The following is a 288358-nucleotide window of genomic DNA, read 5'->3' on the forward strand; positions in this document are numbered from 1 at the left end:
TATCTCTTTGTCCTGCTCTCCTGTTTACTTTTGATGCTCTCAGGACCCTACCAAAAATGTCTTTACCAAATGGGAGGTTTCAATACTTCTCTCGTGGTTTATGATAGAGCAAGAAGAAAGAACACAAACTTAACCTGATTGGCACACAAAGAACACTGCCCCAAGGAACTGCAAATTACTCATTCTATCCAAGTGCACATGGAACATTTACCCAAACTGACCAGATGCTGGGCCAAAAACCAAGACTCAACTCATGTCAAAACATTGAATTAATGCAAAGTATATTCTCCGAAAACAGTGAAACTAAGCTAGAAATGAGCAGCTCTTAAAAGACGAGAAACCCCCAAATATTTGGAAATTGAACAATGAAGTTTTAGTGGCTGGGAGGTTTCAAACAGAGTTTAGAGGTCATTCTGGAGGTTATTCTTGTGCATTATATAGATATCCCTTTTCAGTTTTCGGTGTATTGGAGTAGCTAGAAGGAAATACCTAAACTTTTTTAATTGTAATCCAGTAGCCTTAATTCTTGAAGATGACTGTACAACTAACTACATAATTTTACAGTGTGACCATGTGATTGTGAAAACGTTGTGACTGACACTCCCTTTATCCAGTGTATGGACAGATGAGTAAGAAAATAAAGAAAAATAAATAAATAATAATAATAAGGGGCTTGGGATGTTCTGGGTGTTCTTTTAAATTTTTATTCTTATTTTTATTTTTGGAGTAATGAAAATGTTCAAAAATTGATTGCGGTGATGAATGCACAACTATGTGGTGATACTGGCGAACCCGTATTATAGTTTGGACGATTATATGGTATGTGAACATATCTCTATAAAATTGCATTTAAAAAAAAGCAAAACAAGATCACAATCATGATCATCTTACTTAACAAAAAAAATTAAAATAACCAAGTTTTTAAAAAACAAAATAATATATAAACCATTTGATAAAACTCAATACCTATGTATGAGAAAAAAATCTGAGCAAACTGAATAGAAGACAACTTTCTTAATCTAACAAAGCACATATACAAAGTCTTACTGCAAACATAACAGTGAAGTACTGAATATTCCCCCCCTCATTGAGGCATGAGACATGAATGCCTACTATCATCATTCTATTTGACATTTTTCTAGAGGTCTTAGCCAGTGCAATAACACTAGAAAAACAAAGGCCATTAGAATTGAAAAGGAAGAAGTAAAATTGTCATTATTTTCAGACAACATGATTATTTATATAGAAAACACAAAAGAATTCACAGATAAACTGGAATAACTGGAAGCAGAAATCAAGTGGAAAGCGTTCAATTAGGATGAACTGGGAGGAATCTAGCATTCAAAAGAACTATGAGCCTCCTTCACATCATCAAAGTTCTTATTCCTTAAAGTATGGCCCATGGACCAGCAGCAGTGGCATCACCTGGAGTGCTTTTTAGAAATATAGTCCCAGGTCACCTCAGGTCTACCACATTTGCATTTTTTCATTTTAGCAAGGTACACAGGTTGTTTGTACGCACAATAAAATTTGAGAGACTTTGATTTCCATGGCCAAAAAAAAAAAAAATACCTCAAGCTCTCAATTGGGATTAAGGTGATTCTGAATTGGCTAGTGTCCTCAGACAACTGGTCAAAAAAAGGAAAGAAAGAAAATGAAGTACCATGAAAAATCCTCTTAGGAGGAGGATAATAGGCCCCCAATTATTTTGACAAATAATTTTTTTTAGGCACAATGTCAAGCACAGAATCAAAGATGACTGAGCATGCAAGGAGATAAGACACCATTAACCATGACCAGCAAAATAACAGATGAGGCAAACAGACAGAGTGAGGCTTCAGATATGGGATTCATCAAATATAGACTATAAAACTACGCTTACTGTGTTCAAGGACATAAAAGCCAAGCCCGAATATTTTGGTGAAGAACTATAACTCTGAAAAGTGACATACTGGATTTGGAAAAACAAAATAAAATTCCAGAACTCTCAAAATTACTATAAATGAAATTAAGAATTCAATGTTGTTTCTTCTTAACATCGGAAGAAACAAATAGCCAATAAGAATTTGTGAACTGGAAGATAGGTCAAAAGAAATTCATAAGTTTAGAGTCTGAAGGAGCCTTCAGGGAAAAAGCAAAGGGGAAATTTCAAATGCATTTGTTTAATATTTGCAAAGCTATCCCTGTTATACATACAAATAAACATATGTAATAATCCTTTTGCACCTTCATACAGTACCATGCTTTGTGCAAGTAAAAGTACATACCCCTCACTAGTTTTCACCATAAAGTAAATGGAGCACTAAAATTATGTGATTCCCTTTAATTTAGTGATTTCAATGTAAGCAGAATATTTCAGCCAGCTTACTTCTAACTATCCCAACTCCACAGAAGCTTGCTGTTGCTGAATCCTAAATTTAAAAGAAATGTCCAGATATACTGAGTGGGGTGAGGTGTAGCTGACCAAAGTTTCTCTGATTTGGGGGCTCTTCCGAGCAGACGCATTGGGCTGCCTTGGAGTAGGAAGCTAAGGTCTTGTGGGAAATTGGGGGATCTCATCCTGGGACTAATGGGGACTGCTTTGCAGATTTTTATAATGTGGTGGAATATGAAATGATCACAAACTAATGACATCTGTGAACCCAGAAAAATAAAATATGAGCTGCTATGACAATACCACACAATTCTTTAACAGAAATTTATTGGCTCATGGTTTCAGAGCCTAAAAGGCTTGCCTCCTCCTGAGGTCAGCAGTGTTCTGACTGGCCAGTATTCTTTGGGGTTCCTTGGATTTCCCATTCCATGGCAATGTCCTCTCCTTTTTGCCTGCTCTTCCAGGTTCTACTGAATTAAGGCTTCCAGCTCCTACCTAAGGCTTTCTCTCTACAACCCCTCCATTAAAAAGATTAAGATGCAACCCTTTACAGTTGACTACACCTTAGCTAAAAACAACTTCTTCAAAAGGTCCTATTTAATGGGGTTCACACCCATAGGGATGGGATTAAGATTAAGAACATGTTTTTGCCAAGGGTACATAACTCATACCTAAATATAAGTTAAATAAGTAAGTTTTCTCAATTTGAAATCTATAGATTATAAAATAAATCAATTCTATGTAATTTCGGTATTCTTGTTATTTAAAACATCAAAACCCATATTCTATAATTGGATCCAGGATGATCAGGAGCTCTGGAGATTTAATTTCCCTTAAATTCTCCTTATTTTTTAGAGATGGAAATTGCAGATCTCTTTTGTGTTTGCACTGCTTCCTAGTAGAATAAAATACCAAATAAACATTTCTTGCTCATATTTTTGCCACAACAGAAACTTCCTAACAATATCTTTGTAAACGTTTTCTAAGATTTCTGGCTGTTTTCCACTTAGTTTTTTTTTTTTTTAAACAATTTAGCTAGCTAACAAAATGTTCAATTTGGGTTTTGTTTTCTTTTTGCTTGTTCCATTTCATTTTGAGATGAGAATGCAGTCATTCTTTCTTTCTTTTTTATTAGACAAATTGTGGGCCTACAGAAAACTCATGCATAAAATACAGGGTTCCACATATACCAATCTATTATTAATACCTTGTATTAGTGTGTTACCTTTTTTACCTAGGAAGAAGGCACATTTTTTATAATGGTACTGTTAGTAATTACCCAGGGATTGATTTAAGTATCCCTGTTTGTGTTGTATAGTTCCATGAATTTTTAAAAAATATTTATTCTAGTTCCATATATACAACCTCAAATTTCCCCTTTTAACCACACTCAATGTGTAATGCACTGCTGCTAATAGCATTCACGTTGTTGTGCTACCATTACCACGATCCATCACCAAATTTTTCCATCATCCCAAATAGACAGTTTGTATATTCAAAGCATCTACTTCCTATCCCTACACCCTCCCCATACCCTGGTACCATATATTCTAGATTATAATTCTATGAGTTTGCTTATTCTAATTATTTCATATCAGTGAGATAGACAATATTTGTTCTTTTTTGTCTGGTTATTTCACTCAACTGATGTCTTCAATGTTCATCCATGTTGTCACAGGTATCAGAACTCCATTCCCTTTTTACAGGTAAATAATATTCATGTGTGCATGTTTTAGGTTCCCTAGAAAAACATAATTTACAGTATATATATATATATAATATGAGATTTTTAAATAAGATGACCTAGGGGATCTCCTTTATTCCAGGGAAACTTTTCTTTACCTCTGAAGTAGCAGTCCTATTTTCCCTTGATAAGCAACATCAATCACACCAGCCAGTACAGTAACTCCCTCCTTAGCCTGTTGATTCAGAGGCATGAAGAGCCCAAAGTGGCTGGGTGGCAGTTTTAACTTCCATTCAATGGGATCATTGTTGTGTCTCCTGGTGGAAGCACTCCTCCTTTTGGAACTAAGACTTATAAGCAGTTGAGCTTAGTTGCAGGGACAGGAAGCAAATTTTTTTCAGGGACAGGATCACTAGGGATAATAGTGAGTGCTGCAGTCCCATTTCCACCCCTTGATTCCCCTTGATTCCACCCGTTAGTCCTGGCTATGGAAGAAACAACAACATAGAGTGGACATGATTTACAGCATATACAACCTCCTGGAGAAAACTGTACCAGCCTTAAAGGTATTGCCACCCAGTTGGCACCATAACTGAGTCTTCAAAAGGCCATTCCACCATTCTATCAATCCAACTACTTCAGGATAATGGTGAACATGGTAAGACCAGTGAAATCCATCAGCATTTTCTCATTCCTGTACTTCATTTGCTGCGGTGAGTTCCTTGAAAAGAAGCAATGCTGTGTGTGGTATCCCATCATGGTGAATAAGGCATTCTGTAAGCCCATGAATGGTAGTTTTGGCAGAAGTATTCTGTGTAGGGAAGCAAACCCATATCCATAGTATATGTCTATTGCAGTTAGAACAAAATGCTGCCCCTTCCATGATGGAAATGATCCAATATAATCTTTACTTCCGGCACACTAAGCATTCTTTGCTTCTGGCACACTATGCATTCAGCAGTGGCTGTAGGCAAGCTGACCTTGGTGAGCAGAAATCCACATTGCTGAGCTCTTGCATAACCTCCATCCCTATCACCATGACCACTTATTTCATGAGCCCATTGGGAATGACAGGAGTGGCTGGGGAAAGATGTTGACTGATATCCACAGAACAGGTCATCCAGTCTACTTGATTATTGAAAAATTCCTGTGCTAAAGTCACCCTCTGTTGTGCATTCATGTAGGACACAAATATCTTCATGTTTTGTCCATTCAGAAGGCCTAAGGACTTCTGTCATGATCAGGTTCATGTGTCAACTTGGCCAAGTGATGGTGCCCAGTTATCTGGTCAGGCAAGCACTAGCTTGTCTGTTACTATGAGGAAATTTCATGGACTTAGATCATGACCATGTTGGCTGCATCCATAAATCCACACTGATTGCATCTGTAATCATCTAAGGGGAGTGTCTTCTGCAATGAGCAATGCTTAATCTAATCACCAGAAGGCTCTTAAGGAGGACTCAGAAGAGACAATCACTCTTCCTACTTCAGCCAGCCAACATCTCCTGAGAGTTTGTTGAGGACCTTCATTGGAGCATCATGGCCTGCCCTATATAGACCTTGGGGTCTACTTCCCCATGGTTGTGTGAGACACTTTTATGAACTTTATATTTACAGATACCTTCTGCTGATTCTCTTTCTCTAGAGAACCCTAGCTAATACAATTTCTTTGCCATTTGGACATGATTTTCCAATCATGTTCCTTCTAAGTCCCTGACTATCCCGTCAAGCCATTGGCCATAACCCCTGAATCAATATGCAAATGCAACTCTGGCCATATCTCTTTCCAGGCAAAATGAGCAACCAGGTGCTCTGCTCAAAGTTCTGTCCACTGTGAGGAATTCCCTTCACCACTGTTCTTCAGGGATGTCCAATAAATGGACTCTAGTGCTGAGCTTTCCTCTTTTGACTGGTACCTGTATATCATGTAATCTATAAACCAGGCCCAAATTTTCTCTCCCTCAGTCAATTGATGATAAGGAACTCCTCAAAAGATCATAGCTGCCTTGGAAAGAGAAGGTAATGTGGCAGGAGTGGGGGCCATGGGAATTTGGGCCACTTCTAAATATAACTTATTTATGCCTTCAGGGCCCACTTGAGCCCTACCTAATATTATCACTTCCATTTAATGATGGAGTGCTCTGCACAGGCCCAGTTTCATGGCTTGGTCAGCCAGACAACACCCAGTTCATATTGGGCAACTCAGATCTCTTGGTAACTTGTTGCCCTATGGTTCAATATTCAGTCCCTACTAAGGCCCAGCAGCAGACCAAAAGCTGCTTTTCAAGAGACAGTAGTTATTTGCAGATAACTGGCAAGGTTTTGCTCAAAAATCCTAAGGGTCTGCACTGTGAGTCTCCTATAGAGACCTGCCAAAGTCCAGACAGCATCTCTATTTGTCACTGACACTCTAACACCATTGGTTCTGCTGAATCATATGGTCCAAGTGGCAAAGCATTGATCATCTGACCTCCATAAGCCACCCCTACACTGACTGGTGGACCATAATGACATTTTGGTGTCCTGGAATTAATATCACTTCCAAGTCAATGTCTAATATCCCTGAAATATCTGATCATTTCCTTTCTCCCAATTCTTACTTTCCCTGGTAAAAGCCCTTAGATCCCTTTGGGGATGGCTGGGAGGAAGATTAACAGTATAAATTTTGGGCAGTGTAGCAGGGTCCTTCCCCAAGGGGACCCAGCCTTCCCTTCATTCAAGAGGCTCTGGTCTGTACTCTGTCTCAAGTCTGAGAATTGACAAAGGGCCCAATCTCTGTTGCTGTAATTTAAATTAGACTTTTATTCACTTGACCTAGAACTCTTCTGCTTATACAGATCAAGTGTGATGGTTTGAACCTGTATGTACGCCAGAAAAGATCATGCTCTTAAATTTAACCCATTCCTATGCATGTGGACCCATTTTAAGTAGAATCATTTGGCGAGTACGATCTTAAATTAAGATTTGAGCAACATCATTCAGTATAAAATGGTAAAAGACAGAGATAAGATGCAGAAAAAAGCTAGAGGAGCCAATAGAGAAAAGCCCGAGAGAAGCTCAGAGAGAGAAGCCAAACAGGCTGAGAGAAAAGCAGGAAAACTCAGAGAGAAAAGTCAGGGAAGCTTAGCTTAGAGAGGACACACAGAAACAGAAAGGAAGCCCCTCAAGCCATAAGCTGAAGCAATGAAACCTGGGAGAGAAGGGAGAGACCACATGCCTGGCCATGTGAAGAGGAGACGAGGGTCGTCAGTAGCCTGTCTTCAGGGAGAAAGCATCACCTGTTGCTGTCTTATTGTGGACATTTTTATGGACTGAGAACTGTAAGCTTATCAGGTAATAAATTCTCATTATAAAAGCCACCCCAAAGTGGTGCAATGGTGGCTCAGTGGCAGAGTTCTCGCCTGCCATGTTGGAGACCTGAGTTCGATTCCTGGTGCCTGCCCATGCAGAAAAAAAAAAAAAATCCATCCCATTTCTGGTATACTGCATTTTGTCAGCTTTAGCAGTCTAAAACATCAAGTAAGAATTTATTGGACTGTCCATCATTTTTATTTTTATTTTTTTGCACCGGGAATCAAACTCTGGTCTCTGGCATGGCAGGCAACAACTCTGCCTGCTGAGCCACCGTGGCCCACTCCATCCATCTCTTTTAACCTAGGTATCCCGTGTTCTACTAGGCACAGCCATAGAACCATGCAATCCAGACTACTTTGATAACTGCTTTGAGTGTGCTTTCCATTATGGTAGCCATGCCTCCCTTGTCTTTAGTGATTAAGTGCTGCCACTTGGTTTCTACCAAGCTGGCATCTGATCATCCCCATTGTGTTTAAGGATTCAAGTTTGGCGAGAGCAGTTCCCACAGTGATATCTGGCCTACAGAGAAGAGCAATCACAGAGCTCTTCAGGGATGATGGAATCACTCTCACCAATTTATTCTTCACGTTCCTGGTGAAAGGTGTGTTGTCTGGACATTCCTGGGGCAGAAGAGCAAGCCTTACATGATAAATGCACTCTAACATTCTAATCTCTTGAAGCCTTTCGATCCCCTCATCTGCATTACACCACAGCAGTCCTTGCATTACAACTTCAGGCTATGTAGGCCACCTTTTGTTCCACGCTGCAGGCAACCCTCTGAACAAACTGTTAGAGCCCTTTCTATCCACTTAAGCTTCAACACTGAATCCGGAATCTCTGCTCAGCAGGCCCATATCAATAAATTCAGCCTGATTCAACTTTATGTTCTTTCACCATTATCCCACACTCTTAATATCAATTCCAACACATGTTCCCCTGAAATATGTCTATATAAATTGCAAAAACCATGCAGTTCATTTGGTGTGTACTGCATCTCCTCATGGGCCACATTTTGTACCTCACCTTTTGGGGCCTGTTGGGACTACTGTCTAGTTAAAAAACTGGAGGAAAAGAGGGATGGTTGGGGTGGGTCATGAGAAGAATTAGCAGTGTCTTATTAGCCAACTGCCTCAGGACATTCCATTACAGTTTCATCTGGTGAAATAGGATTAATCTCTTCTGACAGAAGTGTGAAGACTGTTTCCTTAGAGATGGTGGCTACAGGTTTATCAGGCACAGTAGGGTTAATCTCTTCAGGTGGAAGTTATATGGCTGATTCTTCAGGGCAGATTGGAGATTTGGTGGCTAATTCCTCAGGGCAGATCATTACAGATTTATATGGTAAAGACTTAGTAGAGTCTAGGGTTTCAATATAGCCATCATTATTATTATCAACCCATGTGTCCCCATTCCAATTTTCAGGATCCCATTCTTTTCCAATCAATGCCCTCACTTCAACAGCAGACAACCTGCAAGATGAGAAATCAATATAAGTTGTTATTCAGCCATTCATACAATGAGACTTGTGTCTGGTTTTCAGAAATCTCAAGTCTGCAGCTACATGAAATAAGATTTCCTTTCAGGGCACACAGAAACTTTCACATCTTTCATGCAGGGCTTTAAGTTGGGAATTTGAAGGCTTGAACTTTTATTCCTTTTTTTACAACTATAAGCAGCAATTTTAGGAACAACCAGCCAACATCATTATACTTTTTACATCACAAAACTCTATTAAGTTGTCAAAACACTCTCACCCAGAGCCTTACGTCTTATAAGCATCTGAATACCTGTATCCACTGGTGATATTTTGTGTATCTCTATTGCCAACTCACACCATGGACTATCAGTGTCATCTTAATTGTTGGGAAGAGTTATTAGTTATGTTAATCAAATCATCTTAAAGAACCAATTCCCAAAACCCCAGAACCAATCAGAAATCTCACCCTTAAGATTCTTTTTCTCAAGAACCACTCCTAATACTCAAATCTGTATTAGTCAGGGTTCTCTAGAGAAAGAAAACTGACAGGATATATATATAAACTGACAGGATATATATATATATATATATACACACATATATAGTATGAAAATATTATGAAATGTTTAAAAAAGAAATTGATTCATGCAATATGGGGATGGACAAGTTCATATTCCATAGGGCAAGCCACAAGTGAGAAATCCCAATGAAGGTTTTTGATTAATTCCCTAGGAGAATTTGGCCATCTGAAGTCTCCCTTCTGACTGCTAATATTATAAGGTCTTCAACTGGTTGGATAAGACTTTTCCCATTGTTGAAAACAATCTCCTTAGTTGATTGTAGATATAATTAGCCATAGATTCAGTCAAATGACTGATTATTTAAATCCAAGAAATATCCTCACAGTAACAATGTCAGTGCTTGATCAAACGACTAGATAATACAGCCCAGCCAAGTTGACACACAAACTTAACCATCATAGTGTATATACCAGATTTTGTTTATATGTTCATCAGTTGATGGACAAATGGGTTGTGTCCATCTATTGGCAATTGTGAATGATGCCACCATGAATAATAATATGCAAATATCTGTTTCAGTCCCTGCTTTCAGTTTTTTTTGATGTTTTTGGGATGTATACATACAAGTGGGATTGTCAGGTCATATGGTAATTCTATAACCAACTTTCTGAGCAAACTGTCAAACTGTTTACCATGGAAGCTGTGCTATTTTCCTTTCCTTTTGGCAATGAAAGAGTGTTTCTATTTCTCCACATCCTTTCCAACATTTGTAATTTTCTGCCTTGTTAAATAGTTGCCTTTCTAGTGAGTGTGAAATGGTATCTCGTTGTGGTTTTGATTTACATTGTTCTAATGGTTAACGATTTTCATGTGATTTTTGGCCATTTGTGTATCTTCTTTGGAAAAATGTCTATTCAAGTCTTTTGCCCATTTAAAAATTTGATTGTTTATCTTTTTGTTGTTGAGTAGAAGGATTTCTTTATATATATTCTGTATATTAAACCCTTATGGGATATGTGTTTCCAAATATATTCTCCCATTATATATGTTGTTTTACTTTCATAATAAAGTCCTTTGATACAAAAAGTTTTTACATTTGATGAGATCCCACCTGTGCTGGTTTGAAAGGATGTATATCCCCTAGAAAAGCCATGTTTTAATCTAAATCCCATTTTGTAAAGGCAGAATAATCCCTATTCAATACTGTATATTTGAAACTGTGATCAGATCATCTCCCTGGAGATGTGATTTAATCAAGAGTGGTTGTTAAGCTGGATTAGGTGATGAAATGTCTCCATCCATTTGGGTGGGCCTTGATAAATTTCTGGAGTCCTATAAAAGAGGAAACATTTTGGAGAATGAAGGAGATTCAGAGAGAGCAGAGCAGAATGACATCACCACAAGAAGCAGAGTCTGCCTGCCAGCGATCTTTGGAGATGAAGAAGGAAAATGCCTCCCAGGCAGCTTCATGAACTAGGAAGCCAGGAGAAGAAGCTAGCAGATGACACTGTGTTCACCGTGTGCCTTCTAGATGACAGAGAAACTCTGACTATATTTGCCATGTGCCCTTCCACTTGAGAGAGAAACCCTGAACTTCATCAGCCTTCTTGAACCAATGTATCTTTCCCTGGATGACTTAGATTGGACATTTTTATAGACTTGTTTTAATTGGGACATTTTCTTGGCCTTAGAACTGTAAACTAGCAAACTAGAATACCACCTGTCTATTTTTTTCTTTTGTTGCTTCTGCTATGGATAAAAAGCTTAAGAAATTTTTGCCTAACAGAAGGTCCTGAAGATGTTTTTCTGTGTTCCCATCCAGGGGTTTTACAATTCTGGATCTTATATTTAGGTCTTTAATCCATTTCAACTTGCTTTGTTTATGGTTTGAGGTAGGGATACACTTTCAACCTTTTGCAAGTGGAGATCCAATTTTTCTAGCACCATTTGTTCAAGAGACTATTCCTTTCTAATTGAGTAGTCATTGCTACCTTGTCAAAAATCAGTTGGCCAGACCAAAGGGGGAAGAGTGAAATCAGACTAATTGTCAATGGCTGAGAGATTCCAAACAGAGTCGAGAGGTTATCCTGGAGGTTATTCTTATGCATTAAGTAGATATCACCTTGTTGTTCAAGATGTAGTGGAGAGGCTGGAGGGAACTACCTGAAAATGTAGAGCTGTGTTCTAGTAGCCATGTTTCTTGATGATGATTGAACAATGATATAGCTTTCACAATGAGACTCTGTGAATGTGAAAACCTTGTGTCTGATGCTCCTTTTAGCTACTATATCAACAGAAGAGTAGAACATATGGAATAAAAATAAATAATAGGGGGGAACAAATGTTAAAATAAATTTAGTTTGAAATGCTAGTGGTAAATGAAAGCGAGGGGTAAGGCGTATGGTATGTACAATCTTTTTTTCTCTATTATCATTTATTTCCTTTTCCGTTGTCTTTTTATTTCTTTTTCTAAATTGATGCAAATGTTCTAAGAAATGATGAATATGCAACTATGTGATGATATTAAGAATTACTGATTGTATATGTAGAATGGAATGATATCTTAATGTTTTGTTTTGTTAATTTTTTTAATTAATAAAGAAAGTTAAAAAAAAAGAAAATAAAAGGAAAAAACTGTAAACTTGCAATGTAATAAATTCCCGTTTTTAAAAGTGAAAAAAAAAATCAGTTGGCCATAAATATGGGGGCTGGTTTCTGAGTTCTTAATTCTGTGCCATTGGTATATAGGTTCTTGTGCCAGTACCATGCCGTTTTGATTATTATGGCCCTGTAATAAATTTAAGATCAGAGAGTGTGAGTCATCCAACTTCATTCTACTTTTGGAGGATGGTTTTGGCTATTCAGGGCCCCTTTCTTTTCTATATAAATTTGATGATTGCTTTTCCATTTCTGCAAAGAAGGTTGTTGGAATTTTTATTGGGAGTGCATTGAATCTGTAAATTGCTTTAGGTGGTATTGACATTTTAATGATAGCCTTCCAATCCATGAACACAGCATTTCCTTCCATTTATTTAGGTTTTCTTTAATTTCTTTTAGCAATGTTTTGTAGTTTTCTGTGTACAAGGTCTTTACATCCTTGGTTAGATTTATTCCTAGACATTTTATTATTTAGTTACTACTGTGAATAGGATTTTTTCTTCTAATTGTTCACTGCTTGTGTATGGAAACACTGCTGATTTTTGGATGTTGCCCTTCTACCCTGCCATTTTGCTGAATTTGTTTATTAGCCCTAGAGCTTTTTTGTGGATTTTTCACGATTTTCTGCACATCTATAAATAGGGAAAATTTTACTTCTTCCTTTCCAATTTGGATGCCTTTTATTCCTTTTTTTTTTTTTTTATGAACTGCTCTGGCAAGAACTTCTAGTGCAATGTTGAATAACATTGGTGACAGTAGGCATCCTTGTCTTGTTCCTGATTTTAGAAGGAAAGCTTTTGTCTTTCACCATTAACTTGGATGTCAGCTGTGGGTTTTTCATGTATGCCCTTCATCTTGATGAGAAAATCTCCTTCTATTTTTAATGTTTTAAGTTGCCGTGTTTTGTCAAATGTCTTTTTGCATTAATAGAGATGATCATGTGTTTTTTTTTCCTTCATTCTGTTAAGGTAGTGTATTATATTAATTGGTTTTCATATGTTGAGCCAACCTTGCATACCAGGGATGAGTTCCACTTAATCATGGTGTATAATTCTTTTAATGTGCTGTTTCATTTTGTTTGCTAGTAATTTTTTGAGGATTTTTGAATCTATTATTCATAAGAGATATTGATCTATAGTTTCCTTGTGGTATCTTTATCTGGTTTTGGTATGAGGGTGATGTTGGTCTTGTAAGATGAGTTAGGGAGTTTTCCCTCCTTGTTTTGGTTTGCTAAACCTGACAAAATGCCATATACCAGGAATGGCTGACTTTTAACTATGAAGATTTATTAGCTTACAAATGTATAGTCTAATGCCATCAAAATGTTCCAATTAAGCCATCAACAGGATGATACCTTCTCTGAAGACCAATTACCAGTAAGCTTGGGTTCCTCTGTTGGACAGTAAGGCAAATGGTGATGTTTGCTGGTCCTTCTTTCATAGGTTTCATAGATTCAGCTTCTGGCTTCTCTGCTCTGCCTGTGACTTTTTCTCTAAACATCTCTGAGTGTTTCTCTATTTCATCTGTTGGCTTCTCTGTGGCTTTTATCCTTTTATAAAGGACTCCAGTAGGAGGATTAAAACCTACTTTGAATTGGGCACATCACATCTCATTCCCAATTGAAATAACTTAATCAAAAGGTCCCACCTACAATAGGTCTGTACCCACAGGGTCTTTTTGGGATTACATACAATTTCAAACTATCACACTCCTCTTCAATTTTTTGGAAGAGTTTGAGTAGAATTGGAATTAAGTTTTCCTGGAACATTTGGTAGAATTCTGCTGTGAAACGATCTGGTCCTGGATTTTTCTTTGTTTGGAGGTTTTGGATGACTGATTTAATCTATTTACTAGTAATTGGTTTGTTGAAATCTTCTTTTTTTACTTTTTATACATTTATTATTCCCCCAAGGTGGGTGCACCATTCCTGGAAGTACTGCAATACCAGGTCAATGCGCAGAGTGGATGGAGCAAGCTCCTATTCCATCTCCAAACTCCAAAATTCCATTTAATATATTGTCTTCAGATAGAGGACGTATCAAATATTCTATTTATCTTTGAGTCAATGTAGGCAGTTTGTGTATTTCTAAGAATTTGCCCATTTCCTCTAGGCTATCTAATTTATTGGCATACAGTTGTTCTTAGTTTCCAGTTATAAACCTTTTTATGTCGGTGGGGTAGGTAATAATATCTCCTTTTCCATTTCTGATTTTCATGACTTATGGCCTCTTTCTTTTTTTTTCTTTGCCTGTCTAGCTAAAGGTTCATTGATTTTGCTTTTCAAAAAACCAACTTTTGTTTTTTATTCTCTCTATTGGTTTTTAATTTTCTATATCATTTATCTCCCCTCTAATCTTTGTTATTTCCTTCTTTCTGCTTGCTTTGAGTTTACCTTGCTGTCTTTTTCTAGTTCTTCTAATGAGGTTAGGTCTCTGATATGAAGTTTTTCTTCTTTTTAATGTAAGGATTTAGAACTATAAAATTCTCTCTCAGCACTACCTTTCCTACATCACATAAGTTTTGGATGTTGCATTTTCATTTTCATCCACCTCAAGATACTAATTTTGCTTCTGATTTCCTTTTTAACCCATTGGTCGTTTAAGAGGATGTTGTTTAGTTTCTGTTTATTTGTGAATTTTCCCTTTCTCCTCCTGTTATTGATTTCTAGCTTCATTTTGTTATGGTCAGAGAAAAATACATGTATGATTTCAATATTTTTGAATTTATTGAGACTTGCTTTATGACTCATCATTTGTTCTATCCTGGATAATAATCTATGTGCACTCAAGAAGAATGTGCATTTTGTTTTTATTGTGTGCAGTATTTCATATATGTCTCTTAGGTCTAGTTGGTTCAGTGTGTCATTAAAGTCCTTATTGATCTTCTAACTAGATGTTCTATCCAATACTGAGAATGGTGTGTTAAAATTTCCTACTATTTATGTAGAACCATCAATTTCTCCCTTCAAATCTATCATATTTGCTTCATATATGTTAGGGCTCTGCTGTTAGGTGCATAAATATTTATAATTGTTCCATCTTCTTGTTCAGTTCAGCCTTTCATCAGTATTGAGTGGCTATCTTTGTCCCTTATAACTATTTTAAAGTCTATTTTATCTGATATTCCTATAGCTACCCCAGCTCTCTTTTGTTTATTACTTGCATGGTATATATTTTTCCATCCTTTCACTTTCAACCTACATATGTCTTTGATTTTCAGGTGGGTCACCTGTAAGTTAGCATATGGTTGTGTTATGCTTTTTTAACCCATTTTGCCAATCTTTGCCTTTTGACTGGAGTGTTTGGCCCATTAACATTTAAATTAACTATTGACAATGCAGGACTTTCTTACTATCATCTGCCATTTTGCTAGTTAGTCTTTGTAAGTATTTACATCTTTTGTCCCTCAATTCTTTGATTAATGTGTACTTTCATATGTATTTGCCTTAAAAAAATTGTAACATATTGAGTTTCTGCTCATTTCTTTCTGGATATACTTTTCATGTATTTTCATTGTATTATCCCGAGGTTAAAATTTAGTAGCCTAAATATATAATAGTTATATTTGATTAGATACCAACTTGACTTCAATACCATATACATATACTGTTCCTATATCCATCTATCCTCCAGCTTTTTTTAGACATTTTAAAATTTGAAATATAACATATATACAAAGAAAAGAAAGAAAAAGCAATAATTTTCAAAGTATACTTCAACCAGTAGTTACAGAACAGATTTCAGAGTTTGTTAGTGATTACCGTTCCACTATTTCCTGCTCTCAAACACTGGAGGCTAGAATAAATATCACCTACTATATTAGACTAAAGGCAGAGAGTTTTATTATGTCTAGAACCTAAATTTCTCCTAACACACAATCTAAATCAACTTTGTCTGGGCAGCTCATTTAAACAACACAGACTCCTAGAGTCCAGAACAGGGACAAAGCCTTGTAATTTTGTATAACTTAATGTAATACCAGGATACAACTCCGACTATGATGGGCTGATAATTCAAAAGTATTGATAGAGTCCCTTGAGGATCTGAAGGAAAAAAAATAGAACTATTAAACTTTTCCCATCTGGGAAACTCCGGGTACCTCTCAACCACTGGAGACTCACAAGAAAACAGGCCAAGCCCTTGATTTTGAGGCTTGCCCTTATTTCTGTAGTGGAGAAACTAAGACTACCTATAATGAGGCCTAAGAGTTGCTTCCAGGAAACCTCCTTTTGTTGCTCAGATGTGGCCTTTCTCTAAGCCCAACTCTGCAGGGAAAATCTTTACCCTCCCCAATATGTGGGACATGACATTCATGGGTGAAAGTCTCCCTGACAAAGTGAGGTATGGCTCCAGGGGATGAGTCTGGCCCTTGCGCTGTGGCAATACCTTGCTGACCTCCCACCTTTTTTTGTACTTGTTACAAATTGTATGTTTGTACATTGTATGTTTGAAACCATTGATTTATCAATTTAACATTACTTTTTATGCATTTGCATTTTAGCACCTGTCAGAAGTAAGAAGTGGATTTACATATTAAAAAATACATTATAATTGCCCTGGCATTTCTAATTATCCAAATGCATATCTTTACCAGAGGACTTTATTTCTTTATGCTACTTCAACTCACTGCCTACCATCCTTTAATTTCAGTCTGAACAACTCCCTTTAGTATTGCTTGCAGGGCAGATCTAGTGCTGATGAACTCCCTCAGCCTTTGTTTATTTGGGAATGTCTTTAAACTCTCCCTCATTTTTGAAAGAAACTCTCTCTGCATATGAAATTATTGGTTGGCAGTTGTTTTCTCTTAGCACTATTAAGTATTTCAACTTATTACCCTCTTCCTTCCCTGGTGTCTTATGAGAAATCAGCACTTCATCCAGTTGGGTCTGTGTTGTACACAACACATTGCTTTTCTTTTGTAGCTTCCAGAACTCTCCCCTTGGCTTTGTATTCAATAGTTTAGTCAGCACATGATAGAAGCATATTTTTCTTCAAGTTTTTCCTGTTTGGTGTTCTCTGGAATTTTGCATGTGCATATTCACATTTTTGTTATGTTTGGAAAGTTCTGTCATTATTTCTTTGAAAAACCTTCCTGTTCCTTTCTCTTTTTCTTCTCCTTTTGGGACTCCCATGATGTGTATATTGATATACTTGGTGGTGTCCCAGTGGTTTCTTAAGCTGTTTTAGCTTTTTATAATTATTTTTCCTTTCTACTCTGTGGTAGTTAGATTCAGTTGTCAACTTGGCCAGGTGAGGGTACCTAGTTCTGTTGTTGAGGACATGAACCTCGTCAATTGCTGATTACATCTGCAGTTGGCTAGGAGGCGTGCCTGCTGCAATGAATGATGTTTGACTTAATTGGCTGGTGCTTAAATGAGAGAGCTTAATGTAGCACAGTCCAAGCAGCTCAGCATACCTCATCTCAGCACTCGCAGCTCAGTCTAGGCCTTTGGAGATGCAGAAAGAAATCACCCCAGGGAAAGTTGTTGGAACCCAGAGGCCTGGAGAGAAGACCAACCGAGATTGTCCTGTGCCTTCCCATGTAAGAAAGAACCTCAGTGGAAAGTTAGCTGCCTTTCCTCTGAAGAACTAATGAAATAAATCCCCTTTTATTAAAAGCCAATCCATCTCTTGTGTGTTGCATTTCAGCTGCTGGCAAACTAGAACATACTCCTTATCATAATTCATTTCCATTTTCTTGTCTCTGAGTTCACAGATTCTGTCTTCCGCCAGTCCCAATCTGCTGTTGAAATCCTCCAGGTAATTTTTAATTTCAGTTATTGTGATCTTGAACTCCAGTAGCTCTGTCTGATCCCTTTTAAAATTTCCTAACTTTTTATTGAGATTCTTATATTATTCATTCATTGTTTTCCTGATATCCCTTAATTCTTTCTATTTTCCTTCATGTCCCTTAGCATATTGATTATTTTCCTGATACCTTTTAGTTCTTTTCCTGTATTTTCTTTAATCTCCTTGAAAATATTGAAGATCATATTCTTCTTTATTGATGCCTTCTGAATTTTTATCCTCTTCCTTTGGACAGGCCATCATTTCCTGTTTCTTTGTCTTGTAATATTTTGTTTTACACATTATATTTTAATACTTTAAAATGTTAACGCTGGGATTTAGCCCTTGTGGTGTTTGTTTCTTGAGTTTGTTCCAGCTAATGCTATGGCAAAGATTTTCTGGAGTGTCAGGAGCCACTGAAACCAAGAAAACATGAACAAAAACACCTTTTATCCTCTTTTCAAATTGGCTTTGCATTGCCTGGCATTACTCCTCAGAGTACAGTCCTCCTTTCAGGAAGGTCAGCTGAAGGTGAATGCAAAGTGCAGGGTCCTCCCTGTCTTCTTGGGCCTTGTCTTATCTTGGACTTGTGCTTGCTAGTGGCTTTATGAGTTCCTCTATTAATAGGAGTTTGAAAGCCCACTCTACATCCTGGGAAACTGACCTTTTCCCTCTCCCAGGTGTTCCACTGCTGGACTAAAAGCAGGTAAGCCTTTAACCTATGTCATCAGCCTCAATTGTTTCTTACACTGTCTTTGTTGTTTCAAGCTGCTTCTGCCTAAAGAGCAAGTTCTTGGATGGGGAAACAGCAGAGAGGAGTTTTTCAATTCAGTCTTTCCAGTGGAAACAAGGTCAATAACCCAAAGGGAGTAACAGCCAGCTCCAAACTGCCCTTGGAAGGGGTTGAAGGAGGGGTCAGCAACGGTGTCTTCTTCCTCAGCTTTCTGTAACTGTGTTTTCTTGACCTGTCCAGCAAATTCAGACTTTCAGCTGTTCTCCTCAGCTTTGAAGAAGCCTATCATCTTTAAGTCTCCTCTGTTGCTTTTGCTAGGGGGAGTTGAGATAATGGCTGCCCTCTGAGCTGGTACCCCACTGTCTGAAATAGCTAATCAAAAGTAGTCATCAGTAATCACACCACACTGCCTCCTCGGATCTTGGAGAAATATGTTTTCATACTTCTCTGGCACCAGCAAGCTGCTCCAGGGACTAACCCCTCTGCTATCTGCCACAAGAGTGGGGGATGGATAATGGTTACTACTACATGGAGAGAATAATTCACTTGTATTTACTGCAGTTTATCAGGGTTTTTTCACCTGCTCTTCCCTGGATACTGCCCAACATTCTACTGGGCTCCATAGTTTCAAAATAATTGATTCAGACAGTTGTTGCCTGTTTAATAGTTGTTCTGACAGAGAAACTGATTCCTGGAGCACTGAGAATTGAACCCGGGTCTCTGGCACGGAAAAACTCTACCTACAGAGCCGCCGTGGCCCAACCCTCATTGTTTCTTAGGGAGATGGGTCTGCTAACTTGGTCAAAAGATGGTGGAAGTCAGAATGCTATGGGGGGAAGTGGAAAGAGCCAAATCTCTCCTCTGCTTTGTAGTGTGAGTACTCTAAGCGGTGACTGTGTCTTCCATTCCAGGGACCAGACTTTTGTTCTTCCTCTCTTTGCTCTTCTACCAATTTCCTACATCGGAGAATCTGGCAATTCAAAAGCTGTTGTCTTCTTGCTTCCCTTTTCTCATTTGATTTTTGAATTAAAAAATATCATTTAGTTAGGCGGATAGTGGGGATAAGAGAGAGAAGTAAAAAGGAAAGGTGCTTATCTGCTGTATTGTGGAGAAGCAAGCTTATTTTGTACAGTTGAGTCAGTAGCTATTTTGATTCCCATGTATTTGGGAAACATTCAATTATTTTAGCTATCGAGTCCTATGAACTTATCACAGTGGTCTCTTTCTCTTAAACTATCTATCTATATAAAGGATCTAGAGAAAAATGAATGTCTTCATTCTGTGAGCAACAAATAGGAGCAGCAATATAGCCAAGTAGTTTGAGAGTTATTATGTCAAAGAAGACTTTAAAATGGGAAGTACTTAGCCATGCTCATTATTAATAGCACAGACACCTTTAATACAGTGCATATTTTTTCTCTGCATTCAGTCTTTAGGTGAAAGAGGCAACAGATAATAATATATGCCCAGAAAAGAGACCCTGAATAGATAAAGATACCCTAAAAAAAAGAGTGAAGTGGGAGAACTTAAAAGCTTACTATAAAGCCACAGTGGTCAAAGCAGCATGGTACTGGCACAAAGATAGAAGGATTAACCAATGGAATAGAATCAAGAGTGCAGAGATAGGCTATCAAATTTATGGACATTTGATCTTCGCTAAGACTCCCAAATCCATTGAATTGGGACAGAATAGTCTTTTCAATAAATGGCATGGGAGAACTGGATTTCAATAGCCAAAAGAATAAAAGAGGATCCCTACCTTACACCCAATGCAAAAATTAATTCAAAATGGATTAAAGACCTACATGTAAGAGCCAGAACCATAAAACTTCTAGAAGAAAATGTAAGGAAACATCTTCAAAAGCTAGTAATAAGAGGTACCTTCTTAAATTTTATACCTAAAGCATAAGCAGTGAAAGAATATATGGACAAATGGAATCTCCTTAAGATAAAGAATATCTGTGCCTCAAAGGACTTTGTTAAAAAGGTGAAGAGGCAGCCAACTCAATGGGAGAAAATACTTGGAAACCACGCATCAGATAAAGGCTTGATATCCTGTGTACATAAAGAAATTATACAGCTCAACAACAGAAGAAGAAACAATCCAATTACAAAATGGGCAGAGGACATGAATAGACATTTTTCTGAAGAGCAAATACAGATGGCTAAAAAACAGATGAAGAGATGCTCATTTTCTTTAGCTATAAGGGAAATGCAAATTAAGACAATGATGAGCTATCACCTCACATATATAAGAATGGCTGCTATTAAACTAACAGACAACTACAGGTGTTGGGGAGGATGTGGAGAAATAGAAACACTTATTCACTGTTTTGGGAGTGTATAATGTTGCAGTCACTGTAGAAGACAATTTGGTTATAACTCAGAAAACTAAATATTGAGTTGCCCTATGACCTGACAATATGAAACTCAGTATATACCCAGAAGAGCTGAGGGAAGTGACATGAACAGACATTTGCCCACCAATGTTCATAGCAATACTATTCACAATTGTCAAGAGATGGAAACAATCCAAATGCCCATCAACAGATGAGAGGATAAACAAAATGTGGTATATACCATACAATGGAATATTATGCAGCAGTAAGATGAAATAATGCCCCACATATATGACAACAGGGACAAACCTTGAGGCTGTAGTGCTTAGTGAAATAAGTCTGTCACAAAAGGACAGATACTATGTGATATCATTATTATGACTCTGGTAAAGGTAATCTCAGAGGTTACACTGTAGAATATAGCAGACCCAGAAGTACACAAAAGCTAGAGATAGAGGAAAGGCTACCCAAAGAGGGTGAATCTAAATGCAAGGTAACGGATAGAAGTGATGACAATTAATTAGCAGATTTATTAGTAACTTTGCCATATTGAAGGTGAATATGACTGAAAGGGGATGTATAGCACCATGTATCTCAATGCTTAAATTTATGATTATAAATAAGTTCTCACATGATCTATTTCAATGATTCAAAAGTGGACAAGGCATCAAGGGTTGTGGGATATAGGGGGAAAACTGAAATTGCATGCTATGGCCAATAGTTAACAGGAAGATATCAACAGCACCACAGCACTACCAGGGGCAACTAACTGGGGCGGGGGAAGGGACAAGTGATAACAAGTAGTTTTGATTCAATAGTTGGTGATGTTATGTTTGCTGTTTTTTTTGTCACTACAGATCAGTGAAAATTGTCTAAAATTGAGAGTGCTGCTGATTGTATAACCAAATGAAGATACTATGAGACATGATTTGTTTATTTTGAACATTACCCGTGATGCCCAATGGATGGAGGGAACTGAGGGATACAGTGACTGAGAAGTACAATGGTAAGCGGTGATACATTTATATGATGGAATTTGGTATGGCTACAAAAAGAAGGGACGTCAAGGGGCACATGATAAACTAAATAACCCTTGGGGACAATAGGCTGTACAGAATGGGCCAGAAACAAAAGAACAAGTATCTCTCAGAAAATACTTTTAAAATAAATGAGAGCCTGGATTGTGGGTCCTTATAGTAGCTACATTTGGTCTGAAAAGTTATGAATGTCTTTCAGGATTCTGAGACACTGAGGTATATGTGTATCAGCTGGTGTTTCCCTGGAACTTTGAGTAGCTCTGTGATACCTGGGTCCCAGAAATGGAGAGCTGCAGATTTGAAAGTTAGCATAGCTATATATAATAACAATCGTAACCGAGAAAGAATCAGGCCTCAATTAGAGTTTAAAACAAAACCAATTTTGGCTGGGTCTAAAGTAAATTGGAATGCAGAGTAAAGATGATAGTGCATGTACTCTAGATCTTCAGTTACACTATGAGATCAAAGGCAAAGAGGTTTATTATGTCCAGAACCTAAATTTTCTGTAACACATAGTCTGAATCAGCCTCTCTAGTGAGATCATTTAGTCAGCCCAGACCTCTGGAGTCTAGAACAGGAACGAGGCCTTTTCATTCTCTATGGCTTGGTGTAGTGCCAGGATGCATCTTAGACTATAGTGGGCTGATATTTGAAACGTACTGGTAGAGTCCCTTGAGGATCCGAAGGGGAAATATATAAGCACATAAAAATATATATAAATATAAATACATATATATGGAACTATTAAACTCTTCCACCTGGGAAACCTTGGGTACCCTCCCAACTATTGGAGACTCCCAAGAAAATAGGTCAAGCTCTGGATTTTGAGGCTTGCTTTTATGAAACTTATTACCATAGGTAAGAAGCTAAGACTACTCATAATGAGGCATAAGAGTTGCTTCTGGGAAGCCTTTTTGTTGCTCAGAAGTGGCCTCTCTCTAAGCTCAACTCTTTAAAAAAATCATTACCTTTCCTCCTACATGGTACAAGCTACTGAGGGGTGAAAATCTCCCTAACAACGTGGGGCATGACTCCTGGGGATGAGTCTGATCCTTGCACTATGAGATCAATAACTTCTTGATATAAGTATATAAGTATATCAGTAACTTCTTCCTGATCAAAAGCGGGAAAAGAAGTGTAATAAAATTAGGCATCTGTGGTCAAGAGAGATCAAATAGAATCAAGAGGCTGTTCTGTAATCCTAGAATGAGCTGGGACTCAGCATTAAAGGATTGAGAAAACCTTCTCGACCAAAAGGGGAAGAGAGAAATGAGACAAAATAAAGTGTCAATGGCTGAGAGATTCTAGAGTCAAGAGGTTATTCTGGAGGGTATTCTTAATGCATTAGATAGATATCAACTTTTTAGTTGGGGTGTAATGGAGAGGCTGGAGGGAAGTGCCTGAAAATGTAGAGCTGTGTTCAGTAGTCACGTTTCTTGAAGATGATTGTATAATGATATAGGTTTCACAATGTGACTGTGTGATCGTGAAAACCTTGTGTCTGATGCTCCTTTTATCTACCTTATACACAAGATGAGTAAAACATATGGATTAAAAATAAATAAATAATAAGGGGAACAAATGTTAAAATAATTTAGTAGATTGAAATGCTAGTGATCAATGAAAGGGAGGGATAAGGGGTATAGTATGTATGAATTCTTTTCTGTTTTCTTTTTATTTCTTTTTCTAAATTGATGCAAATGTTCTAAAAAATGATCATGATGATGAATATACAACTATGTGATGATATTGTGAGTTATAGATTATATAACAAGAATGGAATGATCATATGAATGTGTATGTGGACATGTTTCACAAATAAAAAAAAGAAGCTATTCTGTGGACTGCTTTTATGCAAGCTTCAGTTAGATAATGCTAATTGTCTTGGTTTGCTAACCATCAGTCAACAATCTCCTGTTGTCTCTTAAGAACATTGAGACTCTGTAAAGGCTTTATGCACTAGGTTTGCCTTCCTGGGGCATACAATTCCCAGAGGGTTCCTAGGTCAGATAAATTCTGAAACTCAGAGGGGCCAGCCTCTCCAGGATTATCAATTAATTACATCCCCTTATCTACATAATCCTTCTCAACATGAAAAAGTCAGAACAGGCATTCCCCAAAGATCCTCACAGAATGGGAGAAAGATTAAAGGGGAAGGAGGAAGTATAACAGAGAAAATGGGATTTAACAAATGAATATGGCTGCTGAATCACTATATTAATATTCCTTCCAGCCTCTAGTGTTTTGGAACAGCTAGAAGGAAACATCTGAGATGATATTTCCATGACAGACTCTGGGATCTGTTCTGTAACTACTTGTTGAAGTGTGCCTTGAAAAGTATTGCCTTTTTCTTTCTTTTCTTTACATATATGTTATATTACACAATAAATAAGTTAAAAAAGAATATATACTCATATCAAAATCATGGCATTCATAATCAAGTGCTGGAAGGAAACCTAGAGATAATATAATTCACTGAATTCAGAGGTACAATGTAACTTTTACAAAGACAAAAATAATAGAGAAGTTGGAACAAGAACCCAGATTTCTTGACATCCTGGTCCAGCATTCTACCTTCCACATGATATTGCTCCTCATAAAATTGGGTGGGGAAAATATTTCCATGACATATCCTGAGAATCTTCACTATGCAAACTTCTGGTGTTCCCGATTGCCACCTTGTAGCTATATGAAGCCTTCACTCTTTGAAGATTTAAAAGTTTGAGTGATATCTGTCTGTCCTATGCACATCTCAAATATAAGATGGTACACCAGCCCTGGACTCATCTCTCTCCTGGGACAGAAGGTTACCATTCACTGTGCCTCTGTTTTTCCTTCCTTTTCCCCCACCCTACTGCAGAGCCCAGGTCTCCCTTGGGGATTCCTTCCCCACCCCATCTTTGACCTTACTTCTCCATTTCACTTCATTAGGCCTTGAGTTAGAGTTCTTTGGAAACTCTATCACTCATCTTGCCTCTTGTGAGATCCCCTGACCAAAGGAAGCCCTATGATTGACAGTCACTGATAGCCTGACTGACTGGTTAACTGTTGGAGTTCAACCTGCCCTCCCTCTCTTTTCCACCCCTCCAACTCCATTCCCTTCATAAGGAGGCAGGACTCTGCCTCTCTGGAAGCTAGAGGAATAAAGACTCAAAATCCCTCTTCAGGCTATGGACATGTAGCTTCCTCTCTTTCTATGGTCAGGGTCTACCCTTGTTCTTGTGACCTATTTGAAGGATCAGGCCAATGATCTCAAAATATTTTCAATGTATGTAGCCCTATCAGTTAAAAAAAATTGAGCATGCACTCTCAATATTTGTTTATTTATTAGAATTTATATATACATACTATCAATCCATATGTTAAATATTAGTAAAGCTTAATTTCTCTCCAATATATTTGGATTAAAAGATATGTACATAAAAATTGTAATCATTTCTCCTTGCCCTTCCTCTTTCCTTTCAACTCCCTATCCAATAAATAAATTCTACTGAAGTAAGCAGTCAGTAGATGATCCCACCACATGGGATAGATCTGGGCTCCATAAATGTAATAATTGCTGCTATTTTTAAAAATGTTTTTTAAATTATAAAATACAGCATATATACAAAAAAGCAATAAAATTTTCAAGTGCATTTTAGCAAGTAGTTTAAGAACAGATTTTAAATGTTCTTATGGGTTACAGTTCCACGATTTTTCATTTTTTCTTCTAGCTGCTCCAAGACACTGGAGACCAAAAGAAATATCAATATAATGATTCAGCAGCCATACTTATTTGTAAAATCCTATCTTCACTGTTATACTCCTTCTCGCTTTTTTTTTTTTTGTGAAAAATAACATACATACAAAAAAGTAATAAATTTCAAAGCACATTGCAACACTAGTTGTAGAACAGATTTCAGAGTTTGGTATGGGTTACAATTTCACATGTTAGGTTTTTACTTCTAGATGCTTTAAGATACAGGAGACTAAAAGAAATATAAATATACTGATACAGCAATCATACTCATTTGTTGAACCCTACTTTCTCTGTATAACTCCACCATCACCTCTGATCTTTGTCCCACTCTTTAGGGGTATTTTTTCTTAGTTTTTCATGTTGGAAGGGGCTGTTGATAATATGGGATTGGGGGATGGAACTAGTTGATATTCTGGAAAGGCTAACACCTCTGTATTTCAGGATTTATCTGCTCCAGGGACCCATCGGAGATTGTAAATTTCTGGATTATCTTAGTGCATGGAACCTTTATAGAATCTTATATAATTCCCTAGGATCCAATCCAATTCTTTAGGATTGGCAGGAATGGTTTTGGTTGGGATTTGGCAAGGTATGCTAGGTAGCAATGACTAACTGTAGCTTACATAAGAGTGACCTCTAGAGTAGCCTCTTGACTCTATTTGAACTCTCAGCCACTGATACCTTATTTGTTATACTTCTTTTCCTCCTTTTAATCAGGATGGCATTGTTGGTTCCATAGTGCCAGGGTCAGGCTCATGCCTGGGAGTCTTCTCCCATGCTGCTGGGGAGATTTTCATCCTTGGATGGATGTCATGTCCCATGTAATGGGGAGGGCAATGGTTTCACTTGCAGAGTTGGGTTTAGAGACAGCAGATTTTTTTTTTTGAGCACTTACTGTGGCCCAGGCACTGTGCCAAGACTTCACACAAAATGTTCCATTGAATTTTCACAGGAGTATCGGGTGGTAGGTGCTACTGGTCCTCATTTTATAGTTGAAGAAATGTAGGCTCAAACAGGCTGGGCAAAGCCTAAGGTGGCTACTGGCAGGAGACTGGGCAGAATCAAACCTAGGTCTCTAGGGAAAGCATGTCTCTGTTGCTGTGCCCTGCTACATCAGGGAGTGATAGCAAAAAATTGTTGAGCACTTCTCTGTGTGAAGGCATTATGCTAGCCCAAGACGAATTCAGAGAACAACACAGTTCCACTTCTGTCCTCCTAAAGGTGACATTCTACTGGGCTCTGACCTCCGGAGCATCCCCTCTGTTTGACTGAAAAGGTTGAGATAGTGAAACATATTTTATCAGGCTTTTTTTTTTTTTCTTTTAAGTGGTTGCATGGGATTTGGTTGCAGGTTGTTTATTTTATGCATTTCTTAAAATGCATAGTTGTGCAGTATTACAGCACATTTTGAATTCTATGTTCTGGACTCTTATTACAGTTACACCATTATTTCAATGGGAAAAACATATTTTGAATTTCAAATAATTTGACTTAATTAAATTAGCTTTTGGAATACCATCTTTTCAAGAGTTTGCAGTTCCTCAACTTCTTACTATGGTGATCAAGTTATGGAAACAGTTTGAAAAGATTGTCAACAAGAAGCACCTATGAAACCGACATGGTGGGAGTTTGGAAACCACATATCTGATAAAGGTGTTATATCCAGAATATATAAAGAAATGCTTCCACTTAACAGCACAAAGACAAACAACCCAATTTAAAAAATGGACAAAAGACTTGAAATGGCCAGAAAGCACATGAAAAGATTCTTAACATCATTAGCTATTAAGGAAATGCAAATCAAAACCACAAGAGATAACATTTAATACCCATTAGATTGGCTGCTATTTTAAAAAAGAAAAAAGGCAAGGATGCAGAGAAATAAGAACACTCATTGATTGCTGCCGACAATGTAAAATGGTGTAGCCATTGTGGAAGACAGTTTGGTGGTCCCTCAGAAAGCTAAATACAGAATTGCCATGTGACCCACAATCCTACTACTAGGTATATACCCAAGGGAATTGAAAGCAGGGTCTTGAACAGATATTTTTACATTAATGTTCATAACAGCCTTGTTCTCAGTTGCCAAAATATGGAAGCAACTTAGTGTCCATCAACCAATAAATGAATCAATAAAATGTGGCATACACATACAATGGAATAATATTCAGCATTAAAAAGGAATGAAATGGCTTGCACAGCATGGCCAGTGATATTAGCTAGCACTCCTCTACTCTCTGTAAGAGGGAAGCAGCAGACTAGAAGAGACTGAACTGTTATCTGCCTTATTTCCAGGAGACTCACGTTCAACTTGCACTCACAAAAAAGCTGAGAAAATTTTATTAATCCTTTCTATAAAGAATATAAAATTATAGCCCCAAAAAAGGAACCTGAACTTTAGTAACACAGCTGGAACAATCTGCAGCGGCAGGAGAAAATATTTAATTTCGTTAATTTTCTGTGGTTGTTGATTGTTTACTAATCTCGTGGTGATGGAAGCTGCACATTTTTTGACAGGAGCGAGAAGCTGCTGGAGGTTTGGTTCTACCCGCAGCAGCCCGACAAAACCAAGGATCTGGGGATCTTTACACCATCCCAAGATCTTAATGGGACATACTTTTGAAAGATGTGCAGTGTTCAATCATAAGTGTGACAAAAACTGACAAACAGGAAGCTTATATACTCAGTGAGAGAAGCATGTTTATCTCCAAAAGACGTTTCATTTTGTGCTGGTTTGAAATGATGTATGTACCCTAGAAAAGCCATGTTTTAATTCTAATTCCATTTTGTAAAGGCAGCCGCTTCTTCTAATCCCTATTCAGCACTGTATGTTTGAAACTGTAATTAGATTATCTCCCTGGAGATGTGATTTCATCGAGTGGTTGTGAAGCTGGATTAGGTGGAGATGTGTCTCTACCCATTTGGGTGGGTCTTGATTAGTTTCTGGAGTCGTATAAAAGAGGAAACATATTGGAGAATGAAAGAGATTTGGAGAGAGCAGAGAATGCTGCAGCATCATGAAGCAGAGAGTCCACGGGCCAGCGACCTTTGGAAATGAAGAAGGAAAACACCTTCCGGGGCGCTTCATGAAACCAGAAGCCAGGAGAGAAAGGTAGCAGATGATGCCGTGTTCACCATGTGCCCTTCCAGCTGAGAGAGATACGTTAAACATCATTGGCATTCTTGAACCAAGGTATCTTTCCCTGGATGGCTGGACATTTCTATAGACTTGTTTTAATTAAGACATTTTCTCAGCCTTAGAACTGTAAACTAGCAACTTATTAAATTCCTCCTTTTAAAAGCCATTCTGTTTCTGGTATATTGCATCCCGGCTGCTAGCAAACTAGAACACAAGTGGTATCACGCTCCTCCTGAAAGCACTGGTTCCCCTGTTGAAGCTTGCTAGGGATTACAGTGGGTTTGACTCAATTCAAAGCTTCTTTTATTCTCATAAGAATTTCATGAAGCCTCTCACCAAGGGTACCCACATTGGAATTTCCAGGAAGAAATAGTTTCTTAATGCAATTCTCTCAAATGGCGCAGCATATTGGATGGAACGGATGAATTCTGACTTTTGGTACTCGTATAGCCTGGATTTCCCAGAGAGTGGTATGATCAGTCAGCCAGATCAAACCCTGGAAATTCTGATGAGTGAGCATGACCCACCAGTTATGGACCAGTACTACATGAAAGATGGTGTTACGCAAAGGATGTCACTTGTGAGAGCAGAATTCGTGACCTGAAGCCCGGTTCTGTCACTGATGCCACACTGTTCAATTCCTTGTGGGTATTTGATGAATGGAATGAAATCAAATGGAACTTACCGGACTATTCACATCACCGAGAACCAGAATTTTCTTATGTTAGCTTTGAAACAAACTTAAGTCAGACCTCCTATAATGACCTGATCAGGGAAGTTGTGGAAGTTTTCAAGCCAGGAAAATTTGTGACCACCTTTTCTGTAAATCAGAGTTCTTAATGTTGCCTAGTGCTTTCTTCCCCCAGAAGATGGAAGGTTTGAAACATCTCGACTGTCAGAGTGCTATGCCCAATGATTACAACTTTGTTTTTACTGCCTTTGCTAAGAATCAGTAACAACAGCAAAGTTGATTAAGAAAAATGAGGAAAAAATGAAAAAAAGAGAGCACACATAGAAGAAGGTGGTGGCTTCTAGGTGGTTTTCTAGATGTTGACACCAGGAGTGATGTTTTCCATAACCACCACCTTGCAGCTGCAGGAAGTCCTAGTTGTAATCATAGTGTAATCACTTTGAATTGTATGTATCATTATATCAAGGAATTAGATATTTCGCATGAGTGCTCCCTTTTGTGTTTAGGTATTCTATGCCACTTGTATTAGTTAGGGTTCTCTAGAGAAACAGAATCAACAGGAAACACTCGCAAATATAAAATTTATAAAAGTGTCTCACATGACCGCGGGAAGGCAGAGTCCAAAATCTACAGAGTATGTTGTGAAGCCAACAATTTCCACGGAGAGTCTTGATGAACTCCACAGGAGAGGCTCACCAGCCGAAACAGAAAGAGCCTTCTCTTCTGAATCCTCCTTATAAGGCTTTCAGTGATTAGATTAAGCATCACTCATTGCAGAGGACATGCCCCTTTGGCTGATTACAAATGGAATCAGCTGCGGATACAGCTGACATAATCATGGTTTAATTCTATGAAATGTCCTCATTGCAGCAGACAAGCCAGCACTTGCCCAACCACCACTTGGCCAAGTTGACACGTGAACCTGACCATGACACTACTCTTGCTGTGAAATTGAAGTGCATGTAGAAAAACTCTTTTACTGTATGAAACATTACCACAATTGTGAAAACAATTCAATTTGGTTTATGTGTAGATTATATTTCTCCAGGTATCATCCAAAATTCTCCACAGACAAGGCTTTCATCCTCATTAGGTGTTGGCCTCAACCTAACCAGCTGGGACTGTTCTATTAAATTGCTGTCTGAATTTTACATCCAGTTACCTCCAGTTTCTAGGATGTATTCTCTACTAAAGTTACTGAAAACACTTTCTACTTCATACAAATGCTCTTTTTTTTTTTGCAACAACAATTTAAGTTTTTCTTCCACACACACACACAAAAGGAATGAGGTGCTGATGCATGTGACAACATGAACCTTGAAGATATCATGTTGAGTGAAATCAACCAGACATAAAAGGACAAATATTGTATGATCTCAGTGATTGGAAATAATTAGAATAGGCAAATTCATAGAGTCAGAATTTAGAATAGAGGTTACCAGGGGACAAAGTATGGATGAGAAAAGGGAAGTTAAGGCTTAAAATGTGCAGGTTCCTATTTGGAAAGATGGAAATGTTTTGATGATAGATGGTAGTGATGGTAGCGCAAAACTGTGAACGTAATTAACAGCACTGAAATATATATCTGAATGTGATTAAAAGGGGAAATGTTAGATTTTATATATGATACAAAATAAAAATTTTTTAAAAATCCGCAGGACTACAGAGTGAACCCTAAGTTAAACCATGAACTATATTGTACTATTAACTAATGGTATAATTATATAAATGTGCTATAATCGATTGTAACAAGTGTTCCACACAAATACAAGGTGTTAATAATAAGGTAGTATATGGGAATCCTGTATTTTATGCAAGATTGTTCTGTAAACTCACAATTTCTCTAATAAAGAGAAAAAGAAGCCCTGATGAAAATTTCAGATAGAGTACCATATTCTCTGAATATTTTTGCTAATTGATATGACTATTTCAAAATAAAGTAAATGTAATCATAGGGGAAAAAATGCCTTAAATCCTGATGATATAGTCTTTTCTCATTAGAAATTTTGCTTGTATACTTTATTCACAAGCCCTCTCCTTCATCAAAGTAAAGAACAACAACTTTATTTTGTCTCACTTTTTATAAAAGATGGGGCAATTGTAGCAGTGCCATATACTGCCTTTAGTGCATGCTGAATGGGTTAACATTAACTTGAGTTCTGAGCAAGGGACTCAACCCATGGAAGAATCACATATTTATTTGAGATTAGTGGGGATGGGAAAGTAGTCAGGAAATAAACTGGTGTGGTATACAGAAATAAATATGAGCCATTTTGTTGACCTATATAAATCAGTCCTTTGGAAACTGTTTTTAGATTGAGACATTATTCAACAAAAGCAAGAGCATGTTTCACAGCAGTTTCAAATGGTACAGTACAAATGGCTTCTTTGAAGAGCATCTCTAAGTACATGGCATTTGCTCTAATGCACAGATTTGGTCCCGTTGTTATCTCTGGCAGAAGGCACTTTGTCTTTACTAATAAGCTATGCTTCCACTTGCTTGCATTGCAAAATTTCAAAAGATTCTTTCTCAGTAAAGTCTATTTCCATAGTATCCTTTAGATTTAAATTTATGCTTTATGTCTTTGCAAGCACCTTGTCTCTTCTCTTTCCCAGTGCTGAGATTTTTTTTAATTTACTGCATATAAATTTGCCTCATTTTTCACCAAACAGCAAAACACTAGAATACCGTGGGAAACTATATCTTATATGAGCAGGGAAAAATTTCCTTCCAGTTGCTTCTGAATGTAACCATGTTGAACAGCAAATCACTTCCGCAGAGACAGGACTTCAAAATACCAGCAAAATTAAAGTTCAATCAAAGCATCATTCACTCGGAACATTTTTGCTTTGTGGCCGTCAAGTACCACATGTACATTCAGCAGCTAGAATTTCCATAAAAGGAACAACGTGAGTGCTAGGTTGCATTTCTTAGAAGTGATAGTAGCTGTTATCACAAGGGGAAAAAAATAAGGCAGAAAAAAAGATTATAGCAGTAAAGTTAGCTGAAAATGAAAATAGCACTACAGGAGACTATTAGTGGGGATGGTGAGCTGTGCCCGTCTGATACATTCCTCTATTATCGTCTTTATTGGCAATGCTTGATGTTCACAGAGATTTCTGTTATTAATACAATGCATCTAATTTGGCTTTCTGGTGAGGAATGCTGATATGTCTCGGTTGAGAGCAGTGGTTTCCAAATTGGTGTCTCGTGCCCCTGGGGCTCCATAAAACAATTCTCTGGGGTTTAGGATAATATTAATTAGAACTGGTTTGTTCCATAGTGTTTTAGTGTTTCAAATTTCTATTTTTGGGTTATGTTTTATAACAAAGCTATTCAAAATGAGGCACATGGTTAGGAAGCTTCAACATCATCTGGGAACCTGTTAGAAATGCAAATTCTTGGGTCCCATCCCAGACCTGCTGAATCAGAAACTCTGGGGTCAGGGCCTGGCAATCTGCTTTCACAAGTTCTCCAGTGATTCTCATGTACACCAAAATTGGAGAAGCACAGCGGTTTCTAATGAATATAATATACTCAGGAATAAATACACATATTTGTGAGATGTGCTCAGAATTCTTTATTGATGGGATGCTCAAACAAAAAGTTGGAAGAAGATGCTACAGTAGAAACTTGCTGGGTCAGGAACCACAGATTTTCTTCTTCCCTTTTTCCCCATTTTCTAAGTAAACCCTGGGTGGGGAAAGTCATTAGCATCTTTTGCTTCCTGGGTGAGTTTCAACAAATTACTCAAATCCCTCTGAAAAATGAGAATGAAAATATGGATTCCACTTTCTCATAGGACTGTTTTGAGAGTTAGGTGAGCTCCTGAATACGAAATTACTTTGCCAGCTTTGAGCACGCAAAAGATATCAGGTTCCTGTCTATCTGTGGACCCCACAGCATCACTATGTTGGCATAAGTACTTCCGGCTGATAGGGTAATATATGAGTCCCCAAGCACAACAATATTTTATATGTATAGAAGCAAAAAGTCTATTAAAAAGTTTTGAAAAATTACACCCTGTGAAGACTTCACCATAATGTCAGATGAAGGCAATGAATGAAGTTATTCAGCATATATTTTACTCTTTCCAAGGGTTACATATCATTTTTCATTGAAATATCAAGCTACAGGAAATGACAGTGTCAGTGATACCGTAGATTGTAGCAATTCAACCTCATTTTGTTGTGGGGAACAGCTAGTAAAATCACATTGCTGATTATCCCAAGGGAGCAAGTGTTTAGGTTTCTGACTTGGGCCATGCATACCTCTCTGCATAGCAGCTGGATACAGCTGAGTTAGTTAATAGGCAATGATGAAAAGTGTTGGTTGAAGTTTTTCACTAAGAAATCTGGGAAAGTGATCATATGCTTTAGTGGTTTATAAGAATCACTTCGAGGTGTTTGTTAAAATGGTAAATTTCTGGATCTCATCCCCAGAGATTTTGGTTCTGCAGGTATGAAGTGGGCCTAGGAATCTGCATTGTTAACTAGCACCATGGTGATTCTATTGTAAGTGGTTCATGCAGAAGAGAGCTTATACGATTTGAATCACAGGTGTTTTAGAGCTGGTAGGCCCTTTACAGATCATTTGGTGTAAGATGTAATCTTCTCCCCTTCATAGGAGCCGCAGTGATTGACATTTAGATAAATGCATGATATTCTTATTAATGTATTCAAATTTTTCAGAACCATGAATTTTAAGGAAATATTCTAGTCACTTAAAATGCTGTAACTAGTAATATCAGAAATTCATTGCAGAATGAGGCACAGATAGGATTTTCAGGGTGTTCGATTCCTTACTCTTGATTTTAAAGCTTGAGAAAACATATCAGAATGCAAAGGAGAGAGAATAAGTGTTAATACAGGAATAACTTTGAATCCACTCATGTTTTTAAAATAATTAATTAATAATCTTGAATACTTTATTAGTAATAGATTTTCTGGTGATACAAACCACAATTGAGACACACATTGCACAAATGCCTGATAATTGCCCCCAATATTTCTTTTTCTCTTTATCCTCCATAAACATTCCCAAATTTTAGTTATGTAAATGAATCCCCAGAAAAAAGACTATCTTACCCAGCCTCCTTTGTACTAGGTATGGTCATAGGACTAAGTTTTTGCCAATAAGATATAAGTAGTGTCTGTGGCTTCCAGGAAGTGCCTTAAAGAGAGGGGCATGCCCCTCCCCTCCCCTTTTTCTCCTTTCTGCTGGCTGACATATGGACATGAAAGCTAATGCTGCCATCTTGGACTATGATGGGGAAACCATGTGTTGAGGGTGGCATTGGAAGGAATGAGGTAGAAGTAACCTGGATCCCAGGAGATGTTGGAGCTGTCATTGGATCCTTGGACTGCCTACATTTATTTTTGAAAGAGATACATTTCTATCTTGTCTAAGCCACTGTTACTTCCTTTTTTTGGTCATGTGTTATACTAGCTTACAATTTGAGGCCGAGAAAATGTACTAATCAAGGCATCAGCAAGACGATGCTTTCTTCCCAAAGACTGGCTCTTGATGATCCTTGGCTCCTCTACCACATGACAAAGCATATGGCAGCATCTGCTGGTCTCTTCCAGGTTTTGTGACTACAGCTTCTTGCTTCCATGACTTTTTCTCTCTCTCTTGATGTCATTCTCTAATATATAGGACTCCAGTAGGAGGATTAAACCCATTCTGATTCAGGTGGAGTACAGCTTAACTGAAATAGTAGTCTGTCAAAGGATCCTACTTACAATGGGTTTACGCCCGCAGGAATGAATTAGATTTGAGAACATGCTTTTCTGGGGTCATATGGCTTCAAACCTTCATACCAACTGTTCTAGTTTGCTAGCTGCCGGAATGCAACACAGCAGAGATGGATTGGCTTTTAATAAAAGGGGATTTATTTTGTTGGTTCTTCAGAGGAAAGGCAGCTAACTTTCCACTGAGGTTCTTTCTTACATGGAAGGCACAAGATGGTCTCTGCTGGTCTTCTCTCCAGGCCCTGGGTTCCAACAACTTTCCCTGGGGTGACTTCTTTCTGCATCTCCAAAGGCCTGGGCTGAGCTGCTAGTGCTGAGGTGAGGAATGCTGAGCTGCTTAGGCTATGCTACATTGTGTTCTCTCATTTAAGCACCAGCCAATTAAGTCAAACGTCAGTCATTGCAGCAGACACTCCTCCTAGCCGACTGCAGATGTAATTGGCAACAGATGAGGTTCACGTACCATTGGCTTATGTCCACAGCAACAAGACTAGGTATGCTCACCTGGCCAAGTTGACAACTGAATCTAAGTAACACACCAACCCTCTTATGTTTTAATTAGCACAGAAACCTGGAGAAGTGAATGACTTGACAAAGTCACATAGATAGAGAGGTACAGAACTGGGGATAGAAAGTAAGCTTCTCAGCTTCTGCATCAGCACATTTTTACCACCCCATGTTTGCTAAAGGTCACTGTGAGAGGCCACACACAGAACTGAGATCATAGATCTGCAGTTGAATCAAGATGAGATGCTAAACACATGTGCCAACCTAACTCCTGTCCACAGTTCTACTGAAAATGTAAAATACATATTTTTTAAGGAGTAAAGCCACAATCGTGTGAAGAGATGAAATGGTACTCTCAGCAGATCAGAGATTTTGAGTATTTCTGGGAATGTTACTGAGAAATTCTTTTAAGGCAGAAAATAGATGGGAATGGATTGATGGGTGCAGTAGATACTTTTGGCTACCTGCATTCACATCACCTTGCCCATCTCTGATTAATTTTTTCTGGTAGTTCTGTGTCCAAGGACAGTATCCCACTCAAGAGCACATGGTGTGTCTCTCCATTTTTCTACCTTAGGGTTCTTTTCAGAAACAGTGGGAGCTTGCTCAGTCCTCCTGCAGGTGCAGTATGGAGGTATAGAAAGAGAGTACTCTTGGTGACTCTTTTCCAGTGGGAAAATGCCCCAGCCTTATGTCTTATGGATGAATTTTCCCTCAGAGGGTCCAGCAGAGTTGAGCCCTTGTTGCCTACAGTAGCTTTGATAATTCACTCTACACTGGTTTTTCCTCTTTATATCACTTTTTCCTATGCTCTCTCTCCTGCTTCTTGGGTTTGCCTCCCAAATAAATTACCTGCTCCAAAGTCCTCATTCAGGCTCTGCTTTGAGGGGAATATAAACTAAAACAGTGGAGAATCAAAGGCAGAAAAAAAACAGACTTTCAATTTCTAATTTAATTCCATTGTGGTTGGAAAACATACATTGAACAATTTCAATCCTTTTAAATTTATTGAGATTTGTTTTATGGCCTAGAGTATTATCTGCCCTGGAGAATGTTGCACTTACACTTGAAAAAAATGCATATTTTATAGTCATTGGGTCAAATGTTCTATATATGTTAGATTGAGTTGGTTAATAGTGTTGTTCCAGTCTTTGACATCTTTGCTAATTTTCTGCCTAATTCTGTCAATTGAAGAATTGAAATCTCCAACAATAATTGTTGATTGAATATTTCTTCCTTTAATTTTGTTGGTTTTTGCTTTGTGTATTTTGGGGCTGTTTGTTAGAGGCATGTGTTTTAAAACTGTTATATATATATTTCTACCACTACAAATCAAGTGAACTCTACTTTGCGACACCAGAAAATCTGCTGGTCCTCAGGGCACACGAGGTCATGGAGGAACCTGTATGCTCACCAGGCTAGGCCTTGGGAGAGTCTCGAGGCCAGAGTGCCACAGATTCCCATGTACTTTTTGAATTTCAGCAGACCTTCAAGACTCAGTATTTCTCAGATTTTTGTATATCTTTTGTTGATTTCTAGAGCCCTGAAGTGGTTGTGTTTGTCAATTTTGTCTGACCTTATAGTTGCTTTTGGGGGAAACGATTTAGCTAATCTCTTTATGCTGCCATTGCCAGAAGTCACACTTGATTTCTCTTGATTGTCCAGATCAAGCAGTAACTATTTTGCCCCTGGATTCTGTAGTTCTCTGTTGTTCAGGTTTCTGATATCTATGTCTTGTCACTGGCCTCTATTGTCTGGGGTCCTGCCATTTCCATTGCTATCTATTGTCTTAAATCTGTAATGGCATCTTCCACAACTTGGCCTAGAAGCACTACTTTTAGAGAGGACAGAACTACCAAAGTTTTCAGGGATGCTGATGCCCCTTTCACCAGTGTATTTGTTTTGTATTCATTCAGGCCTTTTCTGAATTTTTTTCTGGTAGAATTAATTTTCTGGTAGGTTGTCCAGACTTACATAGTATATGCATTCTAGTTTGCTCCCCTAACCCTTTGATCCTTCTAACTCTTTTGATCCCATGGCAATTCTGGAATTTCTACCTGACTTAGTTTTGGCCATCACTTTTTTTTCCCATGTGTTTAGAAGCTATCTAGCAGTGTATTCACCATATCACTTCGGATCCTTGCTAGGTTTTAAATCCTATATTCTAGGACGGTGGTCCCAAACTGGTAAACTCTCCCTTATCTTGAACCAGCACTCTTAGAAGCCAGTCCCATGCATGTTTTTCTAGCCAGTACTTGCTCATCATGTTCTATAGCTCCTGTTTTTCCTGGAATGTGTCCTCTTTATCACTGAAATCCCTGTCCCAGGAAATTCCTCAGCCCCAGACAAACTGGATGGTGAGCTGAAAAATTTTATTGGTGGAAGGAATGCACCTAAGAATAATCTTCCTTTCTATATCAGGGTCAGTAGGTCCACAATTGTGTTTGTTATGACTCAATCCTAGTTATTGTCCAAGTGGTCAGGAGGGGAAGTGGAGGCAGATCCTAGGCCCAGCAGGAGTTGTCTTAGAAAGGAGAGCCGCCTGCATCATCTTCAAGTAAGGCAGCAGCAGTAGTCCTTAATAGGGAGGACTGGGCCACTTCTACAGGCTTAGAAGTTTCAAAGAATCTGAGAATTCAAGATTTCCAGATGCATCAACCAAATGGCTCTACCCATATGTAAAGATCTCATTATTTCCCAATCAGGGCCCTAATGTTGGTGGAGTAGTTTAATTTTTGGTGAAGGAGATAATTTTACAATTAAATCCTAAGCTTAGGCCTGAGCTTTCTGTCTTTCAATTGCAGAGGGTGAAAACCTTTTATATGCTACCAAGCATATAAAAGCTTTGGCTTTCAAGCTTGACTTTTAATTGTCAATTAATCACTCTCATCTATCATTTTAAAAAGCATCAATTCATTTTAGCAACAACCACCCAATTCCACAGCTCTTACGGTTTCTATTTCCCCTATATTTCTTAAATGCCTTTATATGTCACTGGCTAGTACTTTCCCTTTCACCAATATAACCTTCCAGTTTACCACTGTGTACATTTTAACATTTGCACTGAGTTCTTGTGCCAAAGTTTATCTGTGCTTCAACTACCACAAGTGAGGGGTCCTCTCGGTCAATCAAGTAATGAGTCTCCAACAGCAAAGCTGCATTCCAGCTTTTGCTTTCTGTCACCAACTGTGCTAAGTTGAGTTCTCCAGGAAGCAGATCCTGAGAGGGAAATTATTGTGCAGGAAGTTCATAAAGTAGTTCTCTTGAGATCAGCCTCAGGGATAGGAAGCGGAAGAAGCAGGGCTGAATAGAAGGAAACTGGGGCTACAGTGTAGTTTCAATGGAGGCCTTGTCTCTGAAGTTGGAATGACCCTTCAGAGTTATCCTCCACAGGAATAAGGGACTGAAACTTTATACACACTCATTAATCAGTCATTCAATTTGGGCCATGTTGGGACCTGGACATGACTTTGGGTGAGCAGCTCCTTTTAGCCAAGGCCATCCTCCAAGGAGACTGACAGCTCAGGACTGTCTGCCACTCTTGTACTCACAGTAGGTGTGGGTCTAAGTCCTATACCCCTGAGGGAGGATCCAGGAGGCCAGCACAGCGTCCACCTTAAAAACAGCATCATCATCACTCATTGTCATCATCAATGAGATTCAATTTTCATATGTCTTTTAAAGGGCCCTTTGTGTAAGAGCATCTCAGTAAAATTTAACTAAATATTTACTTCTATTATTATACCTTGTGTGCCAGTTTGAAAGGATTATGTACCCTAGAAAAGCCATGTTTTAATCCTGACCCTTCTTGTGGAGGCAGCTGTTTATTTTAATCCCTATTCAGCACTGTAGATTGGAAACTTGATTAGATCATCTCCATGAAGATGTGACATACCCAATCGTGGGTATTAACCTTTGATTAGAGAGAGATGTGATTCCACCCATTCCAGGTGGGTCTTGATTAGTTTACTGGAATCCTTTAAGAAGGAACCATTTTGGAAAATACTTCAGAGCCATGAGAACCATGCGAGCCCAAGCAGCCAGAGACCTGTGGAGATAAAGAAGGAAAATGTCCCAAGGGGAGCTTCATGAAAGAAAATGTCTGGAGAGAAAGCTAGCAGATGTTACCATGTTCACCATGGGCCTTTCCAGTTAAGAGAGGAAACCCTCAACTTCAACAGCCTGTCTTGAGTGAAGATAACCCCTTGTTGGTGTCTTGATTTGGACATTTTTATAGACTTGCTTTAATTGGGACATTTTCATGGCCTTAGAACTCTAAACTTGCAACTTAATAAGTTCCCCCTCTTTAAAAGCCATTCCATTCCTGGTATATTGCATTCTGGCAGCTAGCAAACTAGAACACCTTGTTATAATATATACCATTATGACTTATTTCAATTATGTTAACCAACCACTTTCCCTCCTCCCCTGCCTGTTTTGCCTAAACTACATTGGCTGGATTTTTGTCAATTAATGAGCTAATTTTAGTCCTCACAATAGTCCTGTGAAATAAGTGGTGCTATGTGACCACGTTAAAGATAAGGAAAATGATACAAAGAGAGATCAGATCCTATGACCTATAGTAATGGAAGAGTAAATTTTCAAACCAGCTGCTTCATTTCCAAAATCTGGGTGTGTAATCTTTTTGCCATTCCAATACCTGGTCTCAACAGACTTACTAATTCTGGAGTCTTGGTGAAGAAAGCATGGCTAGGATTTGATGGGTTATCATCTGTGGGTTACCCTTTTACCTGATGAATTGAAGAAAGAATGGCAGAGTCACTTGAAACACTTGGATCTGAGATACAGTGAAGAAAAGGAGCCTAATTCTGTAATTCTTCTGCCCAAATGTTGGCTTATTCAGCAGCCTTCAAAGGACAGTCTTTATTTCAAGCCCACAGAGTCTGGCTTACTAAAATGGAACAAGAGCTTTACAAAGCCTCAAATGCTAGCTTTGCTAACAAAACTAATAGCAAGCAGCAGCAGTATGAGATGTAGTGCCAAGCTGAGCTTCTTCAGTCCCTGGAGTGAGAGAGGAAGGATATGCCCAGAGGAGTGATTGCCTTCAATTTGGGAATAAAACAAAGACCAATGGGAAAGCAGACAGTTCCCAGCCTGACAAAGCCATGAAGTATTTCAAGTTGCTTGACACCCCTGGAAAGGGCCCTAATGGATATTAAGCACCGAGTTAAAATCCTTTTTAATACTCAGCTATAGGCTTTCAGATCTGGAAAGACTTTCATCTTAAAGGCAGCCCACTGGGACTCACCATGCAGAGACAGAGTAAAAGCTGCTAACTCTTTTCCTTATGAAATAACTCCCTCTAGCTATCCATAGCCAAATTTTAGATAAATCAATGTCAGTTATTAACATTATAAGCTAGGGACTGCATATTAGGGATAGTGGAAGCTATGGATGAAATTGGTGGTGATGAGGAAGATACAAGAAAAATCACCCTGCCCCCAAATACTTCTCCATTTTTTTCCAGTTATGGCAGACAAAATGACCACCAGTAAGGAGTCAGTCAGCTCTTGATTCATCAAATGTTTTTTGAGTTTCTGCTATATGCAGGAGACAATGCTAGATTACCAAATATATAGCTCCTGCTTAGGTGAGGAGAGCATAATAGAGTAGAATAGAAGTTTCCAACATGTGGAAAGATGAGGACTGCAGAGATAAAGGAGGCCCACTGGACTTGGGGGAAGGAGAGCTGGACCTGCTCTGATCTATGAGCAATCCCCTGGAAAAGCAGGGGCTTGGCCAGACCTCAAAGTGACTGGAACCAAGAACTAGAGAGCCATCAAGACAAGACTGTTGCATGGGTGTTCCTATGTTTGGAAAGCTCTCCCTACCATTTAATTTATCTCCTATCAGTCATCCTGTGTCAGCTCCAGGTACCTCTTTAGGGATGCCCCACCCCCACCCCAGCCCCCCTGCTGGACCAAACCAGAGTCCTGGCTGTATATTCAAGTCTTTGGAACAACTTAGGAAGAATTACCCCCCTAGGATAGACAGTGTTGGTACGTGAAGAACAAGGTGCCCCTTCCTCTGGATAGACACAGCTTCACACCAAGGATCATGGTGTGGTGAGCAGTGTACAAGTGGAATTTCAGCCCTCACTTGACTCCTTGGCCAGCAACTTTGTGTAGCGCACAAACTGTACAACTACATATGGCAACCAAACTAGATCCTCTATTATATGCCCTCAGAAGACCATTTACTACTTGTTAAAATGACAGCTTTACTTTGATTGTATGATTATTTGAGGAATTGTCCCTATAAACCCATAAGATCACAGAAGACAGCTAATGGGTCAGTTTTTGCTCAATGTTTTATCTCTAGAGGCTAGCACAGGGTTCGGCACACTGAAGGGTCATGATAAAAAATGGTTGTTTCATGAATAAATTTCATAAACAAGGAAATGAGTGGTTCTGTTTATCAATTTCTGTTGGATTGGTTTTTTGGGTTTACAGACAGAACAATCTGTTGCTCCTTAATTCTAATTTTTAAAATTCTAGGGAAAGATCTAACTGGCCCCGTTGCAATCGCATGCCCAATGGGAGTAGGGAGTATTTTTATTGGCAAGTCCATCAGAACTTTGTTTGCTGGATGGTGGGTTGTGCACTTTCCCCAAAAGAAGAGGGGGCTCTTCCCAGAAAAAAGTGGGGAAGCCTGGGAAGAAACAACCACATAAAATACCCTTTGACTTGGGGTGGGCTGGTCATATGTGTCTTCTCATCTAAAGATGTAAAATAAGAGAATGTTGAGCTCACCTCTGAGATCATCCAGTTCCGACATTCTATTCCCTTTTGTTCCTGGTTCTGGTTCTGTTTCCTCCTGCCAAATTCTAGTATAGTGTTGAAAAGTTGAAAAAGATATAACTGTAGGCAGCCTCAGTCAAGGAAAGCTTAATGGAGGAGGTGAGCTTTGAGCTGAGTTATAAAGGCTGAGGAAGCATCGTATATGAAGAGACGAAAGAGGGGAGACTTTTAAGGGCACAAGGCAGCTTGAAATGTATGTTGGGTTGTTATTGAGCCATTTGTTTATAAATCTGTTTTTTTAATGTAATGTCCTTATAAGTGATAAAATTTAATTCATCTATATTCTCCTCTGAATTAGCTTATCAGAGAACAGCAAGTTGGTCATTCACAAGGATCTGAAGGAATGAGACATTGGACAGGTATGTTTTGATAAGGGCAAGTTAATAAAAAATAACTCCTGAATCCAAGCATCTCTAAGGTATATGAATTAAGCCAATCATACTTTGTACTTATGCTGAGGGGATGGTGATGGTTTTGGCTCCAGTCATGAGAGAATGATCAGAGAAGCAGGTAAAAAGTAGTGTCTCCACTTGATGAAGCTCAAAAGGCCCGAGGCTTTTACACACACATTTGATCTGAAACCTTTTATACAATCATGAAGATATAATAGCCTTTGCACTCTTTGCCTTCCAATTGTTCAGGCTATCCATTTGAGGCATTCTTCAAGGATGTTGTTTAAGTCATTTCAATTTTATTCAGCCTATTAAAAAGGGAACAAACCATAAGGTTTGCCTTCACTATTTAGGGATGAGCCTTTTTCTGAAAATAAGAGCAGTCCATCTAGGAAGGCGATCCAGCACAACGAAGAGCTCTGGATCCCAGGAAGAAGGACAGAAGACTCTGGAAGGAGATGTGGGGGGATATTAGCAAGTGTCACGGTTTTGATGAGTGTACAATGGCAATCCTTTAAAGCTATGCTGCCAGTTAACAACCTGTTACAGTCCTGATGCTGGGTCCTCGAATCTGGTTAGCAGGGGAAATGATAGAGTCTATAATCTGGAATTGGGAAAACTGTGTTTCAAGTTGTCATTGGTTTGTCCTGGTACCCACGGAGTATACTATGTGTGACTGCCTACCAGTGCTAGGAATATAGGTACAACTTCCACATTAAAGGATTTGTACTGTGCGTGTATGTGGGTGGGGGTGGGGTGGGAAAGCAGTTCTCTGTAAAATTCTATTAAATAAGCAATATAGGATGTAAATAACTAAAATCAGAACTTAATGTGGGGACATGACTACCAACCCGAAATAAATAAAAAGGATTATCAGAAGATTATATAAACAACCGTATGCCAAAACAAAACAAAACAAAACAAAAAACCTAGATGAAATGGACATATTACTAGAAACAAATGACCTACACTGACTCAAGAAGAAATGGAAAACTTTAACAGAAAAATAAAAGTAAAGATTGAATTAACAATCAAAAACCTTTCAACAGAGAAAAGCCCAGGACCAGATGACTTCACTGGTGAATTTCACCAGATATTCAAAGAAGAATTAAACCAATCTTGCTCAAATGTTTCAAAAAAATTATAAAGGAGAGACAACTTTCTAACTCATTCTGTAAGGCCAGCATCACCCCAATACCAAAGCCAGATAAAGATACTGGAAGAAAAGAAAATTACAGATCAAAATTTCTCATGAATATAGATACAAAAATACTCAACAAAATATTAGCAAACTGATTACAACAGCACATTTAAGGAATTATATACCACAACGAAATGGGATTTATCCCAGTAATACAAGGTGGCTCAATATAATAAAATTAATTAATGTAATAAACCATGTTAATAAAATAAAGGGAAAAAAATATGATCATTTCAGTTGGTGCAGAAAAGGCATTTGACAACATCCAATACCCTTTCTTGATAAAAATACTCAGAAAACTATAAATAGATGGAAATTTCCTCAAGATGATAAAAGGCATACATGAAAAACCCACAACTAGCATCATACTCAATGGCAAAAGATTGAAAGTTTTCCCCTAAGATCAGGAATAAGACAAGGATGACCACTTTCAAACCCCAGCTATTCAGTATTATACTGGAAGTCCAAGCCAGAACATTTAGGCAAGAAAAAGAAATAAAAGACATCCAAAGTGGAAAGGAAGAAGTAAAATTTTCCCTATTCACAGATGACACAATCCTATATATATAGAAAACCTGAAGAATCTATAAGAAACTACTAGAGCTAATAAAGGACTTCAACAAAGTGGTTGAGTACAAAATCAACACACAAAAATCAGTGGTGTTTTTATATAGTAGCAATGAGCAATCCAAAAAGGAAATAAAACAATTATATTTGTAATAACAAATAAAATAATAAATATACAGGAATAAATTTAACCAAGTATGTAAAGGACATGTACATAAAGAACTATAAATCACTGCTGAAGGAAATTAAAGAAGACTTAGGGTGGGCCATGGTGGCTTAGCAGGCAGAGTTCTCCCCTGCCACGCCAGAGACCCAGGTTCGATTCCCGGTGCCTCCCCATGCAAAAATAAAGAAGACTTAAATTTAAAGACATTCTGTGTTCATGGATTGAAAGAGTAAATACTGTTAAGATGTCAATTCTACCTGAAGTGATTTACAGATACAACACGATCCCCCAAAATTCCAACTGCCTTTTTCACAGAAATGGGAAAGCCAATGACCAAATTAATATTGAAGGGTGAGGGGCTCTGAATTGCTACAGCCATTTCAAAAAAGATGAATGAAGTTGAATGACACATATTTCCTGATTCCAAAACTTATTTCAAAAGTTTTGCAATTAAAAAAAATCAAGCAGTGTGGTACTGGCACAAAGGTAGACACATGGACCAAATGAATAGATTTGAGAGTTCAGAGATAAATCTTATATTTATGGCCAACTGATTTTTAAAAACATTTTTATTGTGAAATAAACATATATACAGAAAAATGATAAATTTTAAAGTACAGTTTAACAATTAGTTATAGAGCAAATTTCAAAGTATAATATGGTTACATTTCCGCAATTTCAAGTATTACCTTATGGCTGTTCTAAAACTAAAAAGAAATATCTATATAATGATTCAGTAGTCATAATCATTTATTAAATCCTAACTTCTCCCTCTCATTTGATAATTCTCTCAATCTTCAAGGAAATTTGGGCAATGACCATTCTAACTTCATGTTGAAAAGGTGTGTTGATAATATGGGTAGGGAAATACAACTGGTTGATATTCTGGGAGGGATTGATATCTCTAAATTTCAGGGCTTATGTGGCATAGAAACAATCTGGAGATTTTAAGTTTCTGAAAAATAAATTTAATAAGTAAAACTTTTACGGAGTCTTAGAGCCCTGGGTTTTTTTTTTTTTTTTTTTTTTTTAGGGTTTTCAGGAACACTGTTGGGGCTTGGCAAACGATGGCAATTTATAATATCTGGCTGAAACTTGCATAAGAGTAATCTGCAGAATGAGCTCTCAACTCTATTTGAAATCTTAGTAACTGAAACCTTATTTTGTTACATTAATTTTCCCCCTCTTGGTCAAGAAGGTTTTTTCAATCCCACGATGCCAGGGCCAGGCTTATCCCTGGGAGCACCATCCCACTTTACCAGGGAGATTTACATCCCTGAAAGTCATGTTCCACATAGGGGAATTTTGTAGAATTTATTGCCAATTGATTTTTGAGAAAGATGCCAAGTCCACTGAATGGGAAAAGAATATCCTTCAAAACATGATTGTGCTAGTTTGCAAGTATTATGTAGCCCAGAAATCCATGCTTTAATCATGATCCAATCTTGTGGGAGCGACCCTTTTGATTCAATATTGTATGTAGATGCTTTTGATTAGATCATCTCCATGGAGATGTGGCTCACCCAATTGTGGCTGTGATCTTTGATTAGAGGGAGAAGTGACTCCACTGATTCCAGGTGGGTCTTGGTTAGCTTACTGGAATCCTTTAAAAGAGGAAACATTTTGGAGAAATGACAGAGTCTAGAGAAACAGCAGAAACCTCAGAGCTGACAGAAACTTGACAGCAGAGCTGACACAGGTGCGGACATATGTAGAACAGAGATATGGATGCTTGGAGATGCTTGGAGTCCAGCAGACATTGCCATGAGATGTTAAGCAAGGCAGTACCTGGAGTGTGCTGGTTTGAAAGGATGTATGTACCCTAGAAAAGCCATGTTTTAATCCTAATCCCATTTTGTAAAGGCAGCCTTTTCTTCTAATCCCTGTTCAGTAGTGTATGTTTGAAACTGTAATTAGATCATCTCTCTGGAGATGTGACTCAATCAAGAGTTGTTAAACTGGATTAGGTGGAGACATGTCTCCACCCATTTGGGTGGGTCTTGATTAGTTTACTGGAATCCTATAAAAGAGGAAACATTTTGAAGAAAGCTGGAGATTTAGAGAGCGGAGAATGCCACAGCACCACGAGGCAGAGTCCACTAGCCAGCAACCTTTGGAGATGAAGAAGGAAAATGCCTCCTGGGAAGTTTCATGAAACAGGAAGCCAGGAGAGAAAACTAGCAGATGATGCCACGTCTGCCATGTGTCCTCCCAGCTGAGAGAGAAACCCTGTGTTCGCCATGCACTTTCTCACTTGAGACAGAAAGCTTTAACTTCATCGGCCTTCTTGAACCAAGGCATCTAGCCCTGGATGCGTTTGATTGGACAGTTATATCAACTTGTTTAATTCAGACATTTTCTCCACCTTAGAACTGTACACTATTATTAAATTCCCCTTTTTAAAAGCCATTCCATTTCTGGTATATTGCATTCCAGCAGCTAGCAAACTAGAACATGGAGAGTGACCAAGGAACCCAAAAGCCAGCCCTGGGTAAGCAAAGTGAGGAACCCCCACAGGAATAGAGGCTGAAAGCAATGGAGCCCAGGAACAAGGGACTAGCAGATGCCAGTCATGTGATTTCCCAGCTGACAGTGTTCCTGACCCATAGGCCTTTCTTGAGTGAAGCTAACGTCTTGTTATATTTCTTGAGTGAAGCTAACGTCTTGTTGATGCCTTAATTTGGACACTTTCATTTCTTTGGAACAGTAAACATATAACTTATTAAATTCCCCTTTAGAAAAGCTGCTCCATTTCTGATACATTGCGTTCTGGCAGCTTGCAAACTAACACAATGGTGCTGGGAAAACGCAATATGGAAAGAAATGAAAGTGGACCCCTACATCACACCATATACAAAAATGAACCCAAAATGGATCGAAGTCCTAAATATAAGGACTTCATTCCACAAAGTTTCTGTTTGGGATGAAAGCAAACTTTTGGTAATTGAACAGTGGTCATGGTGGCACAAAAGTGTGAATGTAATTAACATCACTGACTTGTATACTCGAAAGGGTTAAAATGGGAAATTTTATGCTTTATTTATTTTATCACAATAAAAATTAAGAATAAATAAAAACTAAAACAAAACAAAAAGAAGAAATATAGCATAGTGATTAGGTGTACAGCTCTGGAGCCAGTCTGTTTGGGTTTAATTCTCCCAGTTCCACCACTTACTAGCTGTGTGACCTTGGGCAATTTATTTTCCCTATTTGTGACTCAGTCTCCTCATTTGTAAAATGGATTTAACAGGAAGTTCCTACCTCTACAGACTGCTGGGAAGATTAAAGGAATTGACTCTAGCAATTAGAATAGTGCCTGGCACAGAGTTAGTGGTAATTAAGTGTTTGGCAATACACTTTTCAGTCTATTTTCTGTGAATTTGAGGTATGCTTCCCAAAGGTAAAGCTACAAAATGTGAATGGAGGTTTAGAACACAATAGGGTTGAGGTGATAGCTTCCAAGCCAGGAAATGTGATGTGAGATCGAGGGATGAGGAATAAAAACGAAGAGGTTCAAAGTGGGACTTTCAGGATAAGCTGACCAGTTGTGGGGTGGGCCTGGGAATAGCATAACAGGATCTGGGGTGAAGGAATGAGGGGATGAAACAAATTAGATGTCTCCTTTAAAGGGAGACTGTAGGCAGGGTCAGACCTAGAGTATGGGTGCAGATGTCTGTTGAAAAACCCAGTTTGGAACTGGAGGTCAGCAAAATTTGGAAAGAACTGAAATTTGTGATTGGCACCTCTGCTCCAAAGAGTGCTTCTCTTCTCTTGTTCAGTAGCCAATACTTTTATACTGCCTTCAAAATCCTGGCCTCAAGAGTCAAGTTTTCCCTTCTTTCAACAATTTCCATGGTCTGAAACTGTTCACCTCAGGCACGACTTCCCTAAAAAAATTCCCATTCTTTGAGGTCAGGCTCAGATGGCAGCCAGACTTGGGAAAACAGCTAACATTGGAAAAATCTCTCACTAACAAAATTACTGATAGCCACTGATTATTGCCTAAAGATCCTGGATTTTTAAAAGGAAATACTTTTGAACTCAGATGTCTGACCTAGGAATTCTTAATTTAGGAGGTGGTGGATATGAGTTGGTTTCAGGCCTTTGATAAAGAATCAGTTTTCAGTAGATTCTTAAAGGGGTCTGTGACCTCACCCTGGCCCCCCTCCCAAATTTTAAGGGCATTTGCTTTAACCTATCTTGGCTAAATAAAAATGTATTCATTCAAGTTAGTTAGAAGATGACACATCTCAACTGGTAATCTAGAGATGGGTGTGTGTGCCCAATTTCTTTTGAGGTTCAGGTATGAGTGTTGGGGTGTATGTGGCTAAGGCAACTGCAGCTAATTTATAGGGCCTAGAATCTGCTTAGTCATGTTTTGACATCCTACATCTTCTTCCTTTTTAGAACAGGAAGGAAGTTCTTACTTCCATAACATGTTATCACCACCAAGAAAATGAGCATATATTTTTCATAGCTCCCATATTCCTCTTCCCTCCCCCGTTTCCTATTGCTGTTTGCCATCTCCACTCTCCCAGAATGTTTCACTCTGCAATATGAGAAAATGACTACATAAAGGCCATAGGAACTCCTGGTGTAGGAAATAAAAAATAAAACCATTTATAAGAAATTTTTAGTTTTTTTTTTTTTTTTTTTTTTTAAAGGAAAGACAGAGAGAAGGAAGGAAGGATAGAAGGAAGGAAGAAAGGGAAACATTTTTAAACATTTTCTTGTTTTATTGTATTCTGTTTCTCCGTTTTTGTTACATGGGCTGGGGCCGGGAATCGAACCGAGGTCCTCCGGCATAGCAGGCAAGCACTTTGCCCGCTGAGCCACCGCGGCCCACCCCTAAATTTTTAGTTTTTAAAGGGAGTAAGGTTATTAACAATTTTTTGGAAATTATAATTTCATCAAGACATAGGCCTTTTTATAGTTTCTTTTTTCTTTTCTTTTTTTTTTTTTTTATAAAAGCCTGGGTGGCTTCTCCCTCACCTGCTTCCCTGGCCCCAATTCTGAAGGGAGCAGAGTAACCCTCGTGCACATGCTGAGAGTATATATGTCTTGCCCCATATGACCAGTGGTGGTCTTAAGTATTTGCTGTCCCAGAACTCCCCTGTGTGTAAAAGGCAGTTTGTGGAGTGCTCCTACAAAACATTTTGTAAGAGTAGTCACGTGGATGCCTGGGGTAAGCAATTGCTGGCTGTGGGACATACAATGCAATGTCCAGAATTGTTAGGAAACTGTTTCCTAAGGAAGAGGGGACATTTGCACCAGTGTAGAGGAATTCCTAGGGCCACATGGCACATGCCCAAAATGAGATGTATGTCCCAAATGAGACGCATGAGCAAAAAGGAACAGGGAAGCCCCTAATGAGTTGCTTGGCTGTCATGCAACCACCAAGTTCTGAAAAGGGAGGGGGTCTCCCGTAATGTTCTGAGAGGGATGGTTAAAAAGACATTGTATTCATGCAGGCAGGCTAGAAAAGGCAAGGAGAAATGAAGAGCCTGACAAAACCAGAAGCTGCTGTCCAAGTAAAATGGTTATTCTTTCTGTCTATTCTGTTAGCTGGAGTAATTGAACCAATACTATCTTTATGGAAGTCACTATAAAGGTCATGCTTTGTTTAGATTTAATTGGAAAATTATACCTTCTGAGATCGAATTCAATGCAGCATCATTAGGACTTGATTAGCTCAATATGGAGTAATGTGAAAATATCCAATTCAGAGGAGAACATGTGGTAATGAATTCATACATTTTTATTCAAATACTCTGTTAATTCTCTAAGCAGGTGTGATTTCCATTAAAAAAAAAAGAGAGAGACCTGGATAAAAAGAAGAGAGTCACTTTAAGCATCCTATAGTTGTACTGGAGAAAAGGATTAGTTAAAAGGCTTATCAATGCTCCCCTAACAGTCATGTTTCAAGAAATCTAGGAGATAGAAACAGTTTTGCAAATGAATGAAATTCTATATTAGAAGAAGGCAAAAAGCCATTGCTAAATGGAATTAAAATTGAAACACTGATGTCAAATCTCAATATAATCAGAAAATTCTTAGCTTTTCTGAGAGATTTCTAAGATGACTGCTTCATAAAGAAATCAGAATTTTCTAGAAATTTTAAAATAGGAACTCATTTTTACTTGAAAAAGTCCCTATGCAGAAAAATTAGCCAACTATACCTTGCAGGGTTGCATTAGGTTCACAAAGAAATGTGTGAAAGCATCATAGAATTGATTAGTACTTATGCATTTAGCCCTGCTTCCCTCTTCTACTTTTATAAGTGTTTTTACATATTTTTATCTTATTTAACCCTCATTCACCCCTTCTATGATGGTCTGGAGTTATGTACTCCAGAAAAACATGTTTTAAACTTAATCCATTCCTATGGGTGTGAATCCATCGTAAGTAGGACCTTTTGATGAGATGACTTCAGTTAAGGTGTGGCCCACCTCAATCAGGATGGATATTAATCCTATTACTGGAGTCCTTTATAAGCAGAATGAAATTCAAATATATAGAGAGAAAGCACAGGAACATCCAGAAACTGAAAGCCAATGGAACCAAGAAAAGAGAGGCCAGGAGGGGCTGACAATGTGCATTGCCATGTTACAGAAATGCTAAGGACGAAGGATTACCAACAGCCAGCCTCAGAATACCATTCTTAGGGAAGAAAGCATTGCCTTGATGAAGAATTGATTTAGACTTCTAGCCTCAAATTTGTGATCCAATAAATTCCCATTGTTTAAGACAATCCATGGCATGGCATTTGCTGGAGCAACCAAGGAAACTGAAGCATCCCCATTTTCAAGATGAAGGAACTGAGGCCCAGGCAAATTCAATGCCTACTTCAAGGATTGTAAATGGTAGCATCTGAGTCTTAATGCAGGTTGGTACAAAGGTAATACTTAAAGACATTTTGCCTTTGCCTCTGGTTTAACAAATTTAAAATGTTCTACACCAGTAACTGTGGCTCTCAAGGAAAGGCAATAGTACCTTAAAGTCTAAGGACATTATGGAACACAATTTGTGCCTCTGTTGATACAGAATCCCTTATAATCTATTATAATCTCTTTACTCATTTAGGATACCATCTTTCTATATTCACAGACATTTCCTAAATCCATTTGACCTCCCAGTGTCAATCAATTTTCATTAAGCTAGTTTTCAAAAGAGTTTGAATGATGTGGCATTGACATTGGGTACTCATTTTTTCTTTACTTGCATAATGTTCACTTTTCAGCTTCAAGGTAGGCTAAATTATGGTGGTGGCATGGCTTGGTGAAGGACATTTGCATCCCAATTTGATGTTCACCATAACCTCTAGAAGGAAGGAAGGAAGGCAAGTACTAAAGCACAATGACTGTGGAGTCAGGGACTAGCTTAGAAGAACAGAATGATTTAGGGTGAAAAGCTGGATGTGATAAGAAAGGGTTATTATAGAGTGTGATGAGTACTGTCACAACAATGACAATGACACGTAACATTTATTGAGTACTTCCTATGTCCCTGGCACAGCTTAGAGTGCTTTACTTACATTCATTCATTTAATCCTCACAACATCACTAGGAGGTGGATCCTATTGTTTTCACTGTTTTATGAATGGGTAAACCAAGGCACAAAGATGTGAAGTATTTGCCCTCTTTGAGTCAATGGGATTTTAATTCAGGCTATTTAGCTCCTGAAAGCCTATGTTCTGCTTCTAGAAAAATTTCCTCCAAGGCTAAAATGTCCAGTGTAGAGTTGGTTCCAGGAAGTTCCTCCCAAAGTTTCAATTCCATTTGTTAAGGTTTTTTACTTCATTTAAAAATTTTTAATTTTAATTTTTTTTGAATACATTATAGCCCCAATGACAGCTGATGAAAAAAAATAGAAATTCCTTGAATGAAAGTTACAAACCTATATTGCAGTAACACATCAATTTTATCAAACAACCTATACTGATTTTAAAAATGGTCACTTGCTTGTATGTAATAGTTCAGTGTTCTCACTGAACACTTGTGTTTTAGTTTGTTAAAGCTGCCAGAATGCAATATACCAGAAATGGAATGGCTTTTAAAAAGGCAATTTATTAAGTTGCAAGTTCACAGTTCTAAGGCCATAGCAACATCCAAACTAAAGCATCCAGAGAAAGTTACCTTAACTCCAAAGAAAGGGCTGATGAAGTTCAGAGTTTCTCTCTCAGCTGGGAAAGCACATAGCAACGACTACTAGCTTTCTCTCCTCATGTCATAAGGCTTCCCTGGGGGTGTTCTCCTCCTGCATCTCCAAAGATCTCTGGCTGTGTGGGCTCTGTCAGCACTAAAGTTTTTTCCAAAATGGTTCCCTCTTAAAGGAGTCCAATAGGCAAGCCCACCTTGAATGGGTGGAGACACATCTCCATGGAAATTAACAAATCAAAAGCAACCACCCACAATTGGGTGGGTCACTTCTCCATGGAAACAATAAAAAAGATGCCACATGGCAATATTGAATAAAGATTAAAGAACATTGGCTGTTCTGGGGGTACACGACAGTTTCAAACTGGCACAACTAGTGTAAGTTAGAGAGTGGCAAAGAAGGCTGATGAAAGTAAAGGTGTATTAAAGGAGATGGATCACAAATGATGCCATCATTTCAGTTTATTAATGACTACTAGTCTGAGAAGGGGCTGTCCTTTGAGGAGGGGCTGTAATGAGGAAAATGCCTCCTATCTATGCCTTCTTTATTAGCCTGATAATTGGGACCTAACTATATGCAGGTATTGAAAAATGAAACCAACATTTTTATTACCTTAGTAGCATCTGCTAAGTGACTATTTGTAAAAATTTTCTACTTACACATCTGTGTATGTTACAGGGACATTCTTTTTTTGTAACTTTTTATTTTGAAATAATTTAAAACTTACAGGACAGCTGCAAAAATAATACAAACCCAATACAGATAACTTCAACATACCTCCACACCCTCAGAAACTCAGATCCACCAATTTTAACATTTGCCACATTTTACATATCTTCTTTTCTTTCTGTCTATCTCTCTGTCTATCTATCTATCTATCTATCTATCTATCTATCTATCCATCTATTTTCTGATCATTTGAGAGTAGGTTTCACACATCATAATCCTTGAACACAGGTCTCGTTGGCTAAAAGGTTAATTCCAGTAACGTTGAAGAGGCTGCTCTCTTAGTGATATATCAGAGCAGAGAATTTATTATGTTCAGCTTCCTTAGGTTCTGTGCATAGATACTCTCATTAAAAATATAGCATAGAGTAGATAATTGCTGTTGGAATAAGGTCAAAAGTGTAAAATATATAAAAGAATATAGTAGCCAGGAAATAATCTGATTCATATTTTTCATGATATATATCTACAAAGGCAGCCTGAGGCAATAGATATTCATCCCTAGAAAGAGGTCTTGTTTCAATCTCTCTTAAAAGTACATTCACCTGCATACAGACATACCTCAGAGATACTGCAGGTTCAGTTCCAGACCACTGCAATAAATCAAATATCTCAATAAAGTGAGTTATGCAAATATTTTGGTTTTCCAGTACATAGAAAAGTTATGTTTATACTATACTGTAGTATACTGTGTGCAATAGTAAGTGTCTAAAAAAACCAACAAACATACCTTAGTTAAAAATACATTATTGCCTGAGATGCTAATCATTATGCGAGCCTTCTGCAAGTTGTAGTTTTTTACAACTTGCAGCCTCAATGTTGATGGCTGCTGACTGAGCAGGGTATTGGTTGTTGACGGTTAGGGTGGCTGTGGCAATTTCTTAAAATGAGACAACAATGAAGTTTGCTGCAATAATCAACTCTTACTTTCACAAAGGATTTCTCTGTAGTATGCTGTTTGATTGCATTTTACCCACAGCAGAACATCTTTCAAAACTGGAGTCAATCATTTCAAACCTTGCCACTACTTTATCAATTAAGTTGATATAACTATTCTAAATCCTTTGTTGTAATTTCAGCAATATTCACAGCATTTTCACCAAGAGCAGACCACATCAAGAAACCACTTTCTTGCTCAACCATAAGAAGCAACTCCTTATCCATTATAGTTTTATCACAAGGTTGCAGCAGTTCAGTCACATCTTCAGTGCCACTTCTAATTCTAGTTCTCTTTTTTTTTTTTTTTTTTTTTTTTTTTTTTGGTTTTTTTTTTTTTATTAATTAAAAAAAGAATTAACAAAACAATTAGAAATCATTCCAATCTACATGTACAATCAGTAATTCTTAATAACATCACATAGTTGCATATTCATCATTTCTTAGTACATTTGCATCGATTTAGAAAAAGAAATAAAAAGACAACAGAATAAGAATTAAAACAATAATAGAAAGAAAAAAAACAAAAACAAAAAACCTATACCTCACATGCAGCTTCATTCAGTGTTTTAACATAATTGCATTACAATTGGGTAGTATTGTGCTGTCCATTTCTGAGTTTTTATATCCAGTCCCGTTGTACAGTCTGTATCCCTTCATCTCCAATTATCCCTTCTCTTTTTTTTTTTTTTTTTTAATTAACGGAAAAAAAGAAATTAACCCAACATTTAGAGATCATACCATTCTACACATGCAATCATTAATTCTTAACCTCATCACATAGATGCATGATCATCATTTCTTAGTACATTTGCATTGGTTTAGAAGAACTAGCAACATAACCGAAAAAGATATAGAATGTTAATATAGAGAAAAAAATAAAAGTAATAATAGTAAAATCAAAACAAAACAACACAAAACAAAACAAAAACCTATAGCTCAGATGCAGCTTCATTCAGTGTTTTAACATGATTACTTTACAATTAGGTATTATTGTGCTGTCCATTTTTGAGTTTTTGTATCTAGTCCTGTTGCACAGTCTGTATCCCTTCAGCTTCAATTACCCATTGTCTTACCCTGTTTCTAACTCCTGCTGAACTCTGTTACCAATGACGTATTTCAAGTTTATTCTCGAATGTCCGTTCACATCAGTGGGACCATACAGTATTTGTCCTTTAGTTTTTGGCTGGATTCACTCAGCATAATATTCTCTAGGTCCATCCATGTTATTACATGGTTCATAAGTTTATCTTGTCTTAAGGCTGCATAATATTCCATCGTATGTATATACCACAGTTTGTTTAGCCACTCTTCTGTTGATGGAGATTTTGGCTGTTTCCATCTCTTTGCAATTGTAAATAATGCTGCTATAAACATTGGTGTGCAAATGTCCGTTTGTGTCTTTGCCCTTAAGTCCTTTGAGTAGATACCTAGCAATGGTATTGCTGGGTCGTATGGCAATTCTATATTCAGCTTTTTGAGGAACCGCCAAACTGCCTTCCACAGTGGTTGCACCCTTTGACATTCCCACCAACAGTGGATAAGTGTGCCTCTTTCTCCGCATCCTCTCCAGCACTTGTCATTTTCTGTTTTGTTGATAATGGCCATTCTGGTGGGTGTGAGATGATATCTCATTGTGGTTTTGATTTGCATTTCTCTAATGGCCAGGGACATTGAGCATCTCTTCATGTGCCTCTTGGCCATCCGTATTTCCTCTTCTGAGAGGTGTCTGTTCAAGTCTTTTTCCCATTTTGTAATTGGGTTGGCTGTCTTTTTGTTGTTGAGATGAACAATCTCTTTATAAATTCTGGATACTAGACCTTTATCTGATATATCATTTCCAAATATTGTCTCCCATTGTGAAGGCTGTCTTTCTACTTTCTTGATGAAGTTCTTTGATGCACAAAAGTGTTTAATTTTGAGGAGTTCCCATTTATTTATTTCCTTCTTCAGTGCTCTTGCTTTAGGTTTAAGGTCCATAAAACCGCCTCCAGTTGTAAGATCCATAAGATATCTCCCAACATTTTCCTCTAACTGTTTTATGGTCTTAGACCTAATGTTTAGATCTTTGATCCATTTTGAGTTAACTTTTGTATAGGGTGTGAGAGATGGGTCTTCTTTCATTCTTTTGCATATGGATATCCAGTTCTCTAGGCACCATTTATTGAAGAGACTGCTCTGTCCCAGGTGAGTTGGCTTGACTGCCTTATCAAAGATCAAATGTCCATAGATGAGAGGGTCTATATCTGAGCACTCTATTCGATTCCATTGGTCGATATATCTATCTTTATGCCAATACCATGCTGTTTTGACCACTGTGGCTTCATAATATGCCTTAAAGTCAGGCAGCGCGAGACCTCCAGCTTCGTTTTTTTTCCTCAAGATGTTTTTAGCAATTCGGGGCACCCTGCCCTTCCAGATAAATTTGCTTATTGGTTTTTCTATTTCTGAAAAATAAGTTGTTGGGATTTTGATTGGTATTGCATTGAATCTGTAAATCAATTTAGGTAGGATTGACATCTTAACTATATTTAGTCTTCCAATCCATGAACACGGTATGCCCTTCCATCTAGTTAGGTCTTCTGTGATTTCTTTTAGCAGTTTTTTATAGTTTTCTTTATATAGGTTTTTTGTCTCTTTAGTTAAATTTATTCCTAGGTATTTTATTCTTTTAGTTGCAATTGTAAATGGGATTCGTTTCTTGATTTCCCCCTCAGCTTGTTCATTACTAGTGTATAGAAATGCTACAGATTTTTGAATGTTGATCTTGTAACCTGCTACTTTGCTGTACTCATTTATTAGCTCTAGTAGTTTTGTTGTGGATTTTTCCGGGTTTTCGACGTATAGTATCATATCGTCTGCAAACAGTGATAGTTTTACTTCTTCCTTTCCAATTTTGATGCCTTGTATTTCTTTTTCTTGTCTAATTGCTCTGGCTAGAACCTCCAACACAATGTTGAATAATAGTGGTGAGAGTGGACATCCTTGTCTTGTTCCTGATCTTAGGGGGAAAGTTTTCAATTTTTCCCCATTGAGGATGATATTAGCTGTGGGTTTTTCATATATTCCCTCTATCATTTTAAGGAAGTTCCCTTGTATTCCTATCCTTTGAAGTGTTTTCAGCAGGAAAGGATGTTGAATCTTGTCGAATGCCTTCTCTGCATCAATTGAGATGATCATGTGATTTTTCTGCTTTGATTTGTTGATATGGTGTATTACATTAATTGATTTTCTTATGTTGAACCAGCCTTGCATACCTGGGATGAATCCTACTTGGTCATGATGTATAATTCTTTTAATGTGCTGTTGGATACGATTTGCTAGAATTTTATTGAGGATTTTTGCATCTGTATTCATTAGGGAGATTGGTCTGTAGTTTTCTTTTTTTGTAATATCTTTGCCTGGTTTTGGTATGAGGGTGATGTTGGCTTCATAGAATGAATTAGGTAGTTTTCCCTCTACTTCGATTTTTTTTGAAGAGTTTGAAGAGAATTGGTACTAATTCTTTCTGGAACGTTTGGTAGAATTCACATGTGAAGCCATCTGGTCCTGGACTTTTCTTTTTAGGAAGCTTTTGAATGACTAATTCAATTTCTTTACTTGTGATTGGTTTGTTGAGGTCATCTATGTCTTCTTGAGTCAAAGTTGGTTGTTCATGTCTTTCCAGGAACCCGTCCATTTCCTCTAAATTGTTGTATTTATTAGCGTAAAGTTGTTCATAGTATCCTGTTATTACCTCCTTTATTTCTGTGAGGTCGGTAGTTATGTCTCCTCTTCCATTTCTGATCTTATTTATTTGCATCCTCTCTCTTCTTCTTTTTGTCAATCTTGCTAAGGGCCCATCAATCTTATTGATTTTCTCATAGAACCAACTTCTGGTCTTATTGATTTTCTCTATTGTTTTCATGTTTTCAATTTCATTTATTTGTGCTCTAATCTTTGTTATTTCTTTCCTTTTGCTTGCTTTGGGGTTAGCTTGCTGTTCTTTCTCCAGTTCTTCCAAATGGATAGTTAATTCCTGAATTTTTGCCTTTTCTTCTTTTCTGATATAGGCATTTAGAGCAATAAATTTAATTCTAGTTCTCTTGCTATTTCTACCTCCACTGAAGTCTTACACACCTCAAAGTCACCCATGAGGGTTGGAATTAACTTCTTCTAAACTCCTATGAATGATGATATTTTGAACTTCTCTGATGAATTTAAAATATTCTTCATGGTATCTAGAATGGTGATTCCACTCGGAAGGGTTTCAATTTATTTTTCCAGATCCATCCAGAGGAATCACTATCTATGGCAGCTATAGCCTTATGCTTTCCTAAAAGAATAAGACTTGAAAGTCAGAATTACTCCTTGATCCAGGGGCTACAGAATGGATGGTATATTGGCAAGCATCAAACATCACTGATATCATTGTACATTTCCATAAGAGCTCTTGGGTGACCAGGTACGTTGTCAATGAGCAGTCATATTTTGAAAAGAACATTTTTTTTGAGCAGTAGGTCTCAACACTGGGCTTAAAATATTCAGCAAACCATGCTGTAAACAGATGTACTGCATCCAAACTTTGTTATTCCATTTATAAAGTACAGACAGTAGATTTAGCATCATTCTTAAGGACTCAAGGATTTTCAGAATGGTAAATGAGCATTGGTTTCAACTTAAAGTCACCAGCTGCATTAGGCCATAACGAAAGAGTTAGTCTGTCTTTTGAAGTCAGGCATTGCCTTCTCCACTCTAGCTATGAAAGTTCTAGATGACATCTTCTTTCAAAAGAAGGCTGTTTCATCTTCATTGAAAATCTATTGTTCAGTGTAGCCACGTTCATCAATTATCTTAGCTAGATCTCTTGGAAAACTTCTTCAGCCTTTTATACCAGTACTTGTTGCTTCACCTTGCATTTTATGTTATGAAGATGGCTTCTTTTCTTAAACCTCATGAACCAACCTCTGCTAGCTTCAAACTTTTCTTCTATAGCATAGAATTGAATGTAGTTCGGGCCTTGCTCTGGATTAGGTTTTCACTTATGGAAATGTTGTGGCTGGTTTGATCATCTACCCAGACCACTTAAACTTTCTCCATATCAGCAATAAAGCTGTTTTGCTCTCTAATCCTTCATGTGTTCAACTGAATAGCATTTTAAATTTCCTCCAAGAGCTTTACCTTTGCATTCATAACTTGGCTAACTATTCAGTGCAAGAAGCAGAGCTTTCAGCCTATCTGAGCTCTATCCACAGCCTTCCTCTCTAAGCTTAATCATTTCTAGCTTTCGATTTAAAGTGAGAGATGTGCAACTCTTCCTCACATTTGAATACTTGGAGGGTATTGTAGGGTTATTAACTAGACTTATTTCAATATTATTGTGTCTTAGGGAATGAAGAGGTCTGAGGGGATGGAGAGACATTGGAGAACAGCCTGTCAGTGGAGCAGTCAGAACACATTTATCCATTAAGTTCATGGTCTTATATGGGCATGGTTTGTGGTGCCCCAAAACAAATCACAATATCAATAGAAAAGATCACAGATCACCATAACAGATTTAATAATAATGAAAAAGTTTGAAATATTGTGGGAATTACCAAAATGTGATCCAGAGACACAAAGTGAGTGCATGCTGTTGGAAAAATAGTGCAGGATATACTTTTCGTTTGATGCCAGGTTACTACAATTTGTAAAAAAAACTGTATCTGGGAAGCATGATAAAGCAAAGTGCAATAAAATAAGGCATTTCAGTTATCACATCAGTATAAATAAGTCTATGAGGTATGTAGGGTACATAATAACCTCATTAAAAAGAGAGGGAACTGAAACCCAACATGGGAATATTATAGCACAGGGAATTTGACTATTTGAGGACACTATCATTTGCTAGCTGAGTGGAAGTTACTGACACTCTCTAAGCCTCAGTTCACTTATCTGTAAATTGCAGATAATATTGGTATTGGGTTGTTGTGAAGTTAGGTGGAATAACTTACAAATACAGCATTATTATAGTAGTGACTACTGCATGGAAGGTAGTAAAAAAACAGCCATCACCATTTGGGACAGCAAACTGTCTTGCCTTTATCTTTTTCCTGTCCTCTAAAGATATATTTTGTTTACTTTTTTTTCCATATCCTGGAAACTCCTTTGGCCTGACTATTTGTCCCTATTGGAGTTCCACAAAATCTCTTTCATGGCAATTTTTTTTTAGTCATCTTTTTTTTGTATTTTGTATTTTTTAATCTTTCATAGTAATTTAACACCAAATTAATATCTCCCTTCTGTGTGTTTTTTCTCATTCTCTTTAAATTTTACATGGGCATATTTATCTCTTTGAATTGAACTATATATCAGTTCTGAGGACTGCCATTATCCATTCTGCACCCCCATCCCCAGCACATGCAGGAAAACCATGTTATAGTGCAATTTATAGAATTCAAAGGAAAGTTTTTAAATTTGCTTATTGAATTCTGTTCTTTGTCTTACTATATTTTTCCAAATTGAATCCTAATCTAGGCTTAGAGTATATAAAATATATCTGATTAAAATTAACATTCTACAATTAGTAAGATAGAAAATTCCCAACTACTAGAAGTATCTGTTGACACAAAGTAGCTGTGTTAATATTATTTTAAAGCAGGAACCAGGTGACATGAAAAGGCATAGAGATTCCATCCCCAAATATCTTTTTTACCCATTGTAGTCCCAAGACAATTATTACTTTTTTTAAGGTTTGGATATCAATGCACAGAAGTGTGACAGTATTCTCAGTAAATTTCCCCATAGGAATCATGTTACTTGAGAATGGCACTCATAAGAAAAAAAAATTGAAATAGTGCTTTGCATATTGAAAAAATTCCTTATTGAATTTCGTAAAACAGAAGGCACTATTCCAAATATGAAGTATAGATTTTGTATTCAATTTATGTACTAGCTTTGAAATGTGAAGTGAAAGTAGTTTACTCATCTTTGGAATTTGAAGCTTTGCTACTGGATGGTGTGGATTTGGAGAAGGGAAACTTGAGTTGAATTACTGTTTTGTTATTAACTAGCTGAGTGACTTGGATTAGTCACTTAATGCTTTTTGGATCTTAAGTCTCTTATCCTTAAAAGGAGGAAGTTGATCTGGCAATCTTCAAGGTCCCTTTCAGTTCTAAAATTTCCCATTAGTCAACATTCAATTCTCTTTAAAGAACAGGTAGCTAGTGCCTACTCTTTGAAAATATGGTGCAAGATCCTAGGGTGATAGATAAAATAAGCTTCCTGCCCTCAAAAGTTTATAATTTTCTATTTGCAGAATATTATGTAGTTGTAATTATACCTGTTTTATTATTCACAGAACAAAAGGGGCAGACTAACGTTCTGCAGACTAAGAACGAACTTTGTTTCTTAACCCCCAGGCTATAGCTGACCCATTATGAAGAGTTGGGTGAATTGCACCCTAAGTCTCTACTGTGACCACGATGTTTATAAAAAACAAAGGTTTTATTTTCTATACATTTTTATGTACCCCTCTCAAATGCCAGCTGAGTCCTGGTGCAAGGGACAAAACACCTGGCAGTTTCCTGCCCTCATGTAGCTTAATCATTATACATATCATTATAAAGGTCTCTGCAAATGAATCAATATTGCACATGGCTGGCAAAAAAAACTGGGCTTATTTTAAATTACAGACAAGCCCATTACTCTGCAAAATAGCATCGGTCTCAGTCTCTGAAATGCAATGATAAACAGTTTTGAAGCATACAAATAATACAAAGATTATTTATATAAACTTGTATAAATGATACATAATTTATTTTCCCCCTAGATGTTGAATAGTTTGAGCACAGAAATGGGATAAAGTATGCAGGAGCAACATTTCCACTCAGCCTGAGGCCGGGTTACCTACAGTTAGAGCTGCCTGATTCAAGGAGTCCAGCTCCCTCTGGCACAGCTGAGGTTCTGTCAGGTTAAGGTTGGGCAACAGGGACATTTTATGAGAGATTCTTGTCTTGAGAAGCAGCTAGGTTTAATTCTGGATTCTGTTACATAATGTGATTCATAAATGTTTAAAGATAGAAATAAAATTATAAGTAAGTGATTTATTGATGAGAAATTAAGGATTAAGAGGGATGGAGAATATTACAATGGGAGTTGCGTGGGACACAGAAAATGGATTATCTGTCCTCTGTTCTTTCAAATCTTTTGCCTGGGGTAACATTTACGTCCTGAGTTGAAACCGAAATTTCAGAACTCTGGAACTCAAAGGCCTTGTCTGTAGAAATCTAATATTAAATGACCAATAGTTCTGTTACCTGTTGATTGTGGTGTCATCTTTTCCTCGACGGGGGAATCCATGGAATGTGCTAGCTGCGGGCTGGGGAATGGTCTCTGGCATACTGGAAAGTGGTGCATGTTTGTTTTTGGAGTTGGGGATGTCGGGGAGGAGATCCTCCGTTAATACATCAAAATATTATTGGAGAGTCTGATGCGTTGGCTTGAAAGCACCGACAAAACGAGGCAGAACTCGTGAAATGGTGCGAATTCTAGACTTCGGCAACTCCAGGGTCAGAAGAATTCACCCAAATAAACGCCTTCCTCTGCCAAATAACAACAGCTAGCTCAATTTCTAGGGGGACACAATCAATGACTTATGTTGTCTTCATTCACGCTACTTGTCCTTCGCGGACTGGTGACCCGTCCCCTGGACTTGCCGACGTGCAGCTGAGCCCGAAGGTCAGAGCGTGGCCCTGGGTTTCCTGTTACTGACTGACAAAGCCTGTAGCATTTGAAACCTTTAGAACAGCCCTTTTCTGACGAAAGGGGAAGAAGGGTGTTGACTTCGGAAAAGAAGTACACTTTGAAAACGGGGGATGGATTGTTGTACAAGAATTGAAAATCTGGTCCCCACTAGAGGGCTTGCTAGAAATGAAGAGGTGACGATTCTCTATCCAGTTTCCAGCCGTGGGAACCAGCTGGAAAGAGAAGTCCGGGTCCAAGTTCGGCGCGGGCCGGGTTCTTGCCGACAGCCGCTCTGAGGTGTGAGAAAAGTGGTGGGAGACCGGGAGCCTCAAGCCGGGGACAAGCCATGGGCTAACTTCCCTAGTCCGTGCCCCGGAACACAAGCTGCCTGGCTGCGCTTCCCCTTCTCAGCTCTTTAGGGAACACTTCTCTCGCTTTGTTTGAGACGCCTACCCATCTTTCTCGGTTGGTCTCCCGTTCCTCCAATCCAGCCCGCGACGGGGCGGGGCCTCAGGGTCTAGGTGGACAAATTCCCCAGCCTCGCCCCTACACGCGCTTTCGGACTCCGGGGGATGACTGACAGCAGCCGGGCCCAACCTGCCACTCGAGAGCGTGGCCTCCGCCAGGGGCGTTGCGGAGACTAGGCTCCGAGGCCAATCGCATTGGCACTCAGGCGGCCGGGCCTCTTCGCCAGCTCCAGACGCGGGCTATCAGCACTCATTTTGTCAAATGAGAGACCGGGAGGGGCGGTCCCTCAGCCGAAGTTCAACCAATGGAGAGGGCGAGGTGGGAAGGCCTGGAGTGCCTGGCGGCGGGTCCACAGCTCCCGACCGCGGTGCTGCGAGCTGGTGGGGGGACCGCGAGGCGAGCGCGGGAGCCTGGGCGGCGAGTGGGGTGTGAGCTGTCCGAAAATGCACTCGGATGCCGCCGCTGTCAGTGAGTAACGGAGCGAGAGAGCCGGGGACACGCAGCCGTCTGCACTCTCTCCTCTACTCCCGCAGGTTCCCGCCCCTCGCCTCCCGTCCTGAAATGCTCTGGAAGACCCTGCCCGGGAGCCACCCCTTCCCCTCCTGGGGCTGGGGCGGGCGGTGACGCTGCGGGCGGCGCGGGGCGGGGGCGGGGGCGGGCGTGGGGGAGGGGGCCGGTCTGTCGGGGGATGGGCGGAGGTGATGGGGGGTGGGGACTAGCTCCTTTTCAGTGTTGGGGGAAGGGGGGGCGGGACGTGCGCTGAGGGCCAAGACCCGAGTGTCCGGGGTGAATGGAGGGGGAGGGGGAGGCTGCGGCGGCGCTTGCGGGGAAGGCCGGGTGTGTGTGTGTGTGTGTGTGTGTGTCGGGGGGTGGCACCGGCGAGAGGAGGAAGGGAGGGAGGGAGCGAGCGAGCGATCGGGGCGCCGGGGTGAGGATTTCCTAGGGACTGAGCGGCGCGGGCGGCTTGGTGAGAAAGGCGGGTGAGTGCGAGGGGAGCGCGGGGGAGGGACAATAGGAAGAAGGGATATAGATGACGGGGGTGGGGGGAACAATGGGGTGGGGGAATGGGGACTGCGGCCGAGAGCCGGGCCGGAGGACGGGCACGGGGAGGGGGGCTGATGTAACGGGAGAATGACACGGTGGAGGAATTGGGGTGTGCTGGGATAGTTGGGGAGTCCCGTGGGCGGAAAAGGCAAAGGAACGGTGGCGGTAGGGTGACAACGAGTGGTGGGAGAGGAAAAGACGTTGGGGGTAATAGGATGGGGCAGGTGTTGGGATGACAGGGTAACTGAGAATAAGAAGGAGGGAGAAGGGGAGGGTCTAGACTAACTGGATGGGGTTAGAAGAGATACAGTGGGGGTGATGAGCTAGTTGGGGAGGAGGTGGAGGGTGGGAGGAGCTGGGGTAGGGGGAGGAATGTCATGTCTGGATTCGGGTCCGGCGCGGGGCTGGGGGGGCTGTTGGGCTGTGTTTGGGGAGGTGCTCTCTCCTTCCTTCCCCTCCTCCCCCAAACCCCCTATCAGGGCAGGGTCCCTGGAGGGGGAGGCTCCGAGCTCCCGGTGCGAAGATTGGAGGGGGCGGGACTGAAGCAGGGGGCGGGGGAGGTTCGCGAGGTTGGCGCTGGACGCGGTCCCCCCCTCGACCGGCGGGAAGCGAGGTCAGCGCTGGCGCGGGCTCCCGCTGCGAGACCGGGAGGCGGGGCAGGGGTGCGGGCTGCGGCTTCTCAGCCGAGGGAAGTGGAGGGGGCGGACCCTGGAGTTCGGGTGTGGGTTTATGCGAATGGGAGGTGTCGGGGTCCCTAGCGGTCGGTGGGTTTGGCAGAGCCTGTGACGCAGTTGCTTAATTTCTACTCGGCAGGTGTGGACGCTGGTGCCTTGAGACCTTCTGCCTTGTAGAGAGGGCCGGGCTTGAGGCCGCACGCAGCTCTGGGAAGGGGCGTGAGCTCTCCCCCCGAGAGCTAGGCGAGCGCTTCAGGGGTTTCCTTTAGGGTCTGGCTCCAGTTGTCGGGTGTGGGAAAAGGCAGTCCCGTGGAATTCTGGGACTTGTAGTCCGGGCAGCGCCGGGCCGCGGTTGGGCGGGGTGCACGTGGGTATCTGTGGAAACGAGTCCCAGAATGCAGCGCGCCCCTGGGATCCTCCCCGTTCTGCTAACTCGTGCTTTATTGCCGGTCGCCCCGAGCGCGCTCCCGGGAGGCGCTCCTGTCGCCCGAGACTGGAGCGGTTCCCTGGACCTGAGTATCGGCGGAGATGGAGAAGCCAGACTAAACACAGACTGTCTTTTAACGTTTGAATTCTTGACCCCCGCTTTAATTGTTTTGCTCTGTATTTGGTGAACTAATTTGTGGAATAAATGCTTACTTTGTCTTCAGTGTAGAACGTAGGTTTGAAAAAAACAGAACACACTCCAAAGCAGCATTTAGGATGGTGTATTGGGCATCCGTTATATTCAAAGCCCTAGGTTAGAAGGTTCAGTCTTTTAGCAATCTGGGAAAGCAGATGAGATAAATGTAACGCGTGTGAGGATAACGTGCGCTGTACGTTTGTATTTCCTGAGCTGTTTGATGGCCCAAGCATAAGGGCACTTTTGAAGATGGGCTTGAAATGAATTGAGTGATGATGGAGTTTAGAGATTAATGGGTGAAATTGTCCTATTTATAAAGCCGGTATGAAAATGCGAAGGTGAGCAAAGGGAATACGTGATGTGTTCAGCTTTCGATGAAGTGCGGGAAACAAATGAAACTTGAGGAAGGTATTAGCTTTTTGTGTTGTTTTTGTTTTTTTGGTTTGTTTTGTTTTTAGCCGTAGGCTCTAATTCCTTCTATCTCTTTAATACTAGAATCCTTCCTCTCCGTCTGAAGACTTTCCAAATAGCAGATCCTTTGTCCCTTGCTTTTACCGTTTATATACGATGATTAAGAATACCTCTAATGCAGAGGGGCCGTAAGATTAGCAGAGACATGGCAAGTTATTTTATGTGATATGAGAAATTATGAGCTATTGTTAGCATAGTCATTAGAAGAATATCATGACGGTCTTAATGATAAAACTTGCTAAGAAGTCCTAAAATTTGAAAGCTTTTGGGTATGATTACAGATATATCGAACTTACATATTTAATTGTAATGGTGGTTCTTTTCATAGTGAGAAATTGGGCAGTGTATGGTGTTTTTTGGGAAAAAAATTTATATGTTTGTCATTTTATTTCATCTGGAGGTGAAATATCCAGGAAGCCCTTTGTAATATGTGCAGATATGTCATATAGGCATTTTTCAAAAACTGCATTTAATCCTGGAAAGGATCTTTAATATTTAATAATCTTTAACCAGTCTTGCAAAGGGTAAAGTTATAGGAGCTGGTATTATCTCCAAGAAGGTGTTTTTTGAAGAAAATATTGTTAGTCATATTTCTCGAAAAGAGAAAGTTATCCTTCTCTTCTTTTCTATTTTTTGTTACATCTTCCAAACAGGTGTCCTTTACACAGATTGACAGCCTCCCTTTCCCTCTCCCCAAAGCCTAGGCTCCTACACAGTATCATCTTACACTTTCTGTGCTGGTTTTTAGGTTCCGCTTTGACTTTTCGTCCTTTTATTTTCTTGTGAACTTAACTGTGTATTTATATGCATGTTTGTCATACTTTACCCAGAATTTCTGGGCGTTTTATATTGGAAAGGATTTTTAGGTTATCTTGTCTATATAACATTGCCAGAATTTCACCTCCCATAGAAGATTTCGATATATTTACCCTCTTCTTTTGTTGTTGTCTTCAAAAAGTGCCCCTACTTAGCACTTGGGTCACATTTTTTCAAACTTTATCAGTTCCTCCTTTTCTGTTTTTTATCTTTAGCTATTCCTGATAGCTCTTATTAGCTTATTGCCTTCTTCCTAGCTGACCATAAACATGTGTATTATACTCATGTCAATTGTAATAGCAATAATAATCTTGCTAAGCAGTATAAAAATCACCCTATCAGAAACTGACCTCATGATGTCCTCTGTGGTATCAGTTAGGATACATTTGGCGACTAAAAATGGCTTAAATAATAAGGTATATGCTTGTTCTAGAGATAGAACAAGAAATAATAAATCTAGAAATAGGTGATTTTAAGGCTGGTGCAGTAACTTCATTAAGGACCTAGCCTTTTTGCATCCTTTTTTCTTCTGTTCTTAGTATTAAGTTTTGCTCTTCAGGCTTGTTGCCTCTTATTTACAGTATGGTTGCTGTAGCACCAGACATCATGTCCATTTAAGAAAGCAAAGAGGCTTTCCTTTCCCTTTCCAACTCCCTTTTAACAGAGAAAGTCTTTTCTAGAAATTCACCTTAGGAGACTTCCTCTTCAGTCTCATTGGGCAGAATTTATCTCGTGCCACCACTAGCAGTGTGAGAAAGACATTGAGAGAGTGAAAGTTTGGTGTTGTTAAGCCTCTGCTGTGGGATGTGGTCTTTGTTAGGGTGGAAGAATGGTAAGGGGAATGCCCTGCGTTGGCAGCCGTCAGATGCAGTGTCAGTGGTATTTTTCTTTATTGCGTTTCCTTTCTAGTAGACCCTTTCTCTCCCTCCATCGAATCTCCAAAGTACTGCTTATTTCTATTACTTTTATCTTAATAGTTTCCTATTTACTTATTTCCCCTCCCAGTTAGATTGATAACCCTTTGAGATCTGGGACCATGTCTTATTTAGATCCCTTGTTTAGGCCCACGAATGTGTATTGAATTGAAAACGGTCAACTCTGGAATAGCTAGTAGAATACTTGGAAATTTTTAATTCTTTCTCTTGCTATCTAGCTTGCTTCTGAACCCATCATCTTTAGATTTTTTTTTTTTTGACTGGGCAGGCACTGGGAATTGAATTCGGGTCTCCAGCATGGTAGGTGAGAATTCTGCCTGCTGAGCCACCGTGGCCCACCCAGATTTTGTCTTTAGGCTTTCTTCTTTACCTTTTAGATATTTTTTTCAGGAAATATAGACATTGGTTTTATTCATTCTCTGCCTTTTTTTGACAGTCATCCATATGCAAATGAATTGAAATGTATATATATATTTTAAATACGTGCAGATGCATCAGTTTTGAAGAAGTCTTTGGTGTGTATAGTTTCTCATGGAGGAAGTGAAATGCAGGTGATGTGCTGAGGGCAGGGAAGCAGTGTTTGGGTACCATGTGTACGTGTCCACTTCAGAGCTGCTGTATGGCAGAGCCGGTCTGGAGAAGGTTAACGTAGGGGCTGACAGGCCTCATGTTCAGGGGCCTACAGTGTTTCTGCCTTCTGCTCTTTTCGTTTTTTGACCACATTTTGGTCCTAAGGGTTTATTTATGTATTTTTTAACAATACATTAACATTGTTTAAAAGCTTTCTGCATTTAGAAAGTAAAATCTGTAAGGTGGAGATGAATTTTCTGCAATGAATCTGATTTAATACTGATATCTTTTTATAGTTGGTCAGCTTGAAAGTCATGTTAATAGCTTTTCACAGCTTATTCTTTTTTTCTTGTTTTGATATTCAGGTTAGAAGTATCTCTTGAGACTTATTTTAAGTAGAACATGCTTATAAGGATAGGTTTTTTTTAGAAAAATGTATTGAAATAATTTTCAATAGAATTATGTATTTTAACATTCATTGCATGAATGTTTCAAATCTAAGGCTTTTTTTCCTCTGGTGTCCAGTATTCAAGCAGCGTATCTGTTCCTTGAGGTTTGAATTGCCTTTCATTTAATTAGAAAACCACGTTAATGAATTACTTTCAATTTCTGAAGGTAGGCTTGTAGTTTTTCAAACTAACATGCCAAATAAAATAGTCACCTAGTGATAGGAAAAAGACCCCACCCTCCCCAAATAGTATTCCTCTGGGTGTCCCTTTTATTTTGGTTCCATCTTTGAGAATTTTTCTTTTCTTGTGTATATTTGTTTGAAAGCCTTTCATTATTTGCTGGCCTGTATCAGCAGCATTTGCAGAGACAGGAATAATCCATTTATGATCATCTGTGTCAGTAGGGACATTGTCAGTCTTTTGGGCCCCTGTTCTTCCTCTCCCTTAGAAGGCAGAGCTACTTAGACTTGCCTGCCCCAGAATGTGAATTTGAAGCCTGAAGCAACTGATGGGAAGAAGCTCAAGCCCGAGGAGGCCATTTTGAAGAGCATGGTGACAGTGGTGTCAGCTGTGCTGTTTCAGGCCAGTGGTCCTGGCCACCGGGTCCAGGCCTAGCTGTGTTGATGGGGCACTCTGCCGTGTCCCCTTCGGCACTGTTTCGGTTGTGTAGCTGCCAGGCTTGGTTCTTTCCATGTCCTAGAGATTCTGTGAATGATTTAGTAGCCCCTTCTAAAAGATCTCTTCTCTGCTTAAGTTAATTAGAATTTGATTTCTGATGCTGGCAACTAGGAATTTTGACAGATTGAACACCCAGACGTGTTACTGGAGAAACACCGAATTAAAAACTCTTGTGGAGAAGAGCAGTGATCCGTCTTTTCACCTTGGTTGCCTGTGGACTCTGGTTCAAAGGCCTAGAGTTCTGGCTAGAAGTGACCGTGGGACAGAGAAGGAAACAGGCAACTGTTTCTGACATACAACTGACATACAACTGATGTCAGTTGTAGGTCTCTGGAGCTGCTTCGGCTGGTGGCAGGAGGGTCTCTGAACCCACACATCAGCCACCCTGCTGATTTCATTCTCCCAAATTCTTTATTGATTTCATTATACAGAGTTCTTTACTGCAACCTTTTCTTTTTACCTTTTTTTTGTCCCTGATAAAACAGATTTGAGGTGTGTGATGCTCAGGAGCTCATGCATAACATCTTGTACATCTTTTTGGATCTGATCTGAGCATATTAGCTATTTTAATATTATTTATGTTTTATAAATTTTTGGAATATTTGTTTTATTTCCTGTAGTCAAAAATTATATCTGATATACCTAATAGCTTTCTAGTGACCTTTATTGAAGTTTAATTTATCTACTATAAATTTGCACCCATTTTATGTGCATAGTTTGCTAAATGTATATGTGTATGTCCTTGAATGTATATATGGGTGTTTATGTACATATACATACAGGTGTAAACCACTACTTAAGTTAAGTTGGAGAATATTTTCATTACCCTAGAAAATTCGTCTTTACCCCTTGGCAGTCAACACCTTCCCTTCTCCCAGTTTTTGGCTTTTAATATGGATCATCTCAGGCCTCTTCTTGTCAGTTGAAAATTTGTCATTTTCTCTTCATTGGGGATATTATGGTATTTTTATTGAGCTGTTAAATCCATATAGAAACTTCCAGTGTTTTATACATTACAGTACTGAAAATTAACGCTTTACCACATGGAATTGTCTTGCGTTAGATGGCTTGTTCAATTGAAAAGTTTTCCAGTGTGATGGCCTTTCCTGCTTCTTTGAGGCCCAAAGACATACATTGTTAGGGTTTGTTTCTTGGATGTGATGATTTCTTTTGTTTTCTGGGTCAGATTGGGATCCTTATGGCATGGTTGTTGGGTGTGGACCCTAGTATAAAAATGTCTAGTTTAAAATTCTTTCTTTGCCATCTGTTAGCTCTGTGACCGAGAGTAAGTTACTTAACTTCTCTGTGTGGGCTTCAGAGTCTTGTATAAAAAATACCTACTACAGGGTATAGGGTTGTTCATTCAGCAAACAGATATTTGTTGAGCACCTGTTGCCTAGCAGCACCTGTTGTAGGTACTAAGGTGACCAGGATAGTCAAATTCTCCTCTTTTTGAAGATTTTTTTCTAGTATGGGAAGGAGACAGATAATAAGCTAAGAAATCATGTAGTATGTCAGATAATAGTAAGTTCTGTAGAGAAAAATAAAGAAGGGAAGGGGGAGAGCACAGGCACCCTGTTTAGGGGGAGCAGAACGTGTTGTGATTTTGACGAGCATGGTCAGGGAAGGCCTCACTGAGAAGGGTTTACATTAAGACCTGATGGAGGTGAGGGAGCATTTCAGGCAGAAGGAACACAAATGCACAGGCTCTGAATGTGGACGGAAAGGAGGCTTATATGCTTCTCATAGCAGGTGGGCAGAGTGGAAAGAGGCAGGAGGGGAGACCAAAGGGGTCCTGAGGATTAATATGATAAAACTTGTAATGTGTTTGGAAAAATGCCTGGCACTTTTTTGTTTTTGTTTGTTAATAATTATTGTGTGGTGACTGTCTCCTCATTTGGCTAGAAAGAGCCCTTTGAGGGCAAAAAGCTATCAGAGAGAAAAGAGCCAAGTGAGCCATCTCATGCACTCATTCAGCAGTTTTTGTTTTTTTTTCCAGAACAGTTGAAGTACAGAATGATGACTGCTGGGTTGGGAACAGATGGAAAATCATTAAAATTAGGTTTCAGATGAGGGTTAGAATTGTCATGTGAGCTCAGTTTTTGAGATTTTATGTGAAGAAAAGGATCATGATGTACATGCGTTCATGGGCGTGGGGTAGGAGGGTGCTTTCCAAGCATAGGGAACAGCATGGGTGACAAGACAGGACTGTGGCAGGAGGATGGGCATTTAGTAGGCCAGAATGAAGGAGAAGGTGAGGCAGAGGGGTGGGCAGGAGCCAGATGGAGAAGGGCTGAAAAAAGGCACCTGAGAGAGTTTGCAAGTGGAAAGGAAAAGAAAGAAGAGGTCAAAGAAGGTGGGGCAGAGAGGAATGGTGGGGTGTTAACAGGTATACAGTGCTTACTCTATTCTGGGATCTGTTTGCTTTGCCTTGCAGTAACTCATTTAATCCTCACAACAACCTTCTGAAGTGTGTTAGGTACTTTTCTTTTCCTCATTTATAGATGAGGAGGGTTAAGTAACCTTCTCAAGGTCACACAGCTTACAAATGGTGAGATGATTGATACTCAAACTTGGGCATTCTGTCTCCAAGGTTCTGAGTGCCTCACCACTGCCATCAAAATAATACTCAACATTTTATTTGTGCTTTTCATTTGATTCTTGTGGTAACCCTTCAAGTATATTGAAATTCCTTTTTTTGATCTCTGAATGTTGGCAGAGCCAGTTGATCTGATTATTTCCATTTTGCTTTTGGGTCTTGTTTTTGAGTCTCACCGGGATTTAGGATTTATGAATCTCTTCGACTCCTCTTTCCTCTCTCATTTTTGCCAGCATACTCACAATTACAGTAAATATTTAACAACTAATTCTAACTAGGCAACTATAGAATTGTGGCTGAGAAAAGTACTTCCAAACTTTTTCTTAATTCACTAATGAAATAGTCGTTTTTAATCTTCTTAGATTTTAAGTAGGTGTGTGCATTAAATAATGTTTTTATTGTGGTAATATATATATATGTATCAAGGAACATATATATATATATGTTACCACAATAAAAACATATATATATATATCAAGAAATTTGCTGTTTTAACCATTTTTAAGTATATAGTTCAGTGGTATTAATTACATGCACAATGTTATACTACCACCAGCACCAAAACTTTTTCAAGCCTCCAAGCAGAAATTCTGTACCCTTTAAGCAATAACTTCCTCTCAGCTTCTCCCCCCAGCCTCTAATCTACTTTGTGTCTCTATGAATCTGCTTATTCTAGGTATTTCATATAAGTAGAATCATGTAATATTTGTCCTTTTATGTCTGGCTTCTTTCACTAGCATAGTGTATTCAAGGGTGTTGCACATTGTCACAGGTATCAGAACTTCATGACTTTTTATGTGAAATCCTATTTCATTGTGTGAATATACCACTTAAATGCTTTCTTTTTATAGTAATTTTTAAACACAGGTAATATCTAACAACCTTGCAGAAAAGCTAGAAAATGTAAAATTTACGTGGAATTCTACCATCTTAGTAGAGCCATTAATATAGTTTTTGTATGATATTTTTGCATTTTTCTTCTTTTTTTCCTGTAGTTTAGGGTGCATTTAAGTAGTTTTTCTTCTTTAAAATCTCTTCTACTCCCCAAATCAGTCCACAGAATACTGTTCTTAATTAAATGGGAAGCTATGAGAAAGGGTAGTTGTACAGTCTGTCCAGCCATCTGGCTATTGAGGTAAAATTTTAAAGACCCTTTACCATGTCACTCCTTCCACTCTATTTTTTCTCTTTTAGATTCCATCTATCTTAATCTCTTCACTGTTCTAATAATAATATGGATAAAAATAACCAACCTTTATTGGTATATACTAGGTGCCAGCCTTGTGCTAAATGCTTTACATGCACTGTCTTGTTTAATCCTCACCACAGCCCTGTGAAGTGGGTCCTGTTATTTTGACTATACGTGAGGACACCGAGGCACTGTGAGGTTGGATAACATGTGCAGGTCATTCAGCTAAGAGGGCCGGCTGGCATTCTTTAACCTAAATCATATAACATTTTTGATAAAGAATTTTTCTTTACTTTGAACTACCAAGTAGTTCTTGTACTTCAGTGGGAAGGGGCGTGGGATGAAGAGAATGAATCTGGAGCCCCTTGTACCTTCTCCTGTTGGGTGTGCAGCCGGATTGGGTGTCCCGGGGTGGCTGACTCTTTTGAGATGGCACCAGCAGGCACAGGCAGCACAGGGGTGACAGGTGCTGGGAAATGTCATTTCTCTTGGGTAGAGGGTTTCTCCTCCAAGTCTCTTACATGGGTCCTGTGAGAATTAGGAGGGAAAAGCCAGCAGCAGTGTGCTTGGGCTACTTAAATATTTGGATCTTGTGTTCAATGAAAATGCTGACTCACTTAGAATGACCCACTTCCCATTCCTTATCAGTATCCCCCCTCCCATGGTTGGAAAGGCTTTTGTGCCTTGTAAGTAGCAACTATTTATTAATGAAAATGACATTAAGACTTTCCTCACCTCCTACTTTTTTTGTTTCATTTTGCTTAGCTTTTCAGCCTTTTCCCTGGGACCTTGATTACTTTTTCACATGCTGATAAGGCACATACATGAATGAGATAGATTTCCCGTTTGGCCTGTGCTGAGGTTGTTCCAGGAGTAGATTGGCTGCTGGCAGGTTGGGAATTGAGTCAAGGGTGAGCTTAACATAAGGGGTTTCCACTCTGGTTGTACCTTAGAATCACCTGGGCAGCTTGAGAAAAGCATGATTTTTTATTTAATTTTTAAAGCCCCATTTTTATCTAATTGATCTGGTTTGGGGTCCTGGCATCAGGATTTTTTTCATGCTCCCTGGGTGATTTAATGTGCAGCCCCTGAACTAGTTTTAAGTAGCTTAATTAATGGGCAAGATGGCCGTGGTTTGAGCTGAGGTTTCAAAAGATGCCTCTCTTCCATGTGTACTGTGCTGAGGGGATAGCAGAGACCATTCCTGCCCACCCTGTGACACAAGAGCCAGCACTCAGGTTTTGCTTACTGTGTGCCAGGCACTGTTTAAGTACACTGCAGCATTATCTCCTTTAGCCCTCATAACGTCCTTATGAGTCAGGCACTGTGGTTATCCATTTCATAGATAAAAGAAGTCTTACTTACAGCAGTGAAGGGTATGTAGTAGTAAAGCAGACTCACAGATGTACCCCCTTTTTTGTTTCCTAGTTTTGGGGTATGGGAAACGCATTCAAATTTTTGTGTTTTGATAATTTGGCCTCAAGTATGGATATATATTTTTACAAATGAAGCAAACACATGTACCATTTCGTATAGCTAATGATAATCCATTAGTATGCCAAGTTGTAAATTGGTGGTGTAGATAATTTAAAACACTACTTTTTATAGTTTTTAACCAGGAGATCACCTCATAGATCTTATATTTCAAGTCATTTTGAGGTAGCACTCATTTTAATGTAATCTTTTTTTTTCTTAAAATTGCATTTTGTACATTTCTTCTAAAATCATGTGTGATAATGTCTTTGAGCTCATATATGGATTTCTATTAATTTGCTTTCTGACCTGCCTCTTTACACTCTGGCTGTTGATATTAAGCAAATCTAATATTAGCATTTTAAACAGACTCATATCTTGCTGTCATGAGCCTCAAACTAAACATGTTTAGTCTGATGTGTAATTTAGTCTCCTATCGGCTTCCTCATTCCCTTCACAGCCAAACTCCTTGAACGCGTTGTCTATGCTTGATATAGGCTGTTTCCTCAGCCCCTGCCTGGTGCTTAGTCCACTTCATTCTGTTTTGTCGTCTGAAGCTTTGTGAGGTCATGGGGTAGCCTCTGTGCTTCCAAATCCAGTGACTATTTTTAAAGCATATTTGGCTATTTAAGGGTACCTATCATTGTGCCCGGCTTGTGCTAGTCTAGATATTGGGGATACATTGACGACCAAAGTAAAAGCAGATCTGCTGTCCCCAGGGAGCTTGAGCTCTAGGGAGGGTAACAGAGAGTAGAGATATAAATATGTACATAATAGAATGTCAGAGTCATGAAGTACCACATTACTGTATGATTCCATTGATACAAAATGTCCAGAATAGGCAAATCTACAGAGTCAAACGTAGATTGGTTGTTCCCTAGTGCTGAAGGGGCGAGGGAAAGAATGGGGAGTGAATGTTAATGGAGTGTTTCGGTTTGCTAAAGTTGCCTGAATGTAATATACCGGAAATAGCTTGGCTTTTAACAATGGAGATTTATTAAATTACAAGTTACAATTCCAAGGCCATGGAAATATCCAAATTAAGGCATCAATAAGAATATACCTTCTCTGAAGAAAGGCTGCTGGCATCTGGGGTTCTTTTGTCACATGGAAGCCACATAGCTGGCACCTGCTGGTCCTTTGCTCCCTGCTTCTGTTGCTTTCAGCTTCTGATTCCAGTGGCTTTCCCTCTGCGTATCCATGGGCCTTCTGTTAGCATTTCTCTATGAGTTCTCTCCAAATATCTCTACCTTTTATCCTCTCATAAAGGTCTCTATTAAAGTGTTAAGACCCACTTTGAATAGGCTGGGTCACATCTCAATTGAAAACACGTAATCAAAGGGTCTCACAAGAATGAATTAAAAGAACCTGGTCTTCTGGAATTCATAATGGAGTGATAGAATATGTTTTATAATTGATTGTGGTGATGGTTGCACAACTTGTGAACATCCTAAAAGCCATTGACTTGTACACTTTAAATAGGTAAAGTATGTGTGAATTATATCTCAATCAAATTGTTAAAAAAATATAATATCAGGAAGTGATGAGTGCTGTGAAGAAATGTAAATCAGATGGGGGAATGGATAGGGAGGTGAGGGTAGACCTCTCCGATCAGGTGACATTTTTGTACATGAAGTAAATTTTGGACCTTGGGACATCAAGGCAGAGGTAATGGTAAGTGCAAAGACCCTGAGATAGGAATTTACTTGATAACATGCAAGGAAGAATGTGGCTGGAGTGGAGTGAGGAAGGACAATGGAATGAAGTAAGTCATTTTATGTAGGGCCTTATAAGGACTTCTTAAGAGCTTGGGTTTTTTTGCTAAGTTATGCTGTAGTAACAAATGTTCCCCAGAATCTCAGGGATTGAAATAAAAAATTGTTACATGTCCTGTCCAGGTTGGGAGAGAGGTCTCTGTCCACATCATTGACATTCTTGTCTGCTGTCAGAAACCCACGGCCTTCTTCTGTTTTTAGAAGGAAGGAACAAGGCAAGTCTAAATAGTGGTGTCAGTTAAAGTATACCCTTGCTTTAACAATTTTTTTTTCTTTTTCCATATCATTGAATAATGATGTATTAGGAGTAGGATGAGCCATGTTACCGGTGACTTGGAATACTCCTAAGCATTCCACATTGAGTCTCATTTAGGGAGGCATGGCCCTGCATGGCTAAATCATGCTCTTGTTTTGTCATAGAAATATTTAGGATGAATGCTGATTTTGATAACCTTTATTAGTTTTATTCAACTTTGGTTCACCTTTTTAGCAATAACAATGTCACTATGCTGTTCTCTCTGCCCCCCATAGCCTTTAAAGATGTATTTAATAATTTTTCAATAAGCAAAGCAAAATTGCTTCTGGTCCATGGACTGTAATTTAGTTAATAATAGGATACTTTTGTGAATCTTTAGTTACCAAAGAATGCAGTGTACTTGAATTAACACTGGGTGTCATTCTATTATACTGTTGTATATATACTGAAATAAATATAATCTTTCTCAAAAAAGTGGATTGTTTTAGATTTAGTCAGTTTTGGTATCTTTTTCTTTAATAATTTAATTAACTTGGGGTAGGAAATAGGAGGTGTGAAACCCATTTTGGAGATAGATTGACATTTTTTGTCCTGGCCAGAAATGAGCTAGAACAGAGGAAGGAACTTTGGACTGGGAGTTAGAAGATGTAGGTTATTTCCAGCTTGACCGCAGTTAGTGGTCTGACCCTGGGAAGTCACTTCACCGGCTTGAGCTGGAAAAATGAGGGGACTCGAACAAAAGGACATGAAATATGAGTGCCCCCACCCTCATCTACTGCATGCGCTCCCATTGGTTTTTACTTACAGTGTAATCGTACTTTATAGAGAGGTTATTTTCTAAAGCTCATAAGTAAGGTGAAAATCACCTGTATCAAAATACTTCTGAAAATACTTTTAAAAGATTGATGTTGGAGAGTGTCTCTCAGGTAATTCCACCATAGTCAGTTCTTTCCTCCAGTCTTGGAACAGATCATTGGCTATTCAGTTGAGCACCAGTTGAAACAGCTGGCTTGCATTTAGAAGCCATTTCACATGTTTTATGAAAAATACATCTCTCTCTTTTTTTTTTTCTCGTTTAGTCCTTTATTTTAGAAGAAACATTTCTAAATTCTTAAGTGGTCTTTTTTTTTTGATAGAAAGTTGGTGGTTTACAGAACAATCAGCATAAAATACAATATTTCCATATACTGGTGTGGTACACCCATATATCGGCGTGGTACATTTGTTACAATTGATGAAAGGAATTTTTATAATTTTGCTATTAAGTATAGTCTATGGTTCACTTAGAATAGACAGCGCATTGTGTTGTGCAATTCCATGAACTTTAAAAAAATTTTTATTCTAGTACCATATATATAATCTAAAGTATTTCGTGTTAACCACAAACAGATATATAATTTAGTGCTGTTAATTTTGTTCGTAGCATTCTACCAACACCACCATCCATTAGCCAAATTCTACTAACTTCCCAAATAGAAACTCTATACATTTTCAGCATTAATTCCCTTTTACCTATTCCCACCCCATCCCCTTGTAGCCTGTATTCTAGATTCTGACTTTGAGTTTGCTTTTATTCTAATTATTTTGTATTAGTGAGATATTTATCCTTTTGTTTTTGGCTTATTTCACTCAGCATGATGTCTTAAAGATTCATCCATGTTGTTGTGTTGTATCAGAACTTCATTTCTGTTTTGACATAAGATCTGTTTTATCTGATATGACTATAGTTATCTCAGGTTTCTTCTCTTTACTACTTGCATAGTGTGTATTTTTCCATCCTTTCACTTTTAACCTTCTTGTGTCTGGATTTAAGGTGAGTATCTTGTACACAGACAGCATATGCTTGTGACATGCTGCTGCTGCTTTTTTTTTCTCTTGGGTAGGCGCTGGGAAACAAACCCAGGTCTCCAGCATGACAGGTGAGAACTCTGCCACTGAGCCACCATGCCCCACCCGACATGCTTTTTTATCCTTTGTGCCAGTCTCTGCCTTTTGAATGGAGAGTTTAATCCATTTGCCTTTAAAACCACTACTTATAGTGCAGGACGTCATTCTGTCATTTTGCTGTTTAGTCTTTGTAAACTATACACCCTTTTTCCCTCCTCAATTCTTCTGTTAATGCCTATTTTCATTTTTATTTGAATTTTTGTATTGTACTATTTTGAGTTCTTTTCATTTCTATGTGGATATAATTTTCATTTATTTTATTTGTCGTTACTATGAGGTTAAAATTTAACATCCTAAATATACAATATTCATATTTGATTTGATACCAACATGTCTTAAATAGCATATACATATAGTGTTCCTATACTCCTGTCTCCCTACCTTTTTTTTTGGTACTTGTAACAAATTATATCTCTGTATGTCATATTCCAATACCATAGATTTATCATAACTGTTATGTATGTGCATTTTAAGCATCTGTAGAAAGTGAGAAGTAGAGTTACATACCAAAAAATAAAATATAATATTACTGACATTTATAATCACCCAAATGGTTATTTCTTTGTGTCTAGTATCCTTTCCTTTTGTTCTGAAGGACTTCCTTTAGTATGGCTGTAGGGCAGGTCTGGTGGTGATAAAATCCCTCCATTTTTGTTTATCTGGGAATGTCTTATTCTCTCCCTCATTTTTGAAGACAGTCTCACCAGATATAAAATTCTCGTTTACATTTGTTTTCTTTCAGTAATTTAACATTTCAACCCTCTGTCTTCTTTACACCATGGATTCTGATGAGAAATCAGCATTTATCTAATTGGGACTGCCTTGTACTTAACACGTTGCCTTTCTTTTGAAGCTTTCAGAATTCTCTCCTTTTCCTTTGCGTTCAGCAGTTTGATGATTATGTATTAGGGTGTATTTTTGTTTCAGTTTATCCTGTTTGGTGTCCTTTGGGCTTCTTGGATATGCTTATACATGTCTTTTGCTAAGACGGGAGTTTTCTTTTATTGTTTATATGAATATTCTTTCTGTCCTTTCGCTCATTTTTCTTCTAGGAGTCCCATGATGCATATATTGCCTGATGATGGCCTGATGATGTCTCAGAGATCTCTTAGTCTCTTTTTCCCTTTTTAAATTAATTTTTTTCTTCTTTCTGCTCCTCAGCTTGACTCATTTCAGTTGTCTTGTCTTTGAGTTTGCTGATTCTTTTATTCTGCCAACTACCAGTCTGTTTGTGATTCTGGGAATTTTTCTGGAAATATTTCAGTTATTGAGGTTTTGAACTCCAGTCGTTCTGTTTGGTCCCTTTAAAACTTTTCTCTCTCTTTACTTAGATTCTTATATTGTTCATTCATTATTTTCCACATATTATTTAGTTCTTTCTCTGTGTTTTCCTTCATCACCTTGATCATACTGAAGATCTTTTTTTTTGCATGGCCAGGTACCGGGAATTGAATCTGGGTTTCCGGCTGAAGATCATTTTTTAAACGTCTTTAATCTTCTTTGTTGTGTCTTACTGGGTCTTTATCTTCTTCTTTTTTTTTTTTTTTGATGGTCCATCATTTCCTGTTTCTTGTCTTATGATCTTTTGCTGAACACGTTACATTTTGCCATTTTAAAATGTTAGCTCTGGGATTTATTCCTTGAGATGTCTGTTTCTTGAGGTTATAACAAGCTGGTGATAGGACAGAGATTTTCTTCAGTGTCAGCCCACCTATCAGGAAGGTCTGCCCAAGATGAATGTAAAAATACAGGGTCCACCTGTCTTTTCTGGACCATTGCCTTCTCCTGGGCTTGTGCTTGTTAGTGGCCTTAAGAGTTCCCCTGCTTACAGGAGTTTGAATGTTCCCTCTACCCTAGGAGAGACTCCTTCTCCTGAATGTACCACTGCAGAACTTAAAGCAGGGGTCAGCCCTTGTCCCATGCCATCCACCTCAATTGCTTCTTACATACTGTTTTCATAGTCTCAAGTTGCTCTTTTCCTGGAGGGCAAATTCTGAGAGTGGTGCACACCAGAGAGGAGTTTTCCTAGTCAGTCTTTCTCAGCTGGAACTAGGCCAGGGACCCACAAAGGGAGCAATGGCTGGCTCTAGATTTTCCTAGACAGGGGATGAAGGAAGGGCCAGGAAGGGCACCCTGCACTTCTTCCACGGCTTCCCAAGGCTGTGCTTTCTAGACTTACCCAGCAAATGCAGCCCTTCATAGCTCTGAGGAAGCATACTATCTTAAATCTTTTCCACCACCTTTCTTTGGGGTGGGTTGGAACAGAGTTTGCCCTCAGAGCGGGGACTCCAAAGATCTAAAAGAGCTAATCAAAAGCCATGATCAGTGATTGACTTGTGCCCACCCTGATCTTGGGGAAGTGAATTTTTATGTCCCTTTCTGACACCATCATGCTGTGCCATGGGCTCTATACCAGTGTTGCCTACTGTGAGAGTGGGGGAATGTCATGGCCATGTGGAGAATGCAATTTACTGTAATTTACCAGCTTTCTCTGCTCTACCCTGGAAGCTTTACAATGTTTTATTGGACTCCAGAGTTTCCAAATAGTTGATTCAAATAGTTCCTGACTGTTTAATGGTTGTCCTGGTAGAGGGACTGATTTCCTGGAGTTCCTTAATGTGCCATCTTCCCACAATCCTGCAATGCATAACTTGAAATACTAGAATCGTATAATGTTATGAGATGCAGAAAGTATGATTTGCATGTGGAAATTGAGCCTGACTGAAGGACTAGTGAATTCATGTTTCTTATCTAATGCTCATTAAGATGAACGAAGGGCAGTTGTCTGAACAACTGACATTTTTTCCTCTCTCCTTCCCTTTTTTTTTGTTTATCAGCTGAATGAAGTTTGAATTTGTGAGAGTTAAACGTGGATTTGGTGCAATTCCACCATATTCAGGATCTCTCCTCTCTGTCGCTGTTTAACCTGAGGCCCTAATCATTTCCCACCTCAGTCATTTCCTGTGGTTCCATTACTCATCAGCCAGAATCCACACCACCTATACTATATACGTACCCTAGAACGCTATTTCTAAAAAACTCTGATTAAAACATTTCTTGGCACCAAGACTCTCACAGCAATGCTAATGAAACTTCTCTAATGTTCTGCTTTGTCAGAGGTCAGTGAAGTAAGTACTCTCAGGGGCCTGGGAGCATACCTCACAGCATTGAAACTTCTTATAATTTTATGTCATTGTCATGCTTTATTTTCTTGTAAAATTGCTTTAGATGGGTAGAATTGAGTAGAGTTGATACTGCTTTTTTTTTTTTTTCATATTTCAGGTGCAGCTTCATTCAGTGTTCCAACATAGTTACATTACACTTAGGTATTATTGTGCTGTCCATTTTTGAGTTTTTGTATCTAGTCCTGTTGCACAGTCTGTATCCCTTCAGCTCCAATTACCCATTATCTTACCCTGTTTCTAACTCCTGCTGGTCTCTGTTACCAATGATATATTCCAAGCTGATTCTCGAATGTTGGTTCACATCAGTGGGACCATACATTATTTGTCCTTTAGTTTTTGGCTAGACTCACTCAGCATAATGTTCTCTAGGTCCATCCATGTTATTACATGCTTCATAAGCTTAGTCTGTCTTAAAGCTGCATAATATTCCATCGTAGGTATACGCCACAGTTTATTTAGCCACTCATCTGTTGATGGACATTTTGGCTGTTTCCATCTCTTTGCAATTGTAGATAATGCTGCTATAAACACTGGTGTGCAAATGTCCGTCTGTGTCTTTGCCCTTAAGTCCTTTGAGTAGATACCTAGCAGTGGTATTGCTGGGTCGTAATCCATTCTGCCATTCTATGTCTTTTGATTGGGAAATTCAGTCCATTAACTTTTAGTGTTATTACTGTTTGGATAATATTTTCCTCTACCATTTTGGCTTTTGTATTATATATATCATATCTGATTTTCCTTCTTTCTACACTTTACTCCATACCTCTCTCTTCTGTCTTTTCGTATCTGACTCTAGTGCTCCCTTTAGTATTTCTTGCAGAGCTGGTCTCTTGGTCACAAATTCTCTCAGTGACTTTTTGTCTATAAATGTTTTAATTTCTCCTTCATTTTTGAAGGACAATTTTGCTGGATATAGGAGTCTTGGTTGGCAGTTTTTCTCTTTTAGTGATTTAAATATATCATCCCACTGTCTTCTAGCTTCCATGGTTTCTGCTGAGAAATCTACACATAGTCTTATTGGGTTTCCCTTGTATGTGATGGATTGTTTTTCTCTTGCTGCTTTCAAGATCCTCTCTTTCTCTTTGACCTCTGACATTCTAACTAGTAAGTGTCTTGGAGAACGCCTATTTGGGTCTATTCTCTTTGGGGTGCGCTGCACTTCTTGGATCTGTAAATTTAGGTCTTTCATAAGAGTTGGGAAATTTTCAGTGATAATTTCTTCCATTAGTTTTTCTCCTCCTTTTCCCTTCTCTTCTCCTTCTGGGACACCCACAACACGTATATTTGTGCGCTTCATATTGTCATTCAGTTCCCTGATCCCCTGCTCAAGTTTTTCCATTCTTTTCCCTATAGTTTCTGTTTCTTTTTGGAATTCAGATGTTCCATCCTCCAGTTCACTAATTGTAGCTTCTGTCTCTTTAGATCTACCATTGTAGGTATCCATTTTTTTTCCATTTTTTCTTCTTTGTCCTTCACTCCCATAAGTTCTGTGATTTGTTTTTTCAGATTTTCTATTTCTTCTTTTTGTTCAGCCCATGTCTTCTTCATGTCCTCCCTCAATTTATTGATTTGGTTTTTGAAGAGTTTTTCCATTTCTGTTCGTATATTCAGCATTAGTTGTCTCAGCTCCTGTATCTCATTTGAACTATTGGTTTGTTCCTTTGACTGGGCCATATCTTCAATTTTCCGAGCGTCATCCATTATTTTCTGCTGGTGTCTGGGCATTTGATCAGATTTCCCTGGGTGTGGGACCCGGCTGGTTGAAAGGTTTTTCTGTGAAATCTCTGGGCTCTGTTTTTCTTTTCCTGCCCAGTAGGTGACGCTCGTGGCGCTCATCTGTCTGCGGGGCCCACTAGTAAAAGATGGTGTGGCTCCTTTAACTTGCCAATCCGAATCTCGCAGTCGGCCCGGGAAACCGCGCGTGGGGGGGGGGGTCGCCGGCCGCTGCTTTGGGGAGTGCTGGTCCAAGTTGCCCAGCTGGCCCGAGACACCAGGCGTGGCGGGAGGGCCCAGCTATCCAACGTTCCCAGTCAGACCGGGGAGCCACGTGCATGGAGGGGACCCCAGTCGCCAGCCGCCCAGGCCGGGAAAACGCGCGCCCCTCGGGTATCTCACCGCAGTGGATTCTCCCTGCCTGTTCAGCCGTTCCAGAATGGGGTACGCTGTCTTTTTGGTCTCTGTCGTGGCTCCGGGAGCTGTTTCGTATTGTTTCTGTTTCTTTAGTTGCTTTTCTGGAGGAGGAACTAAGACCCGCGCGTCTTACTAAGCCGCCATCTTCTCCGGAAGTCCTGAGGCTGGGGTTTTAATCCACTCATGATGAAACTTCTTTCCTGAGGCTTCACTCCTGTCTCGGCTCTGCCCCATTCTCAGAGGGGATGATTCATCCTTTTCGGATAGTGAGGATTTTTAATACACTGAAGGCTGTATAAACTGCCAGGGGTGGGGGTGGGTGGGGCAGGGGAGGCCAAGCTTTCACTGACTCAGACAAACGTATGTAAAAACGGATCGGAGGATGCCTGTAAATGTGCCATCTTATCCTTTTTCCTCTTTCTCTCCCTTGATGCTGCTTTTGAATATTCTATTTTTATCCATTATATGCATATGTCCTAGTGACCCTGCTGGAAATACAAATCTTTAGGAAATTAAATTCTTTAGCAGGATTCACAGGTCCTCATTTTTGACCTTTGACTTCCTTTTTTTCATATATTTAAACAGTTTCATTCACGCACCATGCAGTCTGTCCTACGTGTATAATCAGTGGTTCTTGGTATGATCACATAGTTAAGCATTCACCACTAAAATCAATATGAGAACATTCTCATTCTGGGAAAAAAAATCCCATGCCCCCTGTATCTCTCTATGATTGGCATTTAGTTTTGGTATTGTGCCTTTGTTATAATTAATGAAGGAATATTACAGTGTTACTGTTAACTATAGATCGTAGTTTGCATTAATTGCATTTTCCCCATATATTACCCTATTATTAACACCTTGTTAATAGTGATGTATGTTTGTTCTAGTTCATGTAAGAACTTTCTTATGTTTGTAAAATTAATGCCATCATCATCCACTCAGGATTTTGCTAAGTTATACAGTTGCAGTTTTCATCCTCTAGCTTTCCTTCTTGTGACGTATACGACTCTAGCCTTTCTCTTTCAAACATATTCTCATTCAGCGTTGTTGCTTGTACTTACAGTACTTTACTGCTGCCACACAATATTGTACTATCCATTTCTGAACCATTATAATCAACCTTCTTAAGCACTTGGTACTCCTTAACCATCATTTGCCCTCTATTTCCTGATAATTGTGCTCTCAAATTTAACTCCCAGGGTTTCCTTATTGTAGTTAGTTCATATTAATGAGACTATATATTATTGTTCTGTTTTTTGTTTCTGGCTTATTTCACTCAACATAATGTCCTCAAGTTTCATCCATGTCCTTGCATGCATCATGACTTCATTCCTTCTTAGCTGCACAATATTCCATCGTTTGTATACACCACAATTCATCCATCTATTCATCACTTGATGGACACTTGGGCCACCCATCCTTGGTAATTGTGAGTAATGCCACCACAGCCATTGGTATGCAAATGTATATTCATGTTCCTGCTTTCAGTTTTTACGAGTATATACCTACTAGTGAGAATGCTGGATCATATGGCAGTTTTATACTTAGCTTCCCAAGGAACTGTCAAACTGCCTTCCAGAGCACTTGCCTTCCTTTTTTTTTTTTTTTCATGGACAGGCACCAGGAATTGAACCTGGGTCTCTCCGACGAACTTGGGTCTCCGGCATGGCAGGCGAGGTATCTGCCACTGAGCCACCATTGCACTACCTGCTTTCCTTCCTTTTGAGTCTCCTCTTTTACTACATTCTCACATTTGAAGAAATACACATTTAAAGAAATGTGAGCAAGTATGCAAATACTTGAAATGTCCTGAACATAACAAATTTAAGCCTTGGTGACTTTATACCTGCATTCATTCATTGAATATTTATTGAGCACTTAATATGTAGTAGGTATTATTCTGTGGGATAGGGATACAACAGTGAACAAGATCAAGTCTTGGTCTTCATAGAGCTTACATTCTAATGCAAGAAGAAGATGACAAACTGATACATGATGTCAGGTAGTACTAATGCTATAAAGAAAAGGAAAACAAAGTGATAAAGAGCAAAGAAGGGGTTCTGTTTGTAGGTCAGGTAAGAGGATGTAAGGAGGTAATATTTAAATGGCAACCTGCTGAAGTGTGTATGCTAGTCATGCCATTATTAGGGGAAAGAGGGTTCAAGGCAAGCGGAAAAGCATGTGCAAAGGTCTTGAGGGGTAAGCCTGCAGGAAGGATTTGGCTAGAACATGAGGTTGGAGAAATGAGTAGAGGCAAAACATGTGGGCCTCTGATCCCAGGATGAGGTCTTTCCTTTTACCTTGAATGCCTTCCCCATCCATTGCAACTTTTGGGCTGGATTGCAATTAATTTTATTTTGTTCTAAATGCTAGGTAGTTGCCCCTTTAATTTTTGAACCATGTTTGTTTACCCCATTGAATCAAAATGCCATTTTATCATATTTATCTGTTTCCATGTACATTAGTACATACATATTTGTATCAGTGCTCTTCCACTGATTTGCCTTCCTGAAAGTACCTTACTATTATAATTACTGTGTTTTTATACCAGGGCTCACAAACCACATTCCATTGGCCAAATAAAGTTTTATTTCAGTGCAGCCACTCTCATTTGCTTATGTATCATTTACGGCTCCTTTAGAACAACAGCAGCATAGTAGTTGCAACAGAGATGATATGGGCCACAAAGACAAGCCAGTAATGCTTACTGTCTCCAGCTTTGCAGAATAAGTTTGCCAAAAACACGTATTGGATTTATGGTTCATCTGTTCAGTGCTAGGGCAAGTAATAAACCTTGAAATCTAAAATAGATTTTATATTCTTAAGGCAAATATGTTAAGGATAAAGATCAAATGCTTTACAGAGAACATATTCAGGAAAGTATTAGCTGAATCATAAAAATCTCCTTCTGCTCATATTTCAATTTCAAAGGATAAATTAAAGTTAACTTTATTCCATGATCTAATGACTTTCTACAGAAAAGCAGTGACTGGTTTGACTCTCCTGCATAACATGCAAATCCTATACTCTGAATTATAAGCAATGAATGACTGTGGAAAAGCATAACCTGTTTGATAAATAACTTGGTTAAATTTCTTCTGATTATTTTGAAAACAGTCAACAAATGCTGACTGAGCATGTAATTCTGGGTTTTTGTAATTACCATTTGCTATGACCTATATAATACAAAGAAAGAAAAAAAACGAATGCCACCAATAGGGTCAATGTCCATTTCCCCCAAACCACCCTAGGGAGAGTACCGTAACAAAATGCAGAGAAAAAAATATTAGGAATAAAACAATTATTGGTAAGTTCTGAAAATACATGCCAACCAAAAGAATCAAATTTAAAAAGCAACAGTCCTAATGGAAGTTTACTCCCATAAGACAGTCAGAAACAGAATTTAAAAACATAAAATCAAAAGGTCCCTTTATATCAGAAATAGCCACTTGTAAAATATAATTAGAGGGAAAAATCTCAATTATAATAGCAACACTAAGCAGTAATACATACAAGAATAAACTTATAAAATATGTAAGATACAATAAAAGTTTACTGAAAGATAGAAATGTAGAGACACATGATATTTCTTGAATCCAAAGACCCAATATAGTAAAGTGTTTGCTTCTCCTTTCACATTACAAATTAAATGCAATTGAATTCTTATTCCCCTGTACCTCAGTTTCCCACTCCTAAACTCCTCAGTTTTCCCTAAGGAATGGAGAAAAAAAGGGAGCTAGGACAACTAGGTAGATTGATTGTAAGGTTCATCTGGAAGAATAAACATGTTACAATCCCAAGAAATTCTTAAAGAAGAATGAAGAAGAACCTGCTTGCCCTATCAGATACTAATACAGATCATAAAGCAGGGTTAACCTTTGTGAATTTATCTTTAATACCATTTTTGTCTGTTTTCCCTGAATTTGTGTCTTCTCCTTAAGCGTGTTTGTACCCTAGGGAAACTAAAGAAAAAATTATTCATGTTACTCGTTTCTTTTCTTTTTCTTTTTTTTTGTGAAGCAATGATGGTGGTGGTTGATGGTAGGGATGGATATGGAAATGGAGAATTGCTGACATACATTATGTGATTTATGAAATGAACGTTTTTACTGTCATTGTAGAATGAAACTTCATATATTGAATTTGGTCTTAAACATTCTTGTATATTTTTTCAGTGTGTTAAGACTGTATACAACCATCATTATGCACATCAGTTGGTGATGCGTAAATATAGTAATGCCCTTATAAGCCGTAGAGATATTTTGGGCCATATACCTCAGTCACGGAGGACCGCTGACGCTGACTCTGGTGTCTTCTGGAATGCTTGGGCTGGACTTGGGGAGAGTAGAGACTATTTTAGACGTGGTGTGGAGAATGGTATAAGCAAATATGGTGATAATTGCTATCTTCTGTTGAGCACTTACTAGGTACCAGGCATTGTAATGGGTGTCTGACACATCTAGGCATTATGATAGGTGCCTGGCATATTCTTTCATCCTTGGAGCACCCCTACGCGGGAGAACTTCTTAACCTCATTTTGCAGGTAAGGAAGTTGAGGTTTAGGTTAGTCACTTGTAGACCTGAGATTTGAATCAGCTATAGATTCCAGAGTCAGGTGGAACAGTGGTATTGCACAGTGGTATTTTGGTAAAAACTGTGTGTGCATGTGTGTGCCCATACCAGTGGGTGTAAGGAGGGCAGTGGGTAGAATACAGGTTTGGAGAGAAGGGTTATATGTGGAATGATGTGGTGAAAGAAGTTTGGAAAGATGGGTCAGGCCAAGCTTGTGAAAGTCCTGGAATTCCAGATTGAAAACCTCGTGTTTTCCATCTTTAGTACTTACCTGTATGAAGGAGGGAGAAGGATTTAGCACTTAAATTTGTTTAAATTCTGTTATTTGAAGTTTGACAGTGAATTAAGAGGTGAAATGACAAAGCATAGCCTGAGGCAGGGTGGGAGGTCAGGAGATCTCATTGCATGAAAGATCTTTGGCAAGTCCTTTCCACTCTTCCATTTTACACAGCCTGTTGAAAAGAGAATCTCAAGTCTAAATTTTCTGTTTTTTTTTGTTTTTTGGGGAGCAGAGTTTAATTTCTCTTTCAAGATGTTAATGTAATATACTATTTGTCTTCCTATTTTTAAATAGAAGGAGTACAGAAAGAGGAATTTTGGCTTGGTGATAGGTGAGGGTGCTCCAATCACCATCCACCTCTTCCAGGTGCTGAGAGGGCTGTAACTTCTATCTTTAGAGACCACTTTCTCTGCTTGTTAAATATAAATAAGTAAATGCATACATCACGTAGGTACATACACACCCCAAATGCTTTCTAACCTTCTCTGTGGAAAGTTCAGATTTTGCACCACCTTATGTCATCATTATTTACCTTAAGCATAGCTAGACCTTTCATATACCACCCATTAAACACATGTCTTTATTTGAGGCCCTTTTAAAGCTAGAGGCCCTACTCTGGGTGAGGCTTAGTCAAAAATTCTGGTTCTTTGGATCATTCTTGATGGATGCAACTGTGGTATCAGGACACTGGTGGCTGCTGGGCAGGCCAGAACTGCGTAAGTATTATGTATACGCCCTGCTGTTCTGGCAGTGACTTGCATGAATATCAGGAACTCTGTAGACTACTGTCCTCTCTGCCCAATGAGCTTACCTAAAACTGGATCCCAACATGTTTTAGAAGAAAAAGTAAAGTTTTCTTAAATACTGGTGGGGAAATCAGCTTGAATTCAGGATTCAGAAAAGTAGCCCAGGCCAGAGGGTCCATGCCCAACACAGACAACTTATATTGTAGCATCTGCTCTTTTTATCTGATACGTGTTCCAAGGAATCCATTCCAGTAAAGGAGGAATTTTTTTTTGTTTTATTTTTTTTTCCAGAGTGCGTAACTTGAAGATGTTACAGTAATGAGTTATCTTTTCAAGGTCGCCTTCAGACTAACCTTTATGATAGGAAAGAAAAGGGACTGACATAAATCCTGATAATTTATAAAGATGCTTCTTTTGATGTTTATTCAATATGAAATTATTGGCACGCTTTTTACTCATATTTGCATAGCTTAATACCGATGCAAGTTATACTTAGATTTATATTTAGGAAAATTGAAATTAGAGAGCCAGAAGCCCAAGGGTTTCAAATGAAACACATTTCATTTGAGATGTGTTTTCTATTTGTGTGACTTGTTTAGTTTGCTAATATTTTTGATGCTTTTCAATTAAATTCATGTTCATTGATGGTAGAATTTTATATTCACTGAATATTTTTGTTTTACCTTAGAATTCACTGAAAAATATAATGAGCTCATTCACCTCAGTATTCTGAGGTGGAACAACTTAATTTGTCTTGTGGGTATGACTTATGTGTAATTCTGAAATTATTGGAGTTGATATGTGAATACATTCATTAATTTGGACATGTTTCTTTAGGAGTGTGATTTCTGCTTCTGTATTTCTGATTCTGTTGTATACTTTAATCATGCAGTGCTTGTAAGTAACTCTTCAGTTTGGTTTCTAACCTCTCAGATTTGGAGCTTGCAAGATAGCTCTTTGATTTGTCCTTTTGTTTAATAGGAGAGGAGAGGACTTAGTTTACATTTTTGCTCTCTCTGTTGTGTAAGAGCCAAGAAAATATATTGTAAGGAATGCCGAGTGGTTGAGATTCTTTTCTGCTGTCTTCTTGCCAGAAGCTTTTGCTTACCATACCAGTAATTCTGGAGTAGAGAAAGGGAAAGTGAACACATTTCATTTGAGATGTGTTTTCTATTTGTGTGACTTGTTTAGTTTGTTAATATTTTTGATACTTTTCAATTAAATTCATGTTCATTGATGGTAGAATTTTATATTCACTGAATATTTTTGTTTTACCTTAAAATTCACTGAAAAAATATAATGAGCTCATTCACATTTGGTTGGGAATTTAACTGTCAGATTTTATTTATAGGAGAAAGGTCAGATGCATGTTGTATTTTATTTAATATGTATTAATTTAATTGAGATAATATTTAATTATATCAAAGTGTATTATCTTCACTTCTGAACTTTTTAAAATAGTCTTTTTTTTGCAATATGAGAAATAAATGACAATGAATTTCCCCTTTTTCTTTTAAAGACTTTCAGCTGAACTCTCATCTCTCAACACTGGCAAATATCCATAAGATCTACCACACCCTTAATAAGCTAGTAAGTCTATCTTTTAAAGACAAAACTGCCAACTATTTAAAGTAGTTGTTTTGTGTAGGTTTGCTCAATAAAAATTTTAGATTGTGGATATTAAGATATGAGCTGCTTATGAAATTGTTGAATTTTAATACTTGCTGTATGCTATGTAATTTCTTGGTAATAATGAACATATTTCTTGCAGAATCTAACAGAAGACGTTGGCCAAGACGATCACCAAACAGGTATCTGTAAATGCTAATACTATTCTGTTTTTTTTATTGAGGCAAAATTCACATAACATAAACCACTTTAAAGTGTGCTGTTCACTGACATTTAGTATATTTACAGTGTTTTGCAACCATTACCTGCATCTAATACTATTTAATAAACTTCCTAATATAAAGTTCCTATGAAGTAGAAATACTAGCTGAGAATGCTCTATGTTGTCTTAATACACTCCATTAACAGGTTGTTACTTGATTAAGGATGTTTTTCAGGGTATAGTGGGGATGGCCATGTTAGAGCTTTTCCCAGTAGGAATTCCGTGTTAGGACTCTGGTTTATGACAAAGCACTTTAATGACTTTAAAAGGGCTGGGAATTCTCACTAGTGGTTTTCAATATACTGCATCTCAACTGAAGTATCTTTGTCTATCCTAAAAAGCTGTTACAGCAATGCAATTTGAAATGTGTGTTGAATTGAGTTGAAAAATTATTTGATAGGGATGTATGTGCATACATGCATGAGTGTTTTGTACAGGTCTTGAGGATTTATGAATAGGAAATTAAACCTGATTATTATCAATTATTATCTAGCTCTGTATTTTCAAACTTTAGGTAGAATTATAATCACCTGGGGGGGGTGCTTGTTGAAACACAGATTGCTGGACTCAATTCATCCCTCACCTCACCTCCTCCTTCCCAGGTTCTGATAGATTAGGTTTGGGATAGAGTCTGGAGAGTTTTCACTTTTATGAAGTTCTCAAGTGATGCTGATGGAGTTGGTCTGGGGACCGCACTTTGAAAACCATTTATCTAAACTAGATAATCATTAAGTTCAGAAACTTAATTTGATCTATATCTACTAAAACTTCCAGCAAAAATTATTGCTGTATTAAAATTTTTTAGACAATTAACAGTAGTAATATATGAATATGTGCTTGTTGGAGAATTTTGAATAGCATAGAAGTCAATGAAGCAGAAAGTAACAGTACACTGTTTAATGTTTGTTCTTTCAGACATTTTTATGCAGGTATATATGTATAACCTTTTTTTTTTTTAAATTTAGTACCAGTAGAGTCATACTGTAAATGTTATATGGCATATTTTTTTCATTTAATGTCTCTTGGATACTGTTTGGATTTAGGACTCTTCTTTTCCCCTCCAAACTGATTCAGAACCAATTAAAAATTAAGCACGGGAATCAGGAGTAACAATTTTGTTGGAAAATATAGCTTAGATGTGCGGCAAGACTCCAAGGACTTGACAGTGTTTCACCCCATTCAGAGAGTCTAGTATCCAGTCACTGTCACAAGGACAGCACAGCCCTTGTGCTTAGGTCCTTCTTCTTGGATCACCACTGAGATAAGACATTCCTTCTTTGGGGGAGAAGTGAGAGAAGGAGACAGAGACTATGACCAGGAGTGTTCAGAAGGCTAGGGCCGTCCTTTTACCTGATCTTTAGGTTTTTTAGGGACTTTCACCTGATCTTTACATGTGACTTAATATCTTTAGATCTTTAGGTCCTTTCACCTGATTTTTACATGTCAGTAAATGTAGATCAAATCAAGGACAGTCAAGAATATTTTCTTTATACTTTCTAAGCAATACATGCGTGTGGTTTAAAAACAAAAAGTCAAAAAGCTTTAAAATACAAGTGAAGGCTATCTGCCCTATCCTATAGTCCCCATACCTCACAGGATTAAGTTACTTCTTAAGACGTAACTCTTAAGATCCCAAATTATTATTATGCATTTCCCCCCAAATATTAGTATACATCTGAATGTGCCTTTTGTTTTTATGGGAGATCTTTTTATGGGAGCATGTTTATAAAGCATCAGCCTTACTCTTTAATGGCTGCATAATTTTCTTATTCATGGTTATATCATGATATGCTTCTGTAGTCTCCTTTTAATGTACCAGTAAGACTGAAATAAAATTTTCAGGACTAGTTTTAATAGTTAAGAAAAAAAAAACCACATTTCTCTTTCATTCTGTAACAAATAGTTTTAATTTTAAAACTGATTTTTGTATTTGTAAAGCCCTTAGGTGTTTTTCTCTTAGCTGCAGTAATAAAACCTCTTAACTTCTGAAACCCCTGCATTATGCAGTGAATTTGAACTTCTGATTTAAGTGAGTTTTGTTACCATAGTAATTTCACATCTGAATGTTTATTTTTTGAAATAAAGTTATTAAATTGAAATGTGGCAATTTAATAATTGTATGCTATAATTAAGGAAAATGAAAGAGGAAAGTATATTTGGCTTCGTGCCTCCTCTTGTGCTCTTGGGGACAGTGATGTGTCTGATGTTTGTTATATGAAATGCTAGTGTGGAGCCTGGTACCAAGTAATTGCCCATTGTCAGTTAGCCTTAGTAATTTCTTGAAGTCATCTATTTAATTAACATTTCCGTGTCTGGTTGTGATTATTCTTTACGTTACCACTGTACCTGACCAAATAAACACTTTAAAAGTAAAATCTATGATACTTGGAAATCCTCTGAGAAAGTTTAATTTTTACAGTGCTTCTTCATTTCTTGGCACAATCGTAGTCTGAGTAATATCTGCAATTGTATATGAAAGTGCTGAAGCTGGCTGCAAAAGAGGCTGTTTCTATCTAACACTTTTTTTTTATACTTCCACCCTTCTCTCACATGAGAGGGTTGGGGGGGGGGAAGAGGGAGGGAGGGAGGGAGGGGTTTCACACATGCAAGCAGATAGTTCCGTTACCTGTTCAAGAAAATGAACTAAATGTTAGGTATTAACAAAATATCTTAAAATGCAGTATGTTTGTCAACTTAATTGCTGTGTCTTTGTGACATGGTTCAGTGAAAAGTGAGGTGAAGTACCCATATATATAAAAGTACTGAGGCCAGAGGATTGTGGGAAGATGGCAGAGTAAGAATCTCCAGTAATCAGTCCCAACAACAAAACAATAATTGAATTGGCAGGAAATGTCTGAATCAACTATTTTGAAACTCCAAGTCTAGTGGAACATTATGCAGGGTCCAGGGAGGAGCAGGAGGAAGAGGTTGGTAAATTGCAATAAATACTGGTGAGTTTCGCTCTTCTGCACTGGCTCCTGTCACCCTTCCCCCAGCCTGAGATGCACAGCAGTTAGTACTGGTGCTCGAGCTCCTTGCATAGCATGTTAGTGCTAGAATGGGGCTTAAAGACTTCGTTCTCCAAACTTCAGGGATGTGCGGTCTTACTGCTGAACATGACTTTTGATCAACTACTTCAGATTGCTGAGGGTAGGCTCTGAGGGGGGCCATTGTTCCAGCCTCCCTTAGGCAAGGTGGTAGAAGGATCTTAAAGACAGTAACCTTCCTCACAACTGTGTAAAATAGTTGAAGGGCTGTATTAACTAGGCAAGTTGCTGAATCAAGAAAACAGTTTCAAAAACCATAGAAGAAACTCCTGGCTCACTTGGTCCTTCTGCCACCCCCTCCACATTGCAAGGTAGACCTAGCCTGTGCTATCATTGTGGTTCTCTGGTCCTGTTCCAGAGGGAGCATGGTGGCCCCTATTCACATACTAGGGTGCATTTATATCCGTAGCAGTTTATCATATGGAAGTCTAAGAGACTGAGCCAAGGAACTTGTTTTGTGCTCACTTTCCCAGCGTTTATCCTGACTACAGATAAGTAACTGGCAGACAACTGAAATAGTGAGAAATAATTAAGTTGAAGTGGCCTGGAACAAAGGACTACTTGCATTAACTCATTCAAGTGAGCACACAAAAAGAGGTGAAAGTCTATTCAAAGATATAGGCGACATTCCCTTGGACTTCTGTGAAATATAAACATGGAATTCCTAAGTCTCTAGCATATGCAAACCCAGTAAAAGAAGCAGGTTCTGCAGTTCCATGCAGGCTCATGTAAGACAGAGAAGACCTTGCACTTCACATTTACCCTGTGCTGATGATCTTGATAAGAGGGCCACATTCTGAAGGAGACCAATAGCAGAAGCTGAGCCAGTTCGAAAAAACAGCGAAAGGTGCTTTTTGCTTTGGCTTTCTTGTTTTGATTAGCTATTGGCATTCAACAAAATCTATGTTATATCACTAGTAGATGCAGACAGCTCAGAAACTAAAACCCAGAGTTAATACTTAGAAACAGAAAATGATGGCCCATCCAGAAGAACAAGATAAAAATCCAGAAACCATTAATGAAGCAGACCAGACTTTGGACTTTCCAGAAAGAGACTAAAAAATTGATCCTCATTATGCTCAAGCAATAAAAGAAAGCACAGAGAAAGAACTAAAGAATATGAGGAAAATAATGAATGAACAATATAGGAATCTGTTTGAGATTCTCAGTTGGAACCAAAGAAATACTGGAGTTGAACATGATAACTGAAATGAAAAATTCACAGTAGAATTTCTCAGCAGATTGGAGCTTGCAGAAGAGTGAATTAGTGATCTCAAGACAAGGCAATTAAAATGATTAGGCTGAGGAAAAGAAAAAAAGGAATAAAAAAGAACAAAGTCTGAGAGATCTGTGGGACACCATTAAGCATACCAATATAAGCATTATCGGGGTCCAAGGAGAGGAAAGAGAGAACAGGGCAGAAGGAATATTAAAGAACTAATGGCAGAAGACTTCCCAAATTGAATGAAAGACATCACATTCAAGAAGCCCTGAGAACCTCAAATAGGATAAACTTAAAGCATGCATAGACACATAGTAATCAAATTATCCAATGCCAAGGACAAAAAGAGAGTTCAGAAAGCTGCAAGAGAAAACCAAAAAGTTATGGACAAGGGAAACCCAATAAAATCAAATGCCAATTTCTCATCAGAAATCACAGAGCCAATAAATTAGTCGTACAAAATATTTAAAATGCTGAAAGAAACAATTGCCTACCAAGAAATGGGAAATTCACAAATATGTAGAAATTAAACAATGTACTCTTAAACAAATGGGCTAAAAAAGGAAGCAGAAGGGAAATGTAAGCAATATTTTGAGACAAAATGAAAGTACAATATACCAAAATTTATGGGGTACAGCAAAAGCAGTGCTGAGAGGGAAATTTGTAGCTCTAAATATTTATTTGAAAAAGAAAAGAGGATGTCAAAATTAGGCAACTAAACTCAAAACCGGAAGAATTAGAAAAAAGAGCAAGCAAAACCTAAAGTGAGCAGAAGGAAGGAAGGAAATAAAGATTAGAGCAGAGGTAAGTGAAATAGAGAATTGACAACAACAACAAAAAAGATTAAACAAAAACAAAAGTTTGTTCTTCCAAAGGATCAGTAAATCAACAAACATTTGCTAGACTGATGAAGAGAAAAAGAGAGAGGACACAAATAACTAAAATTAGAAATGAAAAAGAGAGATGTTGTTATCAACCCCACTGAAATTAAAGGGATTATAAGGATACAATGAACAACTGTATATCAATAAATTAGATAACCTACATGAAATGGACATATTCCTAGAAACACACGAACTACCTATACTGGGTCAAGAAGAAATAGAAGATCTCAACAGACCAATAGCTAGTAAAGAGATTGAATTAGTAATTAAAAAACCTCCCAATAAAGAGAGGCCCAGGACCAGATGGCTTCACAGAGGAATTTTACCAAACATTCTTAGAAGATCAACATCAGTCCTACTGAAATGCTTCCAAAATATTGACGAGGGAATACTCCGTACTTCATTCTAAGAGGTGAACATCACTCTCATACCAGAGCCAGATGATTACCACAGGAAAAGAAAATTACAGACCAATGTCTCTGATGAAAATAGAGGTATAAAAATCTTCAACAAAATACTGACAAACCAAATCCAACAGCACATTACAAGCATATATACCATGATTAATGGGATTTATCCCAGGTATGCATGGGTAGTTCGAAATAAGAAAATCAGTTAAGGTAGTACACCACATAAACACAGTGAAGGGGATAAAAAACACATAATCATTTCAATTGACACAGAAAAGGCATTTGATGAAATTCAGCACCTCTTGGTAAAAACACTTAGGAAACGAGGACTAGATGGAAACTTACCCAACATGATAAAGGAAATATACGAATAATCCACAGCTAACATCCTGATTAATGGTAAAAGATTGAAAGTTTCTCCCTGAAGATCAGACAAGAATGCCCACTGTCACCATGGTTATTCAACATTGTTTTGAAAGTTTTAGCCGAGAAATATGGCAAGAAAAAGAAAAGATGTCCAGTTTGGGAAGGAAGGAGTGAAACTTTCCCTATTTGTGGATGACATGGATCCTATATACAGAAAATTCTGAAAATCTGCAACAAAAGTTCCTGGAGCTAATAAATGAATTCTGCAAAGTGGCAGAGTATAAGATCAGTATGCAAAATCATTAATGTTTCTATACAGTAATAAGGAACAATCTGAAGAAAACATCAAGAAAAAACTTCCATTTACAATACCAGCTAAAAGAATAAAATATCTAGGAATCTAACCAAGGATCTAAAGGACTTGTACACAGAAAGCTAAAAAACATAGTTAAAAGAATTCAAAGACGATCTACATAAATGGAGAAGACATTTTGTGTTTATGGATTGGAACACAGTTGTTAAGATGCCAGTTCTACCCAAAGTGATTTACAGATTTAATGTGATTACAGTCAAAATTTCAACAGTGTTTGTTGCAGAAATGAAAAGCCAGTCAATGCCAATTAAATTCCCAAACACTTACTTTGCAGAAATAGAGAAATCAATAGCCAAATTTATTTGGAAGGGAGGGTGCCCCAAATAGCTGAAAATATCTCGAGAAAGAAAAATGAGAAGTGGAAGGTCTCATACTACCTTGCTTCAAAGCATATTACAATGCTAAAGTGGTCAAAACAGCATGGTACTGGCATAAGGATAGATATACTGACCAATGGAATCAAATTGAGTGTTCAGAAATAGACCCTCTCATCTATGGAAATTGATCTTTGATAAGGTGGTCAAGCCAACCCATCGGGGACAGAACAGCCTCTTCAATAAATGATGTCTGAAGAACTAGATATCCATATGCAAAAGAATGAAAAAGAATCCATATCTCACACGCTATACAAAAATTAACTCAAAATAGATCAAAAGCCTAGACATTAGAGCTAAGACCATAAAACTTTTAGAAGAAAATGTAGGGAAATATCTTTTAATTCTTGTAACCTGAGGTGATTTCCTAGACCTTACACGCAAAGCACTAGCATTGAAAAAGAGAGAAGTGGAATCTCTTCAAAATTAAACACTTTTCTGCATCAAAGAACTTTGCCAGGAAAATAAAAAGGCTGCCTACGCAGTGGGAGACAATATTTGGAAGACACATATCAGATAAAGGTTTAGTATTTAGAATATAGAAAGAGATTATTCAGCTCAACAACAGAAAGACAGACAACCCAGTTAAAAAAATGGGCAAAAGACATGACCACTTCTCAGGAGAGGAAATACAAATGGCTAAAAGGTACATGAAAAGATGTTCAATTTCACTGTCTATTAGGGAAATGCAAATCAAAACCACAATGAGATATCATCTGACACCTATGAGTATGGCCATTATCACAAAAAACAGAAAGCAACAAGTGCTGGAGATGATGTAGAGAAAGAGGCACACTTATCCATTGTTGGTGGAAATGTAAAATGGTACAACCATTCTGGAAGGCACTTTGGCGGTTCCTGAGAAGCTAAGAATAGAATTGCCATGTGATCTAGCAGTCCCAATACTAGGTGTATATTCAGAGGAACTATAGGCAAGGACATAAACAGGCATATGCACACTGATATTTATAGCAGCATTATTTACAATTGCCAAGAGTTGGAAACAGCCAAATGTCCATCAGTGGATGAGTGACTAAACATGCTGTGGTATATATATGCTATGGAATATTACACAGCTGTAAGACAGAATAAAGTCACAAAGCCTGTAACAACATGGAAGAGCCTTGAGGACATTATGCTGAGTGAAATTAACTAGAAACAAAAGGACAAATATTGTATAGTCTCACTAATATGAATTAATATTGATGAATCAACTTTGAGAGTTGAAGTTAAGATCACAGGTTACCAGAAGATAGAAATAGGATAGAGATTGGCACTTGGTGCTGAAGGAATACAGATTGTGCAATAGGACTGACTGTAAAAATTCAGAAATGGATAGCACAATACTGTTTGATGGTAGCACAATAGTACAGATATGCTGAATTGAAGCTGAATGTGAGTATCATTAAGGGAGAAGGGCTGGGGGCATGTATGAAACCAGAAGGAAAGATGGAGAATAAAGACTGAGGATAAAAGACTGAGATGGTATAACTTAGGAGTGCCTAGGGTGGACAATGATGGTGATTAAATGTACAAATAAAACGTTTTTGCATGAGGGAGAACAAGTGAATGTCAGCATTGCAAGTATTAAAATAGGATGATATACAGGAAAAAGTACAATCAATGCAAGCTAGCGTCTGTGGTCAACAGTAACATTGTAATGTGCTTCCACTGAAGGTAGCAATGGCATTATACCAAAACTAAATGTCATAAGGTGGGGGATTGGGTGGGCCTTTTTGACAGGCAAGTAGGGTGGGGGATAGGTAGAGGAGAGAGGTGAGAGAGGGTAGAGTTTTGGTAGCTGGGGCATTTCAGGCAGTCAAGAGGTTGTCTTGAAGGTTGTCTTGTGCAATAAATAGATATTTCTTTCTAGTTTTTGATGTGTTAGAATGGCTGGAGGGAAGTGCCTGGGGTTGTTGGGTTGGGTTCCGGTGGCCTTGATTCTTGGGGATGCTTGAGGGTGTAGATTTTGTAATGTGACCGTGTGATTGTGGAGGCCTTATGTCTCATGTTCCTTTTGTCCAGAGTATGGACAGATGAGTAGAAGAATATAGATAAGAAATGGATGGATAATGGGGAGGGGATGTGGATTAGGAGTGGAATGGATTGGGTGGATTGAAGTACTTCTGGTCAGTGGGGGTGGGGTGGAGGGTGGGATGTATGAGTTTTTTCTTTTTTTTTTTTTCTGTAATGATACAGGTGTTCTGCAAGTGATCGTAGTGATGGATACAAGACTGTGGGCTGTTGATTGTGCATATCATGTGTGGACTGTGTGTGTGGACAGATTTGTCAATAAACATATTAAGAAAAATTTATATGGAAAGGTAAGAGTTCCCAGATAGCCAGAGTCATCTTGGAAAAGAAAAACAAAATTGGAGGACTCACACTCCTCTATCTTAAAAGTTATTGTAAAACCATAGTAATCAAAACATTATGGTGTTGGCGCAAGGACAAACAGATGGGCCAGCTTGGAATCAAATTAGAGTTTAGAAATCTTTCCTCACCTTTGTGGCCAGTTGATTTTCAAAAAGGGTACCAAGTCCACTCATTGGGAAAGAATAGTCTCATGGATGTCTCTATGCAAAGGAATGTAAGTGTACCTCTGCCTCACACCATATACAAAAATCAACTCAAAATGGATTAAAAAACCTAAGTATACAGGCAGAATTATTAAAGTTCTAGAAGAAAACATAGTGAAGCATCTTTAGGACCTGTGTTAAGCAATGGTTTCTTAGAGTTTACACCCAAAACACAGGCTACAAAAGAAAAAAAATAGATAAATGGGAATGCAAGATATGCAGCTGCTATGAAAGATAGTTTGATGGTTCCTTGGAAATTCTTAAGTATAGAATTAACGTATGACCTGGCAGTCCCACCTCTAGGTATATACCCAAAAGAAATGAGTGCAGGAACTTGGACAGATATTTGTATACTGATGTTGCTAGCAGCATTTGTCTCAGTTACCAAAGATGGCAGCAATCCAAGTGTATATCAACTAATGAATGGTTCAATAAAATAATGTATAATGTATAATTTGTCCATAAAAAGGGATGAAGTTCTGATACATGTGACAACATCTGTGAACCTTGATGATGTTGTGTTGCTTGAAATAAGCCAGACAGAACAGATCAACTACTATATGATGTCAGTGGCATGAAAGAATTAGAATGAGCAAATTAATGGCATCAGAATCTAGAGGCCAGGGTGGGGATTGGAAATGGGGAGTTAAGGCTTAAATTGTACAAAGTTTCTAGTTGGGGTGATGAAAACTTTTGGTAATGCATGGTGATTATGGTAGCACAACATTGTGAATATAATTAATAGCCCTGAATTTTATATTTGAGTGTGATTAAAAGGGATATTTAAGTTGTATATTTATTAATAGAATGAAAAATTTAAAGAAACAACAGGACTGTACAACACTAACAGTGCATCCTAATATAATCCATGGGCTAATAGTTACTAATACTAAAAATGTTCTTTCATCAGTTGTGACAAATGCATTTCACTGTCCAAATCAAGGCATCATTAAGGTGTTGCTTTCTTCCCAAACTGGCTTCAGGTAATCCTTGGTTCCTCTGTCATCTGGCAAGGCGTACAACGTGGTGTCTTCTGGGCTGTCCTTCCCCTTTTCATTGATATCAGCTTCTTGCTTCTGTGGCTTTTCACTCTCTCTGTCTGAATTTCATTCTCTTATTAAAAAATTCCAGTATTAGGATTAAGACCCATTCTGATTGAAGTGGGCCACACCTTAACTAAAGTAACCTCATCATAAGGTCCTACTTAACAGCCACAGGTATGGGTTAGATTTAAAAACATGTTTTCTGGGGTATGTTCATCTTCAAAACACCACAGACTGTTTTTACTTGAAATCTCAAAACAGAAAGATTAAAAGAAGAAGAAAAAAAGGCAGTAGAGTACTTACTTAGATGCCAATTTATTAAGAATAAAATAGTTACATTGTTGCCAAAACAGCAAGCTGCGTAAATATTAAAGGGCCTTTGGTCTGATCTAGGTTAACTTAAGTTGCTTTTTAAAATTGATTTTCTGGGACAAATACTGGGATAGACTTGCTAAAAAATGTTGGCAGTATTTCTAATTGCTTAATATTGGAAGAAATGCTGTATTTACTGACGCTGATTTATTTGGAAATACAGTCAGCAAATAGAATATTTAATTTGCTTTTTTCTAAACACTTATCATAGCCAAAGAGTAAATGAGCATGAAAAATGAGCCCTTGGGTTAAAAACTATACAAAAAGAATTTTTATTAACTTTTTAAGGATCATATAAACACCAGAGTACTAAGAAAGATCTTCTTATGGTGCAAGTCTTGACTTTAGATTCAGTATCCATCTAATGTAGAATATTTAGACTGAACTTGAGAATAGCTGCCAAGATAATAGTAAAAAGAGTGATTTATAATTGAGGATTACTTCTTATCTTCCATTCCTTCTCTATTAAAAGGCTTTTCCTCTCTCATATGTACCTGTATTATATTTCTGATGAGATTTAAGATGGATCCCTGAAATATATTTTATCACTGCTTTTTTTTTTGATGGTTGACAAAGAATGAAAACCTACAACTCTGATCATTTCAGATGAATTTCTATATTAAAGTTCATTAGGAAGTCATTTTTATTTTATTTTTTTTAATAATTTTTTATTAATTAAAAAATTACAAGAAAAGCAAACATCCTTATATATGCTCATATTACTCTACATATATAATCAGTAATTCACAATATCACATAGTTGCATATTCATCATCACGATCATTTCTTAGAACATTTGTATCAATTCAGAAAAAGAAATAAAAAGACAACAGAAAAATAAAATAAAAACAGAAAAAGAAAAAAAGAATTTTACATACCATGCCCCTTACCTCCCCCTTTCATTGATCACTAGCATTTCAAACTGAATTTATTTTAACATTTGTTCCCCCTATTATTTATTTTTATTCCATATGTTCTACTCGTCTGTTGACCAGGTAGATAAAAGGAGCATCAGGCATGAGGTTTTCACAATCACACAGTCACATTGTGAAAGCTATATCATTATACAATCATCATCAAGAAACATGCCTACTGGAACACAGCTCTACATTTTCAGGCAGTTCCCTCCAGCCTCTCCATTACATCTTGGATAACAAGGTGATATCTGCTTAATGCGTAAGAATAACCTCCAGGATAACCTCTTGAATCTGTTGGGAATCTCTCAGCCATTGACACTTTGTCTCATTTCACTCTTCCCCCTTTTGGTTGAGAAGGTTTTCTCAATCCCTTGATGCTGGGTCTCAGCTCATTCAGGAGTTTTTTTCAATCCCTTGATGCTGAGTCTCAGCTCATTCTGGGATTTCTGTTTCACGTTGCCAGGAAGGTTCACACCCCTGGGAATCATGTCCCACATAGACAGGGGGAGAGCGGTGAGTTTGCTTGTTGTATTGGCTGGAGAGAGAGGCCACATCTGAGCAACAAAAGAGGTGCTTTTGGGGGTGACTCTTAGGCCTAAATTTTGAGTAGACTTGGCCTGTCCTTTGTGGGGTTAAGTTTCATGTCAACAAACCCCGAGACTAGGGGCTAAGCCTATAGCTTTGGTTGTCCACACTGCTTGTGAGAATATCAAGAATTCAACTTGGGGAGGTTAACTTTTCCCCCGTTCTCACCATTCCCTGAAGGGGACTTTGCAAATACTTTTCCACTCACTGATCAAATCACTCTGGGATTCATCGGGACATCACTCTGGGCAAACCAATAAAATCTAATGTCCTACCCAAGGTTCCATGTACTTATGTTGTTCAACCAACTATCTACATAAGTTATATTAGGAGACACACTAGTCAAAATATAAATTTTGTACCAAATAGACATTTTTTTGCTTTAGTTTCACACATAGGATGAAATTTTAAAATATTAATTACCATCTCTTTTCAGCACCCTGCAGTAATGACAGTCCTTTGTTCTTCCTCATGCAAAAACATTTTAAAATTTGTACATTTAGTCATTATCATAATACACTCGAGGCATTCCTAGATTATACCATCTCAATCTTTATCATCTATTTTTCGTTATGATTTCATTTATGCCCCCAGCCCTCCTCCCTCTATCATTCTCACATTCAGCTTCATTCAGTGTTTTAACATAATTGTGTTACAGTTAGGTAGTGTTGTGCTGTCCATTTCTGAATTTTTATATTCAGTTCTGTTACACAATCTGTATCATCTCAGCTCCAGTTACCCAATATCTTACCCTAATTCTATATCCTGATGGTCTCTGTTACCAATGAAATATTCCCAGTTTATTCACTAATGTCAGTTCATATCAGTGAGACCGTACAATTTGTCCTTTTGTTTTTGGCTAATCATACTCAGCATAATGTCCTTAAGGTCCACCCATGTTGTAACAACATGGGTGGACCATACTTCATAACTTTATTCTGTCTTAAAGCTGCGTAATATTCCATCGTATGTATATGCCACAGTTTGGTTAGCCACCTGTCCGTTGATGGACATTTTGGCTGTTTTCATCTGTTGGTAATTGTAAATAATGCTGCTATAAACATTGGTGTGCAAATGTCTGACTGTGTCCTTGCTCTCATGTCCTTTGAGTAGAGACAGCATATAGATGGGTCTTGTTTTCTAATCCATTCTGCTAGTCTATGTCTTTTGATTGGGGAGTTTAATCCATTAATATTTAGTGTTAATACTGCAGGGGTAGTACTTTCTTCTACCATTTTGCCTTTTGGAGTTTATCTGTCATATCTAATTTTCCTTCTTTTTACCTTTACTCATAATCTTCCTTTCTACACTGTTTTCCATATCTCTCTCTTCTGTCTTCGTATCTGTCTCTAGTGCTCCCTTTAATATTTCTTGCAGAGCTGGTCTCTTGGTCACAAATTCTCTCAGTGACTTTTTGTCTGAAAATGTTTTAATTTCTCCCTCATTTTTGAAGGACAATTTTGCGGGACATAGAATTCTTGGTTGACAGTTTTTCTCTTTTAGTAATTTAAATATATCATCCCACTGTCTTCTCACGTCCATAGTTTCTGCTGAGAAATCTATGCATAGTGTTATCGGGCTCCCTTTTGTGATGGATTGCTTCTCTTTCTCTTTGACCTCTGACATTGTGATTAGTAAGTGTCTTGGAGTACGTCTATTTGGATCTGTTCTCTTTGGGGTACACTGCACTTCTTGGATCTGTAATTTTAAGTCTTTCATAAGAGTTGGGAAATTTTCAGTGATAATTTCCTCCATTAGTTTTTCTCCTCCTTTTCCCTTCTCTTCTCCTTCTGGGACACCCACAACACGTATATTCATTAACTTCATATTGTCTTTCAATTCCCTGAGTCCCTGCTCATATTTTTCCATTTTTTCCCCTATAGTTTCTGTTTCTTGTCGGATTTCAGATGTTCCATCCTCCAGTTTTGAAATCCTATGTTCTGTCTCTCGAAATCTACCATTGTAGGTTTCCACTGTTTTTTTCATCTCTTCTACTGTGTCTTTCATTCCCATAAGTTCTGTGATTTGTTTTTTCAGACTTTCAGTTTCTTCTTTTTGTTCTTTCCTTGCCTTCTTTAATCCTCCCTCAATTCATTAATTTGGTTTTTGATGAGGTTTTCCATGTCTGTTCATACATTCTGAATTAATTGTTTCAGCTCCTGTATGTCATCTGAATTGTTGGTTTGTTCCTTTGACTGGGCCATATCTTCAATTTTCCTAGTGTGATTTGTTATTTTTTGCTGGCGTCTAGGCATTTAATTACCTTAATTAGTTTATTCTGGAGATTGTTTTCACTTCTTTTATCTAGAGTTTTCTTGCTGGATGAATTTGTTGTCTGTCTGTTCTTTGACATTCCGTTCAGCATTATCTGGACCTCTAACTTAAGTTTTGTTTAATAGAGGAGAATTTTTCAGTTTTTGTTTTCTTGTTTTATGCCCTGCTTGTGTGGTGCCTTTCCCCCCACACTTAGGAGGGTCTACTTAGGTATTATAGACCGCAGCCGGATTTTCCCAGACCAAACTGGCCTCCTGTCATGAAGAAAGAGTCACCTGCGTCGGTTTTCCCCGAGGGTGAGACCCAGCAGGTTAAAAGACTTTCCTGTGAAGTCTTTGGGCTCTGTTTTTCTTATCCTGCCCAGTATGTGGTGCTTGTCTGCCTGCAGGTCCCACCAGCATAGGATGATGCAGTACCTTTAACTTTGGGTGGGGGCATGGTGGAGACAGAGGAGAGGTTGTAGGCTGGTTTTAATGGTTTCAAATTACCCAGCCCTGGTGTCTGAATTCCTTGAGAGAGGGATTCCACCTGAGTTGGGCTTCACCCCTCCCCTGGGGAAGGCGTCGGGGCAAAATGAGTGACCTCTGCTTTGACCAGGTTCACCTGAACTGGGGGCCTGTTTTTAGTAGTCAGAATTTGTTAATTAATTCCACAATTGGCGTTTGGTTGGGCTCAGCCCCTGCTGTTGGTAAAGTCTGTTTCCTTTCCCCACTGGGAAGCAGCCTGTGGGGGAGGGGTGCCAGCCTCTGCAGCTTGGGGAACTCATGGTTCTGGGGGGCTCACAGCCAGTCCAGCTGGTCCAGATTGGGGTATGCTGTGTGTCCGGTCACTGATATGGCCCCAGGAGCTGTTCTGTATTGTTTATGGTTATTTAGTAGTTGTTCTGGAGGACGGACTAAAATGTGCACGTTGTTAAGCCGCCATCTTGGCCCAGAAGTCACATTTTTATTTTTAATATTTATCGAGTTAGAACTCTGAGGAGCTTAACTTTATCAGCCAGTTTTCTTGTCTGTGAATGGAGACACTAATTACACCTCTGTTTTGTGAAGATAAATGAGATAATTATAAAAGTACTCTGTAGTTATTGTTAATAACAATATTAATATTATTTTAATAATATATTAAAACACAGACTTAATAATTTGCCTCTGTGTGTAATGCTATATTGTTTGCACCTAAACAGGTACTTTTTTTTTTTTTTTTTTGGGGGTGCATAGTTTGGGAATTGAACCTGGGTCTCCTGCATGAAAGGCGAACATTCTACCACTGAACCACCCGTGCACCCTGGAAACTGATATTTATAACAGTTTCTGCTCTGAAGCAGATAAATAATCCATAAAATTTTTGTTATATCATTTGCATTTTTTGGAGTAGTTTAAACATAATGTTTAATTGAGGTATTAAGTGACCAAGTTCTAAGTCAGTGAAGTCCAAATTTGACACAAGTATGTACAAATTTGTAAAACATATTGATTTGTATTTTTATGATAAAAAGCCTTCCATAGAGTTATTTTAAGAAGCAAACACTCTTAGAATACTTATGTTAAAAAAAATCCTACCTGCCAAGAAACTTAAAGTCTAGTGTTTGACAAATCAAATTTGCTTTTTTGAGGTTCTTAATGTCATGGAAGATAATGGTAAAAATTGAGGCTTGGTTCTGTTGAGGAAGATGAGAGTAGATACTAGAAAATAACCAGAAGCTGCTGCCTGTACCTGCCTACCAGCCTATCTGGGAGGCCAGGGTGGACCCAGGGGAGTTATCCAGGGAAGATGGCCATGGACTCTCTAGGTCCACTGGCAGGTGAAGGTGTTAAACTGAAAGAGATGAGCTAGGCCAGATCACAGATGGTGGGTCTGGGCTTGAAGATTGTTGAAAATTCCAGTGAGAGGATGTATACAAGATAATAGTACAAGGGTCTGAGAAGTTGCAGCTCCTTCTTCAGTTCTCTATTCCTCATGGGGGAGCTCCTGAAATGTAGAAATTGTGGAAACTCATGGAGTCAAGAGCTGCAAAGGTGCCTAGGGGTGGGGTCATGTCAGCCTTAAAGGACCTCCCCACCATTACATGAGGAGATTCTTGGTGTGACACAGCTACATATTTAGGTGTTTATGATTCAGTAAAATCACAGGGCCTGAGTCACTGGGCCTATAGTACGTCTTGCTGTCAGTTGCCACAGAGTAAGAGGGATGTGTGAAGTTAAGGTTGTATTGCCCAATTCATTTGGGTGGGATTTTAGGTACTCTTGGGGCAGAAACTCCAGCTTGTAATGAAGTGTTTACTTGGCTGGAATGTTCCTTGGGTGTTTGTCTGGTAGAACCATGCATGGGGAGTTGGAATACTAGCTGTGTCATGTCTTCTGCCTTTATGTAACTAGCACTGTGGTATTTAGGAGCCAAGGTGACTGTGGTAGTCAGGATTTTCATATTTATTATCATAGATTCTAGGATACTACTTAAAGAACTGTGTTGTGTTGTCCTTCGTAATTTCACTGGTGTATGAGTTTGACTCATCCTTCCTGTGAGGCGGGTTTGAGAGAGCTACTGAATCAGTGAGTGCCTGGACTATAATGGACATGAAATGAAGTGAACAAACATAGTTTTTTTTTTTTTTTTGTGGTTCCATATTATACAGAGAAGGTAGGGTTTAACAAATGAGTATGATTGCTGAATCATTATATTAATATTTCTTTTAGTCTCCTGTATCTTAGAGCAGCTAGAAGTAAAAACCTAAAATTGTGGAATTGTAACCCATACCAAACTCTGAAATCTGTTCTATAACTAGTTATTGTCATTTGCTTTGGAATTTGTTGCTTTTTTGTATATATGCTATTTTTCACAATAAGAAAATAAAAAAATAAAATAATAATAAAAAAAAAACCCATTGTATATGCACCATATAGTCTTTTAAACACACAGGTAAATGCAAACACACATTGGTAAATGCATATCAATATCTTTGATAAAATACACAAGAAATGAGTAAACTATAGCCTGGAAGGGAGGGGAACTGGTTTCTGAGGAACAAGAATTGGAAAAAAGAATCTTTGCACATTTTTGAATTTGCACTATTTGCATGCACTGAAAAATAAGGTATCAATAAATGAAAATTAATAGTTATTAAAAAAAAGTGGCTGCATAAGAGTCACTTGCTGATTATTAGAATGGAATGCTCTTAAAAATGAAAGTATTGGCTTTTAACTAGAAAATAAAAGTTTTTAGTAAATGAAAGAATAAAATGCTGAGTTTATATGACTTGAGTCTCAAATGTGAATGAATTTTACATGGGAACAAGAAAATGATTTGTAAAATTTAGCAGGAAACATTTTCAACAAGGAAAAAATATTACCAGAAGTTGAGCAAGTTGGTTAACTTAGGATATTTGTATGTTTGCCAAAACATGCTACTCTTTTTTTTTTTTTTGATCACTAGCACTTTAATCTACTAAATTTAACATTTGTTCCTCTTATTTATTTTTAATCCATATGTTTTACTTGTCTGTCAATAAGGTAGATAAAAGGAGCATCAGACACAAGGTTTTCAGTCATACAGTCACATTGCAAAAGCTTTATCATTATACAGTCATCTTCAAGAAACATGGCTACTGGAGTACAGCTCTACATTTTCAGGCAGTTCCCTCCAGCTTCTCCATTACACCTTAACTAAACAGGTGATATCTATTTAATGCATAAGAATAACCTCCAGGATAACCTCCCCACTCTGTTTGGAATCTCTCAGCCATTGACACTTTATTTTGTCTCATTTCGCTCTTCCCCCTTTTGTTCGAGAAGGTTTTCTCACTCCCTTGATGCTGAGTCCCAGCTCATTCTAGGATTTCTGTCCTATGTTGCTAGGAAGGTCCACACCCCTGGGAATCATGTCCCATGTAGAGAGGGGAAGGGCAGTGAGTTTGCTTGTCATGTTGGCTGAGAGAGAGAGGCCACATCTGAGCAGAGCAACAGAAGAGGTTCTCTTGGGGGTGACTCTTAGGCGAAATTTTAAGTAGGCTTAGCCTATCCTTTGTGGGGTTAAGTTTCATATGAACAAATCCCAAGATTGGGGGCTCAGCCTATTGCTTTGGTTGTCCCCACTGCTTGTGAGAATATCAAGAATTCTCCACTTGGGGAAGTTGAATTTTCCCCCTTTCTCACCATTCCCCTAAGGGGACTTTGCAAATACTTTTTTATTCACTGTTCAGATCACTCAGGGATTTATTGGGGCATCACTCTGGACAAACCTACAAAATCTCATGCCCTACTCTAGGTTCTAAGTACTATGGTGTTCGATTAAGCTGTCCACATAAGTTATATTAGGAAATGCACTAGTCAAAATATAAATTTTGTACCAAATAAACGTTTTTTGCTTTAGTCTCACACATAAGTTAAAGAAGAACATGCTGCTCTTGACAGATAGGATTCCATGAATGCTAGGCATTATACCAGTGTTTTTTTTCCTTTTTTTTTTGGGCAAGCACCAGGAATTGAACCTGGGTCTCTGACATGGCAGGTGAGAACTCTGCCTACTGAGCCACCATGGCCCACCCTACCAGTGTTTTTATGAAGCATCAGATGGTAGACTAGGAGCTAATGAATTAACCTTATTGGAGAAGATGGTATTTTAAACAGTCCTCCTTCTAGCATGTGCTGCCCACCTGGCTTCTGAAACAAGTGCATTTTTCCCTGTGTTTGGCAACCACTCATTGAGGGTGAGAGTCAGTGCCAGACCAGATGCTCAGAAACAAACAGTGACCAGTATTGGAAGAAAGTGTCTCTCCTTCACACATAACACATCCAAAGAGGGAGAAGCAAGTATGGGGATTTAAGGTCAACTTTTTCATTTCTGGGCAATTTGGCATGTTTTCTTTATTCTGTAAGCCCTACCCAAGGCATTAACAGACAAGAATCAATATTTTTCTTGTATTTTGGCTGTCTGAAAAGCCAAGATTACTGTGCAAATCTTTGGGATCTTTTTGTGTGCTTTACTGTTGTTTGTAAACAGGACTACCATTATATAGGGAAGATGAATGAGGGTTTTTTTTTTTGGTGGGGTCAGCAGTTTCTCTGTTTTTTTTGTGTCTTGTTCTTGCTGCTGTTATGGAGAGGGAGGTAAGACGATGCCTTGTGTCTGAAGGACAAGACCAAAGTTGGATCCCCAGAAAGGCAGCTGAAGGGGTCATCTGTTGAGGTATGTTTGGTATCCATTCCATGCTAGAAGGCCAAGCAGGATCCTCGAGTTCATTTGTCTTACCAGGTACCAAACAGGAGCCTGATTTAGGCTGTAGTCCTTGTTTATTATAGAGAGATTGCTTACGACTAGTATGTTCCTAAAGCATTTCACCCTGGCACAATGATAGGTTAAATAGGAACTACCTAGCACAATGGTAGGCCAAATAGAAACTTGGATTTGGGTTCCAGTCTGGTCTTTGGTCTTCATCAGGATCATGATTATTAGCTACTCATAATTCTCTCCCTCCTTGTAGAGCTGGTTACTTGAAAGAGCTGTCTATTTGGCCCTGCCTACTCTCTCACCCCACGTCCCTCTCCTGCCCAGAGCAATTTGGCTTCCACCCCCACTGACACTGTACTTTGTTGCTAAATCCGGGGTGTGCCTTCACTCCTTACCTTAGGTGACCTCTGAGTGGTAGTGTTTGCTGCAGTTGACTACACCCTCCTTAACATTCTCTCTCCTCCTTTGACTTGTAGAACGTTGCACCCCCTAGGTTTTCCCACTACCCAGGTTTTTACCTTCCTTTCGCAGCCTCTTGAGTATTGATGTTTCCCCGGACTTTGTCCTTAGTTCTCTACTTCTCCCCTTCTTCTCTGCTTTTATGGTCTCAGCTTGTAGAGTTAGAAGCCAAAAGTGGCTGAGAGTTTGGGCTTTATTACTGAACTGCTTGGGTTCTAATACTGGCTTTGGATTAGTGGGTTCCAGTTGTTACTTTCTCTCTTCTTCAGTTTCCTTATTTGTTAAAATGATACTGGTAGCAGTACTACATTGCAGGGTTGTTGGGAGAATTAAATGGGCACTGAGGTCACACATGAGCACTGCATGCACTAGGGAGCACTAGGGAGCCTGTTTCTTAATTTTTGCCATGTCTAACACACTGCTTGTCATATAAGTCCTTACTGAATGTATGTTTATGGATGTTTTTTCTCCTAAAAGTCCTGAGAGGTTGATACTACAGTTCTCATTCTTCAAATGATGAACCCAAGACTCAGAATATATCAGTGACTGGCTTAGGCACATGATTAGGTGCAGAGCTGGTACTTGGATACACATTATTCAAACCCCAAAACCCCCATACTCTGTCCTTACTGAGAATCCGGGGCCTTCAACCACAGGCCAGTGGAAGGAGGAGACACATGGCATGGCACCCAGGGTTCACCATTTATCACCTCTGAATCCTTGGGAAGTCACTAGAATGCCTAAGCTTTCTCCATTTCTAGTCCAATAGAGATAATTATCTCTATCTGATGTTTAGGATTTTTGTGGGTGCCAAATGATATATCTGATGGCATTTATGCCAAAATAGGGTATTTTAATTATCTTATAATTGTCTTCTCACCACTGTGTGATTCAGTGGTTTAAGACAGTCTGGGTTTGAATCCCGGCTTTGCCACTTACTTAATCTCTCTCTGCCCCCATTTTCTCATCAGTAAAAAACAGTTATGGATGGTTCTATTTTCATAGGCTTGTTCCAAGGTTAAATGAGTTAATACATTCAGGCGTTCAGAACAGGGCATGGCTCATAGTAAAGTCTCTAAGTATTAGATGTTGTTATTGGCTTTTTAAGTTACAATTTAATATCCTTTATTCAAATAAAAATTATGCTTCTGAAAACCCTGACTGTAAATAAGAGAATCTTCTTCAAGCGCTAGAAACATATTTAAAAAGTGTTATAGAAATTGTACGAGGACATGTCAGACTTCTGCCAAAAAAATCCAAATCCTGCTATTTTTTTCAGGTATCCTTGGAAACTTAGAAGTGTTGGGACTGATGTGCTTGTATGTATTTCAGACTCAAGGTTACTGTTTGATCTGGCCTTGCCTAATGAAGTGCATGAATGAGATACTACTGTAATTCTTTTTGAGGGAACATTGACATGAAAGAAACTGAAAGGTTAGATGATTCATATTAGTATTTTTGGAGAGTAAATGGAAATTGTGCTAACTTCTATTTCTGGTATGATATTGGAGGAAAAGTATTAACTTATTTGCGTCATTTGTAGGTTTCTTTCTTGCCTATAATATTTTCTCAAAGAAGAACTGCAAACCATTTTCCCAGTTTATAGCATTTAAAGATAACATCAAAGCTCTTTACAGTACAAAGCCATGAAAGTTGTTAATTTTGTAGTTATATGCTTTGGAAGTGTTTAGATGTGCTTTCTCTTAATGCTGTGCTTTTTGACTATTATTTTGTAGGAAGTCTTCGGTCTTGCAGTTCTTCGGACTGCTTTAGTAAAGTGATGCCACCAAGGAAAAAGAGAAGACCTGCCTCTGGAGATGATTTATCTGCCAAGAAAAGTAGACATGATAGGTAAGTGACAGAGATAGTAGATCAAAATGATGACATCTGTGTGGAAGATGCACGTTTCTCCCTAGTCCATTATGGGTCTTTCAAGTGTACATATCCCAACTTGAATATTGTTTTGGTTCTACCAGGTATTCTTTCAAAGTATACTTATGTAGTGATATTTATGTTTAGAATATAGAGCAGATTAGGTCATTTGAGTTCTTAGGAATTGAAGTTCTGTCTTATTCATTCATCCACCCCAACTGTAGAGTTTATTTCTTTCCTTTTAAAGATTTGTCACATGTGTTTATTGAGGACTAAAGAATTGATGTCTGTTCTCTAAGCAAGTCTTTCTTACTCACCAAATACAACCTCCAGAGTCCCTTACTTGCCTTTGTGAGGGATCTGGGCAGAGTGGTTGGAGGGGATTGCCTGTACTGAACCCCTAAGCTTGCCCAGAACATCAGCCATGCTGAGGCTTATTTTCAGATGGGTTAGAATTTTTGGAAAATGTGAAAAACAAAGACTATTTAAACCACTTCTCTTTAAGAGAAGTGACCAGAGATCTGTTAAACTTGTTTGTTTTAGGCGGCTGTCTTGTTTCACACTGATTTTATTTAACATCACTTTTATTTCCCTTTTTAAAAATAGTGAGCAAACCTCATAGTTTAATCTTTTTTTGCGTTTTTTCTACCTTTCCTCATTCTGGCTCTGTATGTCATGTCACTAATGTGCCTCAATTTCCCCATTTGTAAATCAAAGGAATTAGATGAGATTTTTCTGTTATTTTTTCTTGCTGTGATACTTCATAAGTACAACTCAGTGGCAGAATAGAGAGTCTGTGGCAAACTCTGAAAATGTGAAAATAATGTCACTGTTCACATCAGATACATAGAAAATGTTATGTAAAAGAAGATAGATAACAATGATTTAGAAGATAATCACCAGCGAGCTTCAGGGCAATAATTTTCCACTTTACAAAGTTAGGTTACCTATTGCTTCTTTGGAGATGTGAATGTCGTTATCAAGAGAATTGTTAAACTCTAATAATCACATAGCATATTGTGATTACATAGCACTTAATGTTTTTTCACCACGTCTTATATCATTTAGTATGATAAAACTGGTTTGGAAATTGGCAGTTAAATTGTAGTTAAGGGGTGAGATACTCTTTTTTTTTTTTTTTTTTTTTAAAGGAAAGACAGAGAGAAGGAAGGAAGGATAGAAGGAAGGAAGGAAGGAAGAAAGGGAAACATTTTTAAACATTTTCTTGTTTTATTGTATTCTGTTTCTCCGTTTTTGTTACATGGGCTGGGGCCGGGAATCGAACCGAGGTCCTCCGGCATAGCAGGCAAGCACTTTGCCCGCTGAGCCACCGCGGCCCGCCCATGAGATACTCTTATTGATAGCATTTCATTGGTCACATAAGGGATAAGGATCCGTATAGCATTTTCTAATTATTTTTCTTGGTCCTTTTACTTATTTTTTGCTTGCAAGTTTATTACAATAATCCAGTTACTTTTAATAAATTTACCAAGTTACACAGCCATCACTACAGACCATTTTAGAACATTTCTGTTACCCTGTTTAAATGCTCTTGCCCATTTATCATCACTGTCTGTTCCCACCCACTGCCCTAGTCGGCCACTAATCCACTTACAGTTCCTGAAGAGTTGCCTTTTCTGGATATTTCACGTAAATGGTCTTTGGCATCAGTCTTCTGTCATTTCACATAATATTTTTGAACCTCATCCATGTTGTAGCATGTATCAATATTTAGTTCCTTTTTATTGCTGAATAGTATTCCTTTATATGGTCTTGGTCCTTTTTTAAATAAGGTATTTTTAATTAATTCAAATATTACAGTGTTTTATAAGTTTCTAGTTCATTGACCAGTTATAGACTTTAAACTAAGATAGACATGTCTGTGTCCAGGATTAGAGTATATCTGTTTGAGCCTTTGGGTCAGTATCCACCTTTGTTTGAGTTAATATGTCTGTGTTTACAGAAGAAATGCAAAACTGGTGATTGCAGTTTCAGTACTGATTACCCTGTAATCGTGTGTTTTGTGTTTTTTTTTTTTTTAATGTTAAAGCCCAGATGTGTAATCAAATGTATATATAGACATTATGGTTAATGTCTAGGACATGAAAACATGCTCATTGAGAAAGAACTTCATATAATTTTTATATTCTTAATTACTAAGTAAATAATATTCAAAAGCATTTATATTATTGCTATATGGACAGTTTATTTATAGATAAGGAATATAGAAGTGTACATACACATTATTTTTATATCCATATCATTATTTCAGAGATACTGCCCCTCAGCCTGGTTATAATATAGTAAGGAACTCCTGTGGAAGATCAGTGTTGCAGGGAGAGGCTGCTGTGCTTCCTGACTCAGTTCTCCAGCTTATGGGTGTTTCCACAAAACAAAGGAATTATAAGAGAATGGCAGAAGCCATGATTTCTCTTTATTTATCTTTCTTGAGGCTTTTAAGATCAGATTAAGAAGGCAATCAAAGGATTTTCTCTAATTAACCTTGTACCTGGCTTTTTTTTCCTTGGAAGCTTGGGTATGATTTGATATTTCTTTTTGTCCCCTTGATGGTCTCGAATTATCTAATACTGAAAAGTTCTTCCTTAGCCAGTGCTCTGAGCCCAACCTGATGTGGAAGACACAGAAGTAAGGAAAACTTAATGGAGAGACATGAGTGATTTGTAGGGTCATCAGTTGAAGAAGATTCCTTAGGTATTTCTTAGCATATCTATTCCACTATCATTCTGTAATTAGTTCTGACCAGTGTGGAAGAAGGGAATGTATCAAATACTGTTTCTGTTTTAGTTTTTATAGATTATTTGTTAGAGAAAAACCCATGATAAGTGTTTACCATTTAGTTCTACATTAGGTGTGACTGTTTTTAAACACTGTAGTTATAAAAGCTGAGGTTTCCAAATACAGGAAGTAAAATGTTTAAAATGTGTTTGAAATACTGATTGGTTAGATGTCTGGTTTGGGTAAAAGAATAAAGATTATCTGCTACTTACTCAGCATCTTTAAGTAATTTATAACTACTTTCTCAATTTCTAGTATGTATAGAAAATATGATTCAACTAGAATAAAGACGGAAGAAGAAGCCTTTTCGAGTAAGCGGTGTTTAGAGTGGTTCTATGAATATGCAGGTAGGTAATCACTTGTATCATCTAAGGCTGGGCCTTCTGAAAATAACGGGAAGGGGTACCTTAGAGGAGATTAACAAATTAAAGAATGTGAACTTTAAAAATTTGGTGCATGCATATGTGTGTACGTGTGTGTGTCCCAGTTTGAAGAATGGAAAGTAAAAGGGAGGGATATAGTTGAAACAAATCATCAAATGTCCTATTTATAGCCAGCAGCTAAGCTAAAAGAATTCAGAACACTAGAAGGGTACTGAAAAGATGAAATGTACTTCGGAGAAATACTTTGGATTGCTAGGAAACCTATTTAGCATGTGATAGTGGTGATAGATTTAAACATTGGAGAAAAAAGCCCTGCTGCTTGAACACTTACATAAAACAACAGAATTTCTTTGAGTGTCTTTATTTATTTATTTATTTATTTGCATGGGCAGGCACTGGGAATCGAACCCGGGTCTCCGGCACGGCAGGCAAGAGCCCTGCCTTTTGAGCCACTGTGGCCCACCCAAGTGTCTTTATTTTTAAAGATCACTTGACAGAAAATTGTTCATCATTTACAATTTCTTAAATTAAGTCCCATTTTTCAACCTATTGTAATTGGTTGGACGGTATTAATATTGTAATCTGGGCTCATTTGCTATTGTCGTGCATGGTTAAAAGAACAAGAAAAATTTTCAAGTTTGAATTGAAGGCTGTCTTATCTTTTCTCTTCCCCTACCTTACTGAAGACCTTCTTATAAACAGACTATTCCAGTAGTCTTCAAATAAATTTTTCTGTTATCAGTCTTTTTCTGTTCCCAACTAGGTTCCGTGTGCCTCCTGGTACTTTTCTTTAAAAATAACAACAACAAAAAAACTATTGCCTAATAATCCACTCCCCATTCATATCCTACCCCTTACCCCTCCAGCTTAAAAATCCCAGCTTCCTGTAGGATAAAAGACAGCTAACTCTGTCCCTTTGCGAGGGTTGCTTTTCTCCACTCTTCCAGTTGACAAACTTAGACTCTTTTAAGCTCTGTGATTAGTTTTGTAGACCTCATTCCATTCCCTTAGTATGTTGTTCATAACTTGCTTTGATACCCTTTTATTTGGTATCAAAATTAGGATTTCCCCTGAGGCCTGATCTTGCTATCTTTTCCCCCTACTTTTTTACCCCACTGTTGGCTAGGCTCTTTTGATAAGAGCCTAGCTCTTTTGGCCACATAGATTGGTCCAGGGCACTGGAAGGTAGCCCAGACCAGGCCAGTCAGATCTCTGGAGATTTTCAGGTTGAAGCTGGGAGAGGAACATTTTTCCTTTCAGGATATGATACTGATTCCTGTAGTTGTGCTTGAGATTTTCGTGAGCTGTTCCAATATCTTTCTAGTGAATTCCCCTTCATCACTTCAACTAGTTTGAGCTGGGTTGTGTTATTAGGTCATGGACACTAGTATAAACATTAGTGTAGTACTAGAATTTATTTGTTTTCACGTTTACTCCATTAGAACATGAATCTCTTGAAGACAATTTGCATGCTTAGTTCCTGGCAAAAGTGATTAGTACTTTATCAGGGACTGCCTCTTTAGTGGGAACTGAATGAACGAAGACTTTATCATATTTGTATCACTTTGATTGTGGAGATTTTTTGCTTTGCTATATTGGTTCACATTTATTGTGATAAGAATGCTGTTATAAAAAGGAAATTTTAACAGAGAAAAAGAATATAATTAATGCCATCATTGTAACACAGCTATTTTGATTTTTGTGCATTTTCCTTTACAGGCAAACATAAATTTTTCCATAGTATAAGCCACACTTGGGTTTTCTTTAAAAAAGAGCACGCTCCAATTTTCTTTCTTGTTTACCTTTCTTAGCTTCAGAAAGGTGACATTTTGTGAGTAAAAAGTAAGCCACATTATTTAGCTTCCTTGAAAGAAGTTTGTCTCAGTGTGGCTGTCCCTATTTTAACTTCCTATATTTTATCACTAGGGACAATTGTTTGAAATTGGGGAAGGCCTCAGTGATACCTTACACTTTGCACATCCCACCATGTGAATCCAACTGTAGTTAAGTATTATTCAAGAAGAAATAATTGTGAGAAGAACCAGGATGACTTAACAGGTTGTGCTAAAGAATATGCAGGCTATGAGGCCACAGGCCTCTAGATACTAGAATGAGGAAGGTTTTCACACCCACATTAGTAGCCTTGATGTATTTATTTTACTAAGGGGAGCGGCGTCTGATTTGGTTTGAGGATAAATGCTGACTGCCTGCACCATTCAGAGTGGCATAGAGAGGAGGAGGTAGGGTCCTAGTACAGTTATTCCAGGTGGATGGCCCTTAGTTCTTTCCAGAATTTTCGGTTGCATTTCTCACTCTTGCACTCTGCTTTCCATGGTGCCTACTGTCCGAGCCTAGTTCCTCTCCAGCTTCTATTGATACCAATGAAAAAAAAATGGGGTGGGTTCTTTACCCGAAGTGCTCAAATACCAATTCCTGAGACACCAGGGTTTCAAGACAGAAAGAATTTATTTCTAGGCATGAAACAGGAGATCAGATAGCTGGTCCACCTAAAGATCTGTCTCCCTGAACTGCAGTAATTTTGATAGTTTTATAGTATCAAAAGATTGGCAGGTTTTAGGATACTGAGCACAAGAGGTCTAGATGATGTAATTAGAAGTGATCTGTTTATTGAGCATGTGCAAATTGATTACATGCTTAGTCGTAGAACATATGTAAGAAAATGATGGCCTTAATATGGTGGTTGTGATTTTTAGTATTATAATGAGATATAGGTTAAAATTTAAGCTACTGTGCATGGCAGGCAGACTCATTTTGATTAGACCCAGCTTTGTTTATCAAGATAGCTTGGAATTAGAATGGGTTGAATCTGGGCTGACTCAAGGCCCTTCACTAATAAACATTCATTAGGGGTTGTCTTTAATGATCATAAGACTTCAAAGTTGAAAAACCAGATAAAATGGGTACAAAGTGAGGGTCAGTCACAAGGTTTTCACAATCACAAGAGCACAAGATAAAGGCTGTACTATCATTATCAGAGAATCAAGGCAGCTGAATTATAGTTCAGAGATTTCAGGTATTTCCTTCTGTCTACTCTTATGTATCAGGGAGTAAAAAAGTAATACCTATATAATTATTTAGTTATCATAATTATCTCCTAAATCCTAACTTCTCCATCAGATAACCACAGCCCTCCTTTATAGCCTTCTCTATAGCACATACTAGCATGCACCCTCTCACCTTTAAGAAAATCCCTATCAACTCAATTTCTGACTCCCAGAAATTTAATAAATAAAATTTCCTCCACTGGGGGGAAGGGGCTTTTCTCCCTGTTCTCTGTGGTTATAGGTTTATTTTCTTTTAGCACTTTGGTACTTTACTCCTCTGATTCTTTCGAAAGGACAGGATACAAGTATGTTATTTACATTTAGACTTCCACCTGAAACTGGAATCCCATTTCTTTTCATTAGAATGAAAAGAATTAGTTTTACATACATAATTTATGTATTGAATTCCATTTTCTGAAATAAATCCAAGGATAAAGAATTAAGCTAGATATATAGGTGCCAACATTGTCAGATTCATAATTACCACAGAAAAGTTTATATGCAAAGGTCATGAGAATCCCATAAGCCCTGACTATAAGTCCTTACTCTTTATTTTGGGTTCAATTCTGTTACAGAATTGTTTTCTGGTTTCCTATAAACACGTAAAGGACCTGGAAGAGGTGCCACAGTCAGGCATGGATGGTTGCAAAACATGAGGTCTTGACAGCAAAGGAGGAAATATTAAAAACCACCAAAGGAGACATTGTGGGCCTCCATTTGTCTCTGATGCAGCACGATTTAATTATGGACACTTTAGCATCTTGAGGTATCCTAAAAGGGCTAATGATATTTAGTTAGGGGCCACTGATTAAGATTTCAGAGAAAGTGGGAGGACCACTTTTTTTTTTTTTTTTAATAGATGATGGTCAGTATATCTGCCTTTCCATAAACAGCCTCTGTATTTTTGTTATCCAAGGCATTCCACGGCAGATTGTCTTGGGTATGACTTTTTTGTAACCATTTCTTTAAACCCCCTTAACCTGCTCTATGTTATGTTGTGGCATATTTATTAGCTTTCTTGACAAAAGTATTACCTTAATATTGAATTAATAAATTTAATATAAATACAACTAGAATTCCAACAAACAATGTGATTACAACTAGATCTAAATTAAATGCATGCATGAGAAAGATAATGGGAAAAAGGAAAAGTTCTGTTAGTTGGAAGAATTATATTTTAATATCTTTAGGATAAAGTGTTACTTTTGGCAGTCATACCATTACAAATTATACTCTAAAACCTTGCGCTTTTAAAACGACGTGTGTGTATGTTGTGTGCATGTATACATAAGTAATGTAACACTAAATATATTTGAAAAAAGTAAAAAGCTTGGATAACTTAATATTACCATTGTGAAATGTATCTCAGCAAACCTTTCTATGTGCCAGTTACTATTCTTGGAGTTCGTTTTCTAGGCAAACAGACAATAAGTTGAGAAGCATTATCTTTGTCATAAATACTGACAGAAATAGGAGGCACTAGTCAGATTGGAGGGTCAGAGAGAGGGGGAGGGCCAGAGAGAGGGGGAGCACAGCCTGGGAGTTAACTCAGCGATGTGCATAGGCTTGGGAGATGCAGATGGTTTAGTAGGCTCAAGGGTGGGTTGCAGAGAAAGAGCTTTATAAGTCAGGAAAATTAGAAACCTATACAGAGGAATTTAAAAAGAATTGTATAATTTTTCGCTATTCGTATATGAACACGATAAAAAATTCATTTAAAAGTGAAAGGAAAAAATATTTTTAAAGTGAAAGTTTCTCTTTAACCCACGAGTCCCCTAGAAAGCAACCCTTTATTAAAGAACTACCTTAAGTATCTTTCCCAAATATGGCATCTATAGAATTCTTAATGTTTCTAAGTTTGCCTGGGAAATTCTAAAAGAGTAAGCTTTTAGAGTATAATTTGTAATGGTACGACTGTCAAAAGCTACACTTTATCCTAAAGATATTAAAATATAATTCTTCCAACTAACAGAACTTTTCCTTTTTCTCATTATCTTTCTCATGCACACATTTAGATCTAGTTCTAATATAGTTGTAACTTTTTTTTCCAGCTCTATGCAATCACCTCCTATCAGTCATATCAGTAGATACCAAAATGGCACTTGCTCCTGATTTTAAAAACAAGCAGAATATCTTAGCAAAATAGGAATAGATGGATATTTCCTTATAAAAATAATTATTATTAATCTCACAGCCTAAATACCTTACAGTAGTGGAATAAGAAAATAACTGTGATACAGCTACACATATACTTACAGTAATGTAACTTGTATCAGTACAAAATACTAAAGTGAATGTATATGTATTCTCACTGGAAAAGTACTAGTCTAAATGAAAAGGAAGTATAGAATCATAGGTACAGCATGAACCCATGAGTGTAAATAAATTAAAAAACTGCATTTCATTGTGTATTTGCACGTATATAAATATTTAGCAAAATGTTCTGGGAGGATACATGCCTAACTGGTAGAGAAAGGGAGAGGTGGGTTCTTTCTTTTAACTCACTGTTTATTTTACTCTGTATTTAAAATTTTTATGATGTGAATGTATCAATGCATTGCTTGTGTAGTATATACTTGCCTGCAGAAGTGTGGATATGTCAATTCTCAAACCCCAGACTAACAACATATCAAATGTAAAGTGCTAAATGTATTCCTGTTTGAGTCAGGAATGAGATAAGGATACTCACAATCACTGCTCTTACTTGGCATTGTTTTTGAAGGTACCATTCACTGCTGTTGGGGGCATACAAATAAAAAAGGAGGATGCAAAAATGATCATTCGTTGATGATAAAATGATTTATAAAGATTTTATAACTGGAAAACCAAAGAAAATTTCCCAGGCAAACTTAGAAGCATTAAGTAAATATTCTATATAAACAGAATTCTATAGATGCCATATTTGGGAAAGTTACCTAAGGCAGTTCTTTAATAAATGGTTGCTTTGTGGGGGACTACAGAGAAACTGTCACTTCAAAAACATTTTTTCCTTTCACTTTTAAATGATTTTTTTTTATCATGTTCATATATGAGTAGAGAAAAAGGATATTAAAATTGAAAAGTAAGCTTGTTTTCTCCATAATGATCATGATAAAATTAGGAAAATATAGAAAAAAATGTAGGAGAAAATAAAAGGAGGAAAAGAAATATCACCACCACCCACAGCAGATTTGAATATATAAAACAAAACTTTTGTGTAACACATTTGTGTTAAAACGAAAATAACAATATGAGGAAAAAGTACTTGCTGTGGGCAAATTATAAGGAAGGGCTGAGTTTAGATACTAGAAGGAACCAGTAAAAGGTTTGAAACAGAAAAGTGACAAGACATCAAACAAGCTACCCAGGTGATTTAAATGTTCATCCTTTGTTAAGAAAGCGTACTTATCTTAGATATACTTTTATTGCAGTATAGTTATCACATTGTATTGGAATTACTTGGATGTTTGGCCTTCTTTTTCGGATACCATAAGCTCAAGGAGAGCAAGAAACATCTTTTATTCAATTTGTACCCCTAGCAATCACCATGGCATATAGTTCTAGAGATGTACCTAGTAAATATTACTTGAATGGAACTGAGATATATTAAGAAGATGGATTCTGTTGGATTTGGCAACTTGGTGAAACTAGTGGCTGTGAAAAGATTATAGAGTGATTCTTTATTCTTGCAGTCATTCCTTCATTCAGTGAACTTTTATTAAGCAATTATTCTGTGCCAGATGGTATGCTGAGGTTATAAGAAGTATATGACAAGTGGGGGGGGACAAGATGGCAGCTTAGCAATGTGCGCGTTTCAGTTCGTCCTCCAGAACAACTACTAAATAACCAGAAACAGTACAGAACAACTCCTGGAGCCACAATAGTGACTGGACACACAGCGTACCCTAGTCTGGACCAGCTGGACCGGCTGTGAGTCGCCGGAACTGTGAGTTTCCCAAGCCATGGCGGCCGGCACCCCTCCCCCACAGGCGGCTTCCTGGAGGGAAAGGAAAGAGACTCTAAAAGTAGCAGGGACTGAGTCCAACCAAACACCAATTATAGCATTAATAAACAAATTCCGACTACTAAAAATAGGCCCCCAGCTCAGGCGAAACTGATCAAGGCGGAGGTCGCTTATTGGGCTAACTGAAAAACAGGAAAGGGAACGAAGCAGGTTTTTGTGGCTGTTTCTACGGAGGCTTGGCTGCCTCTGGATTCAGCGGTGGGACTACTCGGGCAGCAGCTGCCCCAGGAATAGGCAGAAACGGGCTGCTTTCAGGGCTATCTCCCATGTGTGCCATCCTCAGGGGAGGGGTGAAGCCCAACTTAGGTGGAATCCCTCTCTCAAGGAATTCAGAACCCAGGGCCTGGCAGTTTGAAGCCATTAAAACCAGCCTACAACCTCTCCTCTGTCTCCACCATGCCCCCAGCAGGGAGAGCCTTCCAAAGTTAAAGGAGCCACACCAGCTTTTGCCAGTGGGACCCACAGACAGACAAGCGCCACATACTGGGCAGGATAAGAAAAACAGAGCCCAGGGACTTCACAGGAAATTCTTTCAACCTGCTGGGTTTTACCCTCAGGGAAAACTCCTTCCCCTATATAGGAGGCCAGTTTAGTCCGGGAAAACCTGGCTGGAGTCTGTAATACCTATATAGACCCTCCTAAGGGTGGGGAGGGAAAAGGCACCTTACAAGCAAGACAAGAAAACAAGAACTGAAAAATTACCATCTGTTAAACAACACTTAAGCTAGAGGCCCAGAAAAAGCTGAACTGAAGGTCAAAGAACAGATAGACAACAAACTCATCTAGCAAGAAAACCATAGGTAAGATAAGTGAAAGCAATGTCCAGAATAAACTAATTAAGGTAATTAAATGTCTAGACGCCAGCAAAAAATAACAAATCACACCAGGAAAATTGAAGATATGGCCCAGTCAAAGGAACAAACCAATAGTTCAAATGAGAGATACAGGAGCTGAAACAAATAATTCTGAATATACGAACAGAAATGGAAAACCTCATCAAAAACCAAATCAATGAATTGAGGGAGGACATGAAGAAGGCAAGGAATGAACAAAAAGAAGAAATGGAAAGTCTGAAAAAACAAATCACAGAACTTATGGGAATGAAAGATACAGTAGAAGAGATGAAAAAAACAATGGAAACCTACAATGGTAGATTTCAAGAGACAGAGGTTAGGATTAGTGAACTGGAGGATGGAACGTCTGAAATCCAAAAAGAAACAGAAACTATAGGGAAAAGAATGGAAAAATATGAGCAGGGACTCAGGGAATTGAATGATAATATGAAGCGCACAAATATACGTGTTGTGGGTGTCCCAGAAGGAGAAGAGAAGGGAAAAGAAGGAGAAAAACTAATGGAAGAAATTATCACTGAAAATTTCCCAACTCTTATGAAAGACCTAAAATTACAGATCCAAGAAGTGCAGCGTACCCCAAAGAGAATAGATCCAAATAGGCGTTCTCCAAGACACTTACTAGTTAGAATGTCAGAGGTCAAAGAGAAAGAGAGGATCTTGAAAGCAGCAAGAGAAAAGCAATCCATCACATACAAGGGAAACCCAATAAGACTATGTGTAGATTTCTCAGCAGAAACCATGGAGGCAAGAAGACAGTAGAATGGTATATTTAAATTACTAAAAGAGAAGAACTGCCAACGAAGAATTCTATATCCAGCAAAATTGTCCTTCAAAAATGAGGGAGAAATTGAAACATTTTCAGACAAAAAGTCACTGAGAGAATTTGTGACCAAGAGACCAGCTCTGCAAGACATACTGAAGGGAGCACTAGAGACAGATACGAAAAGACAGAAGAGAGAGGTGTGGAGAAGAGTGTAGAAAGAAGGAAAATTAGATATGACATATAAAATACAAAAGGCCAAATGGTAGAGGAAAGTATTACCCAACAGTAATAACACTAAATGTTAATGGACTGAACTCCCAAATCAAAAGACATAGACTGGAAGAATGGATTAAAAAACAGGATCCTTCTATATGCTGTCTACAGGAAACACATCTTAAACCCAAGGGTAAACATAGGTTGAAAGTGAGAGGTTGGGAAAAGATATTTCATGCAAATAACAACTAGAAAAGAGCTGGAGTAGCTATACTAATATCCAACAAATTAGACTTCAAAGGTAAAACAGTTAAAAGAGACAGAGAAGGATACTATCTACTAATAAAATTCAACAAGAAGACATAACAATCATAAATATTTATGCACCGAACCAGAATGCCCCAAAATACGTGAGGCAAACACTGCAAATACTGGAAAGGGAAGTAGACACATCTACCATAGTAGTTGGAGACTTCAATTCCGCACTGTCATCAATGGACAGAACATCTAGACAGAGGATCAATAAAGAAACAGGGAATTTGAATATTACAATAAATGAGCTAGACTTAACAGACATTTATAGGACATTATACCCCACAACAGCAGGATACACCTTTTTCTCAAGTGCTCACGGATCATTCTCAAAGATAGACCACATGCTGGGTCACAGAGCAAGTCTCAACAAATTTAAAAAGATTGAAATCATGCACAACACTTTCTCAGATCATAAAGGAATGAAGTTGGAAATCAATAATAGGCAGAGAGCCAGAAAATTCACAAATACGTGGAGGCTCAACAACACACTCTTAAACAACCAGTGGGTCAAGGAAGAAATTACAAGAGAAATCAGTAAATATCTCGAGGTGAATGAAAATGAAAACACAACATATCAAAACTATGGGATGCAGCAAAGGCAGTGCTAAGAGGGAAATTCATTGCCCTAAATGCCTATATCAAAAAAGAAGAAAGGGCAAAAATTCGGGAATTAACTGTCCACTTGGAAGAACTGGAGAAAGAACAGCATACTAACCCCAAAGCAAGCAAAAGGAAAGAAATAACAAAGATTAGAGCAGAAATAAATGAAATTGAGAACATGAAAACAATAGAGAAAATCAATAAAACCAGAAGTTGGTTCTATGAGAAAATCGGTAAGATTGATGGGCCCTTAGCAAGATTGACAAAAAGAAGAAGAGTGAGGACGCAAATAAATAAGATCAGAACTGGAAGAGGAGACATAACCACTGACCTCACAGAAATAAAGGAGGCAATAACAGGATACTATGAACAACTTTATGCTAATAAAGACAACAATGTAGATGAAATGGACAAGTTCCTAGAAAGGCATGAGCAACCAACTTTGACTCAAGAAGATAGATGACCTCAACAAACAAATCACAAGTAAAGAAATTGAATTACTCATTCAAAAGCTTCCTAAAAAGAAAAGTCCAGGACCAGACGGCTTCACATGTGAATTCTACCAAACATTCCAGAAAGAATTAGTACCAACTCTCCTCAAACTCTTCAAAAAAATCGAAGAGGAGGGAAAGCTACCTAATTCATTCTATGAAGCCAACATCACCCTCATACCAAAACCAGGCAAAGATATTACAAGAAAAGAAAACTACAGACCAATCTCTAATGAATATAGATGCAAAAATCCTCAACAAAATTCTAGCAAATCGAATCCTGCAACACATTAAAAGAATTATACATCATGACCAAGTAGGAGTCATCCCAGGTATGCAAGGATGGTTCAACATAAGAAAATCAATTAATGTAATACACCATATCAACAAATCAAAGCAGAAAAATCACATGATCATCTCAATTGATGCAGAGAAGGCATTTGACAAGATTCAACATCCTTTCCTGTTGAAAACACTTCAAAGGATAGGAATACAAGGCAACTTCCTTAAAATGCTAAAGGGAATATATGAAAAACCCACAGCTAATATCATCCTCAATGGGGAAAAATTGAAAACTTTCCCCCTAAGATCAATAACAAGACAAGGATGTCCACTATCACCACTGTTATTCAACATCGTGTTGGAAGTTCTAGCCAGAGCAATTAGGCAAGAAAAAGAAATACAAGGCATCAAAATTGGAAAGGAAGAAGTAAAACTATCACTGTTTGCAGATGATATGATACTATACGTCGAAAACCCTGAAAAATCCACAGCAAAACTACTAGAGCTAATAAACGGGTACAGCAAAGTGGCAGGTTACAAGATCAACATTCAAAAATCTGTAGTGTTTCTATACACTAGTAATGAACAAGCTGAGGGGGAATCAATAACATATAAAGATAGATATGTTATTTCTTTCCTTTTGCTTGCTTTGGGGTTAGTATGCTGTTCTTTCTCCAGTTCTTCCAAGTGGACAGTTAATTCCCGAATTTTTGCCCTTTCTTCTTTTTTGATATAGGCATTTAGGGCAATGAATTTCCCTCTTAGCACTGCCTTTGCTGCGTCCCAAAGTTTTGATATGTTGTGTTTTCATTTTCCATTTACAATTCCAACGAATTCCATTTACAATTGCAACTAAAAGAATAAAATACTTAGGAATAAATTTAACTAAAGAGACAAAAGACCTATACACAGAAAACTACAAGAAACTGTTAAAAGAAATCACAGAAGACCTAAATAGATGGAAGGGCATACCATGTTCATGGATTGGAAGACTAAATATAATTAAGATGTCAATTCTACCTAAATTGATCTACTGATTCAACGCAATACCAATCAAAATATAGTTAAGATGTCAGTTCTACCTAAATTGATCTACAGATTCAATGCAACGCCAATCAAAATCCCAACAACTTACTTTTCATAAATAGAAAAACCAATAAGCAAATTTATCTGAAAGGGCAGGGTGCCCCGAATTGCTAAAAGTATCTTGAGGGAAAAAAACGTAGCTGGAGGTCTCACGTTGCCTGACTTTAAGGCATATTATGAAGCCACAGTGGTCAAAACAGCATGGTACTGGCATAAAGATAGATATATTGACCAATGGAATCGAATAGAGTGCTCAAATATAGACTCTCTCATCTATGGACATTTGATCTTTGATAAGGCAGTCAAGCCAACTCATTTGGAACATTACAGTCTCTTCAATAATTGGTGCCTAGAGAACTGGATATCCATATGCAAAAGAATGAAAGAGGACCCGTATCTCACACCCTATAGAAAAGTTAACTCAAAATGAATCAAAGATCTAAACATTAGGTATAAGACCATAAAACACAGGAAAATATAGGGAGATATCTTATAAATCTTATAATTGGAGGTGGTTTTATGGACCTGAGACCTAAAGCAAGAGCACTGAAGAAATAAATAAATGGGAGCTCCTCAAAATTAAACACTTTTGTGCATCAAAGAACTTCATCAAGAAAGTAAAAAGACAGCCAATGGGAGACAATATTTGGAAACGACATATAAGATAAAGGTCTAGTATCCAGAATTTATAAAGAGATAGTTCAACTCAACAACAAAAAGACAACCAATCCAATTATAAAATGGGAAAAAGACTTAAACAGACACTCCTCAGAAGAGGAAATACAAATGGCCAAAAGGCACATGAAGAGATGCTCAATGTCCCTGGCCATTAGAGAAATGCAAATCAAAACCACAATGAGATATCATCTCACACCCACCAGAATGGCCATTATCAACAAAACAGAAAATGACAAGTGCTGGAGAGGATGTGGAGAAAGAGGCACACTTTTATTCACTGTTGGTGGGAATGTCAAATGGTGCAACCACTGTGGAAGGCAGTTTTGTGGTTCCTCAAAAAGATGAATATAGAATTGCCATATGACCCAGCAATACCATTGCTAGGTATCTACTCCAAGGACTTAAGGGCAAAGACACAAACGGACATTTGCACACCAATGTTTATAGCAGCATTATTTACAATTGCAAGGAGATAGAAACAGAAATGTCCATCAACAGAAGAATGGCTAAACAAACTGTGGTATATACATATGATGGAATATTATGCTGCTCTAAGACAGAATAAACTTATGAAGTATGTAACAACATGGATGGACCTTGAGAACATTATACTGAGTGAGACTAGCCAAAAACTAAAGGACAAATACTGTATGGTCTCACTGATATGAACTGACCTTAGTGAATAAACTTGAAATACGTCGTTGGTAACAGAGACCATCAGGAGATAGAAATAGGGTAAGATAGTGGGTAATTGGAGCTGAAGGGATACAGACTATGCAACAGGACTGGATACAAAAACTCAGAAATGGACAACACAATACTACCTAACTGTAATGTAATTATGTTAAAAACTGAATGAAGCTGCATGTGAGAATGATAGAGGGAGGAGGGCTGGGGACATAAATGAAATCAGAAAGATAGATGTTAAAGATCGAGATGGTATAATCTAGGAATGCCTAGAGTGTATAATAATAGTGAAATGTACAATGTGCAAATTTTGAAAATGTTTTTGCATGAGGAAGAACAAAGGAATGTCATTATTGCAGGGTGCTGAAAATAGATGATAATACTTTAAAATGTCACCTTATGTGTGAGACTAAAGCAAAAAATGTTTGTTAGAAAATTTAGATTTTGACTAGAGCATTTCCTAATATAACTCATGTAGATAGTTTGATTGAATATCATAAGTACTTGGAATCTCAGGTAGCACATGAGATTTTGTTGGTTTGTCCAGAGTGATCCCCTGATGAATTCCAGAATGATTTGATCAGTGACTGGAAAAGTATTTGCAAGCCCCCTTTGGGGAATGGTGAGAGTGGGGAGAAATTCAGCTTCCCCAAGTTGAATTCTTGATATTCTCACAAGCAGTGTGGACAACCAAAGCTATAGGCTGAGCCCCCAGTCTTGGGGTTTGTTCACATGAAACTTAACCCCACAAAGGATAGGTCAAATTTACTTAAAATTTAGGCCTAAGAGTCACCCCCAAGAGAGCCTCTTTTGTTGCTCAGATGTGGCCCCTCTCCAGCCAACATGATGAGCAGTCTCATCACCCTCCCCCTCTCTGCATGGGACATGACTCCCAGGGGTGTGGGCCTTCCTGGCAATGTGGGACAGAGATCCTGGAATGAGCTGAGACTCAGCATCAAGGGACTGAGAAAAACCCTAGAATGAGCTGAGAATTAACATCAAGGGATTGAGAAAACCTTCTCGACCAAAAGGGAGAAGAGTAAAAGGAGACAAAGTGTCAGTGGCTGAGAGATTCCAAACAGAGTCGAGAGATTATCCTGGAGGTTATTCTTATGCATTAAGTAGATATCACCTTGTTGTTCAAGATGTAGTGGAGAGGCTGTAGGGAATTGCCTGAAAATGTAGTGCTGTGTTCCAGTAGCCATGTTTCTTGATGATTGAACAATGATATAACTTTCACAATGAGACTCTGTGAATGTGAAAACCTTATGTCTGATGCTCCTTTTAGCTACTATATCAACAGAAGAGTAGAACATATGGAATAAAAATAAACAATAGGAGGAACAAATGTTAAAATAAATTCAGTTTGAAATGCTAGTGGTAAATGAAAGCGAGGGGTAAGGGGTATGGTATGTATAGTCTTTTTTTTCTCTATTATCATTTTATTTCTTTTTCTGTTGTCTTTTTTTTTTTTTTTTTTACAATTCAGTGGGTTTTATTAAGTAGGCAAATTGTATGGCATGTGAATTAGACATCAACAAAGCTGTGATTTAGTAAGATACCAAAGAGAGTTATCAATAGTCACAATGTATGGGTCTTACATGGATCCCAACTAAAACAGATGATCTATTTTTAATATTTTGAGATGATCTGGGGAATTTTAACAGTGATTAAATACTGAATTATATTAAAGAATTATTGTTTTTTTTTCTGATGATGCTATCCTAGTTATGCTTCAATTTTTTCTCATCTTTTAGAAATACCTCCTGTCCTAGTTTGCTAGCTGCCAGAAGGCAATATACCAGTAACAGAATGGCTTTATAAAAGGGGAATTTAATAAGTTGCTAGTTTACAGTTCTAAGGCCAAGAAAATGTCCCAATTAAAACAAGTCTATAGAAATGTCCAATCTAAGGTATCCAGGGAAAGATACCTTGGTTCAAGAAGGCTGATGAAGTTCATGGTTTCTCTCTCATCTGGAAAGGCACATGGCAAACACAGTGTCATCTGCTAGCTTCTTCTCCTCGCTTCCTGCTTCATGAAGCTCCCCAGGAGGCATTTTCCTTCTCCAGCTCCAAAGGTCACTGCTGGTGGACGCTGCTTCTCGTGGCTATGTCGCTCTGCTCTGCTCTCTCTGAATCTCTCATTCTCCAAAATGTTTCCTCTTTTATAGGACTTCAAAAACTAATCAAGACCCACCCAGATAGGTAGAGACATGCCTCTACCTAATCCAGTTTAACAACCACTCTTGATCAAATCACATCTCCAGGGAGATGATCTAATTACAGTTTCAAACATACAATACTGAACAGGGATTAGAAGAAACGGCTGCCTTTACAAAATGGGATTAGGATTAAAACATGGCTTTTCTAGGGTGCATACATCATTTCAGAGCAGCACACCTCCTGATATACTTTTTTTTTTTTTATTAATGGAAAGAAAGAAAAAAAAAATTAACACAACATTTAGAAATCATACCGTTCTACATATGCACTCAGTAATTCTTAACATCATCACATAGATGCATAATCATCGTTTCTTAGTACATTTGCATCGGTTTAGAGGAACTAGCAACACAACAGAAAAAGATATAAAATGTTAATATAGAGAAAAGAAATAAAAGTAGTAATAATAGTAAAAAACAAACAAAAAAAACCCCTATAGCTCAGATGCAGCTTCATTCAGTGTTTTAACATGATTACTTTACAATTAGGTATTACTGTGCTGTCCATTTTTGAGTTTTTATATCTAGTCCTGTTGCACAGTCTGTATCCCTTCAGCTCCAATTACACATTATCTTACCCTGTTTCTAACTCCTGCTGGACCCTGTTACCAATGACATATTTCAAGTTTATTCTCGAATGTCCATTCACATCAGTGGGACCATACAGTATTTGTCCTTTAGTCTCTGGCTGGACTCACTCAGCATAATATTCTCTAGGTCCATCCATGTTATTACATGCTTCATAAGTTTATCTTGTCTTAAAGCTGCATAATATTCCATCGTATGTATATACCACAGTTTATTTAGCCATTCTTCTGTTGATGGACATTTTGGCTGTTTCCATCTCTTTGCAATTGTAAATAACGCTGCTATAAACATTGGTGTGCAAATGTCCGTTTGTGTCTTTGCCCTTAAGTCCTTTGAGTAGATACCTAGCAATGGTATTGCTGGGTCGTATGGCAATTCTATATTCAGCTTTTTGAGGAACCACCAAACTGTCCTCCACAGTGGTTGCACCATTTGACATTCCCACCAACAGTGGATAAGTGTGCCTCTTTCTCCACATCCTCTCCAGCACTTGTCATTTTCTGTTTTGTTGATAATGGCCATTTGGGCGGATGTGAGATGATATCTCATTGTGGTTTTGATTTGCATTTCTCTAATGGCCAGGGACATTGAGCATCTCTTCATGTGCTTCTTGGCCATCCGTATTTCCTCTTCTGGTAGGTGTCTGTTCAAGTCTTTTTCCCATTTTGTAATTGGGTTGGCTGTCTTTTTGTTGTTGAGTTGAAGAATCTCTTTATATATTCTGGATACTAGACCTTTATCTGATATGTCATTTCCAATTATTATCTCCCATTGTGTAGGCTGTCTTTCTACTTTCTTGATGAAGTTCTTTGATGCATAAAAGTGTTTAATTTTGAGGAGATCAAAATTTGAAGTGTTTTCAGCAGGAAAGGATGTTGAATCCTGTCAAATGCCTTCTCTGCATCAATTGAGATGATCATGTGATTTTTCTGCTTTGATTTGTTGATGTGGTATATTACATTAATTGATTTTCTTATGTTGAACCATCCTTGCATACCTGGGATAAATCCTACTTGGTCATGATGTATAATTCTTTTAATGTGTTGTTGGATACGATTTGCTAGAATTTTATTGAGGATTTTTGCATCTATATTCATTAGAGAGATTGGTCTGTAGTTTTCTTTTTTTGTAATATCTTTGCCTGGTTTTGGTATGAGGGTGATGTTGGCTTCATAGAATGAATTAGATAATTTTCCCTCCACTTCGATTATTTTGAAGAGTTTGAGGAGAGTTGGTACTAATTCTTTCTGGAATGTTTGGTAGAATTCACATGTGAAGCCGTCTGGTCCTGGGTTTTCTTTTTAGGAAACTTTTGAATGACTAATTCAATCTCTTTACTTGTGATTGGTTTGTTGAGGTCATGTATTTCTTCTTGAGTCAAAGTTGGTTGTTCATGTCTTTCCAGGAACCCGTCCATTTCATCTAAATTGCTGTATTTATTAGCGTAAAGTTGTTCATAGTATCCTGTTATTACCTCCTTTATTTCTGTGAGGTCAGTAGTTATGTCTCCTCTTCCATTTCTGATCTTATTTATTTGCATCCCCTCTCTTCTTCTTTTTGTCAATCTTGCTAAAGGCCCATCAATCTTATTGATTTTCTCATAGAACCAACTTCTGGTCTTATTGATTTTCCCTATTGTTTTCATGTTTTCAGTTTCATTTATTTCTGCTCTAATCTTTGTTATTTCTTTCCTTTTGCTTGCTTTGGGATTAGTTTGCTGTTCTTTCTCCAGTTCTTCCAAGTGGACAGTTAATTCCTGCATTTTTGCCTTTTCTTCTTTTCTGATAAAGGCATTTAGGGCAATAAATTTCCCTCTTAGCACTGCCTTTGCTGCGTCCCATAAGTTTTGATATGTTGTGTTTTCATTTTCATTCGCCTCGAGGTATTTACTAATTTCTCTTGCAATTTCTTCTTTGACCCACTTGTTGTTTAAGAGTGTGTTGTTGAGCCTCCATGTATTTGTGAATTTTCTGGCACTCCGCCTATTATTGATTTCCAAATTCATTCCTTTATGATCCGAGAAAGTGTTGTGTATGATTTCAATCTTTATAAATTTGTTGAGACTTGCTTTGTGACCCAGCATATGGTCTATCTTTGAGAATGATCCATGAGCACTTGCAAAAAAGGTGTATCCTGCTGTTGTGGGATGTAATGTCCTATAAATGTCTGTTAAGTCTAGCTCATTTATAGTAATATTCAGATTCTCTATTTCTTTATTGATCCTCTGTCTAGATGTTCTGTCCATTGATGAGAGTGGTGAATTGAAGTCTCCAACTATTATGGTATATGTGTCTATTTCCCTTTTCAGTGTTTGCAGTGTATTCCTCAGGTATTTTGGGGCATTCTGGTTCGGTGCGTAAATATTTATGATTGTTATGTCTTCTTGTTTAATTGTTCCTTTTTTTAGTATATAGTGTCCTTCTTTGTCTCTTTTAACTGTTTTACATTTGAAGTCTAATTTGTTGGATATTAGTATAGCCACTCCTGCTCTTTTCTGGTTGTTATTTGCATGAAATATCTTTTCCCAACCTCTCACTTTCAACCTATATTTATCTTTGGGTCTAAGATGTGTTTCCTGTAGACAGCATATAGAAGGATCCTGTTTTTTAATCCATTCTGCCAGTCTGTGTCTTTTGATTGGGGAATTCAGTCCATTAACATTTAGAGTTATTACTGTTTGGATAATATTTTCCTCTACCATTTTGCCTTTTGTATTATATATATCATATCTGACTTTCCTTCTTTCTACACTCTTCTCCATGTCTCTCTCTTCTGTCTTTTTGTATCTGACTCTAGTGCTCCCTTTAGTATTTCTTGCAGAGCTGGTCTCTTGGTCACAAATTCTCTCAGTGACTTTTTGTCTGAGAATGTTTTAATTTCTCCCTCATTTTTGAAGGACAATTTTGCTGGATATAGGAGTCTTGGTTGGCAGTTTTTCTCTTTTAGTAACTTAAATATATCATCCCACCGTCTTCTAGCTTCCATGGTTTCTGCTGAGAAATCTACACATAGTCTTATTGGGTTTCCCTTGTATGTGATGGATTGCTTCTCTCTCGCTACTTTCAAGATCCTCTCTTTCTCTTTGACCTCTGACATTCTAACTAATAAGTGTCTTGGGGAACGCCTATTTGGGTCTAATCTCTTTGGGGTGCGCTGCCCTTCTTGGATCTGTAATTTTAGGTCTTTCATAAGAGTTGGGAAATTTTCAGTGATAATTTCTTCCATTAGTTTTACTCCTCCTTTTCCCTTCTCTTCTCCTTCTGGAACACCCACAACACGTATATTTGTGCAGTTCATATTGTCCTTGAGTTCCCTGATACCCTGTTCGAATTTTTCCCTTCTTTTCCGGATAGTTTCTGTTTTTTTTGGAATTTAGATGTTCCATCCTCCAAATCACTAATTCTGTCTTCTGTCTCTTTAAATCTATCATTGTAGGTATCCATTGTTTTTTCCATCTTTTCTACTTTATCCTTCACTTCCATAAGCTCTGTGATTTGTTTTTTCAGATTTTCTATTTCTTCTTTTTGATCAGCCCATGTCTTCTTCATGTCCTCCCTCAATTTATCGATTTGGTTTTTGAAGAGGTTTTCCATTTCTGTTCGTATATTCAGCATTACTTGTTTCAGCTCCTGTATCTCATTTGAACTATTGGTTTGTTCGTTTGGCTGGGCCATATTTTCAGTTTTCTGAGCGTGATTCGTTATCTTCTGCTGGCGTCTGGGCATTTAGTCAGATTTCCCTGAGTGTTGGACCCCACAGGTTGAAAAATTTTTCTGTGAAATCTCTGGGTTCTGTTTTTCCTGTTGTCTTTTTATATCTTTTTCTAAATCAATGCAAACGTACTAAGAAATGATGAATATACAACTATGTGATGATATTAAGAATTACTGATTGTATATGTAGAATGTAATGATATCTAAATTTTCTGTTTGTTAATTTTTTTGAATTAAAAAAAGTTAAAAAAAAGTATATGACAGCTCTGCACTTAGAGGGAATTTTAAAAAATATATTTTTTATTGAGAAATCTTCACACACATACGATCCATCCACAGTATACAATCAGTGGCTCACAATATCATCACATAGTTATGTATTTATTACCATGATCCTTTTTAGAACATTTCCATCACTCCAAAAAAAGAAATAAAAAGAAAAAAAAAACAACTCATATATCCCAAAACCCTTACTCTTCCCTCCCTCCCTCTCATTGTCCACTAGTGTTTCAATCTACTCAACTTCTTTTTACCCCTCATCCCTTCCTATTAATTATTTATTTTTCCAACTCATCAGTCCATACCCTGGATAAAAGGAGCATCAGAAACACAATTTTCACAATCACACAGTTACATTGTAAAGTCTATATAGTTAAGCATCGTCTTCAAGAATCAAGGCTACTGAACACAGTTCAGTAGTTTCAGGTACTTTCCTCTAGCCACTCCAATACACCGTAACCTAAAAACGGATTTCTGTATAATGCATAAGAATAACCTCCAGAATAACCTCTTGGCTCTGTTTGAAATCTTTCAGCCGTTGAAACTTTATTTTGTCTCATTTCTTTCTTTCCCCTTTTGGTCAATAAGGCGTTCTCAATCCTGTCACCCCAGGTCCTGGTGCATCCAGGGATTTCTGTCCCAAATTGCCAGGGAGATTTACACCCCTAGGAAACATGTCCCACATAGGGAAGAATACAATGAGTTCATTTACCGAGTTGGCTTAGAGAGAGAACGGTCACATCTGGGCAACAAAAGAGGTTCTTTGGGGAATGTCTATTAGGTATAATTGTAAGTAGGTGTAGCTTCTTCTTTGCAGGAATAAGTGTCATAGGGTCAAACCCCAGGATTGAGGGCTTAACCTACTGAATTGGTTGTCTCCACTGCTTGCGAGAATATCAGGAAATCCCCATATAAGGAAGTTCATTTCCTCCTTTCTCCCCAGTCCTCCAAGGGGGCTTTTTATTCACTGCCCATATTACTCTGGGATATATTGGGGCTTCACACTAACTTGTATAAACCAGTACGATCTCAAGCACTTTTCAAGATTCTTTATAGTGTTCAAATAAACTGACCATACAAGTTAAATTAGATAATGCACTACCCAAAATATAAATTTTGCCCCAGATAAGCATCTCTTCCTTTGTTCTCATAGAGAAATTGAAGTTTTACAATATGGACCATATCATCCCTTACCCTGTATTCTGATTTGCCTTAGTCCTATCCACATCAGCTTTATTCATGTCTTTAGTCAAAGTTTGATCACTTTATCAACTTTTTAAAAAGTTGCTGAATGGGGTAATGCTGACTTTCACAGTTTCAGAGGTCTAACTGAATCTCAGGTGTCACACAAATACCCAAAGTTTCTGGGAATGACTTTTCATGTATAGCTCATAACAGTTACAACTCCAGAATAGATGTATAAGCGTTTATAATCCAAAATCTTTTACAGTAGGCCCCAACCTGATAACCGGTGCTCATGATTTAAATTCTCTGAGTTTGTATATTATACTTAGTCCATATGAGTGAGGCATGATAGTACTTCTGACATGTCATTCGACATACTGTCCTCAAGGTTCAGTCACCTAACTGCATACCTCACAACTTCATTACTTCTTGCAGCTGCTTAGTAGTCCGTTCTGTGTGTACATCACAGTTCCCCTTCCATTCCTTAGTCAGTGTACCCTTAGGCCACCATCCATTGTAAAATGTAAACACTGCTGCCACAAATACCAGTGTACAAATGTCCATTTGTGTCCCCACTGTCAGTTCCTCTAGTTATATACCTAGCAGTGGGGTTACAGGATCATACGGCCATCCCACCCTAACATCCGGTAGAACTACGCCTCTCAGCTTCCATACCAACGGTAAATAGGTACATCTCTTTCTCCACATTTTCTCCAGCACTTATTTCTCTCTGTTCATTTTAAAGAGTTTTATTTGCATATCATACAATCCAGCCTAAGTAAATAGCCATGCCTTCACTCCCGTGATCTATATGAAGATATTTCCTTTTCTTTCACAAAGAATACGTACAGCTCTCCCATGCCCCCTACCTTTTAACATTTAGTTTTGCTATAATGCCTTTGTCACATTCAGTGGAAATTTATTACAGTGTTACTGTTGACTATAGACCCTACTTTGCATTGTATTTTTTCCTGTATACCATCCCATTTTCAACATCTTGCAATGTTGACATTCATTTGTTCTCACCCATGCAAAAACATTTTTATATTTGTACATTTAATCACCATCATTGTCCACTCTAGACTTTCCTAGATTATACCGTCTGTCTTTATCCTCTGTCTTTCATACGTGCTCCCAGCCCTTCTCCCTCAATCATACTCACATTCAGCTTCATTCATTGTATTTACATTATCATGCTACCATCAGATGGTATTTGCTGTCCATTTCTGAATTTTTCCAGTAAGTCTTGTTGCACATTCTGTATTTGTTCAGCATCAAATGCCCAATCTCTACTGTCATTCTATCTAATAACCTGTGTTCTTAACTTTAAAGCTCTCAAAGTCACTCATCAACACTAGTTCATCTTAGTGAGACCATACAGTATTTGTCCGTTTGTTTCTGGCTAATTTCACTCAGCATAACGTCCTTAAGGCTCATCCCATGTTTTTACATGCTTCATGACTTTATTCTTACAGCTATATAATATTCTATTGTATGTATATAAGCTTATTTAGCCACTTGTCTGTTGATGGACATTTGGGCTGTTCCTATCTCTTGGCAATCGTAAATAATGCTGGTATAAACATCGGTGTACAAATGTCCATTTGTGTCCTTGCATTCGGTTCCTCTGAATATATACCTAATAATGAGATTGCTGGATCATATGGCAGCTCTATGCTTAGCTTCCTGAGGAACTACCAAACTGCTTTCCAGAGTAGTTGTACCATTTTACATTCCCACCAACAGTGGATAAGTATGCCTCTTTATCCACATTCTCTCCAGCACTTGTGGGAGATCTTGAGGAGGCTGCCCCGTTAATCTGAGAATAAAGTCTAAACTTGGGCAGTGCAGAATTGTTGCAGTAAAGAAACATTTAGAAGGTAAAATTGGCAGTACATTTTAGAATTGATTGGACGTGGAGAGTGAGGGAGAAGGAAAGAATCCAGGATGACTCCCCAGTTTCTATTCCTAATGAGTCCACCAGTTGAGATCGAATATAGGATAAGCAGGCTTGCCATGGAGAGATGATGGGCTCAGTTTTTATGAGGTGGTGGTTGAAAATGTAAAGTGCATCGAACTAGGTTGCGCATATTAGGTAAGTTTAGCTGTGGCAGTAGGAAGAGGTGGGGTAGCCTAATGGTAATGTACTGTAAACAGTCTATAACTAAGGGAGAAAGTGTGGGCTAGGAAGAGATTTGGGTAGTATTTGAAACCTTGAGTGTAGTTAAAATTTCCTAGGCTGATGTATAGAATGAAATAGAAGATGACAAAGGGTGGAACTCTGAATACCAAATTTGAGTTGGAAGAAGGCAAAGAACCCATAGAAGCAAAGAGAGGTAGCCGTAGGAGGAAAACCTGATGAGAAAATACTGTCCAGAAGCCATGGGAGGAGCCATTTTCACAAAGGAAGAATTGCTTCAAATTTTCAGATATCACAGAGCAGTCAAATAAAATAAAGATTAACTGTGTCTATTAGATTTAATTTAGGGGATAATTGCTGACCTTGCAAAAAAAGATTATCAGTAGAGGGATGGGGCAGAAGCCAAACTGCAGTTAGGTTGGAAGATGAATGGATGATAAAGTGAAGATGGAACATTTAGACAGTTCTTTCAGAAAGAAACAGGGCTAAATATCGAGTGGGTAAAAAGAGGCTTTATTGTCTTTATTAAAAACAAAAAGACTGCTTGGCTTGTTTTTTTTAATGTGAATGAAGCATTTATTTCTTTTATTTTATAAAGAATGTTATATGGCTTTTTATTATGTTTCCAAAGTAAATTATTTATTGAAATTGTTACTAATAAGAGTGGAGTTTTAAGCTGCATTAGAGCAAGAATTGAACCTAGCCCTGTATCGTTAGACATAAATATTATGTATCACATGTCTAAAAGTTGAAGGACATACGAGTACATTGATTTAAATGATTGTGCAGAAAAGAATCCTTTAAAGATAGAATTCCAGATAGTTTTAGAATTTATGTTTGGATGGTTGATCTTTTTTTTCTGCAGAAATGCCTTAAGGTTTATTTGATTTTTAGTTTACTTTAATAATAAATAGTTTGACAGTATAAATCTGCTACAGTCCTAAGGTAGTGTACAACTTGTGGTTGGATGTAAATTATATAAAATTGTATTTCATTGCAGGTGCTGATGATGTTGTAGGTCCTGAAGGCATGGAAAAATTTTGTGAAGACATTGGTGTTGAACCAGAAAATGTAAGTTTAATTTGAAACAATAATTACTTAAGCCTCAACAATGTTGCCTAACCAGTAATTGAAAGCCACAATGTCAAACAAATGAACTCTTAGAAAATGTGACAAGGTATACAGTATTATAAATGTGGCCATGTGTGCAGTAGTAGATATTTTTATTTGTTTGGTCTGGATAATTCTTCATCTTTAGTAGATTTAAACAAAATCACCTAACACTTGAACACATGCTTTTCAAATGTTATAAGGCATTGGAAAATACTTTTTTGTTTATGCAGAGTATTGTGATAGGATGACATATCATACTAATTTTTGAGTTCTAAGGAAAGGAGTCCTTTTAGAAAATCCACCAGTCTCTTGATTGATTTGGTTCTATGGAGTGTTTTTTGATGGTATTACTTTTTGCACAAGAAAACTTTTGAGTTCTTTATTTTTGGTTTTTAAAATTGCATAGAATTAAAGAAATAATATCTTAGGGTTGCAAAATTTGGTAAGTTTCAGGATTTTCACATAATAACTCTGAAGGTGTTGCACTAAATTCGGAATTTCCCAGATAATTGTGGAAGTTTATATTTGTTGTAAAGATAAATATAAAAAGAATAAGTTGGATGGATCCACTGATTTTTTTTTCTTACTTAAATCTTTTGTCTCTTAACAGAGACAAAGAACTAGTGATGTGGTAATTTTTATGAGACAGTATAAGGAGTAAGTTCTAATTCTAATTTGATTTGCAAGCATTTTTTCTTGTGATTTTGTATGGTGGTACTCCAGATGGTCATTTCTTCTTTCATTTAATTTCTTCTATTTAAAAGGTAAAGAAAGTAGTAGTACTCGATAAAGTAATTAATAGTTTTAAGAATGGAGTGGGGGTGGCGTGAGAGTGGCTCAGTGACAGAGTTCTTACCTGCCATGCCGGAGACCCGGGTTTGATTCCCAGTGCCTGCCCGTGGAAAAAAAAAAAAAGACTGGAGTGGGCTTGTGGACCTCCAATGACAGGTCAACTGGGGAACTGAGTCTCTGTGCTCTGAACTTTTGTCCCCTTCAGTAGTTGCTTGAGCCTAACTCAGTCCATGACTTAGAATTAATTATTCATGAGGGTTTTGAGTGGATGATAATTATCAAGAATTGTTCACAGCTCTTTCACTTCCATTTGAAATTTAGCTCAGGAAAGGTGATTGCTTTTGAGTGTTAAAGCCGTAAATATCTTTTTAAAGGAAATTAGAGGCTATTTTATATAGCTTAATTATTTTTTGCTTAATTCTTGGCATGTTGCTATGGTTGATTATTTCTTCTTGCTCCCACATCTGTTTTATGTTAAAATTATGCCTATCCTAGTGCTCTAACTCATTAATGATGAGGTTTAATATTACATTAGCCTCCGATTTAACAAATATGTCTTAGATCTGGAAGAGCTCTCAAGAGCTCATTCCTTCATTCATAAATGTCATGTGCAAAGAAAACTAGTTAAGTGAGACTTAGCACTCTTTTGTTTAAACTTATTTTACTTTTACTATATCTGTGCCTCCACCCTACTCCCTCATAGCTCTTTACATTTTCTAAAGAGTCTTTGGAATGTTTTTTTTAAACTCGTTTCATGGATTTTTGTCTTGTATTTTTTCTTAATTTGATCCAGTTTGGGTATGTTAATAAATTTTTTTAACTTGATATAAAGGTTTGGGAACAATTGGGTCAATAGTAATTTGCTTGATCTAGTACTTAAGACTGGTCTGTAGACATAGGAAAAGACCATTTTGCTGACTTTAAGAAGGAACTTCTCTGACAGGGAGTAGGCCAACCTTGGCAGAGTGTTGCCTGTACAGTGCAGTTATATGGATGAGGGTGAATTGGGAATGAGAAGGGATCCCAGAGGCTCTACCCAGTGGATAGTTAGTAATAAGTGAATGGGTAGAGGAGTGGGTAACAGGGGTCCTGTCCCGAAGTCAGTTGGTGGGAAGATGGGGAGACTAAAAAACCACATTAAGATGCCAGTTCACACTCATTTAGCATGACTGTTATTAAAAAACAGAAAATAACAAGTGTTGGCAAGGATGTAGAGAAATTGCAACACTTATTTATTGTTGGTGGGATTGTAAAATGGTGTAGCCTCTATGGACATCAGTTTGGCGGTGCCTCAGAAAGTTGGACCTGAAATTAAATGGCCTGGCAATCTCAGGGACTCAAACAGATATTTGTACATTAATGTTCACAGCAGCATTATTGACAATAGTCAAAAGTTGTTCTTGTGCTCAAGTGTTCATCAGCAGATGAATGGATAAACAAAGGTGGTATTCATGCACGGTGGAATATTATTCAGCTATAAAATGAAATTAAGTTATAATATGTATTATAATATGGATGGAACTTGAAGACATCATGTTGAATGAAGTAAGCCAGACACAAAAAGACAAATAATATATGATGTACTTATATGAAATATGTAGAGTAAGCAAAGTCATAGAGACAGAAAGGAGATAATATGTTACCAGGGCAGGGGTGGGGAATAAGGGGAAGAGGGAGTATGACTTAACAGGTGCAGAGTTTCTGTTTAAGATGATGAAAAAGTTTGGGTAATAGATGCTGATGATGGTAGCACAGTATTGTGAATGCAGTTGATACCACTGAATTGTACACTTGATTGTGGTTAAAATGGGAAATTTTGAGTTGTACGTTTGTCACTACGTTAAAAAAGTTTTTTTAAAAAAGTTTGGGAGATAATGATCAGGTGCAGGTGGATATAAGGGGGATTGGATGAACATTTAATCTCAAAGGCGGGGAAAGTTGATAAAAGGGAGACGATGTGCACTGATGATTCTATTTGAAAACCAAAGGTGGGCACATCTCTTCATGTTTCTTCATCTCCAAGTGCCAGTACTCAGTAAAAGATAGCTATTCTTACTATCCTTTTTTGATAATTATGAATTCTTTAGAACCCTATTTCCATGGAATATAAATAGTCATGAAATGTTGACTCATGTTGAAGACAGACCAAATTCAGAATATTATTCCAGGTATTTATGACTATATTTCAAAGATGCCACCAGTAGTTTTTATTATATAACCATTAAGAAAGAAAAAGTGTTACTAAATAAACTATGGTATATATGCTATATGTCATCAAAGGTAGATGCATTTCAGTTTCAGAGACCTGAGGAAATATGCCTTGTCTGCATTGATGATTAAACATTATAAACATATTTGAAACCTTCACCAAACCTGATATTTATGGCTTCTGATATTTAAGCAGGCTTGTAAAATTCAAGTGTGCTTTCATTTACTAAAATAATGGCAAAATCCTTTATTTAAGAACTTAGCTTCTTTTTTAGGTAACTTAAGAAAAGTCTATTTTATGTAAAAATTGTTTCCCATTGTGAATTTGGCTTTGGCTCGTTAGCTATATTTCATGTATATCTGTGGTGTATGTTCTGTGTCATCACCGTGTTTTTTTTAATTAATAAATGTTTGGTGTAATTTTTAATCTTACTAATAAATAGATCAGTGAGTATGATGTAGTTTGAGGAATAAATTTAGTTTGCATTTAAAAAAATGCATAGGTAAATGTATATATAGTATTAAATTCCAAGAAAAGCTGAGGAATGAGAAGGTACAAATCCAGTAAACTATGAATCAATTGAAGAACATATAACGTGTTTTTTTTTTGGATGGGGTGTGGGGTGGGAATTTTCTTTAACAGCCCATTTTCTCTTAAGTCACCATTTTTAGATCTGTTTTAACAATCATATTTTGTGCTGCTGTGCATAATATATAGGAATGGTGGTTTACTAATTAGTCCCAGTAATCTACCTAGTAATCTTGGTTTTTTAAGTCTGAAAAATGTAATGACCTTTTTTTACTTGATTTAATTATTTGATGAAAGTTTCTAGGAATTTAGTGGGTTCTGAGACCAATTTCTGAAGTAAAAAAACATAAAGTTGTCATTAAGAAAAAGTTTTTCATTAATCCTCCAGTTATAAATTAGACAGAACTGGGAATTTCTAGTTTACAAACAGCTTGTTGGCAAACTGATAAAATGACAGACCTTTTGAAACTCTTAAATACCCTTCTGGAGTCCTGAATGTACTTGCTGGCTCCAGGAGGTGCATTGAATCATTTACGATGATTTCTAAATGATTGCTTGTGTTATTATTTCCTGTTTTTATATTCCTATTCCTTCAGCAGTAGCATCTGACCCAGCTGGACACATGGGTGGTGGTTTGATGGTTTTGGTCAATTCTAGTACTTGAAATGAAGCCTCAGGTTCTGTGTAAAAAAAAAGCAAATTAACTGTCATATGTAGAATATGCTAGTCCCTGGACAACAGCATTACAGAAACATTTTCTATTTTTTCCCAATGCTTTTGTTGTTATTGTTACAACAAATGGAGATGAGCATCAACAGTATATACAAGGTACTCAATTTAGGATTTCTTTGTCACTTAATGTATGTATAAATGTCCGGAGACAGCCAGCCCATAAAGCAGCAGGATGGTCTGGAAAGTCCCCTTCCCTCAGTGCCATTGGTCTCTCTTCTCTCATCTCTCTTTTTAACATTAGGACTGATATACTTTCTTCTTCAGTTATTTTGGCTCCTCACCTTATCTTGGGTCATGAAGGTAGATGAGAGGGAATTCCCTCCCTGCCCAAATCATGGATGGCCTCAGCCTGTTCCCATACAGGACTTGGACAGCTTGAGGCTGGATGTGCCTTTAAAATGTAATTTTGTCTTCATAACTTCATCTAGGTATTTATGAATACTCATCAGCATCTCTTTTTCATCTTTCCTCTAAAGCAGCTAGGGAGTAAAGGTAATTAGCAGTGGTACAAACTGGAGTTGTCACAGTTCCTCTCCTGATAGCCTCAGATTTTCCAAAGATCCTCTAAAATATTTTTCTGCTGGAAAATCTCAAGAATATTATAGAGCCCATAAAGAATAATAAAAAAGAAGAAAGTAACAAATGTCCATTTAGCTCCTAATTAATAATTCTCATTTAGTTTCATTTTTTCTTATAACCCATTTTATCCCCATTTTATAGATAATGAGAGCAAGACTCAGAAAATTTAATTAACTTACATAAAAATAAAAAAGATGGTGTGAGTGGAATTTCTAAATTTCAAATTTAGGAGCGTCTGACTCTAAACCACAAGCTTTTTTCCATCCTCTACTATTCTTCCTGGTATCAGGTCCATGCTTAGTTTGGCTGGGGCTTACCCCGCAACCATTTCTATTTTGTGCCCCAGGTTACTGCAGGAATTTTCTTCAGGGGGCTGGTATGGAAGAGGTTAAAGTGCCATTGCTCCCTACCGCGCCCTCTGCTATGCTCCCTTTCACCCCTAGACCCTGTGCTTTCTGATTGTGCCTGACTCATTCTTTAGAATGAATTCTCTTCAAATAACCTCTTAGTCCCTCCATGCAGTTAGCTTTCTGCTGAGCTTTTCCAGTTCCAGACCTGTCTGAATATATTTGAACCTCAATGAATGGTATGTACAGTTCTACTTTGTTGTTGTTTTTTGTTTGTCTGTTTCCTCAGAGACTCATCTTCTGCAAATGAGTGGATGTGATATCTATACGGAGAATATAGGTGGGGCTGGGGGTCAGATTACCAAGCTCTGCAATTGAGGTCAGCCTCCTGTCTGAAGTATCATCAATAGCCTAACATGAGATCATTCAAGAGAACAGAAATAAGGATATAGAGTTTTTGAATAATATCATTAGCAAGGTGGAGTGGCTACCTATTGATACAAACTGAAGAATGTTAATGGGGTTTCAATGGAAAGAAGAAAAAACAATTACCATTAGTTAGCTAGAAGTTAAAATTCTACCTTAAAATTTCTTGAAAGCAGGCTTTTACTCAGGAAGTATTTACTCACTAAACATTTAGGTTGTTTTTTGGGGGGGGGGGGTATTTGTATTTTTTAAAAAATTTTTTTATTAATTAAAAAAAGCAATTACAGGAAAGAACACAAGCATTGTTAGTATATGCTCATTCCATTCTACATATATAATCAGTAATTCAGAATATCATCACATAGTTGCATATTCATCATCATGATCATTTCTTAGAATATTTGCATCAATTCAGAAGAAGAAATAAAAAGACAACAGAAAAATAAAACGAAAACAGAAAAAAAATAAAATTTTACATGCCATACTCCTTACCCCTCCCTTTCATTGATCACTAGCATTTCAAACTAAATTTTTTTTTTTTGCTTTCCTAATGTATTTTTTTTTATTAATTAAAAAAAGAATTAACAAAACAATTAGAAATCATTCCAATCTACATGTACAATCAGTAATTCTTAATAACATCACATAGTTGCATATTCATCATTTCTTAGTACATTTGCATCGATTTAGAAAAGGAAATAAAAAGACAACAGAATAAGAATTAAAACAATAATAGAAAGAAAAAAAAACAAAAAAAACAAAAACAAAAAACCTATACCTCACATGCAGCTTCATTCAGTGTTTTAACATAATTGCATTACAATTGGGTACTATTGTGCTGTCCATTTCTGAGTTTTTATATCCAGTCCCGTTGTACAGTCTGTATCCCTTCATCTCCAATTATCCCTTCTCTTTTTTTTTTTTTTAATTAACGGAAAAAAAGAAATTAACCCAACATTTAGAGATCATACCATTCTACACATGCGATCATTAATTCTTACCATCATCACATAGATGCATGATCATCATTTCTTAGTACATTTGCATTGGTTTAGAAGAACTAGCAACATAACCGAAAAAGATATAGAATGTTAATATAGAGAAAAAAATAAAAGTAATAATAGTAAAATCAAAACAAAACAAAACAAAACAAAACAAAAACCTATAGCTCAGATGCAGCTTCATTCAGTGTTTTAACATGATTACTTTACAATTAGGTATTATTGTGCTGTCCATTTTTGAGTTTTTGTATCTAGTCCTGTTGCACAGTCTGTATCCCTTCAGCTTCAATTACCCATTGTCTTACCCTGTTTCTAACTCCTGCTGAACTCTGTTACCAATGACATATTTCAAGTTTATTCTCGAATGTCTGTTCACATCAGTGGGACCATACAGTATTTGTCCTTTAGTTTTTGGCTGGATTCACTCAGCATAATATTCTCTAGGTCCATCCATGTTATTACATGGTTCATAAGTTTATCTTGTCTTAAAGCTGCATAATATTCCATTGTATGTATATACCACAGTTTGTTTAGCCACTCTTCTGTTGATGGAGATTTTGGCTGTTTCCATCTCTTTGCAATTGTAAATAATGCTGCTATAAACATTGGTGTGCAAATGTCCGTTTGTGTCTTTGCCCTTAAGTCCTTTGAGTAGATACCTAGCAATGGTATTGCTGGGTCGTATGGCAATTCTATATTCAGCTTTTTGAGGAACCGCCAAACTGCCTTCCACAGTGGTTGCACCCTTTGACATTCCCACCAACAGTGGATAAGTGTGCCTCTTTCTCCGCATCCTCTCCAGCACTTGTCATTTTCTGTTTTGTTGATAATGGCCATTTGGGCGGATGTGAGATGATATCTCATTGTGGTTTTGATTTGCATTTCTCTAATGGCCAGGGACATTGAGCATCTCTTCATGTGCCTCTTGGCCATCCGTATTTCCTCTTCTGAGAGGTGTCTGTTCAAGTCTTTTTCCCATTTTGTAATTGGGTTGGCTGTCTTTTTGTTGTTGAGATGAACAATCTCTTTATAAATTCTGGATACTAGACCTTTATCTGATATATCATTTCCAAATATTGTCTCCCATTGTGAAGGCTGTCTTTCTACTTTCTTGATGAAGTTCTTTGATGCACAAAAGTGTTTAATTTTGAGGAGTTCCCATTTATTTATTTCCTTCTTCAGTGCTCTTGCTTTAGGTTTAAGGTCCATAAAACCGCCTCCAGTTGTAAGATCCATAAGATATCTCCCAACATTTTCCTCTAACTGTTTTATGGTCTTAGACCTAATGTTTAGATCTTTGATCCATTTTGAGTTAACTTTTGTATAGGGTGTGAGAGATGGGTCTTCTTTCATTCTTTTGCATATGGATATCCAGTTCTCTAGGCACCATTTATTGAAGAGACTGCTCTGTCCCAGGTGAGTTGGCTTGACTGCCTTATCAAAGATCAAATGTCCATAGATGAGAGGGTCTATATCTGAGCACTCTATTTGATTCCATTGGTCGATATATCTATCTTTATGCCAATACCATGCTGTTTTGACCACTGTGGCTTCATAATATGCCTTAAAGTCAGGCAGCGCAAGACCTCCAGCTTCGTTTTTTTTCCTCAAGATGTTTTTAGCAATTCGGGGCACCCTGCCCTTCCAGATAAATTTGCTTATTGGTTTTTCTATTTCTGAAAAATAAGTTGTTGGGATTTTGATTGGTATTGCATTGAATCTGTAAATCAATTTAGGTAGGATTGACATCTTAACTATATTTAGTCTTCCAATCCATGAACACGGTATGCCCTTCCATCTATTTAGGTCTTCTGTGATTTCTTTTAGCAGTTTTTTGTAGTTTTCTTTATATAGGTTTTTTGTCTCTTTAGTTAAATTTATTCCTAGGTATTTTATTCTTTTAGTTGCAATTGTAAATGGGATTCGTTTCTTGATTTCCCCCTCAGCTTGTTCATTACTAGTGTATAGAAATGCTACAGATTTTTGAATGTTGATCTTGTAACCTGCTACTTTGCTGTACTCATTTATTAGCTCTAGTAGTTTTGTTGTGGATTTTTCCGGGTTTTCGACGTATAGTATCATATCGTCTGCAAACAGTGATAGTTTTACTTCTTCCTTTCTAATTTTGATGCCTTGTATTTCTTTTTCTTGTCTAATTGCTCTGGCTAGAACCTCCAACACAATGTTGAATAATAGTGGTGATAGTGGACATCCTTGTCTTGTTCCTGATCTTAGGGGGAAAGTTTTCAATTTTTCCCCATTGAGGATGATATTAGCTGTGGGTTTTTCATATATTCCCTCTATCATTTTAAGGAAGTTCCCTTGTATTCCTATCTTTTGAAGTGTTTTCAACAGGAAAGGATGTTGAATCTTGTCGAATGCCTTCTCTGCATCAATTGAGATGATCATGTGATTTTTCTGCTTTGATTTGTTGATATGGTGTATTACATTAATTGATTTTCTTATGTTGAACCATCCTTGCATGCCTGGGATGAATCCTACTTGGTCATGATGTATAATTCTTTTAATGTGTTGTTGGATACGATTTGCTAGAATTTTATTGAGGATTTTTGCATCTGTATTCATTAGAGAGATTGGTCTGTAGTTTTCTTTTTTTGTAATATCTTTGCCTGGTTTTGGTATGAGGGTGATGTTGGCTTCATAGAATGAATTAGGTAGTTTTCCCTCCACTTCGATTTTTTGGAAGAGTTTGAAGAGAATTGGTACTAATTCTTTCTGGAACGTTTGGTAGAATTCACATGTGAAGCCATCTGGTCCTGGACTTTTCTTTTTAGGAAGCTTTTGAATGACTAATTCAATTTCTTTACTTGTGATTGGTTTGTTGAGGTCATCTATGTCTTCTTGAGTCAAAGTTGGTTGTTCATGTCTTTCCAGGAACCCGTCCATTTCCTCTAAATTGTTGTATTTATTAGCGTAAAGTTGTTCATAGTATCCTGTTATTACCTCCTTTATTTCTGTGAGGTCAGTAGTTATGTCTCCTCTTCCATTTCTGATCTTATTTATTTGCATCCTCTCTCTTCTTCTTTTTGTCAATCTTGCTAAGGGCCCATCAATCTTATTGATTTTCTCATAGAACCAACTTCTGGCCTTATTGATTTTCTCTATTGTTTTCATGTTTTCAATTTCATTTATTTGTGCTCTAATCTTTGTTATTTCTTTCCTTTTGCTTGCTTTGGGGTTAGCTTGCTGTTCTTTCTCCAGTTCTTCCAAATGGATAGTTAATTCCTGAATTTTTGCCTTTTCTTCTTTTCTGATATAGGCATTTAGAGCAATAAATTTCCCTCTTAGCACTGCCTTTGCTGCGTCCCATAAGTTTTGATATGTTGTGTTTTCATTTTCATTCGCCTCGAGGTATTTGCTAATTTCTATTGCAATTTCTTCTTTGACCCAGTCGTTGTTTAGGAGTGTGTTGTTGAGCCTCCACGTATTTGTGAATTTTCTGGCACTCTGCCTATTATTGATTTCCAACATCATTCCTTTATGGTCCGAGAAAGTGTTGTGTAAGATTTCAATCTTTTTAAATTTGTTAAGACTTGCTTTGTGACCCAGCATATGGTCTATCTTTGAGAATGATCCATGAGCACTTGAGAAAAAGGTGTATCCTGCTGTTGTGGGATGTAATGTCCTATAAATGTCTATTAAGTCTAGTTCATTTATAGTAATATTCAGATTCTCTATTTCTTTGTTGATCCTCTGTCTAGATGTTCTGTCCCTTGATGAGAGTGGTGAGTTGAAGTCTCCAACTATTATGGTATATGAGTCTATTTCCCTTTTCAGTGTTTGCAGTATATTCCTCATGTATTTTGGGGCATTCTGATTCGGTGCGTAAATATTTGATTGTTATGTCTTCTTGTTTAATTGTTCCTTTTATTAGTATATAGTGTCCTTCTTTGTCTCTTTTAACTGTTTTACATTTGAAGTCTAATTTGTTGGATATTAGTATAGCCACTCCTGCTCTTTTCTGGTTGTCATTTGCATGAAATATCTTTTCCCAACCTTTCACTTTCAACCTATGTTTATCTTTGGGTCTAAGATGTGTTTCCTGTAGACAGCATATAGAAGGATCCTGTTTTTTAATCCATTCTGCCAATCTATGTCTTTTGATTGGGGAATTCAGTCCATTGACATTTAGTGTTATTACTGTTTGGATAATATTTTCCTCTAACATTTTGCCTTTTGTATTATATATATCATATCTGATTTTCCTTCTTTCTACACTCTTTTCCATATCTCTCTCTTCTGTCTTTTTGTATCTGACTCTAGTGCTCCCTTTAGTATTTCTTGCAGAGCTGGTCTCTTGGTCACAAATTCTTTCAGTGACTTTTTGTCTGAGAATGTTTTAATTTCTCCCTCATTTTTGAAGGATAATTTTGCTGGATATAGGAGTCTTGGTTGGCAGTTTTTCTCTTTTAGTATTTTAAATATATCATCCCACTGTCTTCTAGCTTCCATGGTTTCTGCTGAGAAATCTACACAAAGTCTTATTGGGTTTCCCTTGTATGTAATGGATTGTTTTTCTCTTGCTGCTTTCAAGATCTTCTCTTTCTCTTTGACCTCTGACATTCTAACTAGTAAGTGTCTTGGAGAACGCCTATTTGGGTCTAATCTCTTTGGGGTGCGCTGCACTTCTTGGATCTGTAATTTTAGGTCTTTCATAAGAGTTGGGAAATTTTCAGTGAAAATTTCTTCCATTAGTTTTTCTCCTCCTTTTCCCTTTCTTCTCCTTCTGGGACACCCACAACACGTATATTTGTGCGGTTCATATTGTCCTTGAGTTCCCTGATACCCTGTTCAAATTTTTCCATTCTTTTCCCTATAGTTTCTGTTTCTTTTTGGAATTCAGATGTTCCATCCTCCAAATCACTAATTCTATCTTTTGTCTCTTTAAATCTATCATTGTAGCTATCCATTATTTTTTCTATGTTTGCTACTTTATCCTTCAGTTCCATACGTTCTGCGATTTGTTTTTTCAGTTTTTCTATTTCTTCTTTATGTTCAGCCCATGTCCTCTTCATGTCCTCCCTCAATTTATCGATTTCATTTTTGAAGAGGTTTTCCATTTCTGTTCGTATATTCAGCATTAGTTGTCTCAGCTCTTGTGTCTCATTTGAGCTATTGGTTTGTTCCTTTGACTGAGCCATATTCTCAATCTTTTGAGCGTGGACAGTTATCTTCTGCTGCTGGCGTCTGGGCATTTATTCAGATTTCTCTTGGTGTTGGATGCAGCAAGATTGTAATATTTTTCTGTGAAATCTCTGGGTTCTGTTTTTCTTATCCTGCCCAGTAGGTGGCGCTCGTGGCACACGTTTGTCTGCGGGTCCCACCAGTAAAAGGTGCTGCGGGACCTTAAACTTTGGAAAACTCTCGCCGTCCTGGGGGTTCGCTAGCCGAAGAGGCTTGAGCCGGCCCGGGGTCCGAACGCAGGGAGGGTGTCCGAACGCAGGGAGGGTTGCTGGTCGCTGCAGCCAGGGAAAGAGCCCGTCCGAATTTCCTAGTCGGCCCTGGGCAACAAGCGTGGCGGGAGGGCGCCAGTGGCAGCGGCCCGCCCGAGAGAGTGCACGTTCCCCGGGAGTCACGGGGTCACCGTTCTCCGCGGCCTGGGGGTTTCCGATCCAATTCTCTCAGTTGGTCCGGGGGCTGCGCGTGGTGTGGGCGCCAGTCGCCTTGGTTTCAGGGGACCACCTCTCCAATTCTCCCAGCCGGCCCGGGAAGGGGGAAGGGAGTAACTCCGGCCGCTTGCCACCCCGCCCGGTAAGGCCCGCGCGCCTCGGCGATCTCACCCGAGCTGCTTCTCTCAGCCAGCCAGCCGTTCCAGGATGGGGTACGCTGTCTTTTTTATCTGTGTTGTGGCTTTGGGCGCTTTCTGTATCGTTTCTACTCCCCTAGTAGGTGTCCTGGAGAAGAAACTAAGATCCGCGCGTCTTACTAAGCCGCCATCTTCCAGGAAGTCCCTCAAACTAAATTTATTTTGACATTTGTTCCTCCCATTATTTATTTTTATTCCGTATGTTCTACTTGTCTGTTGAAAGGGTAGATAAAAGGAGCATCAGACACAAGGTTTTAACAATCACAGTCACATTGTGAAAGCTATATCATTGTTCAATCATCATCAAGAAACATGGCTACTGGAACACAGCTCTGCATTTTCAGGCAGTTGCCTCCAGCCTCTCCATTACATCTTGGGTAACAGGGTGATACCTACTTAATGCGTAAGAATAACCTCCAGGATAACTTCTCGACTCTGTTTGGAATCTCTCAGCCATTGACACTTTGTCTCATTTCACTCTTCCCCCTTTTGGTTGAGAAGGTTTTCTCAGTCCCTTGATGCTGGGTCTTAGCTCATTCTGGAGTTTTTCTCAATCCCTTGATGCTGAGTCTCAGCTCATTCTGGGTTTCTGTCTCACGTTGCCAGGAAGGTCCACATACCTGAGAGTCATGTCCCACGTAGACGGGGGAGGGTGGTAAGTTTGCTTGTTGTGTTGGCTGGAGAGAGAGGCCACATCTGAGCAACAAAACAGGTGCTTTTGGGGGTGACTCTTAGGCCTAATTTTAAGTAGGCTGACCTATCGTTTGTGGGGTTGTTTCATATGAACAAATCCCAAGACTGGGGGCTCAGCCTATAGCTTTGGTTGTCCGCACTGCTTGTGAGAATATCAAGAATTCAACTTGGGGAGGTTGAATTTTCCCCCGTTCTCACCATTCCCCGAAGGGGACTTTGTAAATACTTTTCCACTCACTGATCAAATCACTCTGGGATTCATCGGGGCATCACTCTGGACAAACCAGCAAACTCTCATGTCCTACCCAAGGTTCCATGTACTTATGTTGTTCAACCAACTATCTACATAAGTTACATTAGGAGATGTACTAGTCAAAATATAAATTTTGTACCAAATAAACATTTTTTGCTTTAGTCTCACATATAGGTTGAAATTTTAAAATATTAGTTACCATCTATTTTCAGCACCCTGCAGTAATGACATTCCTTTGTTCTTCCTCATGCAAGAACATTTTTAAAATTTGTACATTTAGTCACTATCATTATACACTCTAGGCATTCCTAGACTATACCATCTCAATTTTTATTGTCTATCTTTCTTTGTGATTACATTTATGCCCCCAGTCCTCCTCCCTCTATCGTCTTCACACTCAGCTTCATTCAGTGTTTTAACATAATTGTATTACAGTTAGGTAGTATTGTGCTGTCCATTTCTGAGTTTTTATATTCAGTCCTGTTACATAATCTATATCCCTTCAGCTCCTATTACCCAATATCTTACCCTATTTCTATCTCCTGATAGTCTCTGTTACCAATGAAGTATTCCAGGTTTATTCACTAATGTCAGTTCATGTCAGTGAGACCATACAGTATTTGTCCTTTTGTTTCTGGCTAATCTCACTCAGCATAATGTCCTTAAGGTCCATCCATGTTATTACATACTTCATAACTTTATTCTGTCTTACAGCTGCATAATATTCCATCGTATGTATATGCCACAGTTTGTTTAGCCACTTGTCTGTTGATGAACATTTGGCTGTTTCCATTTCTTGGTAATTGTAAATAATGGTGCTCTAACCATTGGTGTGTAAATGTCCATTCGTGTCCTTGCCCTCATGTCCTTTGAGTAGAGACAGCATATAGATGGGTCCTGTTTTTTAATCCATTCTACCAGTCTATGTCTTTTGATTGGGGAGTTTAATCCATTAACATTTAGTGTTATTACTGCACGGGTAGTACTTTCTTCTACTATTTTGCCATCTGGATTTTATATGTCATATCTAATTTTCCTTGTTTTTACCTTTACTCATAGTCTTCCTTTCTACACTCTTCTCCACACCTCTCTCTTCTGTCTTCGTCATATCTGTCTCTAGTGCTGCCTGTAGTATTTCTTGCAGAGCTGGTCTCTTGGTCACAAACTCTCAGTGATTTTTTGTCTGGAAATGTTTTAATTTCTCCCTCATTTTTGAAGGACAATTTTGCTGGATATAGAATTCTTGGTTGGCAGCTTTTCTCTTTTAATAATTTAAATATATCATCCTGCTGTCTTCTTGCCTCCATGGTTTCTGCTGAGAAATCTACATATAGTCTTATTGGGCTTCCCTTGTATGAGATTGATTGCTTTTCTCTTGCAGCTTTCAAGATTCTCTCTTTCTCTTTGACCTCTGACATTCTGATTAGTAAATGTCTTGGAGTACATATATTTGGATCTATTCTCTTTGGGGTATGCTGCACTTCTTGTATCTGTAATTTTAAGTCTTTCATAAGAATTGGGAGATTTTCAGTGATAATTTCCTCCATTAGTTTTTCTTCTTCTTTTCCCTTCTCAGACACCCACAACACATACATTTGTACACTTCATATTGTCTTTCAGTTCCCTGAGTCACTGCTTATATTTTTCCATTTTTTCCTTATATTTTCTTATCTTGTTGGATTTCAGATGTTCATCCTCCAGTTCATTAATCCTGTCTTCTGTCTCTTGAAATCAACCATTGTAGGTTTCCATTGTTTTTTTTTTCATCTCTTCTACCGTGCCTTTCATTCCCATAAGTTCTGATTTGTTTTTTCAGACTTTTGATTTCTTCTTTTTGTTCATTCCTTGCCTTCTTTATATCCTCCCAGTTCATTAATTTGGTTTTCGATGAGGTTTTCCATGTCTGTTCGTATATTCTGAATTAATTGTTTCAGCTCCTGTATGTCACTTGAATTGTTGGTTTGTTCCTTTTACTGGGCCATATCTTCAATTTTCCTAGTATGATTTGTTATTTTTTGCTGGCATCTAGGCATTTAATTACCTTAATTAGTTTATTCTGGAGATTGCTTGCACTTCTTTTACCTAGGGTTTTCTTGCTGGATGAATTTGTTGTCTGTCTGTTCTTTGACATTCAGTTCAGCTTTTTCTGGACCTCTAGCTTAGGTTTTGTTTCAGAGAAGAATTTTTCAGTTCTTGTTTTCTTGTTTCTTGCCCTGCTTGTATGGTGCCTTCCCCCCCCACACACACTTAGGAGGGTCTACATAGATATTATAGACCCCAACTGAATTTTCCCAGACCAAACTGGCCTTCTGTCAAGGAGGAAGGAGCCACCTGCTCTGAGGGTGAGACCCAGCAGGTTGAAAGACTTTCCTGTGAAGTCTTTGGACTCTGTTTTTCTTATCCTGCCCAGTATGTGGCACTTGTCTGCCTGCAGGTCCCATCAGCATAAGATGATGTGGTACCTTTAACTGTGGCAGACTCTTCCTGCTGGGGGCATGGTGGAGACAGAGGAGAGGTTGTAGGCTGGTTTTAATGGCTTCAAATTACCAAGCCCTGGTGTGTGAATTCCTTGAGGGAGGGATTCCACCTGAGTTGGGCTTCACCCCTCCCCTGGGGAAGGCACAGGCTCCAGACAAGCTCTCAAATGAGCTTGTTTCTGCCTATGCCTGGGGCAGTTGCAGCCTGAGGAGCCCTGCCGCTATATCCAAAGGCAGTCAAGCCTTTTTAGAAACACAGCCACAAAAACCTCCGTTTCCTTTTTTTTACTTTTTCCGTCAGCCCTGCCCCCTTGGTGCCGGGGCAAAAATGAGCGACCTCTGCTTTGACCAGTTTCACCTGAGCTGGGGGCCTATTTTTAGTAGTCAGAATTTGTTAATTAATTCCACAATTGGTGTTTGGTTGGGCTCAGCCCCTGCTGCTGATAAAGTCTTTCCTTTCCCCTCTGGGAAGCAGCCTGTGGGGGAGAGGCACTGGCCACCGTGGCTTGGGGAACTCACGATTCCTGGGGGGGGGGGCTTGCAGCTGGTCCAGACTTGGGTACGCTGTGTGTCCAGTCACGTGGCCCCAGGAGCTGTTCTGTACTGTTTCTTGTTATTTAGTAGTTGTTCTGGAGGATGAACTAAAATGTGCACATTGTTAAGCCACCATCTTGGCCCGAAAGTTCCCCATTTAGGTTGTTTGCAGGTCTTTCAGTAACTTCCTATTAGTAGGGATCCAGTGCAAGAAAGATTCTTGTATGTGTGCTTTTGATAAATGTCAATTTTGGATCACCATGTATAAGATTTAACAGAGTAGGGCCTGGTATTATATTGGTGAACCTCAATATATGTTTGCCTATTCTGTATACTGCTGTTATTAGCACCTCATTTCATGGACACTAAAGAGGTTTATAAGGAGTGTCTTACTGAGCAGAGATCACTCAAAGTCTTGAGGCTTGCTTGACTTTCAGGCAGTTTAGGTAAAAAATACGAAGTTTTTTTATTTGTTTTTTTAATGAGAAAATAGAAGTCAAGGCAATTCTATACTTTTCTGAAATGAGGTCAGGAATCATTGAATATGTGGGGCACATAGACTATCCCTAACTTAAAAATTTTATTGTGTAAATGTTCAAATGACCATACATGAGTAGCCTGTACTCACCTTTTCTTTTATCTGGGATCTTCCATTAAGCCTGTATTCCCTTGTTGTGTCACATAGTGATGCTGGAGACTTTGTTGACCATGCAGGGATCTTTCATACCTGGACAGCTCATTCTTTTTAACTGTCAGCAGAGGGTTCTCTGATACCTCCCTCCTCTAAGTTCCTCTGTTGTACATTCTCCCTGTATCCTGTCACTTTCTTTAAGGCCCTTATAATTGTAATAAAATGACTTCTTGTTTATTTCTTTGTTTAAGATCTACCACTCAGCCAGATTCCGACTTTGTGAGAGCTGGAAGGGTGCGTGTTTGTAGTTCTGCTTTTGTAGCCCTAGCACCTGACTCAGTGCTGAATGGTTTTTCTTAGGTTTTCTTTGCTTCCTCACTCCCTGTGTTTTGAACTCAGTACTTGAGAACTCATGGTACATTATACCACACTTTAAAAATTATACTTTTGTGGGCTGATCCAGAAACCCAGTCATCATTTTAAATATCAGAACCTATTTTCTTGTAGAAGCACTAACCTCTTGGCCAAAGGACTCTTAAGTACAGCCAATTTTTGAATACTCTTCAGAGTACTCTGGACTCCTCTTTAAAATTAGTATGCCTGAGAGATGCTCAGGCTGTCATTTATTTTATTTTTGTATCTATTTTTATAACTGTACACACCCCCAAGATGTGCAAGTTGGCACATCAGTAAAAATCATAAGTGCTCAAATTTGCCCTTGAAAAACACTTCAGTGACTCAAAGCCTGTGGAGGGGCTAATGATGCGAGTGGCATAGGGGCACTGCCATCTGCTAAGAAGCAATTGGGGCATGCCACTCATCCTAGGCTTATCCAGGTACAGTGCTATTTTAGTGGAATGTCGAGCTGTTGTAAAGTAATTTTTCCCCAGTGTATGTAGTTGAATTCACAAACAGTGTATGTGTGATATAAGTTCACCTTATATCTTCCACCAACCACCTTTTATTTCTGCAAATATTTGTACAGATAGCTCTGTTCTGTTCATTTTAGGTGACATAGTATTCCTTTGTGTGGAATGTATTCAGCAAATTTTTCTAATCCCTTATTTATGGATATTTGGTTGTTTCTAGTCTTTTGTTACTACAGCTAGTGCTGCAGTAAATTTTGTTGAATAGACATCTTTGCATACATGTGCAGGTATAGTGATAATTTTCCATAGGTGGAATGGCTGAATTAGTAACTGGTTCTGAATATCCATAGATACTGCAAAATTGCCCCCTGAAGAGCCTAATCACTTCTATCTTCAGGCATCATGAGAGTATGTATTTCTCCAAACCCTTGTCAAAAGAGTGTTATTCAGATTTTAGATGTTTGCCAAACTAGAACTTATATTTGAAGAGTTACACTGTTCACATTTCAGTGACTAAAATACTGTGAACAGAAGCATTTAGCAAGATGTTAATGTGTTTAATCACTGAGATTTGTCATTCCAATTTGATGTGTTTCTTTTTTTCCTATTTTTTGAACAGGTAGTTATGCTTGTGCTGGCCTGGAAATTGGATGCACAGAACATGGGTTATTTTACTCTACAGGAATGGTTAAAAGGAATGACTTCTCTACAGTAAGTTTGAGGCTGCACTGTCGGGGTCCCTGCTCTCCCAAGGTGGTTGCTTCCTCCCTGAAACTTCAGGGAACCTGGGTTGGGTGAGTGGAAGAAAATCAGGTAGTCTGGGCAAGCTTCACCTGTGGCCAAAGATGTAAAGGCCAAGACCGATTTTTGTAAGGAGAAGAGGACTGTTATGAATGTATTTTAGCAATTAAAGCTTTTATACGTTTGTATGTATATATACGCATGTGCAGTCTATTTTAGTATCCTTCTAGAGCAGCTCTGTCCAACAGAAAAATAGACCAAATTTGCTGATCTATGGTGAGCCACATATGTAATTTTAAATTTTCTAATAACCACATTAAGAAAGTAAAAGGTAACAGGTTGTTAATTTTAATAATATATTTTATCTAACTCGAAATGTCATTTCAATATGTAATTAATATTTTAAAAATCAGATATTTTTGCATTTTTTTGTACTAAGTCTTCAAAATATGGTGTGTATATTACATTTACAGCACATTTTCATTTATATGCTCAGTTTGCAAGTGCTCAATAGTCACATCTAACCAGTGGCTACTGTATTGGACAGTAAAGGTTGTGAACTTAAAAAGTAGAAGCTCATTAGCATCTGGTTTACAGTCAGAAAAAGTTGAGTAAAGTGAACTTTTATAAGTGGAAATATTTTATACATTCTATTTTATAGATCCTCGTTTTAGCTTTGGATAAAATTAAACATTCATTACTATTATTGTGAGTATTAATAATAAAATAATAATAATAATATTGTTTGTGTTACCTGGTCCAGAATAAGAAAAAAAATCAGTGGTTTTATATTCCTTCTGTGCTTGTATGTATGTGTATGTGTGTTTGCTAAGTTTCATTCAAGAGAACACAACTTGTGATTTCCTATTATACAATGAAGGATACAATTGAAGTGGGTGACTAAACATTTCAACTGTATAGGAAGATATTCATTCATAACTTAGTAACTTTGATCTAAAGTTCTTAGAATGATTTCTCTTTTTCTTTTCACGTTAACTTGGAATAATTGACTTTAATTTTTACTGAATTAAAATTGAAGTGTTAATGATCTTCAGTTTTTGTTTAAATAATTTTGGCATTTGTCAGCTTTTAATATTATTGCCCATTTGTTATTAACAGTGCTGTTTGCTTTGTGCTTTAGTAATTTATGAGACTTTTCCCCGTTCTTCCATTTGAACCTCACAGTTACCTAGTTAGAAAGATGGCACGTTTTACAAATGAAACTGCAGCTTAGAGGGGGATATATGAAAACCCCAGAGTTCTGGTTTTTAAGTCATTTTCTTCATCTAACAACTATTGTCTGGTGTCAAATGAGTTTTAGGTAAAAGCCTAACCATTTTTTTTACAAATATACTTTCCTGTCAGCAACCCCTAGAATTCTAGGGTTAAATCCTTCTGGAATCTCAATAAAATTGTGTTTGTCATGTTGGGGAACAGCTTATGATTTTAAGCTGAGTAGCTATTTCGTTTTTTCCCTCTCTGCCTTTCTTCTTTGCTTTCTGAATAGAGCGTGCAATGGCTGCTCTTTTTTAAGTTTTCTGGTAATGATGAACACATGGTTGATAACAGGATTTTATTTCAAGGCTGAAGGGGAGGACACCATCAGCTTTTTTCAGGCACATTTTCATTTGTCTTTAAATGGTATAATACACATACCGTATAGTTCTAGATTCTTTCTTGCATTTGCCTTTACATAGGAATATTACATCATGCCAGCCCTTACCCACGTGTTTTGAGGGCCATGCCCTCCTGGGAAGTAATTAGGTAGTTTTCCTTGAATAAGTCTACATTCTAGAGTAGTTTGGAGCATCTCTGTCAGGTTCTTTATTGGGAACTCTGCTTGCCATTTTGACACAAGTGGTGCAAGTGGGTTCCTATAACTAGCTCCTACTTGGTCTTTGCAATTCAGGGTTTAGTGACAGGACTGATCCACCGCAAAGTCATTGAGGTAATCTGCTTTCTTTCTGAGATGGGGAAACTCTGACATCAGTTTCCTCATCAAGGAGGTAGAGATGATTATTCATAATAACCTCTTTGCTATTCAGAAACAGTCCATTTTCAAGTTTGAAGATATTCCTCTCCCAGCCTTCCTAGATTAGTAATTTGTTTGGCAAAATTTTCAATGAAGTGATGTGCCAAGCACAGCATTCTAGGCCCTGGGAAAACAAAAGCTGTGAACAAGACAGTCTTTGAGAGGGCAGGGCCTGGGAAGCAGTGTTCAGGGAAAAGAGCCCAAAGTAATAATAATAAGATTGCTTCTCTGTATGCCATTTGAATTAACCAGATTCTGTACATGTAAGGCATGTGTACCCAGTAAATAAGAAAACTCAGGGGAGAATCATTTATGTGCTCTAAAGCAGTCACCGTTTAGAATTATCTGTTTTGTTTTCTATTTTGGATTTTTTTAAACCCATTTTTAGTTTTATTAAATCTGTCCTATGAAATATTTTGGATTCAGAACTGGAATTAATATATAGATGACAAAGCCTATATTTGTAGTATACATTAGTATATTTGGTCAAAATGGTAAGTTTTAAAACATTGTTATTGTAAAGTGGGAGTTTGCTAAAAATAAAAAGCCCATGGGCTTTAGGGCCAGATAGAGATTTGAAACAGTTCTGCAATTTCCTTAGGTCTCCAGTAGTATCTCCAAAATTGTTAAGGCTAAGTATGAAATGTAGCTTCCACCCAAGCCCTCAGAAACTAGCCCCCTTGACACTGTGTAGAGAAATTGTGTGCATGGCCTCTACAATATCTTATCAGGCGGGAATGTGTGCTGTTTTTTTTTTTTTTTTTTTTTTAAAGGAAAGACAGAGAGAAGGAAGGAAGGAAGGAAGAAAGGGAAACATCTTTAAACATTTTCTTGTTTTATTGTATTTTGTTTTTCCGTTTTTTGTTACATGGGCTGGGGCCGGGAATCGAACCGAGGTCCTCCGGCATAGCAGGCAAGCACTTTGCCCGCTGAGCCACCGCGGCCCGCCCTTAATGTGTGCTGTTTTGTGAGAGTATTGGAAGAAATGACAGCAGGTGGCAGGGAACATGTACCTGACACACCCTAGATCAATTTAGTCTGAAAAGTCAGAGCCTGTGTTTTGATTATTTGTTTTATTCATTCCTTTGTTCTAATGTATGGATTTAAGGTTATAACCTCTGATGAATTAAGCTATTGGGGTGTTTAAGCTGAAAAATAAAAAGTGTGTTTGAGTTGTAGCTAACTCTGATGAGGTGCTGAAAAATACTTTTGGGCAGACTAAGTGAAGGAGTGAAGTCCTTTCCTGGGTAACTGGGATGCAGTACCTCTGAGCTCAGTTTCATAAATGTGCCTCTGCGTGGGGTGGTCTGTCAGGAGCAACACCTGCCTACACTCAGTGTGTGGCAAATATATAGAAGTGTTTTGTCAACATCAGAAAGCGTGATATAAAATTTCTATAGTAAATTGATCTTGCTAATGGTTAGGGGTCTGATTTCATAATCTTTGAGGATTGTTGTCCTAATTTCTGTTGGTTCTGAATCTGTTACAGCAGCAAAACTAAAGTAAGAAATGGTCCTACATCATGTATGCATTTTGTTAGGAATTGATGCTTCTTAGAGGTGTGGCACTGTCACTTTGTGACTTCTATGAGTTTTATCATACATGGTACTGAGAAAAGTATGGGGAAAACTTGGATTTAAGATGTGGTTAATTTCCAGGAAGTCTTAGGCTGGTTGTCCAGCTTCCCATGCCCTTTGTTAACCCAGTGCCTTTATAGATGTCCTTGGTGAGTTGCCACTAGATGGCAATCTGTGGTGCCTTCTGGAAAGGGTGACTCAGCATCTGTTTCTCTAAAGGGGGTTAGTCCAGAGGTTCTGTGGGACAAGTTCCTTTTTAAAGCAGATGAAACTCTTTGTTGACAATATTGTCTCTAACCCTTGTAACCATCTGTACTAGGTATGTGAAATGGAAATATGCTTAAAACAAGAGAACTGTTAGTTTCCTATACTCCAGAGAAGCCCTTTGAGCATCTTTCAAACATGGGAGCATCTTTTGGCCAGGCTGGCTGGGCTTATTCCAGACATGCTGTAGAACTTCACATTTGGCCTTGCAACTCTGCCAAAATACTCACAGCCACTTTATTTTCATTTAGCTGTGTAGTGGTTGTCCTAATGAGTTGTTAACTGCACCTGCTTTTCTCACTGGGCAGGACTAAACTAAACTTCTGGCCAAAATCTGGCTTTATTTCTTGATCTTTGTTCTAGTGAAGAGTAGGGACTTGAGCCTTATATATTTTTGAATTACCTGGTTTCCCTCCTTTTTGACCCTCCCTCATTGTTATCATTATTAAATTATGAATTATTTATACACCCATGATTTTTTAAAAAGCCCTACAGTAGAGCAGCACGCAATGCACAATCAGCCCTGCCTACACTTTCTGCCTCTCAGACTCCCATTTAATGCTTTCTTGTCCTCTAGTCTCCATCACCCCTCATTTGGAGTCTGGCACTAAATCTCTTTAACTTGGACATCGTTGTGTCTTTTAGTCCTTCCCCAGATCATGAGCTTTTCAAGATGCAAGCTTTTCAAGTCTGATTGTGCACTCTCCCAGGATGAGAGGCAGCTTCCATTGTTTCTAGGATTCAGTAAAAAAATATTCAATGTGGACCACAAATGTCCTTTATGGTCTGGCTCTGCTTCCCTCTCCAGCATCATCTTGTACTGATCTCCCTCTTAGTCTTTCCACTCCAGGGATAATGGGTTTCTTTTAGTCCTTTGTTTAGACTTGCCATGTTTCCTTCTGCTACTTAGCCATTGTACATGTTCCTAATCTGGAGAGCCCTCCATTCTGCCCTTCTCCCCACCCCCCAGCTAGTTGAATGCCTGTCTTTCACTTCTCAGTTTATGTGTCATTTCCTTGAAGAAGTGCTTCTAACTTCTACAATAGTCTAATTTTAAGCTTTTTAATTTTAAACATCAGGAAGAAATAAAAAGGACATTCTAAATTGTTCTGGGCCCTTAGGAGTTAAACATTTACTTTAATTTTTAGTCTTCATGTGGTTTATCATCTACAGGGATTTACTTGTAGTTAGCTGTAAAAAAGGTTTCACAGATTTATTGCTGAAAAATAGATCAATGTACTTTATTATGAACCATATTTTAGTTTATAAAGTGACAAAAATATTTAGATTGCTAATTCTTGCAATATGTATTTTGTTACCTTTATCTATAGTTGGTGGTAGGTAAGAGCTCAGCAGAGAAACACAGGGAACACATCCAGCATTGAAAAGTTTTAATATTGTCTGTGAAAATGGTGGTTCTTAATTCTCTCTTTTTTTTAAAGGCTAGATGTTGGGAACAGAAAACTAATTTGTAAAAATAACCAATTAGTCCACTTCCTTTTGAAAAGTAAACAGTGTGTGTCAGTTTCAGTTAAAAATAGGTTATCATCCCCAGCTCCCTGGAGAAATTTCAAGTCTGTTTTCAAAGTCTGGGGCAGAGAAAGTACAAGGTGAACTGGAACATCTTGTGCTAGAAAGCAAGGAATTACTCAAAAGACTAATAGGGATGTAACAGAGTGACCCTGGAGTCAGTTTGAAGGGGCTGCTGCCCAAATTGGGACGGTTTATGCATAAAAAAAATGCAGACAGTAACAGGTTATATGCACACTGAATTTAAAACAAAAATCAGTAAACCCAGAAATAAAAAAGGTGGTTGTTAGAGCTCTTCTTTATAGGAGAGTTCTAGCCAATAAAAGTAGAAGGACTGATAGAAATAATCACTTGGCAACTACCAGTATAACAATTGATTCAGGCAGGTATCAGTGTTGAGGAACAGGATAGTTACAGTCTCACGGTGTCATCTCACAGGTTACTGATTGCAAATACATGGGGTAGGTACCTGTACAGTGGAGAATTTGGTAGATACTCCCTTTACCAAATGATTTAACATAGTATCAGCAGTAAGGGGAGAGACTGACATCATGAGCCTCTTGTTAAGGGTGCACTGAGAAGGATACAATGTCACATGTAGTGTTCTTGTCAGAAGTGTTTTACCGAGATTTAATCATGGAGAAATCCTAAAACAGATACTCTACAGAACAACTGCTCTGGACTCTTTGAAAATGACAGTCCAAGAAAAACAGAAAAAGGCAGGATACTCTTCTAGAGACTAAAGGATAGAACAACTAAAAATCATGCATGATCATCTTGACTAGATCCTGGATTGAATAAAAGAAGGAGCTATACAGGAGATTTGGGGGACACTGGGGAAATCTGCATATTGATATGCATATAGATTGTTTATTAGTTAAGAAAGTTAAACATTTGATGCACTATTAAGAATGATGGTATGTGTTAAATAGGAGAATATCCTTGTGCACTTAGTTGTAGGCTGATAAATTTATCATGTGTTGTGATGCTTGCAGCTTTTCACATGGTTCAGTAAAAAGAGTTGTGTGTGTGACAGAGAACACACAAATATGACAGAATATCCATTGGTGAATCTAGGGGATGGGTATATGGGTGCTTATAATCTTTCAACTTTTCTGTACATTTGAAATTTTTTGAAATAGAAAAAAGTAGATTATCATGGACATTTTCCCAGCTTCAGGGATTTTTACTTTCCTTTGGTATTGTGTTTTATATTACTGCCCCAATTAAGAAAAAAACTCAGGTTATAATTTGCCTTTATTCTGTTTTTCTAGATGTGATACAACAGAAAAACTAAGAAATACTTTGGATTACTTAAGATCATTATTAAATGATTCTACAAACTTTAAACTTATTTACAGATATGCGTTTGACTTTGCACGGGTGAGTTCTCTGGAGCCTATCCAGATGTTTCCCTCTCCTCCTACCTCTCTTTTCATTGCCTCTGGAGGTTTGTTTTTACATGCCACAGCAAGGAATTTGAGTAAGTTACTCCCAGGATGCATTTCTTTCTTCATGTGCACATTTTAAACTAACCCTGATTCTGTGCAAAAATGTTAGCTAAAAGCAGTAGTGGCATACCTTTAATAGATATTGTACTTGACTTAAATGTAGGTTATAAATGGTCCTGTAGTAGACAGTATTCTAAATGTCTCGTATATAAACTTGGAAAGACTTCTCAGTGAACACAGCAGCAAACCTTCACCCGGTGAATTTACTCTGGAATAAGCTAATAGTATCTAATCCAGTTTCACTTTGGGTGCTATTAGTGTTTTTGGAAATCATTTGAATTTCTGACTTAAATTAATTTTGGTTAATATTATTCAAATGTATTTTTCTAATCATTTTGAAGAGGGCCAGCCTGTTTGTCACATAGTGAGTGCAGGTATGTGAGAGTGGGTCTCTTGGAATGAAATATGTCTTACTTTTTAGTCTCTTCACCATAGGTAGTGAATTCTGAAATAGTAGTTGATATTGTATTAATTAAAACACAGCCCACACAGTTATACTATATTCATAATGCTGTTTCTATTATGGCTGTGTGTTTGATAGATTCAGGGTACCAGACTTTCTTGATTGATTACATATTTTTAAATTATTATTTTTTTAAGCAGAGGACTCAGTACAGATGATCTTTTCTTTTTCCTACAACCATACCAATGTTATTCACTTTTTACCCCCTTTGGCTCTGCCAGTTCAGCACCAAAGGTCTATTTCTTGGTGAATTCTTCAGCATCTGCAGTAACATTAGCAATTCTGTGTGGTGCCCTCATACAAATTTTTTGCATTCTTGCAGCCTTTTCATCAGATCACAACATGCATACAGACTTACAAATATTTAAAAATGACAAGATGGAATTCAGTTGCTGTATTTTGCAGAATGTTATTTCCGTAATCATATATAGAAGTTACTTGGCAGATACTTTTAGAATAAATGTGTAGTGTTTCTAGGATTAAATATTTTGTTACCTGGGAGCTTTCCACCCAAAGTCCGTTGTTTCTTAGAGTATAGATTCAAGTGTGTTTGGACATATTATCCTTTCTCCTCCAGAATCAATCCTGTTTTCTGACTTCCTTGTTTGGGAATCAGAATTCTCCCAGATATCCCCCACTTTGCATCAGGTTTTGTTTGCTCCTCTCTGACCTCCCAGCCTATCTTCAGTCACTCACTGTAACTGGTTGCTCCCTGTAGCTGGTCTCAGTGGGGCTCCAGTGGGTGCCTCCTCCTTACTGCCGCTACTGTTTCCTTACCAGTTGAGTCCCTTTTTCCTCCTTGCCTTCATTCTTAGGTAGCCCTATTTCCACATTCTTTCACTTCTCATGTGGCATTTACATCACTGGGGTGCCAGTGTCTTTTTTTTTTTAATCCATTGGTTATGTAGAAGTGTGTTGCTTGTGTTGTTTATTTTCCAAATATTTGTAGCTTTTCCAGACATCTTTCTATTAATATCTACCTTAATTCTTTTGTGATCAGAGAACACACCCTATCTAATTTCAGTCTACGTAAAATTATAAAGGCTTGACTTATGGTCTGTTGTGATGACTACTTGAAAAGAATGAATATTCTGCTATTGTTGGGTAGAGTGTTCTGTAAATGTCAGGTCAAGTTGGTTGTTCAGTATTATTCAGCTCTTCTATATTCTTATTGATTTTCTGTCTGCCTGTTCTATCACTTTCTGAGAGAGGAGTATTGAACTCTTCAATTATAGTTATTTCTACTGCCACTTGTATCAGTTTTTGCTTCATGTATTTTGAAGCTCTGATATTAGGTTTATAGACATTTAGTATTGTTATGTCCTCTTGGTGAACTGACCCCTTTCGCATTATGAAATGTCTTTCTATCCTTTGTGGTATTCTTTGTTCCAAAATGTATTTTATTTGATATAATATAGCTATTCCAGCTTTCTTTTGATTAAATGCCTGGTATATCATTTTCCATTGTTTTACTTTTAACCTACTGTTTCTATTCTTTTACTTTTAACCAACTTCTGTCTTTATATTTAAAGTGGGTTTCTTGTGCATGGTATATAGTTGGGTCTGACAATATCTGTCTTAACTGGGATGCTTAAATCATTTTTTTCATTTTCCTTCTGTTTAAAAAAATTTTGCTTTAACATTTCTCATAGTGTAGATTTGATGGTGATGAATTTTCTGAGATTTTATTTCGCCTTCAATTTAGAAAGGAATTTTCTGTAAAAAAATTATACATCTAATATAATTATTGATATCGTGAGGTTTACATCTTCTCTCTTGCTTTTTTTCCTCCTATTTGTCTCATCTACTCTTTGTTCCCTTTTGCCTCTATTCATGCCTTATTTTGGATTACGGTTCTTTTTTAAATGATTCCATTTTATTTCTGCTGTTGCTATATTAGCTATACCTCTGTTTTGTCTAGTTGCTCCAGGTTTTACATATATATCTTTAAATTTTCACAATCTGTCTTCAAATATTTTTTTTCCATTTTATATATAAAGTTTAACTTTTGCAATGATACACTTTCATTTTCCTTTCTCATCATTTATGCTATTATTGTCATACAATATATACTATGCATCTCACAATAGATTGTTATCCTTTTACTTTAAAAAAGCAGTTCTATCTCATGGAGATTAAATGTAAAAAAAAAGTGTCTTTTATTATTTACCCAAATATTTACCATTTCTGTGCTCTTTATTCCTTTTGTATAGATCCATATTTCCATCTGTTTTCATTTTCCTTCTGCTTAAAAAATTTTTCTTTAACATTTCTCATAGTATAGATTTGATGGTGATGAGTTTTCTGAGATTTTATTTCACCTTCAATTTAGAAAGGAATTTTCTGTAAAAAACATTCCAGGCTGATAGTTTATTCTTTCAGTACTTTCATAATGTCTCAATTGTTTTCTGACATGTAGTTTTTGATGGTAAGTCTGGTATCATTCTTATATTTGTTCTTTTGAACATACTGTCTTTTCTTTTTTGTTCTCTGACAACTTTCATTCTTTTTTTTTACTGCTTAGTTGATTATTATGTGTTTTGGCATAATTTTCTTTATGTTTATTCTGCTTGGGGTTTGTTGAACTTTTTTTTCTGAATTTATGTATTAGGGTTTTCTAGGGAAACAGAATCAGCTGGAGATATTTGTAAATAGTATGAGATTTTATAGAAGTGTCTTATGGAACTGTGGGAATGCTCGAGTCCAAATTCTGTAGGGCAGGCCATATGCTGGCAACTCTGATGAAGGTCTTAAGTGAATTTCCTAGGAGAGGCTGGCTGGCTGAAGTGGAGATGCAAGTTCTCCTTCCCCTTAAAAGACTTCAGCTGATTAGATTAAAAGTCTCCCACTGAGAAAGACATCACCTTAGCGGTTGTAACCAACTACAGATGCATTTAACATACAGATGATTTTAGTCCAAGAGATGTCCTCGCAGCATCAGGTAGGCCAGTGCTCACTTGAGCAGATAACTGAGCACCATCACCTGGCCAAGTTGACATAGGAACCTAACCACAATTTACATTAAATTGGAACATTTTCCAGCTGTTATTTCTTCATATATTTTTTCTGTCCCCTCTTTGCTGTCCTCTGGGATTATAATTATACCTATATTAGACTGCCTGATATTTTCCCATAAGCCCTCATTTTTTGTTTCTCCCCCTCTCTGTTTCATTTTAGATGGTTTCTGTTGCTTATCTTCAAATTTACTAATCTTTTCTTCTGCAGAGTATCATCTGCTGTTAATGCTGTTAATTCCAGCCAGTATTATTTTCATTTCAGCTACTGTAATTTTCATCTCTAGAAGTTCTGTTTGGCTCTTTTTTATATCTTCCATTTTTCTCTTTATAATAATGTTTTCTTCTATCTTCTTCAACATCAAAAATATGTTTTTAGTAAATGTTTTAACAACCTTGTCTCCCAATTTCATCATCTCTCTTATTTCTTGGTTTCATTACATTGATTGATTTTTCTCTTAGTTATTTATTGGCTATATTTTCCAGCTTCTTTGCATATTAGATGCTTAATATTGTGAAATTTTTTGTTGTTGGTTGCTGTATTTTGTTGTATTCCTTTAGTAAACTACTTGGCCAAAGAGTTGAGGAGACCATTCTGCAGATTTCCAGGTATCTCTCTGTGTAGCTCCCTCATTGCTGGTATTTTTGCTGCTCAGATTTTAGCCAACTCCAAACTGTCATCTCCTCCAACTCAGCCAAACTGAGGGGCTCTCTTTGGTTTACCCCTCCCTGAGTTGTAGTATGGAAAATACTTCTGCACAGTAAGCTGGTGTCTATATAGGGCTTTCTTTATTTCTCTTATCTTAAGGACTGCAGACCTGTGCTGCCTGTTGTCCAATGTGTGAAAACCATTGTTTTGTATATTCAGTTTTCTGGTTTGTGAAGTGAAAGTATATCTGGTCTCTATTTCATCTTAGTTGGAAGCAGAATTCAAAATCCCTTTTCTTTTTCAATCTTTTTTTTTTCCACCAAAATGTAATTCTTTTAGGTAATAACATATAATTATTACCACAGCAAACCTTTTAAAGTAGCACCAGTCGGTTTTAAAACCCTAAATATTAGATTCTATATAGCAATGGTATGTACTGTGTTGAATATTCTGAATTATACTTAATATACCAGGAAAAAATTACAGTGCAATACCAGAAATGATGAAGTGACCCCTTTAACAAGTCCCCAGAGAGATTGCAGTCCCAGTGGTGTGACAGTTTCTTTCCTTACCTTCGAAACTTGTACTTAGTATTTGGCTTATAGAGTTGTATTATTTTTCTACTAGTTTTTTTTTTACTTGAACTTATTTATAGTCTTACAAATGCTAAAGAATTGTGGAACTTTAAAGCTGAAAGAAATCTTAAGATGCGTCTGGTTCAGGCTTGTCATTAATCAGATGATGAAACTGATGCAGGAGGCAGCTTGAGGCCTGACTTCCTGCCCCTGATGTGCAGGCTGGCACCCTCTCTGCAGAGCCCTGCCACCTTCCCTGACTCAGAACTGTCCCCAACCATCTTGTTAGAGGAAGATGATATATATCCCCAGGGCTGAAATGGCCAGTCCTTTCATACATGTGAACTTTTGTCTCCATATTTTCAAGCATAGGTTTTTTCCCCTGTGTAAACTTCAGTTATTATAAAAGACTAAATATGGTAATTTTTCATAGATCTGAGTACAGTTATTAAATAGGAATAAATTTGAATCTTCTCCATTCTCTGTGGCAGAAGAGAACTGCTATGTTGAGAGCCATACAGAGAATTGACAGTTGGAATTCTGAGAAGGGTCAGTGTTGGGTACTGACTAGCAGTAACAGTGAGAACCCAGCTGAGAGGAGAGAGAGTAAATTTACAGTGATGCTGTTCTCCATAGCAATGGGCCTTTTTCTAGCAATGCAGTCCAGCCTTGATGCAAAAAGGAAAGAATGTTGGGACAGATTCAGAGTGAAAAGTTTGTGGATGGAGAAGGCAGAAGGGAGTTGGGAGTAGCCATCCAGACAGAATCAGGAAGAGAAGTTAGGAGAAGCTGCTAGATGGAGAGAAAGGGAGGCCTTGAAGGTGAGGAAGAACAAATGGGAGTGAACAAAAGAAGAATGGGAGTTTTTTTATGGGGGAGAAAAGTGCTTGCTTTCCTACTTTTTGAAATGAACCCTTAAGAAGTCATAGTGGAGGACTCTCTGGAGGCAGAAAAAGCCAGTGGAAATACTTTTTACTGAGAGGTGATCTTGTGACCGTCCTTACAGTTAAACCCTCAGTGTGTTCACTTTTCCAGCAGTAGGTACCAACTGCTGTTGTTTAACCTTTCTGAGAACGTGTCTCAGGAAGATGCAAGAGGCCACCTAAATTAAAGCTAATGTTATCTTCTTCCTCTAAGTAAAACAACAGTTGTCATTCCTATTTAAACTTGAAATAATGATGGATATTAAGAAAAATTTTGCTAGGTCTTTTGTTCAACAACCCTTGTGTTTTAGTTTACCAAAGCTGCCAGAATGCAACACACCAGAGATGGATTGGCTTTAAATAAAAGGGGATTTATTTAGTTAAAAACGTATAATTTTTCAGAGGGAAGGCAGCCAACTTTCAACTGAGGTTTTTTCTTATGTGGGAAGGCACAGGGTGATCTCTGCTGTCCTTCTCTTCAGGCTTCTGGGTTCCAGCAGCTTTCCCCAGGGTAATTCCTTTCTGCATCTCCAAAGGCTTAGGCTGAGAGTGCTGTGCTACGTTGAGCTCTCTCATTTAAACTTCCACCCAATTAAGTCAAACATCATTCATTGCAGCAGGTATGCCTCCTAGCTGACTGCAGTGTAATCAGTGACAGATGGGCTTCACATATCTACCGCAATAGAACTAGGCACCTTCACCTGGCCAAGTTGACACCTGAACCTTACTACCACACCTTGTTATCCAGTAATTCCTCCTGAGGTCTAACCTAAATATACTGTTACCGTTTGAATTCATTTGCTCTTCTAATTTGAGTCAGTTTCTCACTTGTTAACCAATATATTTTTCTAATTTCCATCTCCACACTATCCCCCGTGCATGTGTGTGCATATGCACTTGCACACACACAACAGCCTTCTTTACTTTTTCATCATATTTTTGTTCTAAATTACAGAGAAAATGTAAAGTTGGTCGGGGCAAGAATAGGAAGATATGATATAGTCATCTACAGGTCCATTACCCTGAAAATCCTGCCATTTTTGTTCTTAAGATTCCACTTTGGTTATTGAAAAGTCACCCAGATTTGCTCAGCAATTATTTGTAAAGCTAATGGGACTGTCTATCTCTTGATATTTAAATCTGTCTTCCATCTTTACTTCTAAGGGAAGTGATAATGGTGCATAATGAAGAGCTCAGATGTGGAATTAGACTGTGTGGCTTAAGTCTTAGAACTGACATTTATTGACTGTTCACTCTCTGTGCCTCAGTTTCATTATTTGTAAATTGAGGATAATAGTAGCATCTATTACAATAGAACTCTTGTAATGAATTTAAATATAAATATATAAAATTAGGACAATTGCTGGCTCAGAGTAAGTTCTCAGTAAAAGTTAATCACTGAATTGGAAATAGTTGTTGAATGATTCTTCACTGACATTATTTATATTTCTGCAAACATCAAGTTTCAGATGATGGCTTATTTTCTGAGAGTAGGGCTTACGGTAATAGAATCTAATTGTGCCAGATAAAATGACAAGGAAAAACTGACTGTTGGCACATTTTTTTTCCCTCTTGTTTTAAGGGGAGGAGTGTGAAGAGTTCACGTTATTAAGTAATGCCTTGCAAATATTATCTGTAAACTGATATTGGCTAAGTTCTAAGAACATAATTATTTCAGATTGATTTTTCTTAATAAGATGACACCCTGGGTATATTAAGGAAATAAAAACAACTCCCACTCTCAAACTGCTATATTTTATTTCATAAACTGAACCATGGTATTTAAGATTTGAGTTCTTTAGAGCTCTTCATTTTATATACTTTTTTTACTTAGATAGCTGTGTTAAGAAGGACTCCATTTTTTCTTTATTTTTTGTAATCCTTGTGATCTCAAATGAAAATGACATGATATATGTCACAGGTCTCCACTTCAGGCCTTTTGATTTCATATCTCAGATTTGACTCTAATTTCAAGTCTCTGACTTGTTTGTGAGTCATGCATTGTTTTTTTTTTTAATAGTACAATTTTTTTTTATCAGAGAAGTTGTAGGTTTGCAGAAAATAGTGGTCCCATATTAACACCCTCCATTATTTTAACATCCTTCATTTGTCTATCACAATCACATTATTTTTATTTCAAACTAACTTCAATATCATATACATATACTCTTCCTGTACCCTCCATCCTCCTACCTTTTTGTTGTACTTATTACATATTATAACCTTATTCATTGAATGTCCAAAACCATAGATGTATGATTACTTTTTAGGAATTTGAATTTTGGCACCTGTAGGAAATGAGGAGTAGAGTTACATACTAAAAAATACAACAGTACTGACCTTTATAATTACCCAAATGGTTACCTTTACCAGAGGTCTTTATTTCTTTATGCTGCTTTAAAACGCTGTCTAGTGTCCTTTCCTTTCACTCTGAAAAACTCCCTTTTAGCATTGTTTGTTAGGGCAGGTCTGGTGGTAATGTAGTCTCTCAGCTTTTGTTTATCTGGGAATGTCTTAATCTCTCCCTCATTTTTGAAGAAAAGTCTTATTGAATATAAAATTCTTGGTTGACAATTGTTTTCTTTCAGCTCTTTAAATATTTCATCCCACTGCCTTCTTGCCTCCATCGTTTCTGATGAGAAATTGTTATTTAATCTTATTGGGACTCCTTGTACATAACACACTGCTTTTCTCTTTCAGTTTTCAGAACTCTCTCCTTGTCTTAAATATTCACCAATTTGATTATTATGTCTCTGGGTGTGGTTTTCTTCAAGTTTATCCTGTTTAGTGTTCGCTGAGCTTCTTAAATGTGCATATTCATGTCTTTTGTTCCATTTGGGGAGTTTTATGCCATTATTTCTTTATTTCTTTTTTCCTTTGCTCTCTTTTCTTTCTCTGAGACACCCATAATGCGTATACTAATATGCTTGATGGTGTCCCACAGATCTCTTAGGCTTTGTTCACTTTTTTATATTCTTTTTTCTTTCTTCTCCTCATCCTAAATCATTTCAGTTGTCTGTCTACAAGTCCACTGATTCTTTCCTCTGCCAGCTCCAATCTGCTGTTGAAACCCTTCAGGGAATTTTGCATTTCAGCTATTGTGATCTTCGACTACAGTAATTCTGTTTGGTTCCTTTGAAAAATTTCTATCTCTTTATTGAGATTCCTATATTGTTCATTCATTGTTTTCTTCATATCCTTTAGTTCTTTCTCTGAGTGTTCCTTTATGTTCTTGAGAATACTGAAGATCAGTTTTTTTGTTTTTGTGTGTTGTTATTTTCGTTTTCTTTTTGAACATCAGTTTTTTAATAAGCCTTTGTCTAGTGTGTCCCAAATCTGGTCCTCTTGACTTATGGTTTCTGGATTTTTATCTTGTTCCTTTGGATGGGTCATCATTTCCTGTTTGTCTCGTAATCTTTTGTTATACACTGTGTATTTTAATATTTTAAAGTGTTAACTCTGAGATTTAGTCTCTGAGCTGTCTGTTCCTTAAGTTCATATCCTGCTAGTGATAAATTAGAGATTTCCTTTAGTGTCAGGAGTAACAGAAACAAAACCAAAAGCATCTTTAAATCATTGCAAATTGATTTTCCTTTTGTTGGTAGTCTCCTTCATAGCTTAGCCGTCCTATCAAGAATATCAGCCAAAGGTAAATGCGAAGTCCAGTGTCCTTTCTGTCTTACCTGAACCTGCATGGAGCCAGCTTCCTATCCTGAGCTTGTGCTTGTTTATGGCCTTAGGGATTCCCCAATTTATGTTAATTCAAATGCACCTTTTACTATCTATGAAATAGACTTTCTCCCCCTCCTGGATGCTTAACTGTATGTCTAATACAGGTAATCCTTTGTCCCTGGCTGCTTTGATTTAATTGTTTCTTTGTTTGTTTTTTATGTTTTATGTGTTTATTTTTAATATTTTTCTTCAGTGATTTTTTTTTTTTTTTTTTTTTTTTTGCATGGACAGGCTCTGGGAATTGAGCCTGGGTCTCTGGCATGGCAGGTGAGAATTCTGCCACTGTCCCATCACAGCACTGCCCTCTTCAATGATTTTTATACTGAGATGTAATCATCTAAAGTATACCATCAGTGGTGTACGTATCATCATAAAGCTGTACATTCATCATTATAGTCGAATTTTGAACATTTTCATACTACAAAACCTATAAAACTAAGAATGAAAATTAAAGTAAAAGTAAAAAAAGAACACTAAAACATCCCATTATCCCCACATCCCCCTATTGTTTATTTATTTATTTGTCTTTTTTTTCTTCCTCATCTGTTTCCATACACTGTATAAAGGAGCTTAATTGGGTTTTAATCCTGCTTTAGCTGTTTGTAAGCTGCTTCAGCTTGCAGGATAAGTTCTGGGAGAGTGAACCTAAGACAAGTTTCTTGATTCAGTCTTTAAAGCCTCCACGGGATAGATTGGCACTGCCATTCAGGCACCCGGGTTTGTGTATAGGGATCAACCTGCTCCCTCTGGAACAGGCCCAAGGATCCACGATGGGAGCACAGGCTTGCTCCACATTGTGCCATGGAGCAGGTAGGGGAGGGCCCAGCAAGGGTGCCACAAGCTTCACCTATTGTATTTCAAGCTATGATTTCTTGATTTAGTGTTTTCCCAGTTGCTGCAACCTTTTGTTTTCTGGAGTTTTGAGGAAAATGGTCTCTGTCAGGTTTTCCTAGTTCAAAGATTCTGTGGGGAATGGCACCCTGAAATATTTTATGTCACCACCTTGGTGGACCAGAATTCCTGTATATTGTTTCTTGATTCCAGCTAGTCTCCTTTGAAAATTTTTGGGAATTTTCTTTCCTGTTTAAGATTTTTTTCTTTGTAATGTTATTAATTCAAGGTTCTTCTTTCACATACAAATTAAAAGAAATAAATCATCTGAAATAATTGGGGTCCTCTGATAAAGCATATCTGAGTACCTAGATGTTTGGAGATTCATTTTTTTAAGATAGTATGTATATTTTGGCTAATTATTTAATTATTTTGTTTCCGTATTATTTCATAAGTCTGTGCACCAATTAAGAGAAAAATCCTTAATTTTCACATCTTACAGGAAGATACATACATAAATAGTTTTGTATCAACAGAGACACTGCTTTTTTACATGTTAAACTCCAGATCAGTTCTTAATAAAACTTCATGTTTCTCTATTATACATTAGTGTTACTGGTCTCTAGCTTAAAGAGTGTATTTATTCTATTTATAAAGCATAATTTCTTGGGATATGCAGAGCAGGAAACTTAGGTTTTGTAGCTCTATTGTCAGGTGCATGGTCTCACTCTGTAACTGTTGTTTTTAATCTATTTCTAAGGAGGACACTAAAGTAGATTCTAGTTCTGTACTGTAGGCAGGGTAAGTGCATCTTTGGTGTACAGAACCTGTTTACTTCCTAATACTGTTTGAAAAATAAAACAATTATTTTTCTGTTTATTATCTTAGAAAATTAGGTTATGAACTACATGTCCACATTTCTTGGATCAGAAAATAAGCAGGAAGGAAGTTTCCATTTCCTTCGCTTTTCACCTTGATGGGCCTTCTGGAGTGCTGGTTAAGTCTTGACAGGATATCTTTGGGTACTTCCTGCTTTGATTCTAACCTTGGACCACAGGAATCTGTTCGTCGGCCCCTGTCTGCTTGGGACTCCACAAGCAGTGGGTCATAGGAGTGGTATTGACAGTGTGGTGTTCAGTTTCCTACAAGAAACTTCTCAATGTTTGCTATACTCTTTGAAATTGTTAAGGTGGTTATTTTTTTTTAAATCATCATGTCAACAGCTGCCTGATAACATTCTGGGAGATTCATTTTATTTTTAATTGGAAACACATTTGCAGAAAATGCCATTAGGATCATTGTCAGATAACCCTCTTGAAATTGTCTCTATTTTGATGTTTAGTAGATGTTGGCTGTGGGATTTCTTGACTGTTCCCAGGAATTTGGAGTGTTTCCAGCTATGGTTTTTACACTTAGCCTCAAGTCCACCCATAGGCAGTCTTGGTTATCAGTGAGATGCCACAGTTCAGATCATGAGTGCATCCATAATATCTTTCTCTTATTTGCTAGGCAGAAGATGGTGTTAGTGATTGCGAGCTGCTGTCTGGCACCCTTGCAGAGCAGGAGTAAGTGAGTGCTGTTCAGCTTTCCAATCCTGTGAGTCCGATGCCTCTCCTCCATGTTTTGGCATCACTGCCAAACACATGCATTGAAATTTTTCATGATCATCAGTTTGTCAGATGATTATATTGTTACAAAGAGTCTGTCCAGTCCAGGTCTTTTGTATCTTTTTTTTTTTCATCTTAGTGTATGTCCATTGAAATGGGGACATAGACATTGATGATGTTGGAAGAGGGTAAAATATATGTCAAGACAAGATTAGGGATTTTGGGTTTAGTGGAGTACAAATTTTCACAAAGTTTTCTAGAGCAACAATGTCATAAACCCAGTGCTACATGAACTGTTGTTCAACAAATGGAGTTTGGCTGAGTCCTGTGGTGCCGCATGTGTTTCTAAACAGCTTACTCATTTTCCTCCTGGATTGCCTCGTAGTGTGATGTGCTGTTGCCATCTCCGACAGCTGTGTTTAATAGGGTAAGAGGAAAGTTTCCATTTGCTTATACAGTGCTTTGCAAAAGGGTAAGAATGCAGCAACCAGTGAGGTTTAGTCGGTGAAAGGTAGGCAAACTCAGGGGGCAGGCAGAGAATCCTATGGAAAGGAGGCCCCACCTTTTTGCATTGATCTGTGGAATTGAGAATGTGCCTGCCCTCATCAGACTTAAGTTGTGTGGCCTGTAACAGAGAACGGTGATGCAGGGCTATCTGACTTGGTCTGCTCACAAATGGTAGTCATATTTTTGATGGGGACCAAAACACACATCTATTGCATGTCTTCCTTAGCAGCAAGTTTCTATACCTTCGTCTACCCCGTTTGCTGTTGTTGAGTAAGGCCTTAACATTTGCTATGCAGTTCTTTTAAATTCAGTGTCATAGTAAGAATTCTTCATATACTAAAGAGAACTTCACTGTTAAAAGTCCTGGAGGTTCCTTTTTATTGGGAGTTATATGTGGCTGCATATTTTGCTAACAGTGGTGATCACAGCATCATCCTTAAGTTGGTTAACATTTATGTTCCACCTAAAATGGGTAGCCAGGCACTTTCTCCCCTTATAGAAAAGAACTTATGCACATTTCTCCTGTGGTGAGAATACCACCTAGAGGCTACCTTTGCATATGTAAGTTTACCATTTAAGGTCCCAGAACCTCTATCCCTTTCCACAGAAATTGCCCACTTGTAGTTCCAGAGTAGAAATTTGTAAGAAAGACGGGAATGAGAAGTTAGGATCCTTAATTGCAAATGTAATGGGGAAAAACTTAATCTTCTGCCCGTTAGTACATATTTACATACTGTTTTTTTTTTCGGTTGGCTTTAATGAAATGTTATCTTTTGTTTGGTTACTAGTCAAGGGTATTCTGCTAGGAGATTAAATCCAACAAAACCAAGGTAAGGAGGGCTGTGCAGATAGACACTACTTTCCCACAGAGCGGGTAGATGATACATTTTGGAAAGAATCTCGAAAGCTCCAGAATGTTTTTATGAGCTCAATTTAATTCCATCATGTTTAGGTAGAAGAAAAGTATTTACTAATGAAATAACAATTGCAAGGAAATTGACTTTTTAAAGGAAACCTGATTCTTAAGCATGGAAATCAAGTTTTAAACTCCATCTAATTAAGTTAATGGGCTTTGGGGTCAACAGTTATGGCTTTGGTGATTATCCTAAATGTCCATGAAGCAAGTGATTAAGTTACAAATTTTTATTAACCCCATGAAATATTCGTGACTACTCCTTCTACATAACTAATTGATTCTGCATTAGGGTGATCATTCAGTTGACATGAATTTTTCTCACAGTAGATTTATATAGTACCAAAATGATTGAATCTTCCATTGTGTCTGACTACATCTCCTCCCTTAGCCTTAGTCTGGACTCAAGGTTTTTATGGCATATAATAAATGAGTTGTTTATTAATTTATTGTTATGAAATACAAAGTTGAATCATTGGAAATGATTGGCTCACCTTTGTTTTTGTTTGTTAAACAGGAAAAGGACCAGCGCAGCCTAGATATAAACACTGCCAAGTGCATGTTGGGACTGTTATTAGGAAAAATCTGGCCCCTTTTTCCAGTTTTTCACCAATTCTTAGAGGTACCACATTGTTATTTTATGAAATGTATGTTTGCTTATTTAGAATTATCAAACATATTTTACTTAACCATTTAATGTACTTTTTGTTTGTTGTGCTTTTCTGCTTATAGGTGATATAATTGCTATCAGTTAACAACTACTTGTTTTCTCCAGGTGTATCAGTGTATGTGTTTAATGTGTTGCATCATTCCACGTTACAAATGCATCAGACATAGCCATCGCTGTGTCATTTTCTGTCTTTTTCCCACTAAATATTTTACTTTTTTGCTTAGATTTATTGCTTTTTATAATAATATAAACAGGGTCTACTTTCTTCAGTGGATTTGGATGAATTTCCATCTTCATTAAGCAGAGGTTATAAAAATCTCTGCCTTATAATGATTTTAGGGTATTATAAATTTATAATCTACTCTTCTCTTCAAGCGACTTGGAGACATTAGATTAATTTAAATATTAGGCGAATAGACAATATAGCCTTCTGCTTCAGTTATCTTCAGATCTATATTAAAAACAATCTAGCACTTTATAATTGTTTGCATAAGTATGGATGATCAGAATTTTGAGCCACAGGCTATTATCAGCTGGTTTTGATGAAATGTAATACTGCAGAATCTGGAGGTATCTCAAATGTAAGTTTGGTTTACTTGGGTTGTGGTACAAGGCATCTTCTTCACCCTCCTGACCCAAACCTTTTTAAGAAGTATTCTTTGCTTGCAAGGATGAGGGAGTTCATCTCTGAGAAGGTCCTGAGCCCTGCCCTGAGTCTAGCTTCACTCTTAAAATCATCTTTCTTACAACTTATTTTATGTAATAGTTGGAAAAACTGCCAACTGAAATGTTGCTTTGAGGACTGGTATTAAAATTTGCTTTTAATAATGTCAACTGGGACTGCTCAGAAAAGGTACAATAAATTAGTTTTACTCTCAGAAATTTTGTTTACATGACAGTTCATATCTATAAATGATTTGTTCTGATTTCTCTGACAGCCTCATGAGATAAGTTAGAACTATTTGGAAAATAAAAAGAAGTAGCTATTTAAAAGAATTTGAGCCCCAGTGAAGGGCTCTTTAGCAGAAAGACCTGGCTTGACTTGAGCAAATTTGACTTTGCACAGTCTAGGAGCATCAGGTGTTTCAGTTATTAGGTTTTGGTTTTTAATTGTTTAGAAAGTTAAACTTTGTAGTCTGTATTCTTCCTCTCCCATCTCTCTGAGGTTATATAATATTATGTATTAGCTTGTGTTTTTCTTTTGGAAGAGGAAAACAGTAATCCTTTAATTTCTTGATTTCGCCTTTTCTTATGTTTGGATCCTCAAAACCATTGGCTCATCTCTCTGCTTTTTTATATGTACTTGTATTGTTTTAGGATGTTCCAGATTGCAGTGTGAGGATTTAAAATTTTTTTTTTTCTGGTATACAAGGGTGTTGTATTTTAAAACTAGATATTGCATGCTTCTTATCTAAGAGAAATAGAAATATTACATTGTAGCTATTCTAGTTTGCTTTATGATCATATTCAGGTTTTGAATTATTAGAACAGTAACTTTGTTTATTGGCAAGAGCATCGAGTTCTGAGACCACTTGCAGCACTTAGTAAGTTCCTATCGGGTGACCCACTGCTGCATGCACTTCAAGCTGAGAAGTTGGTGGTGAGCGGCAGGGAGCATTAATGGCAGCTACTCTGTACTTAGCGTTTTCTTTGTGCCAAGTACTGAGTAAAGAGCTTTACATAAATTATTAAATTATCTCTTTTAATCCTTGTAACACCTCTATGAAGCAGGTGTTATCCTCATTTTATATTTAAAGGCTTTTATTATGTCAAGATTTTACTTCCAGGGATGTAAAATCATGTTTCTTTGATGTGCTTGCCATTTTGTTTTGAGCCTGATAATATTTTTGTAGTGAAAATTGCCATGTTAAATTCTACTCTTTATTCTCTCTTACCATTCTCTTAGCTTGGTGCTTAACACAACTCAAATGGGAAAAGTTAACCTTACATGAACTTTATTAATTGATGCACACAGCAATTTAAACCTCCCGTTTGTTAATTTTGTGTCAGTAATTCTTAGTATTTTTTCTTCCATCAGCAATCAAAATATAAAGTTATCAACAAAGACCAGTGGTGCAATGTGCTAGAATTTAGCAGAACAATTAATCTTGACCTCAGCAACTATGATGAAGATGGAGCCTGTAAGTCCTGGTGCTGGGTGTTCATCCCCTTCTCCTTAATGGTGTACATTTGAACAACTTCTCATTATGAAAAGCCTCATGGCCTTGTTTTTTCCCTCTCTCTTCAGGGCCAGTTTTGTTGGACGAGTTTGTGGAGTGGTATAAAGACAGACAGATGTCATAGGACTTCATGCATTGCAGCGAGAGAGTCACTGTTACCGCAGTTATGTCAACCATTAGCCATAAATTGCTGTTTGTATCAAAGCGCATGCTGCTTTTCTTGCACTGTCTCCCTTTTTCAGGGATGTTTTGGTGTTTGCTTGAATGGGCCAGCTCTGCTTGCTGTGTAGCATTGTTCTCTTGGAAAGCTGCTTTGCAGTTTGTATTTACACTACAGATTGGTGAATTTGCCAACGTCCTCACTGTGATTATGTGTATATTGCTGTTTAAATTTTGTATATGTGTATAAAAAGAAGAAGCTTCACCTAGAAATTATTCTGCAAAACTGTATTGTAAAAATAATTTTGTGGCATATTTCTAGTCCCTTTTTTCAAATGAACCTATTATATTTTATTTGGTCTCATACGTAGCATTTCAGAAAACAAGACAAAACAACTATTACCATGAGCATACATTGCCAGAAATAACCTTATTGCTTAAGAGGCCAACTTTTAGAAGAAAGTGGGAAATGTAATTTTTCAGGACATATTTCAAATGTTATTTTGGTTTACTTAATAGTAGTGTTTTAAAATGATGAAAGTTGTAATTATTTTAACATATAGGCATGTACCATGCTACAAATCATTTCCACCATGCAAAGTAAAGGTTTTTTGTTTGTTTGTTTGTTTTAATATTACTGTAGTAGTTTGGTTATAGGTACAAATGAACAAATTAAAATTGCACTTTTAAAAAAATAGGGTTTAAATTCTTCTAAACTTTATTTAGCAGTTTATTATTTTTTTCCTTTTGCATTCTTTTAGTCACTGCTTGGTCTGCTGATGCTTTCCATGACATTCTAAGTATAAAATTTATTTTACCTCCTCCATGAACACCTAATGGTTTGCTGGCAATTCGTAACTGCAGAGTACTTTTAGTTTTGGCTTAAATTTTTAGTAAGCTCTCATGTTTAATTTTCTAGCTTTTTGGAAAAAGAATGATATCATAAACAAAAGGCTTGATTTTCTTTCTTTCTTTCTTTCCTTTTATTTTTTTTTTTAAGCTAGGCTTTTACTGCAAAATGTCCATTGCAGGCAGTGGACACAAGACCACCAGCATTGAGTTAAATCTATTACATGATAGGACCTTTCCTTTGAGGGGTCACTCCTGATTACCTGAGTAACTTGTATAGAAAGGTTATAGCCATTATTTATGTGAATGAGGAAACAAGAGTCAGCAGGAAGGTATTTTTAGGTTTGTGTTTTATGTCTGGTTTTGTTTGCCTTACTGTTCTTTAGGAGATATGCATAGTGAACATGTTTTTCCCCCAACTATCTGGTGCTATTGAATGACTAATTCAGTCCCTAAGGTTTTGGGAAAACATAAAAATCTAATGATTTAGCCAAGTATAAAACTACTGGTGCATTTGAACAAGTGAACGCTATGTGAGCAAGACTCATGACTGAACATGTAATGATTAGAAGAGATTTGGATTATTTTGAAATCTGGCCAAAAAGTCATTTAGATTAAATATGAACCTTTAAATGACATTGAGTGAATAAAGCACACAGACAATGCTACTCTTGACCACTATTTCACAGTTTCTTTGTAAACAGTGTTCAGATTTTCAGATTATTTTTTTCTAACTGAACCACCAAAGACAGAAATTTTGTATGTATATACAGTGTGTGTGCATATAAAAAATCATGTATGGTAGAATGCAACTACTTCCTTTCTTTACCAAATAGAAAAGTTTGGTTTGCTGTGAAATAAAGCAGAAGTTTCACAAACTCTGTAGTGACTAAGCATACTTAATCATTCCTTGTTTGTAAACTCACTTCTACTTTACAAATTTAAAATCCAGTTTGCACAAATTAGTATCTGAAAATAGTAGAAATTGTTTATGGCAAGCAACAGCTATTGAGACCACTCTGTCAAAAGAGATCATTATAGATGTGTTTGTGTTACAGCACTGATTGGCCATAGGCAGATTTCGTTTGTGGGGAACTTGATTCATTTTCATAAGTATCCCAAGAAGTTAACAAATCACACTTTAAAAGCAACAGTTCTTAAATTTCATCAACTATTGTTGTGTTTAAAGCAAACACAATTTACAGGTGAAATTATTTCAAAATTTACTGTTAGAACCTGGGGGATTTTTAAAACACGAAAGCACACGTAATCATAAAACAATTAAAAAAAAAAGATTATTCTTGCAAGGGGTGGGGCGGGGGATGTTACATTTCATATAAATGAACATTTTCATGGTAGGGTAAAAGCCCAAGTAAAAACTATTTCATGGTGTATGATATGAAAGTATTCCAAAGGGGTAATCTTGCATACTTAGAAAACTGCAAATAATCTTTAAGCCCTTGGGCAGGGGTGGGGTGGAACCTCTGTGATTGCTGGGTTGCAGAGTGTTTACTCTTATGTTTTTCCTGATTTTATGTAGTTATTTTTGAGGAGAGAGAGGGGTGAGACAGAGTAAGATACTTAAAGAAAAAAAAAAGACAAGATCCTTTTTCTTAAGAATTTCTCTAAGTTACGGAAAACTGACAAACAATCATTGAGCACTTATTTACTGGCCAATGTTAAATAAGTTAAGATGCCTTCTTTGAATTCTTCTTTAGTACCTAAGTATACAGCCTTTTTCTCTCTTTCCATTGTATTTTAAACTCCACATTATAATACTCTGTTATAATGGAATACAACTTTTAGATGTTTACTGCTATGGTAGGTCATAAATTCCATTATTTAATTTGCCACAAACACCCACAATAATGCAAAGTGCACCTTTTTTTTGAAGCATGAACTCTGAAGTTTTTTTTATAAAATCTAACTAAACCTCTAGATTTTGATTTAACAACCGATTTCTGTTGCCTCAGTCTCCATTTTAACAATGCTTTTGAAGTTTATACAGAAAGCTTTAAAAGTTAGTTTGTGTCCTTGGTTTTATTCTTACAACTGCTAAAATACCTCTGTAAGCCTTATTCTTTTATCTTTCATATGTTGTATAATAAATGTATAGAATTCATTGACCAACTAAAAGGTTGGGTGTCTGTAAATGAGACAAAAACATGGGTTGCTTTTGTTTCATAAAATAATTTCTGTCGGAGGTTACTGTTAAGTGAACAACAGCTAACCTATAACTGTGAATGCTTCATGTCGTCAGTATTTGCATTACATTCATAAAAGTCTGCAAGTCCTGTGACTCCCAGCTTAACTAAAATACTGTTATGCCACCGAACTTGAGTACAGCAAACTGGTTTTAGGTTTTAATGGAATTGATGTAAAATGATATACCCCACAAATAAAAGGTATTTGTGTTTGGTTTCAGAGCTGACTTGTGAATTCTTTTCTTCTATGGCTTTTTCTTCAAAAACCTTCCAAGATGATCTTTATAGTATTTCATTTGTTACTCTTTTTATATTTGTTAACAACTTTTCATATGGACAGTTTTTCAAAGCTACGGAAAAAATGCAAGAGTAATATAATGAACACCTATATATCTGTCCCCTAGATTTTCCAGTTAACATATTTTGCCCATTTCCTCTCCCACCAGGATGTTTGTGTATGTATGCTTCTCTTAATAGCTCAACTTGTTTCTTAACCATTTGAGAGTAAATTACAGCATCGTGACACTTCACACCTATTATTTCAGAATGAATACATCTGTAACCACTATACAGTGATCACACTCAAAAAATTTAACTTTGATTCAATACCATTGTCTAACATACAATCAAGTTTAAAATCTCCCCATTTGTGCCAATAATGTTCTTGATCACGATTTTAGTTTTCATCCATGGATAAGCATTACATTTAATTGTCATGCCTCTTTTTAGTCTTTTTTTAAAATGATCATTCTTTTTATTTTATTATTACTTTTTTAAATTAGAGAAGTTGTAGGTTTACAGAAAAGTCATGCAAAAAATAGTTCCCATATACCACCCTCCCTGCCCCCCACAGTTTTCCGTATTTTTAATGCTTGGCATTAGTGTGGTATTTTTGCTACAATTGATGCAACAATATAATTATACTGTTAACTATAGTCCATAGTTTATATTAGGGTTCATTTTTTTCTGTTGTACAGTCATGTATCTTTTTAAGAAATTTTATTCTAGTAACATAAACACCTAAGGATTCCCCCTTTAAACATTCAAATATATAATTCAGTGCTGTTAATTATATTCACAATATTGTACTACCATCATCACCATCCGTTACCAAAAATTTTCCATAACCCCAAACAAACTCCACCAGTTGAGCATTAAATTCCCATTCCCTACCCCTACCACGGCTTCTAGTAACCTGTATTCTAGTTTCTGGCTCTCTAGATTTGCTTATTCTAATTATTATCAGTGAGATCATACAATATTTGTTCTTTTTTGTTGTTGTTTGTTTGTTTGTTTTTTACATGGGCAGGCACCGGAAATCGAACCCGGGTCCTCGGGCATGGCAGGCAAGCACTTACCTGCTGAGCCACCGTGGCCCGCCCTGTCCTTTTTTTTTGTGTGTCTGGTTTAATTCACTCAACATGAAGTTTTTTTAAGGTTCATCAGTGTTTTGTCAAATGTATCAGGTCTTCATTCTTTTTCACAGCTGAATGATAATCTATTTTATATACATATAGACATTTTATTGATTATTCATTAGATGCACTACTTTCTAGTAACATTTTCTAGTAACAGTTGTGAATAATGCCAATATGAAATTGGTGTGCAAATATCTGTTTGAGTCCTTGCTTTCAATTTTTTTGAGTATATACCTAGGAGTGAGACTGTCAGATCACATGGTAGTTCTATACCTAACTTTCTGAGGAACCACCAAACCAGCTGCACCATTTTACCTTCCCACCAGTAGGAATGAGTGTTCCTATTTCTCCACATCCTCTCCAACACTTGGTTTCCATTTTTTAACAGTAGCCTTTCTAGTGGGTATGAAATGGTATCTCACTGTGATTTTGATTTGCATTCCTGTAGTGTCTAATAAAGTTCATTATCTTTTAATGTGCTTATTGGCTATTTGTATATCCTTTGGAGAAATGTCTGTTTAAGTCTTTTGTCCCCCCCCCCTTTTTTTTTCTTTTTTGCACGGGCAAGTGAGAACTCTGCCTGCCGCGCCATGGTGGCCCGCCCTGCCCATTTTTAAATTGGTTGGTTTGTTGTTGAGTTGTAGGATTTTATATATATATATATACTATCAAATCCTTACCAGATGTCTTCCAAATATTTTTTCCATTGTATAGATTATCATTTCACTTTTGTGATAACATCCTTTGATGCACAAAAATTTTTTATTTTGGTAAGGTCATATTTGTCTTTTTTTCTTTTGTTGGCTTGTGCTTTAGATATAAACTCTAAGAAACTCTTGCCCAACATAGTGTCTTGAAGATGCATCCGTGTATTTTCTGCTAGGAATTTGGTAGTCCTAGTTGAATTTTGTATATGGTGTGAAGTAGGAGTCCATCTTCATTCTTTTGTATATAGACGTCCAGTTTGCCAAATAGTATTTGTTGAAGAGATTATTTTTCCCGTTGAGTGGAGTTGACACCCTTTTCAAAAATCAGTTGGGGATGGGCCATGGTGGCTCAGCAGGCAGGGTTCTCGCCTGCCATGCCGGAGACCCTGCTTTGATCCCTGGTGCCTGCCCAAGCAAAAAAAAAAATCAGTTGGCCATAAATGTGAGGGTTGATTTCTGAACTCAATTCAATTCCATTGTTCTATCAGTCTGTCCTTGTGCCAGAACTATGCTGTTTTGATTACTGTGCTTTGTGATAAATGTTAAGATCAGGAAGTGTGAGTCCTCCAACATCTCTTTCATGATGACTTTCCCTTTTAGGGACTCTTTCACCCTCTGTATAAATTTGATGATTGGATTTTCCATTTCTGCAATGTAGGCTATAGGAATTTTTATTGGGATTGCATTGAATCTGTAAATCAATTAGAGTAGAATTGACACCTTAACAATATTTAATCTTCCAATCCATGAACACAGAATGCCCTTTCATTTATTTAGGTTTTCTTTGGTTTCTTTCAGCAATGTTTTGTAGTTTACCATGTATAAATCCTTTACATCTTTCGTCAAATATATTCCTAGATATTTTATTCTTTTAGTTGCTAAAAGATTGGTTGTAAAGATTAGACAATCCAGGAGGAAATGATACAGATTTTAAGATTTCTAGAAAGCAAGAGAGATGATAGAAAAGCAGATTCCTAAAAAAGTGGAATCCAGGACCTGTTCACTGTTTACACTGGTGATGCTGATCATTCTTTCAACTGTAATTTGGGTCAAAAGCTGCGAATCCAGGGCGGGCCACAGTGGCACAGCAGATAGAGTTCTCGCCTGCCATGCTGGAGACACGGGTTCGATTCCTGGTGCCTACCCATGCCAAAGACAAAACAAAACAAAAGCTGCGAATCCAACCAAGGAAATCTCTGTTCTTCCTGACAACCAGAAAGGTGGAATGATTGGTAGAGATAAAGGGAAGAACAATCCTAAATTGATGGAAAGGAATGGGTAGTAAGAAACCTTACAACAAGGACTCCTTAACTTGGAGTGTGGCAAACAGTAGAAAGTTATGAAGTGCAGTAGCCAGTAATAGAAAATGGGAACATGAGATACATTCTACTGGACAATACTAGTAGTCCATATATAAACTGACAGTGATTGAAATAAAGTTCTCTAGCAATGTAGTTGGAAAGAAGATAGAATAGGATGAGACTCAATCACTAGTACCCACACAAAAACCCAGCTGAGGTATATTGTAAACATAGCTACTGTATTGGTTGCCTAGGGCTGCCATAACTAAGTATCACACACTGGGCAGTTTTAAACAGTAGAAATTTAATGTCTCATAGTTCTGGAGGCTAGAATCTAAAATCAAGGTGTCAACGGGGCCATGCTTCTGAAGTCTGCAGGGAAGAATCTGTTCCGTGTCTCCTGGCCTCTGGCCGCGGCTTCTTAGCCATCACGGTGTTCTCAGTTTTAGTTCTTTTCTCTCTCTCTGTCCAATCTCCCCTTATAAATTCATCAGTCATACTGGATTAGGTCTCCCTTGATCAAGTCTAGTCTCATTTTAATTTATCTTAAAAAAAGAGCCTGTTTCCAAATGAGGTCACATTCATCGGCCTGGGAGTTAAGACTTGAACATATTTTGGGGGTGGGGGTGGGGGTGGTGAGGGCCACAGTCCAAACCATAACTCCACCAACAAAGAAAAAAAAATGATAGAATGGTAACCTTAAAGGAAAGGCATTTGTAAGCAAGGTGTTCAAAATAAAGGATGGAAAGCAGAGTGAAATGAAAAATCATTCATAAAAGGAGATCCCTGGGTTCACTTCTAGGGCTACTGAAGTGAGGAAGAAAATTAGCTATTTCTGAACAGCAACTTTCTTGATTTATTTGAAACTACATAAAGGCAAGACATTGCCCATGGTTGTTGTAGTGTGTGTTGATGTTGTACTAGAATGACTAATTTGAATGTTGTCCCCAAATCCTGTGTGAAGCATAATTTTAGGCAAAAAATTAGAGAATAATTTTTATGATTCCTTCATAAATGAATTGTCTGTGGGACTTTGTTACAGCTAGAAAAACAAAAGCTACCATGTGAGGAAATAACACATCCATCTTTCTACTTATCTAGGCTTAAGGCAGAAGATGATTTAAAATAGGGCACAGTCACCACTTCTGGCACACTCAATAGGAAAAAAAATTTCTCTCTGAATTTGTTCTTAGCACTTACCTCCATTTGCTTTAACACAAAATAAAATCATCCAATGCCTAGAAAGAAGTTCTTGCTTAGAAATCACGATCACTAAGTGGGCTATGGAGATGATAATTCAAAACAGAGACTGATGGTAGTAATTAAATGGAAATTTTTTGAAAACATCATTTAAAATGTAAATGCCTTTGAAGAAATGTATTCAGCCCTTTGAAAGAAATTCTTTTGCAATCACTCTCCATAGAACGTGGATTGTGAAGAATTCCGGCTGAGAGAAAGCAAGCTGAAGAGGGTTTGTTTTCTCCTCTGACACTTTCCAGCAGAGATATAGCAAAATTGTCTAAATTTGAATATCTGAAATTACTAACCAATATTCTCTAGAGATCTTTGGAAAAATGTGTGATAATAGAGAGTTGCAGCTGTACTTATTACCAGTGAACTAACTCTCTCAAAAATTTTGGTCCCAACTTTGAATAGTATACTTTGAAAGCCACTGCGCTTTTTTTGTCTCTCTTCATTATTATTCATTTTTGCTTCATAACCTGTGGCAGCTTCTCCGTATTCCATCATTTTTTTTGTATGCTATATGGCGGGGTCGCATTTCATTATTTTTCCATGTGAGTGTCCCGTTACTGCAGCACCATTTGTTGGATTTGTTTGTTTGTTTGTTTTTTGGGAAGCGCGCGGGCTGGCAATCAAATCCGGGTCTCCCACATGGCAGGCAAGAATTCTACCACTGAATTGCCCTTACAAACCCCTGTTTTCCATCCTGAGAGTAGGACTTGGACAAGGGCTATAATCCTATCACAGATATTCCCCAAATCATTGAAAAAAAAATGCCTTTTAGCAACTTACTCTGTCGGTCTTAAAATGCCCATACATCCTTCCAGTCCTTACATTGAGGTTGATTTTCAGATTTTCAGCATAATCATCATCTACATAAAAAAATTTAAAGTATCTTTTAAGTGGCATTCCTGGGTGAAACTGGCAACATAGATATTTATGTTTATAAGTGTGAAGAAAGGGGATGAATAAAGGGAAAGAAAATCAACAGTTTGAAGAACTAGAAGGAATCACTAGATGGGGTTTTATAACCGTAGTAGGTGGCATGAGCTGCTTATAAGGATGGACCAGAAAGATACCTACTGAGAGTTCCTTTCAGAGAGTAGAGCTTCATAGGAATAGTTTGAGAACCAACATAGGGCTCTCATTACAGAAGAGTAGGAGTAAATGCAAAGATAGTAATAGAGGCAGCAGACAGGTCAAGCTTTTGAGGGTTGAAGAGTATATGGTTGTCACCAAGAGATAGTGATAAAATTGATAAGAACTTGCCAACACAAAGGATGGAAACTTAATGGTAAAGGATATAGAAATGGGCTGAGGCAGCTACATAAAGTAGGACATAATAAACATGTTTCCCTGTAGAGGAACTGCTTCCCAAATCCTCAAAGTTCACTAAGTCCAACTATGGGTAAAACCAGTATGAGGATTCTACCAGGCATCAGATGCTCTTATTGCCTTTCTTACTCACTTTGGCCAGATTGAAGTTACTGGTGCAAAATGCTCCCAGCACATTCACTGCAGGGCTGGGCATTGGGAAGTTCAGTTTTCCAGGAACTGCCCTTCCCAGGCCCAGCAGGCATTTTTGAAGATTAGGGAGGGCAACCCATGGGAGGAAGAGCCCAAGCTTCTGGAAGAGGAGTGGGAAGGGAAGGTACTAGGAGGTGGAAATGAATTTTAGGATCAGACACAGGAAATGAATTTTAGTGGAGGGCAAGCCTCAGTGGGAAAGAGAGCTGGAGAAGTAAGTGGGTAGTAAAGTCATTTACTAACAGTTTTGAAGAATGAGGACTTGCGGTGGAAGAAGGATGTTCTATGTAGGGAGGACAGTACGCAAAGACAGAATGGCAAGAAACAGCAGAGAGAACAAGGAGTTGCTTTTGGTGAATGTAAAGGTTCTTGGTGAGTTGTCATGAGGCACAAGGCTAGAGAGATAGCTGGAAGCACAATATTCACCATGCCTTGGGATTTAGACTTAATGCCAAAGATTGTTGGGCCAGTTAGGGAAGGGGGGGACACAATTAGATTTTTACTTCAAAAGATCACTCTGACAATAAAATAGAAGGATACTAAGAAATGGGGACAGGTGAGAGGCCAAGGGACCCATTAAAAGGGCATTGTATTCTAGGCTGTGGTCAAGGATGCCTGGTAGATTTAGAGTAGAAAAGAAAGAGTAAGGAGTTAGAGGCTTCTGATTTTGGAAACCAACTGTTTGAGAAGTGAGGAAGTGGTAAGAGTCTAGGATACTGGCTTGGATGATTGAATACAGAGTGGTGTGAAAAGAGAATGTGTGTGTGCGTGTGTGTGCTGAGGAGAAACAAGGGAAGGGGACTGGGGCATCTAACTTGTGCCTGTTGGACTTCCAAGGTGAGACAGTAGTTGGTTAGATATACAGACCTGGAGTTCGGCAGAGGAGCCTGTGTTAGAGGCATGGACTTGGGAGTCATCAATGGGTAACAGATGGTGAAGACATAAGTTTGGATGAGCACATCCAAAGAAACAGTATATGGTGAGAAGAGCAAATGACCGAGGGTGGAGGCCTGGGGAAAATCAACCATCAGTGGAGACAAATAAGTTGCAACCAAATAGCCAAGACAGAAAGAAAACCAAGAGAACTGCTGGCACAAAGGGCAAGGGAGAAATTTTAAGAAGTGATAAACAATGTCAAATCCTTAGGTCAAGCAGAAAAGGAAAGTGAAAGTTACATTGGATTGGCAGTTCGAAGGTGGCTAGCAAATTTAGAACCTGTTTAGAGGAACCATGGCAACAAAAGTCTGATTGCAAGGTAGAGACAGGGCGATAAGTGAGGGTACAAGTACAGAGAGGGATCATGGACTACACTTTCAAGTTATATGGCTCTGAAGAGAGGAAAATTCTATGATAAATAGCTAGAGGGAGATATTGGGTCCTGGTTTCTTTCTTTTAAACACATGTATGTCCCAATTAAAAAAAAAAAAAAAGAGATGATGAAGAGTGAGAGAAGAGGCCAATATCTGAAACAAAAAAACTGAATATATCAGTTGCAAAACAAGCGATAGCTGTGTTTATAATACAAAGTTTTTTTTTTTTTTAACAAAGCAAGCCACTGGTTTATACAGAGTTTTAGGAAGTATAGAATTCAGGGATTAACAGACTTTCAGAAGTTGGAGTGTTTAGGGATTGATTATGCTTCAGCCAAAAAGGTGAGTTTCCTGAATAAGGCTGTTGCTGAGCAGCTGTGCATTGGTTTGCTTTAAAAAAGGAACTTATTTATAAGTTGTGTTTACAGTTCTAAGGCTGTAAAAATGTCCAAATTAAGGCACCAACAAGAGGTTACCTTCACCCAAGAAAGGCTGATGCCATCCAGAACATCTCTGTCATCTGGGAAGGCACATGGCTGGCAACTACTGGTCCTTTGCTCCTGGGCCCATTGCTTCAGCCTTTGTTTCCTGTGGGGGTTCCTCACTTGGATTCTTCAAGGCTGGGTTTCATCTCTTGGCTTCTCGTGGCTCTCTCCAGGTTCTGGCCTGCTTAGCATATCATGGGAAGGCACATGGCAGCGTCTGCTGGGCTCTGCATTTCCAAACATCTAGGTCTTATGTTGGCTCTGTCAGCTCACTAAGCCTCTCCATGTCTCTGTCAGTTCTGAAGCAATTGTTCTTCAAGTGTCTGCATACCAGGTTTCTCCAAAATGTTTCCCCTTTTAAAGGACTCTAGTAAACTAATCAGGACCCATCTGGAATGGTTGAACTCATCTTCAACCACATGGAGATGCATCACATTTCCATGGAAACAATCCAATCAAAGTTTCCCACCCTAAACAATAGGTCCAGCCTTACAAGATTGGGTCAGGATTAAAGAATATGGCTTTTCTGGGTGGGGTACAGAACAATTTTAAACCAGCACAAGCTGCCCCTCCAAAGTATGTGGCTGATGAAACTGTAATTAGATCATCTCCCTAGAGATGTGACTTAGGGAGTCACATCTTGAGGTGATCTTAAGTCATCAAGAGTGGTTGTTAAACTGGATTAGGCGGACAAGTGTCCCCACCCATTTGGGTGGGTCTTGATTAGTTTACTGGAATCCTATAAAGGAGGAAACATTTTGGAGAAAGTGAGAGATTCAGAGAGAGCAGAGAATGCTGCAGCATCATGAAGCAGAGTCCACTAACCAGCGGCCTTTGGAGATGAAGAAGGAAAATGCCTCCCAGGGAGCTTCCTGAAATAGGAAGCCAGGAAAGAAAGCTAGCAGATGATGCCATGTTTGCCATGTGCCCTTCCAGCTGAGAGAGAAGCCCTGACTATGTTTGCCATGTGCCTTCTCACTTGAGAGAGAAACCCTGAACTTCATCGGCCTTCTTGAACCAAGGTATTGTTCTCTGGATGCCTTTGATTGGACATTTCTGTGGACTTGCTTTAATTGGGACATTTTCTTGGCCTTAGAACTGTAAACTAGCAACTTATTAAATTCCCCTTTTAAAAAGCCATTCTGTTCCTGGTATATTGCATTCTGGCAGCTAGCAAACTAGAACAGGTGGCTAGATTGAAAAGCATTCCAAGGGCTTCCTTAAATATGGTAAATCAAATGATTGCCAGATGATCCCTATCACTTTACAAATGAGTCTCCTGTTTGGTGAGAAAGCTTAAAGGATTCCTCATATAAGAGCCTAAGAGTTCATGGGAAGCCCAGCCACTATCTGGGTGGTTATAATTCTAGAGGCCAGCCAGAATGCACTGTGGGTTGGACATATTAGGAAACAGGGAGAGGTGATGTCTTCTTCTGTCATGTAAACATGCACCCTCATGATGGTGAGTTGAGTCCATTCAAAACCTCTCAATTTTCCCCAATTCTCCCATGCAGTTTAACACTTGGCATTACCTATATCACAGGTAAAGTAGAGGCAATTGCAGCCCTCATCAAAGACAAAAGAGATGCTTGGAGTCAGGGGAGGATGTGTACATTGTGGTGGATAATGCTTTCCGACATGAATGAGTCATTCAGGCTGAACTCAAGCACTTATCTTGAAGCAGTGGTGCAAGAATGGAGAAGGCGTCATGTGGGTTTATGTATTCAGAACGCTTTTTTAGAAAAGCCATCATGTGCAACAATTAGTATAAAAGTTAGCTATAAGATTTCTTATAATATAGGTGGAATAAAGATCCTAGGAAATAAGGCCAATTATTAATTTAAAATGATGAAATTCTTGGGAAGGATGTGAATAACACAGGAAGTTTTGCTTCCTACAGTGGTTAAAGTTGTCTTGAACAACCTCCTGTTAAGAATGAGAAGAAAAAGTTAGGCAAGCTATTTTAAAAATCTATTCGATGGAATCAAAAGACTTCTAAGGAAGTGAGACTGTGTGGGACAAAAGTCTGGAAGAAGAAAGAAGAGTGAGGGGCTCAGAATTTGAAGCCACTTTACCTCCTTAGGCAATTGTCAATTGTAAAAGTGAAAATAAAGGTTGAGGAGCTCAGAAAATCCTTTGAGAGTCTTACTAGAATGGAGTGATAAAATGACCATTCAGGGTCTACCAAGGATGATAGGCTCTTGTAATCCCCCAGATTTATGGTTAGGACCTGAGGAGTTAGGAGCATCTAAGAGTAAGGGTGAGCTAGAAAGAACTCATAGAACTAAAGCCCAGTTTCAAATAAATTCAATCTCTGATGGGATTAGGGTGATTGCATCTAGCCTAAATTCTGCCAGACCAGAAATAAATTCTTTCTGAAAAAATACATTAGCCAAAGTCTCACCTTATCTCTGCAATTTTTCAAAGACAATGTTAGCACTCAATAAAAAATAGCCAGGCATACAAAATGGGAACAAACTATTCTGAAAGGAGGAAAGTCAATAGAGAAAAGACCCACAGGAGATCTAGGTATTAGAGATACCTGGCATAGAGTTTAATTAACTATACATTATATGATAAGTCAGAATTTCAGCAGAGAACTGAAAGCTATGAAAAAGAATCAAATTGAAATTCCATAACTGAAAAAGCCAATAGATGAAATCAACAAATTATTAACTCAGTGAATTGGATTTAACAGTAAATTAGACATGACACAAGAGACTCAGTGAATAGAAGATAGGTCAGAAAACAATCTAGACTAAATGTCTCTCACAGAGAGACCATGAAAAAGTCTAAAGATGCAGTGAAAAGGTCTAAAATACATGTAATTGGAATCCTGGAAAAAGAGGGGAGAGAGAGAAAGGGGCAGAAGCAATACTTAAAGAGATCTCATTCAAGAATTTTCCAAACCAATGAAAAACAAGTCCCAATTTAAGAGTGCTTCACCTTCCTAAGCAGGATAAAGAAACCAAGCTTATAATACAAAGAAACCAAACTTAGGAAAATAAAAGTAAAAATTATGAAAAACAAAGACAAAAAATCTTAAAAGCAACCACATCTCCAGGTGAAAATATAAACTGGAGACAAATTAAAAACAAATAAAGAAACTATGTAAAGGTACTAGAGGGTGAGCAAAACTTTGATAGAAACCCCATGGTATTTCAAAGAACCAGAGAAGACATTTCATGGAAACTACAGCCTTTGTAAAGTGAGGGGAGAATTCCAGAGAGTGAGAGAGCCAGAGAGGAAAAGGCCTCAATTCAGAGTATATATTCTGCTCAAATCTTCACCTGACTCCCGAATCATGCATGTGCAGGGCAGGCTACAAGTAGCCCAGTAATACATAACAGAACTGAAATGAATTTTGAGTTGTCACTCGACATACAGCATTGGCAGCTTAAATCCAGGCACGTTAATCAACACTCTTTGGACAGATTAAACATAATCCAGAATTTCCACATTATAATGATCACAATATCCAGAATACAATTCAAAATTACTTAACTTATGAAGAACTAGGAAAATATAACCCAATCTCAAAGATAAGACCATCAACAAAGACTGGCCTTGAGATGATCCAGATGTTAGAATTGCAGAAAAGGATTTTAAATCACTTATTATTACTAGCTTAGTAACATGAAGGAAAACATGGTCATAACCAATAAACATATAGGAAATCCCACCAGAGGAATAGAAAATGTAAGAATACAACCAAATGGGAATTCTAAAACTAAAAACTACAGTAACTGGGTGAAAAAACATAGGGGAAATATTCTATGAGCATGAAGCTAGATCAATAAAAGTAATCCAACATTAAAAACAGAAAGAAAAAATTGGAATAAACAAACAGAAGGTTAGGGATCTATGAGACAATATCAGAAGATCTAACATGCATATAATTCAAGTTACAGAAGATAAGAATAATGAGGCAAAAGTACTAAGGGGCGAAGAACTAAAGGCCAAGTTTTCCCAAATTGGGTGAAAGATATAAATTTAAAAATTTAAGAAGCTCAGAAAACCCAAAACAAGTTAAGTATAAATAAAACCATGCCTAGAGATACCATAGTCAAACTGCTAAAGACCAATAATAAAGAAAAAAAATAAAAAAGCATCTAGGGTGGAAAAAAACAATCTATTATATACAAAGGAGCAACAATTTGAATTATCACTGAATTCTCATAAAAAACAGCAAAGGTCAGAAGACATTGGATCAACACTTTCAAAGTCCTAAAATTAATAATTAAAACTAAATCATCAACCCAGAATTTCTGTATTCAGTGAAAATACACTTCAAGAATAAAGGTGAACTAATGGCTGAAAAGTCAATAGAATATGTTCCCAGTACTCTTGTGCTATAAGAAGTTAAAGGAAATTCTCTGGGCTGAAGAGAGGTCATACCAGACATAAACAAAAAAAAGAATGTATCTCAAGTTAGTAGAGGGAAGTAATGGTGTAATGGGAATATAAAAGGAGATAAAAATGAGCAGAGAACAAATGATACAAGTAGAATACAAACAGTAATATGGTAGATTTAAACCCAATTATATCAATAATTACATTAATTGCAGAAGGATTAAATTCTCCATTTGAAGGAACAATAAAAAAAAAAGTCTCCTAACCATATGATGCCTACAAAAGAAAAACTTTAAAACCAAAATATTGAAGTAAAAATATAGATAAAGATAGGTTATAGCAAACATTAAAGAAAAGACTTATACAGCTATTCTAATTCCAAATAGATTTTAAGGCAAATGGCATTACTAAAGTTAAGGAGGGATGTTTCAAATGGTAAAACGTTCAATCCCTCAAGAAAATAAAACATTATAAATTTGTGCGCACCTATTAACATGGCCTCCAAATATAAGAAGTGAAAAGTGTAAAGTCCACAAATACAGTTATCTTTTCATATTTCCCCTCCTTTATTCTTTAAAACTTTTTAAAATCAGAGAACTTTTAGGATTACGGAAAAATCATGTAAAATATACAGTGTTCCCATATCCTCTCCTATTGTTGACACTGCCTCATTGTGGTACCTTTGTTACAGTTAATGAAAGAATATCAATATTGTACCATTAATTATAGTCCATAGTTTACATTAGGTATATTTTCCCCTTTTATCACCTTAGTATAGTGTGGTGTATTTGTTGTAATTCATGAAAGAACATTTTTTATATTTGTATTATTAGCCATAGTCCATCATTTACAATAAGGTTCACTGTGTTATACAGTCTTATGTTGTATCTTTTAGTTTTTAGTCTAGTTACATATATACAACCTAAAATTTCCTCTTTTAACCACATTCACATTTATGATTCAGAGCTGTCAATTACATTTACGATAATGTGCTTCTATCACCACAATCCAATTCCAAACCTTTACAATAAATCTAAATAGAAATTCTGAACAAATTGAGCATTGAATCCCCATTCTCTACTCCCACTCCAGACCCTGGCAACCTATATTCTACATTTTAACTCTGTGCGTTTGTGTATTCTAATTATTCCATATCAGTGATATCAAGCAATATTTGTCCTCTTGGATCTGGCTTATCTCATTGAGTTCAAGGTTCATCCATGCTGTCCATGCATCAGGACGTCACTCCTTCTGGTAGATGAGTAATATGCCATTGTATGACTATACCACATTTTGTTTATCCATTCACCAGTTGATGGACACTTGGGTTGCTTCTCTCTTTTGACAATTGTGAATGATGCTGCTGTGACCATCAGTGGGCAAATATCTGTTCAAGTCCCTGCTTTAAATCCTTTTGGGTCCCCTAGAAGTGGGCTTGCCAGATCATATGGTAATTCAATACTTAGATTTCTGAGGAACTGCCACAATAGCTTCCACAGTGGCTGCACCATTTTATATTCCCACCAGAAATGAATGTGTTCCTATTTCTCTACACCCTCTCCAACATTTACACTTTTTTGTTTTTATAATAGTAACATTTTAGTGGGTGTGAAATGATGTCTCACTATGGTTTTGATTTACATTTCCCCAATAGCTAGTGATGTGTAGAGCATTTTTTCATGTGTTTTTTAGCCAATTGTATATACTCTGGAGAAATATCTATTCAAGTCCTTTGCCGATTTATAAATTGGTGCTGTCTTTTTATTGTTGAGTTGTGGGATTTCTTTATATATTCTGGATATTAAACCCTTATTCAGTAAATGGTTTCCAAATATTTTCTCACATTGAGTAGGTTGTCTTTTCATATTCATGATAAAGTACTTTGACACGCAAATGTGTTTAATTTTGATGAGGCCCTATTTATCTATTTTTTTCTCTTATTACTTGTGTTTTGGGTGTAAAGTCTAAGGAACCAATGCCTAATACTAGATCCTGAGGATGTTTCCCTACATTTTATTCCAGGAGTAATATAGCTCAGGTTCTTATATTTAGTCTTTGATCTGGTTTGAGTTAATTTTTATACATAGTGTGAGATATTTTATACATATGCTCATTCTTCTGCATATGGATATCTAGTTCTTGTACCTTTGTTAAAGAGACAATTAATTCCCAATTGAGGGGACTTTGTAGGCTTATCAAAAATCAATTAGCCATGGATGTAAGAGTCTATTTCTGAACTCTGAATTCAGTTCTATTTGTCAATTTATCTATCCTTGTGCCAGTACCATGCTATTTTGACCACTGTAGCTTTGCAATATGCTTTAAAGTCAGCAAGTATGACTCCTCCACCTTAATTATTCTTTTACAGATGTTTTTGGGTATCTGGGGCCCCTTTCCCTCCCAAATGAATTTGATAATTGGCTTTTCCATTTCTCCAAGTAGGCTGCTGGAATTTTGATTGGGAGTTTGTTGAATCTGTAAATTATTTGGGGTAGGTTTGATATTTTAATGATATTTAGTCTTCTAATCCATGAGCATGGATTATCCTTCCATTTATTTAGGTCTTCTTTGATTTCTTTTGGCAACTATTGTGGTTTTTCTGTGTGCAAGTCCTTCACATCCATGGTTAAACTTATTCCTAGATATTTTATTCTTTTAGTTGCTATTGTAAATAGAATTTTTTCTTGAGTACCTCCTCAGATTGCTCATACTAGTGTACAGAAATATTACTGATTTTTGCAAATTGACCTTGTATCCCTCTACTTTGCCGAACTTGCTTATTAGCTCTAGTAGTTTTATTGTAGATTCATCAAAACTTTCTAAATATAGGATCATGTTATCTGCAAATAGTGAAAATTTTACTTATTCCTTTCCAATTTGGATATGTTTTATTTCCTTTTCTTGCCTAACTTCTCTGGCTTAAACATCCAGTACAATCTTTTTTTCAAAAAAAATACTTTGACAAATTGTCACAACATACAGTTGTCCACAATATCATCACATAGTTGTATTATATTCATCACCATGATCGTTTTAGAAGATTTGCATCACTCCAGAAAAAGAAATAAAAAGAAAAAAGAAAAAACTCATACATACCATGCACCTTGCCCCTCCCTCACATGAACCACTGGTATTTCCATGTACCCAATTTATTTTTTTACCCCTATCCCCCCATTATTTATTTATTTTTTATCCATAATTTTTTACTCATCTGTCCATACCCTGGATAAAAAGAGCATCAGACACAGGGTCTTCATAATCACACAGTTACATTGTAAAAGTTATATCTTTATACAATCATCTTCAAGAATCAAGGCTACTGGAACACAGCTCAATAGTTTCACGTACTTCCATCTACCCACTCCAGTATACCATAAACTATAATGGGATGTCTGTATAATGCATAAGAATAACCTCCAGGATAACCTCCCAACTCTGTTCGAAATCTCTCAGACCCTGAAACTTTATTTTGTCTCATTTCTCTCTTCCTTCTTTTGGTCCAGAAGGCTTTATCAATCCTATGATCCCAGGTTCCAGGAGTTTTACTCACATTTCAGGGAGATTCGCACTCCTGGGAGTCATGTCACATGTAGGGAGGGAGGGCAGTGAGTTCACCTGCCGAATTGGTTTAGAGAGAGAAGCCACATCTGAGCAACAGAAGAGGTTTTCTGGGGGTAATTCTTAGGCATAATTTTAAGCAGGCTTAGCCTGTCCTTTGCAGGAATAAGTTTCATAGGGGCTAACCCCAAGATTGAGAGCTCAGCCTATTGATTTGATTGTCCTGCCTGCTTGTGAGAATATCAGAAATTCTGCTGATATTTCTTCCTCTCTCCCCAGTTCCTGAAGGGGACATTGCAAATACTTTATTCGCTACCTAAATTACTCTGGGATATAATGGGGCATCACACCAACCTAAACAAACCAAAAAGATCTCTCACCCTATTCAAGATTCCATGTACTTATGGTGTTCAACTAAACTGACTATAAAGTTAAATTAGGTAATTTGCTACCCAAAATATAAATTTTGCACCAACTAAACATCTCTTCCTTTAGTCTCACACAGAAGTTGAAGTTTTAAAATATAGATGATATCATCCTATACCCTGTACTCTGCTCTAGCCCACTCCTACCCAGATCAGCTTCATTCATATATTTAGTAGAAGTCTGATCCCTTTTTCAACTTTTTAAACAGTGCTTATATGGAGTAATGCTGACTTTCATAGCTTCAGAGTTCTAACTCTGTGTCTGAGGTGTCACATAAATACCTGAAGTTTCTGGGAATGACCAGGTAATATACAAACAGCTTGGTGTCTCATAATTTAGAAATAACAGTTATAACTCCAGAATAGATGTGACTGCTGAAAGAGCTTACAATAATCTAGGACCCTATACTGGTTTGAAAGGATGTACGTCCCCTAGAAAAGCCATGTTTTAATCTAAATCCTATTTCATAAAGGCAGAATAATCCCTATTCAATATTGTATGTTTGAAACTGTAATCAGATCACGTCCCTAGAGATGTGATTTAATCAAAAGTGGTTGTTAAGCTGAATTAGGGTGACGGCATGTCTCCACCCATTTGGGTGGGTCTTGATAAGTTTCTGGAGTCCTATAAAAGAGAAAACATTTTGGAGAATGAAAGAGATTCAGAGACAGCAGAGCAGACCGACATAGCCACAAGAAGCACAGTTCACCCGCCAGCGACCTTTGGAGATGAAGAAGGAAAATGCCTCCCAGGGAGCTTCATGAAACAGGAAGCCAGGAGAAGAAGCTGGCAGATGATGCCATGTTCGCCATGTGCCCTTCCAGATGAGAGAGGAACCCTGACTCTGTTCACCATGTGCCTTTTCAGAAGAGAGATAAACTCTGACTGTGTTCGCCATGTACCTTCCACTTAAGAGAGAAACCCTGAACTTCACTGGCCTTCTTGAACCAAGGTATCTTTCCATGGATGCCTTAGATTGGGCATTTCTATAGGCTTGCTTTAGTTGGGACATTTTCTCAGCCTTAGAACTGTAAAAAGCAACTTATTAAATTCCCCTTTTTAAAAGTCATTCTGTTTCTGGTATATTGCATTCTGGCAGCTAGTAAACTGGAACAGACCCTTTACAATAGGTCCCAACCTGATAACCCATGCTCTCAACTTCAGTTCACCAAATTTTTATATTACAGTTGGTCCATGAGTGAGGCATGTCTTTTTGTTTCTGACATTTTATTCAACATACTGTCCTTAAATTTCATTCACCTAGTTGCATGCCTCACAATTTCATTCCTTCTTGCAGCCTCTCAATAATCCATTGTATGTATACACCACAGTTCCCCCTTCTATTTCTCAGTCTTTGTACTCTTTGGCCAACTCCATCCATTGTGAACCATGAACACTGGCACCATAAGCACCAGTGTGCAAATGTGCATTTGTGTCCCCACACTCAGTTTCTCCAGGCATATATTGAACAACAGGGTTTCAGGATCATGTGGCAACCCCACCTTTAGCCTCCTGTGGAACCACCACAGTGCCCTCCAAGGGGCTGCCTCTCTCAGTTTTCTATCGACAATGAATAGGTTCATCTCTTTCTCCACAATCTTCTCTGGCACTTGTTTCTCTCTGCTCATTTTTAAAGTTTTATTTGCACATCATACAATTCAACCTAAATAAATAGACATGCCTTTCCCACCATAATCTATATAAAGACATTTTCTTTTCTTCCACAAAGAACTCATACAACTTCCCCATGCTCCCAGCCTATTGACATTTAGTTTTGGCATAATGTCTTTGTTACATTCAATGGAAGCATATTACAATGTTACTATTGACCACAGACCCTAGCTTGCATTGATTGTACTTCTTCCTGTATACCATCCGTTTTCAACCCCTTGCAATGTTGACATTCGTTTGGACTCCTTCCTGCAAATATGCTTTTTTCATTTGTACATTTAATTACCATCATTGTACACTCTAGGCATTTCTAAGTTATACTGTCTTCGTCTTTATCCTCTATCTTTCCTGGTTTCATACCTGCCCAGCTCCCAGCCCTTCTCCCTCAATCGAACTCACATTTAGCTTCATTCAATGTACGTATTTTTTTTTTTTTTACATGGGCAGGCACCAGGAAATGAACCTGGGTCCTCGGGCATAGCAGGCAAGCATTCTTACCTGCTGAGCCACCGTGGCCCTCAATGTACTTATTTTATTGTGCTACAATCAGATAGTATTGTGTTATCCATTTCTAAATTTTTGCAATCAGTCCTCTTCAACAATCTGTATTCCTTCAGTACCAAATGCCAAATCTCTAGTCTATTTCTGTCTTCTGATAACCTGTGCTCTTAACTTCAACTCTCAAAGTTCATTCATTAATGTTAGATCAGATTAGTGAGACCATATAGTATTTGTCCTTTTGTTTGTGGCTAATTTCACTCAGCATAATGTCCTCAAGTTCCATCCAGGTTGTTACATGCTTCATGACTTTATTCTGTCTTAAAAGTTGTGTAATATTCCATTGAATGTGTATACTACAGCTTGTTTAGCCACTCATCCATTGATGGGCATTTGGGCCATTTCCATCTCTTGGCAATTGTAAATAACGCTGCTATAGACATTGGTGTGCAATGTGTGCTTGTATCCTTGCCTTCAGTTCCTCTGAATATATACTTAGAAATGGAATTGTTGGATCATATGGCAATTCTATACTCAGCTTCTTGAAGAACCACCAAACTACATCCCAGAGTGTACCATTTTACATTCCCATCAACAGTGGAAAATTGTGCCTCTTACTCCACATCCTTTCTAGCACTTGTTGTTTTCTGATCATGGCGATTCTTGTGGGTGTCAGATGATATCTCATTGTGGTTTTGATTTGCATTTCCCTAATAGCCAGTGAAGTTGAGCATCTTTTCTTGTGCCTTTTAGTTGTTTGTATCTCCTCTTCTGAGCAGTGTGTGTTCATGTTGTTTGCAATTTTCTAATTGGGTTGTTTGTCTTTTTTGTTGTTGAGTTGAAGAATCTCTTTATATATTCTGGATACTAAACCCTTATCTGATATGTAGTTTCCAAATACTGTCTCCCATTGCATAGGCTGCCTTTTCACTTTTATGACCAAGTTCTTTGATGCACACAAGTGTTTAATTTTGAGGAGAACATTTCTCTATTTCTTTTTTCAGTGCTCATGCTTTGGGTGCAAGGTCTAGGAAACTGCCTCCTATTGCAAGATATTTCCCATATAACTTCTAAAAGTTTTATGGTCTTAGCTCCAACATCTAGGTCTTTGATACATTTGAGTTACTTTTTGTATAGGGTGTGAGATATGGGTCCTCTTTCATTCTTTTGCATATGGTTATCCAGTTCTCCAAACACAATTTATTGAAGAGGCTTCTCTGTCCCAGGTGGTTTGGCTTGACTGCCTTATCAATGCTCAGCTGTCCAGAGATGAGAGGTCTCTTTCTGAACATTCAGTTCAATTCCACTGTCAGTAAATCTATCTTTATGCCAGTATATCTATCTTTACACCAGTACCATGCTGTTTTGACCACTGTACCTGAGTAATATGCTTTAAAGTCAGGTAGTGTGAGACCTTCCACTTCATTTTTATTTCTCAAGATATTTTTAGCTATTCAGGGCACCTTGCCCTTTCAAATAAATTTTGTTATTGTTTTTTTTTGCTTCTGCAAAGTAATTTCTTTGAATTTGGCACTGCATTGATTCTATAAGTCAATTTGGGTAGAATTGACATTTAACTCTATCTAGTCTTTCAATCTATGAGTATGATATACCCTTTCATTTATTTAGGTGTTCCATGATTTCTTTTAGGAATTTTTCTGTGTATAGGTCTTTTGTATTTTTAGTTAAATTTATTCCTAAATATTTTATTCTTTTGGTTGCTATTGTAAGTGGATTTTTTCTTGATTTCTTCCTCAGATTGCTTATCACTAGTGTCTAGAAACACTACTGATTTTGCGGCATTGATCTTGTACCCTGCCACTTTGCTGTACTCATTTATTAGCTTTACTATAGATTTTTTTTGGATTTTCAACATATAGGATCTTGTTACCTGCAAACAGTGAGAGTTTTACTTCCTACTTTCCAATTTAGATGCCTTTTCTTTCTTTGTCTTGTCTTAATTGCTCTGGCTAGACCTTTAAGCACAATGTTGAATAACAGTGGTGACAGTATGCATCCTTGTCTTGTTCCAGATCTTAGAGGAAAAGCTTTCATCTTTCACCACTGAGCATGATACTAACTTTGGTTTTTCAAATATGCTCTTTATCATGTTGGAGAGTTTCCTTCTATTCCTAGTTTTCTCAGTGTTTTTATTAAGAAAGGATGCTGAATTTTGCCAAATGCCTTCCCTACATCGATTCAGATGATCATGTGTCTTTCCCCATTCATTTTGTATTATATTAATTGATTTTCTTATGTTGAACCACCCTTGCATATTTGGGACAAAATCTACTTGTTCATAGTTTATAATTCTTTTAATTGCTGTTGGATTCAATCCTCAATATTTTGTTGAGGATTTTGCATCTATATTCATAAGAGAAATTAGTCTGTAATTTTCTTTTCTTGTAGTATCGTTATCTGGCTTTGGTATTAGGGTGATGCTGGCTTCATAGAATAAGTTAGATAGTGTTTCTTCCTCTTCAATTTTTTGGAAGAGTTTGAGCAGGATTGCTAGTAATTCTTGAAATGATTTTATAGTATTCACCTGTGAAGGCATTTGATCCTGGGTTTTTCTTTCTTTGCAGGTTTGTGTTGACTGATTCTATCTCTGTTTTTAATTGGCTTTTTGAGGTCTTCTATTTCTTCTACAGACAGCGTAGGTTGATCATGTGTTTCTACGAATTTGCCCATTTCTTCTAGATGTCTAATTTGTTGGCATGCACAGTTGTTCCTAGTATTCTCTAAAGACCATTTTTATTTCTGTGGGGTCATTTGTAATGTTTCCCTCTCATTTATGATTTTCTTTCTTTCTTTCTTTTTTTTCTTTGTCACTCTAGCTAAGGGTTTGCAATTTTATTGATCATTTCAAAAATCAAATTTTGGTTTTGTTAATACTCACTGTTGTTTTTATTCTCAATCTCATTTGTTTCTGCTTCTGTTATTTCTTTATGTCTGCTTACTTTGGGTTTAGTTTGTAGTTCTTTTTATAGTTCTTTTAGTATGTAGTTAGGTTTTTTATTTTCGCTTTCTCTTTTTTTCTTTTTAATGCATTCAGGGCTGTAAATTTTCCTCTCAGTGCTGCCTTTGTTGCACCCCATATGTTTTTTGATATGTTGTATCCTCATTTTCATTTGTCTTAATAGCTTTACTGAATTTCCTTGCAATTTTCTGTTTGACCTACTGATTTTTTAAGAGTGTGTTATTTAATTTTCTTATACTTATGAATTTTCCAGTTCTCTACCTGTTGTTGAGTTCCAGCTTCATTCCATTATGATCAGAGAAAGTGCTTTGTATAATTTAAATCTTTCTAAATTTATTGATACTTGTTTTATGGCCTAATATGTAATCTATCCTGGACAACGACCCATGAGCACCTGAGAAGAATATATATCCTGTAGTTTTGGGGTGAAATATTCTTTATATATATGTTAGGTCTAGTGCATATATCATGTTATTCAAGTTCTCTGTTTCTTTATTCATCTTCTGTCTAGATTTTCTATCTATTGGGAATGGTTTAGTGAAGTGTCCAGCTATTATATTGCAGAGGTGTCTATGTACCATGGTTAGGTGTATAAATATTTGTGATTGTTATTTTTTCTTTTGTGGTGTGCCCATTTTGTTAATATATAGTGACCACTTTTGTCTCTTAGGACAACTTTTAAATTAAAGTCTATTTTGTCCAGTATTAGTGTAGCTACTCCAGCTCTTCTTTTAGTTACAAAAAATCTTATTTGCATGGGTTATCTTTTTCCATCCTTTCACCTTCAACCTATTTGTGCCTTTGGATCTAAGGTGAGTCTCCTTTAAACAACATGTATTTGTACTGTACTTTTTAAATCTGTTTTGCCAATCTGTATCTTTTGATTGGGGAGTGTAATCCATTAACTATTCAGTGGTATTTCTTTAAAGGCAGTACTTACTTCAGGCATTTTGTCCAGCATGGCAGGTGATAATTCTGTCACTGAGCCACCATCACACCACCCTGTCTTTTGATTTTTATATATCATAATTTTATGTCTCTCTTTTTCTTTATAATAGTCTTCTTTTCGGTATAGTTGACATTTTGATGTATCTGACTGATACCTTTCTCATTTCTACTTCTGTGTAATTAAAAAACAACAACAACAACTTTCTTTTTGGTCACCCTGGGGTTTATATTACTGTGCCAATTGGAAAGTATTATGTACTCCAGAAAGTACATAAGGAATGTATTTGGGCTCTGTTGCTTTCAGGAGGCAGCTGTTTCTTTTAATCCTGATTCTATACTGTAGGTTGGAAATTTTTTATTAGATTATTTCCATGGAGATGTAACACATCCAGTTGTGGGTATGACCTTTAATTAGATGGGAATGTGATTCTACCCATTCCAGGTGAGTCTTGATTAGATTACTGGAATCCTTAAAAGAAACATTTTAGAGAGTGTCAGAAATGACAGAAATGCCTGAAATGACAGAGCTGAAAGAAACTTCAGAGCGGAGCTGACAGGCAGAGAACAGAGACACAGATGCGTGGAGCCCCGCAAACATTGCCATGCAATGCTAAACAAGCCAGAACATGGGGAGATCCCAGGGAAGCCAAGAGATGAAAATCAGCCCTGGAGAAGTAAAGTGAGGAGTCTCCACAGGAACAGAGGCTGAAAGCAATGGAGCTCAGATACAAGGGACCAGCAGATTCCATCCACGTGACTTCCCAGCTGACAGAGTTGGTCCTGGCTCATCAGCCTTTCTTAATGAAGGTAACCGCTTATTGGTGCCTTAATTTGGACACTTCACTTCCTTAGAACTGTAAACTTGTAACTTATTAAATTCCCCTTTAAAAAAGCCACTTCAGCTCTGTTATATCACATTCCAGCAGTTTGCAAAAAACACAAATTTTGGAATCAGAGAAGTGGGATGCTCCTGTGGTTTGCAAATACCAAGGGGAAATTCTGGTGGAGTTGTGAAGATTTGATAGAGAAGGCCTGAACTGCTTTGAAGAGACATTCATTAGAAATATGGACTCTAGAGATACCTCTGATGAGACTTTAGATGGAAATGATGAATATACCATTCCAAACTAGAAAGAAGACATTCTTTGTGGATGGAAGGCAGAATTTCAGAATGATGAACTTGGATATTTAGCAAAAAAAAAAATTCCTAACTAAATGTGGAAAATGCAGTCTGGCTGCTCCTTGAAGCTTACAGTAAAATGTGAGAGGAAAGAGATAAGTTGAGAACTGACCTCTTGGGTACAAAGAAAATAGAAATTGCTACTTCTGGGCTTCCAGATAGTGAGACCCCAGTGAATAGGGCCCTACATGAGGATTTATCCAAGTATGGAAGTAGTCAGCCATTATAGGACGAGTGAGGATTTGAGACAGTGTTATCCAGAAAGGATTTATGGAAAGTCCTATTATCTGATGGGTATGATCCCAGTGTATGGCATAGAAAGCCAACAAGAGTGTTGTGGAATCTGTGTAAACAGAACCACTGCCAGTCTGCGCTAAAGAGGACAGAAAAGGGACAACGTGAAGGAAAAGTGGACCATGGAGGCTGAGTGAACTTGGAGCCAGGAAACCTCAGGCCGGCAGCGCAGACTGACCCATACACGTGGAGAGGCTGAGTTTGCCCAGAAGCAGAGAGTAGCCTGCTTCATCGTTCAGAGAGTTGCGCTACCTCAAGCTTTGGAAAGGGTGAAGTGCATAAACTGGGGGTTGGGGAGAGTCTGGCTGCCACCCCATTGTTCTGGAGAGGTTGAGAGTGTGCCCCGGAGTTGGCAGAGAATATGGGTGCAGCCCTAAGCCTTGGAGAGGGTGGAGCCAAGGAAAAGGTGGTCTTCTCAATGTTGCCCAAGGTTGCAACCACCCCAGTGTTTGGAGATAGCAAAGCTGCTGTGTATGCCCTTGGAAAGGGTGGGGCTGCTGCTGTTTAAAGCCCCAAAGGTAAATGACTCTCAAACTTTGAAATCTAATGGCATTTACCCTGCAGGTTTTCAGAACTGTATGGGTCCAGTGATCCCTGTTGACCTTTTGATTTCTCCCTGTGGAAATAGAAACATGTATTCTATGACTGTCCCTCCTTTGTGTGTTGGCAGCAAATAACTTGTTCTAAGTTTTACAGGTCCAGAGCAGAGGAGAATTTTTGCATTAGAACAGGTCATGCCTGTAACAGACTTGATGAGATTTTATATTTGTTTTAACTTTGTATTTTATTTGTAGTCTTACTGAAATGTTCAAGGCTTTGTGATATTGTGATGGAGTGAATTTTATGTTGTAAATGGAAGAGTCTTGTCTTTTTAGGGGTACAGAGGGTGGAATGTGCTGGTTTGAAAGTATTATGTACCCCAGGAAAAGCTTGAGTCAATCTTGTGGAGGCAGCTGTTTCTTTTAATCCTGATTCAATACTGTAGGTTGGAAACTTTAAATTAAATTGTCTCCATGGAGATGTGACACACCCAATTGTAGGTGTGACCTTTATATTTAATTAAAGAATGTGACTCCATCCATTCCAGGTGGGTCTTGATTAGATTACTGGAATCCTATAGAAGAGGAAACATTTTGGAGAGAGTCAGAAACAACAGAAATGACAGAGCCAAAAGAAACTTCAGAGCAGAGCTGACAGGCAGAGAACAGAGACATGGATGTTTGGAGATGCTTAGAGCCCAGCAGATATTGCCATGAGATGTTAATTAAAGCAGAACATGGAGAGAGCCAAGAGAAGCCAAGAGATGAATGCCAGCTCTGGAGAAGCAAAATGAGGAGCCCTGACAGGAGCAGAGGCTGAAAGCACAAAGCCCAGGAACAGGAGACCATCAGATGCCAGTCACGTGACTACCCAGCTGACAGAGGTGTACCTGATCTATTGGCCTTCCTTAAATGAAGATATCTTTCCCTGGATGCCTTAGTTTGGACAATTTTATAGGCTTAGAACTGTAAATTTATAATTTTTATAATTCCTCCTCTTAAAAGCCATTCCAGTTCTGGCATATCACATTCTAGCAACTTGCAAACTGACACAATTATACAAACTATATCTATAATCTACCAGTTTGAAAATATACCAATTTAGCTTCATACATCTTCTCTGCTCCCATATACCTCTAATTCCCCCTTTCTGTTGTTTTTGTCCCCCATTACCACTTTGTATTTTGCATGTCCATTATTGGGAAATATGCCTTTTTCTTTTTTTTTTTTTTTTAAAGGAAAGACAGAGAGAAGGAAGGAAGGATAGAAGGAAGGAAGGAAGGAAGAAAGGGAAACATTTTTAAACATTTTCTTGTTTTATTGTATTCTGTTTCTCCGTTTTTGTTACATGGGCTGGGGCCGGGAATCGAACCGAGGTCCTCCGGCATAGCAGGCAAGCACTTTGCCCGCTGAGCCACCGCGGCCCGCCAATATGCCTTTTTCTTGTTCAATTGTTTTCTGACTGAGAGGAATGGAAGAGTAGATTGTATATTGAGGATACTGTACTATTTTGTTTTACATTTACCCCTTCAGTTTGTTACCCTTACTGAAGATCTTCATTTCTTCATACTATTTCAAGCCCTCCCTCCTGCCTTTTCCCTTCAACCTGAAGATTATACCTTTAGTACTTCTTTTAGGGGAAATCTTTTGTTAACCAACTCTCAGGTTCTGTTTATCTGTGAATATTTGAAATCTCTCTCATTTTTTGAAGGACAGTTTTGCCAGATATAGAATTTGGGGCTGCCAGTTTTTCAATTCTAGCCCCTTAAGTACATCATAGCACTGCCTTCTTACCTCCATGGTTTCTGAAGAGAAGCCAGCACTTAATCTTACTGAAGATCCCTTGTATGTGATGCATCTATTATCCTCATTTTTTCAGAATTCTCTCTCTAACTTTGACCCTTTATATTCTGATTTGTATGTGTCCTGGAGTAAGACTATTAGAATTTATTCTTGGATATGTATATTTATGTCTTTCATAAGAGTTGGGGACTTCTTGGCCATTATATCCTCAAATATTCTTTCTGTCCCTTTTCCTTTTTCTCCTTCTGGGACACCTATGATGTGTAAGTTTGTGTGCTTTGTGCTGTCACTCAAATGTTTGAGACACTGTTCAATTTAAAACTTCAGGGGAGACCCAGAATGTAGAACACCTAATCAAAGAAGTGAAGAAATCTCCTAAATCAAATTTTCTATTCTTTTTTCTATCTGTTCTTGTGACTGTATGACTTCGATTGTCCTTTCTTCTAGATATGCCTGTTCAAATATACTGTTGTATGACTCTAGTGTAATTTAATATCTATTATTGTGCCTTTCATCCCAATAATTTATGCATATTTTATATTACCTCTTTATGCATATTTTCCTTCATCTCCTTGAATTGATTTAGGAGATTTGTTTGAACTTCTTTGATTAATTGTTCTACATTCTGGGCCTCCTCTGAAGTTTTAATTTGTTCCTTTGAGCCATTTCTTCTGTTTCTTAGTATGGCTTGTAATTTTTTTCTGATGTAAGGTAAAACAAGGCAAGTTTTAGAAGAAGTCACTGGATCTAATACTGATCTTGAAGTTGGTAAATATTTCTTAAACAGGAATCATAAAGGGAAAACAAGATGCTTTGGAATATGTTAATATTAAGAGCACCCTTTTATCCAAAGATATTATTAAGGGAGTAAAGAGACAACTATAGAGTGAGAACAGTGAAGATAATCTCAATAAGTATAAGCAATGACAGATTTATACAAACAATATGAAGAATTCCTAGGTCAATAAGAACAAGATATATACCTCAATAAAAATGTGTACAAAAGACTCAATAGATATTTCACAAAAGAGTATATCTAAATAACCAATAAATTTTTGAAAAGGTGCTCAATTTCATTAGTTATCAGGAAAATGCAAACGAAAACTTCATGAATTACCACTACACAGACACCAGAATGGCTTAAATGAAAAGGACAGAAAATCAAAGGACATTATCAATAAAGTAGAAAGATAAACTACAGAATGGGAGAAAATATTTGCAAATTATATATCTGAAAATGTTCTAGTACCCAGAATATAAAAAGACCCCACTCTTAGAATTCAGCAGCAGAAAGACAATTCAATTACTAAATGTGCAAAGAGCTTGAATAGAAATCTCTCTAAAGAAAATATTCAGGTCAACAAACACATGAAAAGATGTTCAACATTATTAACCATTAGAGAAATTCAATTCAAAACCACAATGTGTTAACAATTCACAGCCATTAGGAAGGCTATAATGAGAAAACAACCAACCAGAAAACGTGTTGGCAAGAATGTGGAGAAATTGGAACCTTGCATGTACTGGTGAGAATATAAAAACAGTCCAGCCTCCTTGGAAAACAGTTTGTGCCTCAAAATGTTAAACAGAGTTTACCAGTTAACCCCTTATTCCAGTAATTCCACTCCTAGGCATAGAACACAAGAATAAAAAAAAAAGATACTTAAATAAATCCATGTACACACATATCCATAGCAGCACTATACACAAAAGCCAAAAGATGGAGACAACCCAAATGTCTATTAACAGATGAGTAGATAAACCAACTTTGGTAAATATATATACAATGGAATATGACTCAGCTATAAAAAGGTATGCAGTACTGATACATGCTACATCTTGGATTAACTTAAAAAACTTTACACTAAGTGAAAGAAGCCAGGTGCTAAAGGTCCCATGTGCTATGATTCAATTTATATGAAATACCCAGGTGGGAAAATCCATAGAGACAGAATCTAGATTGGTGGCTGCCTGAGGCTAAGAGGAGGGGGAAATGGGGAGAAATTGCTTAATGGGTATGGGTTTTTGTTTTGGGATGATGACAGTTTTAGAACTAGATATAAATGGTGGTGGCACAAAATTGTTAAATGTACTAAATTACACTGAATGGTTCATGTTAAAATGGTTAATTTCATATTATGTGAATTTTCACCTCCATACCAAGGATTGCAAAGGATGTAGAGCAACTGGAATTCTCATAGTTCTCACAACTACTAGTATAAATTGATACAAACATGTTGTAAAACTGTGGGGCAGGGTGCGTGGGTGATTCAGTAGTAGAAAGCTTACCTTTCATGCAGGAGACCTGGGTTTGATTTCTGGACCATGCACCCCCTGACTCTTCACCCCCCAAAAAAACCCAAAAAACTGTGGGGCAGTATCTTTTGACACTGAAAATATTTATAACATATGATCCAGCAATTTTTAATGTTTTTTAATTGTATAATATAACATAGATACAAAGCAAAGAAAGAAAAAAGTAATAGTTTTCAAAGCACACTTCAGTAAGTAGTTACAGAACAGACCCCTGAGCTTGTCATGGGCTACTATTCCACCATCTCAGATTTTTCCTTCCAGCTGTTCCAGAACACTGGAAGCTAGAAGAAATATTAATATAGTGATTCAGTAGTTTGACTCAATTGCCAAATCCCATTTTCTCTGTTATACCTCCTCCTCCTTTGATCCTTCTCCCAATCTGTAAGGAACCCTGGGCAATCAATGCCCATTCTAACTTTTTCATGTTGAGAAGGGGTGTTGACCCTAAAGGATAAGGAGATGTAATTAAATTTTTGATAATCTTGGAAAGACTGGTCCCTCTGAGTTTCAGGATTTATCAAACCTAGGAACCCTATGGGAATTATAGGTTTCAGGAAAACAAACATAGCGCTTGAAACCTTTGCAGAGTCTCAGTTTGAGCCCTAGGTGTTCTCAAGAATCAACAGGAGTAATATTGGCTGAGGTTTAGCAAACCATGGCAGTCAGCACTATCTAACTGAAGGTTGCATAAGAATAGCCTCCAGAATAGCCTCTCAACTCCATTTGATCTTTCTTGGCCACTGATGCCTTATTTTATTACAACTCTTCCTCCCCCAAGGAGTTCTTTCAAACATTTAAGGAAGAGGTAATAAAGCAATCAACAATTTGTTTTATAATGTCAGCATAACCTAAGAACTTTACAAGAAAGAATATTGTACACCAATCTCTTTTGTGAACATACCTACACAAACCCTAAAAAAAATTATCAAATTAAATCAAACAAAAATATAAAGATCATCAAACTGGATTTATTCTGGGAATGAAATTTTATTTTAATTTTTGAAAATATCAATGAAATCCACCATATTTGCAAAATAAAGGGAAAAATTATATAATGATCTCAGTAGATACATAAAGAAGATTTGATAAAATTAAGTATTAACTCATCTGAAAATACAAATTAGAACCACATTCTATCCCTAGAATGGTCAAAATAAAAATTAAAATGACTGACAATAAATGTAGGTGTATTTAATGAGGAAAGAAAGAGTGTGTTTAACAAATGGTGTTAGGAAAACTGTATATTCACACACACAAAAATGAAATTAGACCTCTACCTCATACCATATGAAAAACTAACTCAAAATGGATCAAGTACCTAAACTCTTGGAAAATAACCTCGGGACAAATCATCATGACTTGGGATTTGGCAGTGGACTCTTAGATGTGACACAAAAAACATGAGCAACAAGGGTATGCAAGGGTACTTCAGTGGTAGAATTCTCGCCTGCCATGTGGAGACCCGGGTTCGATTCCCGACCAGTGCACTCCCCACCCCTACCAAAAAAAAATCAACAAATGGTACTACAATTAGGGATAGTCACATGGAAAAGGAATGAAATGTGACCTCCACCATACAGCATACAAACAAACAAATGTGAGTAACAAAAGAAACTATAGTTAAATCTAACTTCATTAAATTAAAAACATTGGCATCATTATCAATAAAGTGAAAAGATAATCATAGAATGGGAGAAAATAATTGCTAACTATACAACAGATAAGGTTTTAAAATCCAGAATATGTACAGAACTTTTACAAAACAACAACAAAAAGATACACGACCCAATTAAAAAATGGGCAAAAGACTTAAATACACATTTTGCCAAAGAAAATATAAAATGGTCAATAAACATATGAAAAGATGTTCAACATGATTAGTTTATGGGGGAAATGCAAATCAAAAACCGAAATGAGATACCATTCACATCCATCAGGATGACTTTTATTAAATAATAATAATAATAAGTGTTAGAGAGGATGTGGAGAAGCCGGACCTGTAGTGCATTGTTTGTGGGAATATAAAATGAGGCAGCCACTGAGGAAAGCAATATGACAGTAGCTCATAAAGTTAAATGCAGAATTTCCATATGACCCAGCAGTTCCACTCCTAGGTATATACCCCAAGAAAATGAAAACAGGGTCTCAAACAGATAGTTGTGCACCAGTTTTTATAACAGCATTATACGCAATAGCCAAAAGGTGTGCATAACATAGCATCCGTCAACAAGTCAATGGATAAACAAAATATGGTTCACATAAACAATGGAATATTATGTGGCCACAAGAAAGATGAATTCCTGAGACATGCTGCAACATGGAAGAACCTTGAAAACACTATGCTTAGTGAAGTAAGCAAGACACACAAGAACAAATATTATATAATGTCACCTCTAAGAGATGACTAGAAATAGTAAATCCACAGAGACAGAAATTGGATTAGAGGTTATCAGGATATGGGGGAGGAGGAGTATGTGGAAATAGTGGCTATGGAGCATGTGTGAATAAAATTAGTTTTTCAAATGTCAATAGTGCCAAGCCCCGATCTAGGATATATCCAATATTTAGTTTATAAATAAATTGAAGAACTTGTTAAATTAAATTTGCTTAGATGATTACAGACAGGTTTAAAAACATTATTATGGGCATTAGCACATTAACTTACTTGGATTGCATTCCTTGGTTTACATTAGAAAATCACCAGCATCTCAGAATTATTGAACACAGTAATTGAACTTTATTGTGTTTAAGGAAATATTAAGGGAGCTAAAACAAATATAAGCTAGCTATGTGAACATTTGTTCTGAACATGGTTTGCTAATATAAAAAAAGACTGACAATGCCCAGATTTGGTGAGAATATGGAGCAACTGGAACTCTTAAAATGACTGCCATGAGTGTATGTGGGTACAGATTCTATGGGAAATTTCTTGGCATTATCTATCAAAGTAGAACACACAAACACATACCCCATGACCTATCACTTTCCCCCTAGATATACACTCACTAGAAATGCCTATGTAAGTGTACCAAATTGCACTGAAAAGAAAGTTCTGAGCAAACTAGCCCTACATGCAACAGCATAGATAATTCTCTGATTCTAATATCAAATGAAAGAAAACAGCCCCAAAGTAATTCATTCTGTAGGATTTCATTTATATAAGGTTCAAAAACAGGAAAAATAATTCGTGGTGCTAGAAGTCAGGACAATGGTGACCTTTGAGGAGGTGGGAGTGGGTCGTTACTGGAGAGTGCATGGGTGAGGAGGGGCGGTCTGATTCTGCTAGTGTATTCTTTCTTGTCTTAGGGCCACAGCAATGTATGTTGCTTCACTTTGGGATAATACACTGACTTGTACACTTAATATTTGTGCCTCCCCTTCTTTTTATGTTGCAGGTTCTATTTCAATAAGACTTTATTTTTAAATGATAACACAGGAAGTAGTCCATTTTATGAACTTCTAAGATCTTTGATTCATCATACAAGTAATGTGCAGATTTCTTGTTCTGTAAGGCAGCAATAGCTCATCCAGTGACCATAAGCCCTGAGATTACCCAAAATTCAGGTCAATGGGCAGAATATAGGGCTGCAGATGTGGTATATAAAGCATCCAGATAGATCCCTGGGTTCATACGATGGGACCAAAATTGGAACCACCAGGGAATTGGGGAGCAGAGAGGGAAATCTAGGAAAGTCCTTCATGGAGCAGAAGCTGCAATGAAGCCTCAGTTAACAAACACCCTGAACTTAGGAATGTTCATTTTGTAGTCATTTTGCAGTCATCTTACAGCAACTCTCAGATGTTCCTCTTCCCCTGACTGGTAGAGGGATGTGATGGTCATGTTCATGTGTCAACTTGGCTAAGTGGTGCCCGGTTGTCTGGTTGGGCAAGCACTGGCCTATCTGTTGCTGCGAAGACATTTCATGGATTTAAATTATGACCATGTTGGCTGCATCCACAGATGATTGCATCTGCAATCACCTAAGGGTAGTGTCTTCTGCAATGAGTGATGCTTAATCTAATCATGAGAAGGCTTTTAAGGAGGATTCAGAAGAGACAATCAGTCTTCTTGCTACTGCCAGCCAGCCTCTCCTGAGAGTTTGTTGAGGGCCTTCATTGGACCTGCCAGCTTGCAGCCTGCCCTACAGATCGTGGACTGTTAACATCCCCAAGGTTGCATGAGACAGTTTTATAAACTTTATATTTACAGCTATCTCCTGCTGATTCTGTTTCTCTAGAGAACCCTAGCTAATACAAGGCACCCCCAGGGATCACAGGCAATTGGGACATGAAAAGTTTGACACCAAAATAATCTTAGGTAAGTAACATCTGCTGAGTGATTACTAAGAGCCAGGCTCAATGCTAAGCTCTTGTGGGCATTAACTTCTTTAGTCCTCACAACAATGCAGGGAGGTGGATATTATGATATTGTTATTGTCCTTACACAGCTGAAAAAAGCTGAGGCATAGACTGATTAAGCAATTTCCCAAAGGACATAGATAATAAGCAAACAGCCAATATGTGAATCAAGGTGATATGGCTACAAGAGTGTCTGCTGCTAATTCCTAGCCACACAGTATCTCTAGGCTAATCAACAGTATTACAAATGCTCTTGCATGCATGCTTGGTAACAGTACAGAATACAATTTTTTATGCACTGGAAGAATGTTCTTTCTACCCAAAGAAAATATTTTTCCCCTCGGCCGGGCTGCAGTGTGTACCAGCTGTGGCCAGAAGCTCATTGGGGTGGAAAGCCTTTACTCTGGCAGCTTTGCAATAGAAAGCCCTTTTTCCTGCCTACTCAAGCAGTGACTATTTTCAGGCACTTAGGGGAGGCTTCTGACAACGTAGAAGCTTCTGATCTCAGGAAAGTAACTCTGTTTATGGAAGCAACAGACGCTCTCTCTTTGCAAAACTGTTTCTGCTCGAGACCTTGTCCAGTTTCAAACCTTAATTTCCTGGGGAGAAGTAAGAGTATAGACTGCAGGTCATTTTGTAATATCAGGCTTTTTTTGGTGGGAGCCCATTCGGTTTTGTTTTTGTCAGAGCTTCTGGGTCTTTATTTATCAGTTTATTTGAATTTGCATGGCTTTAAGCAACTGTAAGCTATGGTGTCTCGAAATGTGTGACTTGGCCAATGTGGGACTCAGCAATCCAGATTTTGACACTTTTTTTCCCCCTACCTAAGCTGTTAAGAACATTCTATGTTTCCAAAGTTTCAAATTTCTGCCTTAGCTGAATTCATCCCATAGTAAGTGAAAGCTAGTTACATCTTCCAACTTTGCTCTGAGCAACTTAACGGAAGGCGTCTAAGGAATTCACTAACAGCTAAAAGATTAGCATTTCACACCATTATGACTCGTTTCTTTCTGTGAATGTGTTTCTGGATATACTTGATTAAAGAAAAGGCTTTAAGAGAAGTCAAATGGAACCCTAAATAGACTTAGGCTGTTTAAGGGTGCCAGGCTGTCTGGGAACTCTATGATTCCAGTTTGGGTAACTACTGGGTGTCAGCAAATACCCAGGTAGTTGTTTGCTTGAATAAAGCTAACATGAATTTTTCTAACCAATTGCAGTGTCGCTGCTTGTTTCAGCAGTGATCAGAACATGTGAGACCTGCTACTCAGGGCTCATCTCGTGCCATTTAATTAGGTGAATATTAGTTTTCAAGGCGCTCTTAGACGTTGACTTTGTGCCATGAGCAACTCAAATATTTTAGTCATCAAATAGGTAATGATGAGGCTTAGGAGTGCCAAGTTTACAATGAAACAGCCCTTCCCTAACCCATAATTTCTGACTCTTGGAGAGGAGGTGAGTCAAATGATCTTGATGGTCCTGATTTGGGTTCTATTATTTTGATGCTGTGTCCCCCCAGCTGTAGCAGCAACCACAACACAATAATGCATATGCTTTGCTTATTGATCATGTTTTAGTGATGAGTAAGACTCATGGTTTTGTCCATAAGTATAAAATGTTTTTATCAAAGTAACCTGTAAACTTAGTTAGAAAGTCATATAGTTCAAAAAGATCTATGATCTGTGAAATCCAACAGTGGTTTGCTCCACCTGTCCCCCGTCCAGTTCCCTCTCTATTATCTTTTAAAGATCCAAGAATTGTTTTTTCTATTTGATGGTCTGTTCTCCAATTCATCTCTGTTGACAACTGAAATCATTTTATTCAGTTGGTTTATTATGGTTCTCTTTAATATTTTAGGCCTTATTCAAATGAGTGGTGAACTGCTAAAAATTTTTTCAAAATGACAACTTGAAATATAAAGAAAGGCAGACACATCCAAGGAGAAATGGGCCAGGAGCACTTGCTTGCCTAGAGTAGATATGGCTAGACGCCGTACAAGCTGTTCGGAAGAATTCAACCAAAATTTTTCATGAATTGTTAAAGGCTGATTGTGAACTAACATAAGATTATAGAATCCTGGGAACAACACCCATTTTCAGGCTTGTCATCAGATGCTCCCAAGAAAGACTGGGGGCAGGATGAGAGTGGTTTGTCTTATGGCCAGGGAACATGGAGCTTAGTAAATCTATCTCTTTTATAGCAAGCCTGCTCCTTATCTAAGGGAAGATGTGACTTATTCCTCAGGCTGCTCACTGCAAATACACCCCTAAGAAGTGTCCCAGGTAAACGGGTTGAGAGTCATGCATTCTTAGTTACCCAGTAAGAATTGTACAGGGACACCGAGAGTCCATGGCAGATTGCCTCTCCCAACAATGCCAAGAAGCCATCCTGGAGAACTAGGTCCATAGAGTTTGTTCCATCATATAGGCAAGATCTCTTTCCTGCTATGATGCCCAGGCCACAGCTTTGCTGGTAGGGATGGGAGGATAGGCAGTCACAGAAGTGAAAAGTTAGAAACTTGCCCCTTCTGCCTTGAAGAAATGTGGGAGATGGTAAGAGAGGAAGCAGGAGGGAAGGAGTGAGGTGTGATTCCTTAATATGGTGGTAAGGATGTGTGTTGGATGAGACAGAAAAATGCTGTGGCATCATTTGGGCTTTTGGAAGGGCTGTCATCTCAGAGGCCCCCCACATGCAAGGCTGGAACCACAACAAAGTAAACTTAGTGGTGGAGCATGGTTCAGGAGATGGAGGGCTGGAATTCAACTTCCAGAGCTGTTCTTTGTACCACTGTGATACGGCTCAGGCTCAGAGAGTCCTGCAGTATCCCTGAAGAGGTTTGTACAGACCTAATTTATGTGCCCTCCAGATTCTTTGGCCATGTGCTCCTGGGCCCCCTGCTGGGACAGCTGCCAGCCATGCTGGACCCGCTGGACCCTCTGCCACTCTTTCCTTGCTGGAGGCAGCTCAGACCGGAGGCTGCAGCTGCTTACTGGGCAGCTCGCCTGCAGTGGTGCTGCCTGAGCATGTGACTGGCTGTGCTACTGAACTAACCCCCACTGCCCCCTCTGGGGGTCCTGTGGGAGCTCTTGCAACCAAGGCAAGAGCCCCAACATTTTCAAGTTCAGCTGAAGCAAATTATGACAGGGATTAGGTTTCCCTTGTGCTGCATGGCGAAGCGGGGTAACAATGCAGACGTTCAAAGGATTTGATTTGTAGGGTTAAGTTTGAACAGTGAGAGACAGGAAGTGGGAAGGAGCCAGCAGCTAAATTCCTTGCCCTCCCTCCTCTCTCCTTCATCCCCAACAGACTATTCCATGGCTCACACAGTCTCTCCAGAGACTTCCTGATCAAGCAACCAGCTTTGTTTACTTTTGCACCATCTTTAATTTTCATTTCTTCATCCTCTACTTAAGTTCCCTTTTCCTCTCACTCTGGCTTTCCAGGAAACTTCTCCCTACCCCAGACTCAGGCAGTACCAGTGACAGCTGATTTCAAGTCAGCGAATGACAGTAAAATGAGCAACCACTAAGCGTTCCAGGGGGGTGGGGGCCCATGATGGATATCAGTCAATAATGAAAGAAAGAAATTCCATTTTCTCTGCACATCTGAGTGTTGTGCGAGTAATTTTGTGACTCTGCCATAATTCACTGGTGTAGTAGATGAGGTCCTCTGCTTGGGTAAAGGTTTATAGGTACAGACTGTATTGAAAATGGCCCTTGACAGGCAGACAGCGGTCATAAGCAACGCTATTAATTTGGCATTTGCAATTTGGAGGTAACTGTTTCTTTAAATGTGGCTGTTTGGCACATTTAGAATCACCGCGTGATTCTAAGGCAGGGGCTGCCAATGTCAGTGCCGACAGGCACAAGTGGGTCAGGTGAATGTGGCAAAGCGAACCACAATGAGGGCAGTGGAGAACTGGAACACATTTCCCCCTGTAAACAGGGCAGATAGTACTCAGTCACTGCAGAAAAGAGTGATCCCCCCAAATAGCTTACAGTTATCGAATTACTTCAGGTTTTATTTTTTAGCTATTTATTGAATTAATTGAGTTCTTATTGAATTCTATGCCTATGTGTCAGGCATGAAGACGATGTCCATTTTAAGCTCACAATAATAACAAAAGTCAAGAGAAGTAGAAAGTGGCAAAGCCGGGATTCAAACTCAAGACATCTGGCTCCAGGGCCTGACGACATGGTTGCGCTGATTTTTCATAAGTCAGAAATTAAGTTTTTGATTAAAATCTCCCCATTAAAAAAAAAAATACTGTGTAAAGAAATCCAGTGTGTGGGCCAGATAGAGCCTGTGGGCTTCCAGCTTGTGTCTGGCATTTCAAGAAAATGAGTTATGAAGTATCCTTGGACAGTAATGTTTTGGCTCCTTTTTAAAAATATTTGTATCAGAGTTTATACATGTGGATTGTCCTTCAGAGTAGTCAAGTTGGGATCTACACACATTTTCAAATAATGTTTCCATTGTTCAAAACGTTTTGGAATTTCCCTTTTGAAATTGCCTTCAGAAAGGTTTACAAATCAGCCATACTATTTTGTAGTTATATCTGATTTTTTAATGAAACTAGCATTTCCCTGTGTGATACCAATAATTTTTAACAGATGTTACTCTGAATCATTTTTTGTTATTTCAAGAAACCACATCCATTCTGGCAGCATGGTGATTTACTGACCAGGAATCATTCAAAAGAATGTCCTCCAAAAAAATCATTAAAATATCTGTTTATTGCCTTCAAGATGGCACACCAATTTATTTCTTCAAATTCATATTGTTTTAAAAATTAGTCACTAATAAAAGGTTCCATCTCATTTACTTTACCTGGGCTGGATATTCTGAATGATGCTGTGATATAATCCCTTATGAATTTGGTCATGTGAAATAGATCTTTTTTTTTTTTTCCTGCTAAGAATTTTGAACAAGGCATGGGACCACAAATGCTTTTAGGTCTACAACAGGATATCATTTGAAATACCATCTGAAATTTTGGAAAACCAAACCACGTCCCTAGGTTTATTTTTTCCTGGGTTTTTTTTTTTTGCTCTGTATGAGGTGCCTTTGTGTAGCATGGCATTTCCAAATGCACCTGTTGTGTACAGTTTTCCTTAGTTCTTGTGCCTTGAAGCAAACTTCAATGTGGTTATTAGCCACATAAGCAATGCTATTTTCTAGAAGTCATATAAACTGGGGGAAAATCTAACGAAGAATATGAAAATCTGATCCTCCGTCATGGTTTGGGAACCATGGAGGCTTCACGCTCCGAGGAGGGAGTGCGGGTCACAGGCTAGAAGCAGAGGGGATGAAGTGAAAAGCATCTGGCTTCACTCAGCAAAGTTGTTTGCCTGGGACCTCGCAGGTTGGTGGGAGAAGTGTGTCCATCGGGCAGTACAGCCCCACAAGTCTTTGTATCCTGTACTTCAGATGAGGACTCTGAGCTCGGAATCTGTTTCTCACTTCTTATGTAATTTCCTCCATTTCATTTATTTCCCCTTTAGCATTGGGTAATATTAAAATATTTTAAAGACACAGCACTCATCAGTGGAACTAAGGTTGGCTGAGTACTGGAGCAAGGTCTGAAGGTCAGCCCTGTTCTCCCGGTCCTAGGTGATAAGCCTTTATGCGAGGGTCTTCAGGGAGCTGGCAGAAGTATTTCAATATTTTTACAACCAGTAAGAATGTACTGGCAAATACCAGCTCAATACCAGCTTGACATTGAGGCTGCTACAAAAGCTGTTTCTAAAACATCTCAAACCCTGGGGCACCGAACTGAGGTGGGAGGAGATTTGTCTGTACCGGAGACCAAGTTAGCTAGGGCCAGCCAAGTGGCCTATATCAGGCTGATGGGGGTTTGGGGAGGTGGGAGAGGAGGAGCGTGCAGTACCTGGCCCTGCTGGAAAATCCAAGAGGGGCAGGATGATTTTTCACTAAGCAGGCTGGTAAAACCTTCATCATGGTTTGGCACTGACCCTTGGTCTGTGGTAGGTATCTAGGCAGAGGGGAAAATTTGGAAAGAATAAATGGAAAAAACACCTCTCCCTTTCCTCTTTTCCCACATAAATAATTAACCTTGCCAACTTGAAAGTAAGAACAGCTAATAGTTTCATCTTTCTCCAACCACTCTACTGGGGCTCGGACCAAATCACAGAGCAGATAACCTCAGGTTAGCAGTCAATAAATAGCTGGTCAATTGAGGAAAAAAGTTTATTTTGTACACATTCAAGCTCAGTGCTTTTCAGCATCCATGCACAAAGCCTCAGGCAATGACATCGACAGACAAGAAAAGCTGAAAGCTAAGCAAGAAGTAGAATAGGTAGCAAAGGACCTGAAGAGTTCCACGAAGAACTGTGTGGCCAGGCACAGCACCGTCCATCGGAGAATCTTTGGAAAGCACAGTTTAAGCCTTAGAATTCTTTCCACACAGGGCTAGGTGGTGGTGTGTGTGCACCTGTGCTCAGGCACACACACGGGTGTGACTGCTCATGTGGTGCTGACAGATAAACAGAGGGATATAGAAGAGAACATTGCATTTGCAGGACAACAAAGAATTAGCAGGGCACCAGGAATAAAAGCCAATTCCTGGAGCCCCAGTGGGGAAACAGATCTTTACTTAAAGGTACCTTTACTCTATACTTGCTCATTTACATCCATCCCCTGTCCTGTCTTCCCCTAATTCACATAATCTATGGTCCAGAATTTGGATATTTTACAGGGAAAAACTAAAAAGAGTAGAAAGGTATGGGAAGACTCAAATAGGGAGATTAGCCTCAAGCTGTAGAGCCAAATATAATATTTGTTGAGAAAATGAGTGATGGCTCAGAGTGGGAACAAACTGGAGGCAAGTAGACTAGCTAGGAGAGGCAAAATAACAGCAACATTAAGTGCTTCTGTGCCAGATGCTGTCCTGGATATTTTACATACATTATCTTCTTTAACTCTCACAATAACCATATGGGGTAGGTTTGTTTTTATCCCCATTACATGAATGAAGAAACTAAAGGTTTAGAGACAGTGGTATGCAGATAAATGTTTAACAACCAGCTTGGAAATCTGTAGCTTTTGCCAGTTTCCATGCTGAAAATGTTAGCACAACCAATTTCAAGCTAGCAATATGATGTCACTGAACATGGGGTTGGGAAGATTTGCTCAAAATTGGCTCATGTGTGCTGGTTCAAGCCATTCGAGCATATCACTACTTACAGGGGTTAAGCAACATGTCCAAGAGCATAAAGCATATAAATGGCAGATCCCGGGCTCAAACCCACTTCTCAATCACAAAATCATCCTCTCAACCCAATGTTCTATAGCCCCTCTGCTGTGAAATCACCCAGCAATGTTGTTAAATCACCACTTTGGAGCGGTGGCAGTGGCAAAGGAGACAAAAGGATGGATGAGAGAGAGTTTTTTTTTTTTGTAGGAATCACTCTAAAGGACAAATGCTTTTCATTGTTCTCAGCCCAGCAATCTGAAAAAGCAGAGTTCAAAGATCAATGACCAATTAATATCTAGCTACCAATAAAGAACCATGCTTTGATCTTAGCAGACATTACACAGACTCTCTTTGGGCAGGGAGAATTAAAAGGTTCATTTAACACAGATCATCTGGTCAAAGAACTGGAAGAACTTTCGTGTTTAATCCTGAGAATCCCATTTGAATGTGAGTGTGGGGACAGCACAGAAGGAGACCTATGTAACATCTTTTGATATCGTGGGAAGAATCAGGTTTTATGTGTGTTCCAAAACCAAAGACAGTGGGATAGGAGGAGGAGGGAATTATTTCCACATTCTTCAGTTATGCTCCTGTGTCGGGTTCTGTACCTGAGCTTCATTATTGTGGTAGTCTACTTGCTTGATCAGAGCCGTTGACACACAGTGCTTTATTTCATCAGCATGGCGCCCAGTGTGGTGTGTTTGAAAGAACAGTGGACAGGATTCTAGTTCCAGACCTGCCACCAATGGGCTGGCCAACTTTCAGAACACTACTCTGAGCCTGATTTTGCCATTTGTAGCAGAAAAGAGTTACAACAATGGGTTGACTCAACAACAGGCATTTATTGGCTCCTGGTTTCAGAGGCTGGAGACTTCCTTCCTTCTAGGGTTGGTATCTTTTGGCTGGCTGGCAATCTTTGGGCTTCCTTGGCTATTCTGTCACATGGCAATGTACATGGTGGTGTCTTCTCCTTTCTCTTCTGGGGTTCCATTGACTTCCACCTTCTGGCTGCTCCCTGAGGCTTTCTTTCTATGTCTGTATTTCATTTTGCTTATAAAGGAATCCACGCTTTAGGAATTAAAGCTTAAAAATGATTTAGTTGGCCATACCTTAACTAAAAGCAACATCTTCAAAAATCCTCTTTATAATGGGTTCACATGCACAAGAATGGATTATGATTAAGAATATGTTTTTCTGGGATACATAATTCAATCTCCAATAGTACCACATTTTGTTTATTCATTGTTGGTAGATACTTCAGTTGATGCCACCTTTTGGCTATTGATAATATAATAATGCTGCTATGAACATTGGTGTGAACCATCTATTTGAGTCTCTGTTTTAAATTTTTTTGGTATATACGTACAAATTCCACTTGCAGGGTCATATGATGAGTCTATGTGTAACTTTATGAGGAGGCTCCAAACTATTTTCAACAGTGGCTGCATCATCTTACATTCCCACCAGCAATGTATGAGGTTTTCTATTTCTCCATGTTTTCACCAACACTTTTTATTTTCCATTTTTTAAGATAATAGGTATCCTGGTGGGTGTGAAATGGTATTAAAACTGTGGTTTTAAAATTTGCATTTCCTTAATGGCTAAAATGTTGAGCAACTTTTCATGTGCTCTTTTGGCTATTCGTATATATTTCCTGGAGAAATTTCTATTCAAGACCTTTGTCCATTAAAAAAACTTTTATTTAACTTTTTAAATGCGGTTTTATTGTGATATATTATATATTTGCATACCATATAATTATCCAAAGTGTACAGTCAGTGGTTCACAGTTTCATCATATAGCTGTGCATTCATCATCACAATAGATTTTTGAACATTTTCATTACTCTAAAAAATAAAAATATGAATAAAAATAAAAATAAAGAACATGAAAACATCCCATACTCTCATGCCCCCTCTTATTTATTTATTTATTTTTCTTACTCATCTGTCCATACACTAGGTAAAGGGAGTGTCAGTCACAAGGTTTTCACAATCACACAGTCATATCTTAAAAGCTATATAGTTATATAAACATCTTCAAAAATCAAGGCTATTGGATTACAGGTCAACAGTTTCAGGTAGCTCCCTCTAGCTACTCCAATACAGCAAAAACTGAAAAGGGATATCTATACACTGCTTAAGAATAACCTTCAGAATGACCTCTGAATTCTATTTGAAATCTCTCAGCCACTGAAACTTCATTTTGTTTCATTTCTCTTACCCCTTTTGTCCAAGAAGGCTTTCTCACTCTCACAATGCCAGGGCCAGGCTCATCCCTGGAAGTCATGTCCCGCATTGCCAGGGAGATTTATACCCCTGGGAGTTATGTCCCACATAGTGGGGAATTCACCTGTGGAGTTGACTTTGAGAGAGAGGCCACATCTGAGCAACAAGAGGGGTTTTCTGGGAGAGACTCTTAGGCATAAAAATAAGTGGGCTTAGTTTCTCCTTTGCAAGAATAAGTTTCATAGAGGCAAGCCCCAGAATCGAGGGCCTGGGCCATCAAATTGGCAGTCCCCAATGCTTGCAAGAATATCAAGTCTTCCCCAGGTGGGGAGGTTAATATTTCCACCTTTTACCCCAGTTTCTCAAGGGGACTGTATTAGTTAGGGTTCTCTAGAGAAACAGAATTAACAGGGAACACTTGCAAATATAAAATGTATAAAAGTGTCTCACGTGACCGCAGGACCGCAGAGACCAAAATCCACAGGGCAAGCTGTGAAGCCGATGACTCCAATGGAGGGTCTGGATGAACTCCGCAGGAGAGGCTCACCAGCCGAAGCAGGAATGGGCCTGTCTCCTCTGAGTCCTCCTTAAAAGGCTTCCCCTGATTAGATTTAGCATCACTAATTGTAGAAGACACTCCCCTTTGGCTGATTACAAGTGGAATCAGCTGTGGATGCATCTGACTTGATCATGACCTAATCCTATGAAATGTCCTCATTGCAACAGACAGGCCAGTACTTGTCCAATCAGATAAACAGCTACCACAACTTGGCCAAGTTGACATGTGTCCCTAACCATGACAGGGACTTTTGCAAATATTTTATTTTTGTCCAGATAACTCTGGGATGTATCAGGGCAGCACATGAACCTCTACAAACCAATAAGATCTCACTCCCTATTGAAGATTACATGTGTTCTAGTTTGCTAGCTGCTGGCATGCAATATACCAGAAATGGAATGGCTTTTAAAAAGGGGAATTTAATAAGTTGCTAGTTTACAGTTCTAAGGCCAAGAAAATGTCCCTATTAAAACAAGCTTACAGATATGTCCAATCTAAGACATCCAGGGAATGATACCTTGGTTCAAGAAGGCAGATGACATTCAGCATTTCTCTCTCAGCTGGAAGGTCACATGGCAAACATGGCAGCATCTACTGGCTTTCTCTCCAGGCCTCTTGATTAAGGAAGCTCACTGGGAGATGTTTTCCTTCTTCATCTCCAAAAGTTGCTAATTGATGGCCTGTCTGCTTTGTGGTTCTGCGGTGTTCTATAGCTTTCTCCAAAATATTTCTTCTCTTTTAGGATTCCAGTAAATTAATCAAGACCCACTTAGAATGGGTGGAGACACATCTCTAGCTAATCAGATTTAATACCCACACTTGATTGAGTCACATCTCTTTGGGGATAATCTAATTAAAGTTTCCAACATACAGTACTGAATAAGGATTAGAAGAAATGGCTGTACTTACAAAATGGGATTAGCATTAAAATATGGCTTTATGTCTAGAGGACATAAATACTTTCAAACCAGCACATATGGTGTTTGAATAAGCTGACCATACAAGTTAAATTCGATAGTATGCTACTGAAAATATAAATTTTGCACCACATAAAACATCTCTTCCTTTGGTCTCACACAGAAGATAAAGTTTTAAAATGCAGTCAATATAATCCTTTTCCTTTTACTCTGTTTTACCTTAATCATGCCCAGATCAGCTTCATTCCTATCTCTAATTGAAGTCTGATCTCTTCTATTTTTAACTGCGTTTTTAACAGTTACGGTATGATTTTGCCCATTTTAAAATTGCATTGCTTGCCTCCTTGTTGCTGAGTTTCAGGAGTTGTTTATCTATCCTGGATATTAAACCCTTGTCAGATATATGATGTCCAAATATTTTCTCCCATTCCGTAGTCTGTTTTTCACTTTCTTGCTAATTCCCTTGATGCACAAAAGTTTTTAACTTTAATGAGATCCTATTTTTTTTCTTTCATACTTTTGATATCATATCTAAGAATCCATTGCCTAATACAAGGTCATGAATATTTCCCCTATGTTTTCTTTTAAGAGTTTTATGGTTTTTACTCTTATATTTAGGTCATTGATCCATTTTGAGTTAATTATTTGTATATGGTGTAAAGTGTAGGGGTTCAGTTTCATCATTTTGCATGTGGAATATCAGTATTCCCAACACCCTTTGTTGCAAAGCCTATTCTTCCTCTATTGAGGAAGTCCTGTCACCCATGCCAAAAATCAACTGGTCATAGATGTGTGAGTTTATTTCTGAACTCTCAATTCTATTCCATTGCTCTACAAATCTGTTCTTATGCCACTACCCACACTATTTTCCTCCTTTGGCCGTATGGATGTATTCTTGGTTGTTTTGATTATTGTAGCTTTATTGTAAGTTTTTTTTTTTTTTTTTTTGAAGAAAAATACTGTATTTATTTATTTATTTATTTATTTATTTTTTATTAATGGAAAGAAAAAAAGAAATTAACACAACATTTAGAAATCATACCATTCTACATATGCACTCAGTAATTCTTAACATCATCACATAGATGCCTGATCATTGTTTCTTAGTACATTTGCATCAGTTTAGAGGAACTAGCAACACAACAGAAAAAGATATAAAATGTCAATATAAAGAAAAGAAATAAAAGTAGTAGTAATAGTAAAAAACAACAACAACAAACAAACCAACAAGCAAACAAAAACAAAAAAAAACCCTATAGCTCAGATGCAGCTTCATTCAGTATTTTAACATGATTACTTTACAATTAGGTATTATTGTGCTGTCCATTTTTGAGTTTTTGTATCTAGTCCTGTTGCACAATCTGTATCCCTTCAGCTTCAATTACCCATTGTCTTACCCTGTTTCTAACTCCTGCTGAACTCTGTTACCAATGACATATTTCAAGTTTATTCTCGAATGTCCGTTCACAACAGTGGGACCATACAGTATTTGTCCTTTAGTTTTTGGCTGGATTCACTCAGCATAATATTCTCTAGGTCCATCCATGTTATTACATGGTTCACAAGTTTATCTTGTCTTAAAGCTGCATAATATTCCATCGTATGTATATACCACAGTTTGTTTAGCCACTCTTCTGTTGATGGAGATTTTGGCTGTTTCCATCTCTTTGCAATTGTAAATAACGCTGCTATAAACATTGGTGTGCAAATGTCCGTTTGTGTCTTTGCCCTTAAGTCCTTTGAGTAGATACCTAGCAATGGTATTGCTGGGTCGTATGGCAATTCTATATTCAGCTTTTTGAGGAACCGCCAAACTGCCTTCCACAGTGGTTGCACCCTTTGACATTCCCACCAACAGTGAATAAGTGTGCCTCTTTCTCCGCATCCTCTCCAGCACTTGTCATTTTCTGTTTTGTTGATAATGGCCATTCTGGTGGGTGTGAGATGATATCTCATTGTGGTTTTGATTTGCATTTCTCTAATGGCCAGGGACATTGAGCATCTCTTCATGTGCCTCTTGGCCATCCGTATTTCTTCTTCTGGTAGGTGTCTGTTTAAGTCTTTTTCCCATTTTGTAATTGGGTTGGCTGTCTTTTTGTTGTTGAGTTGAATAATCTCTTTATAAATTCTGGATACTAGACCCTTATCTGATATGTCATTTCCAAATATTGTCTCCCATTGTGTAGGCTGTCTTTCTACTTTCTTGATGAAGTTCTCTGATGCACAAAAGTGTTTAATTTTGAGAAGCTCCCATTTATTTATTTCCTTCTTCAGTGTTCTTGCTTTAGGTTTAAGGTCCATAAAACCACCTCCAGTTGTAAGATCCATAAGATATCTCCCAACATTTTCCTCTAACTGTTTTATGGTCTTAGACCTAATGTTTAGATCTTTGATCCATTTTGAGTTAACTTTTGTATAGGGTGTGAGAGATGGGTCTTCTTTCATTCTTTTGCATATGGATATCCAGTTCTCTAGGCACCATTTATTGAAGAGACTGTTCTGTCCCAGGTGAGTTGGCTTGACTGCCTTATCAAAGATCAAATGTCCATAGATGAGAGGGTCTATATCTGAGCACTCTATTCGATTCCATTGGTCGATATATCTATCTTTATGCCAATACCATGCTGTTTTGACCACTGTGGCTTCATAATATGCCTTAAAGTCAGGCAGCGCGAGACCTCCAGCTTCGTTTTTTTTCCTCAAGATGTTTTTAGCAATTCGGGGTACCCTGCCCTTCCAGATAAATTTGCTTATTGGTTTTTCTATTTCTGAAAAATATGTTGTTGGGATTTTGATTGGTATTGCATTGAATCTGTAAATCAATTTAGGTAGGATTGACATCTTAACTATATTTAGTCTTCCAATCCATGAACACGGTACGCCCTTCCATCTATTTAGGTCTTCTGTGATTTCTTTTAACAGTTTTTTGTAGTTTTCTTTATATAGGTTTTTTGTCTCTTTGGTTAAATTTATTCCTAGGTATTTTATTCTTTTAGTTGCGATTGTAAATGGGATTCATTTCTTGATTTCCCCGTCAGCTTGTTCATTACTAGTGTATAGAAAAGCTACAGATTTTTGAATGTTGATCTTGTAGCCTGCTACTTTGCTGTACTCATTTATTAGCTCTAGTAATTTTGTTGTGGATTTTTCTGGGTTTTCTACATATAGTATCATATCGTCTGCAAACAGTGATAGTTTTACTTCTTCCTTTCCAATTTTGATGCCTTGTATTTCTTTTTCTTGTCTAATTGCTCTGGCTAGAACCTCCAACACAATGTTGAATAATAGTGGTGATAGTGGACATCCTTGTCTTGTTCCTGATCTTAGGGGGAAAGTTTTCAATTTTTCCCCATTGAGGATGATATTAGCTGTGGGTTTTTCATATATTCCCTCTATCATTTTAAGGAAGTTCCCTTGTATTCCTATCCTTTGAAGTGTTTTCAACAGGAAAGGATGTTGAATCTTGTCAAATGCCTTCTCTGCATCAATTGAGATGATCATGTGATTTTTCTGCTTTGATTTGTTGATATGGTGTATTACATTAATTGATTTTCTTATGTTGAACCATCCTTGCATACCTGGGATGAATCCTACTTGGTCATGATGTATAATTCTTTTAATGTGTTGCTGGATACGATTTGCTAGAATTTTATTGAGGATTTTTGCATCTGTATTCATTAGAGAGATTGGTCTGTAGTTTTCTTTTTTTGTAATATCTTTGCCTGGTTTTGGTATGAGGGTGATGTTGGCTTCATAGAATGAATTAGGTAGTTTTCCCTCCACTTCGATTATGTTGAAGAGTTTGAGGAGAGTTGGTACTAATTCTTTCTGGAATGTTTGATAGAATTCACATGTGAAGCCGTCTGGTCCTGGACTTTTCTTTTTAGGGAGGTTTTGAATAACTAATTCAATCTCTTTACTTGTGATTGGTTTGTTGAGGTCGTCTGTTTCTTCTTGAGTCAAAGTTGGTTGTTCATGTCTTTCCAGGAACCTGTCCATTTCTTCTAAATTGTTGTATTTATTAGCGTAAAGTTGTTCATAGTATCCTGTTATTACCTCCTTTATTTCTGTGAGGTCAGTAGTTATGTCTCCTCTTTCATTTCTAATCTTATTTATTTGCATCCTCTCTCTTCTTCTTTTTGTCAATCTTGCTAAGGGCCCATCAATCTTGTTGATTTTCTCATAGAACCAACTTCTGGTCTTATTGATTTTCTCTATTGTTTTCATGTTTTCAATTTCATTTATTTCTGCTCTAATCTTTGTTATTTCTTTCCTTTTGCTTGCTTTGGGATTAGTTTGCTGTTCTTTCTCCAGTTCTTCCAAGTGGACAGTTAATTCCTGCATTTTTGCCTTTTCTTCTTTTCTGATAAAGGCATTTAGGGCAATAAATTTCCCTCTTAGCACTGCCTTTGCTGCGTCCCATAAGTTTTGATATGTTGTGTCTTCATTTTCATTTGCCTCTAGGTATTTACTAATTTCTCTTGCAATTTCTTCTTTGACCCACTCGTTGTTTAAGAGTGTGTTGTTGAGCCTCCATGTATTTATGAATTTTCTGGCACTCCGCCTATTATTGATTTCCAACTTCATTCCTTTATGATCCGAGAAAGTGTTGTGTATGATTTCAATCTTTTTAAATTTGTTAAGACTTGCTTTGTGACCCAGCATATGGTCTATCTTTGAGAATGATCCATGAGCACTTGAAAAAAAGGTGTATCCTGCTGTTGTGGGATGTAATGTCCTATAAATGTCTGTTAAGTCAAGTTCATTTATAGTAATATTCAGGTCCTCTATTTCTTTATTGATCCTCTGTGTAGATGTTCTGTCCATTGATGAGAGTGGTGAATTGAAGTCTCCAACTATTATGGTATATGTGTCTATTTCCCTTTTCAGTGTTTGTAGTGTATTCCTCACGTATTTTGGGGCATTCTGGTTCGGTGCGTAAATATTTATGATTGTTATGTCTTCTTGTTTAATTGTTCCTTTTATTAGTATATAGTGTCCTTCTTTGTCTCTTTTAACTGTTTTACATTTGAAGTCTAATTTGTTGGATATTAGTATAGCCACTCCTGCTCTTTTCTGGTTGTTGTTTGCATGAAATATCTTTTCCCAACCTTTCACTTTCAACCTATATTTATCTTTGGGTCTAAGATGTGTTTCCTGTAGACAGCATATAGAAGGATCCTGTTTTTTAATCCATTCTGCCAGTCTATGTCTTTTAATTGGGGAATTCAGTCCATTGACATTTAGAGTTATTACTGTTTGGATAATATTTTCCTCTACCATTTTGCCTTTTGGATTATATATATCATATCTGTCTTTCCTTCTTTCTACACTTTTCTCCATGTCTCTCTCTTCTGTCTTTTTGTATCTGACTCTAGTGCTTCCTTTAGTATTTCTTGCAAAGCTGGTCTCTTGGTCACAAATTCTCTTAGTGACTTTTTGTCTGAGAATGTTTTAAATTCTCCCTCATTTTTGAAGGACAATTTTGCTGGATATAGGAGTCTTGGCTGGCAGTTTTTCTCTTTTAGTAACTTAAATATATCATCCCACTGTCTTCTAGCTTCCATGGTTTCTGCTGAGAAATCTACACATAGTCTTATTGGGTTTCCCTTGTATGTGACGGATTGTTTTTCTCTCGCTGCCTTCAAGATCCTCTCTTTCTCTTTGACCTCTGACATTCTAACTAGTAAGTGTCTTGGGGAACGCCTATTTGTGTCTAATCTCTTTGGGGTGCGCTGCACTTCTTGGATCTGTAATTTTAGGTCTTTCATAAGAGTTGGGAAATTTTCAGTGATAATTTCTTCCATTAGTTTTTCTCCTCCTTTTCCCTTCTCTTCTCCTTCTGGGATACCCACTACACGTATATTTGTACGGTTCACATTGTCCTTGAGTTCCCTGATACCTTGTTCAAATTTTTCCATTCTTTTCCGGATAGTTTCTGTTTCTTTTTGGAGTTCAGATGTTTCATCCTCCAAATCACTAATTCTATCTTCTGTTTCTTTAAATCTGTCATTGTAGGTATCCATTGTTTTTTCCATCTTTTCTACTTTATCTTTCACTTCCATAAGTTCTGTGATTTGTTTTTTCAGTTTTTCTATTTCTTCTTTATGTTCAGCCCATGTCTTCTTCATGTCCTCCCTCAATTTATCGATTTCGTTTTTGAAGAGGTTTTCCATTTCTGTTCGTATATTCAGCATTAGTTGTTTCAGCTCCTGTATCTCATTTGAACTATTGGTTTCTTCGTTTGACTGGGCCATATGTTCAATTTTCTGAGCGTGATCCGTTATCTTCTGCTGGCGTCTGGGCATTTAGTCAGATTTCCCCGGGTGTTCGACCCCACAGGTTGAAAGATTTTTCTGCGCAGTCTCTGGGTTCTGTTCTTCCTATCCTGCCCAGTAGGTGGCACACGTGGCACACGCCTGTCTGTGGGTTCCACCAGCGAAAGTTGCTGTGGGTCCCTCAACTCTGGAAAACTCTCGCCGTAGGGGAGGTTCGGCAACCGAAGCGTCTTGGAAGAATGCCAGCCGGCCCGGGGTTCCAAACGCGGAGAGGGTCGCCGGCTGTCGCAGCACAGGAGAGCGTCCGGCCAAATTAGCTAGTCTGCCCGGGGCACCAAGCGTGGCGGGAGGGCGCCAGCTGTCACAGCCCGGGAGAGTGCACTGCTCCCAGCCGACAGGGGAGTCACGTGTTTGGAAGGGATCCCCCGGTCACTGTTCTCCGCAGTCTGGGGATTTCCGACCCAACTATCTCAGTTGTTCCGGGGGGCCTCGTGTGGTGGGGGCACCAGCCGCCGCGGCCTAAGGGGACCGCCTGTCCAATTCTACCAGCTGGCCTGGGAAGGTGGAAGGGAGGGACTCCGGTCGCTTGCTGTCCCTCCCAGGAAAGCCCGTGCCCCTTGGTGATCTCACCGGAGCTGGTTCTCCCAGATAGTCAGCCGTTCCAGGATGGGGTACGCTGTCCCTTTGATCTCCCTCGTGGCTCCGGGAGCTGCTCTGTATTATCTCCACTCCCCCAGTAGTTGTTCTGGAGGAGGAAAGGTGAGGGCGGCAAGGCTGTCGAGACTGGTGGCGGAGGAGCACGGTGAAGGCGGGGGAAGAGGGCACCGTGTTGGTTGGAGAGCAGCCGGAGCAGGAGCGGGAGGAGGGGGGTAGGGAGGTCGGGCGGCTCGGCTGCTGCGGGGCGCGTGCGCCGCGCGGCGGTCCGGCGGAGAGAGAGAGGGGGTAGGGAGGTCGGGCGGCTCGGCTGCTGCGGGGCGCGTGCGCCGCGCGGCGGTCCGGCGGAGAGAGAGAGGGGGTAGGGAGGTCGGGCGGCTCGGCTGCTGCGGGGCGCGTGCGCCGCGCGGCGGTCCCTTTATTGTAAGTTTTGAAATCAGGAAGTGTGAGTCCTCCAGCTTTGTTGTTCTTTTTCAAGATAGTTTTGGCTATCCATGGTCTCTTGTTATTCCATATTAATTTGATTATTGGGTTTTTAATTTCTGAAAACAAGGTTGCTGGAATTTTTATGTGATTTTCCTTGAATATGTAAATTGCTTTGGGTAATTTTGACATCTGAGCAATATTAAGTCTTCCAATCCATGAACATTGGATGTCCTCCATTTATGTACATCTAACTTAATTACTTTCAGCAATGAGTTATAGTTTTCCACTATAAGTCTTTTACATCCTTGGTTTAATTTATTCCTAGACATTTTATTCTTTAAAATCTATTGTAAATTGAATTGTTTTATTGATTTCCTTTTTGGATTGTTCCTTGCTGTTATAATTGATTTTTGTGTTTGACCATATATCATACAGCTTTGCTGAATTTATTATAAGCTCTGTTAGCTTTCATGTGGATTCTTTGGAATTTACTATACATGGGAAAATATTATCTATGAATAGGGAAAGTTTTATTTTTTCCTGTCCAATTTTGGATGTCTTTTACTTCTTTTTCTTGCCTAATTGCTCTGGTTAGAACTTCCACTACATTCTTGAATAGAATGGTGAAAATGGGCATCCTTGTCTTGTTCTTGGTCTTAGAGGGAAAGCTTTCAGTCTTTCACCATTGTATATGATATTAGCATATATGTACTTTTCATGTTGAGGAAGTCCCCATCTCTCCCTAGCTTCCTGAGTCTTTTTAATCAAGAAGGGGTGCTGGATTTTTTCAAATGGCTTCTGTGCTTCAATTGAGATTATCATGTGGTTTTTCCCCTTCATTCTATTAATGTGGTAAATTATAGTGATTCATTTTTCTTATATTGAAACATCCCTACATTCCTGAGATAAATCTCACTTGATTATTGTGTATAATTCCTTTAATGTGCTGTTGAGTTAGTTTGCTAGTATTTTGTTGAGTTAGAGAAGGATTGGTGTTAATTTTTCTTTTAATGTTTGGTAAAATTCACCAGTGAAGCCAACCAGCCCTGGAATCTTCTTGGTTGGAAGGCTTCTGATTATTTATTTGATCTCTTTGCTTGTATTGGAGTGTTGAGATTTTTAATATCTTTTTTGAGTTTGTCCAGGTAATAAGTGTGTTTCTAGAAAAATTTTTTGGTGTACAGTTTCTCATAGTATCTTCTTATAATGCTTTTTATTTATGTGAGGTAGGGAGTAATGTCCCCACTTTCCTTCCTGATTTTACTTATTTGCAGACTCTCTTATTTTCTTTTTCAATCAATCTAAAGGTTTGCCAATTTTATTGATCTTTAAAAGAACCAAATTTTGGTTTCATTAATTATCTCTATTGCTTTTCTAGTCAGTCATGTTTGAGGTACTTTATATATGTTAACTCATTATTTCTTTAAAACAATCACTTGAATAGGTACTATGATTATGCTCCATTTTACAGATGAGGAAATTGAGGCACAGAGTGGTTTTGTAAATCTATGGGAAAGGTACTATTCTTACTCCCATTCAATGGAAGAAGAAACTAAAGATTAGAAGCAGTGGCATTGTATTAGTTTGCTAAAGCTGTTGGAATACAATATACAAGAAATGGAATAGATTTTAAAAAGGGAATTTACTGCATTGCAAGTTTAAAGTTCTAAGGCTATGAAAATGTCCAAATCAAGGCACCAACAAGAGGTTACCTTCATTCAAGAAAGGCTGATGCAGTGTGGAACACCTCTGTTAGCTGAGAAGGCACATGGCTGGCATCTTCTGGGATCTTTGGCTTCTGGACCCCTCTCTCAGCTGGGAAAGCACATGGTGACATCTGTTAACTTTCATTCCTGGCTTCCTGTGTCATAAGTCTACCCCAGAGGCATTTTCTTTCTTCATTTCCAAAGGTTTTTAGCTCTGTGGGCCCTAAAGCTTTTTCTGAAATGATTCCCTCTTAAAGGACTCCAGTAAGCAACCCCTCCTTGAATGGGTGGAAACACGTCTCCATGGAAACCACCTAATCAAAAGATCCCACCTAGCAATACTGAATCAGAGTTAAATAACATGGGTTTTCTGGGGTACATGACAGTTTCAAACAGCATAGGCATGCTTGTAAATGTTTATCAACCAGCTTGTGGCAGAGGCTGGTTGGAATAGGTCCAGCATGGTTGGCAGCTGTCCTGTGCATTGTCCCAGGAGAACATGCCAAAGCAATATTGGGGGACACATAAGTTAGGTTCAGTATAGCCCTCTTCAATGATAGTGTGGGTCTTTCTGGGTTCAAGCCTCTCCACAATGGTATGAAGAGCAGCTCTGGAAGCTAAATTCCAGCTCTCATTTCCCATACCTTGCTCTACCACTGTTGTGATGGTCCCAGGATCGAGTCCTCTGAGGTAAAGTCCCTCCAAGAGTCCTAAATGATGACCTCAGCATTTTCTTGTTTCATGTAGTCCATAACCCATACATCTCTGCTGAGGAAGCACATCTCACTGCTTCTTCTTCTGTTGCTTCCTCTCTTAACATCTCTCACATACCTTCAAGGCCAGAAGGGGAAGGTCTCCTACCTTTTATTTCTGTTATCCTCCAATCCTCAACAGTAAGTCTGTGGACCAATGCTCCTGAGATGGCTTTTTGATGTTATTGGGAGAGGTTATCTGCCATGTGCTTGCTCTGTGTGTTTCTGCATGTTCTTACTGGGTAACCAAGAATGCAAAGCTCATAATTCCTTTACCTGGGCACTTCTCAGGGGTATATTTGCAGTGAGCAGCCTGAGGGATGAGGTAACATCTTCCTCTCAACAAAGAACAAGCTTGCTATAAAAGAGGTAGATTCCCCAAGCTCCATGGCCAAGAGACAAACCACTGTCATCCTGCTCCCAGTCTTTCTTGTGAGCACTTGATGAGGACCAGTGAAGACCTTGGGGGAAGGGGATGCTGATTTCTAGCATGTGACACTCTTTCCTCACCATCAGCAGCTTGAGAATCAGCGACTCCTTATTGAAGTGAATGTGCAGGAAAGCCAAGTGGCTAACTGGTTTTCCAGCTATTTATTTGCTTACTAGTTATACATATCTACTTTGTGATTTGGTATGAACTCCAACAGAATAATGGATGGGAGATGAATGTATTAACTGTCATTACTTTTATTAAAGTTTGCAAGGCTAATTATTTATACCAAGGGCATGCACATTCCTTTTAAAAGATTTTTCAATGTAGCAAGGCAGACCAAAGGTCACATATCAGATGCAAGGAGGGGCTGACAGTACTCCTCTTCCCAGCTTTCTAAATTGTGTGAAGGGATTCCTTACCCTTGAGGAGAGCTAAAACCCAAAACAGATTCAATGTTGAGACCATGGAGGGTTGTAATAAAAGCCTTTTATTGATGCATGAATGAGCACTAAGACCCGTGTATCATGTGGAAATCGAGGTAGTATATGGATGAAAAGCCCAGGCAAGTACATAGCTTTGGTTGAGTCACTGGAAGACACTGAGGGAGGTACCCTCGACTCAGGAGATTAACCGTAAGGAGGGTAGATACCACTGGCGGTCTGGACTGGGGTAAGGATTCCCCTTACCCAGTCCATTTCTGAGTATAATTATAGGTGGCTTTCCTTTCACCAAAGCATGTACAAATTGGGTTAAAGTCCTCATCTTTCAGTGGTTAAAACAGCCAGAAAGTCAGTTTGGGCAGCCCTATCTACTGAAAATTCGTGAAAATGCTATAAGTGAAGAAAACCTCGACCCGAGAGTCAGGAATGGTAATCATATTTGTCCTAATTTTTTAATTTTCTAGAATATGGGAGTGCTTTCCAGGTGATCAAGTACAGACATTACATAGGAGATAATGCATTTCTGAAAAATGAACAATCTGGACCCTCATTCCCATTACTAATGGATGTGTCCTTTCTAATGTATCCTGAAAGACACTGAATCTGTTTGGTATATCTGGAGTGAAAATTCATCTATTCAATTATTGAGTATTTATGGAGCACCTACTCTGTGCTAGGCACTGACATAAGTCTGGGAATGCCATTGTGGCGAAGGCAAATGAGACTCTTGTTCTAACTGGGGAGATAGACAATAGACAAAGAAACAAATAGGCAATAATTTTATAGATAACTTTAGGAACTGTGAAGAAAATAAACACCAAAATGAAGTAGAGAATGCTTTGGGTGGGATGTGCTACTTTTTAAAAATTTTTATTTATTTTAATTTTTTAATGATCGTTCCATTCCACGTATATAATCAGTAATTCATAATATCATCACATAGTTGCATATTCATCGGCATGAGGGGTGTGCTACTTTTGAAAGAGTAAGATGGGAAGGCCTACATGTGATGGGGACATTTTACAAAAAACATTTTTTAATGGGAAATATAACATATATACGAAAAAGAGATAAATTTCAAAGTACATTTAAAAATTTTTTTGTTGTGTAGCATAACATATATACAAAGCAAAGAAATAGAAAAGCAATATTTTCAAAGCACTCTTCAAAAAATGGTTACAGCATAGATCCCAGAGACTGTCATGGTCTACCATATGATCCTCTCATTTTTCTTTTTAGCTGCTGCAGAATATAGAAGGCGAGAAAGCTTGAATACTTTTTTATCATCACAATCGACTTTTTTGCCCCCTTTTTTTGTGGACAATAATGTATATGCAAAAAAGCCAAAAATTTCAAAGCACAGCACCACAATTAGTTGTAGAACATATTTCAGACTTTGACATGGATTACAATTTCACAATTTTAGGTTTTCACTTCTAGCTGCTCCAAAATACTGGAGACTAAAAGAGACATCAATTTAATGATTCAGCATTCATATTCATTTGTTAAGTCCTATCTTTGATGTATAGTTCCACCATCACTTTTGATCTTTCCGTACCTCTCTTTGGAGTTGTTTGGGCTATGGCAATTCTTAAGTTTTGATATTGGAAGGGTCTGTCACTAATATGGGGTAGGGAGATGGAACTATCCGATGTTCTGGAGAGATTGGGCTAGGTTTCAGGACTTATCTGGACCCGGGAGCCATCTGGAGGTTGTAGGTTTCTGGAAAGTTACTCTAGTGCCTGGAACCCTTGTGGAATCTTATATATTGCCCCAGGTGTTCTTTAGGATTGGCTGGAATGGTCCTGGTTAGGGCTTGGCATGTTATGATAGGTAGCAAGGTCTACCTGAAGGTTGCATAAGAACAACCCCCAGAGTAGCCTCTCAACTGTATTTGAACTCTCTCTGCCACTGACACTTTATTAATTACACTTCTTTTCCCCTTTTTTTGTCAGGGGAAGTTCTTGATTCCACAGTGCCAGGTCTGGATTCATCCTTGGGAGTCCTCCCCCACATCACCAGGGAGACTTTCACCCCTGGATGTCATATCCCACGTAGTGGGGAGGACAATGATTTCACTTGCAGAGTTGGGCTTAGAGAGACTGAGGTCACAACTGTGCAATAACAGAGGTCCTCCAGAAGTAACTCTTAGGCATGCTTATAGGTAGTCTAAGCTTCTTTGCAACCTACATAAGCTTCACTAGAGTAAACCTCATGATCGAGGGCATGGCCTATTGATTTGGGTATCCTTAAAGTTTGACACAGTATCAGTGGATTCCCTGATGGTAAGGTTTAATTGTTTCATAGTCTTTCTCCCCTTCCTTAGGGGACTTTGCCAATACTTTTTGATTATCTGCTTAATATACTCTAGGATGTTTCCAGGCATTACAATAATTTATACAGGATTAAAGGACCTCCTTCTTATTCTATGCTTCTTGTGTTTCAGTTGTTCAAATGAGCTATACAGATAGGTTGAATTAGATTATGCACTACAGAAAATTTCAGTTCCAGACCAAATAAACCTTTCTTCCATTGGTCTCAAACAGTTTGTGTGGTTTGAAAATATAAACACTGTCTTCCTTACTCCTGTGTTCTGAATTGCTTTAACCCCAACCTGTTCAGCTTTGTTCTTATCTTTAAATATCAGGTTATATATATAAAGCAACCTCTCAAAATCCAGAAATAATCACCACTCAGGACTTAATGTGTCTGCTCTAAAAGCTTACAGTCTAGGCCCCTCTTTTCTTATAAGCATTTTCTAAAGGTGATCATACCATTCTTGTTCTTTTGTTTCTGGCTTATTTTTTCTCACCAAATGTCCCACATGTTCATTCACATAGTTACATGCCTCACAACATTGTTAGTTTTTGTAGCAGCACAACCTTCATTCATTCTTCACACCATCCTTCGCCAATCTACTTCTCCATCAGTGCATCCTTCATCCACCTGCATTCACCAGGCATCATGTTCTACATGAGGTGTAGGAAGTCCACAGTCCATCAACATTCTCAATTTCAGATAATTTCATTGTTCCCAAGAGACAGAAAACCAATAAACACACCCTCGCCAAATAGGAAATCTAAACCTTCTCTTAGCTCTTGTCCCTCACCCCATTATTTTCTTCTGCTGTTGCTGTGGTAGTGCTGATGGTTTCCTTTTGAAAATAGCTCATAGCATGCAATAACAGTCTTCCCCCTGTACCCTGGACTTAAACTCTTTATACAAGAATCACATCTTTGAAGTAATTCTTACAAGAACTCTTTCACAGAGTAGGTCTATACAACCCCTTTCAATCTTGTTCATTTTCAATATGGTAATATTACTTCTAGGCCACTAGAGAATCATTTTTGCACCTATCTATTCCCTTACCTGGAGTTCAACTTCACTAGCTAACGGTTCACCCATCTCTAGCTTCTATGTATGTCTAAGTCCCCTCTTATTATATGCCTCTGATTATACCTTTATGCTCGTCATAAAACTGGAATCATACAGTATCTATCCTTTTGTGTCAGGTTAATTTCACTCAGCATTATGTCTTCAAGGCTCACCCATTTTCTCATGTGCTTCAGGATGTCATTTTGTCTTACTGCTTCATAATATTCCATTGTATGTATATACCACATTTTATTGATCCACTCATCCGTTGATGGGCATTTGGTTTGTTTCCATCTTTTGGCGATTGTGAATAATGCTGCTATGAACTGCAGCTGTTATTTTAGCAGTGTGCAAATGTCTTTTTTGTCATTGCTTTCAACTCTTCTGGGTATATACCAAGTAGTGATATTGCTGGGTCATAGGGCAACTTGATATTTAGTTTCCTAAGGAATCGCCAAACAGTTTTTCATAGTGCCTGCACCATTATATATTCCCACCAGCAGTGCATAAGTGCCCTAGTTTCTCCACATCCTCTCCAACATTTATAGTTTCCTGTTTGTTTAATAGCAGCCATTCTTATAGGTGTGAGGTGGTATCTCATTGTAATGTTGATCTGTATTTCCCTTATAGCTTGTGCTTTGGGTATAAAGTTTAGGAAGTTACCTCCTATTACTAGGTCTTGAAGATGTTTCCCTACATTTTCTTCTAGAAGCTTTATGGTGCTAGTTCTTATATTTAGGTGTTTGATCCACTTTGAGCTAATTTTTGCATAGGGTGCAAGATAGGGGTCCTCTTTCATTCTCTTGGCTATTGATATCAAGTTCTTCCATTCTCAATTATTGAAAAAGACTATTTTGTCCCAGTTCAGAGGATTTGGGGCTCTTGTCAAAAATCAGTTGACCATAGATTTGTTGGTCTATTTCTGCACTCTTGATTAGATTCCATTGGTCAAAAATGCTTCTGTCTTTGTGCGAGTACCGTGCTGTTTTGACCACTGTGGCTTTATAATAGGTTTTGAAGTCAGGGAGTGTGAATACTCCCACTTTGTGCTTCTTTTTAAGGATGCTTTTAGCTCTTTGGGATCTCTTTCCCTTCCAGATGAATTTGGTAGTTAGCTTTTCCAAATCTTTAAAGTAGGTTGTTGGAATTTTGATTGGTACTGTGTTGAATCTGTAGATCAATTTGGGGAGAATTGACATCTTAACTATATTTAGCCTTCCTATCTATGAGCAGGGAATGTCTTTCCACCTATTTAGAACTCCTTTGATTTCTTTTAGCAATGTTATGTAGTTTTCTGTGTACAAGTCCTTTATGTCCCTAGCTAAGTTCATTCCTAAGTATTGGATTCTTTTAATTGACATTTTGAATGGATTTTTTTCCCTTAACTGACTCTTCAACTAGGTAGGTCATTGCTTGTGTAAAGAAATGTTACTGAGTTTTGCATGTTAGCTTTATATCATACCAGCTTGCTAAATTTGTTTCTTAGCTCAAGTAACTTTGCTGTAGATTTCTCAGGATCTTCCAAGTATAGTATCATATCATCTGCAAATAATGAGTTTTACCTCTTGCTTTTCAATTTGGATGCCTTTTATTTCTTTTTCCTGCCTGATTGCTCTACCTAGAACTTCTAGTACAATGTTGAATAATAGTGGTGACAGTGGGCATCCTTGTCTAGTGTCTGATCTTGGGGGGAAGGCGTTCAGTCTCTCTCCATTGAGTACAATGTTTGTCATTGGTTTTTCATATGCTCGTTTTATCATATTGCGTAGTTACCTTTGATTCCTACCTTTTGGAGCATTTTTATCAGAAAAACATGCTGAATTTTGATGAATGCTTTTTCAGCATCAATAGAGATGATCATGTGATTTTTCCCTTTTGATTTGTTAATATGCTGCTTTACATTAATTGATTTTCTTGTGTTGAACCATCCTTGCATTCCTGCTATAAACCCCACTTGGTCATGGTGAATAATTCTTTTAATATGCTATTGATTCAATTTGCTAATATTTATTGAGAATTTTTGCATCTATGTTCATTAGGGAGATTGGCCTGAAATTTTTCTTTCTTATAGGATCTTTACCCAGTTTTGGTATTAAAATGATATTAGCTTCATAAAATGAGTTATGTAGAGCTCCTTTTTCCTCAACATTTTGGAAAAGTTTGAGCAGGATTGGTGTTAATTTTTTCTGGAATGCTTGATAAAATTCCCATGTGAAGTCATCTGGCCCTAGGGTTTTTTTTTGTAGGAAGATTTTTGATAGTCATTGAATCTCTTTACTTGTGATTGGTTTGTTGAGATCTTCTATTTCTTCCTGCATCAGTGCAGCTTGTTTGTGTGTCTCCAGGAATTTGTCCATTTCATCTAAGTTGTCTAGTTTGTTGGCATATAGTTGTTTATTGTATCCACTTATGATTTCTTTTATTTCTTCAGGTCTGTAGTAATGCACCCCCCTCCCATTTCTGATTTTGTTTACTTGCATCCTCTCTCTTTTTAAATTTGTCAGTCTTGCTAGTGACCCATCAATTGTATTGATTTTCTCAAAGAACCAACTTTTGGTTTTATTGATTCTTTCCATTGTTCTTTTGTTCTCACATTCATTTATCTCTGCTTTAATCTTTGTTGTTTTCCTTATTCTATTTGCTTTGGGGTTATTTTGCTGTTCTTTCTCAAGATTCTCCAGGTGTGCTGTTAAATCCTTGATTTTTGCTCTTTCTATTTTTTAATATAACCATTTAAAGCAACAAATTTCCCTCTCAACACAGCCTTTGCTGCATCCCATAAGTTCTGATAAGTTGTATTCTTATTTTAATTCATCTCCAGATAGCTACTGATTTCTCTAACAATTTCTTCTTTGACCCACTGGTTGTTTAAGAATATGTCATTTAATCTCCATATATTTGTGAATGTTCTTGTTCCTTGGTGGTTATTGAGATCCAGCTTCATCCATTGTGATCAGAGAAAGTGCCTTGAAAAATTTTAAGTTTTTAAAATTTATAAAGATCTGTTTTTCACCCTAGCATATGCTCTATCCTGGAGAATGTTCCATGAGCACTAGAGAAGAATGTACTTTGGGGTGCAATGACCTATATATGTCTGTTAGGTCTAATTCATTTATCAAGTTATTTAACTTCTTGATTACCTTTTTTTTTTTTTTCTGTTTTTTTTTATTAATTAAAAAAAGAATTAACAAAACAATTAGAAATCATTCCAATCTACATGTACAATCAGTAATTCTTAATAACATCACATAGTTGCATATTCATCATTTCTTAGTACATTTGCATCGATTTAGAAAAAGAAATAAAAAGACAACAGAATAAGAATTAAAACAATAATAGAAAGAGAAAAAAAAAACCTATGCCTCACATGCAGCTTCATTCAGTGTTTTAACATAATTGCATTACAATTGGGTAGTATTGTGCTGTCCATTTCTGAGTTTTTATATCCAGTCCCGTTGTACAGTCTGTATCCCTTCAGCTCCAATTATCCCTTCTCTCTTTTTTTCTTTTTTTTTAATTAACGGAAAAAAAGGAATTAACCCAACATTTAAAGATCATACCATTCTACATATGCATTCATTAATTCTTAACATCATCACATAGATGCATGATCATCATTTCTTAGTACATATGCATTGGTTTAGAAGAACTAGCAACATAACTGAAAAAGATATAGAATGTTAATATAGAGAAAAAAATAAAAGTAATAATAGTAAAATCAAAACAAAACAAAACAAAACAAAACAAAAACCTATAGCTCAGATGCAGCTTCATTCAGTGTTTTTTTTTTAATTTTTTTATTAATCAAAAAAAAGAAAAGAAATTAACACAACATTTAGAAATCATTCCATTCTACAAATGCACTCAGTAATTCTTAGTATCATCACATAGATGTATGATCATCATTTCTTAGTACATTTGCATCGATTTAGGAAAAGAACTAGCAAAACAGCAGAAAAAGATATAGAATGTTAATATAGAGAAGAGAATTAAAATAATAATACTAATAATATATATATATATATATATAAAAAGGAAAAAGAAAAAAACAAAAACAAAAGATACAAACACACAAACAAACAAACAAAAAACCATATTTCAGGTGCAGCTTCATTCAGTGTTCCAACCTAGTTACATTACACCTAGGTATTATTGTGCTGTCCATTTTTGAGTTTTTGTATCTAGTCCTGTTGCACAGTCTGTATCCCTTCAGCTCCAATTACCCATTATCTTACCCTGTTTCTAACTCCTGCTGGTCTCTGTTACCAATGATATATTCCAAGCTGATTCTCGAATGTCGGTTCACATCAGTGGGACCTTACAGTATTTGTCCTTTAGTTTTGGGCTAGACTCACTCAGCATAATGTTCTCTAGGTCCATCTATGTTATTACATGCTTCATAAGTTTAGTCTGTCTTAAAGCTGCATAATATTCCATCGTAGGTATACGCCACAGTTTGTTTAGCCACTCGTCTGTTGATGAACATTTTGGCTGTTTCCATCTCTTTGCAATTGTAGATAATGCTGCTATAAACACTGGTGTGCAAATGTCCGTCTGTGTCTTTGCCCTTAAGTCCCTTGAGTAGATACCTAGCAGTGGTATTGCTGGGTCGTAATCCATTCTGCCATTCTATGTCTTTTGATTGGGAAATTCAGTCCATTAACTTTTAGTATTATTACTGTTTGGATAATATTTTCCTCTACCATTTTGGCTTTTGTATTATATATATCATATCTGATTTTCCTTCTTTCTATACTTTACTCCATACCTCTCTTTTCTGTCTTTTCGTATCTGACTCTAGTGCTCCCTTTAGTATTTCTTGCCAAGCTGGTCTCTTGGTCACAAATTCTCTCAGTGACTTTTTGTCTATAAATGTTTTAATTTCTCCTTCATTTTTGAAGGACAATTTTGCTGGATATAGGAGTCTTGGTTGGCAGTTTTTCTCTTTTAGTAATTTAAATATATCATCCCACTGTCTTCTAGCTTCCATGGTTTCTGCTGAGAAATCTACACATAGTCTTATTGGGTTTCCCTTGTATGTGACAGATTGTTTTTCTCTTGCTGCTTTCAAGATCTTCTCTTTCTCTTTGACCTCTGACATTCTAACTAGTAAGTGTCTTGGAGAACGCCTATTTGGGTCTATTCTCTTTGGGGTGCGCTGCACTTCTTGGATCTGCAAATTTAGGTCTTTCATAAGAGTTGGGAAATTTTCAGTGATAATTTCTTCCATTAGTTTTTCTCCTCCTTTTCCCTTCTCTTCTCCTTCTGGGACACCCACAACACGTATATTTGTGCGCTTCATATTGTCCTTGAGTTCCCTGATCCCCTGCTCAAGTTTTTCCATTCTTTTCCCTATAGTTTCTGTTTCTTTTTGGGATTCAGATGTTCCATCCTCCAGTTCACTAATTGTAGCTTCTGTCTCTTTAGATCTACCATTGTAGGTATCCATTGTTTTTTCCATTTTTTCTTCTTTGTCTTTCACTCCCATAAGTTCTGTGATTTGTTTTTTCAGATTTTCTATTTCTTCTTTTTGTTCAGCCCATGTCTTCTTCATGTCCTCCCTCAATTTATTGATTTGGTTTTTGAAGAATTTTTCCATTTCTGTTCGTATATTCAGCATTAGTTGTCTCAGCTCCTGTATCTCATTTGAACTATTGGTTTGTTCCTTTGACTGGGCCATATCTTCAATTTTCCGAGCGTCATCCATTATTTTCTGCTGGTGTCTGGGCATTTGATCAGATTTCCCTGGGTGTGGGACCCAGCTGGTTGAAAGCTTTTTCTGTGAAATCTCTGGGCTCTGTTTTTCTTTTCCTGCCCAGTAGGTGGCGCTCGTGGCGCTCGTCTGTCTGCACGGCAGTCGGCCCGGGAAACCGCGTGTGGAGGTGGGGGTCGCTGGCCGCCGCGGCTTGGGAGAGTGCCGGTCCCAATTGCCCAGCTGGCCCGAAACGCCAAGCGTGACGGGAGGGCCCCGCTATCCAATGTTCCCAGTCAGACCGGGGAGCCACGTGCGTGGAGGGGACCCTAGTCGCCAGCCGCCCCGGCCGGGAAACCGCGCGCGCCTCGGGTATCTCACCGCAGCAGATTCTCCCTGCCCGTTCAGCTGTTCCAGAATGGGGTACGCTGTCTTTTTGGTCTCTGTCGTGACTCCGGGAGCTGTTTCGTATTGTTTCTGTTTCTTTAGTTGCTTTTCTGGAGGAGGAACTAAGACCCGTGCGTCTTACTAAGCCGCCATCTTCTCCGGTAGTCTTGATTACCTTTTGATCTTCTATTTGGTTGTTCTTTCTATTGAAAAGAGTGGTGTATTGAAGTCTTCTACTATTATTGTTGAAATCTATTGCTTCCTTCAGTTTTGCCAATGTCTGTCTCATGTACTTTGGAGCTCCTTGGCTGGGAGCATAAACAATTGTGATTGTTAGATTTTCTTGGTGAATTTACCCTTTAACTGGTATATAGTGTCCTTCTTTGTCTCTTATGATGTCTTTACATTTAAAGTCTATTTTGTCTGATATTAGTATAGCTACTCCTGCTTTCTTTTTCTTTTCTTTTTAATATTTTTATTGATCTTAACATAGAAACAATCCATACATGGTGTACAATCAGTGGCTCACAATATCATTACATAGTTGTGTATTCATCACCATGATCTTTGTTTTAATTTTTTATTAGTTTTTAAATTTAAAAAATATTACAAGAAAGAAACATAAACATTCCCAACATATGATCATTCCATTCTACGTATATAATCACAAATTCACAATATCATCACATAGTTGCATATTCATCATCATGATCATTTCTTAGAACATTTGCATCAATTCAGAAAAAGAAATAAAAAGACAACAGAAAAATAAAATAAAAACAGAAAAAAAATTTATACATATCATATCCCTTACCCCTCCCTCCCTTTCATTGTTCACTAGCATTTCAAACTAAATTCATTTTAACATTTGTTTCCCCTATTATTTATTTTTTATTCCATATATTCTACTCATCTGTTGACAAGGTGATAAAAGGAGCATCAGATACAAGGTTTTCACAATCACACAGTCACATTCTGAAAGCTATATCAGTATACAATCATCATCAAGAAACATGGCTACTGGAACACAGCTCTACATTTTCAGGCAGTTTCCTCCAGCCTCTCCCTTATATCTTGGATAACAAGATGATATCTACTTAATGCATAAGAATAACCTCCAGAATTACCTTTTGACTCTGTTTGGAATTTCTCAGCCATTGACACTTTGTCTCATTTCACTCTTCTCCCTTTTGGCTCAAGAAGGTTTTCTCAATCCCTTGATGCTGGGTCTCAGCTCATTCTAGGTTTTTTCTTAATCCCTTGATGCTGAGTCTCAGCTCATTCTAGGATTTCTGTCCCATGTTGCAAGGAAAGTTCACACCCCTGAGAGTCATGTCCCATGTAGACAGGGTGAGTTTGGTGAGTTTGCTTGTTGTGTTGGCTGGAGAGAGAGGCCACATCTGAGCTACAAAAGAGGTTCTCTTGGGGGTGACTCTTAGGCCTAATTTTAAATAGGCTTGACCTATCCTTTGTGGGGTTAAGTTTCATATGAACAAACCCCAAGACTGGGGGCTCAGCCTATAGCTTTGGTTGTCCACACTGCTTGTGAGAATATCAAGAATTCAACTTGGGGAGGTTAAATTTTCCCCCATTCTCACCATTCCCTGAAGGGGACTTTGCAAATACTTTTCCACTCACTGATCAAATCTCTCTGGGATTCATTGGGGCATCACTCTGGACAAATAAACAGACTCTCATGTCCTACCCAAGGTTCATGTAGTTATGTTGTTCAACAAAGCTATCTACATAAGTTATATTAGGAAATGCACCAGTCAGAATATAAATTTTGTACCAAATAAACATTTTTTTGCTTTAGTCTCACACAAGGATGAAATTTTAAAATATCAATTATCATATATTTTCACCACCCTGCAGTAATGGCATTCCTTTGTTCTTCCTCATGCAAAAACATTTTTAAAATTTGTACATTTAGTCACTATCATTATACACTCTAGGCATTCCTAGATTATACCATCTCAATCTTTATTGTCTATCTTTCTTTCTGATTTTATTTATGCCCCCAGTCCTCCTCCCTCTCATTCCCACATTCAGCTTCATTCAGTGTTTTAACATAATTGTATTACTGTTAGGTATATTGTGCTGTCCATTTCTGAGTTTTTGTATTCAGTCCTGTTGCACAATCTGTATCCCTTCAGCTCCTATTACCCAATATCTTACCCTATTTCTATCTCCTGATGGTCTCTGTTACCAATGACATATTCCAAGTTTATTCACTAATGCCAGTACATATCAGTGAGACCATACAGTATTTGTCCTTTTGATTTTGCCTAATCTCACTCAGCATAATGTCCTTAAGGTCCATCTACATTGTTACATACGTCATAGCTTTATTCTGTCTTACAGCTGCATAATATTCCACTGTATGTATATACCACAGTTTGTTTAGCCACCTGTCTGTTGATGGACATTTTGGCTGTTTCCATCTCTGGGTAATTGTAAATAATGCTGCTATAAACATTGGTATGCAAATATCCATTTGTGTCCTTGCCCTCATGTCCTTTGAGTAGAGACAGCATATAGATGGGTCCTGTTTTTTAATCCATTTTGCCAGTCTATGCCTTTTGATTGGGGAGTTTAATCCATTAACATTTAGTGTTATTACTGTACCAGTAGTATTTTCTTCTACTATTTTGCCGTCTGGATTTTATATGTCATATCTTATTTTCTTTCTTTTTACCTTTACTCACAGTCTTCCTTTCTACACTCTTCTCCATACCTCTCTCTTCTGTCTTTTCATATCTGTCTCTAGTGCTCCCATTAGTATTTCTTGCAGAGCTGGTCTCTTGGTCACAAATTCTCTCAGGGATTTTTTTTGTCTGAAAATGTTTTAATTTCTCCCTCATTTTTGAAGGACAATTTTGCTGGACATAGAATTCGTGGTTGGCAGCTTTTCTCTTTTAATAATTTAAATATATCATCCCACTGTCTTCTCGCCTCTATGGTTTCTGCTGAGAAATCTACACATAGTCTTATTTGGCTTCCCTTGTATGTGATGGATTTCTTTTCTCTTGCTGCTTTCAAGATTCTCTGTTTCTTTTTGACCTCTGACATTCTGATTAGTAAGCATCTTGGAGTACGTCTATTTGGGTCTATTCTCTTTGGGGTATGCTGCACTTCTTGGATCTGTAATTTTAAGTCTTTCATAAGAGTTGGGAAATTTTCAATGATAATTTCATCCATTAGTTTTCCTCCTCCTCTTCCCTTCTCTTCTCCTTCTGGGACACCAACAACATGTATATTCATGTGTTTCATATTGTCATTCAATTCCCTGAATCCCTGCTCATATTTTTCCATTTTTTCCCTATATTTTCTTTTTCTTGTTGGATTTCAGATGTTCCATCCTCCAGTTCACTAATCCTATCTTCTGCCTCTCAAAATCCACAATTCCATTGTTTTTTTCATCTCTTCCTATTGTGCCTTTCATTCCCATAAGTTCTATGATTTGTTTTTTCAGACTTTTGATTTCTTCTTTTTGTTCATTCCTTGCCTTCTTTATATCCTCCCTTAATTCATTGATTTGATTTTTGATGAGGTTTTCCATGTCTGCTTGTATCTTATGAATTAATTGTTTCAGCTTCTGTATCTCATTTGAATTGTTGGTTTATTCCTTTGATTGGGCCATATCTTAAATTTTCCTAGTGTTATTTATTATTTTTTTGCTGGCATCTAGGCATTTAATTACCTTAATTAGTTTTTTTCTGGAGATTGCTTTCACTTCTTTTACCTAGGGTTTTCTTGCTGGATGAATTTGTTGTCTATCTGTTCTTTGACATTCAGTTCAGCTTTTCTGGACCTCTAGCTTAGGTTTTGTTTAGAGGAGAATTTTTCAGTTCTTGTTTTCTTGTTTCTTGCTCTGCTTGTATGGTGCCTTCCCACCCACCCCCCCCCGCCCTTAGGAAGGTCTACTTAGGTATTATAGACCCCAGCCAGATTTTCCAAGACTAAACTGGCCTCCTATCAGGAGGAAAGAGTCACCTGCATTGGTTTTCCCTCAGGGTGAAACCTAGCAGGTTGAAAGACTTTCCTGTGAAGTCTCTGGGCTCTATTTTTCTTATCCTGCCCAGTATCTTTTCTTGTCTGCCTGCAGCAGCAGGCATAAGATGCACCCACCAGCATAAGCAGGCATCCCACCATCATAAGATGATGTGGTACCTTTAACTTTGGCAGACTCTCCCTGCTGGGGACATGGTGGAGACAGAGGAGAGGTTGTAGGCTGGTTTTCATGGCTTCAAATTACCAAACCCTGGTGTCTGAATTCCTTGAGGGAGGGATTCCACCTGAGTTGGGCTTCGCCCCTCCCCATGGGGAAGGAACAGGCTCCAGGCAAGCCCTCAAACAAGCTCATTTCTGCCTATGCCTGGGGCAGTTGCTGCCTGAGAAGTCCTGCCACTGTATCCAAAGGCAGTCAAGCCTTTGTAGAAATACAGCCACAAAAACCTGTTTCCTTTTGCTTTTTCTCTTTTTCTGTCAGCCCTACCTGCTTGGTGCCGGGGCAAAAATGATCGACCTCTGCTTTGACCAGGTTCATGAGCTGGGGGCCTATTTTAAGTAGTCAGAATTTGTTAATTAATTCCACAATTGGTGTTTGGTTGGGCTCAGTCCTTGCTGCTGGTAAAGTCTCTTTCCTTTGCCCTTTGGGAAGCAGCCTGTGGGGGAGGGGCACCGGCCACCACATCTGGGGAACTCATGGTTCTGGGGGGCTCGCAGCCGGTCCAGCTGGTCCAGACTGGGGTACGCTGTGTATCCTGTCACTGACATGGCCCCAGGAGCTGTTCTGTACTGTTTCTGGTTATTTAGTAGTTGTTGTGGAGGATGAACTAAAATGCGTACATTGCTAAGCCACCATCTTGAAAAAACACCATGATCATTTTTTTTCCTCCTGCTTTCTTTTGATTACAACTTGTGTGGAAAATCTTTTTCCATCCTTTCACTTTCAATCTATTTGTATCTCTGTGCCTAAGATGAGTCTCTTGTAAGCAGCGTATAGCTGGATTATGTTTCTTAATCCATTTTGCCAATATATATCTTTTAATTGGTAAGTTTAGTCCATTAACATTCAAAGTTATTGCTGAAAAGATGTTTCTTGATTCCACCATCTTCTCGTTTTGATTTTATTTGTCAGATCTATATATTCTTTTCACTCTTCCTCTCTGTATTATTTAAATTTCCCTTAGTTGTACTCTTCAATTCTGTGCCCTCCTCCAGACCACCCTCTCCTGTCTTTTTTTTTTTTTTTTCTTCAGCCAGCAGAACTCCTTTTAATATTTCTTGTAGGGTCAGTCTCTTGTTGACAAATTCCTTCAGGACTTTTTTGTTGAAACTTTCATCTCTCCCTCAATTTTGAAGGATGGTTTTGTTGGGTACAGAATTCTTGGCTGGAAGTCTTTCTTTTTCAGGATCTTGAATATATATACCACTGCCTTCTTGTTTTCAGGGTGCTAGATGAGTAGTATGAACTCAATTTTATTTGATTTCCTTTTATGTAGTAGATTGTTTAGATTGTTTTTCTCTTGCCACTTCTAGGATTTTCCACTTTTCTTCAACATTTGACAAACTAATTAGTATGTGCCTTGGGGAAGGCTATTTGGATTTATTCTGTTTGGAGTCCTTTGGGTGTCTTTGACTTGTATATTTATGTCCTTTATGAGGATTGGGAAGTTTACCCCATTATATCCTCAACTATTTTTCCTAGCCCTTTACTCCTTTCTTCTCCTCCTGGGACACCAATGATTCTTATATTTGTGTGCTTTGTTTTGTCTATCATTTCCCAGAGTTCCCATTCAATTTTTTCCATCTTTTTGCCATTTGTTGTGCTGAGTCTTTGAAGTAAATTATCCTGTCCTCTATATCACTTATTCTTTCTTCTGTTTCTTCATATCTGGTGTTGTGTGCCTCTAGTATGTTTTTTATTTGGTCACCAGAGTCTTTAATATCTGTAATTTCTGCTGTTTTTCTATTTATTCTTTCACATTCCTCTTTGTGTGCTTCTACTGTCTTCTTGATCTCCTTTATGTCATTTTCTATCCTACTTATTCTATTAAGTAGATTTGTATGAACTTCTTTGATTAGTTGTTCCAACTTCCGTGTCCCCTCAGGTGTTTTAATTTGGTCATTAGGTAGGGCAATATTCTGTCTGCATTTTGAGATGCTTAGTGATTGTCTGCTGTCTTCATTGCATGTAAATATCTTGATTGATTTACTTTGGGAGTTGATTTCTTTCTGTTGTCTAAGGTCTTGTGTTTATGGGATGGTTGCACAGCAGAGAGCAGGGCACAGGGTGGTGCACTCAGTGCGATGATTTGTTTCAGGGTAGGTAAGGACACAGGTTGGGGATGTTATGCTGATGCTTGTGAACATGGGTGCCCCATGGCCAGGGAGGATGTAGCTCTGCAGTTGCACTGGTCTAGGGGGCATAACCCTGGTGTGCACTGGTCTAAGGCACGTGGCACTTTGTGCACATGTGTAGAGCTGTGACAGCAGGGTCAGCATTATGCCTTTATGGATTGGGGACAGATGTGACCCGACTTTGCAGGTCATCACTTTCTCAGAGCTGGGAAGTGAGGCTGAAGGCTGTGAGCATGTGTGGTTCTAGGACTTCTGTGAAGTGCAGTTCCCAGAGCTGAATGATGTGATTGGGGGCCCTTGTACATGCATGGTCCTGAGAGTGCCATAAATGGATGTGCTGAGTTCGGGGCGGGTGGGGTGAGGCTGTGTGACACTATGGGTGGGGGTGCACGGGTATGTTAGGTATGGAGGTTAGTACCCGCAACCTTTATGTGCTGGCAGCAGCCTGCAAGGAACAGGGAGGGGAGGTAGTGCTTGGGAGGGTGCAGGAGAGGTGGGTTGGGCTTTACTTGGGGTGGGGGTGGGGGCAGTACATGCACTGGAGGCTGGTGGGGTGGGGGTGCCTGGAAAATGGAGAATGGGAGCAGGTGATGGGGTTCAGGTGTGTGGTGTGTGAGGTGAGTCGCCTGTCACAGGGTTGTGCTGGTGAGGGTAGCGCATCCAAAGAATGTGGCCTGGCTTACTTCCTAGTCCCATTTTCCTGTCTGTGCACTCCTGTGGGATCCATGGCTTCACAGCTTCATGCCTCCATGCTAGGCTTCACCTTTCTGCCTCTCAGTTCCAGGGCTACCGCATGTGGTGAAGAAGGCTCTCCCAGGTTAACTGCACTCCCGAATTGCTGCCTCAGTTGCCCTACTGTCTCTTCTCTAACTTTTCCATGGAGCAGGGCTAATCTCAAGCTACTCTAATCAGCCATCTTCCTGGAAGTCCTCAAAGTACATTTTAAAAACTTTGTACTTATAACATGTAGTTATAAATTTCAAAATACAGTATTGCTTACAGTTCCACAATTTCAGGAACTTCCTTCTAGCTGCTCCAAGACACTGGAGACTTAAAAGAAATATCAATATAATGATTCAGTAGTCACACTCATTTGTCAAATCCAGTCTTCTCTATTACAACTTCTTCTCCTTTGATCCTTCTCCCAATCTTTAGGGCTATTTGGGCAGTGACCATTCTAACTTCTTCATGTTGAAAAGGAATGTTGATATTATGGTGTAAGAGAATGCAACTGGTTGATGTTCTTGGAGAGACTGGTAACTCTGAATTTCAGGGCTTAGCTGAGTTGACCCTGGAGGTTATTCTTATGCACTATATAGATATCCCTTTTTGATTTATGGTGTATTGGACTGGCTAGAGTGAAGTATCTGAAACTGTTGTACTGTGTTCCAAGACTTGATTCTTAAAAAAATATTATATGACTATATAGGTTTTACAATGTGACTGTGTGTGTGAAATCCTTGTGTCTGATGTTCTTTTTATTCAAGGTATGGACAGGTGAGTAAATAATAATAGTAAAAATAATAGGGGGAGATAAAAGGTAAAAATTGGGTAGATTGAAATACTGTGGGTCAATGAGAGGAAGGCGTAAGGGAGTAAGGGGTATGGGATATATGAGTTCTTTTTTTTCTCTTTATTACTTTTTCTGGAGTGATGCAAATACTCTAAAAATGATCATGATGAAGAACATACAGCTTTCTGATGATATTGTGAGCCACTGATTGTATAATATGGTTGGACTGTATGTGTGTCATGGTCAGGTTCATGTGTCAACTTGGCCAAGCGGTAGTTGGGCAAGTGCTGGTTTGTCTGTTGTGATGAGGTCATTTCATAGAATTAAATCATGATCATGTCAGCTGCATCCACAGCTGATTCCATTTGTAATCAGCCAAAGGGGCATGCCTTCTGCAATGAGTGATGCTTAATCTAATCACCGAAAGCCTTATAAGGAGGATTCAGAAGAGACAGGCTCTTCCTGTTTCAGCTGGTGAGCCTCTCCTGTGGAGGTCATCCAGACCCTGCATTGGAATTGCTGGCTTCACAGCCTACTCTGTGGATTTTGGACTCTGCGTTCCCGTGGTCACATGAGACACTTTTATAAATTTTATATTTGCAAGTGTTCCCTGTTGATTCTGTTTCTCTAGAGAACCCTAACTAATACAATGTGTGTGGTTATTTCTTCATACATATATTTTTAAAAAAAGATGAAGGCCTTGGCCTATTAACTTGGGAGTCCCTAATGTTTGAGACAGTTATCAGGGATTTTCCAGGTGGGGAAGTCTAGTAGTTCCATTATTTTTTCTTCAGTCCTTCAAGGGACTTTGCCAATACTTTTTAAATGTCTACCCAACATATATGGAAGGGACATTTCAGCATGGGTCTTTATTACAATAAGAAACTGTGAGTGGGAGTTTCCAAATGGAGACAGCACATCCCAAGCAAAGGAAATGGTAAACATAAAGGTCCTGGGGTGGGACCGAACTTAGCATGTTCCAGGAACAGAGATAAGTCTGGGTGGCTGACTCAGTGAAACAAGGGGAATAGCAGGTGGATAGGATAGGTGACATGTGGTGTTGTGGGTCAAGGAAGGACATGTGTTAAAAGGCTTTAGACCTGTGATATGACCTGGTTACTTGGTGAAAACCATGCATGTCCCTGCTATGTTTTAATGAACCATAATGAAAGAATAATCTGTACTTCACTTCCTGTTCAGGGTTTACTTTTTTTTTTTTTTAATCATGCTTTGTCTAATGCTAATCTTTTTCTTAAAAGCTGTTTAAACTTTTTTTATTGTAAAATATGACCTATATCCAACAAAAGCAATAAATTTCCAAGTACATTTTTTTTATTAATTAAAAAAAGAATTAACAAAACAATTAGAAATCATTCCAATCTACATGTACAATCAGTAATTCTTAATAACATCACATAGTTGCATATTCATCATTTCTTAGTACATTTGCATCGATTTAGAAAAAGAAATAAAAAGACAACAGAATAAGAATTAAAACAATAATAGAAAGAAAAAAAACAAAAAAAAACAAAAACAAAAAACCTATACCTCACATGCAGCTTCATTCAGTGTTTTAACATAATTGCATTGCAATTGGGTAGTATTGTGCTGTCCATTTCTGAGTTTTTATATCCAGTCCCGTTGTACAGTCTGTATCCCTTCATCTCCAATTATCCCTTCTCTTTTTTTTTTTAATTAACAGAAAAAAAGAAATTAACCCAACATTTAGAGGTCATACCATTCTACACATGCAATCATTAATTCTTAACATCATCACATAGATGCATGATCATCATTTCTTAGTACATTTGCATTGGTTTAGAAGAACTAGCAACATAACCGAAAAAGATATAGAATGTTAATATAGAGAAAAAAATAAAAGTAATAATAGTAAAATCAAAACAAAACAAAACAAAACAAAACAAAAACCTATAGCTCAGATGCAGCTTCATTCAGTGTTTTAACATGATTACTTTACAATTAGGTATTATTGTGCTGTCCATTTTTGAGTTTTTGTATCTAGTCCTGTTGCACAGTCTGTATCCCTTCAGCTTCAATTACCCATTGTCTTACCCTGTTTCTAACTCCTGCTGAACTCTGTTACCAATGACATATTTCAAGTTTATTCTCGAATGTTTGTTCACATCAGTGGGACCATACAGTATTTGTCCTTTAGTTTTTGGCTGGATTCACTCAGCATAATATTCTGTAGGTCCATCCATGTTATTACATGGTTCATAAGTTTATCTTGTCTTAAAGCTGCATAATATTCCATCGTATGTATATACCACAGTTTGTTTAGCCACGCTTCTGTTGATGGAGATTTTGGCTGTTTCCATCTCTTTGCAATTGTAAATAATGCTGCTATAAACATTGGTGTGCAAATGTCCGTTTGTGTCTTTGCCCTTAAGTCCTTTGAGTAGATACCTAGCAATGGTATTGCTGGGTCGTATGGCAGTTCTATATTCAGCTTTTTGAGGAACCGCCAAACTGCCTTCCACAGTGGTTGCACCCTTTGACATTCCCACCAACAGTGGATAAGTGTGCCTCTTTCTCCGCATCCTCTCCAGCACTTGTCATTTTCTGTTTTGTTGATAATGGCCATTCTGGTGGGTGTGAGATGATATCTCATTGTGGTTTTGATTTGCATTTCTCTAATGGCCAGGGACATTGAGCATCTCTTCATGTGCCTCTTGGCCATCTGTATTTCCTCTTCTGAGAGGTGTCTGTTCAAGTCTTTTTCCCATTTTGTAATTGGGTTGGCTGTCTTTTTGTTGTTGAGATGAACAATCTCTTTATAAATTCTGGATACTAGACCTTTATCTGATATGTCGTTTCCAAATATTGTCTCCCATTGTGTAGGCTGTCTTTCTACTTTCTTGATGAAGTTCTCTGATGCACAAAAGTGTTTAATTTTGAGGAGCTCCCATTTATTTATTTCCTTCTTCAGTGTTCTTGCTTTAGGTTTAAGGTCCATAAAACCACCTCCAGTTGTAAGATCCATAAGATATCTCCCAACATTTTCCTCTATCTGTTTTATGGTCTTAGACCTAATGTTTAGATCTTTGATCCATTTTGAGTTAACTTTTGTATAGGGTGTGAGAGATGGGTCTTTTTTCATTCTTTTGCATATGGATATCCAGTTCTCTAGGCACCATTTATTGAAGAGACTGCTCTGTCCCAGGTGAGTTGGCTTGACTGCCTTATCAAAGATCAAATGTCCATAGATGAGAGGGTCTATATCTGAGCACTCTATTCGATTCCATTGGTCGATATATCTATCTTTATGCCAATACCATGCTGTTTTGACCACTGTGGCTTCATAATATGCCTTAAAGTCAGGTAGCGTGAGACCTCCAGCTTCGTTTTTTTTCCTCAAGATGTTTTTAGCAATTCGGGGCACCCTGCCCTTCCAGATAAATTTGCTTATTGGTTTTTCTATTTCTGAAAAATAAGTTGTTGGGATTTTGATTGGTATTGCATTGAATCTGTAAATCAATTTAGGTAGGATTGACATCTTAACTATATTTAGTCTTCCAATCCATGAACACGGTATGCCCTTCCATCTATTTAGGTCTTCTGTGATTTCTTTTAGCAGTTTTTTGTAGTTTTCTTTATATAGGTTTTTTGTCTCTTTAGTTAAATTTATTCCTAGGTATTTTATTCTTTTAGTTGCAATTGTAAATGGGATTCGTTTCTTGATTTCCCCCTCAGCTTGTTCATTACTAGTGTATAGAAATGCTACAGATTTTTGAATGTTGATCTTGTAACCTGCTACTTTGCTGTACTCATTTATTAGCTCTAGTAGTTTTGTTGTGGATTTTTCCGGGTTTTCGACGTATAGTATCATATCGTCTGCAAACAGTGATAGTTTTACTTCTTCCTTTCCAATTTTGATGCCTTGTATTTCTTTTTCTTGTCTAATTGCTCTGGCTAGAACCTCCAACACAATGTTGAATAATAGTGGTGATAGTGGACATCCTTGTCTTGTTCCTGATCTTAGGGGGAAAGTTTTCAATTTTTCCCCATTGAGGATGATATTAGCTGTGGGTTTTTCATATATTCCCTCTATCATTTTAAGGAAGTTCCCTTGTATTCCTATCTTTTGAAGTGTTTTCAACAGGAAAGGATGTTGAATCTTGTCGAATGCCTTCTCTGCATCAATTGAGATGATCATGTGATTTTTCTGCTTTGATTTGTTGATATGGTGTATTACATTAATTGATTTTCTTATGTTGAACCATCCTTGCATACCTGGGATGAATCCTACTTGGTCATGATGTATAATTCTTTTAATGTGCTGTTGGATACGATTTGCTAGAATTTTATTGAGGATTTTTGCATCTGTATTCATTAGAGAGATTGGTCTGTAGTTTTCTTTTTTTGTAATATCTTTGCCTGGTTTTGGTATGAGAGTGATGTTGGCTTCATAGAATGAATTAGGTAGTTTTCCCTCCACTTCGATTTTTTTGAAGAGTTTGAAGAGAATTGGTACTAATTCTTTCTGGAACGTTTGGTAGAATTCACATGTGAAGCCATCTGGTCCTGGACTTTTCTTTTTAGGAAGCTTTTGAATGACTAATTCAATTTCTTTACTTGTGATTGGTTTGTTGAGGTCATCTATGTCTTCTTGAGTCAAAGTTGGTTGTTCATGTCTTTCCAGGAACCCGTCCATTTCCTCTAAATTGTTGTATTTATTAGCGTAAAGTTGTTCATAGTATCCTGTTATTACCTCCTTTATTTCTGTGAGGTCAGTAGTTATGTCTCCTCTTCCATTTCTGATCTTATTTATTTGCATCCTCTCTCTTCTTCTTTTTGTCAATCTTGCTAAGGGCCCATCAATCTTATTGATTTTCTCATAGAACCAACTTCTGGCCTTATTGATATTCTCTATTGTTTTCATGTTTTCAATTTCATTTATTTGTGCTCTAATCTTTGTTATTTCTTTCCTTTTGCTTGCTTTGGGGTTAGCTTGCTGTTCTTTCTCCAGTTCTTCCAAATGGATAGTTAATTCCTGAATTTTTGCCTTTTCTTCTTTTCTGATATAGGCATTTAGAGCAATAAATTTCCCTCTTAGCACTGCCTTTGCTGCGTCCCATAAGTTTTGATATGTTGTGTTTTCATTTTCATTCGCCTCGAGGTATTTGCTAATTTCCCTTGCAATTTCTTCTTTGACCCAGTCGTTGTTTAGGAGTGTGTTGTTGAGCCTCCACGTATTTGTGAATTTTCTGGCACTCTGCCTATTATTGATTTCCAACATCATTCCTTTATGATCCGAGAAAGTATTGTGTATGATTTCAATCTTTTTAAATTTGTTAAGACTTGCTTTGTGACCCAGCATATGGTCTATCTTTTTTTTTTTTTTTTTTTTTTAAAGGAAAGACAGAGAGAAGGAAGGAAGGATAGAAGGAAGGAAGAAAGGGAAACATTTTTAAACATTTTCTTGTTTTATTGTATTCTGTTTCTCCGTTTTTGTTACATGGGCTGGGGCCGGGAATCGAACCGAGGTCCTCCGGCATAGCAGGCAAGCACTTTGCCCGCTGAGCCACCGCGGCCCGCCCGCATATGGTCTATCTTTGAGAATGATCCATGAGCACTTGCAAAAAAGGTGTATCCTGCTGTTGTGGGATGTAATGTCCTATAAATGTCTATTAAGTCTAGTTCATTTATAGTAATATTCAGATTCTCTATTTCTTTGTTGATCCTCTGTCTAGATGTTCTGTCCCTTGATGAGAGTGGTGAGTTGAAGTCTCCAACTATTATGGTATATGAGTCTATTTCCCTTTTCAATGTTTGCAGTATATTCCTCACGTATTTTGGGGCATTCTGATTCGGTGCGTAAATATTTATGATTGTTATGTCTTCTTGTTTAATTGTTCCTTTTATTAGTATATAGTGTCCTTCTTTGTCTCTTTTAACTGTTTTACATTTGAAGTCTAATTTGTTGGATATTAGTATAGCCACTCCTGCTCTTTTCTGGTTGTTATTTGCATGAAATATCTTTTCCCAACCTTTCACTTTCAACCTATGTTTATCTTTGGGTCTAAGATGTGTTTCCTGTAGACAGCATATAGAAGGATCCTGTTTTTTAATCCATTCTGCCAATCTATGTCTTTTGATTGGGGAATTCAGTCCATTGACATTTAGTGTTATTACTGTTTGGATAATATTTTCCTCTAACATTTTGCCTTTTGTATTATATATATCATATCTGATTTTCCTTCTTTCTACACTCTTTTCCATATCTCTCTCTTCTGTCTTTTTGTATCTGACTGTAGTGCTCCCTTTAGTATTTCTTGCAGAGCTGGTCTCTTGGTCACAAATTCCTTCAGTGACTTTTTGTCTGAGAATGTTTTAATTTCTCCCTCATTTTTGAAGGATAATTTTGCTGGATATAGGAGTCTTGGTTGGCAGTTTTTCTCTTTTAGTATTTTAAATATATCATCCCACTGTCTTCTAGCTTCCATGGTTTCTGCTGAGAAATCTACACAAAATCTTATTGGGTTTCCCTTGTATGTAATGGATTGTTTTTCTCTTGCTGCTTTCAAGATCTTCTCTTTCTCTTTGACCTCTGACATTCTAACTAGTAAGTGTCTTGGAGAACGCCTATTTGGGTCTAATCTCTTTGGGGTGCGCTGCACTTCTTGGATCTGTAATTTTAGGTCTTTCATAAGAGTTGGGAAATTTTCAGTGATAATTTCTTCCATTAGTTTTTCTCCTCCTTTTCCCTTCTCTTCTCCTTCTGGGACACCCACAACACGTATATTTGTGCGGTTCATATTGTCCTTGAGTTCCCTGATACCCTGTTCAAATTTTTCCATTCTTTTCCCTATAGTTTCTGTTTCTTTTTGGAATTCAGATGTTCCATCCTCCAAATCACTAATTCTATCTTCTGTCTCTTTAAATCTATCATTGTAGCTATCCATTATTTTTTCTATGTTTGCTACTTTATCCTTCACTTCCATAAGTTCTGCGATTTGTTTTTTCAGTTTTTCTATTTCTTCTTTATGTTCAGCCCATGTCCTCTTCATGTCCTCCCTCAATTTATCGATTTCATTTTTGAAGAGGTTTTCCATTTCTCTTCGTATATTCAGCATTAGTTGTCTCAGCTCTTGTGTCTCATTTGAGCTATTGGTTTGTTCCTTTGACTGAGCCATATTCTCAATCTTTTGAGCGTGGACAGTTATCTTCTGCTGCTGGCGTCTGGGCATTTATTCAGATTTCTCTTGGTGTTGGACTCAGCAAGGTTGTAATATTTTTCTGTGAAATCTCTGGGTTCTGTTTTTCTTATCCTGCCCAGTAGGTGGCGCTCGTGGCACCCGTTTGTCTGCGGGTCTCACCAGTAAAAGGTGCTGTGGGACCTTAAACTTTGGAAAACTCTCGCCGTCCTGGGGGTTCGCTAGCCGAAACGGCTTGAGCCGGCCCAGGGTCCGAACGCAGGGAGGGTTGCTGGTCGCTGCAGCCAGGGAAAGAGCCCGTCCGAATTTCCTAGTCGGCCCTGGGCAACAAGCGTGGCGGGAGGGCGTCAGCGGCAGCGGCCCGCCCGAGAGAGTGCACGTTCCCCGGGAGTCACGGGTTTGGAAGGGGCCTCCCCCACCCGTCACCGTTCTCCGCGGCCTGGGGGTTTCCGATCCAATTCTCTCAGTTGGTCCGGGGGCTGCACGTGGTGTGGGCGCCAGTCGCCTTGGTTTCAGGGGACCGCCTCTCCAATTCTCCCAGCCGGCCCGGGAAGGGGGAAGGGAGTAACTCCGGCCGCTTGCCACCCCGCCCAGTAAGGCCCGCGCGCCTCGGCGATCTCACCCGAGCTGCTTCTCTCAGCCAGCCAGCCGTTCCAGGATGGGGTACGCTGTCTTTTTTATCTCTGTTGTGGCTTTGGGCGCTTTCTGTATCGTTTCTACTCCCCTAGTAGGTGTCCTGGAGAAGAAACTAAGATCCGCGCGTCTTACTAAGCCGCCATCTTCCAGGAAGTCCCTTTATATTCTCCAAGTACATTTTAACAAGCTAGTTATAGAACAGATTTTAAAGTTTGGTATGGGTTACAGTTCCACAATTTTTTGTTTTTAATTCTAGCTGCTCTAAGACACTGGAGACCAAAAGAAATATCAATATAATGATTCAGCAGTCATACTCATTTGTTAAATCCTATCTTCTCTGTTATACTCCTCCTTCTCTTTTTCCCTTTTTTTGTGAAAAATAATATATATACACAAAAAAGCAATACATTTCAAAGTACATCACAATAATTAATTGTAGAACAGTTTTCAGAGTTTGGTATGGTTTATAATTCCAGTTTTAGGTTTTTACTTCTAGCTGCTCCAAGGTACTGGAAACTAAAAGAAATATCAATATAATCACTCAACACTCATACATTCATACTCATTAGTTAAACCCAACCTTCTCTGTATAACCCCATCATTACCTTTGGTCTTTCTCCCACTCTTTAGAGGTATTTGGGCTAGGCCCATAGTTCTAGTTTGCTAGCTGCTGGAATGTAATATACCAGAAAAAGAATGGCTTTTAAAAAGGAGGAATTTAATAAGTTACAAGTTTACAGTTCTAAGCCCACGAAAATGTCCCAATTAAAGCAAGGCTATAAAAATGTCCAACCTTCATTCAAGAAAGCCAGTTAAGTTCAGGGTTTCTCTCTCAACTGGAAAGGCACATGACGAACATGGTAGCGTCTGCTAGCTTTCTCTCCAGGCTTCGTGTTTCATTGCCTCCTCCAGGGGTATTCTTCTTCATCTCCAAAGGTCTTTGGCTGTGTGGGTTTTGGTGTTTCTCTCGTTATTCTGGAGCTCTCTCCAATATGCTTCCTCTCTTAAAGGATTCCAGTAAACTAATCGAGATACACCTATAATGGGTGGAGTCGTGTCTCTCTCTAATCCACCATTGGGCAAGTCACATCTCTGTGGAGATAATCTAATCAAGTTTGCAACATACAGTGATGAGTAGAGATTAAAAGAAATGGTTGGTCCCACAAGATTAGATGAGGATTAAAACATGGTTTTTCTAGGTTACATAAATTCTTCCCAACTGGCACATTCCACCCTCGGGACTCTAAAAAAGACATGTTTTTCCCACATACAAAATACATCACAATATCAGAAATCCTTACAGCATTTCAGCAACAATACAAAGTTAAAACCAGTGCAACGTCACACAGTCAGTTACAGATATGGATAGTTCTAAGGCAAAATTTTCCTCTGGCTCTGGACCTGCAACATTCAGAAAAACCTATTTGCTGCCAACATACAGAGGAGGGATGGTTATAAGATAAATACCCCCATTTCCATAGGGAGGAATTGGAAGGAACACAGGGGTCACCAGACTAAGCAATTTTGAAAACTTGCAGAGCAAACTCCATGAGATTTCAAAGTCTGAGAGTCATTCATCTTCAGGGTTTTAGAAAGTGGCAGTCCCACCCTTTCCAAGGGTCTATGCAGTGGCCCACCTCTCTCTGAATGCAACCTTGTGGGACATAGGGGATACCAGCTTTCTCTTAGCTCCACCTTTTCCAAAAATGGGGGCTGCACCTGGGCTCTCTGCCATCTCCAGGGCACACATTCAATCCCTCCTTGTGGTGGCAGCCAGGCTCTCCCCAATTCCTGGCTTCACCTTCTTCAAGGCCTGAGGCAACAGAACTCTCCCACTGCAATGAGGTGGAAGGCCCACCCTCTGCCTTTGGGGCAAACTCACCCTCTCCAAGTACTTGGGTGGGTCTGCTCTCCTGGCCTGAGGTTTCTTGACTTTAGACTTTAGCTTCCATAGTTCTGTCTTGAAAGTTATTTTACCTTCACATTGTCCCTTTTCTGAGTCTCCCAGTCCAGACTGGCAGTGGCTCCATTTATACAGGTCCCACAGCACTCTTGTTGGCTTTCTACGTGGTAAGCAATGATCATGCCCATCGGACAGCGGGGGTTTCCACAAATCCTTCCTGGATCTGGATATCTCCATTTCCAATCCTGGCTTTTTCTGAAATTACTGACTGGTTCCACATTTGGTTAAATCCTCACATGAGGCACTATTCTCAGGTTTCTCTTTCTGGAAGCCCAGAATTTTCCAGAACATACATTTCTGGTTTCTTTGTACCCAAGAATTCAGTTTTCAGTGTATCTCTTTCCTGTCACATTTCACTATAAGCTGCAAGAAGAAACCAGGCTGCACGTTCAACATTTAATTTGGAAATCTCTTCTGCTAACTATCCAAATTCATGGCTTTTAAAATGCCTTTTCCAGCCAAAGCCAATAGTCAATTTTGCCAGATTATCTGCCGTTCTAAAACAACAATCACCTTCCTTCCAGTTGGCAATAACATGTGCCTCATCTCTGTCCAAGGCCCTACAGAAGTATAGACCATATTTCTACCAACAGTCTCTTCAAAGCCTTCTAGGCTATCTTTTATCAAGCTTCTCACAACTCTTCCAGAATCTTCCCCTTAGCCATTTGAAAAGCCATTCCAACATGTTAGAAATTTGCAAACCACAACAGCACCCACTTCATGGGTACCAAAGTCTGTTCTAATTTCCTAGATGCTGGAATGTGATATACCAGAAAAAGGATGGCTTTTAAAAAGGGGGAATTTAATAAGTTGCAGGTTTACGGTTCTAAGCCTATGAAAATATCCCAATTAAAGCAAGGCTACAAAAATGTCCAATCTAAGGCATCAAGGAAAGATACCTTTGTCCAAGAAGGCCGACTAAGTTCAGGGTTCTCTCTCAACTGGAAAGGCACATGGGGAACTTAGTGACATCCACTAGTGTTCTCTCCAGACTTCTTCCATGAAGCTCCCGTGAGGCCATTCTTCTTCATCTCAAAAGTCTCTGGCTGCGTAGTTTTTCGTGGTTCTCTCGCCATTCTGAAAGTTTCTCCAAATTACTTCCTCTTTTAAAGGATTCCAGTAAACTACTCAAGACTCCACCTGGAATGGGTGGAGTTATATCTCCTTCTAATCCAAGATTAATACCCATAATTGGATGAGTCACATCTCTGTGGAGATAATCTAATCAAGTTTGCAACTTGCAGTAATGAATAGGGATTAAAAGAAATGGTTGCTTCCGCAAGATTGGATCATGACTGAAACATGGCTCTTCTAGGGTACATAAATCCTTTCAGACCAACACACCCATCCTAACTTTTCATGTTGAAAGGGGCTGTTGATTATACGGGGTAGGGGGATGGAACTATTTGAAGTTCTGGAAAGGATGGCTGTTCTGCATTTCTGGACTTATCTGGTACAGGGAATCATTTGAAGTTTGTAGGTTTCTGGGAAGTTACCTTAGTGCATGGAAACATTGCAGAATCTTATATAATGTCCTAATTATTCTTTAAGATTGTCAAGAATGATTTTGGTTGGAGTTTGGCAAGTTTTGATAGGTAGCAATGTCTAACTGAAGCTTGTTGTAAGAGTGCACTCCAGAGTTGTTTAATGCTAATCTCATTCACATATAAGTAAAGGTATATTTGTATTTCCTCCAGAGTAAAATTGAATTTTGCTCACTTACTGCATTTCATAACATCACGTACCCTTAGAGAAAATTTCCACATGCTTCCATGTGTAGAGTGAGGCTGTCTTAAGTGGTTAGCCCTTCAGTTACTGAAATGCAAATAAAATCCTGTTCATGAATTTGCAAACAGATTTTTCCCTCTACTGACCCAAGCAGGACTGTGGCCCATTACATTTTGGCACAACTGAATTCAATTTAACAGCTATAACGCAGTATGTGGTCTAAACAGCACATTAAATTTCCTTCTGCATAAATTCATAGATAACTTTAAAAATGGATAAATGTCTAGCGTACAGGTTTTCCACCTCCCTACCCAATCATTCCTGTCCCCTCCCCTCCACCCCTCATTTCCCCAAACAAGACAACGCAGTTTAAGTTTGCCATAGTGTGTGTTTCTCACTGGACTGTAAGCTCTTTAATAGTGGGACTGTGTTGGCTCCATCCCTCCCCTCGACCTGCTCCAATACCCTTCCCCTGTTCATCCCTAGCTGATGGTTTGCACAGTATTTTGCAGACCTGAGCCATTCCATTGAATTGAATAAATACAAGAGCGTTTCTGTGCATATTTGTGTATAATTTGACAAGCCAAAGTCATGTTTATGGCACATTTAAATGCACCACAGAGTTAACTGAGAGTAACTCATTCCAGAATTAGCCAAAGGAAAAGCTAATGAATTTTGAAGCCATGAGGTCAGTAGTAGGTTGAAGGATGTGTGAGTGAGTGGTGTGGCCACTAGCAGAATTTACGAACTGGAAGGGTCCCCTGTTTGCCACTGTGTCGGTTTTTACATAATCCTCTCTTGGGACAAATAACTCTTTGCTTCTGTATAAGGGAACACTTTCGCAAATATTTTGTTTTGTCATGTTTTATTTTGTTTTTCCTAGTCAACTGCAGGCAGGACTTGATGTTCTGGGTTTCCTTTCCCCTGGATTTGGGTGTGAGTGAATTTCAATGCTTTCTATTTTGTAAATCATTGCCTAGGCTTTGACAGAGGCACTTGGTAAACAGGGCTGGTATGTGCTTAATGCCTAATACAGAACATACCAGAAATCAAATTGCTTCTTTGTTGCCACAAAGGTAGCTTAGCAAGAATCACTCCCCTCTGCTTTTGATAGAACTGCAGATTGTTTCAGTAGCTGCATGGAAGATTTTTCTCTTGTTCACATTTTATTCACTTATTAAAATAAGATCACCCAGATAAAACACAGGACCCCTAGTTGAATTTGAATTTCAGATAAACAATGAATAATTTTTACTATAAGTAGGTTCCAAACATCACATGGGACATACTTTGCCAGGAAGGTATATGTTGTTCACCTGAAATTCAAATTCAACTGGGCATTCTGTATTTTTATTTGCTGTATCTGGCAACTCGAATTAGAATCACGGACTGGCCAATACTGCTGGCAGTTATCCTCCCTTTGTAAACAAGAGACATTTAATAAAGCTTTTCTCACTTCTTCTAGGTCTTCTCTTCCGCCCAATCTTTCCTTGTGAAGGGGACCCTGGTCTGCAGGGTGCAGCCTTTGCCATCTGGGTCTTGGAGGAGAAAGGCTGGGAGAGGAGGCAAGGAGGCTTCTGTAATCCTGGGCAAGGCTGTCTTTAGCAGGCACAATTGCAGAACACACTGCAGTTGCTTATGTTAAAAAAGCAAAAAAGGCAACTGTGGGACATTTTAGTTGTTATTGCTCTTGTATATGTAGATTTCCCTGCTGCCTGGCACAGCAAATGCCCAGGCAAACCCTGAGGACAGAAGGGAGTATGGGGAAGGCAGCGTGGGGAGCGTGGGAGGTTGCACCACTGGGGACCCCAGGGTCCGGGAGGGAGGGGCGGAGAGGGAGAATGTGGAAGTCTTCATCTCTGAAACTGGCTCGGTAGAGCAGCTCGCAGATTGCAGGCAGATGAAGGTTCAAACTGGAACTGTGAAAAGCACAAGGCAGGATCTAACTGCAAGTTCTCACCCACTTTCACCGCCAGTGGAACAGTTACAAAGCCAGGCATGACATTTGCTGCAGCAGGCAGCCGGGTCTTTGGGAAGGAGTGTCTTGGAAGAAGCTGTGACATCTGGGAAAAGTATTTTGTACACGTGCTGGGTGGCAGGGCCTCCCTCTCAAGAGAGCAAGTCAAGGGACAGGCAATCAGCAGGAGCAGTAGATAAATGGATTAGGATTGTCCTCCTGGCTAGGAAATATACAAAGTGAATTCTGGCTGAAAATGACAAATGTACTACTCTGGGTTTCAGTTTCCTCATTTAAAGAATAGGAAGACTTGTCTACATAGTGAGCTCTTCCAGCTCTGAGCTTATTATTCAATTGGAAACTGGTTCAAATTGGAATAATTCCTTCCTCCAAAGTCAGCGTAGTTGCCAACGCTATGAAAAAGAACAGAATCAAAAGTTGAAAAGAAAAAGAGGGGGTCTTTATTCCCTGCATAACTAAAAATATTTTACCTTATTGAATATTTTTACATTCACTAATTATTAACATTTTTGCCACGTTTCATTTCTTTCTCTCTTTCTCTCTCTTTTTTCCTCTCTCTTATTCTCTCCATATTATTACATACACATATAGGTACATAAGGTGTCCGTAAAGTCTGGAAGCATAGGTGAATATATATAATATAAATTTTAAAATTTTCGATTTGAAAAAAAGTAATATAACATTAGCTATGCTTCCAGACTCTATGAAAACCCTATAGATAACCAAAATCGCTTAGATCCATTTTTGTTTTGCCTCAGCATCAATTAATTAATGTTTATCACATTTCTGAATGCACCCCTCAGCAATCAGATAATGAACTTCTGATTCTGGAAGATGGAAAGTATGCGATGAAGTCATATGACAAATGCGGTAGTCTGGATGATGTATCCCCCCAAAACATGTTCTTAAACGGAATCCTTTTCTGTGGGTGTGAGCCCACTGTTACGACCTTTTGGTGAGGTGGGTATGGCCCACCTCATTCAGGATGGGTCTTTATACTATTACTGGAGTCCTTTATAAACAGAAATTCAGACAGAGAGAGAAAGTGTCGCGAGAAACTTAAATTCAGCAGAACCCAGAGGAGAACGGAGAGAACTCTGAAGGCTACCATGTCCATTGCCATGTGACAGAGGTGCCCAGGATGAAGGATCATTGGCAGCCCCAGGATGCCAGTCTTTAGGAAGAAAACATTGCTGTGATGACGCCTTGATTTGGAGTTTCTCCTAGCCTCAAAACCATGAGCAAATAAATTTTCATTGTTTACGCCAGCCCATGGTATGGTAGTTGCTTGAGCAGCCAAGGAAACCAAAATAACAAAGAAGACAGTGGAGTACACACCTAAGGGACTGGAAACAAAATAAAATTATTTTATGGGTGCCACACACACTGAATGAAATAAAGTAGTTACACGTAGGGTTTGACTGAGATGTGCTAGATGCTTTATTTTCTTGGTCAATATTCCATCGGTTTGTTGAGAGAGAGAGAAAATGAGAGAGAGTTCAGATACAGAGCAATTCTTTATATAGAGTTCAAAAGTCATCTACAGGAACAATTACTAGAGAATTGCAAAAAGTAAATCAAGTACAAGAGAATGACTGGTAAAATAAATCCAGAACAATGCAAATACACAATTAAGCACAAATGTGTAATGGTATAAATTATAAAATTCATAACTGCTATTTACAGCTGAATCATGCATTCTAGTCAAAGATTGCCTTTCCTTCTTTGTGTAATTAAACAATTTTCCCCTGCAGTTACTAATAGCCTCATTTTCTCATTTCTAGTTTTCAATATAACTATCACTAACTCAGAACTGTTCTTTCCCAGAGAACAACCAAATTCCTCTAAGTACCACCAAACATATCTGAAGATTTGTTAAGTTTTTCCCCCTTTTCCTAGAGACATCCATCCCAAAGCCCGGTCAGGACTGACCACTTACACACTGTTATCCTGGGACTCTCCTTCCTCACCAACCTGGGAACTCTCTTTATCTCTACGCTGTGCTCCTGCCCCATTTTTCTGGTTCCCGTGCATGCTCTCTCTTAGTTGACTTCCTTGTTTTGGTGAAGCATGCCATCCTCCAGTTGTTTTCTGAAGAAGGTACATGGAAGGTAAGATTTTTGAGGATGTGCATGCCTGAGAATATCTTTATTTTATCGTTATGTTTCATGGGTAGCTGTTCAGTGGATAGGATACTTGCCTGAAAATAATTTTTCCTCGGAAGTTAGAAAACATTGATGTCTATATTGCAGTGTTGTGGTGCATAGTTTAAATCCTTTGTATTGACTCATTTCTTTCTGGCGGCTTTTTAGATTTCTCCTATTTTATATTTCAAAATGTAATGATTTTCAATACTTTAGTGCAGGTCTTCTTTATTAATTGGACGGGGCAAGTGTTGTATCGTTGCAGTGTGGAAATTCATTCTTTACATCTGGGGAATTTTTTTTTTTAATGATTTCTTTTAGTAGCTTATTCTTTTCTATTTTCTTTATTCTCTTTCTGGAACTTCTATTAATCCCAGATGAATTTAATTTCTTTGCCTGTTTTCTGGACCCCTGTCTTCTTGTTATACCATCTGAGAGAATTCCTCAACTTTATTTTCAAAAACTTCTATTGAATATTTATTCTGCCGACGATATTTTTAATTTCTAAGAACTCCATCTAGTTTTCTCATTGTCTTCCCTCTACTGCCTTTTTAAAAATATTTATATCACACACATACAGTCCATACATGGTATACAATCAGTGGCTCACAATATCATCACACAGTTGTGTATTCATCACCAGGATCATTCCACTGCCTTTGTTTTAAATTGTATCCTGTTCTCATTTCATGAATGCACTATCACCCCATATCTTACTGAGACCATTATAGTCTTTTTCTTCCCCAAGTTTTCCTCTGCAGCCTGCATGGTCTATTTTACCCAACTACTTTTCTTTTCTTTGTTTTGGTCTTAGTGGGGCTCTTCTCAGCTGCCTGTTAAATGTCTTAGCAGTGGGATTTCCCCTAAGAGAAGAGAAAAGCTCTGCAGCTGAGGCAGGGCTTGTTGATGGGCAGCCCTCCCTGCAGATAATCAGCAAGGATCTGCTGGCAAAGATCTGGATATTTTGTTGTGAGATTCTCCAAAAGTCAACATCTGCTGCTCTTTTCCTTGGGTTTCTAAGTTTTCTTAGAGGAGGACACTTCCAGTCTTCTGCCTGGGATGGTGGAATAGTAGCTCCCCTGCCTGATTTATATTAATTAAGCAGCAAAAAGGAGTTGAGGTCTCAGCGTGTAAAATTTATTTAATCGTGTGGTTTCTAGGATGGTGCCTAATGTCCATTCTTAGATGTGACTGGTTTCTCTATGTTCACAGCCTTTTTGGTTCAGTTTTATCAGAGAATAAACTTCCTCTCTTTTGCCAGGGTGAAAAAGACAGTGGTCTATATCCTAGTCCATTCAGCCGAACCCAGGAACAAACCTGTAGTCTAATGAAAGTCAGATTTATTAACGCCTTAAAGCAAGGAAGAAGACATACCCAAGGAACATGAGGTATGTTGTCAAACAGAAAAATATAGAGTTATAGGATTTTGTGGAAGGGCAGAGTTTAGGTGAAATTTAAACAAAGCAGAGTTTTTGATGGGTTCACATACTGGTGTTTTTCTGGGTTAGAGAGGCTTAGATCCCCCCAGGAAAGAGTGTAATACCTCGTTCTTGTTTATGTGATTTCAAATAGCAAGGTTTCTGATGGTCTATGATTTTTTTGTGAACAAGTGTTCTCAATGAGTAAGAAAGCCATAGCCATTAAAAGAAGGGAGTTGTTTCACATTTTACAGCTGCAGTGTGTCCTTAAGAGAAACATTGTTTCCCTTTAACTTTATAATTGTCTTTATCTGAGTGTGTTCTCCCAGGGTGGGAAATGAGGGTTGATTTTAACTTTCTCAGTCCAAAATAATTTTCACTTTCTCACCCGGTTGCATGGACTGAGGAAGAGAATCTAGGAATCTTACTCTTCCTTATAGAAACTTTCGACCAGTTTTCCTGGTTCCAGCCCTGTCATACCCTAGTTGTTGAGTTTCTGTAGTTCAAATTGTCTTGCCCCTTATATTGTTCCCCATTGCAGACAGGTAGACTTCAGCTTTCTCTGATCTGCCAAGTCACTTACCACTTGTCGATCTGCTTCCAAACTTTTATTGGCCTTTCTCATCTGCTGGGGTCTTCTTTCCTGTTCTCATTGTCTTTGTAGGATGATACCTTTTTCATCCTTTTGTGCTGTGTATCTTCCGGTTACCCTTCAGAGCCTCTTTCTGCTCCTTTGCACCTTCCTGTGTTTCTTGGAGGCTGATCTTCTTGAGCCACGTCAACAGGCTTCCTTGCACTCTGGCTCCCTCTGGTTTGGCCAATAGGAAAACAAACAAACAGCAGGAGTTTGGAGAGTGAGTAGAAAGTGGAAATGAGGTATTTATTGGGTCGGAACAGTACCTCTCCCAAGCCCACATCTCCAGTTGGGTAACATTCTTCATATACGATGTGTTGGTTTGAAAGGATATATGTACGCTAGAAGAGCCATAATTTAATCCTAATCCCATTTTGTACAGGCAGCCATTTCTTCTAATCCCTATTCAGTACTGTATGTTTGGATCTGTAATTAGATCATCTCCCTGGCGATGTGACTCAATCAAGAGTGGTTGTTAAATTGGATTAGGTGGAGACATGTCTCCACCCACTCGGGTGGGTCTTGATTAATTTATGGGAATCCTATAAAAGAGGAAACATTTTGTAGAAAGCGAGAGATTCAGAGAGAGCAGAGAATGCTGCAGCACCATGAAGTACAGAGTCCACCAGCCAGCGCCCTGGAGATGAAGAAGGAAAATGCCTCCCGGGGAGCTTCATTAAACAGGAAGCCAGGTATGAAAACTAGCAGATGATCAGCCTTCTGGTGATTAGACTAAATGTCACTCATTGCAGAAGACACTCCCCTTAGCTGATTACGAATGCAATCAGCTGTGGATGCAGCCAGTGTAATCATGATTTAAGTCCATGAAATGTGCTCATAGCAACAGACAGGCCAGCACACATGGCCATAACAATTCTTCCCATCCTTACACACACCCCTTTGCAATGTGATTTTGCCACTTCTTCCATCAAGAGGTGGAGTCCCTCTCACCCCTTCAATCTGGGCTGGCCTTGTGATTTGTTTTGACCAATAGAATTCAATGGAAGTGATGTTTTTTTCTTTTTTTTTCTTTCCTTATTTTTTTTTTTTTACATGGGCAGGCACTGGGAATTGAACCCGGATCCTCTGGCATGGCAGGCATGCTGCCCAGAAGTGATGTTTTATGACTTCTGTGCTAGGCCTCAAGGGACTGTAGCTTTATTCTCACCTCCTTGGAAGGTAGTGAAAGGAAGAAAGACGATGTGGGCAGAGTGGCCCAGCCTATGGCTGGCACAAAATGCCAGGCATGTGAGTGAGGCCATCTTGAAGCGTCCAGTCCCAGTCAAGCCACTAGATGACTGCAGCCACATGAGTGACCCAGGTAAGACCAGCAGAAGAACTGCCCAGCTGAGCCCAGTCCAAATTGCTGACCCACAGAATCATGAGCTGATAAAATGGTGGTTTAAGCCACTAAGTTCTGAGGTGGTTTGTTAAGCGACAGCAGATAATTGACACAGTTACTAAGAAAATGTTGTCTATGACAGTGAGGAGAAAAGCCAGTAACGCAGAAAAGAGGGAAGAATGAAAAGCATTCATGTTCATTCAAAATGAGAAAGGGTTTAGTAAGACAAAAGTTCAGTTGGGTACATATAAAACTGTGCACTTTACAAACACATGTACCTGCTGTGGATTTAATTTCTTTTTTATTTTCTTTTTTATTCCTTTGTGCAAATCCCTTGCATTTACTGGTAAAGCTGTTTTCCTTATTTTATTTTTATCTTTTAGCAGTTTTATTGATATATTCACTTACCATTCAGTTCATTCAAGGTGCCCAGTCAACAGTTATTAGTATAATCACAGAGTTGTGCTTTCAACACCTACTTCCTTTATTTTTAGTAACTAAATGTCACTACTGAGTAAGGACTTAAAGCTGAAATTTGCCACCAAGTAAGAACCAAATAAATCACTTAAACTCCAGTTCTCTCAAAGTAAAATGAACAAAAACATTTAGACCGAAGTATGTAATAGACAAATCCTTTGATAACCAATGCATTACAACTATTAATATAAGCCCTTTTCCAATAGATAAAAATAACAAAAAATTCAAGTGTCTTGAAGGAAAGATTATATTTTAATTAAAAGGAGCTGTAAAGCAAAATCTCTTCTACCTCAAATCACCTTTGTTCAATTGGGCATTATATGTAAATAATCCCTGTTTGTTGAAAGAGAAGGCACTGCAATTAAGTGCGTATTTCTGAAAGAAGAGCTTGGAGACAAAGTCTCGAGTAAGTAAGTGTGACTGCCCAATTTCCAGCAACAATTTCTTTAGGCTGTATTTTCCAGCCATTTAGTGTCAAGCTGTAATATGCTTGTCATCAAATTGTTTTATCATAAAAACCTCAGCTTACCAGCTTGATATGTAAAGAGAAATTATCTCTCTTTTCCCTATTAAAAGCTATTTCTGATTCTACCAATACATTAGAAGGTACGTTACAACTATTGGTATTTCAAGTGAAATAGTAGCTTGACAGTGGTAAAAATAATAGGGCCTTTAACAGTCTTAAAACCTAAATGTGATAGGAAGCTTTGCTTGTATTTCAACTCAAGTAAGTAAATATAAAGGAACTTGAGTAGCAATCAGTAAAGGGGTATTTTCAAATATGGCTACCAAAGACTGTAATCTTAAATTTTATTATTCATTCAGTAGTTTTATCTATATTAATATTAATTTTTAATTTCAGACATATTTGTGGGTTGAAAGACAAGTAATTCTGTTATGTAATTTTAAATTATAAATAATTCTATGCATCAGTAAATTATGAAATAAAAGACTAAAATTAAAGGCACTTAAAAATTTAAGTGGGTATATCATAGACTAAATGTTAAACTAAACTTAAAAGCATTAATGTACATTAGAATGTGAAAAAAAATAATGTACAAAAAGTTGTGCAAAAGAATGAAGTTTGACCCTGTTTTAGTTTCCTGGCTGTCAAAGCAAATACCATGCAATAGATCAGCTTAAACAATGGGAATTTATTGGCTCATTGTGCTGACGCTAGGAGAAGTTCAAAACCAAGGTGTCATCAAGGTGATGTTTCCTCTGAGAAAACTGTGGCGTTCTGGGTCTGGCTGCCAGCGATCCATGGTCCTTGGCTTTTCTGTCACATGGCAGTGCACATGGCAGGCCCTCCTGGCTTTTCTTCTGGGTTCCCTTGATTTCTGGATGTCCCCCTTTGTGGCTTTCTCTCTGTCTGTGACCTTCCCTATAAGGCTTCCAGGATTAAGACCCATCCTGATTCAACTGGGCCACACTTTGGCGTAAGTAACCTCATCAAAAGATTCTATTTTTCCATAGGGCTGGATTAAGTTTAAGAACATGTTTTTTCTGGAGTACATAACTCCAAACCACCACAGACCCCTATCTTATGCCATATGAAAATTTTAACTTAAGAAGGGTCAATTACCTAAATATAGTAGCTAAAACCATAAAACATATCATAAAGGCAAATCTTTCTGACCTGGGTTTCAGCAATGGATTCACCAAAAGCATGAGCAACACAAGAAAAATTAAATTGGACTTTATTAAAATTAAAAACTTACTTGTATCAAAGGGCAATATAATGAAAATGAAAGACAGCCTACAAGATGGACAAAAATAATAGGATATCATATATCTGAGAAGGGTTTAATACCAAAATACATAAAGAACTCTTAGTACTTGTCAGGTCTCAGAAAAGGGATTTTTTTAGCCAGGGAGCACCTCAGCTTCTTTTGAAGAACTAGATGGGGCAGCAAGACCCCCAGGCATGCTGGCCCCACATCCATCAGAAGGCACCACACCCTGTAGAAGACAGTGAACAGCCATGCAGTCGAGACCTGTGCCTGCTTGATAACTCTCCTCTCTCAGCATGGTTTTACCTTTTAAAACGTAGCTCTCAGAATGAGAACTGGAGCCATTCCTTTCTTTTTGCTGGCTAGTTTCGCTTACTCTCACCTGCCTTCTCCCCTCAATAAATCTGTTAAGCTTTGACTTGCTGTCTCATGTGGATTCCTTAATGACTCTGTGCCTAACATCTGGCACCAAAACCTGGGAATGGAGGTCAGATTGAGCTTTGCTTTTTGGCTCCTTAGGGCAATGGAACTGCTTTCCAGTCAACTCCATTCAGAGATTAGATGAGGTTTGAGTTTCCAGCCCCAAGGCTATGGGAACAGCATTTTAGTTGACTCCATTCCCTGAACTGCACAGTTGATTTCATGTGCTTCATGGCTTGAGTCCACCTACTCAGACCATCTTGACATGACACTGGTTCACACCCACAGCACTCAAACATCTACGACTAATTCGGCCCTAGGTAAGTGATGCCTTTCTGCCCAGATCCTCCCCTTGTGAGATTTACTCAGTATCCAGGGGACACCCAGTGTTCAGGGAACACCCTGGCCTGCCTCAGGGAAGTGATGACCTAAAAACCTGAGCTCAGTCAAAGCTCTCCCATGCTCAGGGAGTGTTTTGCCCCATGCAGCAGTCAAAAGTAGTTTGGGGGATGCCTTGAACAAAAGACTGCATGCACTTTCCTGGTCCCTGATGACAAATTGGGGATGCCTACTTTGTTGTCATGAAGGATCATGGGTCTGGATCATTTGTCTTACTTGAGCCCCTCTCCCTGTAATGCTCAGGGAGCATTTTCCCCCATGTTTTGTCCGGTGTCCAGAGGACACTCCAGCCCACCTCAGGGAGGTGACTCACCCCCTCAGCCTGTTTCAGTGCCACATCCCAGCCTACCTCAGGGAGGTGACCTACCCCCTCAGACCACTTTTACATGGTGTTCTGGCCTCCTAACTGTATGCCTTCTCTTCCTCATCTCATCATGGACAATGCCCCATCATTTCACAGTGACTCTAAAACTACTCTCCTCCCCTAAAACTATTTCTCTTGGATGTTTATTCTGTAATCTCAATAAACTCCAATTAAAAGCAGAAATAAAACCAAATAAATGAATTTTTCTCTGCAATACGATTTGGCCACAATACCCTTTAGAATAACAAAAACTTTGGCTGGAAGATGGCACTCTCAATTTGCAAATTTTCACTGAACTTTATAATTTTATTTGGCATAGTGGCAAATGGTGTGAAGCTCCCTACTCCCAAGCTTTCTGAGCTCTCAGGTCTTGACCTTCTCAGTGCCACTCTATCACTTTGCCTCCTTCATAAAAATCCTTCTAAGCTTTCTGTCCCTCATCAACCCTCCTTAGCACTGAGGAGTCCCTCACAACAAAAGAAAAAACTCTGAATAGCAAAATTAAAAAACCTCAGTCTTGTAATTATTGTATACAAAGGGAGAGATTAGAAAGAAACTGCCCCTGGAATTTCCATAAGGCAGCAGAAAACTACCAAAGAGCTGCCTCTGGAAACAGCCAAAACCTTTTCCAATGGTTCTGGTCACAACTTTTAATAAAATACATCTAATAATTAGAAATAGTTTAAAGAAGAGCATAGGAACTCTCAAAATTCCATGGCCCTTACCTAAAACTTTTAAACCCAAAAAGCCTGATATCTATCTGTGCAACCAATTAAAAAGTTTTCCTAGATTTAGACTTGGGACAAATTGAATGAGTTCAGTATATTTCCTAGAACTTAATAGTAAATATACTTTTAAAGTTCTTCATAATTTTAATAATAGAAGGAATTGAATGATGAATTTCTGAATTGAACGAATGCAATTTTATTCTGCTTAGGTATATACTTCTTAAATTTAAAAAAAGATAACTAACAAATAAGCTGATATTATAAATACATTCTCAAAATCCCTCTTAAAGTAACCTAACAGGTTGCATAAACTGAGTAATGTGCATAGTAATGTTGGCACTTCAATATAATAAAAATAAGAATATAATAATGCTTCAAATATGTCCTATTTAAGAAATTAAATTCAATAAAAATACAAACAGATTTTTTTTTATAGATTTGATTACCTGAATTTTAATAAAGCAGGCTTTTGTTACTTGGCCATTTGTTACCTCAGTGTGTGTAAGAATCTGAATTTGTAGTGGATTTGTTAATATCAGTCAGAATATTTCTGTTAGTAAATGCTGTCATAAATAGAGAAAACCTAATTCTTGGCTTAAAAGACTTTATATTCTAGTTAAAATATACTTGTACCAGGGCAAAGCTGAAAACAATCATAATGAAGGAACAAAAATGCTGAAAGAATTTAAAAAGTGGAGAGATAAATAATGACCTAAAAAGTCCTCATAGAAATGACACTTGTAAGACCTTTAAATAAGAAAGTAGCATTTAAAAAATAGAACTCTGAACTATTTTTTAGAAACTGTAACTTAATCTTATGAATTGACACATTCCTGGCATTGTTTAACAGTTGGAAATATTGTTGAGAAAAATTTGAGGTTTTTTTCTGGATATAAAACCCTTAAATATAAAAAAAGCTGATTATATTTTACACTTGGGGCTTTCCTGGACCTCTAAAGCTAATGCTGAATTGGACTGAGAGATTTTAGATATATTATAAAGTAATCATTTATGTGTTCTGAATAGAAAATGTATAGATGCTTGGCTATCTTCTAAACCCATGCATAAAATTCTTCCTTTCCTCCATTATTTTATAGTATCTCTGTCTCTTTCCCTTTCATGAGAACTGTTATTGGAAGGAAATATGCAGGTTCAAAAGCTTTGTATCATATATTTAATAAAAGAAAGCTTTTGTATTAAGCTGAGTATTCACACAAAACTAAAGTTTAGTTTCTTCCCTGTTAAAGTAACGTAGGCATCAGAATAATATCCTCATTAATGTTTATATTGGCATTATCCTTTATTTCAGGAAACAAGTCTTCTCACTGTTAGGGAAAAATTGTTACAGATAATTTATTCTTTCACCTTATATAAATAAGGTACTAAAATAACTTCACCTATTGCATAAGAAGTGTTTGGGAATTATTGCAGTGATTAAAAGGAATTTTCTATCTTGTTGCTAGTTAAATTTAAATAAATAAAAATTCACACATTTAAAAATTGTATACATTCCTAAAATGTTAATAAAATTCTCACTGTCAATGTTAAATGTTAAATGTTAAATGCAATAAGAAAGTAGCATTTAAAAAATAGAACTCTGAACTATTTTTTAGAAACTGCAACTTTCTAAAAAGTTTCTAAAAACTGATACTAATTTGTATGATGTTAAGCAATGCTGTGGTGTTGTTAGTCATGGCTTTAGTTATTCTAAAAAGCTACAGATCAGTTGCACTGCTTTGCTCTAATACCTCTCTAAAAGTATATGTGCTCAACTTAAAAAAAAATGTTGAACAAATATATAATTATCTTTTCCCGTTAAATGACATAACCATGGTAAATGTATAAAAATATAACAGAACAAAACCTCTGTTGTGGTTTCTTAATATAAAGCAACTGTCTAATGTTTTTAAAATCTGAAAGAAGCTTCATCTTAAAATGCTTATAAAATTAAAACTCAGATTGTAAGCATTAGCTATTATCATTAAATTCTGAGGTGCTTTACACTTTGAATAGCCCAATAGTTCCCTGGAGCTTTAAGTGTCTGTGTGACACCTAAAATTCAAATTTGGTTCTCCAGCTCTGGAAGTTAGCATGGATCCACACAACAACTAAGAAAGATCAAACTCCAATTAAAGATGTGATTAAACTGTTTTATATATGTTCATGTTTTATACTCTGCATTTCAGAGTATTTGGGGCAAAAAATGAAAAAGTGTCTGCAAAGTCCCTTGAGGGACTAGGAAAGATAGAATTATTAGGAATTCTCCAGGTGGGCAAGCTTAACATTTTTCCTAAGAAAGAGGGGCTCTAATTTAATAAGCCAAGGCCTCATTTTTGAAGCTTGCCCTTATGAAACTTATTTCCATAATAGTACACTGAACCTACTTAGGATTACTGCCTAAGAGCCATCTCCAGAAAATCTCTGGTGTTGCCCAAGTGTGGTCTCTTTCTAAGCCAAACTCTGAGTCTCTCCCCAGTGTGGAACATAATTTTCAGGGGTGTAAGACTGACACTGGCAGCATGATACATAACTGGCCCTGGAATCATAGGACATAATTGTCCCTGGCATCACAGAACATAACTGGCCCTGGCATTGTGAGATATAAACTCCAAGGATGAGACTGGGCCTGACATCATGGATACACTGACCAAAAGGGGGAAAAGAAATAGAGTTTCAATGGCTAAGAGATGTCAAATCAAGTCGAGAGGAATCTGGAGGTTACGCTTATGCAAGCTTCAGCCAGATATTGCAAACTGCCACAATACAGCAAACCCAACCAACGGTGTTCCTAGAAACCTTAAAAGATATTTAGTGCTCTATAGAACTTTACTTATTAAATTTTTTTCCCCAGAAACTTGAAACTTCCAGATTATTCCAATGCCAAAGAAGCTCAAGCCCGAAGATGCTGGACTCTACAAGAATAGCAACTAGTTTCATCATTCGCTCCTTTTCCCCTTAATAATGACGCCTCTTTTTCAGCCTTGAAGCAGTTAAAAGTGCCCTGGACATCTTAACTGCAACAGTGAGAGGAACTGGTGCAAAATGAAATGAAACCTGCTGTTTGTACATCAATAATACAGGTCAAGTAGAACAAAATTTCAAAATATTAAAAGAAAATGTGGTCATAATAAATAGTAACTTAGCAAATGCAGATGCAGATTCATCTTGGTTAGAAACCTTTCTCTCAAAATTTCTTTCATTCGTCTCTACCTCTTTGTAAGCTATTCTACTCCCCCTCGTTGGGTCCTTAATTACCCTCCTGTTAATTTTCCTCCTACCGCTTGCCTCTTACAACGTATAAGTTTATTCACAGGTCAGTAGCAGCCATGACCAACCAACAAAACTCTGAGAACATACTCCTGCTACAACAGAAATTTGAAAATCTACTCCTGTCACAACAAAAACATCACCCTCAGCTGGTTCCAACAGAAGAAGCCCCTAACCCCAATGAGTAATGCCTGTGCTCAGCACAAAGCAATTTCTTCCCCCAACTTCACCCAGACACAGCAGGAAGTAGCTAGAGAAAGAACATGATGCCCCAGCTCCCCCCAAAATTTGCTTTAAGCTAAGCCAAAGGCATTAACCCAAACCCAACCCCCCATTTCATTCAATTTGTTTGTTTGTTTGTTTGTTTGTTTTGGCATGGGCAGGCTCCAGGAACTGAACCCGGGTGTCTGGTTGGCAGGCAAGAATTCTGCCCCGAGCCACAGTTGCCTGCTCCTCATTCAGTTTTATTAAAAGAAAAAGGCCAGAATATCAGGTCTCAGAAAAAGAACTTCATTATTTATGTGGATTTTGAATATCCACTGTTGTAGCATCTAGCCAGTCTTAGTGGCATGCCAAGCTGCCCAAGTTGATTTTAAAGTACCAATGATTGTTTTTTAGTACTGTAGTTACAAGATTGCCCACCTTTTGAGGGGTATCCCCAACTTTATTTATCTCCAAGACTCCATGGTTTTTAGTGTGTGATTTTGTTTTTCAGTAATGCAAATTGCTCATTATAGAAGAAAAAACTTCAACTAATTTATTCTCCAGTAAAAGGAATAAGAGATCGTTGGATAGAAGCTGATTCCATTCTTGGGGTAATAACCTAGACTGATTTGGAATGTTTATTTCCAGAAAGTAAGGATGCTTTAGTAACTCTGGAAGAATGGTGTTGAAAAGATGCAGAAACCTTAAAAGGGATTTTTGTTGATGAAGTTGTGACAGTTTGAGGAACAAAAAGTGAAATAAAATTTATGGCTAATTAAAGTATGTTGAATCTATGAAGAGTTAGAGTCATTAATGATATTCAAAGAAAAGGAATAAGAGTTCTCTTTTTGTTTAAAATAGCAAGTATTTTAAAACAAAAAAATGAACAAAAATAACAAGTATTGTATTGGGGTTGTTTTTATTAAAAAAAATGCTCCATTGTATGACTAGTTTCAGGATTGTAGGTACATATACACACACACAAAGGTAGATGTAGTACATGTCAACAAAAGACTGAAAAAACTTCATGCCCAGGTTTAGGATGTTCTTGTCCATTATGGTGACTTTATGCTAAATTATAAAGAAAGTCTGCAAAGGTTTTCACTTCCTTATCAGCTAGAATTTTCAGGGCATTGTAGAACATTAAAGTGAGAATTTGAAAAAATTTAAACTGTCTGAGGTTTGTGCAGAAACTAGATTCAGATGGCCAAAGGTCAGATGAAATTTTCAGACAAATAGAGAGATGGGACTTCCCTCCCTTACTTATTGGTGGACAAGCTTCTATTGTAAATCTGTAGCCTGCCACAAGACATTTACTTGATGACATATTAATCTAATGTAGAGTGCTAATGAAATTCATCAAAACTTTTCATTCATAAGATTTAAGAACTCCTTCTCTCTGCTACCCACCTGCTTCTCCCTCAACTAACCTTGATGGATTAGCCCACAACCTTGGATCACAAAGTACTTCAAAGAGAATTTATAGCATTCAAATAGTGTGGATTTTGTCTTTTAAATAGACAGGAAATATGCACTTATTTGCTGTTTGATGGTTCTAGCAGTTATTCCTGGCCACTCTTGGTTGCACCTTTTATTTTTAACCCCTTGCCCTAGTGGTCACATAAAAGAACCAAAGTCTTCCCGAGGAGAGAGACAGAGGTCAAGGCCTCACACTCTAGGGCCTAATCTGATCCAAAATAACTTTATTGAACCTTCTGGATTATAGAGGGCAGCATTAAAAAGACAATTCATTTATGGCATATGTTGCTTTTCAAGAAGAATGAGGTTTTAATGTTTCATATTTTGGGTTTGTGACCATTAGTCCAAGATTTATTTAATGGCTTTAGAAACATGTAAAGGTATATTAATTTTTTATAGATTTTTAAAATGGTTTTTAGACTGAAATATGCTAATGTGGAATTGTTAGGCTGAACAAAAATTGAGTTAGTTTGCTGAAAACATGCAAAGGGCTTATCCTAATGAGAAGTAAGACAAATTTTATAGATCTTTTATATAATAACAAAACTGGTTATATAATCATGGTAAGTGATATTAAAACAAAGAGAAATGTTGGGGTAAAAGGAATCTATTGATTTTAGGTAGTGTAAAATTTTAGGCAATTTTGGGGCAGACAGACCTCAAAAGTGATATGTTTGAAGGTGGTAGGCCTCAAATATCACTCATGTCAGGCAACTTTAGCCAAGCTTACATTAGACTTATTGAGAAGAGATTTTAACTTGTTTATTGTATAATCTACATACAAAGCAAAGATAGAAAAAAGCAATAGATTTCAAAGCACTCTTCAACAAGTAGTTACAGGACAGCTCCAAGAGTTTGTCATGGGCTACCATACTATTAAGACAGGGTTTCAAGAGTTGGTTTTACAAGAAACTAGGGGCTTACTGAGAAATAAAGCTGCTTAACTGCAATACCTGTGATGCTTATGCCATGTTACCAGAAACTTTCTTTGGAAGTTTGAAAAAAAACAAACAAAAATAGTCAAAACTGTGTATATTTTCTCACTGCTGAAGAAATAGGAATTAACTTTCCACATTATAAAATAACTGCCAACTCGGAGATGTGACTTTTAGCTTCATAAATTGTTTGAATGGAATTTCATTCAACAGTTGGAAATTGGCCAATAAAGAATCTCTAGTATATTTCAATCAAGCCAATTGAACCCTGTTTCTTCCACAATACCCAAAAGTTATAGTGGAGGCCCAGAACGGAAGGAAGGAGTTGAGTCTTCTTGGCTGGAATAAGGTGAGAAAAGGTCATGGAGGAGGTGACCCTTAAACAGAGTCATGGAAGGAGAGTAGATATCTGCCAGGCAGTTGAGGTAGAGCTTAGTGGAAAGCTAAACATGCAACCCAGAAAACCGAGAGAGCAGTGTGGGCCAAGGGATGGGAGAACGGCATCATCTGGTTATAGTGTAACTGCAAGCAGTTTGGTAGGGTTTATTGGAAAAATAAACTGGGTGAGAAAGGAAAGCCAGATCGTGGATGTCCTTGCACACCATATGAAATTCTATGAAATAATTTACTGAGGATTGATTTACTAAATGCCAGGCTGTGGGGAGGCTGACACAATTTTTTGCTCTCATGGAGCTTATAGTATAAAAGGGGAGACAGATATTAAATAGTTACACAAATTATTTAATTTTACTCATGCTAAGCCTCTTGAAGGACAATGACGTATGATGAGAGAGTTTGTCATGGTGAAATCTAACTTAGTTAAAGAAGGTTTCCTTAGGGCAGTAACATTTAATATGAGTCCTAAGTAGGAGTTAACTTGCTAAAGGAGGGGCTTTTTGGGTAGGTTTGGAAAGATCATTTCAGGCAGACACAACAAAGGCAAATGTTGGGAGGCAG

The 288358-nt window shown here is 38.0% G+C and overlaps 1 protein-coding gene and 2 pseudogenes across 17 annotated transcripts; 2 read left to right on the forward strand and 1 right to left on the reverse strand.

The window, feature by feature from the left end:
- Positions 1-13979: 13979 nt before the first annotated feature.
- Positions 13980-14143, reverse strand: LOC143663779 (U2 spliceosomal RNA; annotated as a pseudogene).
- A 14071-nt stretch (positions 14144-28214) lies between these two features.
- Positions 28215-29812, forward strand: LOC143663612 (S-adenosylmethionine decarboxylase proenzyme 1-like; annotated as a pseudogene).
- Positions 29813-42624: 12812 nt separating this feature from the next.
- Positions 42625-186740, forward strand: DCUN1D4 (defective in cullin neddylation 1 domain containing 4). Of its 17 annotated transcripts, none has more exons than XM_077136846.1 (13): positions 65061-65181; positions 89174-89289; positions 91864-91934; positions 92116-92155; positions 113643-113682; positions 114100-114214; positions 117287-117378; positions 141579-141649; positions 160209-160300; positions 167008-167116; positions 180976-181080; positions 183167-183269; positions 183377-186740. In XM_077136846.1, exons 6-13 carry the CDS (start codon positions 114144-114146, stop codon positions 183430-183432), a joined length of 699 nt encoding a protein of 232 aa, XP_076992961.1. In that variant the 5' UTR covers positions 65061-65181; positions 89174-89289; positions 91864-91934; positions 92116-92155; positions 113643-113682; positions 114100-114143; the 3' UTR covers positions 183433-186740. The 17 variants fall into 17 exon arrangements, with proteins under 17 accessions (XP_076992949.1, XP_076992951.1, XP_076992963.1 ...); XM_077136845.1 differs by lacking the exon at positions 113643-113682 and adding an exon at positions 113696-113797; XM_077136834.1 differs by lacking the exons at positions 65061-65181; positions 89174-89289; positions 113643-113682 and adding exons at positions 42625-42713; positions 42913-42973.
- Positions 186741-288358: the final 101618 nt, after the last annotated feature.

Source organism: Tamandua tetradactyla, chromosome 19 (assembly GCF_023851605.1).
Source record: "Tamandua tetradactyla isolate mTamTet1 chromosome 19, mTamTet1.pri, whole genome shotgun sequence".
Taxonomy (NCBI): domain Eukaryota; kingdom Metazoa; phylum Chordata; class Mammalia; order Pilosa; family Myrmecophagidae; genus Tamandua; species Tamandua tetradactyla.

What these genes read in the sequence shown, in the direction of transcription:
- DCUN1D4 (XM_077136834.1), top strand. An exon ending in ACCACACCCTTAATAAGCTA is followed by an intron (nt 91,935 to 92,115) that starts GTAAGTCTATCT and finishes TATTTCTTGCAG; the next exon opens with AATCTAACAGAAGACGTTGG. An exon ending in CTATGATGAAGATGGAGCCT is followed by an intron (nt 183,270 to 183,376) that starts GTAAGTCCTGGT and finishes CTCTCTCTTCAG; the next exon opens with GGCCAGTTTTGTTGGACGAG.